Source organism: Oncorhynchus clarkii, chromosome 16 (assembly GCF_045791955.1).
Source record: "Oncorhynchus clarkii lewisi isolate Uvic-CL-2024 chromosome 16, UVic_Ocla_1.0, whole genome shotgun sequence".
In the NCBI taxonomy this organism is placed as follows: Eukaryota; Metazoa; Chordata; class Actinopteri; order Salmoniformes; family Salmonidae; genus Oncorhynchus; species Oncorhynchus clarkii.
In genome coordinates this window covers 17,191,205-17,479,562 of record NC_092162.1, presented here as the reverse complement: position 1 = coordinate 17,479,562, position 288,358 = coordinate 17,191,205, and the positions used below count along the sequence as shown (strand labels likewise).

Sequence of the window (288,358 nt, the reverse complement as noted above, 5' to 3'; positions counted from 1 at the left end):
GTGATCCACAGGACTTTTATGCAGGATCAGAAACTTTAAGTTGTAAGATGAGCAAGCCTTGTTTCTAAATGCTAAGGAATTGTATCTCACCTTGAGGGGCTAGAGTGTTTTACACCAGGAACTGAGCATGGGGAACTTATAGGGAACTGAGCATGATGCATCCCAGGCCCTCAACTCCATCCATGGGAGGTCCTGAACATGGACATGCCACACAGCCATCTTTATGCTCCTCAGACAGGACAGTGCCTGTGGTTTGATAGGATGGGGCAGCTGTGCACTCTGTCGCATTCCTCTGGCTTGCTTCACTGGCATAGAGTGACCCCCACTTCTCCAAACACTACCAACACTACCATGAGTCTCAGTCTTCCCTCATAGGGACTATGCATCTCACTCTGCCTGCACCCCCCCCCCCCCTCCCCCCCAATGCACAGACAGACGGACCCCCCACTACAGCCCCAGTCCACCCAGCAGGGCCAACTGACTGCATGAAGAAGTCATTGCCCCTGTCATGTCCACTTTGACCCCCAAGTACAGGCCTGGGGACTGCCATGCCAACACTCATCTGTAACTGATCTATGGAAAACTGTATAACACTAAATCTGGAATGATAGCAAACTAAATAGGGGTACTTAAGTTGCCCCCAAATATATAATGAAATCCTGACTGAAGTGTAGCTGTGGATGTGTAGCTTTTGGCCACTGGCCCAGAAAATGTACTTGGCATCATGTCAAGCCACAGCTTTGTTAGTGGTCTGACATGAATAAATCAAACTGAGAGCCCGTTTATCTACACTTTTATGCAGAAGTCAAACAAAGCTAGGTGAAGAGGATCCGGCGGTCTAAATCTGTAAGGGTGAGAAGCAGAGAGATGGTGGAAGAGAGACGCGTTGTTAAATGAAGACATGAGAGTGTCAAGGGAGTGTTATTGAAGTAATAAGGCCCAAGGGGGTGTGGTATATGGCCAATATACCACGGCTAATGGCTGTTCTTATGCATGGCGCAATGCAGAGTGCCTGAACACAGTCCTTAGCCGTGGTATTTTGGCCTTATATCACAAACCCCAGAGGTTACTTATTGCTATTATAAACAGGTTGCTAATGTAATTAGGGCAGTAAAAATAAATGTTTTGTCATACCTGTGGTATACGGTCCGATATACCACAGCTGTCAGCCAATCAGCATTCAGGGCTCGAACTACCCAGTTTATAATGAAGCGTAAGGGCCAGATTATAATTGATGGAGGCGACACACTGAAACAAAAAACACTGAAACAAAAATAATGATGCATGGACATGCCACACAGCCATCTTTATGCTCCTCAGACAGCACAGTGCAACTTTGGGACTCTGACCAGAGTTGATGTCATGTTGTTCATTGAATCATTCAGTGGTAGAGGTTTAAATGTTTCCAATACATGTCCAGATCACAGTATTGCCCCTGCCCTATTGCCTGCACAATGGCTCTTAGCACAGCCACTGTACAGTGCCTTGCGAAAGTATTCGGCCCCCTTGAACTTTGCAACCTTTTGCCATATTTCAGGCTTCAAACATAAAGATATAAAACTGTATTTTTTTGTGAAGAATCAACAACAAGTGGGACACAATCATGAAGTGGAACGACATTTATTGGATATTTCAAACTTTTTTAACAAATCAAAAACTGAAAAATTGGGCGTGCAAAATTATTCAGCCCCTTTACTTTCAGTGCAGCAAACTCTCTCCAGAAGTTCAGTGAGGATCTCTGAATGATCCAATGTTGACCTAAATGACTAATGATGATAAATACAATCCACCTGTGTGTAATCAAGTCTCCGTATAAATGCACCTGCACTGTGATAGTCTCAGAGGTCCGTTAAAAGCGCAGAGAGCATCATGAAGAACAAGGAACACACCAGGCAGGTCCGAGATACTGTTGTGAAGAAGTTTAAAGCCGGATTTGGATACAAAAATATTTCCCAAGCTTTAAACATCCCAAGGAGCACTGTGCAAGCGATAATATTGAAATGGAAGGAGTATCAGACCACTGCAAATCTACCAAGACCTGGCCGTCCCTCTAAACTTTCAGCTCATACAAGGAGAAGACTGATCAGAGATGCAGCCAAGAGGCCCATGATCACTCTGGATGAACTGCAGAGATCTACAGCTGAGGTGGGAGACTCTGTCCATAGGACAACAATCAGTCGTATATTGCACAAATCTGGCCTTTATGGAAGAGTGGCAAGAAGAAAGCCATTTCTTAAAGATATCCATAAAAAGTGTCGTTTAAAGTTTGCCACAAGCCACCTGGGAGACACACCAAACGTGGAAGAAGGTGCTCTGGTCAGATGAAACCAAAATGGAACTTTTTGGCAACAATGCAAAACGTTATGTTTGGCGTAAAAGCAACACAGCTGAACACACCATCCCCACTGTCAAACGTGGTGGTGGCAGCATCATGGTTTGGGCCTGCTTTTCTTCAGCAGGGACAGGGAAGATGGTTAAAATTGATGGGAAGATGGATGGAGCCAAATACAGGACCATTCTGGAAGAAAACCTGATGGAGTCTGCAAAAGACCTGAGACTGGGACGGAGATTTGTCTTCCAACAAGACAATGATCCAAAACATAAAGCAAAATCTACAATGGAATGGTTCAAAAATAAACATATCCAGGTGTTAGAATGGCCAAGTCAAAGTCCAGACCTGAATCCAATCGAGAATCTGTGGAAAGAACTGAAAACTGCGGTTCACAAATGCTCTCCATCCAACCTCACTGAGCTCGAGCTGTTTTGCAAGGAGGAATGGGAAAAATTGTCAGTCTCTCGATGTGCAAAACTGATAGAGACATACCCCAAGCGACTTACAGCTGTAATCGCAGCAAAAGGTGGCGCTACAAAGTATTAACTTAAGGGGGCTGAATAATTTTGCACGCCCAATTTTTCAGTTTTTGATTTGTTAAAAAAGTTTGAAATATCTAATAAATGTCGTTCCACTTCATGATTGTGTCCCACTTGTTGTTGATTCTTCACAAAAAAATACAGTTTTATATCTTTATGTTTGAAGCCTGAAATGTGGCAAAAGGTCGCAAAGTTCAAGGGGGCCGAATACTTTCGCAAGGCACTGTATTTGGAGGACGAAGAGCTGAGTGAACCACACATCTCCTGTGCCCCTTTACACTAAGTTCAGGCGGTGTATCTCTCCCAGAGTTCTCCAGCAGCCTCCAGTGTTGGGTTGGCTCTCCCCTCTCCGCTCCCCTCCGTTCACCCAGGGCAACAAGAGTTTGCTAAGAAAGGCCAGGCGCGTTAGCCACTTAGCTTGATTCTACGTATTTCAGTAAGTTCACAGCTAGTTCAAGACAGCTTGGATTAGAGAGAAAAGAGGACACAACAAGGTTAACTGATTTTGAAGACGCAAAAAGCGAGCAGAGTCAATGAGATGAGCCACTAATTTCACTGCATCCTCATCACATAGTCAGTCTCAGTGGTGGTGCCGACGAAACAGACTTAATGAAATTACATTCGTACTTACAAAGTAATACAGTATGTTTGCCCAATATTGACAAGCAGGCAGAGGCTAGCGCCAAGCTGGAAGTCTGACTCTATTTTAATTGCTATGGGATATACACTACACTGCAGCTGCCATTTTGAATAGATCTAATGCCTAATTATCGTGTCATAAATCCCAGTGGACAAGGTGTCAGATGCTGTCAGTTCAGATGGAGAATTTGGAGGGCTCTATGTCCCCCCCCTCCCCTTCTAGACAAAGGCGCTGTCTGTCTGTTCACTCAATAATTCATTGAGCCCTCATGTTCAACGCTTTCAGACACCTCACATCCTTTTTTGTCCTTCCAGCCTCAACATTTGATTTGCCCCCTCATCCATCCATCCATCCATCCCTTCACATGTCCCCACACTCACAAACTGATTGATGATTCATTGATTGTCGATTGATGTAGATTATGCTACATCGCATAATGCCACGACGATCAATGATATAGTGGATGTCATGGCGATAAGGCAGAAGACATATTTCGAGCGAGGGACTCATTTAAGCAAAGAACGTAGTTAAGGAAGGAAATGCATGCGGAACCAAAGTCATTTTAATGACATTTCACAGCATAACATTTGACATAATTAGGTTTAAATGGTTAAAAATACCTATTTTTTTTCTGATTGATCTCAACCCGGTTTGGATATCGTTAACCAGCAATCCTCCCTTCCCCTCTCCCTCTCTTAACCCTCTCCCTCTTTCCCTCTCTCCTTACCCATACATTCATGGTGACACATTTGGCACATGGTCTTGGCCCTGCCACCCTCTCTCTCCCATTCGGGCCAGTTCAAACGGCCCTGCCACAAGCCTGCCAGTGCCTGGTGTATTTAGTCCTGGGCCAGGAAGGATCACTGTGGGAAACAGCCTGGGAGAGCCAAGCTCTGAGTGGCGCATGAAGGATCACTATGGGAAACAGCCTGGGAGAGCCATGCTCTGAGCGGCGCAGGAAGGATCACTGTGGGAAAACAGCCTGGGAGAGCCATGCTCTGAGCGGCGCAGGAAGGATCACTGTGGGAAAACAGCCTGGGAGAGCCATGCTCTGAGTGGCGCAGGAAGGATCACTGTGGGAAAACAGCCTGGGAGAGCCATGCTCTGAGCGGCGCAGGAAGGATCACTGTGGGAAAACAGCCTGGGAAAGCCATGCTCTGAGGGGAGCAGGAAGGGGGACCAGAGACTATATCCTGCGATAATACTGCCTCTGGATGCGCTCCTGCTCTGCTCTTTTTCCTCTCCTCTTGTGGTGCTGGTGGGTCACACAGGGCCTCACTCTGGGTCTGCTGGCAGCCCTGGCTGGCAGACTGGGGAGTGACTGGGTGACTGAGGATACAAATGAGACGAGAGGAGAGGATCTCAGTGTGTTCTTAAAAGCCCTACAGATTTGAGGGTGTGCATTTTTCTACATTTTGTCTAATGTCATACATGAGATGTATTTTTCCAAAAAGTTTATGGTGTCCAATGATGGTTGAAACATATTTATCTGATAATTGCCCAAAGCAGTTATTCTAGGCCTTTATTCTGACTGTCATGTTTGTCTCATTGAAAACAATCTCAGAAATTGTATAACAATTAGCTACTTTTGAAGGAAATTAGTTCTGAACATAGTTGTAAAAATAAGCTTCCCACTTCTCCATAGCCTGCTACTAGCCTTCGCTGGGGGGCCTGATTTTACAATCACTGTAATAATGTTATGATTGATTGAATGATTGACAGTTGCAGACACGCGTAATGAATGACTTGAGCTGGAGAACTGGTGCACAAATACAATGATGGACATGTGGCTCTGGCTGTGAAGCCATGGAAAGTGCAGCAGGGTTAGGGCACAAGGGCCCAGGACACAGTGCTGTGTGTGTCTGTGTGTGTCTGTGTGTCTGTGTGTATGTGTGCGAGCCTCAGGTTTGGCGGCCCCTCATTCCACTTGCTTCTGGGCTGCGGCTTGGGCAGGCGTTGGGGTGTGTGTGCGGTCTGTGAGTGGCAGGAGACAGAGGGGGGCTTTGCTAGGGGGGGTCAAACACAACCAAAGCAAAGGGGGGAGGAGGGAGGGGATGTTGGGACGATGATCTGGACGTGGTGGTGGCTTCAAGCCCGCGTTCCAACTGACAACAGCTTGCCAACCAGGGGTCTTGCCCAGCCCACCTCCCAATCATTCTGAGTCATCTGGCTTTATCAGTCTGCCGCTATCTGTATCAATCATTTGCATCATTTATTTTTAGTGAGATGTGGCCCTTCGCCTTTGTCGCTCGCCTCGCCCCCCTGCCCACCCCGCCGCCCTCCTCATGCCCCCCACAGGCTCCTAACTTAGAGGCACTCACTAATGAGTGTCAATCTGGGGGCTGTGGCACTTTGACTGCAGAGCAGACACCTTCTCTGACAAACGCAGGGCTGCAGTCAACACGCATCATGTGAAACGCGAACACAACTGACATCGCGCCGCCTCGGACACTTCCCTCCCAGTCACCAGCGTCCCCAGGTTGCTGGTGGGCAAGCCTTGTTCTTTTGTTCTGATAACTCCTATATGAACGAAGAGTTGACAATCTGTGTCACCCACCTATAGATGCCATCTGGGACGTGTCAGTATAGACCGGATAAAAACGTCTAACACAGATACATCATGGACAGTATCTCTGGTGCCACAGTGTCTGTAGGAGCATGGTGTTCTGTTATTGTACATCACATACGGTATTGGTCCGTTCAATGGAGTTGAAGGTTATGCCCCAAGCACCAGGTAACCCCCACCCCCCAATCATAATACTCTCCTTAAATACAACTCAACACATCTATGAACTGAAGGATGAAGGACACACTGAATATTGTTTAGTCGGCACTACATTAACTTTGACAACTGTTTCTATTGATCAGGTCACAATAACAACATTAGGGAACAAAAGAGAGAGAATGTGTGTAACGGTTCTCCTCTTGTGAAGTAAAGGCGGACCAAAGCGCAGCGTGGTGGTTGTTCATTGTATTTATTGACGAACCTATACATGAACAAACTAACGAAAACAAAACAAGAAACGTGAGAACTCAAAACAGCCCTGTCTGGTGCAAAACACAAAAACAGGAACAATCACCCACAAACAAACAGTGAAACCCAGGCTACCTAAGTATGATTCTCAATCAGAGACAACTAATGACACCTGCCTCTGATTGAGAACCATACTAGGCCGAAAACATAGAACTGCCCCAAAACATAGAAAAACAAACATAGACTGCCCACCCAACTCACGCCCTGACCATACTAAATAAATGCAAAACAAAGGAAATAGAGGTCAGAACGTGACAGTACCCCCCCCCAAAGGTGCGGACTCCGGCCGCAAAACCTTGACCTATAGGGGAGGGTCTGGGTGGGCGTCTGTCCGCGGTGGCGGCTCTGGCGCGGGACGCGGACCCCACTTCGCCATTGTCTCAGTCCGCCTTATTGTCCGCCTCCGTGGCTTACTCACCATGCCCACCCCTCTCAATGACCCCACTGGACAGAGGGGCTGCTTGGGACAGAGGGGCAGCTCGGGACAGAGGTGAAGCAGCTGCTCGGGACAGAGGGACAGCTGCTCGGGACAGAGGGACAGCTGCTCGGGACAGAGGGACAGCTGCTCGGGACAGAGGGACAGCTGCTCGGGACAGAGGGGCAGCTGCTCGGGACAGAGGGGCAGCTGCTCCGGGCGGAGGGGCTCTAGCGGCCCCTGGCTGACTGGCGGCACTGGCGGCCCCTGGCGGCCCCTGGCTGACTGGCGGCACTGGCGGCCCCTGGCTGACGGGCGGCACTGGCGGCCCCTGGCTGACGGGCGGCACTGGCGGCCCCTGGCTGACTGGCGGCACTGGCGGCCCCTGGCTGACGGGCGGCACTGGCGGCCCCTGGCTGACGGGCGGCACTGGCGGCCCCTGGCTGACGGGCGGCACTGGCGGCCCCTGGCTGACGGGCGGCATTGGCGGCTCCTGGCAGACGGGCGGCACTGGCGGCGCTGGGCAGACGGGCGGCACTGGCGGCGCTGGGCAGACGGGCGGCACTGGCGGCGCTGGGCAGACGGGCGGCGCTGGCGGCGCTGGGCAGACGGGCGGCGCTGGCGGCGTTGGGCAGACGGGCGGCGCTGGCGGCGCTGGGCAGACGGGCGGCGCTGGCGGCGTTGGGCAGACGGGCGGCGCTGGCGCTGGGCAGACGGGAGGCTCCGGCAGAGGCACCGGACAGGCGGGAGGCTCCGGCAGAGGCGCCGGACAGGCGGGAGGCTCCGGCAGAGGCGCCGGACAGGCGGGAGGCTCCGGCAGAGGCGCCGGACAGGCGGGAGGCTCCGGCAGAGGCGCCGGACAGGCGGGAGGCTCCGGCAGAGGCGCCGGACAGGCGGGAGGCTCCGGCAGAGGCGCCGGACAGACGGGAGACTCCGGCAGCGCTGGAGAGGAGGAAGGCTCTGGTAGCGCCGGAGAGGCGGGAGACTCCGGCAGCGCTGGAGAGGAGGAAGGCTCTGGACGGATGGGCCGGAGAGACAGCCTGGTACGGGGAGCTGCCACCGGAGGGCTGGGGTGTGGAGGTGGTGACGGATAGACCGGGCCGTGCAGGCGCACTGGAGCTCTTGAGCACCGAGCCTGCCCAACCTTACCCGGTTGAATGGTCCCGGTCGCCCTGCCAGTGCGGCGAGGTGGAATAGCCCGCACTGGGCTATGCAGGCGAACCGGGGACACCGTGCGCAAGGCTGGTGCCATGTAAGCCGGCCCAAGGAGACGCACTGGAGACCAGATGCGTAGAGCCGGCTTCATGGCACTTGGCTCGATGCCCACTCTAGCCCGGCCGATACGCGGAGCTGGAATGTACCGCACCGGGCTGTGCACCCGCACTGGGGACACCGTGCGCTCCACAGCATAACACGGTGCCAACCCGGTCTCTCTAGCCCCCCGGTAACCACAGGAAGTTGGCTCAGGTCTCCTACCTGGCGTAGCCATACTCCCTGTTAGCCCCCCCCCAAGAAATTTTTGGGGCTGACTCCCGGGCTTCCATCCACGACGCCGCGCTGCCTCCTCATACCAGCGCCTCTCCGCTTTCGCCGCCTCCCGTTCTTCCTTGGGGCGGCGATACTCTCCTGGCTGAGCCCAAGGTCCTTTACCGTCTAGTTCGTCCTCCCATGTCCATACCTCCTCGCGCTGCTCCTGCTGCTGCTTTTTCCTTTGCCCATTACCACACCGCTTGGTCCTGTTGTGGTGGGTGATTCTGTAACGGTTCTCCTCTTGTGAAGTAAAGGCGGACCAAAGCGCAGCGTGGTGGTTGTTCATTGTATTTATTGACGAACCTATACATGAACAAACTAACGAAAACAAAACAAGAAACGTGAGAACTCAAAACAGCCCTGTCTGGTGCAAAACACAAAAACAGGAACAATCACCCACAAACAAACAGTGAAACCCAGGCTACCTAAGTATGATTCTCAATCAGAGACAACTAATGACACCTGCCTCTGATTGAGAACCATACTAGGCCGAAAACATAGAACTGCCCCAAAACATAGAAAAACAAACATAGACTGCCCACCCAACTCACGCCCTGACCATACTAAATAAATGCAAAACAAAGGAAATAGAGGTCAGAACGTGACAATGTGTGTATTTCTGTCAACTGTCCAGGTGTGTATGTTATGTATCAGTGCATCGGCCCTGCGCCTGTGAGTGCCACCGTACCCACTCAGCGTTAGATAGGGATACATCTGGGCCAGGGATGTTGTCTTGTGTATCCATGCTCTCGCAGTTCACAGGACAAGGTGGTTTTTCAAGTAACCGGGGCAGACGTCACAGGGCTATTCTGGCCACCCGGTGTGACAGCCGGCCAGCGACAGCATGCTGGGGGAAGGAATGCTGTCCCGTCCGGAGACCGAGCTGAGCGCTGATCCTTTTGGAGGAAGCAGAGAAGCGGTGCTCTCCTATTTCATGGGCTATGGAAAGTGAGGGAGGGGGGGGGCAGTTGAGGCCCACTCCATATCCCCAAGGATAGATGCAGGTTGACGTTTATTGGGATGAGTCTTGTCCTCGAGGCAGAACTGAGCGATTTATGGTAGATGGCCAGCTACAAAGTCAAAATGTACTTTATTGTAAAAATGAATGAAAACAAAAATGTGCTTTTTTGGTTAATTGAAGGTTAGTGTTAGACATTAGCGTTAGCAGCGTGGTTAAGGTTCGATTTAAAATCAGATTTGATAACTTTGTGGCTGTGCCAGCTAGTGACCACTCTGCAGAGCTGCCTCCAGAACAAGATTTATGACAAAAAAGGCTAACCTGCAGGATAGATGAGCAGAAAGAAGGGGGGTAGAGAGAGAGACAAGAAGAGGGTGGGCAAAGGTATTTGGGTTTGGTGCCTGTCGAGCCAGCACTCTGGCATGCCGCATTCCCGGAGATCAACACCCCGGTGTTTCCTTTCACCCCCAGCCAACCTATCCACTTCAGACCCCCGCCCCATCCAAACCCCACCACCCCATCTCCTCTGTGGCATCAGGGTCATTGCCAGCAGCTCTGACTACCTACTCCCCAGCCTTGATTTACCTCAGTCTTTACTCCAGCCTAACTCCCACTGAATTTGAATTGTATGAATTGTATTATGTATGTATTATGTCTATAGTCATAGCTGTTATTTACAGGAAGACACCTTTTAGATGTGAGTGGATACTTAAAAAGTGGATACTTAAAAAAAAAAAAATGTTGAAATTTTACCCCCTTTTCTCCCCAATTTCGTGGTATCCAATTGTTAGTAGTTACTATCTTGTCTCATCGCTACAACTCCCGTACGGCCTCGGGAGAGATGAAGGTCGAAAGCCATGCGTCCTCCGAAACACAACCCAACCAAGCTGCACTGCTTCTTAACACAGCGCGCATCCAACCCGGAAGCCAGCCACACCAATGTGTCGGAGGAAACACTGTGCACCTGGCGACCTGGTTAGCGTGCACTGCGCCCGGCCAGCCACAGGAGACGCTAGTGCGCGATGAGACAAGGATATCCCTACCGGCCAAACCCTTCCTAACCCGGACGACGCTAGGCCAATTGTGCGTCGCCCCACGGACCTCCCGGTCGCGGCCGGCTGCGACAGAGCCTGGGTGCGAACCCAGAGTCTCTGGTGGCACAGCTAGCACTGCGATGCAGTGCCCTAGACCACTGCGCTACCCGGGAGGCTAGTGGATACTCTTTACTGGGATATATTTTTGGGGGGGAGGGGGGCGAACTCAATATACTTAAAAATGACTACAACCAAATTGAAACCGTGTAGAAATGATAATGGACCTACATTCATACAGTTTATTGACTGTGTCCAGCTCGCTAATAATCACCGGAATGAAAGCTAGACAGTCAGGGAGCATAAAAACACACACATACACACTCCCCTGCTACCATGATGGGCATCTGGGGACCAAGGGGCACTGACCCCCAGATACCACCAGATACTCTGAAAAAATATTGAGAATTGGATTTACACATAATGGATCATGGACTCCCACTGATCTTCCACCAACATCTACTGTGACATTTGGCTTGACATTTTCAACTTCAGGGAGCAGTCACTGTCTTCAGAAAAAAATGAGTAGAGAATCAAGGCGAATGCTCATCAATCTATCAAATAGAGTTTGCCGAAAAGCCCTGTTCATAAATAGGAGTTGACAAGTAATCGTCATTGGCAACTCTGCTTATTGAGAACCTAACACATGCAATCTCTATGCGCCTCGTGCAGAATGTGCAAGTTATTGACCTTTAAGGATCCAGCTTTTTGCCTCTGCGTACGTTTTCCTCCATTTGACACAAACACGCACCAAGTAGCCAACATGACAGAGACACGGGACACAAAGCAGTGGATCGTTTCCACACTATTAGCCGTGTTGTTAACCATTTCTGTCATTTTCAGACCGTGAGCACAGGACAAATCAAAATCAAATCAAATCAAATCAAATTTTATTTGTCACATACACATGGTTAGCAGATGTTAATGCGAGTGTAGCGAAATGCTTGTGCTTCTAGTTCCGACAATGCAGTAATAACAAGTAATCTAACTAACAATTGCAAAACTACTGTCTTGTACACAGTGTAAGGGGATAAAGAATATGTACATAAGGATATATGAATGAGTGATGGTACAGAGCAGCATAGGCAAGATACAGTAGATGGTATCGAGTACAGTATGTACAAATGAGATGAGTATGTAAACAAAGTGGCATAGTTTAAAGTGGCTAGTGATACATGTATTACATAAGGATACAGTCGATGATATAGAGTACAGTATATACGTATGCATATGAGATGAATAATGTAGGGTAAGTAACATTATATAAGGTAGCATTGTTTAAAGTGGCTAGTGATATATTTACATCATTTCCCATCAATTCCCATTATTAAAGTGGCTGGAGTTGAGTCAGTGTCAGTGTGTTGGCAGCAGCCACTCAGTGTTAGTGGTGGCTGTTTAACAGTCTGATTGCCTTGAGATAGAAGCTGTTTTTCAGTCTCTCGGTCCCAGCTTTGATGCACCTGTACTGACCTCGCCTTCTGGATGATAGCGGGGTGAACAGGCAGTGGCTCGGGTGGTTGATGTCCTTGATGATCTTTATGGCCTTCCTGTGACATCGGGTGGTGTAGGTGTCCTGGAGGGCAGGTAGTTTGCCCCCGGTGATGCGTTGTGCAGACCTCACTACCCTCTGGAGAGCCTTACGGTTGAGGGCGGTGCAGTTGCCGTACCAGGCGGTGATACAGCCCGCCAGGATGCTCTCGATTGTGCATCTGTAGAAGTTTGTGAGTGCTTTTGGTGACAAGCCAAATTTCTTCAGCCTCCTGAGGTTGAAGAGGCGCTGCTGCGCCTTCTTCACGATGCTGTCTGTGTGAGTGGACCAATTCAGTTTGTCTGTGATGTGTATGCCGAGGAACTTAAAACTTGCTACCCTCTCCACTACTGTTCCATCGATGTGGATAGGGGGGTGTTCCCTCTGCTGTTTCCTGAAGTCCACAATCATCTCCTTAGTTTTGTTGACGTTGAGTGTGAGGTTATTTTCCTGACACCACACTCCGAGGGCCCTCACCTCCTCCCTGTAGGCCGTCTCGTCGTTGTTGGTAATCAAGCCTACCACTGTTGTGTCGTCCGCAAACTTGATGATTGAGTTGGAGGCGTGCGTGGCCACGCAGTCGTGGGTGAACAGGGAGTACAGGAGAGGGCTCAGAACGCACCCTTGTGGGGCCCCAGTGTTGAGGATCAGCGGGGAGGAGATGTTGTTGCCTACCCTCACCACCTGGGGGCGGCCCGTCAGGAAGTCCAGTACCCAGTTGCACAGGGCGGGGTCGAGACCCAGGGTCTCGAGCTTGATGACGAGCTTGGAGGGTACTATGGTGTTGAATGCCGAGCTGTAGTCGATGAACAGCATTCTCACATAGGTATTCCTCTTGTCCAGATGGGTTAGGGCAGTGTGCAGTGTGGTTGAGATTGCATCGTCTGTGGGTCTAGGGTGTCAGGTAGGGTGGAGGTGATATGGTCCTTGACTAGTCTCTCAAAGCACTTCATGATGACGGATGTGAGTGCTACGGGGCGGTAGTCGTTTAGCTCAGTTACCTTAGCTTTCTTGGGAACAGGAACAATGGTGGCCCTCTTGAAGCATGTGGGAACAGCAGACTGGTATAGGGATTGATTGAATATGTCCGTAAACACACCGGCCAGCTGGTCTGCGCATGCTCTGAGGGCGCGGCTGGGGATGCCGTCTGGGCCTGCAGCCTTGCGAGGGTTAACACGTTTAAATGTCTTACTCACCTCGGCTGCAGTGAAGGAGAGACCGCATGTTTTCGTTGCAGGCCGTGTCAGTGGCACTGTATTGTCCTCAAAGCGGGCAAAAAAGTTATTTAGTCTGCCTGGGAGCAAGACATCCTGGTCCGTGACAGCGCAATGCACAAGATGAACATGCTGGTTATTAGGGACTATCACGTTTGCGGTACTCTGACTGTATAGACTTTTATTATCTTTGGGCATGCTCACTCTGGGCTTTCCAAAAATGAATACCATTGTAGATTGACAGGAAACAGATGGAGTAGTAGTAGTAGTAGTTTCTGATGTGCTTGCCCCGTATAGATGTATGTGTGTGAGGTTTGTATGAACGTGTGTTTTGTGGTGTCCATGTCTGTGTGGTATGATTGTATGTTTGTGTATGTGTGTTTATGCCACTCTGTATGTATGCATATGAATTGGTGTATTTTTATGATTCTGTGTGTGTCTGTCTGTGTTTCCACCACTCCACAAATGTCTTGTTAACAAACTATAGTTTTGGCAAGTCAGTAAGGACATCTACTTTGTGCATGACACAAGTCATTTTTCCAACAATTGTTCACAGACAGATTATTTCACTTATAACCTACTGTATCACAATTACAATGGGTCAGACATTTACATACACTAAGTTGACTGTGCCTTTAAACAGCTTGGAAAATTCCAGAAAATGATGCCAAGGCTTTAGAAGCTTCTGATAGGCTAATTGACATCATTTGAGCCAATTGGAGGTGTACCTGTGGATGTATTTCAAGGCCTACCTTCAAACTCAGTGCCTCTTTGCTTGACATCTTGGTAAAATCAAAATAAATCAGCCAAGACCTCCGAAAAAAATGTGTAGACATCCACAAGTCTGGTTCATCCTTGGGAGCAATTTCCAAACGCCTGAAGGTACCACGTTCATCTGTACAAACAATCGTACGCAAGTATAAACACTATGGGACCACGCAGCCGTCATGCCACTCAGGAAGGAGACGTGTTCTATCTCCTAGAGATGAATGTACTTTGGTGCGAAAAGTGCAAATCAATCACAGAACAACAGCAAAGGACCTTGTGAAGATGCTGGAGGAAACAGTTGCAAAAGTATCTATATCCACAGTAAAACCCTTCCTATATCGACATAACCTGAAAGGCCGCTCAGCAAGGAAGAAGCCAATGCTCCAAAACCTCCATTAAAAATCCAGACTACGGTTTGCAACAGCACATGCGGACAAAGATTGTACTTTTTGGAGAAATGTCCTCTGGTCTGATGAAACAAAAATAGAACTGTTTGGCCACAATGTCTATCATTATGTTTGGAGGAAAAAGGGGGATGCTTGCATGCCATAAAACACCATCCCAACCGTGAAGCACGGGGGTGGCAGCATCATGTTGTGGGGGTGCTTTGCTGCAGGAGGGACTGGTGCACTTCACAAAATAGATGGCATCATGAGGTCAGAAAATTGAAGCAACATCTCAAGACATCAGTTAAAGCTTGGTCGCAAATGGGTCTTCCAAATGGACAATGACCCCAAGCATACTTCCAAAGTTGTGGCAAAATGGCTTAAGGACAACAAAGTCAAGGTATTGGAGTGGCCATCACAAAGCCCTGACCTCAATCCGATAAAAAATGTGTGGGCAGAACTGAAAAGCGTGTGCGAGCAAGGAGGCCTACAAATGTGACTCAGTTACACCAGCTTTGTCAGGAGCAATGGGCCAAAATTCACTCACCTTATTGTGGGAAGGTTGTGGAAGGCTATCCTAAACATTTGACCCAAGTTAAACAATTTAAAGGCAACGCTACCAAATACTAACTGAGTGTATGTAAACTTCTAACCCACTGGGAATGTGATGAAAGAAAAAAACTGAATAAATAATTCTCTCTACCTTTATTCTGACATTTCACATTCCTAAAATAAAGTGATGATCCTAACTGACCTAAGACAGGGAAGTTTTACTAGGATTAAATGTCAGGACTTTGAGTTTAAATGTATTTGGCTAAGGTGTCTGTAAACTTCCGACTTCAACTGTACATACAGTATCAGTCAAAAGTTTGGACACACCTACACCTACTCCTCCTATTTTTAATATTTTCTACATTGTAGAATAATAGTGAAGACATCAAAACTATGAAAGGTAACTTTGGGTATTCCTTTCCTGTGGCGGTCCTCATGAGAGCTAGTTTCATCATAATGCTTGAGGGTTTTTGCAACTGCACTTGAAGAAACTTTCAAAGTTCTTGAAATTTTCCGTATTGACTGGTCTTCATGTCTCAAAGCAATGATGGACTGTCGTTTTTCTTTGCTTATTTGAGCGGTTCTTGACATAATATGGACTTGGTCTTTTACCAAATAGGGCTATTTTCTGTATACCAACCCTACCGTGTCACAAATGCTAAAACGCATTTAGAAGGTAAGAAATTCCACAAATTAACCTTTAACATGCACACATGTTAATTGAAATGCATTCCAGGTGACTACCTCATGAAGCTGGTTGAGAGAATGCCAAGAGTGTGCAAAGCTGTCATCAAGGCAAAGGGTGGCTACTTTGAAGAATCTCAAATATAAAATATATTTTGATTTGTTTATCACTTTTTTGGTTACTAAATGTTTCCATATGTGTTATTTCATAGTTTTGATGTGTGTGTCAGAGGAGGCTGGTGGGAGGAGTTATAGGAGTACGGGCTCATTGTAATGCCTGGAATGGAATAAATGGAATGGTTTCAAACACAGCCATTACAATGAGCCTGTCCTCCTATAGCTCCTCCCACCAGCCTCCTATGGTATGTACGTGTGTTCGCACAGTATGTGTGTGTATATGCACGTGTGGCCGTGCCTGCCTGTCAGCTCAGGTTATTCTGACGCTGTGTGGCCACACCTTGCGGATGCACTGACCTTCGGGGCGGGCTCCCTCTCATCAGTAGCATTAGGCCCCAGCGCATGATGGGTGCTGACCGTGGCCGTATCGGGTCGCAACCAGGGCCCAGGCTCACTTCCTGCCAGGAGCACCAACACCCTGTAACGCCCTGGCACCAGTCACTCTGCTGTCGAGCCATGCGGGCCGGGGCAAAGACAACACATTGGCTAATTTGTGCCTGGTCTCATCAGACAGAGGCCCTCCCATTATTAAACCACCCTGTACACCGCCCTGTCTCTCCGAGTCACAGGCCACAGAGGAGATGGATGACAGAGGGATCGGAGAAACTAGTTGAGGGAGCAAAACTTTTCCCACTTTTTTGAATACTCTGAATACTGAGATACTACTCAAATCTATTTTTTTTACACTAGACAGTCTATGAAGGATTGGGAGATTCATTGTCCAGTCTACGAATTGTTTGTGCATAGAGGCATATAGATCCCCACTGAGTGCACTTGTGTCTATCAGCGCCAATAGCAGTAGCGGGCTCACCTGGTGACTGGCAACAGGGGACGAGGGGAGGCAATGGGCGATGGGAAGCGAGGGCGCCCAATAGGAGAACGTATGCATATATATAAACAACAATGAAGAGACCCTGCTTTTGGAGCCTTGAAAATATGAAGTGACAAAGGCTGCCCTTTGTGGGGGAATTGACGTGGCGCAAGGCTGACACCGTGTACCCTCTAGGGGTTAACCTTCCAGTCAGGATCAAATGATAAAACTAGGTCAGGGGGAAGAGAGAGAGAAAGGGAGGGAGGGATGGTGGGATGGAGTGAGGGAACAGGGTATAACGACAAGGGGGGAAGTGGAACTGTGACAAACCAACAGCGTCCATGCAGAGTGAGATGGAAGAAGGGAAAGAAGGAGGGAAAGACAGGTCGAGGAAAGTAGCTTGAGACAAGACATGAATACAGACTGGCAGATTGACTGAACCAAAAATGCTTTATGCCTCTTCTCATAGCATTTCCACCCAGATCCTCATCCTAAATCAAGAGGAAGCAGTACAGAACGATGTAACCCGGCTGTTGCCCTTACATGGAGTTCCCCGTCCTGTCTGTTGCCACAGCCGGTATCCCCCACAGAGGATGCCACAGCCGGTATCCCCCACAGAGCTTACCACAGTCAGTATCCCCCACAGAGGTTACCACAGTCAGTATCCCCCACAGAGGATGCCACAGCAAGTATCCCCCACAGAGGATGCCACAGCAAGTATCCCCCACAGAGCTTACCACAGTCAGTATCCCCCACAGAGCTTACCACAGTCAGTATCCCCCACAGAGGATGCCACAGCCAGTATCCCCCACAGAGCTTACCACAGTCAGTATCCCCCACAGAGGATGCCACAGCCGGTATCCCCCACAGAGCTTACCACAGCCAGTATCCCCCACAGAGCTTACCACAGTCAGTATCCCCCACAGAGGATGCCACAGCCGGTATCCCCCACAGAGGTTGCCACAGCCATTATCCCCCACAGAGGTTGCCACAGCCGGTATCCCCCATAGAGGTTACCCCAGCCGATATCCCCCACAGAGGTTGCCACAGCCGGTATCCCCCACAGAGGTTGTCACAGCCGGTATCCCCCACTGAGGTTGCCAAAGTCAGTATCCCCCACAGAGGATGCCACAGCCGGTATCCCCCACAGAGGTTGCCACAGCCGGTGTCCCCCACAGAGGTTGCCACAAACGGTATCCCCCACAGAGGGCAACTACACAATAAGGGCTCTGATACCTCACAGATCCACTGTGCACCTGCCATCAGATCCAGTGCGTTGGTGAACATTCAGAGGGGATGAGGGGACGTGAGGTCTCCAGCACCAGTCTGCCCCCTCTTTCCCCCTGGTCTCTGTTTGTCGCAGTAGCTGACCCTTCCTTTGAATGAATTCAAATTAGCATCTGTCCCCGTAGCTTTGACTTATTACGTCTGATAGAATCAACTTTTGTATCAGCAGGCCCTGGGGTTGCCGGCCCTAACAAGGCCCAACATCCTAATTAGATGGTGTGGAGGGAGAGGGGGGAGGGGGGCAGCGAGGGCCCTGCTGGACCAAGCGGGCCCCTGGGGGGGGGGGGGGCCGGGAATATTTATATTTATACATCCATCCTCCATCCTGCACCTACACATGGAGGGAGGTGAGAGGAGAGCGGGCCCTGGTCTCAGGCGGCGCCTCCTCCTCCTCCTCCTCCTCTCTCTCTCTCTCTCTCTCTCTCTTTCTGCCGTCACAACCACTCACAGGCCAGGGAGATGGTCAAGGAGCAGACAAGGATACATCGCATAGGACACGGTGTGGCATTTAGCGGCAGTCAAATCAGTGCAAAAAATCAATAAATACTAATACAGAAGGTGGTGTCAGAACAGTTGGTAATCACAGAGAATGTGTTGTTTAATGAAAAACCTTGATTTAAAGTTGTTTATTTTATGCATATGGTGTTTTAAATGTGTTTTATACATTTATTCCAGTTTCCTCACCCCTTCTCTATTCATTTCGCAAACTGCTTCCGATTTGAGTCTTGCAAACCTTTGTCACTACTGGTGCCCTCATCCATCCAACCACTCTGCACTAACGTGTTTCACACAGCCATGCCAGTGTCACAACCAGAGCCGTTTGTCCCCTTCAATATGCCTTGTGACAACCACTGAAGACTGTAATGTGTTTGTGACATCTCATCTTTGACTTACGATGGCGAGGGCGCTTGAAATCTTCCAGTGACAATAATTCCCCTTCGCTGGGGCGGGCACAGGGAGTCAGAGACAGTCTGGGCACAAGCGCTGGGGTGGCGAGTGGCTGGTGGTGACACGGGTGGTGCCAACGCAAGCAGACAGGACGTGGGCACAGGGGGCGAATGGGATGGCAGCAGCGCCTAGGATAGACGTGTGTCACTAACGCGTGGGTTGACGCGGGAGGACACCCGAGTGGAGGGAGACACTAAGGCTTTGTGAAGGTGACGGGGATGGAGGGATGGAGGGCTTTGACTTCAGTCTGATACCAGTAGACATGCCCAGCTTCTCTCTCCTGCTGATGGCCTGGTGAGTCAGTCAGCCAGGCATGAGCCAGGCAGCCATGATAGCAGCAGAGCTGTGAAGCTGTATCAGATTTAGAACAGTGTTCAACCAGGCGCACATATAGATGTACCCAGAGCAACCATCAACCAGCCACCAGCTTACCACACTGGCACCTGACATTCTCAGCAACCTACTTCTCTTGCCACCCCCCCCCCCCTCTCTCTTCACTCTCTCTCTCTCATTCAACCATCTCTCTCCCAGTCTGTGTCTTTTCTCACACAACCAAGTCGCCAATAACAAAATAAGATTCAAATGGTGTTATGTAGTGCTAATGTCTTAGAACAGTTATACATGAATCACTCAACATAATCTCCAAAGACAACACCCTACCTCATTATAGCCAGTGGTTGACTTGGACTGAAACAGGTGCCGGTACTCATTTTAGGTGCCGGTAATCTTTATATTTATGTGCAGGAGCTCCACAATACTTTGAGCTAATATTCTATAAGAGGAACAGGAGCACAAGCAGTAGAACATTTGAGGTGTCGGTACTCAGCTCCGATGAGCTTCTGCCCAAGTCAAGCACTGACTATACCTGCAGCAACAGAGATATTGCATGGCTGGTCGTTTTTATTGTGGCGAGTGGGGCGGCCTTTGCTGCAATATTATGGAGTGTGTTGCCGTTTTAATTACGGAATATTTTGCTCTATGTTATCTGTCAGTCAAAACCAGTTAAAACAGAAAGCTAAAATGACAAAACAAGTGCCTTCTAGGATTGAACCTATGAGCATCGGAGCCGTAGCTCACGGTTTACCCCATCCTCAACCCCATCCCCAACGCCCTAGGAGCCTACTACACTGGACAAAAATATAAATGCCACTTGTTTCATGAGCTGAACAAAAATAATAATTCATTCATACACACAAAAAGCTTATTTCTCTCAAATTGAGGAATATTTCTGTCTGTAATAAAGCACTTTTTGGGGGAAAAACTCGTTCTGATTGGCTGGACCTGGCTCCCCAGTGGGTGGGCCTTGCTGCCAAGTGGGTGGGCCTATGCCCTCCAAGGCCCACACATGGCTGCACCCCTGCCCAGTCATGTGAAATCCATAGATTAGGGCCTAATGAATTTATTTCAATTGACTGATTTCCTTCTATGAACTGTGACTGAGTAAAATATTAGAAATTGTTGCATGTTGGGTTTATATTTTTGTTCAGTATAGATGATAATAGGCATTTGAGTTGCCCTTAGTAGACTGTGGGAAACACTCCATGCCATAATTTCAACATTTCCACAAAAAAAACAGTAGAGTTTAATTTCAATCATGTCACATGATCCACTATGTCTGCTTAGGCTGCTGTGGATGCTGTTGACATAAGCTGGTATAGTGGTTTGCATGGTGAAGTGTGGTGAGGATAGTGTGTGTATGTGGGGTTAGGAGTGAGATGGCGCTAGGCAGGAAGCCAGACTCATGTCAAAAAGGGGGGCAGACATTCCCCAAGGTGTGAGAAAAAGGACTGGGACCATATGGCTGATATTAGCTGTGTCAAAACGAGGTGCCCTCCTCAAATCAGACCCTCAAATCAGACACCCAAATCAGACCCTCAAATTGGATCCTCAAATCAGACCTCCAAATTTGGCCCTCAAATCAGACCCCCAAGTCGGACCCTCAAATCAGACCCTTAAAATCAGACCCCCAAACAAGACCCTCAAATCAGACCCTCAAATTGGATGCTCAAATCAGACCTCCAAATTTGGCCCTCAAATCAGACCTTCAGATCAGACCCCCAAAACAGACCCTTAAAAACAGACCCACAAACCAGACCCTCAAATCAGACCCTCAAATTTGACCCTCAAATTGAACCCTCAAATCAGACCCCCAAATCAGACCCTCAAATCAGGCCCTCTGTCACACAGAAGTCGCTACATTCAGTAGCAATTGATGTCGGAAAAATCAAAATACATTTAAAAGAAAAACGACACAAATGTATAATCATGAGAGGAATATGTTGAAATCTTTTGCTGACTGTGACATTGTTATGAAGAGAGGCGATGAGTGACAGAAAGAAAGAAAATGACAGAGAGAGCATTAGAGAGCAGAAAACTGGAAAACTGGGACAGCTCATCTGCCTGCCCTTCGAGAAATCTAGAGCACCCAGTGACACAGGAAGGCCATAAATATCACCAAGAGCCACGAGCCACGGCCTACCATCCAGACGGCGAGGTCAGTACAGGTGCATCAAAGCTGGGACCAAAAAACAGCTTCTAAAAACAGTTTCTATCTCAAGGCCTTCAGACTGATAAATAGTCACCACTAGCCAGCCTCCGCCCATCACCCCACCTTGAACTTTAGTCACTGTCACTAGCCAGCTACCACCTGGTTACTCAACCCTGCACCTTAGAGCCTGCTGCCTATGTACTTAGACATGGAACACTGGTCACTGTAATAATGTTAACATACTGTTTTACCCACTTCATATGTATATACTGTATTCTAGTCAAGGCCTATTCTATTTATCTATTGCTGTACATACAGTATACTATTCTACCCTACGTATTCTTCAGACATACTACATATTCTATCCATATACTGTCCATAATGTCTATACATCTCATTATATATACAGTGCATTTGGAAAGTATTCAGACCCCTTCACTTTTTACACATTTATTTAATCCATTTTAGAATAAGGCTGCAATGTAAATCTTACAGCCTTATTCTTTGATTAAATAAATGTTTTTCCTCCTCAATCTACACACGACACCCCACAAGGACAAGGAGAAAATAGGTTTTAAGAATTTCCTCAGACCCTTTGCTATGACTCAAAATTTTGCTCAGGTGCATCCTGTTTCCATTGATCATCCTTGAGATGTTTCTGTAACTTGATTGCACTCCACTTGTGGTAAATTCGAATGATTGGACATGATTTGGAAAGGTACACACCTGTCTATATAAAGGTCCTGCAGTTGACAGTGCATGTCAGAGCAAAATTTAAGCCATGGGGTCGAAGGAATTGTCCGTAGAGCTCCGAGATAGGATTGTGTCGAGGCACAGATCTGAGGAGGGGTACCAAAACATTTCTGCAGCATTGAAGGTGTGTATGTGAAGGACGTATAGAGGTGTTGGCGTGTGTGCGTGAGCATGCATGTTTTGGCCTTTTTGAATTTGTGTGTCTCGCACTCCAGGACTGTCCTACTCTGCCTTGTTGGCCTCTGTAGTTAGCGTCTGCAAGAGCAGAAAGAGTCTCTTAACAACAAGGAACTTTGGTCCCAAATGAGGACCCAGCCGAGAAGAGATCAACATCCGACGAGCTTCTCCTTCACGTCTCTATGGATTAAAATGACAATTTTAAGTAGGCACTTGCCTCTATCGTTCTTAAATGGAAGAAGTTTGGGACCACCAAGACTCTTCCTAGAGCTGGTCGTCCAGCCAAACTGAGCAATCAGGGGAGAAGGGCCATGGCCAGGGAGGTGACCAAGTACCCGATGGTCACTCTGACAGGGCTACAGAGTTCCTCTGTGGAGATGGGAGAACCTTCCAGAAGGACAACCATCTCTGCAGCACTCCACCAATCAGGCCTTCATGGTAGAGTTGCTTGACGGAAGCCACTCCTCAGTAAAAGGCACATACAAGCCCACTTGGAGTTTGTCAAAAGGCACCTAATGGACCCTCAGACCATGAGAAACAAGATTCGCTGGTCTGATGAAAACAAGATTGAACTCTTTGGCCTGAATGCCAAGCGGTACGTCTGGAGGAAACCTGGCACCATCCGTATGGTGAAACATGGTGGTGGCAGCATTATGTGTGGGGATGTTTTTCAGCAGCAGGGAATGGGAAGCTAGTCAGGATTGAGGGAAAGATGAACGGAGCAAAGTACAGAGAGATCCTTGATGAAAACCTGCTCCAGAGCTCTCAGGTTCTCATCCTGGGGGCGAAGGTTCACCTTCTAACAAGACAATGTCACTAAGCACACATCCAAGAAAATGCAGGAGTGGCTTGGGGACAAGTCTCTATATATCCTTGAGTGGCCCAGCCAGAGCCCGGACATGAACCCGATCGAACTTCTCTGGAGAGACCTGAAAATAGCTGTGCAGCAACGCTCCCCATCCAACGTGACAGATCTTGAGAGGATCTACAGAGAAGAATGGGAGAAACTCCCCAAATAAAAGTGTTCCAAGCTTGTTGTGTCATACTGAAGAAGACTCAAGGCTGTAATCCAGGTTAGCTGACTCCTGACTCCAATTAGCTTTTGGAGAAGTCATTCGCCTAGGGGTTCACATACTTTTTCCAACCTACACTGTGAATGTATAAATTACGTATTCAATATAGACAAGAACAATACAATAATGTGTAAATTATTAGTTTAAGAAGATCAGGTCTAATTTTATGACCAATTTATGCAGAAATCCAGGTAATTCCAAAGGATTCACATACTTTTTCTTGCCACTGTATACGCTGAACAAAAATGTAAATGCAACATGCAACAATTTAAACATTTTGACTGAGTTACAGTTCACACCAGGAAATCCGTCAATTGAAATAAATGAATTAGACCCAAATCTATGGCTTTCACATGACTGGGAATACAGATATGCATCTGTTGGTGACATATACCTTAAAAACAAATGGGTGCGTGGATCAGAAAACCAGTCAGTATCTGGTGTGATCACCATTTGCCTCATGCAGCTCAACACATCTCCCTCATATGGAGTTGATCAGGCTGTTGATTGTGGCCTGTGGGATGTTGTCCCACTCCTCTTTAATGGCTGTGCAAAGTTGTTGGATTTTGGTGGGAACTGGAACACGCTGTTGTACACGTCGATCCAGAGCATCCCAAACATGCTCAATGGGTGACATGTCTGTTGCATATGCAGACCATGGAAGAACTGGGAGATTTTCAGTTTCCAGGGATTGTGTACAGATCCTTGCGACATGGGGCCTTGCATTACCATCTGAAACATGAGGTGATGGCGGTGGATGAATGGCATGACAATTGGCCTCATCATGGTATCTCTGTGCATTCAAATTGCCATCGATAAAACACAATTGTGCTCCTTGTCCGTAGCTTATGTCTGCCCATACTGTAACCCCACCACCACCATGGCTCTCTGTTCACAACGTTGACATCAGCAAACCGCTTGCCTATAAACTGTCTGCCATCTGCCCGGTACAGTTGAAACCAGGATTCATCCATGAAGAGCACACTTCTCCAGCGTGGCAGTGGCCATCGAAGGTGAGCATTTGCCTACTGAAGTCGGTTACGACGCCGAACTGCAGTCAGATCAAGCGAAGATGACGAGCATGCAGATGAGCTTCACTGAGAGGGTTTCTGACAGTGTGTGCAGAAATTATTCCGTTGTGCAAACCCACAGTTTCATCAGCTCTCATTGTGGCTCGTCTTAGACGATCCCTCAGGTGAAGAAGCCGGATGTGCAGGTCCTGGTTACACAGTGGGTTGGACGTACTGCAAAATTCTCTAAAAAGACGTTGGATGCGGCTTATGGTAGAGAAAGGAACATTCAATTCTCTGGCAACAGCTCTGGTGGACATTCCTGCAGTCAGCATGCCAATTGCATGCTTCCTCAAGACTTGAGATATCTGTGGCATTGTGTGACAAAACTGCACATTTTAGAGTGGCATTTTATTGTCCCCAACACAAGGTGCACCTGTGTAATGGTCATGCTGTTTAATCAGCTTCTTGATATGCCACACCTGTCAGGTGGAGGGATTATCTTGGCAAAGGAGAAATGCTAACTAACAGGGATGTAAACAAATTTGTGCACACAATTTGAGAAAATTAAGCTTTTTGTGCATAAGGAATATTTCTGGGATCTTTTATTTCAGCTCTTGAAACATGGGATCATGGGATCAACACTTTACATGTTGCATATTTTTTGTCAATATATATATTTATACTCCGGACTTCGACATTGCTTGCTTGTCCTAATATTTATATTTTTCTTAATTCCATTCTTTAACTCTTTTATTGTATTGGTGTGTATTGTCGAAAATATTACTGTTAGGAAAACCAGCAATCTGCTAAATATGTGTATGCGACCACATACACACCACACAGTTGATTTGATTAGATTTTGATATGCAGCAGAAAACTGGAATGAAAATAAGAAAAGTGAGAAGTCTGCAGCAGAAAACTGGAATAGATCACCTGCAGCAGAAAACTAGAATGAAAACCAGAAAAGTGAGAAGTCTGCAGCAGAAAACTGTAAAACATGAACAACTCATCTTCAGCAGAAAACTGGAATGAAAACCAGAAAAGTAAGAAACCTGCAGCAGAAAACTGGAATGAAAACCAGAAAAGTAAGAAACCTGCAGCAGAAAACTGGAATGAAAACCAGAAAAGTAAGAAACCTGCAGCAGAAAACTGGAATGAAAACCAGAAAAGGGAGAAACCTTCAGCAGAAAACTGGAATGAAAACCAGAAAAGTAAGAAACCTGCAGCAGAAAACTGGAATGAAAACCAGAAAAGTAAGAAACCTGCAGTAGAAAACTAGAACAGATCACCTGCAGCAGAAAACTAGAATGAAAACCAGAAAAGTGAGAAACCTGCAGCAGAAAACTGGAATGAAAACCAGAAAAGTGAGAAACCTGCAGCAGAAAACTGGAATGAAAACCAGAAAAGTAAGAAACCTGCAGCAGAAAACTGGAATGAAAACCAGAAAAGTAAGAAACCTGCAGCAGAAAACTGGAACAGATCATCTGCTGCAGAAGACTGTAATGAAAGCTAGTGAGAAAAGTTAGAAATCAGCCAAAGGAAGTGCTACTAGCTGGCAGGGTTTGTGAGGATGGCGTATGTGTCTGTTTGTCTCTCTACATGGCTGTGAGGATCGATGCAACAGCCAACCAGCCCCTCTGTTTGTGAGCCAGGTTCTCAATATAAAGCACTCTAATTGCTCTGAAAATTACAGCCAACGATGAGTACACTTGACATCGGCTGACATTACGATGACACGTTGACGCCTCATGTGCCCTCTCCCATCCCCCACTTCTCCCATATCTGCCTCCTCCCCTCCCCCTGTTGACCGAAGTTGACCGAAGCCATGCCCCTGGTGACCACCGGGTGCCCTCTGCTTGTTGAAGCTGTCGAGAACAGAGATGTCCCAAAGTTCAATCATGTCATGCTCTGGCATCGCTTTCTACCACCCTCCATCCATCAGCCGAGCTGTGTGTGAACCATGATGTGTTGGTGTGTTTGTGTCGATGTGTGACCCCCCCCCCCCCCCCCCCCCACACACAGAGTTCTCTCTCCCCTGCTGTGAGTCGAGCAATAGATTTTGGTGTTTTTTTTGCTTTTTATGTGTGTCAGTGTGCACATGTGTATATGTTCGTGGTTTTGTGTGCGACAGTTGTTTATATCACTATGTGTATATTGTGTTTTGAGTGTGTTTTCTGTCGGAGTGTATATACGCCTGAATGTGTGTGTGCACCCGGTGCATGTGTGTGTGTACGTGTGTGTATATCTGCCCCTTGCGGGCTGGAATGTGTCACCCCTTTGTCTCGGCAGTGTTAATAGGAGCGCGGCCAGCCAGGCGTGGAGCTGCGACAGTTCAGCAGATAACCCCCACTACCTCCACCCCCATTCCCTCCCCTCTGCATCCCCCTCTGCCACCCCCCGGCCGCCCCTGCTCCCAGCGCACAGCTCTAATATCCCTGCCTGGCCGGGCCGGCACCACCCCTGGCAGATGTAAATCTTAATTTAATTTCAGGTCAGAACCTGCCTGGCCGTACTAGGCTAGGAAGCAGCCCCATGCCACACGGTACGCTGACCGGCGGGTACTGCCACGGTGGCAGGGAGGAGCGGCGGTGATGGCTGGGATAACGAGGCACCTTTCGGGGGTATTACTCAACGCTAGGAGCCATAGTGTCACAACGAAACGCTTCCGTTTTTTCTGATGTTGGACATACTCTCATGCAGTAGCATGCACATCAATGTGATTGAGAGTGATCTTGTTGACCCAATGCTCCCCAAAAAATTCCGTCATGAAATAGTCATCGGTTATGATCGGTTTTTACATAATAACTTGAAAAATAGAAGAGTGAGGTGTAACTATGCATTGGGACTTTTGATGGGTATGCTAATGAAAATCTATATGTTACATGTGGATAGGTTTATGCTACCTTCACTTTAGGTATACGGCGTTAGGTATTTATTGACCTTTAAGAGCAGGTAAGGCAGCCTCAACTGATGCTGTCAGAATGTTTAACAGTCCTCTCCCACTGGGCAGAGACATCATTTCAACGTCTAGTTTTGATGTATGTTAAAAGTTGTATGAAAAATATATGAAATTCCCTTATGTTGATGACTTTCTAATCAGTTTTCCACATTGATTCAACGTCATCACATTGAATTTTCTGGTTGAAATGACGTCGAAACAACGTTGATTCTACCAGTCTTTGCCCAGTGGGTTAGCTCGACCTTTCCAATGCCTCTGCACAATCCTTGTGCTCACAGCCAAGAGAGTTATTTTTCAGCAGTTCTAAACGGCGTTATTCTCGTTGGGTATGCTAAGTTGTCCATGCAAGCCAAGTGTGGGTATAATTATATTCAGATGCAGTATTTCACACAAAACACAACTCATACAATATCATATAATTGCGGCCATTCTGGCAGAAAAATATCCCTTTTCACACTTTTCTCTTTATGCGATGAATTCCTAAATGCTGATGGTAAAGCGTGATAGCATACGGAAGTGTAACACCAGCTTGCTGTTAGAAATCACTTGCAGTCAAATGATAAGGGAACTCTGTCATTGAAAGTGACAAAGTGACCCCATTTTAGTCATCTACGAAATGGAAACGCTGTGGTTCTTCCCACATGTCCATTGAGTGTACAAAGCATTAAGAACACCTTCCTAATATGGAGTTGCATCCCCCTTTGCCCTCAGAACAGCCTCAATTTGTCGGGGCATGGACGTTACAAGGTGTCGAAAGCGTTCCACTGAGATGCTGGCCCCTGTTGACTCCAATGCTTCCCACTGTTGTGTCAAGCTGTCTGAATGTCTTTTGGGTGGTGGATCATTCTCAATACACACGGGAAACTGTTGAGCAAGAAAATTTGTATATATTTTGTCTTTCCCATTCACCATCTGAATGGTACACATACACAATCCATGTCTCAATTGTCTCAAGGCTTAAATTATTATTTTTTTAAACCTGTCTCCTCCTCTTCATTTACACTGATTGAAGTCGATTTTTACAAGGGATTCAATAAGGGATCAGAGCTTTCATCTGGATTCACCTGTTCAGTCTGTCATGGAAAAAGCAGGGGTTCTTAATGTTTTATACACTTTTTACCCACAATGAAAGTCAATGAAAGTCAATGAAAATGCCACACTGTCTTTCCTGGATGAGTAGAGACCTTACTGACTCCTCCTTTTTCTCCACAATTTTGTGATATACAATTGCGATCCAATTACAATCTTGTCTCATCGCTGCAACTCCCCGACGGACTCGGGAGAGGAGAAGGTTGAGTCATGCGTCCTCCGAAACATGAACCGCCAAACCGTGCTTCTTAACACCGGCACTCTTAACCCGGAAGCTAGCCGCACCAATGTGCCGGAGGAAACACCGCCCAACTGACCACGAGGTCAGCCTGCAGGCACCCAGCCCACCACAAGGAGTCGCCAGATGAGCCAAGCAAACCCTCCCCTAATCCAGACGACACTGGGCCAATTGTGCGCAGCCTGATGGGACTCCCGGTCACGGCCGGTTGTGACACACTCGGGAGGCCTCATTGTGTCTCTCTTAACACATTATAGACTTTCAGAGACACTTTCCGTCTTCCATTTCAGTGTTTTGTTTGGATAGAACTGTCTGTGTGCATTCTACATTGTAGAATTGATTTATTCATCTATGCCATCCTCCTGTTGAAGTTATTCATGTTCATAACAGATGTTTACCCAAGATTTGAACTTCCGCCCACCTTGCCAGGCTGGTCTGCTCTACCCAGTGTCCCCTGATGCTGGTGTCTGTATATATGGGGTGGGCCCTTCCATGGTGTTGCAGTACACTGGCTGTGATGTGGCCTGAGCTGTGGTAGCAGCGGCAGCGGCAGTGGCAGTGACAATGTTGGTGGGGGTATGCGTGATTTGTTGTGACAGCGGGAGCCTGGGCTGGCGGGCGGTGACCGCGTGGCACCATATTGCCAGACTCCCCGGGGACGGGGATCAGCGTGCCAGCCTTGCCAGGAAGTGCTAATAGGCGCAACACGTCTTGCTTTCGCACATTAGGGCGAGCGAAGGGTGACAGATCGGAGCTGTGAACCTGCCGCATTGAAAAAAAGGGCCTACGCCACCCGTTTGCCATGCGGCGCCGCCTAATGATGAGAAGGAATGGCCCTAGTCGAATAACATAACCACCCAGACATTTTCATATCTCTCTGCTGTCATCAAATGGCAGCAGACATGGACCTACTATTCCTCAAGTGACATTCACTTACATACTGTATCTGACAACAAAGTTACAAGTGTAAAGATAGGCCTACACTCTTCAAAACAAGCCTCTCGAAGATCATTGCTAGAGCACGAGAGGTCAAGTTCCAGGCTTGAGGGTACAACATCATTGTGATATGTGTTATTTGAACCCAAAGCAGGGTTGTTGCAGGGTCTTTACACAGCTGAACAGTGTTTTTCACAATGGATAAAGAATGGCACTCCTGGATATGGAGCTAGTTGTTTGTTTTGGTAGATCCATGCGAGTCTATGGCTCTGAGTGGTTCAGAAAGGTTCTGTATATCTTCATACTAAAGATCTCTCCTCCCTCCCTCTCTCTCTCTCTCTCTCTCTCTCTCTCTCTCTTCCTCTGTCTTTCAACTCAATTCAATGTGGCTTTATTGGCATGGGAAACGTGTTTACATTGCCAAAGCAAGTTAAATAAATAATTTTAAAAAGTGAGAAGACACAAAACAACATCAATAAAAAATATATGTTATATTATCAGCTAGTGTTTTAGCAATGTGCAAATAGTTGTAGTATGAATAGTAGGGGAAGATAAACAGATAAATATTGATGGTATTTACAATGCTGTTTGTGCTCCACTGGTTGCCCTTTCTCATGGCAACGGGCCACAAATCTTGCTGCTGTGATTGCACACAGCGATATTTCGCCTAACAGATAAAGGAGTTTATCAATGCTTGATTAGTTTTACAATTCTGTGTGATCTGTGGGAAAGATGTATCTCTAATGTGGTAATACATTTGGCAGGAGGTTAGGAAGTGTAGCTCAGTTTCCACCTCACTTTGTGGGCGGTGTGCACGTAACCTGTCTTCTCTTGAGAGCCAAGTCAGCCTATGGCAGCATCTCTCAATAGCAAGGCTATGCTCACTGAATCTGTACATAGTCAAGGATTTTCTTAATTATGGGTCAGTCACAGTCAGGTATTCTGGCACTGTGTACTCTCTGTTTAGGGCCAGATAACATTCCAATCTGCTCAGTTATTTTGGCTGATTCTTTCCAGTTTATCAAATTGTTATGTTTTTAATTTCTCATAATTTGATTAGGTCTAATTATGTTGCTGTCCTGGGTCTCTGTGGGGTCTGTTCGTGTCAGTTCCAGCTTGCTTAGGGGGCTCTTCTCTAGGTTCATCTCTCTGTAGGTGATGGCCTTGTTATGGAATGTATGGGCATTGCTTCCTTTTAGGTGGTTGTAGAATTTCACAGCTCTTTTCTGGATTTTGATAACTAGCAAGTATGGTCCTATTTCTACTCTGCCTGCATTGTTTGGGGTTTTACATTGTACACGAAGTACAGTGCCTTCAGAAAGTATACAGAACCTTTGACTTTTTCAAAATGTTGTTACGTTACAGCCTTATTTTAAAATGGATAAAATATGTATTTTTTCTCAGCAATCTATACACAATACCCCATAATGATGAAGCAAACACACGTTTTTAGACATTTTTGCAAATGTATTAAAAGTAAAAAACAGAAATACCTTATTTACATAAGTATTCAAACCCTTTGCTATGAGACTCAAAATTAAGCTCAGGTGCATCCTGTTTCTATTGATCACCCCGGAGATGTTTTAACAACTTGATTGGAGTCCACCTGTGGTAAATTCAATTGATTGGACATAATTTGGAAAGGCACACACCTGTCTATATAAAGGTCCCACAGTTGACAGTGCATGTCAGAGCTGGAGAACCAGCTTTTCGAGAAGGAGGAGAAATGTGAGTTAAATCGCTCCACCATCTCCTTCCTAGGGTACATCATCACTGCAGGGAATATTCAGATGGACCCTGACAAGATGAGAGCGGTGATGGATTGACCGCAACCCACATCCAGAGTGCAGCTGGTGTTTTCTCATTTTAGCCATCGTTTCATCCGAGGTTACAGCACCCTTGCTTCCCCCTCTCTGCACTCAACTCTCCCAAGGTTCCAAGTGCCTCAACTCCAGGCAGGCAAGATGGGCCCTGTTATTCACTCGTTTCCATTTCACTAGCTCCTACCACCCGGGGTCCAAGAATGTGAAGCCTGATGCACTCTCATGTCGGACCTTGGCTTTCGTCCTTCGACCATCCGCCCGAAGGTAGAGCGGCGGGGGAACGGCTCTTACACTTGAGGCAAGGGACGAGGAGCACCCAGGAGTTCGCCCTGGAATTCCGGACCTTGGCCGCCGGAGCAGGATGGAATGACAGGGCCCTTATCAACCACTACCGATGCAGCCTGCGCGAGGACGTCCGACGGGAGTTGGCCTGCAGGGATGCCACCATCACTTTTGACCAACTGGTGGATCTGTCCATCCAGTTGGATAACCTGTTGGTCACCTGCGAACGTCCAGAGAGGGATCTGTCGTTTCCATCTTCCAGCACCCCCGCTCTGGTGCCTATGGAGCTGGAAGGGGCTGCGCGTAGGGAGGCTGGAGGAGGGGCCTTCACGTGCACCATCTGTGGCCGCAGAGGGCACACTGCCAGTCGGTGCCGGGTTGGTCTCTCTGGGAGTCGAGGCAGCAGGCAGGGCACTCTGGCATTGGTGCTACCATGGTGGAAAGTCCAGACCAGGTCTCCACCGTGCGCATCCCCCAGAATATGCCGATTTGGCTCTCGCTTTCTGTAAAATGAAGCGACTCAATTACCACCCCATCAACGGGGGGATTGTGTGATAGATCTCCTGGTAGACGCTGCATATCCCAAGAGTCACGTGTATCCCCTGTCGCAAGCGGAGACGGCGGCTATGGAGACATATGTCTCCGAATCCCTGCGTTAGTGGTACATTCGGTCCTCCACTTCACCCGCCTCCTCGAGTTTATTTTTTGTGAAGAAGAAGGATGGAGGACTGCGGCCATGCATTGACTATAGAGGTCTCAATCAAATCATGGTGAGGTACAGTTACCCGCTATGGCGATTGAGTCAATGCACTTCACTAAACTGGATCTCAGGAGTGCGTACAACATGGTGCGTATCCGGGAGGGAGATGAGTTGAAGACGGCGTTTAGTACCACCTCAGGGCATTCTGAGTACCTCGTCATGCCGTACGGGTTGATGAATGCTCCATCAGTCTTCCAATTCTTTGTAGACAAGATTTTCAGGGACCTGCACGGGCAGGGTGTGGTGGTGTATATCGATGACATTCTGATATACTCCGCTACACGCGCCGAGCATGTGTCCTTGGTGTGCAGGGTACTTGGACAACTGTTGGAGCATGACCTGTACGTCAAGGCTGAGAAATGCCTGTTCTTTCAGCAGGCCGTCTCCTTCCTAGGTTATCGCATTTCCACCTCAGGGGTGGAGATGAAAACCGCATTTTGCATTTCAGTCGTGTGTAATTGTCCGATAAAGGAGGTGCAGCGGTTTTTAGGGTTTTCCAATTACTACTGGAGATTTATCCTGGGTTTTGGCCAGGTGGCTGCTCCCATTACCTCACTGCTGAAGGGGGGTCCTGTACGTCTGCAGTGGTCGGTTGAGGTGGACATGGCTTTTGGGCACCTAAGAGATCTGTTTACCTCGGGCCCCATGCTGGCCCATCCGGATCCCTCTTTGGCGTTCATAGTGGAGGTGGACGCGTCTGAGGCTGGGATAGGAGCCGTGCTCTCTCAGCGCTCGGGCACGCCACCTAAGCTCCGCCCCTGTGCTTTCTTCTCGAAGAAGCTCAGCTTGGCGGAGCGGAACTATGATGAGGGAACCGGGAGCTGTTGGCTGTGGTTAAAGCTTTGAAGGCGTGGAGACATTGGCTTGAGGGGGCTAAACACCCTTTCCTCATCTGGACTGACCACCGCAACCTGGAGTACATCCGGGCAGCGAAGGAGACTGAATCCTCTCGTCAGGCAAGGTGGGCCATGTTCTTTACCCGTTCCCATTCTCCCGGCCTCCTGCCTGGTAGCGCCGGTCGTGTGGGAGCTGGACGCGAACATTGAGCAGGCGTTGCGCACAGAGCCCGCTCCCCTCCAGTGTCCCGTCTGGCGTCAGTACATTCCGTCTGCTGTCCGTGACCAGATGCTCTATTGGGCCCACACGGCACCCTCCTCTGGTTACCCGGGGATCGGTCGGATGGTTCGCTGTCTGACTGAGAAGTACTGGTGGCCACCTTGGCAAAGGACGTGAGGGTTTATGTTCTGCTTGGTGTGCGGTCAGTGTAAGGCTCCTAGACACTTGCCCAGAGGTAAGCTACATCCCTTACCCATTCCACAACGGCCTTGGTCACACCTGTCGGTGATTTTGTCTGACGGATCTTCCTCCCTCACAGGGAAACACCATGTGGATTGTTTCTCTAAGTCCTGTCGTCTCCTCCCTCTGCCCGGACTCCCTATGGCCCTACAAACTGCGTAGGCCCTGTTTACATATGTCTTCCGGCATTACGGGTGCCTAAGGATATAGTGTCTGATCGAGGTCCCCAGTTCACTTCAAGAGTCTGGAGGGCGTTCATGGAACGTCTGGGGGTCTCATTCAGCCTCACTTCAGGTTTCCACCTGAGAGTAATGGGCAGGTGGAAAGAGTGAACCAGGATGTGGGCAGGATTCTGCGATCCTACTGCCAGGACTGGCCGGGGGATTGGGCGGCGTTCGTGCCCTGGGCAGAGATGGCGCAGAACTCGCTCCGCTACTCCTCCAATAACCTCTCCCCTTTTCAGTGTGTATTGAGGTACCAGCCGGTTCTGGCACCGTTGCATCAGAGTCAGACCGAGGCTCCTGCGGTGGACGATTGGTTCAGGCGTGCGGAGGAGACATGGGATACCGCCCATGGTCACCTCCAGCAGGTCGCAATGCGCCAAACGACCAGCACGGACCATCACCGTAGTGATGACCGGGTCTGGCTCTCGACCTGAAACCTGCCCCTCCGCATGCCCTGCCGGAAGCTGGGCCTGCGGTTTGTGGGGCCATTTAAAGTCCTGAGGAGAGTGAACAAGGTATGTTACAGGTTACAGCTACCCCCCGATTACCATATTAACCCCTCGTTCCATGTGTCTCTCTTCAGGCCGGTGGTGGTTGGTGGTTGGTCCTCTCCAGGAGTCTGAGGTGCGGGAGGTTCCTCCGCCCCTCTTGACATCGAGGGGGCCCCGGCGTACTCCGTCCGTTCCATCCTGGATTCGAGGCGTCGGGCGAGGGGCCTTCAGTACCTCATGGAGTGGGAGGGGTACGGTCTGGAGGAGAGGTGCTGGGTTCCGGTGGCGGATGTGTTGGACCCTGAACTGCTGCGGTTGTTCCACCGTCGCCTCCCGGATTGCCCTGCGCCTTGCCCTCTGGGTCGTCCCCGAGTCCAGTGTCGGTGCGCCGCTGAAGCCGCGCGTTAAGGGGGGGGGTGGGGTACTGTCACGACTTTCACCGAAGTCGGCTCCTCTCCTTGTTCGGGCAGCGTTTGGCTGTCGACGTCACCGGCTTTCTAGCCATCGCCGCTCCATTTTTCATTGATCCATTTGTTTTGTCTTGTTCCCTGCACACCTGGTTTTCATTCCCCAATCACACTGCATGTATTTATTCCTCTGTTCCCCCTCATGTCTTTGTGTGAAATTGTTTGTGTTACGTGTTAATTGTTGGCGCGCCAGACTGGTTTGCTTATACCGTGTTGTTCACGAAGATGTTTATTGTTAAACATAAATTATTGTGACTGTTTTGCACGTTTTGCACTTTTGCCTATGGGCTGGAGGTTTTGACACAGTTGCGTCCGTCTGTTGGTTTCTCCTGCCTCAATAAAGTGTACACAACTCTCTGCTCTCGCCTGTTCACAACTCTCTGATCTCCTGCACCTGACTTCGCTACCAGTACGCACACACCTGACAGTGTTTGTCAGAATGATATTCAAAAGAGTAGATGTTTTGTGTGTTTTAAGTTGGGGCGGGTTGGTTTAGTTATCAGTTGAGATCAATTTAGCTCAGTACAAATATATTTCAGTCTATCTGATACTGGCATCCACCAATCCAGGTTAAGGTCACCCAATATGAATCATTCAGATTTAGCATAGCTAGACAGCAAGTCAGACAATTTGCTATGAGCGATCGGGAGGGCTGAAGGAGGGTGATGAACTCCCACTAACGTCAGTTGGGCATTTTTACCAAGGCCCACATTTAGGACAAGACATTAAAATTGCTTGGGGACAGAGGTGGTAATACACACAGCAACATTCAAGTTGTTCTTTATGAGTATGGCAACTCCCCCACCTCTGCCAGCTCTGTCAGATCTATAAACTTTATATCCATTTAGAGACACATCAGTCTGGCACAGACTTCTTTAACCAAGTCTCAGTAATTATAAAAAACTGAGAAGGCAGAATTACAATAAAAAAAAAAATTTACATGACATTTACATGAATCTGTCCAAGGTCACAGCTGCGGGATTTCAGATCAGAGTCACTAACACAAACATACTATGTTTAGGCAACCCTATGAATGAAATAGCCATGGTTTTCATGGTTGGCTTGAAATCGAATAGATACAAGATTGCCTTTTGTTTTATGCCTTGAATGAGGACGTGGATTAATACAAGACTTAATGAGGGCTACCTGTTCGGGGCAAGGACGGATGCCTGATCACTTTTTTAGTACCTTTTCAATGTTACCACTCAGCATTGCTTCTTGTTCATGTGTTCACATTTTCCCAGAATTGTTTTGATTCTTCAATCACATGGAGCTGATTTCTGACATGATGTTTCATATTTTTTCTTAGTGTATTTCTGTATCGTTTTAGTGTTTCACCACAGTGAAGGCATAAACTAAGGTTTTCTGAGTCTCTATGTTTTGGTTGGAAAGGTTTCTCAATTTCTTTCTTAGGTTTTTGAATTCTTCATCAAACCATTTCTCATTGTTGTTAGTTTTCTTAGGTTTTCTGCCTGTATTTAACTTTGATATTCTGATAGGTCAAATATACTGTTCAGGCTGCTAAGTTTGCACACTCACTATTGCAGGGAAACATGTTGTTCAGGAAGTTGTCTCGGAGGGATTGTATTTGTTGTTGGCCAATTGTTTTTTGGTAGGTTTGTACACTACCCTCCTTCCATCTATAGTATTTCTTAATAGCATGCAGTTTGTTCGACTTCGATGCCTCATGGTTGAGTATTTCTCTGTTCAAGTAGATTGTGATTTTGCTGTGATCTGATAGAGGTGACAGTGGGCTGACTGTGAATGCTCTGAGAGACTCTGGGTTGAGGTCAGTGATAAATTAGTCCACAGTACCACTGCCAAGAGATAAACTATAGGTGTACCTACCGTAGGAGTCCACTCTAAGCCTACCATTAACTTTGTACAGACCCAGCATGCAACAGAGCTGCAGGAGTTGTGGCACATTTTTGTTGGTTGTTTTATCGTGCGTCTAGGGGGGCAAATTGGGGAGGGGATGCTGTCACCTCCAGGTAGGGCCTCCCGAGTGGCGCAGCGGTCTAAGGCCCTGCGTCGCAGTGCCAGCGGCGTCACTACAGACCCGGGTTTGATCCCAGGCTGTGTTGCAGCCGGCCGCGTCCGGAGGCGGTGCATGATTGGCCCAGCATCGTCTGGGTTAGGGGAGGGTATGGATGGCCGGGATGTTCTTGTCCTATCGCGCTCTAGCGACTACGGTCGCCAGTTGTACACTGTTTCCTCCGACACATTGGTGCGGATGGCTTCCGGGTTAAGCAAGCAATGTATCAAGAAGCAGTGTGGCTTGGCATGGTCGTGTTTTGAGGGACGCATGGCTCTCGACCTTCGCTTCTCCTGAGTCCATGCGGGAGTTGCAGCGATGGGACAAGACTGTAACTACCAATTGGATACCACGAAATGGAGGATAAAAAGTTTTTTTTTTTTAAATAGTATGAGGATTCTATTGGTATCAAGGCTCAGGAGAAGACCCAGATGCAGACAGTTTCGAAGTAACAGAAGTTTATTACAGAAACAGGGGGAAGGCAAAGGACAGGTGAAAGGCAGGCAGAGGTTAGTAGTCCAGGGGGGTGTGACAAGTTACAGAACGGCAGGCAGGCAGGCTCAGGGTCAGGGCAGGCAGAGGTCAGTAATCCAGTGGGTGTGACAAGGTACAGAACGGCAGGCAGGCTCAGGGTCAGGGCAGGCAGAGGTCAGTAATCCAGTGGGTGTGACAAGTTACAGAACGACAGTCAGGGTCAGGGCAGGCAGAGGTCAGTAATCCAGTGGGTGTGACAAGTTACAGAACGGCAGGCAGGCTCAGGGTCAGGGCAGGCAGAATGGTAAAAACCGGGAAAGCTAAAAAAACAGGAACTAGTGAAAGACAGGAGCACAGGAAAAACAGCTGGTAAGCTTGACAAACAAAACAAACTGGCAACAGACAAACAGAGAACACAGGTATAAGCACACTGGGGATAATGGAGAAGAAGGGTGACACCTGGAAGGGGGAGACAAGCACAAAGACAGGTGAAACAGATTAGGGTGTGACAATTGGGGGGATATAGTTTCAGTTTCAATGCCTTTCTTGAAAACTCAAAACCCAATAATCAATAAAAATGTAATACCAGAAAAAACACACAAAAAATAAGAGGAAATATGAAGAACACAATAAGTAAGTAAGTAAGCATAGCATATACAGGATTAGTTCCAATACCGTATTTACAATGTGCAGGGATATGTATAGGGGTAAGGTGACTAGGCAACAGGATATAAGATAAACAGAGTAACAACAGCTTGAATGTGAGTGGGTGTGCGTGTGTGTAGAGTCAGTATAAATGTATGTGCATATTATGTGCGAGTGAGCAGTTGATGGAGTAGGTGTGTGTGTTTAGGGCCCCGTGAGTGTGCATAGAGGTCAATAGCTCAATAGGTCAATAAAGATACAAGGTTCACTCAGATAGTCCATGTAGCTATTTTGTTAGCTATTTATCAGTCTTATTGATTGGGGATAGAAGCTGTTCAAGAGCCTGTTGGTGTCAGACTTGATGCACCGGTATCACTTGCCGTGCAAGTGGTTGGTCGTTGGAGAGTTTAATGATTTTCCGAGCCTTGTTACCACATCCCCTGATATAGATATCCTGGATGGCAGGGAGCTAGGCCCCAAGATGCTCTCAATGGTACAGCTGTAGAGTTTTTTGCGGATTTGAGGCCCCATGCCAAACTTTTTCAACCTCCTGAGGGGGAAGAGGTGCTTTTGCACCTTCTTCACGACTGTTCGCGTGTGCTTTGACCAATTTAAGCCTTTAGTGATCTGAACACCGAGGAACGTGAAGCTCTCGACCTGCTCCACTGCAGGCCCGTCGATGTGGATGGGGGCGTGATCGCTCCCCCGTTTCCTGTAGTCCACGATCATCTCCTTGGTTCTTACTGACGTTGAGGGAAAGGTTGTTACTCTGGCACCACACTGTCAAGTCACTGACCACCTCCCTGTAGGCTGACTCATCGTCGCCGGCAAACTTGATGATGGTGTTGGAGTTGAGCGTGGCCACGGAGTCATGGGTGAACAGGGTGTACAGGAGGGGACTAAGCAAACACCCCTGTGGGGCCCCTGTGTTGAGGGTCAGTGTGGTAGGAGGTGATGTTGCCTACTCTCACCACCTGGGGTCGCCCCGTCAGGAAGTCCAGGATCAGTTGCAGAGGGAGATGTTTATTGTCCTAAGCTTGGTGACAAGTTTGGAGGGAACAATGGTGTTGAATGCTGAGCTGTAGTCAATGAACAGCATTCATTCATTCAACATAGGTATTCCTCTTATGTAGGTGGGTAAGGAAAGTGTGGAGAGCAATTGAGATTGTGTCATCTATGGATCTGTTTGGGCGGTATGCAAATTGGAGTGGGTCTAGGATGTCTGGATGGTGGAGTTAATGTGTGCCATAAACAGCCTCTCAAAGCACTTATGATTACAGAAGTGAGTGCTACAGGGTGGTAGTCATTGTGGCATGAAGCCTTAGAGTTATTGGGGACAGGAATAATTGTGGTAATTTTGAAACATGTTGGGATTACAGACTGGGACAAGGAGAGGTTGAACATTTGAGTGAATATGCCTGCCAGCTGTTCTCTGCATGCTCTGAGAGCGCTCCCTGGATACTTCCTGTTTGAGTTTCAGCTTGTTAACAGGAAGCAGGAGTACCATGGAGTCATGATCTGATTTGCCAAATGGTGGATGAGGAAGGCCTTGTATGCTTGCTTGGTCGAGGACTTTATCACCCCTAGAGGCGTTGGAGATGTGTTGATGGAATTTGGGCATCACGTGTCTTAGTGATGCGGAGATAACATCGCCGAAAAGCAGCTTCTAGATGTAAGTTTTCTTGCTTATAGCCTTGTACAGTTCGTTAAGTGCCAACTTGGAGGGGCATAGGCCTGATCTGGGGAGGGCTATTTAGGGTGTGGCCAGGGTTAGTTTGCTGGGGGGGTCGACTGGTTGGGGTGGAGGTGTGGCTGGTGGTGCTGTGGTCTGCGTGTAGGTCCTCAGGGTGCAGGTCTTCTGGGTGCTGGTCCGGGGAGGGGGGGGGGGGGGGGGGGGGGGGGCGGTATCACACTGTTGCTCCTGTGTGAGGTGCTGGGGCTGTGGTTGAATGCAATGTCATTCAGGGTCCTGGCAGGGGGAGACCATGGCCAAGGGGGAGACCAAGACCAAGGGGGAGACCATGGCCTTGTAGAAGTGTGCCTAGTCATAGAGGTTGTCCCAATCCAGGGATGCGGTGATGGGCCAGATGGTTTCGAGGTACAGTCATGGGAAATGCTTGCATTCACCCGCTGTATGGTGGCAGGGTGAACATCTTTTCATGGAAGCAGGGTGGAGATGACCACTCATGTGTTAGGGAAGAGGAGCTTATCTTTTTACGTTTTACGTGCAGCATAATCTTTTTCTTCTTCTGGGGAAACTGTACTTTGATGGCCTCTTCATTTGGGTGGGGGAGATTGCAATACTTTGCTGCCATTGTATTCAAGGTCATTCACACCTCTCACGTCACACTTTAGGACAGGACTTCTGTCCTGTACTAACTTCATAAAGGAAAATATAATCTTATATGAAGATATCTAGAGATAATTGTAATATTTTTATTTTGCTTCTAGTCCTTGGAAGTAGCTACAGATTGAGCATCTATTCACTCACTTGCAGGTTGGGTGGCTTTTTTTTGCTGGTTATTGTTTTGCTGGGTAGTCCTTGGCAGTCCTTAGCAGTAAGAATCCAATTCAAGGTTGTACGGTTGAAGTTTTGACTCTCTCTCTCTCCATCCCTCCATCCCTCCCTTCCTCCCCTGCCCCGTCCCACTCCCCCTCTACTCTGACGACCAGTGCCCCTTGGGCCATGCTGTGCTTGCTGAAGCGCTATGCTGTGAGTGAGCGAGAGCGTGGCCCAACATCAATAGGGGTGAATTACACAGGTCAGAGGTTCAAACGCAGGTCACAGCGTCACTGCGGCACTCTACGCCTCTACCCGAGTGTTCTTGGGTGTGATTGTGTGTGTCTACTTGTTTTGCTACCCCAGTGTCCTAAAATTCACCCAGATGTCCTAAAATTCACCCCAATGTCCTGGCAATTCACCCCAATGTCCTGACAATTCATCCCAATGACCTGACAATTCACCCCAATGTCCTAAAATTCACCCAGATGTCCTGACAATTCATCCCATTGTCCTGACAATTCATCCCAATGCCCTGACAATTCATCCCAATGCCCTGACAATTCATCCCAATGTCCTGACAATTCATCCCAATGTCCTGACAATTCATCCCAATGCCCTGACAATTCATCCCAATGCCCTGACAATTCATCCCAATGTCCTGACAATTCATCCCAATGCCCTGACAATTCATCCCAATGCCCTGACAATTCATCCCAATGTCCTGACAATTAATCCCAATGCCCTGACAATTCATCCCAATGCCCTGACAATTCATCCCAATGCCCTGACAATTCATCCCAATGTCCTGACAATTCATCGCAATGCCCTGACAATTCATCCCAATGCCCTGACAATTCATCCCAATGCCCTGACAATTCATCCCAATGTCCTGACAATTCATCCCAATGCCCTGACAATTCATCCCAATGCCCTGACAATTCATCCCAATGCCCTGACAATTCATCCCAATGTCCTGACAATTCATCCCAATGTCCTGACAATTCATCCCAATGTCCTGACAATTCATCCCAATGCCCTGACAATTCATCCCAATGTCCTGACAATTCATTCCAATGTCCTGACAAGGTGGGAAAACAAGTCATGACTTGTTCATGTTTGTTCAAATACTATTTTAAGCTCAAGGGTTAGGTTTAAGGTTTTGGGGTTATGGTTAAGGTTAGGGTTTTGGGGGTTAAGGTTAAGGGGTAGGGAAAATATAATTTTTTAAATAGTCAAACACTTTTACTTCACAAAAAGTCCTGAAATGTTAAAAAAATAAAGCTGTGTGTGTGTGTGTGTGTGTGTGTGTGTGTGTGTGTGTGTGTGTGTGTGTGTGTGTGTGTGTGTGTGTGTGTGTGTGTGTGTGTGTGTGTGTGTGTGTGTGTGTGTGTGTGTGTGTGTGTGTGTGTAGCTTATCATTCATGCCAACATGTGTTTACTGACTGTGGCTCAGCACCCAGGGTTCAATCTCTTGACTGGACCAGTTTCCAATTAACATGCAATTAACATGTAATTAACATGCTGATGAGGGCACGTCAGAGGCAGTGACTCTCAGATACATTGGCCACCTGTGGACTTATACTGTATTTAGTAGCCTAACTTTTCTGTCATATAGAAGATATTACAAGATACTGGCATTAGATAAATTATAATAATATCAATGAATAGTAGGAATAATCATAATCACATCTTTATCGTCATTATTACCTTTATCAATATACAGGTAACTGCCTAAATAAAATAAACACTTGAGTAAATGAGGGAGACACAGTATATTGAAAGCAGGTGCTTCCACACGGGTGTGGTTCCTGAGTTAATTAAGAAATTAACATCCCATCATGCATAGGGTCATGTATAAAAATGCCCAGTTGCTCATTGTTTTGGCTACCATGGCTAGAAGAGATCTCAGTGACATTGAAAGAGGGGTCACAAAGGAGCATAGTGTTTTTTTAACCTTTATTTAACTAGGCAAGTCAGTTAAGAACAAATTCTTATTTACAATGACGGCCTACACCTGCCAAACCCTAACCAGGACGATGCTGGGCCAATTGTGCGATGCCCTAGGGGACTCCCGATCATGGCTGGTTGTGATACAGCCCGGGATCAAACCAGGTTCTGCAATGACGCCTCTAGCACTGCGATACAGTGCTTTAATCTACTGCGCCAGTCGGGTTTAAAGTGTGTGTGTGTGTGTGTGTGTGTGTGTGTGTGTGTGTGTGTGTGTGTGTGTGTGTGTGTGTGTGTGTGTGTGTGTGTGTGTGTGTGTGTGTGTCAGTCACCAGATCTCAATTGAACACTTATTGGAGAATCCGGATGGGTCCTGAGAGAGCGTTTCCCTCCACTAATCAACAAACCACCAAATGTTGTAATTTCTTGTGGAAGACACTTTGTTGGTTATGGTTGACATTCATAGAGTGCTGTTCAAAAGATTGTGATGACAGTGGAAATGGAGGATGCCCTCGTTATGTGCGAGGTGGTTGTTGTGTTCTGAATGGCCACCCAGTGGGCAATGTGGAATGTTCTGGCAATGGATACAGGACAAGACAGGGATCTATTGGGACAACACCTGCCATAATGCTGAATATAGCTTAGCATTGAATTCATTATTAAGAGTGTAGTGTACAATACATATTTTGTAACTAACTAATCGTCGTATGAAACATTTTCACCCAGCGAAAGGCTGGCAGTGGTTTCCGTTTGAGGTAGAGCACAATGTGACAGAACAGTCATGCCAGGAGTGAAAGGAGGAGCATTGGATAGCAGAGACAGGGCTGCAAACTCTCACATTCTGCAGTCACCATCTGAAAATTACTTAGAAATGAGTAACAGCGAAATGTCCTTATGATTTGTTGTTAATGATTATGTACTAAGATTGACTTATTATAATACTACTTTGGTGGTAGCTTATATATGTCCTATGTTACACATATGCAAGTGGGTATTATACAAGTGGGTATTATACAAGTGTGTATTATACAAGTGTGTATTATACAAGTGGGTATTATACACGTGTGAATTGGAAATGTGTTTTTTGCATATCTCAACTCTCCCTGAGAGACCCTCATAGAGTGGGTCCACGGCCAGGGAATGACTTACTACGCATTTCAAGTAATTATCAAGTATTTTATTTATTCAGAAACATAAGTAATTATATTATAAATACCAAATGAGTGTAAAATAAAGGACTGTAAAATAAAACAAAAGAGTTTATTTGCTGAACAGCTAAAAGCTAGGGCTGACTCAGAGCCTGTGATGAAGATGACTAACAGAGAAGTGGGAATTATTCCTATTTTTGATTCTGCGGCGTTGCTCTAAATTATGACAGCGTTAAGGCTAAATGTAATTAATATGTTATTGTCTGAGGTGAAATGTTGTTAAAAATGTGTCGAACAGCCCAGCTTCTCTTTACTCAGAAATAAGCTTCTTGTGTGAATGGAACATTTCTGGGATTTTTTACTTCAGCTCATGAAACATGGGACAACACTTTACATGTTGCGTTTATTTTTGTTCAGTGTAGTTGTATTACATGCTGCAAATAATGAATTTGAAACAACACATTTTGCAAAACATCTTATTGAATATATTTGTAATATTTGTGTTTTGCAACCAAATGTATATTTGATGAAGAATTATGGAGAAAAGCCAATTGTTGAAGTGCTTAGGCCCATTCTGCATACTTGAAAAATGTGAAGGATCACATTTTTTTAATTTTTTTATTCAAACTTTAGGGTGCAAAGCTGACAGACCACAACACAGTCAAAGACATTTACAGGTGTTAAACTCACTATGACCTCTTCTCTTCTTATTTTTGTTGCTGTTGTTTAAAGGAAATTGTGTAGTTTTTTTAAGCATCTTACCACAGCACACTTCAAATAGTGTATTTTAAAAACGTTTAAAAGATGAATTGATGTACTTTTCATATTAATGTATTGTATTTGAGAGGGTGTTGTGCACACTAGTATGACATTACAAAGGTAGATTCAAATATACACTATATATTCAAAAGTATGTGGACACCCCTTAAAATTAGTGGACTCAGCAATTTCAGCCACACCTGTTGCTGACAGGTGTATAAAATAGAGCAAACTGCCATGCAATCTCCATAGACAAACATTGGCAGTAGAAATGCCTTACTGAAGAGCTCAGTGACTTTCAACGTGGCACCATCATATGATGCCACCTTTCCAACAAGTCAGTTCGTCAAATTTCTGCCCTGCTAGAGCTGCCCCGGTCAACTGTAAGGGCTATTACTCTGAAGTGGAAACGTCTAAGAGAAACAACAGCTCAGCCGCGAAATGGTAGGCCACACAAGCTCACAGAGTGGGACCGTGCTGAAGCACGTAAAAATCATCTATCCTCGGTTGCAACACTCACCACATACAGTACATGGATTTTGTACTGTATATATGTGGTAGTGGTGGAGTAGGGGCCTGAGAGCACACAGTCTGAATGTATTTGAATGTTTTTAAAATTGTATAAACTGCCTTAATTTTGCTGGACCCCAGGAAGAGTATGGGATATTTCTTATGGTGATCCATAAGACATACAAAATAAATACAAATACTACGAGTTCCAAACTTCCTCTGGAAGTAACATCAGCACAAGACCTGTTTGTCAGGAGCTTCATGAAATGGGTTTCCATAGCCGAGCAGCCGAACACAAGCCTAAGATCACCATGTGCAATGCCAAGCGTCTTTTGGAGTTGTGTAAAGCTCGCCACCATTGGACTCTGGAGCAGTGGAAACCCATTCTCGGGAGTGAAGAATCACACTTTACCATCTGTCAGTCCGACGGATGAATCTGGGTTTGGCGGATGCCAGCAGAACACCATCTGCCTGAATGCATAGTGCCGACTGTAAAGTTTAGTCAAGGAGGAATAATGGTCCGGGGTTGATTTCATGGTTTGGGCTAGGCTCATTAGTTCCAGAGAAGGGAAATCTTAACACTACAGCATACAATGACATTTTAGACAATTCTGTGCTTCCACCTTTGTGGCAACAGTTTGGGGAAGGCCCTTTCCTGTTTCAGCATGACAATGCCCCCGTGTAGAAAGCTAAGTCCATACAGAAATGTTTTTTGGAGATCGGTGTGGAAGAACTTGACTGGCCTGCACAGAGCCCTAACCTCAACTCTATCGAACACCTTTGGGATGAATTGGACTGCTAGCCAGGCCTAATTGCCCAACATCAGTTCCCAACCTCACTAATGCTCTTGTGGCTGAATGGAAGCAAGTCCCTGCAGCAATGTTCCAACATCTAGTGGAAAGCCTTCCCAGAAGAGTGGAGGCTGTTATAGCAGCACAGGGGGGACTAACTCCATATTAATGCCCATGATTTTGGAATGAGATGTTCGACGTGTCCACATACTTTTGGGCATGTAGTGTATTTATTCAGAAAATTATACATGTATTGATATACAGTATATTTGATATGTTGAATGAAATTACTTAAATATGAAAATATGAAAAACATGTCTAACATGCAACTCCCCAACCCATATATAGCACATTATTGTTCTAACAGTTGAAGTATCACTTGTTGAAGCGCGACATAGTTTATTCTTAGTGATAGCACCGCTTTATAGTCGCTAAATAGAATTCTGCACATAAAGAACAGCAATTTTTTAAAATGTTTTTATTTAACCTTTATTTAACCAGGTAGGTTAGTTGAGAACAAGTTCTCATTTACAACTGCGACCTGGCCAAGATAAAGCAAAGCAGTTTGACGCATACAACAACACAGAGTTACACATGGAATAAACAAACATACAGTCAATAATACAGTAGAAAAAGTCTACATACAGTGTGTGCAAATGAGGTAGGATAAGGGAGGTAAGGCAATAAATTGGCCATGATGGCAAAGTAATTACAATATAGCAATTAAACACTGGAATGGTAGATGTGCAGGAGATGAATGTGCAAGTAGAGATACTGGGGTTCAAAGGAGCAAGATAAATAAATAAATACAGTATGGGGATGAGGTAGTTGGATGGGCTATTTCTGTAGATGGGCTATGTACAGGTGGAGTGATCTGTGAGCTGCTCTGACAGCTGGTGCTTAAAGCTAGTGAGAGAGATATGAGTCTCCAGCTTCAGTGATTTTTGCAATTCGTTCCAGTCACTGGCAGCAGAGAACTGGAAGGAAAGGCGGCCAAATAAAAAATTGGCCTTGGGGGTGACCAGTGAGATATACCTGCTGGAGCGTGTGCTACGGGTGGGTGCTGCTATGGTGACCAGTGAGCTGAGATAAGGTGGGGCTTTACCTAGCAGAGACTTGTAGATGACCTGGAGCCAGTGGGTTTGGCGACGAGTATGAAGCGAGGGCCAGCCAACGAGAGCGTACAGGTTGCAGTGGTGGGTAGTGTATGGGGCTTTGGTGACAAAACGGATGGCACTGTGATAGACTGCATCCAGTTTGTTGAGTAGAGTGTTGGAGGCTATTTTGTAAATGACATCGACGAAGTCGAGGATCGGTAGGATGGTCAGTTTTACGAGGGTATGTTTGGCAGCATGAGTGAAGGATGCTTTGTTGCGAAATAGGAAGCCAGTTCTAGATTTAACTTTGGATTGGAGATGCTTAATGTGAGTCTGGAAGGAGAGTTTACAGTCTAATCAGACACCTAGGTATTTGTGGTTGTCCACATATTCTAAGTCAGACCCGTCCAGAGTGGTGATGCTAGTCGGGCGGGCAGGTACAGGCAGTGATCGGTTGAAGAGCATGCATTTAGTTTTACTTGCATTTAAGAGCAGTTGGAGGCCACGGAAGGAGAGTTGTATGGCATTGAAGCTCGTCTGGAGGTTAGTTAACACAGTGTCCAAAGAAGGGCCAGAGGTATACAGAATGGTGGCGTCTGCGTAGAGGTGTATCAGAGAATCACCAGCAGCAAGAGCGACATCATTGATGTATACAGAGAAGAGAGTCGGCCCGAGAATTGAACCCTGTGGCACCCCCATAGAGACTGCCAGAGGTCCGGACAACAGGCTCTCCGATTTGACACACTGAACTCTATCAGAGAAGTAATTGGTGAACCCGGCGAGGCAATCATTTGAGCAACCAAGGCTGTTGAGTCTGCCAATAAGAATGTGGAGTCGAAAGCCTTGGCCAGCTTGATGAATACGGCTGCACAGTACTGTCTCTTATTGATGGCGGTTATGATATCATTTAGGACCTTGAGCGTGGCTGAGGTGCACCAATGACCAGCTCTGAAACCAGATTGCATAGCGGTTTCAGAGCTGGTCATTGGTTGGGATTTGAAATGGTCGGTAATCTGTTCGTTAACTTGGCTTTTGAAGACCTTAGAAAGGCAGGGTAGGATAGATATAGGTCTGTAGCAGTTTGGGTCTAGAGTGTCTCCCCCTTTGAAGAGGGGGATGACCGTGGCAGCTTTCCAATCTTTGGGAATCTCAGACAATATGATAGAGAGGTTGAACAGGCTAGTAATAGGGGTTGCAACAATTTTGGCAGATAATTTTAGAAAGAGAGGGTCCAGATTGTCTAGCCCGGCTGATTTGTAGGGGTCCAGATTTTGCAGCTCTTTCAGAACATCAGCTATCTGGATTTGGGTGAAGGAGAAATGGGGGAGGCTTGGGCGAGTTGCTGTGGGGGGTGCAGGGTTGTTGATCGGGGTAGGGGTAGCCAGGTGGAGAGCATGGCCAGCCGTAGAAAAATGCTTATTGAAATTCTCAATTATAGTGGATTTATCGGTGGCGACAGTGTTTCCTAGCCTCAGTGCAGTGGGCAGCTGGGAAGAGGTGCTCTTATTCTCCATGGACTTTACAGTGTACCAGAACTTTTTTGAGTTTGTGTTACAGGATGCAAATTTCTGCTTGAAAAAGCTATCCTTAGTTTTCCTAACTGCCTGTGTATATTGGTTCTGAAAAGTTGTATATCACGGGTGCTATTCAATGCTAATGCAGAACGCCACAGGATGTTTTTGTGCTGGTCAAGGGCAGTCAGGTCTAGAGACCTGTTCCTGGTTCCAATTTTTTTGAATGGGGCATGCTTATTTAAGATGGGGAGGAAGGCACTTTTAAAGAATAACCAGGCATCCTCTACTGACGAGATAAGGTCAATAACCTTCCAGGATACCGGGGCCAGGTTGATTAGAAAGGCCTGCTCGCTGAAGTGTTTTAGGGAGCGTTTGACAGTGATGAGGGGTGGTCGTTTGACCGCATACTCATTACGGATGCAGGCAATGAGGCAGTGATCGCTGAGATCCTGGTTGAAAACAGCAGAGGTGTATTTAGAGGGCAGGTTGGTCATCATGATATCTATGAGGGTGCATGTGTTTACGGATTTGGGGTTGTACCTGGTGGTTTCATTGATAATTTGCGTGAGATTGAGGGCATAAAGCTTAGATTGTAGGATGGCCGGAGTGTTAAGCATGTCCCAGTTTAGGTCACCTAGCAGCACGAGCTCTGAAGATAGATGGGGGGGGCAATCAATTCACATATGGTGTCCAGGGCACAGCTAGGACGGGCGCAATAACATTTTACACAAATTCACATGAATACAAATTGCTGCTGAGGCAGAAGCCCGCTCTCAATCTTCAAAATACACCAGAGAACATAGTTTAGCCACAGAGGATCAATAGTTTCTAAAAAAAGAACTGTGGCTAAAGTTTTTTCACAAGCACATACAGGTGTCGGCCATATTAAAGGAAATACCAACAAAAGTGTTTTAATAGGGTGTTGGTCCACCACGAGCTGCCAGAACAGCTTCAATGCGACTTGGCATAGATTCTACAAATGGACCTAAACCATGCCAGGAAAATTTACCCCACACCATAAGATATACTTTGTAACCCTCATTTATTCAAGTGTTTCCTTTATTTTGGGAGTTACCACTATGACTACAGTCGGGAAGGCTGCAATTTGGGCAACACGTGCACCAAATATTGAACAGCTTGTTGTTGTGGTCATAGACATATTATCCATAGAAAGATTTTGGAACCTCTTACCCTGGAAATTTGACTGTTAAACTCATGGGTACACTAGCAATGGCTGCCAGTCCTGACTTGAATGGTAACTGCCATCTATGGATTATATTACTGGGGTTGGTTGCAGCTGTCAGTTTGCCTAAATATAATATAACTCCCAGTTTTGAGTAAACAGCAGTACTGTTTTTCAAAGTATCTTACTTGAGATAGGCTATTGCCACCATTATCATCATTGGGTGAATCAGTCTGCCACTGGAAAGTGTGTTTAGGAGCCTATTGTAGTCCAATATATACAGTACCAGTCAAAAGTTTGGACACCCCTACTCATTCAAGGGTTTTTCTTTATTTTTACTATTTTCTACATTGTAGAATAATAGTGAAGACATCAAAACTATGAAATGACACATGGAATCATGTAGTAACCAAAAAAAGTGTTAAACAAATCAAAGTATATTTTATGCTTGAGATTGTTCAAAGTAGCCACCCTTTGCCTCGATGACAGCTTTGCACACTCTTGGCATTCTCTCAACCTGCTTCACCTGGATTACTTTTCCAACAGTATTGAAGGAGTTCCCACATATGCTGTGCACTTGTTGGCTGCTTTTCCTTCACTCTGCGGTCAAAGTCATCCCAAACCATCTCAATTGGGTTGAAGTTGGGTGATTGTGGAGGCCAGGTCATCTGATGCAGCACTTCATCACTCTTATTTTTGGTCAAATAGCCCTTACACAGCCTGGAGGTGTGTTGGGTCAGTGTCCTGTTGAAAAACAAATGATAGTCGGGGCGGCAGGGTAGCCTAGTTGGACTAGTAACCGGAAGGTTGCAAGTTCAAACCCCCGAGCTGACAAGGTACAAATCTGTCGTTCTCTCCCTGAACAGGCAGTTAACCTAGGCCGTCATTGAAAATAAGAATTTGTTCTTAACTGACTTGCCTAGTTAAATAAAATAAAAAATAATAAAACATAAATTAAAAAAAGCGCAAACCAGATGGAACGACGTATCGCTGCAGAACGCTGTGGTAGCCGTGCTGGTTAAGTGTTCCTTGAATTCTAAATAAATTACTGACAGTGTCACCAGCAAAGTACCCCCACACCATCACACCTCCTCCTCCATCCTTCACGGTGGGAACCACACATGCGAAGATCATCCGTTCACCTACTCTGCGTCTCAGAAAGATACAGTGGTTGGAACCAAACATCTCAGATTTGGACTCATCAGACCAAAGAACAGATTTCCACCGGTCTAATGTCCATTGCTCGTGTTTCTTGGTCCAAGCAAGTCTCTTCTTATTATTGGTGTCCTTTAGTGGTGGTTTCTTTGCAGAAATTTGACAATGAAGGCCCGATTCAGTCTCCTCTGAACAGTTGACGTTGAGATGTGTCTGTTACTTGAACTATGCGAAGCATTTATTTGGTCTGCAATTTCTGAGGCTGGTAACTCTAATGAACTTATCCTCTGCAGCAGAGGTAATTCTGGGTCTTCCTTTCCTGTGACAGTCCTCATGAGAGCCAGTTTCATCATAGCGCTTGATGGTTTTTGCGACCTACTTGAAGAAACTCTCAAAGTTATTTAATTGTCCGTATTGACTGACCTTCATGTCTTAAAGTAATGATGGACTGTCGTTCCTCTTTGCTTATTTGAGATGTTCTTGTCAATATATGGACTTGGAATTTTACCAAATAGGGCTATCTTCTGTACACTACCCCTACCTTGTCACAACACAACTGATTCCCTCAAACGCATTAAGAAATGTACTTTTCGCTACTTTGAAGAATGTCAACAGGACAATGACCCAACACACCTCCAGGCCTGGAGGCCTGGAGGCGACAGACCATCATTACTAATTATATATATTATATATACTAAACATATACATATTAGGCCCTGCTTACAAGGCAGCAAAGCTTCAAACACAAAACCAGAAGGGCTCATACGGTGAATACATGAAAGCCTTCTCAGAATTGTGTACAAATCTGGGAATACTTGTGAAATGTTCTTCTGATGGCTGAAAAAAGTACAGGATATGCAGAGTATATATATATATACACATGTGTGTGTGTGGGTGCTTACAGTGTTAAAGAGTTGTTTTTCCATTAGAGAGTGAGTGTATGGCATGTATCACTATTTGAATGGGTAAATAGACGTGTTTTCTTGTTACTGTAGCTCTTCAGTCCACCTCCTGTGCTCAGCTCTGCTAGAGGTTTGTGGTTAGGAAGGACCGGATGGGTGGGTGCTTTGTGTGTTCGAGTTCTTGAGGTATGACTCGAGGTTGAGAGCTGAAGTTAGGAAACGGAGGTATGGTGTGGGGGTAGAGAGGGGGTTTTCGTCAGAAATACATACTATACCAGAGGATAAACATAAGTGTATTTGCTCATGTTTGAGGTCTCAACAAAAATGTGAATTTGCTTTTGTCTGATTTGTAATAGGTAACAACTGGAGTTTAGCCTATTCTGTTTTACAGAGGAGGCAAGAAACAGAACAAAAGCTGCGACATTTTTCCTTTCTATATATACGGTAGTGTATGCTGTGGTGGAGTGTAGGCCTATGTGGTCCTGCAAAGGTTTTTCCGTCAAATATACTGGCCCCTAAACCCACTATAAATGTATTGCACTATCAATGCAAACTAGTTATTAAACAACCTCACTTTAATAAAGCCGCAATATGTAACTTTTTGGGTGACCCGACTAAATTCACATAGAAATGTGTGTTATAGCTCTGTCATTCTCAATGAAAGCAAGTCTAATAAGAGGTAGATATTTTGTATGTGCTCTATTGCTATGCTTCCCGTTCTTTACTTTTGGTTTTGTACACCAGCTGCAAACAACTGAAAATACAATATTTTTGATTATGGAAAATATATTTCACAGCGGTTTAGATTGTACAATGATAGTCTACACTATACTTGCTTGTTTTGTCACATAAACTGAAACTATTACAATTTTAGCAACCAGGAAATGGCGGAGCGATTTCTGCATAGTGCATCTTTAACCATAGTGGAATCATCTGAATTATTTAGCTTGATACGACAGAAGAGCTCTACTCAAAGTTGATTACTTCTCAAATAGTGTGGCATATTGGCAGCACATGTTTTCGATGTGGTGAGGAAAATGCTGTCACAAGTAGCGCAGCTCTCTCTCTCTCTCACAGTGTGTAGTCAGCACTGGGGCTGGAACAAATGAGTTACAGCTGCTGATGAGCCACTGCTTGTGCTGCACTGACAGCAGCATCCACAGTGCAACACAGAACACACATGTCATCACACACCTTGTGTGTGTGTGTTTTTTGTTTGTTTAACTATCCTTGTGGGTACCAGAAGTCCTCACAAGGATAGTAAAACAAGGGACATTCTGACAATTGGGGACATTTAGGTTAGGTTTAGTAGTTAGGGTTAGGTATAGTTTTAGGGTTAAGGTTAGGGTGCTGTTTAGATTAAGGGTTAGGGGTTAGGGAAAATAAGATTTTGGATGGTAATCAATTCTTTGGTCCCAGCAAGGATAGCAATACAAACTGCCTATCTGTAATTTATAAAATGGACAGTAAAGAGGATGGATTGTGATTCCCAATGTGATTCCAACTGTCTGCTTCCCCCTTGTGCTTAGATTCCGCTCTGCAGTCTGGAGTGGCTCTGGGAGAGATAGATAGGATAGTTTGGAAATTAGACACCACAGCAGTTTAGTAAAGATTGGCCCTGACAACTGTTTATCTCTGAATATTAGAGATACATAATTCTTGATGTATCTTGACTACTAAATAGTATTTATTGCGTATCTCTACATAAGTGAAACCAACCAATTCCGAGAGTCCTTTCAGTGCAAGTTCCAGTTTATTTTTCAGGAAATGTAGATACAGAAAGAAAAAGTCACAACTCCTTACGCAACTATTTTTTCATTTTTAAATACAAGTTGTTGAAAGTCCTTGAAATCCAGTGGTGCACAAAATACCTCCATAGTGATTCTTCTTCCTCAGTAGTGGCCCTTCAGCTTGTGAGAAACATCTGTCGAGCTCTGATCAGTCAGTCGTCGAGGGTGCCGCAGAGAGGGCTTTTCCACGCGAGGGTTTACTGTTATCATCAGATAAGTCACAGAGCTAGAAAGAGGGTTTATAGACTTTGTCAATGTCAGTGTTTGATCTGATTTGAAACTTGAAGGAGGATTTGCAGCAAAAAAAAAGCAGGAGAGGAAATCTTTACATAACTTACCTCTTTGTGGATAGCGGTTTGAGTGTCAGACTGTGTGTGTGTGTGTGTGTATTGTATACACATTTGACTGCTTAACATTGTGAACTGATAGGCGTGTTTGCTATGTACTACAGCTGCTGGTCAACATATTTTGGTCATGAACGCTTTCCTTAAAACGGTATCATCTCTCCATTCCTATTTACATTGACATTTTAGTCATCTCTCATTCATATCCGTGTATTATCTCTCCATTCATATCCGTGTATTATCTCTCCATTCATATCTGTGTGAACATGATATGCTTAATTGATACTTGGTCATCATCAAGAGAGATAAGTGTATATCTTGTACATAAATCTAATCTAGGTTTCTTTGGTTATGAAAGGGTACTTCATTCAAAGTAATCAAAAGGTACAATCCAACATGACATTCTGTACACAGCCAATGACAGACAATGTTGTCTTTGTGTGGGCTGGCTAGCAATTGATACCATTATTCTAACTCCACCATCATATACATCATTGTTAGCTTCAAAAGAGAATATAGATGTAGTACCGAGGGTCACAAAGTGAAATAATTTTGAGATGTAAAGGTGTGTCTGCGTATTTTCTTTTACATATGACCATAGGATTTTACATAGGTGAGTTTGTTAATTTTCCACCCGTTTGTAGGCCTACTATAGAATATTTAGTTAACTATATATATACACCATCGTTTGGTTACTATAAGAGCTATATATATAGCTCTTATAGTAACCAAACTATGGTGTGCTACATTTCTTCTTTGGTACATAACAAATTGGGCCAAGAATATATCAAATGCTTATCAACAGCATTCTGTATTAGTCATGTAGGTTGTTCAATTGATTGAAGATAAGCTAGCAAGAATGGTACTTCAAACCAGTAGGTCATAAAATAGATTAATAGCAGAATGTGATTTTTCTGTGTATATTTTAAATTGGTAGCCAGGATAATAGAGATTATTAATAGCAGATGTCCTGATTAAAGTTATGGACCACAGAAGAACTTGCATTAGGCTTACAATACCTGTCTGTACACAGCTTTAAAAGTTTTACACAGAGTGATATATGAATATACATAACAGTATAGAATATTTGTGGTTTCTAAAAGGACACTGATTTGCTCAAATCAATGTATGGCCCTTGTGTTATTTCATTATTCAACTTGACATGTTGGTGAATTCTGAATATAATTTTGTCCAAAATTGACAACCACCTAAATGCATTGATGGATACACATTGACACATTGACATTGGCTGTATTTACACAGGCAGCCCAATTCGGATCTGTTACACTATGATTGGTGTGTTTTGACATGTGTAAACGCAGCCACTGTGTCTCACCAAAACGTCAGATAACAATTATGTACAACATATTCGACTCAATAAAAAAAAAAGTGATTCCATAATATTACCCCAAACACTCACTCTGAATTTTGGAGGTTATATTTAAGATATCTATGTATAAGATACAAAATACTAAGTGTGCCAGTGTTGGACTGTAAGGATTGAGAAATGTTTTCTTTTGGACAAAAGTGATAAATAGTGTTCCACTATAAGTGTTTTCAGGTCGTTTCTTCAGGAAGACTAAAGAGACTCCCAGTTGAATCACTGTTATCATATACAAATATTTTCCATGCACTCTTTTCCCTATAAGGAGTCCTCCTTTCCTACTTTCTATATACAGCTGTGTGTAAGCCTGTGAGGGTGAAATGTCACCAACATGATACATGTGTGACATATTATCATTTGGAGAAGAAAATATAAAATATACCTTAAGATTATTTTGACTTGTTACTGAACAGATATATCAAACTATACATTAACTGGAAAATTTAGGTGGGGGGGGGGGGGAAATTATGCTTTAATATAGGCTCATTTAGGTTAATTTAAGGTGCTAAGATTCATATAGAGTTTTGATCAGGCCACAAGCCTAAAGATAAACTGCCTATGGGTTCCTTCCACTCCACTACAGCAAGGTCGTCACGCCAACTACATGCCCGCCCTGCAGGACAAATTCATTTCTACACACAATTAACACAGCCATACTCTCTCCATAACATAACTCTGACCTCTGACTTCACATCGTAAAGCCCCGAATAAAAAACAGACTGGATCTATCCATTAGAGTCACCCAAATAATTCCAGGAATTCATTGTGTTGGTCTGTATTGCTGTACATAGGTAGAGAGGAAAGTAAAGCAGGACACTTAACAGCAAGTAGTACTGGTAAAGTGTGAGGTATAAAAAGAAATGGACGGCAAGTTGCCTGGAATGTCCCTGATCTTGCATCTGTCAAGGAAATTGTCTGTCATGAACCTCAACGCCATCCATGTCATTTCTTAAACCACCTATTTTTCCAAACATGCTAATAAACCCACAAAAAGCCCTCATGTATTGTCAAACAAAAGCTAGCCAGCTTAAAAACGCAATAAAACCTAAAATAACTCCACAATAAGTAAAAAACAGAAGCAACTAAAAAGAGGGTGCAGTGCTGCAATGGCGATCAGATCTTGCTGTTCTCAAGGTGCGAGTCGATGTGCTTGATGAGGGCGTCATCAGGGTAACCAATGGGGAAGATGAGCTGGCACAGAGGGCAGCTCCTCATGTCACTCTCTTCTGTCTCCATCCACAGCTGTATCCAAAGCACACGCACACGCACGCACGCACGCACGCACGCACGCACGCACGCACGCACGCACGCACGCACGCACACACGCACGCACGCACACACACACACACACACACACACACACACACACACACACACACACACACACACACACACACACACACACACACACACACACACACACAGAATTCAGGTCAACAAGCAGTGTGGGTCTATGGCAGGGCTGGCTCAGCCATTATCCTCGAGATCTACCGTCCTGTGGATTTTCAGTCCAACCCTAATTTAACACACCTGATTCTACTTATTAGCTGCATCAGATATGCTAAATTAGGGTTGGACTGAAAACCTACAGGATGGTAGATCTCCAGGAAGAGGGTTGGGCAGCCCTGGTCTATGGCAACTATCAATTATAATATTTGGACCATTTAGGTAATTTCATGAAGAAAAGAAGCTCATATGTAAAGGTGCATTGGAACAAATGTCATTTCCCATTAAATAGCACAGTGCAGGAAGGCATTAACAAAGTCAAGGGCAGTTCTCTTTCAAATACATATTTTGATTGAGGGGGATAACAAGCTAACCTTGACCCATTTTACAATTTTTTAGATTTGTTGTGATAGAATAATGATATTCTATAGCATATTTGGGATAGAGTGTGCATGTGACTCACATTGATGGAGGGCCAGGACTGGGCGTGCTCTGTGTGCAGGTAACTTGACGGGTGGCAGGTCAGGGTGTTGGGTCTGGAGGGGATGGGGAAGGGCGAGCAGGACGCCGGCCCCCTCATGACCCCATGAGGCGACACATTGTTGGGCACGCCCAGCGTCCGTGGGGGGCTGATGGGGTGCGGGCAGGTCCACTCCTCCTCGTCTTCAGAGGACTGCGGCAGCTGGGGGGGGGGAGTGGGGGGTGGCGGGGGCTCAAAGTGCAGGTGAGACCTGGGAGAGACCTCGGACAGGGGGAAGGGCAGCTCTCGAGAGTGGCGGGAACTTTCGTGGAGGCCCACCTCGCTGCCGGCCCTCTGCAGCCCAGACTGGGAACCTCGGAGCTGGCCTCCTCTGTGGGGGGACCCCCCATGCTGGGAGCCTCCATGCTGGTGCTGCTGATGCTGCTTGGAGTAGCTGGAGTCCCTGTAGGGCCTGGGCTTGGGCAGGGTGGACACGGGGTCCAGGCTGAGGCGCAGCGGCCGCTGGTAGGCCGAAGGGTCAGCGACCTCAGAGTAGCTGCGACGGCCCTGGAAGCTAGCCCTCAGGTGGTGGCTGGCTGGCCGGCAGGAGTAGGAGGCGGGCCCATCATTGATTTCCAGCAGGGGCGAGCGTCGGTGCATGTCCGGGGAGAGGCGCTGTGGCTGGAGAACTGGAGAGCGACGCTGGGGGATGGGAGAGTGGTGCTGGGGCGGGATGGGGGAGTGGCGCTGGGGCACAGGGGAGTGGCGTTGGTGATGAATGGGAGATGGGGGGTGGGATTGGCGTTGGACTGAGGAAACAGAAGAGACAGGGGGAGTCAGAGAGCAGCACACAAGACTGTCTCTCGAAGACAAAAGTTATTACATCTTCCAAAATAGGACTAAAGCCTGTTGTTACTTGTTACTCATAAGTACAGTGCATTCAGAAAATATTCAGACCCCTTGACTTTTCCCACTTTATTACAATACAGCCTTAATCTAAAATTGATTTTTTTTTTTATGTATTCGACCTGGCTTGGTTTTTTGCTCTGACAACTGTGGGACAGGTGTGTGAATTTCCAAATAATGTCCAATCAACTGAATTTACCACAGGTAGAGTCCAATGAAGTTGTGGAAACATCTCAGAGATGTTCAATGGAAACAGGATGCACCTGAGCTCAATTTTGAGTCTCATAGCAAAGAGTTTGTATAGTTATGTAAATAAGGTATGTAAATAAGGTATTTCTGTTTTCTATTTTGTATTTTTTTAAATAAAATAAAAACTGTTTTTGCTTTGTCATTATGGGATGTTGTGTGTAGATTGAGAAAAAAATTATATTTAACACATTTTAAAATAAGGCTGTAATGTAACAAAATGTGGAAAAAGGGAAGGGGTCTGAATACTTTCCGAATTCACTGTACATACAGGTGGTTGGCAGGTAGCCTAGCGGTTATAGCGTTGGGCCAGTAAACGCAAGGTTGCTAGTTCAAATCTGTCAATCTGCCCTTGAGCAAAGCACTTAACCCTAATTGAGCAAGTCACTTAACCCTAACCCTAATCCAAAAAAACACATTTCCATTTCACACAGCAGGAAATGTGGATTATAAATAATGGACATTTTTAAGTGGAAATTACAAACTTTAGAAGCCTTTTTAAACCTAAAATACACTACAATGAGTATTTTCTGTTGTGCAGGAAAATTCCCTGTGTCAACAGAGTGATCTGTATGAGAAGTAGCTAGGACCAGGAGGAGTTTTTGTCTGGTAACATCTCTAGCATTAACACAGAATCAAATATATTTTTGATAATGAAGAAAAAGTGTATAATCTTTCATATCTACCATATCACATTATGCTATTTTCCTGAATAACATTTCTCTACTTCTTTCTACAGTGCGTCAGACACTCTGTGTTGCTCTGGATTTGCAATGCAAATATGTTTGTCTGATCACAAAGCATAAATCAATTCTCCACAAGCAGCGCACTCGACAAGATAGGCAACAAAAAAATACATTTATGAATACATTATTTTCCCCTCACCTAAGAGACACAGATCTAATTGAATGTTGACACATTTTAAAGTACAGTATGAGATGCTTCCTGTAATCTTGTGACAGCTATCAGCAATTTAGCAACAAAAAAAAGATGGGTGCATCGATGAATCAGAAGCATCTCAAAGGGGAAACATTTTTGGTTCTGCGGTTGAGTGAAAAAAGGGTAAATGGTGTTCTTGAACTCTCCACAGAGTCTTGAAATAGAGAGAAAACAGAGACTTGAGAAAACAGAGACTTGAGGAGAGAATGTAATTGTCCTGCACAGCAGGAAATGCAAACTTGTAGTGTATTCAAGGTTTAAAAAGGCTTCTAGAGTTTGTAATTTCTACTTCAAAATGCCAGACTTAATTTGCCCTAACAAAACATGTTTCAACCACTACAAAATGTTTTAATTAATTATAATTCATGTAATAATTCACATTTCCTGTTCCTGCAGGACTACTTTCCTGCTGGAGCAAACTAGCTCAAATTAAGATCCTACATCTGTACTGTATATGTAGCTCTGCAACCCCAGGAGAGTAAAAAAACTGCTGTAGGCCTACTTACTTTACACTATACAGTGCATTCAGAAAGTATTCAGACCCCTTGACTTTTTCCATCTTTCTGTACAAAAGTATGTGGACACCCCTTAAAATGAGTGGATTAGGCTATTTCAGCTACACCTGTTGCTGACAGGTGTGTAAAATTGAGCACACAGCCATGCAAACTCCATATACAAACATTGGCAGTAGAATGGCCTTATTGAAGAGCTCAGTGACTTTCAACATGACACCGTCATAGGATGCCACTTTTTCAACAAGCCAGTTCGTCAAATTTCTTCCCTGCTTGAGCTTCCCCAGCCAACACTGCTATTGTGAAGTGGAATGCCAGGGGAACGCAACCTGCTCCAATGCGTAGTACCAACTGTAAAGTTTGGGTGGAGGAGGAATAATGGTCTGGGGCTGTTTTTCATAGTTCGGGCTACGCCCCTTCCAGTATACAATGACATTCTAGATGATTCTGTGCTTCGAACTTTGTGTCAACAGTTTGGGGAAGGGCCTTTCCTGTTTCAGCATGACAATGTCCCCGTGCACAAAGCAAGGTCCATACAGAAATGGTTTGTCGAGATCGGTGTGGAAGAACTTGACTGGCATGTACAAAGCCCTGACCTCAGCCCTATCGAACACCTTTGGGATGAAATGAAACGTTGACTGCAAGCCTAATCACCAAACATCAGTGCCCAACCTCACTAATGCTCTTGTGACTGAATGGAAGCAAGTCCCCGCAGCAATGTTCCAACATCTAGTGGAAAGCCTTCCCAGAAGAGTAGAGGCTGTTATAGCAGCAAAGGGGGGACCAACTACATATGAATGCCCATGGTTTTAGAATGTGATGTTCGATGAGCAGGTGTCGACATACTTCTGGTCGTGTAGTGTACATTCCAGTTCCTTGATAGTCTAGTTCATTCCTCTCTTTTCCGGTTAAAATTCCCGAGCTGAGGGAGTGAGCTGTAAGCCGTAGTATACTGTATGTCCCATATCCTCCCTACCTCCGTTGTGCCCTTGAGCAAAGCTCTTTATCTGTAAATTGCTCAAGGGGTGTTGCTCTGCAGCAGTCCCTGTGCTTCTCCCATCCTGTGATGTGTGTGTTGTGTGTCAGGTTGGGTACTGTGACAGCAACAAATAAAGAATATCTACGCAAATGGGCCAATGAAGCAAGTATGACAATGCTGCTTTCAAGATGTAGCTTGTTCATTACCCTTCCCAGTGTCTGCAAAAAAAAAAGAAGAAAAAAGCATGCATTGAAACACCTTTTTGGGTTGGGGTTTGTGGCTGTTGATATGACAGAGGAAGACAAAAGGCGCTGCAGTTTGAAAGCTGTAAATGTTCCCAGCGGACAAAACTGGTTGCAACAACGTTATTGTAGAGTTTTTTTGTGACGTCATGGTCAGGTTTAAAGGATATTTTTAAATATGTTTTTTAAGACGTTTTTTAAACGATTTTTAAAAATACCTTGAATTAAGATGTAAACTTCTGAAGGTATGTTGCTTACCTGGGCTAGCCTGTTAAATGTGGGCCATATATCACTCTCTAGCGATGTTACTAACCTGGGCTATGATGCTCCTGGGAGGTCTTCTTCAGGATCTCTTTCTGTTTGGAGCTCAGTTTCTGCAGACGTCCCAACTCCTCAGTTAGCTCTGTGTAGGCTAGTGCCAAATTCACCCTGCAGGGGGAAGAACCGAGTTGATCAACCAATCAACCAACCAAACAATCAAAATCCCCCTTTGAAATCATTCTACTAATATATCTTTCAAATGTGTGTGCACACTGAGGTTACCTGACTAAATGCATTCTAGTTTTCAAAATGTCCATGGTTATTTACACTTGACATCTATCATACGCCGATCTAAGCAGTTCCTAGATGCATTCCTTTCTCATCTCCAGATTGACTGCATACCAATTACATTGTTGATATCATTGCATAATATAGAGTATTTCTTTGAATACCAATCATATTAATCACACATGAATCACACCATTGTGAAGTAGTCAGACGTAAAGCAGACAGCCAGCTGTCTCAACATGACACCCAGGCCTTTTCCATGGTAACGAGGCAGCTATTTCAAACAACTCTGTTACAAGGCAACACGGGTGGTATTTGAAAACATAAAAAGAGCGAAAAGGCGGTGGTTGTGGTAGATGGCAGCAGTGTGTATGCGCTATCCAGCCTATGATCTGATAAAACATAGCTTATCTGAGCTCAAAAAACTATTTCACATAAGACTCTTGTGAGTTACTTGAACATTGACGATGGTGGTAGACAATATGACAGAAAAGGGACACACATCCTATTGCGTGAGGTGCTAGTTATGGAAAATGTGAAGTTTTAAAAAAGAAAAAAAAAGTCTGACACAATGGCTGCGTTTACAAAAAAGATACATTCTGATCTTTTTTCCACTAATTGGTCTTTTGACCAATCATATCAGATCTTTTCACATCAGATATTTTTCTGGAGCTGATGTGATTGGTCAGAAGTCCAATTAGTGAAAAAAGATCAGAATTGATATTTTTTGTAAACGCAGCCTATTGGTATTTGCTGTGGGATTTATTTTACCTTTTATTTTACCTACCTCAGCAATGTTTTGATATGATTTGATTTTACAGACGATAAAATGAAGCGGTGTGTTAAATCAGACAGCATTGAAAAAATAGAGAGTGCATCTTTTATCTCTTCAGCAGAATCGCATGAGTGGAAACGCAGTCTTTTCTCAGGTCAGTCCTGGTTGTAGCTAGATACGTGGACACCTGCTTGTTGAACATCTCATTCCAAAATCATTGGCATTAATATGGAGGTGGTCCCCCTTTGCTGGTATAACAGCCTTCACTCTTCTGGGAAGGCTTTGGACTAGATGTTAGTGGATTCGGCTATTTCAGCTACACCTGTTGCACCTACACAGTCATGCAATCTCCATAGACAAACATGGGCAGTAGAATGGCCTTACTGAAGAGCTCAGTGACTTTCAACATGGTTGCCACTTTTTCAACAAGTCAGTTGGTCAAGTTTCTTCTCTGCTTGAGCTGCCCCTGTCAACACTGTTAAGTGGAAAATCTAGGAGCAACAACAGTTCAGCCATGAAGTGGTATGCCACACAAGCTCACAGAACTGGACTGCCTTGTGCTGAAGTGCGTAGCATGTACAAATCGTCTTTCCTCGGTTGCAACACTCACTACAGAGTTCCAAACTGCCTCTGGAAGCAACTTCAGCACAATAACAGCTTTAGGGAGCTTCATGAAATGGGTTTCCATGGCCGAACAGCCGCATATACAAGCCTAAAATCATCATGTGCAATGCCAAGCGTTGGCTGGAGTGGTGTAAAGCTCGCTGCCATTGGACTCTGGAGCAGTGGAAACGTGTTCACCGGAGTGTGGAATCATGGTTCACCATCTGGCAGTCCGACGGACAAATCTGGGTTTGGCGGATGCCAGGGGAACGCAACCTGCTCCAATGCATAGTGCCAACTGTAAAGTTTGGGTGGAGGAGGAATAATGGTCTGGGGCTGTTTTTCATGGTTCGGGCTAGGCCCCTTAGTTCCAGTACACAATGACATGCTAGACGATTCTGTGCTTCCAACTTTGTGTCAAAAGTTTGGGGAAGGGCCTTTCCTGTTTCAGCATGACAATGCCCCGGTGCACAAGGCGAGGTCCATACAAATGGTCCAAATGGTTTGGTCCAAATGGTTTGTTGAGATCGGTGTGGAAGAACTTGACTGGCATGTACAAAGCCCTGACCTCAGCCCCATCGAACACCTTGGGGATGAAATGGAATGCCAACATCTAGTTGGAACTTTGCTGCAGGGACTTGCTTCCATTCAGCCACAAGAGCATTAGTAAGGTCGGGTACTGATGTTGGGCGATAGGCATGGCTCGCAGTCAGCGTTCCAATTCATCCCAATTGTGTTCAGTGGGGTTGAGGTCAGGGCTCTGTGCAGGTAAGTCAAGTTCTTGCACACCAATCTTGACAAAATATTCCTGTATGGACCTTGTTTTGTGCACGGGGCATTGTCATGCTGAAACAGGAAAGGGCCACAAAGTTGGAAGCACAGAATCATCTAGAATGTTGTACCACTCTACCCGACGCTTGGCATTGTGCATGGTGATCGTAGGCTTGTGTGCGGCTGCTCGACCATGGAAACCCATTTCATGAAGCTCTTGATGAACAGTTGTTGTCCTGACATTGCTTCCAGAGGCAGTTTGGAACTCGGTAGTGAGTGTAGCAACAAAGGACAGACAATTATTCCGTGCTACGCACTTCAGCACTCGGAGGTCCCATTCTGTGAGCTTGTGTGGCCTACCACTTCGCAGCCGTTGTTTCTCATAGACGTTTTCACTTCACAATAACAACACATACAGTTGACTGGGGCAGCTCTAACAGGGCAGAAATTTGACGAACTGACTTGTTGGAAAGGTGGCATCCTATGACGGTGCCACGTTGAAAGTTGCTGAGCTCTTCAGTAAGGCCATTCTACTGCCAATGTTTGTCTATGGAGATTACATAGCTGTGTGCTCGAATTTATACACCTGTCAGCAACTGGTGTAGCTGAAATAGCCGAATCCACTCATTTGAAAGGGTGTCCACATACTTTTGTGTATATAGTGTATGTTCGAGTCGCGTCAGGGACAATTTTAGCATTTTAGCTAACCTTTTTCCTAACCATAACCTAATTATCTTAACCTGCTACGTTAATTTTCCTAACCTGCTGCACAAGTTCTCCTAACCTTTTACGAAAAGTAACTTTTGCTAGTCAAAACCGGCAGGCCTTCTCTGAGAACATTGTTAGTCTCCACTAATGCACTACACCTATATCTTTGATCTTTGTCCCGTAGAGAAACAATCATTGTATTTAGCCAAACGACAAAGATCACAAACTATACTGTATGATACACGTACTGTATTATAATTTCTACCAGGTTTATCGCCACAAACAACGTTTTAAAATGGAGAGGAGGGAGGAAGATAGGTGCCAATGTGTACCCAAACAGATCTGATAAAGCTTATCTCTCAAACTCATTTCAATAAAACCTTTGTGTTTTACTTGAATCTGACTCCACTTCCTCTACATAGTGATGGTGGAAGATAAGAGAAATATGGTGTCAGACAAACACAGACTTCCCATATACTTCACCTGCACGACCAGAAATTGAGCAATTGTAATAATTCTATTTGGTCATGAGAAGTCTCAAATTATGAGTACTCTCACAACCCACTGTGCGTAGAAGGGTGAGGGAAGCACATGCAGTACCAATAGAAAACATATCACACGGAGGTTTTTTAACCAGTTAACATCACCAAACACTAAACCATCAGATAATGGAAATTACAGTCCTCACTTGTCATTATTGTGAATCTTTTCCATTTCCCTCGATAGTTCTCCTACATAAATAAATCGGTCTTCACCGTTTATTTTTCAGGAGAATGATGCTGCCACCACAAATGAATCACAGCTATGGAACATCTCAATGTTAACCTAAGAATCAATTCATTTCATTTCTATTTAAAGATTTATGAAAAGGTAGCATTCCACAAAATTCTGTCATTTTGGCCACAGAGACATTGCATTCATAAGTTCCACCAGTTAGTCAATAGAATCAGTTGATCAGACAGGCCTACCCCTACATTTATGCATGACCCAGACAGAGTGGGCTATGAAAGCCCCTTCATTATAACTCTCCACCAACACCTTCACAACAATCTGAAAATACAATAGATCATCCATAACTTACAGGAACTGTGGAAACACTGATGACATTGGGGAAAAAAACAGTCCTCTTCTTCCCAACTGCCTCTATCCAACTCTTTCATGTATATGGAAGTAGCTGTATTCACTTTGAGTTGAAATCCCCTTACCTTCTTTTACAGTCCAAGGGGAATGTCTGAGTGACAGTTTCCCGTCTCTCGACATTTATTCACACAGAACTGTATTTATTGACTGTTTTGACATATGCAACTCTTCCTTTTCACACTTCGGCTCACACAAGTCTCTACGTCGCCTGTGCCTTTTGACAATCTTTGAAAAGATGGCTTGGAAAGCAACACATCTCACTCACAGCACCTTGTGCAATATCTTATGTGTGAACACCTCTGTTGGTTCATAAACACTGCCAAGACTTCAATGTGCTGCATCCCCCTTCGTTTTGGAAAAGCTTTTTGGAAGTGTTTGAGTCTGTGTTGTGTGCAGGGATTGGCAATAATTACAAAATACAATTACAAAATACCAATACCAAGCTCAATAAATCAAAATAAACTACAAAATGCTTGTATTTCGAAATGTATTTAATTAAAATACATGTATAATGTATTTTAAAATACAGAAATACATTTGCAAGAAGCCAGCCCAAACACACGTATAATGTATTTTAAAATACAGAAATACATTTGCAAGAAGCCAGCCCAAACACATGTAGAATGTATTTTAAAATACAGAAATACATTTGCAAGAAGCCAGCCCAAACAGCAACAACATTCTCAGTAACAGATATAGACACATTGTATTTGCTATGACTGTGATATGTTGTTGTTTATCTGACTTAGAATGCACCGACTGTACGTCACTCTGGATAAGAGTGTCTGCTAAATGACCAAAATGGAAATGTACTGTATATGTGTTAAATTAACATACCAAAATGAACTGCAAAGCACACTGGGTTTATTATTGGACTTGTTTCGGGGTAGAGCTCATTAGATTCATATTCAGCATGATATGCCATTGTTCATTTTTAAATGTACATTTATATTTAGTTCCGTTAGTAGACACTCTTATCACACCATAGTGCCATCAGACTTCTGATACCAATGCAGGGTGAACGAGGGCCACAAAATGGTGAATCGCTATTTTAAAAAAAAAATGGTATTGAAAAGTATTTAGTATTTTGAAAGTACAAAATGCAACCCTCGAAAGTCTCTTGTTACAAAATACATTGGAGTGTAGTTCAGCACAGTGTAATACAAAATACAAAATACTCAGCAGTAAATCAAAAGTATATTTCAAATAGATGGAACAGAAACACACACATCTGTGTGTGTGTGTGTGTGCGTGTGTGTGTTTGAGTGTGTGTGTGTGTGTGTGTGTGTGTGTGTGTGTGTGTGTTTGAGTGTGTGTGTGTGTGTGTGTGTGTGTGTGTGTGTTTGAGTGTGCCTGTGTAGGAGGAAAGATGACTGTTATTTAGCGAGGAAGAAATTCATGACAGCCAATCTATATGTTGGTTGTGTGTGGGAGATTAAGTGCGTGGTGTGGGCCATATGAGCTGGATCTGACCTCTGAAAACACATTAGAGAGCACGGACTGTAGGCTTGCTGTTTCTGTAACTACTGCACAGCTTCTTGGCCTGTGTGCTCTAACATCTATTTTGCTCTGCTATTGAGTACGGCCTGTCTGCTCTCACTCAACTGTAAGAAACGCAGATCCTAAATACAACTCATCACATACATACACCATATCATTTCTCAGTAAAAGTTTCATTTGGTCAATGATATTTAATAAGAAAAGGCAATGGATGACAAATGCTGGTACATAAAGTTGCAGAGGTAATGAGGCTCCATAGCCCTCTGATGAAGATAAGCACTAAATGAGTGCTGGCTTTCGACTCTCGTGTCCACAGCCTACACAGTGTCAAAAGCTACCCACTGGGCACAGGCTTCAGTTCAATGTCTACTTTCGGTTGAGTTGTCAACTAACGTGAATTCAACGTGAAATCAACAAAACAAATCACCATGTCATTGGATTTAGGTTAAAAGTGGGGGGAAAAAAGACGAAATGCCCTTATGTTGATGACTTTTTTGCAAAACCAATCAGTTTTTCGAGTTGATTTAAGATCATCGATAGAATTTTTGTGGATGAAATGATGTGGAAATAATGTTGATTCAACCAGTTTTTGTCCAGTGGCTTTAATAACACACGATCTACTGTATATTATTTGTTGTTCCTTACAGTTGGCTCGTTGTCTTTCTGAATTTGTTTTACATTGAAAATGTGATCTCCATACTATGGAACTGAACAAAGCAATTACAATTGTCAGCAATTATGTCAACCAAGTCAAGTTCATTCCATAACAGTCTACACAATCAAATGAACGCATTCAATAATCTCTCCATTTTTCCTGACCATTTGAAGCCAAATAACTGTCTGTGAGGGCCAAACTGTTGCTCTCCAGAACATGTAACACACATGACCAGTTCCACGTGAATCTGAGCCATTTACAATAAATGAGAGCACTTACAAGAAGTAAGCTGCCATTCAGAAAGAAAATAACAGCTAGCAGGTAGGTTGGTGAGTAAGGATAGGAAAGCAAGATGTGACTGGAAAAGTAGTAGGCTTCCCCTCCCAGGCCTCTAGCACACTCAACCTTAGCCATTCTACCATGCACTTTACTTCCACTTTCTTATCGAAACAGGGTTTGCATTTCACTCCCCTCAAACTTGTCGTGAGTGTGGTTTTGCACTAGCTTGTGGGCGAGCTGTGTGTGGCGTGACTGTGTCTAGGACAGGGGTATTCAACAGGGGTCCACAGCGTGAGTTTTGGTTCCTCTGAGAAACAACAAATGACAACTGCTGTATTTCAGGAAGCTCTTGTTCCCACACTGCCCTCTATTGTTGTATTATATATTACCACACAACACACAACTAGGCTCCTCATCACAAGTCTGTCCCCCACATTGAAAGAGACTGAGGTTCACATAATTATCCAGTATAAGGCTTATGGGCATAACTGCGGGAAGGAGGGGTGCCGAGGATGCTGCAGAAAAATCGGAATATATATATATAAGTTATTTTCCGAAAAATTACTGAGTTACAGTTCATATGAGGAAATCAGTCAATTGAAATAAATAAATTAGGCCTTAATCTATGGATTTCACATGACTGGGAATACAGATATGCATCTGTTGGTCACAGGTAGTGGCGTGGATCAGAAAACCAGTCAGTATCTGGTGTGACCACCATTTGCCTCATGCAGCGCGACACATCTCCTTCGCATAGAGTTGATCAGTCTGTTGATTGTGGCCTGTGGAATGTTGTCCCACTCCTCTTCAATGGCTGTGCGACGTTGCTGGATATTAGCGGGAACTGGAACTACCTGTCGTACAGGTCGATCCAGAGCATCCCAAACGTGCTCAATGGGTGATATGTTTGATGAGTATGCAGGCCATTGACGAACTGGGACATTTTCAGCTTCCAAGAATTGTGTACAGATCCATGCGACATTATCATGCACGGACTACAATGTATTCTACAATGTAGAGAAACAATAAAGGAAAACCCTGGAATGAGTAGGTGGGTCCAAACTTTTGACTGGTACTGTACATTGGAGGCGGCTTATAGTAGAGAAATGAACGTTCAATTCTCTGGCAACAACTCTGGTGGACATTCCTGCAGTCAGCATGCCAATTGCACTCTCCCTTGCGTTGTGTGACAAAACTGCACATTTTAGAGTGGCCTTTTATTGTCCCCAACACAAGGTGCACCTCCTTAATGATCATGCTGTTAATCAGGGGCGGCAGCGTAGCCTAGTGGTTAGAGCGTTGGACTAGTAACCGGAAGGTTGCGAGTTCAAACCCCCGAGCTGACAAGGTACAAATCTGTCGTTCTGCCCCTGAACAGGCAGTTAACCCACTGTTCCCAGGCCGTCATTGAAAATAAGAATTTGTTCTTAACTGACTTGCCTGGTTAAATAAAGGTAAAAATAAAAAATAAAAAAAATGCTGTTAATCAGCTTCTTGATATGTCACATCTGTCATGTGGATGGATTATCTTGGCAAAGGAGGAATGTTCACTAACAGGGATGTAAGCAAATTTGTGCACAATATTTGAGAGAAATAAGCTTTTTGTGCATATGGAACATTTCTGGGATCTTTTATATCAGCTCACGAAACATGGAACCAACACTTTACATGTTGCGTTTATATTTTTGTTCAGTGTACTTCCCGCGGCTATGCTGTACTATTAATACATCAAAGAATGTATATGTGATGGATAGGCCATTATTCTAGGCAGAGTTCAACTTTAAGACGGGCCTGGAAAAGGGCTCATTTAGGTTTTAATGAGTTCCTTAAAGGCTACCTTAGTCAGACCAAACCGTTACACCCTCTAAACTAGAGTCTAGACCTTCAGATATGGGTCAGGTACAGCTCCTAGTGAAACGTTACTGTTTACTACTATTCTCTCCCTCTCATCTCTCTCTGTGTCTCTCTCTCTCCCTCTCGCAGTCTAAAAGGTTGCAGGTCTTATGGAGGTGTCACACAGTAAATGGTTGTTGTCTTCACTTACTGCTCATCTCCCACCTTCTTGATCCACTCCACATCACACTGCTCACACGACGAAGTCATTTCCTGCCGAAGTAGAGCGGGAAAACAGATTAGCATGCAGGTGCTCGAAGTAAGAGCCAAGTGAGAACAAGAGTTAGACAGAACTGACTATGCTTTAGAAAATAGAGGGAGAATGTACCAGTTTGTAAGACTTACCAGTGTGTTAGGTGTGTGTGTGTTAGGTGTGTGTGTGTGTTGTTTGTTCACTGACCCTCTCTATGTGGTTGTTCTGGATCTGTTTCAGCTCTTCCTGCAGTCTCTCACACTCGGCCTTCACTTCCTGTTCCCTCTGACACGCCCCTTGGGCCTGGTGCCGCGCCCCCTCTAGCTCCGCCTCCAGACGCTGCAGCTTCAGGTCGGACAGAGTGTCTAGACTACGAGAGTTCTGTAGGGTCAGCGCAGGACAGTCCAGCACTGCGGAGGGGGAAGGCAACGCCGACACACACACATGATCAATCTAGAGGGACTTAATTATCCCAGGGTTTATACCATTCATCCTTATACTTTCCAGGGAAGGGATAAGGGATAGTGATGTGGACTTCCAGCCAAATAAGCCAGCTCCACGTAACTTCATTGTTCCACCTGGCCCACATTGTTCCACCTGGCCCACATTGTTCCACCTGGCCTACATTGTTTCACCTGGCCCACATTGTTACACCTGGCCCACATTGTTACACCTGGCCCACATTGTTACACCTGTTCCACCAGCCAGATAAGCCAGCTCCACGTATTTTCATTTTCCACCTGGGTGGAGGAGCGTGATTGGGCACAGCCTCGGAGCCCAGCTCATACAGACGCCGTCACTCAGCCAATAGCTATTGTGATAGAGTCGTCGTCTATCTCATCTCACCAGCCACCTCACACAACACACAGGCATTGACACACTGACACTGGAAAAAAACACATACACACAACTCACACTGATAGAAAACACACAAATCCTCTCTAACACAGTATATTGCCCACAATCTCTTGCACGCAACTTCCGCAATTACATCAAACGCACACATTTGTGTTTGTGTACAAGTCACAGCTGAACTACTAGGGCTGGGATCATCAACTAGATTCAGGGTCAAATTCAGCCCGCGGTTCGCCAGTTAGGGAACCCTGTACTAGACTAAGTGGCTTTCCCTTTCATTTTAATGGGGTACAGGTCAGCCTGTGGTTCAGTAGTGAACAGTAGTGTACAGAATAATACATTTCAACATGTAATGGTACTAAAGCATATCATGAACGCTTTCCATCTGAAGGACAACCCTTCACATAAATACACCTCGGCATGACTCAGCAATAAGAGAGGTATTAATGACACATTTCATCCGCATTTTACATCCTTTTTACTAGGGGGACACAGTTCAGGCCTTGTGACTCCATAGCAGCTGTTCTCTTCAGTAGTGACCTGCTACCCAGCATGCTTCCATCAGCTGGAGTGGGTGGTACTGTGTAATTAGCATATAGGAAGCAGCAGTGCAAGATGGGAGAGAGTTGGCCAATAGTAGTTCTGTTTCCCCAAATCAATTTCGGTTGTCATGAGTCTCGTGAGAGTGGGAGGTAGCTAGCCAGCAGACAGTGGAGAGAGGTTGAGATGGCGGTAGCAGAAGTGTTGTTTGAGGCTGAGAGCGCATTGAGTACAGTTAGTGAGAAGGATGAGTGGACAACAGTGAAGTCCAAGAATGGAACAAAAAGGGAAAAATGGTTGTGGATAACGAGTCTGATGAATCGTTGCTTGTTGGAGTGCGTTTCTTTGGATAAGGATGTTCATTTGGGAAGCCTTTTTGAAGTCATTCTCCCGACAGTAGGGTCTGCTCCACTCATTCTCCCGACAGTAGGGCCTGCTCCGCTCATTCTCCCGACAGTAGGGCCTGCTCTGCTCATTCTCCAGACAGTAGGGCCTGCTCCGTTCATTCTCCCGACAGTAGGGCCTGCTCCACTCATTCTCCCGACAGTAGGGCCCGCTCCGCTCATTCTCCCGACAGTAGGGCCCGCTCTGCTCATTCTCCCGGCAGTAGGGCCCGCTCTGCTCATTCTACAGATAGTAGGGCCCGCTCTGCTCATTCTACAGACAGTAGGGCCTGCTCCGCTCATTCTCCCGACAGTAGGGCCCGCTCTGCTCATTCTACAGACAGTCGGGCCCGCTCTGCTCATTCTACAGACAGTAGGGCCCGCTCTGCTCATTCTACAGACAGTAGGGCCCGCTCTGCTCATTCTCCCGACAGTAGGGCCCGCTCTGCTCATTCTACAGACAGTAGGGCCCGCTCTGCTCATTCTACAGACAGTAGGGCCCGCTCTGCTCATTCTACAGACCGTAGGGCCCGCTCTGCTCATTCTACAAACAGTAGGGCCCGCTCTGCTCATTCTACAGACATTGGAAGGTGCAGTGGCACATCAAGTAAACTATGATGGGTGGAAAGGGGGTGAATGGGTGAGTTAATGAGCAAGGGGAAGTGAACAATGCCTAATTATGTAATTACCTATTGCGAATGAGGAACAGGGCGGGCCATTCTATTTTATTGGTATATTCTAATTATAATCTCAAAATGTTATGTACCCTATATTAGTCCACCCAATCAGTCTACTCTGGTCTACTTGGAGTACACAGTGAGAGTGTGTGTAATTTACAGTGGCAAGAAGACCAAGACGAATGGATGCACATGCTCCGTTAGCGCTGCTATGAGATCTGAATGAAAACGACTCAGATGGCGAGGAAGAAATGAATCACGACATCTCCGATGATTATTCTTCTGGTTCTGAGCCTTAGCCCGAACCTTAACCTCCAAGCCCTGAGTGGTAAAAAGCCTGAACGGTGCGCACTGAGCAGGAGCCGGCGCCACCACCAAATGAAACGGTGAGATAGGAGAGAGGAACGGACGCGGTTTTGGAAAAGATCCACATCAGACAGCAGGTGTCGGAGAATGTGGTGATGAGGCTTGAGGGACCTTACGTTGGCAAAGGGAAAAATGTCACCATGGACAATTTCTTCACTTCACTGTCAATGGCGAACAAGTTGCTTGGAAGTAAAACAAGCTTAGTCGGCACAATGAACAAAGTGAGACGGGAGCTCTCTCCCTCTGCACAAAATAAGGCACCTGCACAGACGTTTAACTCCACAACAGTGCTGAAGAATAACAAGACAACACTCACACTATACCAATGCAAGGCAAGAAAGAACACTTCTGTCAAGAGCACCATGCATCCGACAGTTGCCATAGATGCACGCCACTTGACCTGTATGAAGAATGGGGAAAAGAGGGCAAAGTTGATCTGTATTATTGATGTTTGATGAAGAGTATCTACCAACCTATGTAAAGATGGGATATATAAGATACCACGTGAGAGCGTTCGTGAAGTGTAAAAAGCTTGCCCACGTGTCAAGTGTTTGCAGACGGAAAGAAAATGTTATTGAGGAGTCTGTGAATGTAAAATGTTGCAAATGTGGTGGGGATCATATTTCTGAATTCCCAGAGTGCCCTGAGGGGGTGAAAGAGGTTGAGGTGTCAAGGATCAGGGCTGTACAGCAAATCCCCTACAGGTGGTGAAGAGAGTTGAAGGGGAAAGAGACCACAGCGCTGAAGAAGATATGGCAGTGGACGGACCGCAACCAGTTGCAAATGTTGTACGCCAAACAAGTGATCTGGATACACTTATTGTAATGAAGGTGGATTTTGTAGCATTTATAACCACTGTTATTAACTGTACTGTACAAGAAGTACAAGAAGCTGGACATCATTAAACAGTATCTGCAAGCCAACATGTGTTTGGGCCGCCGACGCTTCACAGCAGAAGCACTGCTTGGACTACTGTCGCCAGAAAATGTCCCGCCCTCACAGGATCCTTCTGAGCCTGAGTAGAGACCTGATTAAAATGTTGTTAGAAAAGCAGGCTGACTTAGTTTAAAAAAATTGTTGCTATTGATAAATTATATAGACACAGTACCAGTCAAAAGTTCGGACAAAACTACTCATTTAAGGGGTTTTCTTTATTTTTTACTATTTTCCACATTGTAGAATAAAAAAGTATAGACATCAAAACGATGAAATAACACATATGAAATCATGTAGTAACCAAAAAAGTGTTTATACATGTATTTTTTAATATTCTTCAAAGTAGCCACCATTTGCCTTGATGACAGCTTTGTACACTCTAGGAATTCTCTCAACCAGCTTCATGAGGTAGTCACCTGGAATGCATTTCAATGAACATGTGTGCCTTGTTAAAAGTTCATTTGTGGAATTTCTTTCCTTCTTAATGCATTTGAGCCAATCAGTTGTGTTGTGACAAGGTAGGGGTGGTAAACAGAAGATAGCCCTATTTGGTAAAAGACCAAGTCCATATTATGGCATGAACAGCTCAAATAAGCAAAGACAAACGACAGTCCAATCATTACTTTAAGACATGGTTAGTCAATTTGGGAAATTTCTAGAACTTTTAAAGTTTATCCAAGTGCAGTCTCAAAAACCATCAAGAGCTATGCTGAAACTGGCTCTAATGAGGACCGCCACAGGAATGGAAGACCCAGAGGTACCTCTGCTGCACAGGTTAAGTTCATTAGAGTTAACTGCACCTCAGATTGCAGCCCAAATAAATGCTTCACAGAGTTCAAGTAACAGACACGTCTCAACATCAACTGTTCAGAGGAGACTGTGTGAATCTGGCCTTCATGGTCAAATTGCTGCAAAGAAACCACCACTAAAGGACACCAATAAGAAGAGACTTGCTTGGGTCAAGAAACACGAGCAATGGACATTAGACCGGTGGAAATATGTCCTTTGGTCTGATGAGTTCAAATTTGAGATTTTTAGGTTCCAACCGCCATGTCTTTGTGAGACGCAGAGTAGGTGAACGGATTATCTCCGCATTTGTGGTTCCTACTGTGAAGCATGGATAAGGTGGTGTGATGGTGTGGAGGTGCTTTGCTGGTGGCACTGTCAGTGATTAATTTAGAATTCAAGACACACTTAACCAGCACGGCTACCACAGCATTCTGCAGCGATATGACATCTCATCTGGTTTGTGCTTAGTGGGACTATAATTTGTTTTTCAACAAGACAATGACCCAAAACACACCTCCAGGCTGTGTAAGGGCTATTTGACCAAGAAGGAGAGTGATATGGGTTGTGCCGTGGCGGAGATCTTTGTGGGCTATACTCGGCCTTGTCTCAGGATGGTAAGTTGGTGGTTGAAGATATCCTCTAGTGGTGTGGGGGCTGTGCTTTGGCAAAGTGGGTGGGGTTATATCCTTCCTGTTTAGCCCTGTCCGGGGGTATCATCGGATGGGGCCACAGTGTCTCCTGACCCCTCCTGTCTCAGCCTCCAGTATTTATGCTGCAGTAGTTTATGTGTCGGGGGGCTAGGGTCAGTTTGTTATATCTGGAGTACTTCTCCCATCTTATCCGGTGTCCTGTGTGAAGTTAAGTATGCTCTCTCTAATTCTCTCTTTCTCTCTTTCTCTCGGAGGACCTGAGCCTTAGGACCATGCCTCAGGACTACCTGGCATGATGACTCCTTGCTGTCCCCAGTCCACCTGGCCGTGCTGCTGCTCCAGTTTCAACTGTTCTGCCTGTGATTATTATTATTTGACCATGCTGGTAATTTATGAACATTTGAACATCTTGGCCATGTTCTGTTATAATCTCCACCCGGCACAATCAGAAGAGGACTGGACACCTCTCATAGCCTGGTTCCTCTCTAGGTTTCTTCCTAGGTTTTGGCCTTTCTAGGGAGTTTTTCCTAGCCACCGTGCTTTCCTAGTCCACAATCATCTCCTTTGTTTTGTTGACGTTGAGTGAGAGGTTGTTTTCCTGACACCAAACTCTGAGTGCCCTCACCTCCTCCTGTAGGCTGTCTCGTAGTTGTTGGTAATCAAGCCCACTACTGTTGTGGTGTCTGAAAACTTGATGATTGAGTTGATGGCCACGCAGTCATGGCTGAACAGGGAGTACAGGAGGGGGCTGAGCAGCACCCTTGTGGGGCCTCAGTGTTGAGGATCAGCGAAGTGGAGATGTTGTTTCCTACCTTCACCACCTGGGGGCGGCCAGTCAGAAAGTCAGGACCCAATTGCACAGGGCGGGTTTGAGACCCAGGATCTCAAGCTTAATAATGAGCTTGGAGGGTACTATGGTGTTGAATGCTGAGCTGTAGTCAATGAACAGCATTATTAAATAGATATTCCTTACATAGATATTCCTCCAGATGGGATAGGGCAATGTGGGAACTCATTCAAGACAGTTGGAAAAGCATTCCTCGTGAAGCCGGTTGAGGGAATGCCAAGAGTGTGCAAAGGGTAGAGTGTGCAAAGGGTGGCTACTTTGAAGAATATAAAATATCAAATATATTTAGATTTGTTTAACACTTTTTTGGTTACTACATGATTCCATATGTGTTATTTAATAGTTGTGATGTCTTCACTATTATTCTACAATGTAGAAAATACTACAAATAAGGAAAAACCCTGAATGAGTAGTTGTGTCCAAACTTGTGACTGGCACTGTATATAAACTCAGCAATAAAAGAAATGTCCTCTCACTGTCAACTGCGTTTATTTTCAGCGAACATGTGTAAATATTTGTATGAACATAAGATTCAACAACTGAGACATAAACTGAACAAGTTCCACAGACATGTGACTAACAGAAATTGAATAATGTGTGCCTGAACAAAGGGGGGGTCAAAATCAAAAGTAACAGTCAGTATCTGGTGTGGCCACCAGCTGCATTAAGTACTGCAGTGCATCTCCTCCTCATGGACTGCCTCAGATTTGCCAGTTCTTGCTGTGAGATGTTACCCCCCTCTTCCACCAATGCACCTGCAAGTTCCTGGACATTTCTGAGGGGAATGTCCCTAGACCTCACCCTCCGATGTGCTCAATGGGATTGAGATCAGGGCTCTTTGCTGGCCATGGCAGAACACTGACATTCCTGTCTTCCAGGAAATCACGCACAGAACGAGCAGTATGGCTTGTGGCATTGTCATTCTGGAGGGTCATGTCAGCCTGCAGGAAGGGTACCACATAAGGGAGGAGGATATCTTCCCTGTAACGCACAGCGTTGAGATTGCCTGCAATGACAACAAGCTCAGTCCGTGACACACCGCCCCAGACCATGACGGACCCACCACCTCCAAATCAATCCCGCTCCAGAGTACAGGCCTTTGGTGTAACGCTCATTCCTTCGACGATAAACGTGAATCCGACCATCACCCCTGTTGAGACAAAACCGCGACTCGTCAGTGAAGATAACTTTTTGTCAGTCCTGTCTGGTCCAGCGAACAGCGTTGCCTATGGGTTTGTGCCTATAGGCAACATTGTTGCCGGTGATCTCTGGTGAGGACCTGCCTTACAACAGGCCTACAAGTCCTCAGTCCAGCCTCTCTCAGCCTATTGCGGACAGTCTGATCACTGATGGAGGGATTGTGCGTTCCTGGTGTAACTTGGGCAGTTGTTATTGCCATCCTGTACCTGTTCCGCAGGTGTGAAGTTTGGATGTACCGATACTGTGCAGGTGTTGTTACATGTGGTCTGCCACTGCAAGGACGATCAGCTATCCGTCCTGTCTCCCTGTAGCGCTGTCTTAGGTGTCTCATAGTACATTTCAATTTATTGCCCTGGCCACATCTGCAGTCCTTATGCCTCCTTGCAGCATGCCTAAGGCACATTCACGCAGATGTTTTTTAGAGTCAGTAGAAAGGCCTGTCTTGGTTTTCATAACTGTCACCTTAATTGCCTACCGTCTGTAAGCTGTTAGTGTCTTAACGACCGTTCCACAGGTGCATGCTCATTAATTGTTCATGGTTCATTGAACACGCATGGGAAACAGTGTTTAATCTTCTTAGGGCTGAGATCCCGTTAACGGTATCGATATGACAACAGCCAGTGAGAGTGCAGGGCGCCAAATTAAAAACAACAGAAATCCCATAATTAAAATTCCTCAAACATAGAAGTATTTCACATCATTTTAATGATACACTTCTTGTTAATCCCACCACAGTGTCCGATTTCAAATAGGCTTTACAGCGAAAGCACCACAAACGATTATGTTAGGTCAGAGCCAAGTCACAGAAAAACACAGCCATTTTTCAAGCCAAAGAGAGGAGTCACAAAAATCAGAAATAGAGATAGAATTAATCACTAGCCTTTGATGATCTTCATCAGATGACACTCATAGGACTTCATGTTACACAATACATGTATTTTTTGTTCGATAAAGTTAATATTTATATCAAAAAATCTCAGTATACAGTGGCGCGTTATGTTCAGTAGTTCCAAAAACATCCGGTGATTTTGCAGAGAGCCACATCAATTCAAAGAAATACTACTAATAAATGTTGATGAAAATACAAGTGTTATACATGGAACTTTAGATACACTTCTCCTTAATGCAACCGCTGTGTCAGATTTCAAAAAAGCTTTACGGAATAAGCAAACCATGCAATAATCTGAGTACGGCGCTCAGAGACCAAAAAGATATCCGCCATATTGTGCAGTCAACAGAAGTCAGAAATAACATTATAAATATTCACTTACCTTTGATGATCTTCATCAGAATGCACTCCCAGGAATCCCAGTTCCACAATAAATGTTTGTTTTGTTCGATAATGTCCATAATTTATGTCCAAATAGCTACTTTTGTTAGCGCGTTTTGTAAACAGATCCAAACTCACAAAGCGCGTTCACTAGGAGCAGACGAAATGTCAAAAAGTTCTGTTACAGTCCGTAGAAACATGTCAAACGATGTATAGAATCAATCTTTAGGATGTTTTTAACATAAATCTTCAATAATGTTCCAACCGGAGAATTCCTTTGCCTGTAGAATTGCGATGGAACAGAGCTCGCTGTCACGTGAACGAGCGTCACGAGTTCAAGGCATTCTGGCAGACCTCTGACTCATTCCCTCTCATTCGGCCCCACTTCACAGTAGAAGCATCAAACAAGGTTCTAAAGACTGTTGACATCTAGTGGAAGCCTTAGGAAGTGCAACATGACCAATATCCCACTGTATCTTCAATAAAGAATGAGTTGAAAAATAAATAACCTCAGATTTCCCACTTCCTGGTGGATTTTTTTCTCAGGTTTTTGCATGCCATATGAGTTCTGTTATACTCACAGACATCATTCAAACAGTTTTAGAAACTTCAGAGTGTTTTCTATCCAAATATACTAATACGCATATATTAGCAACTGGGACTGAGTAGCAGGCAGTTTACTCTGGGTACCTCTGGGCACCTTATTCATCCAAGCTACTCAATACTGCCCCCAGCCATAAGAAGTTTTAAACACTTTACAATGAAGATCTGTGAAGTTATTTGGATTTTTACAAATCATCTTTGAAAGACAGGGTCCTGAAAAAGGGACATTTATTTTTTTGCTGAGCCTATATATATATTTGATTGTATTTGATTCTTTCCCCCAGATTGTTTCATTTTGGGGGATCTTTATTATACACCCGCACATTAGGTGGCGGAATGCACATATAATTGTTGCGAATGCCATTATCCCAAAGAAGAAGATGGGTGCGAGTGGTCCTTAGAGGAAGGTATTTAACCTTTACTTAACCAGTTAGTTGAGGACCACAGCTCATTAAAAAAAACACCCCGGTCAACACAGCAAGATATGCTAGGAATAGGAAAAGGAAGACAGAGAAACCCAACTACTGGAACAAACAGGATTGGGGTCCATCCCATTTGAATTTGGCCAGCTCTGGAGGCAGTAAAGCTGCCAATTTTTCTTTTTTCTTTTTATGAGGACATTGACTAATCATATTTTAAATCAGATCCTGGACTAAAGTGTATTGAAATGAAAATACTAATCCAATCCTGCAAGCGTCGGCAGACAATTGTGTGTGAGAAGGGTTTCAAGGCTTGTGCCACCTTAATAGAGACTCACTGTGATTGTCTGGGCTGTGCAGCTGCAGGTATTGGATGTCCTTGCTGTGTAGCTGGGTGTTGAACTTCTGTAGCGAGTTGTCCCTCTGTCTCAGAGCAGACTCCAGACCTAGGATTCGCTCTACGTGTTTCTCCACTAGGCTGGTCTAGGATCAGATACAGAAACACAAACATATGGCTTTGACAATGATATTCAGAGAAGTTGGGTAAGGCACATACAGATCTGGAATCAGACTAGTGGAAAGTTGGGTGCAAGACCAAATGCTTGTTAGTGTCCTGGTTAGAGTTTGATATATGGTATACATAATGGCAGGTATAACATACACTACCATTCAAAAGTTTGGGGTCACTTAGAAATGTCCTTATTTTTGAAAGAAAAGCAAATTTCTTGTCCATTAAAATAACATCAAATTGATAAGAAATACAGTGTAGACATTGTTATTGTTGTAAATGGCTATTGTAGGAAACGGCTGAATATCTACATAGGCATACACAGGCCCATTATCAGCAACCATCACTCCTGTGTTCCAATGGCACGTTGTGTTAGCTAATCCAAGTTTATCATTTTAAAATACTAATTGATCATTAGAAAACCCTTTTGCAATTATGTTAGCACAGCTGAAAACTGTTGTTCTGATTAAAGAAGCAATAAAACTGGCCTTTAGACAAGTTGAGTATTTGGAGCATCAACATTTGTGGGTTCGGTTACTGGCTCAAAATGTCCAGAAGCAAATAACTTTCTTCTAAAACTCATCAGTCTATTCTTGTTATGAGAAATCAAGGCTATTCCATGCGAGAAATTAGCAAGAAACTGAGAATTTCGTACAACACTGTGTACTACTCCCTTCACAGAACAGAGCAAACTGTCTCTAACCAGAATAAAAAGAGTGGGAGGTCCCAGTGCACAACTGAGCAAGAAGACAAGTACATTAGAGTGTCTAGTTTGAGAAACAGACGCCTCACAAGTCCTCACTGGCAGCTTCATTAAATCGTACCTGCAAAACACCAGTCTCAACGTCAACGGTGAAGAGGCGACTCCGGGATGCTGGCCTTCTAGGCAGAGTTCCTCTGTCCAGTGTCTGTGTTCTTTTGCCCATATTCATCTTTTCTTTTTATTGACCAGTCTGAGATAGGACTTTTTCTTTGCAACTCTGCCTAGAAGGCCAGCATCCCGGAGTCGCCTCTTCACTGTTGATGTTGAGACTGGTGTTTTGCGGGTACGATTTAATGGAGCTGCCAGTCTCCCATCGTACTCATTACACCTCTGTACACCTATGTAGATATTCCATTTAAAATCAGCCGTTTCCAGCTACAATAGTCATGTACAACATTAATAATGTCTACACTGTATTTCTGATTAATTTGATGTTATTTTAATGGACAAAAAAAGTTATTTTCTTTCAAAAACAAGGACATTTCTAAGTGACCCCAAACTTTTGAACAGTAGTGTAGTTAAAATCTTAGCCAGTATAAAGTAATTCTATAGGACCTCACATTTACTGTAAATGGTTTCAGGGTAGGTAGTTTCTACAATCAACCTCTTTCACACACATGATCTAATATCCTTTGGTACACATGCAAAATGCTGAGAGTGCATAGTGATGCTTTTCAATTTCAGACACGATTTTCTTAAATCATTTTTTGGGAAGTAATTTCTAAAGTATTGTTGGGGATCTCTGCTTTATTGGGCTTCAATCTGGCTTGTAACCAGGTAGAACACACAGGCTGGGGTAGAAGCATGGCCTCATAATTAATCATGAGAAACCCTCTACTGATATAGGGCCTCTGAACAGCTGCTTGGGGTTAGGAAAGGCTCTAGACCCCCTGTCGTCATTGCAACTTAGGGAAAGTGTTCAATAAATAATTAACGTTCCTAAAAAGTTTGAATATGAATATTTAATATCATTATATGGATGTTCAAAAAGCATTTTTGGGACATTTGTGGACATATCGTGGATTGGCTGGATGGAGGGATGCAGTGATGAAGAAGTGGATGGATGGAAGGTAGGAAGGAAGGAAGGAGGGATGCAGGGATGGGAAATGGCTGGATGAAGGGTGGAGGGACGCAGAGATGAAGGTATGGGATGGAGGTATCTGACCATCTTGTCCAGGTCTCTCTGGAGGTTGCTCTTCTCCATGTGGATTTTCTCATAGGCCTGAATAACATCCTCCAGCTGCTCCTCACGCTCCTTCCTCTTCTGGGCCTGGGGGAGAGAGGGAGAGGGAGAGAGAGAGAGGAGAGAGTGAGAGGGGGAGAGAGGGGAGGGAGAAGAGAGAGAGAGTAAGAGAGAAAGAGAAAGGGAGAGAGAGATGAGGAAATATATGACTGAAGGGCCAGCCACAAGTTCCTGTTTTGATTCATGTCACTGTTGAAACTTCTTAGAAACAAAACAGATTCACTTGTTTATTAGAGGTTTTTTTTGTTGAATGTTTCTCTCAGTCTGAAGCCTGAACAAATATTGCATAATGATCCTTATACAGGACAACTTCAGACCGTGTTAGTGTCAACAACAAAACAATTATGTATTTGTCACATTTGGTGAATTTCAGCAGGTATAGACTTTCACTACTGTGAAATTCTTACTCTATAGCCCTTTCCCAAAAATGCAGAGTTAAAAAGTAAGAAAATTAGCAAATATAAAATAGTAACACAACAACTAACAATAACGAGGCTATATGCAAGGAGTACCGGTACGAGGTATAAGGTAGCTGAGTACTTCTTTAGGGGTAAAAGTGACTAGGCAATCAGGATAGATAATAAACAGAGTAGCAGAAGCACGAAAGTGTGTGTATGGGTGTGTGTGTAGCATCAATATCCATGTGTGTGTGTTGGAGTGTCAGTGTCGTGTGTATGAGTGAGTGTGTGGGTAGAGTCCAGTGATTGTGCATAGAGTCAGTCTAAGAGAGTCAGTGACTCTATGCACAGGTCAATGAAATAGTCCGGGGAACCATTTGATTAACTGTTCAGCAGTCTTATAGTTTGGGGGTAGAAGCTGTTCAGGTGCCTTTTGGTCCCAGACTTGGTGCTCCGGTACCGCTTGCCGTGATCGAACCTTGCGGGGGTTCGCCACTGTATATGGCATGGGTGGCTGGGGTTTTTGACAATTTTCCTTTCTCTGACACCGTCTGGTATAGAGGTTCTGGGTGGCAGGGAAGTAGGCCCCAATGATGTACTGGGCCATTCCCACCACCCTCTGTAGCACCTTGCGATCAAAGGCGGTTGCCATACCAAGCGGTGATGAAGCCAGTCAATATGCTCTCAATGGTGCACCTGTACAACTTTTTGAGGATCTGAGGGGCCATGCCAAATCTTTCCAACCTGCTCCACGACAGCTCCGTCGATGTGGAAGCTCCCCTCTCTATTTCCTGTAGTGCACGCTCAGCTCCTTTGTCTTGCTGACGTTGAGGGAGAGGTTGTTGTCCTCGCACCACACTGCCAGGTCTCATTGTAGGTCACTGTAGGCTGTCTCATTGTCATTGATGATCAGGTCTACCACTGTGCTGTCAGCAAACTTAATGATGGTAGAGTTGTGCATGGCCACACAGTTATGGATGAACAGGGAGTACAGGAGGGGATTAAGCATACACCCCTGAGGGGCCCCCATGTTGAGGGTCAGCATGGCAGATATCTTGTTACCTACCCTCACCACCTGGGGGCACCTGTCAGAAAGTCCAGGATCCAGTTGATGAGGAAGGTGTTCAGTCTCCAGGGTTCCGAGCTTGGCGATGAGCTTGGAGGGGACTATGGTGTTGAACGCTGAGCTGTAGTCAGTGATGTGTGCCATCACCAGCCATTCATGGTTACAGTGTCTCCGACAGTCTCGACAGACTTTACATGTATTCTCATTCCATCAATTAGTTTCAACATTGAGACAAAAGACTTTGCAACAATAGTATCTTGGTTACTTTTACACCCACAGATCAAGGCCCGTATTCATAAAGCCTCTCGGAGTAGGATAGGCCATAGAATCTTGTTCATTATTATCTAAAAGGCTAAACTGATCCTATATCAGCACTCCTACTCTGAGACTCTTTGTGAACATGGGCCCTGTCTGATAACTAGATTGTCAAAGTCATAGAAACTCATTACTGATAATGTATGTGGGAGACATGGTGGGCAAATGGATAGATGACTTTGGAAAAAGACAAATGAAAGAGATCAAGATGGAAACAAAGGAGGGGACGGGAAAGCATCTGATGAGAAAGAGAAAGAGAGCTAGAAAGAAAGAGAGAAAGAGAGCGAGGGAGACAGAGAAAAAGAGAGAGAGAGAGAGAGAGAGAGAGAGAGAGAGAGGGGAAGAGAGAGAGGAAGAGGTCCAGAGAGAAAGAAGGAGTGAGAGAAAGAGTGAGAGAAAGTCAGAAAAAAGAGAGAGAGGGAAAGAGAGAAAGGGAGCTAGGACAAAGAGAGATATGACATTACTGGATGCTTGAGCAGAGAATTATTCAGCAGCAGCGTGTCTATGGTAACACACTGAAATCACGGCCAAGGTGAGCCAGGCTGTCAACATCGTGACTAAGATGAGTGGATAGCTTTGTGGATAGCAACCATCGTCTTCCTACAGGGGTGGACTGGGACCAGAAATCAGCCCTGGCATTTCTAACACACTGGCCCATTTCTTTCTTTGAGGCCCCCATTATTAACCAGATAATGAGAATTCTGTGCAACAAAAAAAATTAGTTAGACAGGCCCACTAAGCTGAAAATGGACCAGACAAGTCCGCCCCTGTTTTACTAGGTGGAAGCCACCGTTTCAGGTTAGCAGGGGAAGCAAAAAGTGCCTTGACTGTGTATGGAGCATACTCGCTGAGGCGTGACACATTCAATCTTTTATAAAGGCCTGTGTTGAAGTGCTGTGACCTTGTGTCTTCCATGGGCACACTTTGACTCGCTCCCCATAAACCACTTCCTCCCTCTCGCTCTTTTACTCTCTCACAGCTTTGCATACTCCCTCCACACCGATCCCCCTCACCTCTCCTCTCTTGCCTCTCCTTCCACCCTCTCAGCAAGAGACAAAGTGATATACAATTTTTTTACAGGGAAGAATAGAGTAGTTATTTTGTTTTATGGCCAGAGGAAACACTGCTCTAGCAATGTTTACACTGTGTACAAACTACTGCCTGCTCCCACACACTTATTCTGAAAACCAAAAGCATCTCAGTTTTCACAGTTTGCAAAATCATCCTGTGATTTGATTTGACCACGGAAAGGACAGCAACTGCCTTTCATAAATACTGCATTGTGGGTGGAATTAAATTAACCCCAGGTGTCTCACCTCGTGAGTGAGGGCGTTGACTCTCTGTTGCAGGTTGCCGTTCTCTGACTGCAGCAGGGCATTCTCCTTGGACTCAAAGCTGCAGTAGGAGTTCCTGTCCTCCCCAAACTCACTGATCATTGGGAACTGGGAAGGGAGAGAGAATCATGGCATTATGTACACATACATACATGGGAAATAAGGGGGATAATTATGCTGTGGTAGCCATGCTGGTTAAGTGTGCCTTGAATTATCAATAAATCACTGACAGTGTCACCAGCAAAGCACCCCCACACAGTCACACCTCCTCCTCCATGCTTCACAGTGGGAACCACATATGCGGAGATCATCCGTTCACCTACTCTGCATCTCACAAAGACACGTAGGTTGGAACCAAAAAATCTCAAATTTGGAGTCATCAGACCAAAGGACAGATTTCTACAGGGAAAATGTCTATTGCTCATGTTTCTTGGCCCAAGCAAGTCTCTTCTTATTATTGGTGTCCTTTAGTAGTGGTTTCTTTGCAGCAATTTGACCATGAAGGCCTGATTCACAGTCTCCTCTGAACAGTTGCTGTTGAGATGTGTCTGTTACTTGAACTCTGTGAAGCATTTATTAAATAAATGCAGGCTGCAATCTGAGGTGCAGTTATCTCTAATGAACTGATCATGTGCAGCAGAGGTAACTCTGGGTCTTCCTCTCCTATGACGGTCCTCATAAAAGCCAGTTTCATCATAGCGTTTGATGTTTTTTGCGACTGCACTTTAAAACTTTCAAAATCCTTGACATTTTAAAAATGGACTGACCTTCATATCTTAAAGTAACCATGGACTGTTGTTTCTCTTTGCTTATTTGAGCTGTTCTTGACATAATATTGACTTGATATTTTACCAAATAGGGCTACCACCCCTACCTTGTCACAACACAACTGATTGGCTCAAACGCATTAAGGAAAGAAATTCCACAAATTAACTTTTAACAAGGCACACCTGTTAATTGAAATACATTCCAGGTGACTACCTCATGAAGCTGGTTGAGAGAATGCCAAGAGTGTGCAAAGCTGTCATCAAGGCAAATGGTGGCTACTTTGAAGAATCTCAAATATAAAATATATATTTTGTTTAACACTTCACTTTTTTGGTTACTACATGAATCCATATATGTTATTTCATAGTTTTGATGTCTTCACTATTATTCTACAATGTAGAAAATAGTAAAAAAATAATGAAAAACCCTGGAATGAGTAGGTGTGCACATTACCTGTGTAAAATAATAATTCAATCTTGTTAGACTTTACTGATGTAGGATCTTCATTTGAACCAGTTTGCTACAGCTGGAAAGTAATGCTGCAGCAACAGGAAATGTGCATTATTATGTGGATTATACAGTGCCTTGCGAAAGTATTCAGCCCCCTTGAACTTTGCGACCTTTTGCCACATTTCAGGCTTCAAATATAAAGATATAAAACTGTATTTTTTTGTGAAGAATCACCAACAAGTGGGACACAATCATGAAGTGGAACGACATTTATTGGATATTTCAAACTTTTTTAACAAATCAAAAACTGAAAAATTGGGCGTGCAAAATTATTCAGCCCCCTTAAGTTAATACTTTGTAGCGTCACCTTTTGCTGCGATTACAGCTGTAAGTCGCTTGGGGTATGTCTCTATCAGTTTTGCACATCGAGAGACTGAAATGTTTTCCCATTCCTCCTTGCAAAACAGCTCGAGCTCAGTGAGGTTGGATGGAGAGCATTTGTGAACAGCAGTTTTCAGTTCTTTCCACAGATTCTCGATTGGATTCAGGTCTGGACTTTGACTTGGCCATTCTAACACCTGGATATGTTTATTTTTGAACCATTCCATTGTAGATTTTGCTTTATGTTTTGGATCATTGTCTTGTTGGAAGACAAATCTCCGTCCCAGTCTCAGGTCTTTTGCAGACTCCATCAGGTTTTCTTCCAGAATGGTCCTGTATTTGGCTCCATCCATCTTCCCATCAATTGTAACCATCTTCCCTGTCCCTGCTGAAGAAAAGCAGGCCCAAACCATGATGCTGCCACCACCATGTTTGACAGTGGGGATGGTGTGTTCAGCTGTGTTGCTTTTACGCCAAACATAACGTTTTATATTGTTGCCAAAAAAGTTCAATTTTGGTTTCATGTGACCAGAGCACCTTCTTCCACATGTTTGGTGTGTCTCCCAGGTGGCTTGTGGCAAACTTTAAACGACACTTTATGGATATCTTTAAGAAATGGCTTTCTTCTTGCCACTCTTCCATAAAGGCCAGATTTGTGCAATATACGACTGATTGTTGTCCTATGGACAGAGTCTCCCACCTCAGCTGTAGATCTCTGCAGTTAATCCAGAGTGATCATGGGCCTCTTGGCTGCATCTCTGATCAGTCTTCTCCTTGTATGAGCTGAAAGTTTAGAGGGACGTCCAGGTCTTGGTAGATTTGCAGTGGTCTGATACTCCTTCCATTTCAATATTATCGCTTGCACAGTGCTCCTTGGGATGTTTAAAGCTTGGGAAATCTTTTTGTATCCAAATCCGGCTTTAAACTTCTTCACAACAGTATCTCGGACCTGCCTGGTGTGTTCCTTGTTCTTCATAATGCTCTCTGCGCTTTTAACGGACCTCTGAGACTATCACAGTGCAGGTGCATTTATACGGAGACTTGATTACACACAGGTGGATTCATCATTAGTCATTTAGGTCAACATTGGACTTCTGGAGAGAGTTTGCTGCACTGAAAGTAAAGGGGCTGAATAATTTTGCACGCCCAATTTTTCAGTTTTTGATTTGTTAAAAAAGTTTGAAATATCCAATAAATGTCATTCCACTTCATGATTGTGTCCCACTTGTTGTTGATTCTTCACAAAAAAATACAGTTTTATATCTTTATGTTTGAAGCCTGAAATGTGGCAAAAGGTCGCAAAGTTCAAGGGGGACGAATACTTTCGCAAGGCACTGTAAGTAATGGACATTTTTGTAGGGGTTGATCTATTTTTTGTAAGGGAAAATCAAAGGGAAAATTACAAACTTCAGAAGCATTTTTAAACCTCAAATACACTACGTCTTTTACATTTCCTGCAGGAAAGTTCTCCTGCAACGCGGTGATCCTACATTGTTAGAGAAAAACAGAGAAATACAGAGCATAGAGGGACAGCATGAGTGAGTTGAGCATCTGGGGAAACCAAACCAAACAGGGACAACACAAGTTATATAATATAACCAGAAAGCAAATGATGGTTCCATCTTACAGCTCATCTCTCTTTTGGAGTACCTAAATGAATTAAATCATCCAGTGATGTTGACGTGAGGAACAAACAGACATTTTCCATTTAGAGGAACACTTCTTTCTACTCAGGCTGAATTAGCAGAGCGTGTTGGAGCTCTGGAAGGAAGTCTCCAGGGCCACACACTGTGAAGCACAAGCCACTCTAAACCATGGGCGTCATTTGGGTATGGCAGGGTAAGGCATACCCTAGCTCAAGACAATAAATGTAAAGTAGGCTAAAAATCAGTCCAATCCCGATTAAAATGCAATGTCTGTTTTCCGTATTGGCTGGCTGTTTTACATATTGGCTGGCTGTTTTCCGTATTGGCTGGCTGTTTCGCGTATTTACTGACTGTTTAGCGTATTTACTGACTGTTTAGCGTATTTACTGACTGTTTAGCATATTTACTGACTGGCTTTAGGACCATGCGCAGCATTGCTTGAGGAGCAGCTGCCAGCCTGCATCCTTTTCTCTCCCTTTTAGAAAGCAAAGAGCAGAGACGGTGACAGTTTATCTTGTGAGTCAGCCATTTAGGCAGTGCGCCGATTGCTTTGAATTTGATGTTGGCATTTGAACTTGGCCTTGTAAGCCTTGTTGTAATCTGATAGCCAGGGGCTGAATTGGGAGGTGGGGGGTGGGGAAACCCTCTTTTTCAGTGACCATTCAAAACACAAAGCTATTTTATTACCATTAAAATATAGGCTGTGATAGCTGTGGGCATAATGGATATTCAAATCAAATCAAATTTTATTTGTCACATACACGGGGTTAGCAGATGTTAATACGAGTGTAGCGAAATGCTTGTGCTTCTAGTTCCGACAATGCAGTAATAACCAACGAGTAATCTAACCTAACAACAAGGATATTCATTCATCCAGTAGGCTAGTGCAATTTTGGTTTCATGTATTGGTATTCATGTACTTGCTTTTTAGCGCATTTTGGCTTCAAAGACAATAACAATTGTAGGCTATAACAAATGTACATTGTCATGCAGTGACAGAATGATAATTGAGATCATGCAAATCATTAATTATTACTTAGTTGGGCTAACTTAAAAAAAACATTTTTGCTGTAGATCTACTCCATCATCATCCTCTGCCTGCATCTCTAAGACAACAGGTTTTCACAGTCTCACTGCAGAATTAGACGTTCATCCATGTTCCCCAAACGTCAAATTTGCTCCTGCTGCTCTGTATCGTTTCATTTCTCCAAACGTCTCCAAACGTCACATTTCGAAGTTAAGTTTAGGCACTCATTCTGAATTCTGAATGGTTAAAGTAAGGGTTAAGGTTTGGGATAGGGTTAAAAATGTAAAAAATAAAAACACTGTCCACGACTGGGATTGAACACGCAACCTTCTGATATATTCGCCCATCCACCACCCCCGTCCACAACACCTTTGCAAAAGTCTACATCAAGCCTACTTGATGGTAATAGTGCTCACTGTTGCCCCCAGTGGCAAGTTATGAAGGCATTTCCGACATCAGAACATGCATAGATGTCCAATTTCGGTCAATCTTGAATGACTGGGCTGCCCTAATCCCTACCTATAGACTACCTGCCTCTGTTATAATGAATTTCCACCTCTCACTCTATCAGTCTTGCTTGTCCATCTTCCTCAATTTAAATGAGATTTTCTTATAAATCTTGCAGGCAAAACGTAATTAAACATTGCTACGTTATTTAGCTGTAGTGTGGATGTAGAGCTTTTTTTTTAAATATAAAAAGCACCCAGATAGTGCAACTACTGCATAGGCAACACAATAATATCAGACAGAGACAAGCTGGCCCGGGGAAGAAAATGTGTGAGCCGCCCCCTCATTGGCTACTATGTTGCAATATCAATATTTGTTGATGCAAAATGTTTCAATATTCTCTGAGACGGCTAGTTCGTTGATACAATGTTTCAATATTCTCAGAGCTACCTTGTTGATACAATGCTTCGATATTCGCAGAAGGTTTCCCTTCCCTGGCGAATAATGCAGACAGGCAAATGCAAAACTGAGCGGGAAGCGCACAAGACAACGTTGGTGGGAAGCCCAGGAGACAATGACACTCTCGTAATAGCCTTCACTGTATGTGTCGTTCCACAAGGGTGGCTTTATAAAGCCTAAAGCAGGGGGTCGGCAACCTTTACATGTGGAGTGCCAATTTACAATTGATCCTACCATTTCTTAAGATCTGTGTGCTAGTTATGATACCTAACTGTGCTAAAATACATTTGAATTGCCCATGAAGAAAATAATTCTATACTGGCCACTAAACTGTCCATTCAGCTCCATGCCACGGAGCTCCACTATGTCTACCTGTAGGCTACCAAGGAGCTGCACACTTTAAAAAGGCATGTGTAGATGTTCCTTTTGTATTTCGTGATTTGTCACTCTTTGGTTGAGTTTGTCATCATGAGTCCCTGTCGATTGTAGACTTAAGTAAGTCTTTGATGTATGCAGGGGTGCATTTTTGTCCCCCCTCCCCAGTTCTATAATAAGAATGTGATACAAAACGAGGCAACGGTGTGCTTTAGGACCCCCCCCCCCCCCCCCACACACACACTTCTAAAACCAAAGTTGCGCCCCTGGATGTATGCCTTTTATTTCAAATCATGTGTAGGATTTATCTGGCATAGTTCGCGGTCAGCTGTTTCTTTTAACTCCGGTTACTTTCACATTGATGTCGGCCTTGTTTTTATTTTTTATTTCACCTTTATTTAACCAGGTAGGCCAGTTGAGAACAAGTTCTCATTCACAACTGCGACCTGGCCAAGATAAAGCAAGGCAGTGCGACACAAACAACAACCCAGAGTTACACATGGGAAAAACAAATGTATAGTCAATAACACAATATAAAAATCTGTATACAGTGTGTACAAATGAAGTAAGAAGGCAATAAATACTCCAATAGGGGCGAAGTAATTACAATTTAGCAATTTACACTGGAGTGATAGATGTGCAGATGATGATGTGCAAGTAGAAATACTGGTGTGCAAAAGAGCAAAAAAAAGTAAATAAAAACAATATGGCGATGAGGATGGATGGGCTATTTACAGATGGGCTGTGTACAGCTGCAGCAATCGGTAAGCTGCTCTGACAGCTGATGCTTAAAGTTAGTGAGGGAGATATACGTCTCCAACTTCAGTGATTTTTGCACTTTGTTCCAGGCTTTGGGGGTGACCAGTGAAATATACCTGCTGGAGCGCGTGCTACAGTATGGGTGGGTGTTGCTATGGTGACCAGTGGGCTGAGATAAGGCGGAGCTTTACCTGGCAAAGACTTGTGCAAGTAGAAATGGTGTGCAAAAGAGCAAAAAAAAGTCAATAAAAACAATATGGGGATGACCTGGAGCCAGTGGGTTTGGGGATGACCTGGAGCCAGTGGGTTTGGGGATGACCTGGAGCCAGTGGGTTTGGGGATGACCTGGAGCCAGTGGGTTTGGGGATGACCTGGGGCCAGTGGGTTTGGGGATGACCTGGAGCCAGTGGGTTTGGGGATGACCTGGGGCCAGTGGGTTTGGGGATGACCTGGGGCCAGTGGGTTTGGGGATGACCTGGAGCCAGTGGGTTTGGGGATGACCTGGAGCCAGTGGGTTTGGGGATGACCTGGGGCCAGTGGGTTTGGCGACGAATATGTAGCGAGGACCAGCCAACGAGAGCATACAGGTCGCAGTGGTGGGTAGTATATGGGGCTTTGGTAAAAAATCGAATGGCACAGTGATAGACTGCATGCAATTTGCTGAGTAGAGTGTTGTAGGCTATTTTGTAAATTACATTGCCGAAGTCGAGGATCGGTAGGATAGTCAGTTTTACGAGGGTATGTTTGGCAGCATGAGTGAAGTAGGCTTTGTTGCGAAATAGGAAGCCGATTCTAGATTTCATTTTGGATTGGAGATGCTTAATGTGAGTCTGGAAGGAGAGTTTATAGTCTAGCCAGACACCTAGGTATTTATAGTTGTCCACATATTCTAAGTCAGAACCGTCCAGAGTAGTGATGCTAGTCGGGCTGGCAGGTGCGGGCAGCGATCGGTTGAAGAGCATGCATTTGGTTTTACTAGCATTTAAGAGCAGTCGCAGGCCACGGAAGGAGTGTTGTATGACGTTGAAGCTCGTTTGGAAAGAAGGGCCAGAGGTATTCAGAATGGTGTCGTCTGCGTAGAGGTGGATCAAAGAATCAGCGACATCATTGATATATACAGAGAAAAGAGAAGGCCCGAGAAGTTGTGACTCGATTGCGTGTATTATGCTTATATTTAATGTTGCACTGTATGCGCCATTACACAAGTAAATTTGTCAATTTATGACGAGGATGACAGTTGTGGTTCACATTGTACACTCAGTTTCACAGACCTTTAAGCCAAATATTGCAGTTATAATTCATGTCTGGGGTCATTTCGGTTTGTTTTTGCTGTTCTCCATATAATTTGTGAGTTTTTCAATTGTGTCGAAATGCAGTAAATGAGCCTGAAACGTCAAAATGCCTTGGGGGAATCGACCCCCCCCCCCCCCCCCGCCCCCCCCCCCACCCCCCTTTGCCACAGCCTAGGTTTAGCTGAACTGACGCAACTGCTCTAAACTCTCTACTTGTCATCCACCTTACTTTAAGCCAGCCTTAACATTGGAGATTTTTTTTTAAAACATTTTCATATCTGCAACTCAGATTCAGACCAACTAATTCCTCACATTTGTGCAATTTTGGAAAGGCCAATCGCATTATCAAAAAAAAAAGCACAGACTAGCTACGTAATGTATTTAAACAGGCACAGCACATCGTGTTTAGTAGGAATCTCGGCACCCAGAACCAAATCTTGCTATTCTATTTCATCTGTCACAAGAGAATAATTCAGTACTAACCAAATCAACGCATTCTTTTTTGGGGTGATTAAAACTGAACAAACTGTTATTTTAATAAAGACTTTATCGGCATTCAACCGCACTGCAACCTTATGGAGGCCAAAAGCCTTGAGTGCCAGCTGCTTTCCTAATGGACAGTCTGTTACTGAGGGTACATACATCTGGGGGGGCAGGACAGAGACAAAAATAGCAATCTCAAGCCCCGAGGGCACTCTCTTCACCACCCTCCCGCTCACTCTCTTCTCTTCTTTATTTCTCTCTCTCTTGCCCTTCTCTCTGTACCTTGCTCTTCACCCATCTCTCTCTCTTCCCTCCACCCCTCTCTCTCCATCCTGTCCGCTTTCTCTCCTCTCTTTCATCCCACCTGCAGCGTTGTCCCACAGGGTCACATTAGAGTCCCCCCTGCCAGGTGGGGCAGCTCAGACTGTTCATCTGCTGCACCAGCTGTGTTCCTCTACACTACTTCTCCTGCTACTCCATGCATGTAGAGAGCGGGGGTGACACATCACTTACTCAGCACAATACCACCACAGATGGGATACTGAGACCTCGTCCCTCACATGCAACATGCAACAGTGGTAGTCATCAACCCAGGGCATATGGAAGCTAGATTCGTCAGTAAGTAGCCTTGCACGAGACTTGGCGTCTGCGAGCTGGAACAGCTCATAGGAGCAGCAGCCTCCTTTTTCTGTAGCGTGAGGCAGCTTGATGTGCAAGTACACCCCCTGGACAGGTATGACTCGGCCGGGGATCAAACTCTCAACCTTCCAATATCAGGGTGGACACTCTAACCACAAGGCCGTCAGTAAGTAAGTGAGACTCCTGGGCAATTCCAAGTTTAAAAACAAAAACCATCGATTTAAAAGTTTAACAAACCATTCAAACTATGCTCAATGACTACTTTGAACAATTTACACAGTAACAATATATACAGTACCAGTCAAAAGCTTAGACACATACTTTGTATTTGAGATTCTTAAAAGTAGCCACCATTTGCCTTGATGACAGCTTTGCACACTCCTCGCATTCTCTCAACCAGCTTCATGAGGTAGTCACCTGGAAGGCATTTCAATTAACAGGTGTGCCTTGTTAAAAGTTTGTTAAAAATGTGTGGAATTTCTTTCATTCTTAATGTGTTTCAGCCAATCAGTTGTGTTGTGACAAGGTAGGGGTGGTAAACAGAAGATAGCACTATTTGGTAAAAGACAAAGCCCATATTATGGCAAGAACAGCTCAAATAAGTAAAGAAAAACGACTGTCCATCATTACTTTAAGACATGAAGGTCAGTCAATATGGAAAATGTCAAGAACTTTGAAAGTTTCTTCAAGTGCATTCGCTAAAACCATCAAGCTCTATGATGAAACTGGCTCTCATGAGGACTGTCACAGGAAAGGAAGACCCAGAGTTAATTCTGCTGCACAGGATAAGTTCATTAGAGTTAACTGCACCTCAGATTGCAGCCCAAATAAATGCTTCAGTTCAGGTAACAGACACATCTCAACATGTTCAGTGGTGACTGCATGAATCAGGCCTTCATGGTCGAATTGGTGCAAAGAAACCACTACTAAAGGACACCAATAATAAGAAGAGACTTGCTTGGGCCAAAGAGTTTGTCTTTCCCAGAAACATCTCAGACCCCTAACTGGAGCTTAGACTATTTCCTGGTCATGTCACATGGTCAGGATCAGGAAAAGCTCATCTGTCAACCTATCAGCTCTGAGGCCTACCTTGATCTCATATATCTTGAGCTTCCTCTTAATGCCGCTGTTCTCTCTCTCCAGGCCCGCCAGCCGTGTCTTGATGTCCTGGTAGGCGGTGATGAGTGTGAAGTGGGAGGCAGAGTACATGTCTTCAGGGAGGGGTGAGGAGGACCAGCCCACGTCACCACAGCCGTCCTCTTTTAAGCCCTCGCCACCTCCCAGCAGCCTAAGCTCACCGCCGAATAGAGACTCCATTGCTCAGAGCCTCAACCTGCCAGAGGGGGAGAGAGATGATTAGTAGGAAGATACACAACATGACCAAAAGTATGTGGACACCTGCTAGTCAAACATGTCGTTCCAAAATCATGGGCATTGAAATGGTGTTGGTCCCACCTTTGCTGCTATAACAAATCAAATCAAAGTTTATTTGTCACGTGCGCCGAATACAACAGATGCAAACCTTACAGTGGAATGCTTACTTACAGGCTCTAACCAATGGCGCGGGAAAAAAAGGTGTGTGTGTGTGTGTGTGTGTAGGTGAGTAAAGAAATAAAACAACAGTAAAAATACATTTGAAAGAAGAGTAGCAAGGCTATATACAGACACCTGTTAGTCAGGCTTATTGAGGTAGTATGTACATGTAGGTATCGTTAAAGTGACTATGCATATATGATGAACAGAGTAGCAGGAGCGTAAAAGAGGGGTTGGCGGATGGTGGGACACAATGAAGATAGCCCGGTTAGCCAATGTGTGGGAGCACTGGTTGGTGGGGCCAATTTAGGTAGTATGTACATGAATGTATAGTTAAAGTGACTATGCATATAAGATAAACAGAGTAGCAGCAGCGTAAAAGAGGGGTTGGGGGGGGCACACAATGCAAATAGTCCGGGTAGCCATTTGATTACCTGTTCAGGAGTCTTATGGCTTGGGGGTAAAAACTGTTGAGAAGCCTTTTTGTCCTAGACTTGGCACTCCGGTATTAGAGAGAACAGGGGTGGCTGGGGTCTTTGGCAATTTTTAGGGCCTTCCTCTGACACCGCCTGGTGTAGAGGTCCTGGATGGCAGGCAGCTTTGCCCCCGTACGCACTACCCTCTGAAGTGCCTTGTGGTCGGAGGCCGAGCAATTGCCGTACCAGGCAGTGATGCAACCGGTCAGGATGCTCTCGATGTTGCAGCTGTGGAACCCTTTGAGGATCTCAGGACCCATGCCAAATCTTTTTAGTTTCCTGAGGGGGAATAGGCTTTGTCGTGCACTCTTCACGACTGTCTTGGTGTGTTTGGACCAATCTAGTTTGTTGTTGATGTGGACACCAAGGAATTTGAAGCTCTCAACCTGCTCCACTACAGCCCCGTTGATGAGAATGGGGAAGTGCTCTGTGCTCCTTTTCCTGTAGTCCACAATCATCTTCTTAGTCTTGGTTACGTTGAGGGATAGGTTGTTATTCTGGCACCACCCGGCCAGGTCTCTGACCTCCTTCCTATAGGCTGTCTCGTCGTTGTCGGTGATCAGGCCTACCACTGTTGTGTCGTCAGCAAACTTAATGATGGTGTTGGAGTCGTGCCTGGCCATGCAGTCGTTGGTGAACAGGGAGTACAGGAGGGGAATGAGCACGCACCCCTGGGGAGCTCCAGTGTTGAGGATCAGCATGGCAGATGTGTTGCTACCTACCCTCACCACATGGGGGCGGCCCGTCAGGAAGTCCAGGATCCAGTTGCAGAGAGACGTGTTTAGTCCCAGGATCCTTAGCTTGGTGATGAGCTTTGAGGGTACTATGGTGTTGAAGGCTGAGCTGTAGTCAATGAACAGCATCCTCACATAGGTGTTCCTTTTGTCCAGGTGGGAAAGGGCAGTGTGGAGTGCAATAGAGATTGCATCATCTGTGGATCTGTTTGGGCGGTATGCAAATTGGAGTGGGTCTAGGGTTTCTGGGATAATGGTGATGATATGAGCCATTACCAGCCTTTCAAAGCACTTCATGGTGCTTTCATTAGGCAGGTTACCTTTGTGTTCTTGGGCACAGGGACTATGGTGGTCTGCTTGAAGCATGTTGTTATTACAGACTTAATCAGGGACATGTTGAAAATGTCAGTGAAGACACCTGCCATTTGGTCAGCACATGCCCAGAGCACACGTCCTGGTAATCCGTCTGGCCCCGCAGCCTTTTGTATGTTGACCTGTTTAAAGGTCTTACTCACGTCGGCTACGGAGAGCGTGATCACACAGTCGTCCGGAACAGCTGATGCTCTCATGCATGCCTCAGTGTTGCTTGCCTCAAAGCAAGCATAGAAGTGATTTAGCTCGTCTGGTAGGCTTGTGTCACTGGGCAGCTCGCGGCTGTGCTTCCCTTGTAGTCTGTAATAGTTTACAAGCCCTGCCACATCCGACGAGCGTCGGAGCTGGTGTAGTATGATTCAATCTTAACCCTGTATTGACGCTTTGCCTGTTTGATGGTTCGTCGCAGGGCATAGTGGGATTTCTTGTAAGCTTCCGGGTTAGAGTCCCGCACCTTGAAAGCGGCAGCTCTACCCTTTAGCTCAGTGCAAATGTTGCCTGTAATCCATGGCTTCTGGTTGGGGTATGTACGTACAGTCACTGTGGGGACGACGTCCTCAATGCACTTATTGATAAAGCCAGTGACTGATGTGGTGTATTCCTCAATGTCATCGGAAGAATCAGAGAACATGTTCTAGTCTGTGATAGCAAAGCAGTCCTGTAGTTTAGCATCTGCTTCATCTGACCATTTTTTAAAAGACCGAGTCACTGGTGCTTCCTGCTTTAATTTTTGCTTGTAAGCAGGAATCAGGAGGATAGAGTTGTGGTCGGATTTACCAAATGGAGGAAAGGGGAGCTTTGTACGCGTCTCTGTGTGTGGAGTACAGGTGACCTAGAATTTTTTTCCCTCTGGTTGCACATTTAACATGGTGATAGAGATTTGGTAGAACTGATTTAAGTTTCCCTGCATTAAAGTCTCCGGCCACTAGGAGCGCCGCCTCTGGGTGAGTGATTTCCTGTTTACTTATTTCCTTATACAGCTGACTGAGTGCGGTCTTAGTGCCAGCATCTGTCTGTGGTGGTAAATAAGCCATGAAAAGTATAGCTGAGAACTCTCTAGGCAAGTAGTGTGGCCTGCAGTTTATCACAATATACTCTACTTCAGGCGAGCAAAATCTAGAGACTTCCTTAGATTCGTGCACCAGCTATTGTTTACAAATATGCACAGACTGACCCCCCTCATCTTACCAGAGTGTTCTGTTCTATCCTGCCGGTGCAGCTTGTATCCCGCTAGCTGAATATCCATGTCGTCTTTCAGCCACGATTCCGTGAAGCATAGGATATTACAGTCTTTGATATCCCGTTGGTAGGATATTCGTGATCTTATCTCGTCTAGTTAATTGTCCAATGATTGCACGTTGGCGAGCAACGGCAGCTTTCCTAGTTGTCTTCTGTGGGTCCGGACAAAACATCCGGCTCTTCGTCCTCTGTGTCGCTTCCTTTTGCGAATAATTGAGATATCTGCCCTGTAGGGTGTTTGGAGAATATCGTGCAAGTCCTGCTTGCTGCTGTTGTTGTTGTTGTTGTTGAAGAAGAAATCTTTGTCTAATCCGAGGTGAGTGATCACTGTCCTGATATCCAGAAGCTCTTTTCTTCTGTTTTGTACATAATGCAGAAACATTATGTACAAAATCATTTAAAAATATTGCGAAAAAAAACGTATAATAGCACAATTGGTTAGGAGACAGTAAAACGGCAGCCATCTCCTCAGGCGCCATTTTAGCCTCCACTATTCTGGGAAGGCTTTCCACTAGATGCTGGAACATTGCTGAGGCGACTTGCTTCCATTCAGCCACAAGAGCATTAGTGAGGTAGGGCACTGATTTTTGGCGATTAGGCCTGGCTCGCAGTCACCGTTCCAAATCATCCCAAAGGTGTTCAATGGGGTTGAAGTCAGGGCTCTGTGCAGGCCAGTCAAGTTACTCCACACCGTTTACTTGGCTTATCACGCTCTAGCGACTCCCTTCGGTCGTCAGTTGAACGATGTTTCCTCCAACACATTGGTGTGGCTGGCTTCCCGGTAAAGCGGGCGGGTGTTAAGAAGCGCGGTTTGGCGGGTCATGTTTCGGAGGACCCATGACTCAACCTTCGCCTCCCGAGCCCATTTGGGAGTTGCAGCTATGAGACAATATCGAAATTGGGGATAAAAAAGGGGGGTAAAAAAAAATGGATATAAAGTTACTCCACACTGATCTCGACAAACCATTTCTTGCTTTGTACACGGAGCATTGTCATGCTGAAACGGTTCCCCAAACAAAGTTAAATGCACAGAATCGTCTAGAATGTCATTGTATGCTGTAGCGTTAAGATTTCTCTTCACTGGAACTAAGGGGCCTAGCCCGAACCATGAACAGTCCCAAACCGTTATTCCTCCTCCACCAAACTTCACAGTTGGCACTATGCATTCGGGCAGGTAGCGTTCTCCTGGCACCCGCCAAACCCAGATTCGTCCGTCGGACTGCCAGATGATGAAGCGTGATTCATCACTCCAGAGAACGCGTTTCCACTGCTCCAGAGTCCAATGGTGGCGAGCTTTACACCACTCCAGCCGACGCTTGGCATCGCGCATGGTGATCATAGGCTTATGTGCGGCTGCTCGACCATGGAAACCCATTTCATGAAGCTCTTGACGAACAGTTATTGTGCTGAAGTTGCTTCTAGAGGCAGTTTGGAACTCGGTAGTGAGTGTTGCAACCGTGGACAGACAATTTTTACGTGCTACGTGCTTCAGCACTCAGCGGTCCCGTTCTGTGAGCTTGTGTGGCCTACCACTTTGCGGCTGAGCCGTTGTTGTTCCTAGACATTTCCACTTCACAATAACAGCACTTACAGTTGACAGGGGCAACTCTAGCAGGGAAGAAATGTTACGAACTGACTTGTTGGAAAGGTGGCATCCTATGACGGTGCCACGTTGAAAGTCACTGAGCGCTTCAGTAAAACCATACTACTGCCATTGTTTGTCTATGGAGATTGCATGGCGGTGTGCTCGATTTTATACACCTGTCATCAGGTATGTGGCTGAATTCCACAAATTTGAAGCGGTGTCCACATACTTTTGCATATGTAGTGCATGTAGATATGTGTGGTGTGCGTCCAGTTGCATCCTTTTTTCGATGCCAAATCCACCACTGGTGTGCATGGCCAAAGAGCTCTCTGCATAATTTCTGTGTAACACCTGGTCCAGTCATCACTAATTGTATAAAGGTACTCATACTACAGTAATATTCATAACTGGAGCTTCTGGCTGCTCTCAAATCATCACTCCATGCTTTCAGCATCCTGACGAAGACGTTGCTAAAATGCCAGGAAGGCTAATGCCGCTCCTTGCATGTCTGTAAACAGACTCTAATGGGGACTTCCAGACTCTTCTGGCACTGACACTGTAAAATATTCAGTGAGTGAAAGGGCAGTGAGAAGCATAGACGTCAGTGGCAACTGACAAGTTCACAAGCCGCCTCACCACAGTATTTTCCCTAGATATCCTATGCTAACACTCTAGGCTAGCCTTGTGCTCTGAGCATGCTAGCTAGCCATGCTAACTGACCAACCATGCTAATTCACAGTAACCTGACCTCAGTCTCCTCACGTTCCACCATGACTTTGGGGGGTTAGTTGTCATGGAAGATGAAGTGCACCACCGATGATATCAGTAACCTCTATTTATGAGGCGGTTCACTGCACAAGAGAGTCACATAGGCCTACAGGGAGGGTGATCCAACTACTTTAACAAACAGCAGAAAAGTGTGGACCTGCCCAATGCAAGATCCAATTGAAATGTCTTTTGAAATGGTGGTAGGACACCTTTTCTGAAATCAAGTCTTTGTGGTATATACTTGACAACAATACTATAACTGGCCGTGGATATTGTAGTTAATTTGGCTTATAACAAAGGTGTGTAAAAAGTTCCAGGGCTGCTTGCTTCATGACTTAGGCATTGCCTACTCAGCTATTTTAATCATATCTGCTTACTGCTCTATTCCTTGTGTTTCTACTAAAACGCCTCAAGTCTCTAAGAGCTTTGCACACCTGGATTGTAAAATATTTGCCATTATTCTTTTAAAAAAATCTTCAAGTTGATTGTTGATCATTCATGGACAGCCATTTTCAAATCTTGCCATAGATTTTCAAACCGATTTAAGTCAAAACTGTAACTAGGCTTTCAGGAACATTCAATGCCGTCTTGGTAAGCAATTCCAGTGTATATTTGGCCTTGTGTTTTAGGTTATTTTCCCGCTGAAAGGTGAACTTGTCTCCCAGTGTCTGTTGGAAAGCAGACTGAACCAGGTATTCCTCTAGTATGTTGCCTGGGCTTATAGCTGTGTTATAAGCATGTGCTTATAGTATTCCATTAGTTTTTATGTAAAAAAAAATCTGTAATCCTGGCCGATTGCAAGCATTCACATAACATGATGCAGCCAGCACCATGCTTGAAAATATGATGAGTGGTACTCAGTGATGTGTTGTGTTGGATTTGCCCCAAACATAACGCTTTATATTCAGGACATAAAGTGAATTTCTTTGCCACATTTTCTCCAGTTTTACTTTAGTGCCTTATTGCAAACAGGATACATGTTTTGGAATATTTTTTATTCGGTACAGGCTTCCTTCTTTTCACTCTGTAATTTAGGTTAGTATTGTGGAGTAACTACAATGTTGTTGATCCATCCTCAGTTTGCTCATATCACAAACATTCAACTCTGTAACTGTTTTAAAATCCCCATTGGCCTCATGGTGAAATCCCTGAGCTATTTACAACTGAGTTTGGAAGGACGCCTGTATCTTCGTAGTGACTGGGTGTAATGATGCACCCTCCAAAGCCTAATTAATAACTTCACCATGCTCAAAGGGATATTCAATGTATTATTATTATTATTTTTTACAGATCTACTAATCGGTGCCATTCTTTGCGAGGCATTGAAAAACCTCCCTGGCCTTTGTGGATGAATCTGTGCTTGAAATTCAATGCTCGATTGAGGGACCTAGTAGATAATTGTATGGGGTACAGAGATGGGGTAGTCATTATTGAACACAGAATTAGAATGTTAGTCACAGAATATTATGTGTTTTGTTAAGCACATTTTTACTCCTGAACTTATTTAAGGGGCTGAATACTTATTTTCTACAAACAAATTCCACTTTGACATTATGGGGTATGTGTGTAGATCAGTGACACAATATCTCAATGTAATCTATTTTAAATGCAGGCTGTAACACAACAACATTTGGAAAAAGTACTGGGGTGTGAATACTTTCTGAAGACACTGTATATACACTGCTCAAAAAAATAAAGGGAAAACTTAAACAACACAATGTAACTCCAAGTCAATCACACTTCTGTGAAATCAAACTGTCCACTTAGGAAGCAACACTGATTGACAATACATTGCACATGCTGTTGTGCAAATGGAATAGACAACAGGTGGAAATATAGGCCATTAGCAAGACACCCCCAATAAAGGAGTGGTTCTGCAGGTGGTGACCACAGACCACTTCTCAGTTCCTATGCTTCCTGGCTGATGTTTTGGTCACTTTTGAATGCTGGCGGTGTTTTCACTCTAGTGGTAGCATGAGGCGGAGTCTACAACCCACACAAGTGGCTCAGGTAGTGCAGCTCATCCAGGATGGCACATCAATGCGAGCTGTGGCAAGAAGGTTTGCTGTGTCTTTCAGCGTAGTGTCCAGAGCATGGAGGCGCTACCAGGAGACAGGCCAGTACATCAGGAGATGTGGAGGAGGCCGTAGGAGGGCAACAACCCAGCAGCAGGACCGCTACCTCCGCCTTTGTGCAAGGAGGAGCAGGAGGAGCACTGCCAGAGCCCTGCAAAATGACCTCCAGCAGGCCACAAATGTGCATGTGTCTGCTCAAACGGTCAGAAACAGACTCCATGAGGGTGGTATGAGGGCCCGACGTCCACAGGTGGGGGTTGTGCTTACAGCCCAACACCGTGCAGGACGTTTGGCATTTGCCAGAGAACACCAAGATTGGCAAATTCGCCACTGGCGCCCTGTGCTCTTCACAGATGAAAGCAGGTTCACACTGACAGAGTCTGGAGATGCCGTGGAGAACGTTCTGCTGCCTGCAACATCCTCCAGCATGACCGGTTTGGCGGTGGGTCAGTCATGGTGTGGGGTGGCATTTCTTTGGGGGGCCGCACAGCCCTCCATGTGCTCGCCAGAGGTAGCCTGACTGCCATTAGGTACCGAGATGAGATCCTCAGACCCCTTGTGAGACCATATGCTGGTGCGGTTGGCCCTGGGTTCCTCCTAATGCAAGACAATGCTAGACCTCATGTGGCTGGAGTGTGTTAGCAATTCCTGCAAGAGGAAGGCATTGATGCTATGGACTGGCCCGCCCGTTCCCCAGACCTGAATCCAATTGAGCACATCTGGGACATCATGTCTCGCTCCAACCACCAACACCACGTTGCACCACAGACTGTCCAGGAGTTGGCGGATGCTTTAGTCCAGGTCTGGGAGGAGATCCCTCAGGAGACCATCCGCCACCTCATCAGGAGCATGCCCAGGCGTTGTAGGGAGGCCATACAGGCACGTGGAGGCCACACACACTACTGAGCCTCATTTGGACTTGTTTTAAGGACATTACATCAAAGTTGGATCAGCCTTAGTGTGGTTTTCCACTTTCATTTTGAGTGTGACTCCAAATCCAGACCTCCATGGGTTGATAAATTTGATTTCCATTGATCATTTTTGTGTGATTTTGTTGTCAGCACATTCAACTATGTAAAGAAAAAAGTATTTCATAAGAATATTTCATTCATTCAGATCTAGGATGTGTTATTTTAGTGTTCCCTTTATTTTTTGGAGCAGTGTACACTGAACAAAAATATAAATGCAACATGCAACAATTTCAAAGATTTTACTGAGTTACAGTTCATATAAGAAAATCAATCAATTTAAATAATTTAATTAGGCCCGAAATCTATGGCTTTCACATGACTTGGAATATAGATATGCATCTGTTGGTCACAGATACCTTTTTAAAAAAGGCAGGGGCGTCGATCAGAAAACCAGTCAGTATCTGGTGTGACCAGCATTTGCCTCGTGCTGCGCGACACATCTCCTTCGCATAGAGTTGATCAGACTGTAGAGTGTGGCCTGTGGAATGTTGTCCCACTCCTCTTCAATTGCTGTGTGAAGTTGCTGGATATTGGCGGGAACCGGAATACGTTGTCATACACGTCGATTCAGAGCATCCCAAACATGCTCAATGGGTGATTATGCAGGCCATGGAAGAACTGGGAATTTTTTTGCCCTAAGTACAACCTCAATGCGTGGTGTGCATGGACTATACAAGGTGTCAAAAGCATTCTACAGGGATGCTGGCCCATGTTGACTCTAATGCTTCCCACAGTTTTGTAAAGTGGGCTGGATGCCCTTTGGGTGGTGGACCATTCTTGATACACACGCAAAACTGTTGAGCGTGAAATACCCAGCAGAGTTGCACTTCTTGACACAAACCGGTGCGCCTGGCACCTACTACCTTACCCTGTTCAAAGGCACTTCAATATTTTGTCTTGCCCATTCACCCTCTGAATGGCACACGTACACAATCCATGTCTCAAATGTCTCAAGGCTTAAATGGGGTTACTGCACTGTCAGAGATAGAAACACAAGCATTTCACTGCACCTGCGATAACATCTACAAATCTGTGTACCCGACCAATAAACTTTGATTTGGAGAGACAGGGCATTTATCACTGACTGGCCTTTCTCTGGCTGCTGCATACTCAGCTAGCTAGCTTCCCTCCACAAAATATTGTCTCTCTTTTTGTCTTTCTCTCTCGCTCTGTCACCCCTCACCTCTCTCTCTCAGTACTCTCTCTCAAACCTACTGGGCTCTAGCTGCCTCCCCCTCCCTGCCCGCTTCATTAGAGCGATTGCTACAGGAAGTCATACATTACCTGGGGCTGAGATGGCACACATTGCACCGGCACACACAGAGACAGAGCGCCGCAGTACTCTCCCGAGAGCAAATGGGCACCTTCTACCACCTTTTATGGCTGTACTACAGCCACATATAGCACCGGATACTGTGCATACTGGTGAGGTCGCTAAAGTAACAGAGATTCAGCGTTGTGGTTCAGATTCATCAAAGGACCTCATTAGGGAAGAAATTAATGCTTTATTGATAGTTACTGAAAAATGATGATATCAGCATGCATAATATTGCATAATCAGTGTCTGTTGTTGCCACCAGCCTTTTGTCTTGTGTGGTGTGCCTGCTATGTGGGGTTAGATATCGATTCTTCTTGAGATCAGATCTGATTTGTGTATGTAAAATAGTAAGGTATTCAGTAAATCCCAAATATGGGAGAGTGGAGTAAGTTGAGCCATTTTTTTTTTTACATTCAGCGTCACTCTGTCAAGGGAAATATAATATTCTTTCTAACAAAGATGTCTACATATATTTCAGGATGTTGTGTATCCCTTGTGTTGTGTCTTTACTTTCTCTGTAATTAGTTACTGGATTAAACTGAATAATCATGTAACTGTAATTAACTAGGAAGTTGGGGCACCAAGGAAATTATTCAGATTACAAAGTTATAATTTCCCAATATAACCTTTCAGATATTTCCGTATCTGATCAATAGTCTTCTGATTAATGATTTATTTATTTTACCTCACGTTAGTCTCATTCCAAACGTCGTAAATTGTTGGTTATTTGCACGAACACAGTCTTCACTATGAGTCATCCATACATCAATTGTCTTAAATCATTTATTTATTACTAACTAAGTAATTCACATAAATGCATAAACAAACAGTAAATATGGTTACATGAAATGATAGAATGTGCCCGAGTGGGCTGACCCGGCATGGCGGCTTGTTTGACAAAAGGGGAGTGGGGGTTTTACCAAGAAGTCACTACAGAGTGATAATTATAACAATTAAAATGCTAATCCTTTACACATGAACGCTCACTCATTCGGGAACAATTGCAATCAATATATATATTTACGCTCAGTGTGTCGTCTTGATCGCTGGTGAAAAGTCTTTATTTTGTAGAATTGTCCGTCTCTCTCCATCTCTCTGTCTTGGTTAGAGGGGATAGTTCAAAGTGACATTCGTTATAGAATGGATGTTTCGGCGGTTGTCGTTCTTCGCGTTCAATGATACTGAATTCCTAGCTGCAGACTAGTAATTAGTATCAAAGACTTGTTCTTATTCTGTCGGTATCGATAGTCTAAGAGTTTAACCACATGGTATGGTTAAAAGATTCTACAACCTTTAGCCATCTCGTAATTGAGGTAAGCTTGGTCTGACTATTATTTCTCAAAGTTGGGTTTTATTCGGAATGGGAGAAGAGGGCTGTCCCAGGATGTCTGACCCTAACTGGGCTCAGGGGCGGTCCTCTGATTTAGTTTGAATCAAAAGGGAATTGTATTTTTCTTCATTAAACAGTCCACAATCATATACACAATTATACAAACAGTATCATACTCACTCATTCATCTTATACAACAATTAGATGTAAACCTCCTATCTGAGGCTGTTATATAAACAGCGTTATGGTAATGTGGCCACATCGTCTCTCTTGAGCTTCCCAAGTTGTGCCAAACGGACCAGTTCGTAGATGGATTCTTCACCGATCTTTTACACTTTCTCTGGAACATGAAATTTGTTCGTACCTCAAATTCTGTGAGGTGGAAGAATTTCCTTTGTCTCCATGAAAAACTACTCTCTATAACTGTGTGTCCATGAGGTCTTCTCAGGAATTTATGACCTCTGACCACAGCAGTCTGGTTGTAGAAGCAGAGAGCGGGGGATGGTGCTCGCTGTACTCAAAGAGGGCAACGTCATGACACTTGAAATAGTCAAAGTTCATTACAGTTTGGAAACATAGCTTGTCGCAAAAAAAGTGGTCTCTCGGCACAACTTTCCCTGGGTATGGGGTAAGCCACCTACAAATGTATATACTGAATGAAATATTACCACTACCTTTTTAAAACCATGTTTATCTTTATTTCCCAAACACAATTCAACACAATCACAATAACTTTTTTGTCTTTTAATACTTTTAAGCATATTTTAACACAGGCTTAACACCTAACAAAAACATTGTGCTGAAAAGATTTGGCATGGGTCCCCAGATCCTCAAAAAGTTTTACAGCTGCACCATCGAGAGCATTCTGACCGGTTGCATCCCCATCTAGTATGGCAACTGCTCGGCATCTGACCGTAAGGCGCTACAGAGGGTAGTGCGTACGGCCCAGTACATCACTGGGGCCGAGCTTCCTGCCATCCAGGACCTATATACTGTAATAGGCGTTGTCAGAGGAAAGCCCATAAAATTGTCAGAGACTCCAGTCACCCAAGTCATAGACTGTTTTCTCTGCTACCGGAGCACCAAGTCTTGGACCAAAAGGCACCTTAACAGCTTCTACCCCCAAGCCATTAGACTGCTGAACAATTAATCATATGGCCACCGGACTGTATAGTCACTTTAGTCACTTCACCCTTACCTACATGTACAAATTATCTCAACTAACCTGTACCCCTGCACACTGACTCTGTACCGGTACCCCTGTATAGCCTCGTTATTGTTATGCTATTGTGTTACAAATGTTTTACTTTTGTTTATTTGATAAATATTTTCTTAACTTAACTTGAACTGCACTGTTGGTTAAGGGCTTGTAAGTAAGCATTCCACGGTAAGGTCTACACTTTGGCGCATGTGACAAATAAAGTTTGATTTGATTTGTACTTTTTAAAAACACTTTTAACATAGGCCCTGTTGTTACCTCATATCCCAGCTTGCGTTAGGCCTGAGAAGAAAACATACATTTGAAACTAACACAATACATTAATTTGACTTGGTGAAAAATCTGTTTTTTTGACCTAACTTGCTTCTTCACAGACTCAATGAAATTACCTGTTCCTAAATATTTGGTCAAATTATACATTTTGTGTATGGTTTCCTAGAAACAAGGGTGGCTCAACTTAGCCCAATCTCCCGTACTGTAACATATGTATCCCATAACATGAGGATCTATATTTATCATGGACAGTCATTTTGGGGAAAGACATGAAGGATGTGAGCAAAGCTCTGCTCACATTCCCACTAGAATGTATTTAGGTATATATCAGAGTTGTAAACATCCTTCATTTCCTCACATTTGCTTTTCTGTCCAGCACCTGAACCAGTGGGATGTGTGTACTTTTCCCTTTTTCCTTGGTCATTGTAACAGTCACATTGAAAGTTACAAAAAAAGTTAGTGTTAGTTTTTTCTCTTTCACTAACTAAAAGTTGTCTATTAAAAGCTCAGACATCTCACAAAGGTCACAAAGGCATCTCCATTCTCCAGTGGTTTTGCATACTTTCCAAAGTAATTTTTCCACAAAGATGCAAGCTGTGTAGTGTGTTGTCTCCGGGCATGAATTGTTTGTGAAGGAAGCGATAAACCCTAGCCAAATGGGTCAAGCTGAATGTATTCCAATGGCAATAGATTCAGAATCAAAGAACTCGGGGAGTGAGTCACTGTGAGTGTGAATTACTGGGAGAGTTTGTAGTTGGAGAAGGTAGATACATCTTCGCTTTTCTGAATCTCTAGTGTGAAACAGTGGCACAAAGAGGGAAAACCCAGCGGAAGCTTGGCACATCTAATTCAGACATCACAACCCTGAATGGGCCAGTCCAGGGCTCAGAGGGGGGTGCCACCCTGCCCGCCACCATGTGCCCGCCTAATGCCCACGTAGTACCCAGTCTCCCTCAGCTGCACCTGTTCCCCCGGCAGGAGTCTCCTTTTAGAGAGACATGGCCAGCTCTGTACTAGCACACACACTGAGAACCTATTAAGATACCAGTGAGTAGTGTGTGTGTACATGTGCGCGTATACACACGTGTATGTGCAGGCATATGTTTGCTCGCACGTGTGAGTGTGTGACTGTGTGTATGCAAGGCAGAGATGGAAAAAGCAGGCATACAACGACGCCCATATGTCCTGACAGACATGCATGTATACACATCTTTACATTCTGGGTTAGGTGGTGTCATGTTTGACATTTTCAGACCTCAAAAGTGGTCACGTGCCACCATATCTGCTGTTGAGGTCACGCTAAACCCTTCAAATGGATTTTCCCAGGTTAATTCTGAAATCCATCTATATAACACAAGACGTTTCGATAACCTTCACCCTCCCCACTGCCGCACCTCACAGTCAATTCTCTATCAGATACAGAGGTAGCAGACTATGGAATTCTTATCTTCACATTGTCAGCCTGATGGACCAAACTCTCCAATAATCCCCTCCATGTAGTCTCTCACACATACACACATAATCAAACATAGTTTCTCATTTTTGAGTATATCATGTACAATTATAATTAATATGCTTTGTTTAACTGATTGAAAAAACTTTTTTTGTGTACTTATGTTTGTTTTGTGGTTTTCATATACAGTGTATTCGGAAAGCATCCAGACCCCTTGACTCTTGCCACATTTTGTTACACTACAGCCTTATTCTAAAATGTATTCTAAAATGTTTTTTTCCCCTCATCAATCTACACACAAAACCCCATAACGACAAAGCAAATACTGTTTTTTAGAAATGTTTGCAAATTAATAAAAAAAAAAAAAATGAAATATCACATTTACATATGTTACGGTTTCCTTTCTCCTGTTCCTCTGAAGAGGAGGTGTAGCAGGGATCGGACCAAAATGCAGCGTGGTTATTTTGATTCATGGCTCTTTAATAAAGAAACTACACATGAACAAACTAACAAAACAAGAAACGTGACGTGAAAACCTAAACAGCCTTATCTGGTGCAAACAAACACAGAGACAGGAACAATCACCCACGACAAAACACACCACATAATAAACCCATGTCACACCCTGGCCTAACCAAAATAATAAAGAAAACACTATATACTAAGACCAGGGCGTGACAACATAAGTATTCAGACCCTTTACTCAGTACTGTTTTGAAGCACCGTTGGCAGCAATTACAGGTTTCTTGGGTATGATGCTACACCTGTATTTAGCACACCTGTATTCACCCCAGTCTGAGGTTCAGACCGCCCTGGAGCAGGTTTTCATCAAGGATCTCTCTGTACTTAGCTAAGTTCACCTTTCCCTCGATCCTGACTAGTCTCCCAGTCCCTGCAATGAAAAATAAGCACACAGCATGATGCTGCCACCACCATGCTTCACCGTAGGGATGGTGCCCGGTTTCCTCCAGTCGTGATTCTTGGCATTCAGGCTAAAGAGTTAAATCTTGGTTTCATCAGACCAGCGAATCTTGTTTCTCATGGTCCGAGAGTCCTTTAGGTGCTTTTGACAAACTCCAAGCGGGCTGTCATGTGCCTTTTACTGAAGAGTGGCTTCTGTCTGGACACTCTACCATAAAGACCTGATTGGTGGAGTGCTGCAGAGATTGTTGTCCATCTGGAAGGTTCTCCCATCTCCACAGAGGAACTCTGGAGCTCTGTCAGAGTGACCATCGGGTTCTCGGTCACCTCCTTGACCAAGGCCCTTCTCCCCCGATTGCTCAGTTTGGCCGGGTGCCCAACTCTGGGAAGAATCTTGGTGGTTGCAAATTTCTTCCATTTAAGAATGAGGTACTCTTCCTCAGATCTGTGCCTCAACACAATCCTGTCTCGGAGCTCTATAGACAATTCCTTCGTGGCTTTGTTTTTGCTCACATGCACTGTCAACTGTGGGACATCATTTATATAGACAGGCGTGTGCCTTTTCAAATCATGTCCAATCAAATGAATTTACCACAGGTGGACTACAATCAAGTTGTAGAAACATCTCAAGGATGTTCAATGGGAACAGGATGCATCTGAGCTCAATTTTGAGTCTCATCGCAAAGGATCTAAATACTTACAGTATGTAAATAAGGTTTCTAAAAACATGTTTTGGTTTTGTTTACACTCCATATGCAGCGCTCCACCAACCTCACCTGCACACCGTTTTTACCAGGTTTTTGTCTCTGTACTGTTTTGTCCGATTGGAATTCAGGTGCATAGCTACTTGACCTACACCATGTCCCCCGTGTATCTACAGTCTGATATCAGCTGTGTTGTCCCATACAGGATGTCAGTACTCTAACTGTACCAAACTGTACTGTGTTAACAATGCACAGCCACCACGTCATGCTGTGCCATTCCATTCCATGCCATGATTCATCCCTCCGCATCGGCGTAGGCAGCCTGGCAAAATGCAGCCTCGAGCTGTGTGTGTGTAGGGGGTTTGTGTGAGGATGTAGAGGCGGTTGTCACCCATTAGATTGATAGAGGGAGCAGGGGGTGGACAATGAGCTCTCTCTCTCTTTCTCTCTTTCTCTTTCTCTCGCCTCTTCTTTCTGTCTCTCTTTCCTCTCTCTTCTTCCCCCTCTCTCTCTAATTATCTTTCTCTCCCTCTCCTTCTCTTTCTCCCGAACCTGTGGGAGCCTGGCTCTGCATCGCCTTCCCTCCCTTCCTCCCTCCATCTCAGTCATCCCCCCTGTCGTACTGAGCGGGGACCCGCAGCTCCAGCGGAAAAGTTCATCATACCCCCCCAAGGAGGGGGAATTACTCTCAGCACCAAGTTTCAATGACAACTTTCCCACAAAATACATTAATCTCCTCATTATTAGCAGTGCAGTCCCTCCTTCTCAAGGCTAGCTCAAAGTCTACAGCAGTCTCCAAGTGCAAAGAGAAAACAATGAGATTTTGGTCTGTTTTTTTTTATGTCTTTCTTCATCCAATCACCACCCCGCCCCCCTCCTTCCTACGCCTGCCACATTTAGCTGTCCATCAAACTTGGGCAAACACACACACACACACACACGAGTGCACCCCCCCTCCCCCGCACACACACAGTAGTGAGTCAGAGGCTTTACCCAGGAAGGATCACAGTGAAACACGCCCTCCCCATGATTTCCACTGCTCAGTCGTTACGGAGCAACATCAAGGCCACCGAGCACAGCCCACATGCACAGAAGGCATAAATACTGGAGTGAACGATTGCTACTTGGAAAAGATCAGTGACGTGCAGTCAGGGTAGGCAGGGAAGGCAGTGGTTACCCAGTGATAATCTAATAAAGAAAAGCTGTAAATACACCCGCGTTGCAAAGAGCAGCTACTAGCTAGCTAGTGTAGCTAGCTTGTTAGCTAGCTGACTGCGCCATTCATTGGTTTATCGCCTAGCTATTTAGTTGTAACGAGCTATGACTATATGTATCCTTTAAGTTGTGTTACATTTCTGATGTCTGTGATCTGAAAGCCACACATCTGATTAGCTATACAGCTAGGTAACTAGCTACTTCACTTTACACTAGTGGCACAGAATAGCCATGATCATTGGAAGAATTGTAAATCCATTGTGAAAGGCTATGGAGTTTGTGTTGCAATTTTTCCCAATTAACTGTGTCCATATATTGGTCTTTTAGTGCCTTTCAGTTGTAACTCTGGATGCTACATCAGACTATGGGTGACCTGAGTTAATCAGTGTGACATTTTGGTTGGATGAAATTGAAATATGATGCCATCGTAGGCGACCGCTTGTGTATCTTGGCTACGTTGGTATTCACATTTGGTTAAAATTGTTTGTACATTTTTGTTAATAGCCTATGTCACTCTGGTTGTTGGAGCTATCTGTTGTATGGTGAACTTGGGATTCATCAAGCTTTATTTTTGAGTAAATTTGGCGTTGATAATAGCCCGTGCTTACCCTGCCACCGACCTCACCGCACGTCACTGAAAGAAGAGACAAGACGGAAGGATGAGATAGTGAGGACCAGAATCACGCAGAGAAGAAGAGTGTGTGATGTAGAAGTGAAGTAGAGCTGTGCAGTCTTCAGGGTCGCTACATAGACACACATACACCACTAAAAGCCTTTTCTACATGCCCATGTTGTGTTCATCCCAGATCAACTACAGATGTAGGATCTTAATTTGATCACCCTTTTGTTGCTGAGAAATGCAAACATGTAGTGTATTTGAGTTTTAAAAAGGCTTCTAAAGTTTAGAATTTCAACTTTGACATTTCAGACCTTGATTTGCCCTAATGAAAAATGTATCAACCCCTACAAAAAGGTCCATTAATTATAATCCACAAAATAATTCCTGTTGCTGCAGGATTATATTACTGCTGTAGAAAAGTGGCTCAAATTAAGATCCTACATCTGTAGTACAGTGCTAACCAGGTCAACTATACTGAACAAAAATATAAACGCAACATGTAAAGTGTTGGTCCCATGTTTTATGAGCTGAAATAAAAGATCCCAGAAATGTTCCATACACACAAAAGCTTATTTCTCTCAAATCCCTGTTAATGAGCATTTCTCCTTTTCCAAGATAATCCGTCCACCTGACAGGTATGGCATGTCAAGAAGCTGTTTAAACAGCATGATCATTACACAAATGCACCTTGTGCTGGGGCCAATAAAAATACACTCTAAAATGTGCAGTTTGTCACACAACACAATGCCACAGATGTCCCAAGTTGAGGGAGCGCACAATTGCCATGCTGAGTGCAGGAATGTCCACCAGAGATGTTGCCAGAGAATTGAATGTTCATTTCTCTACCATAAGCCGCCTCCAACGTTTTAGAGAATTTGGCAGCAAGTCCTACCGGCCTCACAACTGCAGACCACGTGTCACCATGCCAGCCCAGTACCTCCACATCCGGCTTCTTCACTTACAGGATTGTCTGTAATAAAGCCCTTATGTGGGGAAAAACTAATTCTGATTGGCTGGGCCTTGCTCCCCAGTGGGTGGGCCAGTCTCGCAAGTTGGTGGGCCTAAGCCCTCCCAGTCCCACTGATGGCTGCGCCCCTGCCCAGTCATGTGAAATCCATTGCAAACTCTGAGGGATATTGTTGCAGAACGATGATAAATGAGACCGTGTTGATTAGTCAATCAATAACGATATGTGTGATTGAACTGACTTTCAGTGCTATGGCATTCACTGCTATGACATTCAGAATAATGAATACAGCACATGTCTTACTCTCCTCTCAGCCTGGACCAGCAGCTGAGAAAAAGATGAGTGTGAAAGCAGTGGGTTGGATCACGAGGAATATTTGATGAACGTAAGCAATATTGCTCTCTCTCACTCTCTGTGTGTGTGTGTGTCTATGTCAGCGTCTGTATAGGTTTGATAGAGAAACACAGCTGCGTTTACACAGGCAGCCCGATTCAGATTTTTTTGCACTTTTATTGATCTTTTGCCCAATTAGGTCTGATCTTTTGCCAATAAATTGGGCAAAAGATCATAATTGGGCTGCCTGTGTAAACACAGCCAAGTTGTGTGTGTCTCAGAGTGTGTGCACACATGTTCCTCTCTCTCAAGGCATTAGTCCATTACTCTAATGAAAAGCATGGGGTGTCCTTGGCAGAGGACAGAGGCCCCCCCTCTTCTCACCCCACCACCATCCCTGTGACGCTCTGCTCATCTCCTCACAGACTGGAGGAAGGGGGAGGAGAGTGGGTGAAGAGATGATGGAAACACAGCCAAACTAGAAGAAGGGCTGTAAGAAGGTGACTGGGAAAAGAGGAGGACTGTCTCTCCATTCTAGTTGGAGATAAAAGAATGGAGCTCAGGGAGAGAGTTAAGCTGAATGTCACTTGTACACAGCGGACTGTTGACACTATGAAGACGTGCATGCGCGTGCACACACAAGCACAGAGACGCACACAGTAGTGATGCGGGGGTCAGCTGTTTGTTCATCCGCAACCGCCCGACTATATGTGATGAAGTGAAAATCTGAGGCCTGCAATTGACCCTAACCCACAAATGTGCTGTAGGCTATTTGTTAGTCAACTTGCCTGTAATTAGATACATGCAGCTGTCATTACTTGTTGCCCTAGAATACTAAATAAACCCTTGCTTAGCAGAAAATATGTCATTCATCATTATGAATGCTTTAATCTAGTTGACATTGGTAAAGTTCTTGCTTTCATCTCTGCTTCTCTCGCACGGCAAAGACGTCAAGGGACCGGGGAGAAAATGCAATAATTAATAAAAAACAGGAAATATTTTCAGTGCACAATTTCCAAATTACATCAATTTGTCCAGTTAAGGGAATTTAAAGCTATGAAAATGACCCAATATGTTTCAGATAAGATTTCAGTTTGGCTTGGATGCATGTTTTATGTGGTTGAAATACTAATACCTTTGCAGACGGTCCCAATCCACGCATTCATTCTCTCAAGTTGCTGAAATAAATCAATCATATCTCCCCTCCTGTTCTAGAGTCAACATGTACATTTGGTGTATCATTTTACTTCACAAACTGCTTAATTCTGCATGAGTTAATATTATATTAGGGTATGTGAGAGGTTAGACCAACAGTCAGTGTCCAGATTTCAATTACTTTTCCATTTAACCCATTTGTCCAGTACAGTTCCCTTTACCTGCCATATTTGAAGTTTGTTGAATTTGTATCGTACCTCACAATCATCAAAAACATATTTCCAAACACGAGGCTACTGTTCTGAAGCCCTCCCTTTGTATTTTCTACTCTCCGTTTTGCAGCTTTTCTCTTCCTGAATTAACCTCAGTGGATCAACGTGAACTTTTTCTTCCCAAGTTCCTAAAAGCAGTCGGCAATTGGAGTGTATTTGGCCTGCGTACAGTTAAGCCCTAAAGCTTAGGTTTACGCACGAACGTCAGAGCAAAACATATGAAAGAAAAACCTCAATGTATCCTATAGATCTAACACACAAAATGTATACATGCATTGTTTTCTCTTTATTCAATCCGCTACACATCCACCCGCCCTTCAAATAATATATAACATTTTATGACCGCCCACCCCACAGATATAACCGCGGGCACTGCGGGCTATGAGTCAACCCGCGCATCACTAACAAACAGTCACACACACACACACACACACACACAAGTCCTCAGCAGACAATGAGTGGAAGGCACGTAATAACAGACGTCACTTGCCTCTGCTAACGACAAAGATGTACAGCTGCCACCTGAGAGAGAGAGAGACTGTGATGTAAGGACCTAAGGGAGCACAGAACAAGCAACACTCAAGAGAGGGAAAAGAAACTGAAGAACTGGAGGTACAGAAAAACACATAACAGAGAAAGTCAGAGGTAAAAAAGAGATCGAAAGATAGAGAGACAGACACGCAGAGAGAGAGAGACACACAGAAAAAGGAGAAAGAGAGGAAGAAAGAGAGAGAGAGAGAGGGATGAAATCTGAAACGCGATAGAGAAAGGAAAGAGAGAGATAGCAGGGGAGATGAATGGATGCAGGCTAAACAAATAGGCGGCACCTTCTATTTAGAGTGACAGAACGGTGAGCTGTGCATGACAGCCAATTATTACCCACAGACTCAGGCTTGTTAAACACAGGCTCGTTAAGGAGCAATGATTGCGCATGTTCCAGTTCAGCACTCTCCACACATTTTGTACAGGCCTACATACCCCTCGCTCAAAATAACACACTTGTTGTTAATTTAAGTTCATTACTCACCAAATCAAATCAAGCATTATTTATATTGAACTAAAAACAACATGCAACACTTTTCAAAGATTTTGTGAGTTACAGTTCACATAAGGAAATCAGTCAATTGAAATGAATTCATTAGGCCCTAATCTATGGATTTCACATGACTGGGCAGGGGCGTGGCCATGGGTGGGCCTGGGAGGGCATAGGCCCTCCCACTTGGGAGCCAGGCACCACCCATCAGAATTAGTTTTTTTCCCCACAAAAGAGCTTTGTTACAGATAGAAATACTCCTCAACAATCCTGCAGGTGAAGAAGCCGGAAGTGGAGGTCCTGGGCTGGTGTGGTTACATGTGGCCTGCAGGTGTGAGGTCGGTTGGACGTACTGCCAAATTCTCTAAAACAACCTTGGAGGCGGCTTATGGTGGATAAATGCACATTCAGTTCTCTGGGAACAGCTCTGGTGGATATTCCTGCAGTCAGCATGCCGATTGCATACCCCCTCAACTTGAAACATCTGTAGCATTATGTTGTGTGACAAAACTGCACATTTTAGAGTGGCCTTTAATTGTCCCCAGCACAAGGTGCACCTGTGTAATGATCATGCTGTTAAATTAGCTTATTGATATGCCACACCTGTCAGGAGGATGGATTATCTAGACAAAGATTAAAATGCTCACTAACAAGGATGTAAACTAATTTGTGCACAAAATTTGAGAGAAATTGTCACGCCCGGATCTGTTTCACCTGTTCCTGTGATTGTCTCTACCCCCTCCAGGTGTTGCTTATTTTCCCCACTGTATTTATCCCTGTGTTTCCTGTCTCTCTGTGCCACTTCGTCTTGTATGTTTAGTCAAGTCAACCAGCGTGGTTTTCCCCGTTGCTAGTTCTCCTGGTTCTGACCCCTGCCTGACTCTGGACTACTTTCCTGCCTGCCTGATCATCCTGCCTGCCCTGACCTTGAATCTGCACGCCCTTCGGTAGCTATTAGACTCTGATCTGGTTTGGACCTTTTTGCCTGTCCACGACCATTCTCTTGCCTTACCCCTTTGGATTAATAAACATTAATACTCCAACCATCTGCCTCTTGTGTCTGCATCTGGGTCTCGCCTTGTGCCTTGATAAAAGGAAGCTTTTTGTGCAAATGGAACATTTGAGATCATTTATTTCAGCTCATGAAACATGGGACCAACACTTTACATGTTGCGTTTATATTTTTGTTCAGTATATATAGCACATTTCAGACATGAATGCAACAAAGCACTTCAAAGTAGAAAACTAACAAAGTCAAATAACTAAAAGATTTACTACACAACAAACATAAGAGGATAAAAATGTTTTAAATAATTCAAAATAAAAAGCAAAAAGAAAGAAAGGAAAAGCCTGTCCATGCCACTTAGTCCTAGGCTTTGGGATAGTTAGAAGGCCCGTTCCAGAGGACCTACTGGGTACATAACTTAAAAGCATGTCTGATATGTGTTGGGGTGCATAATCGTGGATTGATTTGAAAATCAATAGAAGAATCTTCAAATAAATTCTAAAACTCACAGGAAGTCCTGGTCAGTATCCAGTAAGGACAATCTACTGCCAATGTTTGTCTATGGAGATTGCATGGCCGTGTGCTCAATTTTATACACCTGTCAGCAACGGGTGTGGCTGAAAAAGCCAAATCCATACATTTGAGGGCTGTCCACATACTTTTGTATTTATAGTATAAGCTATATTCTTCAAGAACCATGGCTATATCATTAACTGAAAAGTCCAGAAATGTAAGTAAGAATCGCAGATTGTCCCTTTAATAGTAAAAGTATAAAGTAGGTCCTGAACAAGTCATTTAGGGGTAACTGAAACCCAATAATCACATGTGAACACAGTCACATAGATTCAAGACCATGGGCAGTGACCATACTGCACTGCAGGAAAGAACCCTTCCAAGCCGATCCAGATATTGTTTTTTTTCCACTTACCCTCAACCAATGTCAGCAAAACAACAAAACTGCCAGTGTCAGTAGTTAGGAGCATCAAAGACTGACTCAGCTAGGAGGCACAAAGAGAGAGAGGCCCAGTTTAGACTCCCCTCCGCTCGAACAAAAGACTGCAACAAATGGAGTTCAAAGACATGTCTCAGCTTCCTCTCAATCTCTGTTCTCTCCAGATACCAACAATGCATCTTAGCAGCTAGCACATCACTGTTTCCTCAGCTGGCCTTTTTTGGAAGATATTTATAGGAAATATATTGGCCGTGTGAGCTCTGTTACGGCCAAAAACGATTTTCGGTGCCTCCGAGTCAATTTACCGCCCAGTATATTAGTTGGGCCTCATTTGAAGAGCGAGATAGTTTCTTGTTCAATGAAACGTGCCGCTGTGTTGTCTAACTATCTATTTGTTTGTACTTCCTCGTGGTATATTTCACATGCAGGGCTGTGATGCTTTGGTTGCAGCAGGATTAGGACTGTTAACAATAGCTGTCATGGCGCTGCTAACGTTGAAGACGTCAGTAGAAGGAAAGAGGGTTTTCCAGCCAAACGAGGCAGCCGGGGCATTCTCAGAGCATTAGTGGTTATTTTTAGTGCCACCTGGGGGAATTAAGGCAGTCCAGCACAGCACCAAGTGACAGGCAAGTGGGTAACCTGGTTTTTCGAGACACAAAAAGAACCCTGTAAATCCCCAGGGTGAATAGGGGCCTAAAGCAAACTCCCTCACACAACACACTCTCTCTCTCACTATCTTTTTCTCTCCCACACACTCTTTCCTTCTCTCTCTTACAGCACACACACACAGCCTGCTCTCTATCAAATCCTCTCTCTCTCATAGTTTCTCTCTATCAAATTCTCTCCCTCTCTCTCTCTCTCTCTCTCTCATATTACATTACGCCTCCATGGTCGGGCTTAGTGCCTTGAGTGGGTAGAGAGAGAGAGGTCCCATTTCAATTCAGTTGCATCACTCTTTCCCAGTCCGTCACCAATTGAACCAGGTGTTCTCTACACTAAAGGAACAGAACAGAGACCATGTACCTTCCCGTCCCAACGCTCACACAACGCCTCAGCAACATCAAGGAAACGATATGTCACATTGACACAAACCCACACTAACACTGTCTGACTAACTAGCAACCGCCAAATAGAGTGGATCCGATAGGGAAGTAGTCTGTCTGTGTGCAGAGTTATCAAAACAGCTTGGACAAGCAGTGGAGTTGCTTCTTATTGAGAGGAGCAAACAAATAGGGATGGAAAGGTGAGGCCCCTTCCTTCCAGAACGAATAAGTCAGAGCAGAGATTCACCTGAAGCAAGCGCTCTGATGGAGGAGCTCAGACACAGGGCAGATGCCAGTGCCAAGCCCTACCTTTTGTCTGGCTGTCAAAATATTGTCAAGCGGGGTCACCGCCTCTGTCTCCACACAGACTATGTTATGTTACATAACAGAGACAAGACGAAAGAGAGAGGAAAGGAGGGAGGGGGAGAAAAGAGAGGTGAAAAACAGAAGCCGGGATATAGAGAGAGGGAAGGAATAAAAGGGGGAGAAGGAACGGGGGTATAGAGAGAGAGAGGGACAGACAGAAAAGAAAGAGAGAAGGGGAATGGACATAGAAGAGGGAGAGAGAGAGAAAGAAAGAGAGAATGGAGGAACATTAGAGAGGCAGGTATGTGTTGCAATATACCGTTTCCGGCTCTTGTAACCTGCCAGAGGTCAGAGAACAAAACTGTACTTAAACATTCTTAATGTGGTCACTGCTTTAAATTTGACCTCTCATTTGGAAACATTGTAGCACCAAGTCTCGAGGCATAGAAGGTGATAATGATGATGATCCTAAATGGGTAAAATGCTCTTGGGGAAGCAAATTGGCTGGACATGACAGATATTTGTTGTGCTCATATCAAGCGAAGCACTGGGAAAGCTTTGCATTAGAAACGGGAGCTCTCTGGCTAACAGCTCTCTGGCTAACGTCTACACTGACTATACCAAACATTAGGAACACCTTCCCAATATTGAGTTGCAACCTTCCCGTTTTGCCCTCAGAACAACCTCAATTTGTCGGGGCATGGACTCTACAAGGTGTTGAAAGCGTTCCACAGGGATGCTGGGCCATGTTGACTCTAATGCTTCCAACAGTTGTGTCAAGTTGGCTGGATGTCCTTTGGGTGGGTGACCATTATTGATACACACAAAAAACTGTTGAGCGTGAAAAACCCAGCAGCACTGCAGTTCTTGACACAAACTGGTGCACCTGGCACCTACTACCAGACCCCATTCAAAGGCACTTACATGTTTTGTCTTGCCCATTCACCCTCTGCATGGCATACACACACAATCCACGTCTCAAGGCTTAAAAATCCTTCGTTAAACTGTCTCCTCCCCTCCATCGACAGTGATTGATGTGGATTTAACAAGTGACCTCGATAAGGGATCATAGCTTTCACCTGGATTCACCTGCTCAGTCCATGTCATGTAAAGAGTAGGTGTTCCTAATGTTTTTTCCACTCTGTGTATGTGTTGCAGTGAAAAGCACAGTAGTGCAAACTGTATGTGCTAGCTGGTTGCACACTATTGTGTTTTTGGGAAACAACAGTCGGCTCTACGTGTGGCTGCTATTTGCTGTGCTCATATTAAGTCAAGCACCCGGCTACACTTGTGTCGGCTAGTCATCAAACAAACAGTAGAATCCGTCATACTTCAAAAAGCACCATGCATTTCAATTTCCCCTCAGTAGCCACGCCTAAGGATCTATTATGGTTAATTGGATTCTGGTGCTTGTCTGTTTGAGTGGATGATTTTGATGTTTGGAATTAATGATTGACAGTCAGTAAGAGAAGCAGTTGGTAGTTGATAAAGCTTTGGGGAGGAGCTAGCAATGACACTAGCAATGACCCTGGGCTAACATGGTGATTGTTTCCCCAATATTCATCAGACTGAACTTGAGAGAGAATGCTCCTCCTTCTCTCACAACTTAACCGAAGTGATGTGCCATTTTATGGTCAAAACCTGTTTGAACATTAACGCAACCTACAAATTAACGCTGCACTTTTCTGACTTAGACAATAGCCGGAAAACTCCCCCGACCTGGACTAGATCAAAGGAAGAGACGTTTATGCTGGGTCACCTCGGGTTCAAGTCTGAAACACAAAGGGAGAGAGAAGAAATGGGCCGTAGAAAGAATCCAACCTACTTAATAGATTTGCCAGGTGTGTTGTTATACAGTAGGCTACTTTTGAAGGAAGGAGAAGAGATCAGTGCACAACTTCAGGCTCTCTCTCTCTCTGTCTCTCCATCTCTCTCCCTCTCTCTGTCTCTCTCCGTCTCTCCTTCAATCACCCCTCGCAACCCTTAAAAGCAGGCCATGAATATTCCATCATGTAGCAGGGTTCCTGCTCTCTCTCCTCCCTCATCATCAGCTAAATGTGTCAGAGTGTGAGTGGCTTACATAAATGTCCAGCAGCATCAGTGTCGAATGGGCTAGGCAGAAATGAGTGACACATCGTTGGAAAGACACTGGGTGAGACATAGAATTTGTTTTATATACATGGGCAGGCTATGCCGTGAGTCACGTTAGGGCTGTTTCTTGGTTGGTAGTGAGGGGTACTTCAGTCATGCTTATGAAGTTACTACACATGCATAGCTAAGCAGAGAGCCCAAAGGTGGAAGGAATGCAGGTCTCAGGTGTGGAGAACATAGACGGAGATGGATGACCTCAATATGCCAGTGTGCTAGGCTAGGCAGTCTTGCAGGTACTGGCTGTATTAAAGACACATCACTCAGGTATACTCTCTGGTGGTTGGCTTTGCAGAGGTAGATCTCGCTGCAGTATGGGTGTAGGTGAGAGGGGCAAGAGGTGACGCCTCTGATTCAACTAATCAAAGTTTGGATTGAAAAGCTGGAACAAAAGAGCCTGCATCTACACCAAGCCTATGTGGGTAAGACTGCCCACTCCTAGTACTGGGTGTTCCAATTCTAAAGAAGTCTTGATTGAAAAGTAGTTGTTAGATTGGTAGAATGAGGTGTGATACTGCCTGACTGGAACAAAAACCTGCACCACACCGGCCCTCACAGATTGCCAAAAAAGTTTGAATTCTAAAGGAAAGAGTTGACTCCGACGATAGGGAAGAGAAACTGCAATTTCCAGACCAATTCGATTCCACTTGGTTAAACCAGCTAATTCAACGCATTACTCTCCCTCGGCGGGTTACCTCTCAGAGAGAAACACTCTTCTATTCAGCATTCCAACAGTATGGTGCCAAACCGCTCAATCCCCATTCGTCACCAGTAGAGAGAAAGGAGATGGTGAGTTCCCTAGGCTAAACCCACTTGGTGAAGGTCGGACAGCACAATGCAGCGCCAACAGTCTTAATTAATCGACTGAAGCAAAATCGTCTGCTTGATAGGTTGGACCTCTGATTATGGGTGACCCATAAAACGCCAGACAAGACAGAAACTGGAGAGATTTGTGTCCTATGGGACCTCGGATAGGGCAAAATTGGTCTGGACCAGCAAATGGCCTTATCCCTTTCACACATGATGATGTAACTGGTAAATACGTGTCCCAGCGGTTGTCAGTGGTGTGGAGATACTGTACATCCTTCTCCCCATGGTTCCCTATGTACTCCTGGTTGGTCTTCTGCTGTGCAGCATGTCTGTGCTTTGCTTTCCTTAAAGGAAGCAGTAAAGCCTCAAAATGGACATACTAACAACCTACTAACAAGTACCTCAGCTCCACTGTTCTGCACTAATTACAGCGCAAACACAACACTTAACATAAGACGTCAGAAACAAGCTGAGATGCTCCCACAATCCAATTTAGGGTTGAGAAAAGAAAAACAACATGGTTAACTGAGAGACACATTAACAGCCCCGTTAGAGGCTACAGTAGTTATGTGGCTGGTGATTAGCAGGTAGGCTAACACACAAAGTGATTCAGTCCCTTAAATAAGCAACTGCACACAGATGGACAGGCCCCAGCGGGCCCAGCAGTACAGTAGTACTGCAAATGGAGAGCGAAGTAATCAAGTCAGGCTTAGGCCCTGGCGTGAACACTGAACAGAGCATAAGCGACAACACAAGGGTCTGCAGGGGGAACAGGTTAGAGTGGTGGTAGTTGTATACATGACGACCAATACACAAGGACCTGGGTTGTCAGAGAACCCAAACCCCAATATAAGCACAACCTACAGTCGAGATGAACTCAACAATCCCTCCTTCTCTCTCTTCTGAAAAGTCCTATTTAAACCCTTTACATTTCCGCAAAGCGATGCGGATGAATTTCAGCACCATGGCGCTGTTCACTCTTCATTGCCACACTGCAGCCAACTGTCCAGTCCACTCCACTGGACAATAATAATTTATCCTCTCAAGGCAACCTCGTATCCCCCTAAAGCGCCTCAGTACTGTGATTGAATTTGTCATCATGCTAGCCATTTTATACAGGCTTCCTCAATGACTAAATTTACATTGAGGTCATTTAGCAGACACTCTTATCCAGAGCGACTTACATGAGCAATTAGGGTTAAGTGCATTGCTCAAGGGCACATCGGCAGATTTTTCCACCTAGTCGGCTCAGGTATTCGAACAAGTGCCCTTTCGGTTACTGGCCCAACACTCTTAACTGATACGCTACCTGCTTCCCCCGACACCAGAAAGACTCAAACATAATATCCCACAAGTAGACAAATTATATTTCCTCTTTAGGTAAAGGGTAAAGTATATGCCGGTATTACATGCACAGTTGTGAGTTTAGGCCTATCCAAGATAAATAAAAAAAATGCATTGCCTTTCACTCACCTCAGAATAAACGTCATTGCCTATCCAATGAAACCTTGTGTCATGTCACATTCCCCTTTAGGTTTCAGTCCAGATGTTGCTACTGTGGTTTTCCATTAGACTGATTCCATCCCAAGATCACCCGGTTGCACGTCATCATGCTATGGTTGTCCTATAGCCAACCAAACATTTCTGAGATAACTGGAGAGCAAAAGTCGATCTACACCAAAAGTCAACAGGCAGGCGGGCCCCCATGCCTAAACTCCTTCCCACATAGTGCAAATGTTCCTTGCTTTTCCAGAATAACACAACACTATCTTAATTGATGTATTGGTATAGAATTGTAATTGGTCTAGGCTACTAAATCAGTGGTCTAATTAAATAAACCTGCACAGTTTTGACAATTGAATTGCAAGCTATACAATTTTGCTTATGTAATCGACATTTACCTTGAGAAAATGGTTTGATCGTCTATTGAAAATATCGTATGAGCATGCATCCCTCACCTACGTGGCGCTTGAAGTTGGGCGATTTCTGTCGCCAAGATCAGATGACAACTCCATCCATTTGAGGTGGTGCTGATGTTGTCAAAACACGCGCGCGTCTCCTTTAAGATACTGCTAATTTATTGTATGTTCACTTGCAGCTGATAATGAATCAATACTTATTGTGCCGTTCTTTTCCGTGGTCATTTGTTGTGCAATCTGTACAACATGGCTGTATCCACGGAGCGTGTTGCTTATTTTACATTCTCAACCTTGTCTGCATCTGTCTCCTTGCACACACAATCAAGAGGCTGTATTGGAAACTCTACTATCACCATCACCGTACGATATATATAATCTACGGATGTTAAATCGTAATAAAAAAGGCGAGACAATACTCACACGTTCCCTTTGATCGATCTATTGATGCCATTGCTCAAGAGGGTTACAGTGCACCCCAAAAAAAGCGCTTGTTCACGGCGAGTCCCAATGTCCGTTGATAGTGGCCAGTGTTCTCCACCTCTCCTTTCTTCCACAGTAACCGCTGATATGACTGGAGATCACACACTTCTGTGCTCGACTGATGTGGATTCTTGTCGCGGGAATAGGAACGTCATACGGGTCAAAACCGCAGCAGCAGCACATCACACTGTCTCAACGTTTTAATAAATCTTTTGCCTCTGTCGGTTTGTAAGAAAACGAACTATAAAAGGCAATCTTAATCTGTCAAAATAATCTGTCATGTGTTTCAGATTATGCAAAAATGAATTTAACTTTAGGCTACTCTTATAACATCAATCATTCTACATAGCAAATTTGAGATAATAATTGTGATACCCACAGTGTTAAATGTAACTGTTTCTAGGTGTGTATATGTGACCCACCAAAATAGTGATAAATGAACACTTTTCAAAGTGTTAACAAATTTACACCCTAAGAGTATTTCCCACCATGCCTTGCAAATGACTGTTAGTGACACCCACGTATCCCTGTGTTTGTTAGTGACAGACGTGGTTTTTGCAGTCAATCATTTCCAGTCCTGAAACCTTCACCAACCTTCATTCACTAAGTGCATGTTTTGGAATTAAAAGCAAACCATTTATGACCATGTATTATACATTTCATAAGGCCTTTAGTTATGACCTAGCTTCCCCCCAACATTGTGGTCTCATGGCCAACATCAGATATGCAAGTAACAATATGCTTGCCTGACGGCTCAAAAATAATTATTCCGCTTTGTTCGCTAAATAGTTCAGTCTGAGACTGCCATCATTGAAGTCGTTCGTGGTGATGTCAAAATGAGGGGTGTTGTACAAAACAAAGTCATCAGCGATTGGTTCATTTCTAACCATCAAAGCCAATGATGCATTTTCCAAATGGTGATTTACCCAGTTGTGTTCTGGCTCTGGCCCAACACATCGTGTTTTGGGACCAATCAGAACAATTAGAATGTTTTTGCGTTCTAGAAATCGTTGGGGAGTTACTCAGATCCAGACTCATTGCAGAGAACAAACTAACATCCGTGGGCGTGACATAGCATTTGCCCAGAGCTAAGAGTTTGGGTAGCCAGGTAAACAATATGCTGGCTTGTGAAGGGATTTGTAATTCCTATAGGAGTCCAGCTAGAGGGAGAAAATTCAACAGTTGGAACATTTTAACACCTGTAACCTGCATTCAGAATTAATGCTATAGAAAACTACTAGCTAGTAAAAGACTACCTAAACCATATAAATTGGAACAACCATCTCAGTAACAGCTGCAATAAGTCCAACAGATTGGATTAGTTTCGAAAAATGTAAATTATGACCTCCCGGGTGACACAGTGGTCTAAGGCACTGTGCCACCAAAGACTCTGGGTTCGAGCCCAGGCTCTGTTGCGACCGAGAGGCACTTGGGGCGGCGCACAATTGGCCTAGCGTCGTCCAGGTTAGGGAGGGTTTGGCTGGCAGGAATATCCTTGTCTCATCGTGCACTAGTGACTCCTGTGGCAGGCCGGGCGCAGTGCATGCTGACCAGGTTGCTAGATGTACAGTGTTTCCTCCGACATTGGTGAGGCTGGCTTCCGGGTTGGATGCGCGCTGTGTTAAGAAGCAGTGCGTCTTGGTTGGGTTGTGTTTCGGAGGACGCATGGCTCTCAACCTTCGCCTCTCCCGAGTCCATACAGGAGTTGCAGCGATGAGACCAGAGAGTACCTACTAACAATTGGATACCACGAAATTGGGGAGGAAAAGGGGATAAAAAAGTGTATTATTATTATTTGTAGAGTATAAGAACAATTCAATCAATGTGCATGCAGAAACATAGACATTAAAACAAACTATTTAAAAAAAATCTTTATGCAACAAAGCATGCTGGGAAGTATGATAATGAGGCCCAGCCTACATATTTTTCACTCAGAAAGTTAGCAGAAATTAACTCAACACAGTCGAGTAACAACACCACGTGGCGTCATTTTCAATCCCGCTAGTGTTAACCTCACTAGAATCAACACTCACAACACTTTTTACCTGAACACCAAGATTTTAACACCTGTAAATTTGCTGTGTACAGTATTATCCACCTTGGTCTATTCCAAGAATCCAATAGCTTGCAATTCACTTATTTCAAAATACCATTATCTTATTTCTCCTCTGGTAGCTCATTGCTGCTGTCATCTGCAAAAGTTTATTTGGATAAATTGATCATGAAAACCAACAGCCATTAGTCATCTGAGTCACAAGAGACCAGTGCTGTCTGGGCAATAGAAAACTATCCAGTCAGGCTTATTGTAAATTTATGATGTTTTGGTTGTGGTCTCAGGTGTGCTCAAAGTAACTACAGAAACAGTAGTCTCTCTCTCTCTCTCTCTCTCTCTCTCTCTCTCTCTCTCTCTCTCTCTCTCTCTCTCACACACACATACACTTTCTGGATGTCTCATGTACTTTTTATTTTCTTTGTGTAGTTCAAACGGTGGGCCATGCTCCTACAAGAAAACGTGTATTTCAAAGGAATCACCCTCTTTATTTGCATCCCCATCCCCAAAACACAACAAGCAAAAGACTGATGACAATGACCACTGACAGACAGCAGATTCTGCACTGTTGTTCACCTACCCAATTACACTTCTGAATTGTTCAAACGTAGCACTTCAACTGTGCACTCTGTTAAGGGCATAGCACAACATGATGTTGGCATTTCAGTCATTCACATTTAAATGCCCTCTAAAGGTGACTGTTGGAGTGGTTCTCCAAACAGCCTCATCCATCAACAATGCAATGGGAGCTGATTGATCTCATTAAGTGGCAAAGCGGTGCATTGGTCCATTTGGAGTAGGGTTGGTTTGGTTGTGCTAAGTAGGCCATCAGCTCCCCCTGCCCTGCCGCAGAGGAAAATTCCACTGGGGCTGTTGTCCACACTCTATCTGGCAATCACTAAGGCACAGACAGAATGCTCCGGCAATCAGGCTTGACATAACAGCCTGTTTATTTACAATGGGGGACTGCAGCCTGGACTACAGCTAGGACTAGCAAGGGAGAGGAAAATTACCAGAGTAGCCACTGGTAAAGTTATTTGACCCCCAGGGCTGAGCAGTGGATGGGAGAGGCTGTAAGTGTGAATCACTGAGAGTTCAGTTAGGATAGTCTCTCTGAGAGTAAGATACTGTAGAGTTGGATACTTTTTGGACATTATGGTAGCAATACATCTTGGCAGCAGCACAACATGGTAGCAGCGCAAAACACGGTACAAACATTATTGGGAACAGACAACAGCACAAAGGGCAAGAAGGTAGAGACAACAATACATCACACAAAGCAGCCACAACTGTCAGTAAGAGTGTCCATGATTGAGTCTTTGAATGAAGAGATTGAGATAAAACTGTTCAGTTTGAGTGTGTTTTGCAGCTCGTTCCAGTAGCTAGATGCAGCGAACTGAAAAGAGGAGCAACCAAGGGATATGTGTGCTTTGGCGACCTTTAACAGAATGGGACTGTCAGAACGGGTGTCGTATGTGGAGGATGAGGGCTGCAGTAGATATCTCAGATAGGGGGGAGTGAGGCCTAAGAGGGTTTTATAAATAAGCATCAACCAGTGGTTCTTGCGACGGGTATACAGAGATGACCAGTTTACAGAGGAGTATAGAGTGCAGTGATATGTCCCATAAGAAGCATTGGTGGCAAATCTGATGGCCGAATGGTAAAGAACATCTCGCCGCTCAAGAGCACCATTACCTGCCGATTTTTAAATGATGTCTCCGTAATCTAGCATGGGTAGGATGGTCATCTGAATCAGGATTAGTTTGGCAGCTGGGGTGAAAGAGGAACGATTATGATAGAGGAAACCTAGTCTAGATTTAACTTTATTCTGCAGCTTTGTATGTGCTGAAAGAAGGACAATGTACTGTCAAGCCAAACTCCCAAGTACTTGTATGAGGTGACTACCTCAACCTCTAAACCCTCAGAGTTAGTAATCACACCTGTGGGGAGAGGGGCATTCTTCCTACCAAACCACATTACCTTTGTTTTGGAGGTGTTCAGAACAAGGTTAAGAGTACAGAAAGCTTGTTGGACACTAAGAAAGATTTGTTGTAGAGCATTTAACACAAAATCCGGGGAGGGCCAGCTGAGTATAAGACTATCATCTGCATATAAATGGATGAGAGAGCTTCCTACTGCCTGAGCTACGTTGTTGATGTAAAGAAGAGCGTGGGGCCTACCTTGGGGTACTCCCTTGGTGACAGGCAGTGGCTGAGACAGCAGATGTTCTGACTTTATACACTGCGATCTTTGATAGAGGTAGTTAGCAAACCAGGCCAAAGACCCCTCAGAGACACCAATATTCCTTAGCCGGCCCACAAGAATGGAATGGTGTACCCTATCAAAAGCTTTGGCCAAGTCAATAAAAATAGCAGCACCACATTGCTTAGAATCAAGGGCAATGGTGACATCATTGAGGATCTTTAAGGTTGCAGTGACACACCCATAACCTGAACGGAAACCAGATTGCATACCAGAGAACACTATAGACATCAAGAAAGCCAGTCAGTTGATTATTGACAATTTTTTCCAACACTTTTGATAAACAGAGCAAAATAGAAATTGGCCTATAACAGGATCAGCTTGATCTCCCCCTTTGTTACCTATCAGGATTATTTGTGAGGATAACATCAAGGAGGGTATCATTTTCTGGGTGTTTGGAGTCATACCTTGTGGGATTGGTAATAATCTGATAAATATTTAGGGAGTCCCATTGCTTTAGGACTTGGTCAGGTTGTTTATGCATGTCCCAGTTTAGGTCACCTAGGAGGACAAATTCAAACTTAGTATAAGGGACCAGGAAAGAGCTTAGGGCAGGTAGAGTACAGGCCGGTGCTGATGGTGAACGATAACACCCAGCAACAGTCAACAAATGAGCTATTTGAAAGAATGTTTAAAACCAGCGAATCAAATTGTTTGGGTACAGACTTGGTGGAGACACTGAGCACTGAAGGTGTTCGTTGGTAAAGATTGCCACTCCACCACCTTTGGAAGATCTGTCTTGCCAAAAAACGTTATAACCAGAAAGGTTAACATCAGTGTTCAATACATTCTTTCTTAACGTCTCAGTATTGACCAACACATCTGGATTTTAGGGGAGGGCATTCACTCAGTACCATTAATATGCTAATTCAAAGCAATTAGTGAATTATTATCCAAGAATATATTGATTTGTTGTTAGGTACTAGTAATTACACACAGGTATAAGAGCCAGGGTTGTAGATTAGAAAATAATGCTGAATGGTGTTCTTATGATCACCACATGGGGGTGTATAATCATAGGGGAAGTGCTTTACATGGTATTTCTACATTATTGACTGTCACGTTCTGACCTCTATTTCCTTTGTTTTTGTATTTATTTAGTATGGTCAGGGCGTGAGTTGGGTGGGCAGTCTATGTTTGTTTTTCTATGTTTTGGGGCAGTTCTATGTTTTCGGCCTAGTATGGTTCTCAATCAGAGGCAGGTGTCATTAGTTGTCTCTGATTGAGAATCATACTTAGGTAGCCTGGGTTTCACTGTTTGTTTGTGGGTGATTGTTCCTGTCACTGTGTGTGTTGTCACAGGATAGGCTGTATAGGTTTTCACGTTCCGTTTGTTGTTTTGTAGAGTTAAGTTATTTCATGTATCGTTCAGTTTCCATTAATTAAAGAACATGAGTAACCACCACGCTGCGCTTTGGTCCGCTTCTTCTCCTCCTATAGACGAACACCGTTACAGAATCACCCACCACAACAGGACCAAGCGGTGTGGTAATGGGCAACGGAGAAAGCAGCAGCAGGAGCAGCGCGAGGAGGTATGGACATGGGAGGACGTTATGGACAGCAATGGCATGGAGTATACTACTTGGGAGGAGATCGACAGGTGGGCGGCCGACCCAGGGAGAGTGCCGGAGCCCGCCTGGGATTCGATGGAGCAGTGCGCAGAAGGCTATCAGAGAATGGAGTTGGCGAAGCAGGCACGGCGGCGCGGAAGGAAGCCCGGGAGTCAGCCCCAAAAATTTATTGGGGGGGGGCTAACAGGGAGTATGGCTACGCCAGGTAGGAGACCTGAGCCAACTTCCTGTGGTTACCGGGGGGCTAGAGAGACCGGGCAGGCACCGTGTTATGCTGTGGAGCGCACGGTGTCCCCAGTGCGGGTGCACAGCCCGGTGCGGTACATTCCAGCTCCGCGTATCGGCCGGGCTAGAGTGGGCATCGAGCCAAGTGCCATGAAGCCGGCTCTACGCATCTGGTCTCCAGTGCGTCTCCTTGGGCCGGCTTACATGGCACCAGCCTTGCGCACGGTGTCCCCGGTTCGCCTGCATAGCCCAGTGCGGGCTATTCCACCTCGCCGCACTGGCAGGGCGACCTGTCCGGCGCCTCTGCCGGAGCCTCCCGCCTGTCCGGCGCCTCTGCCGGAGCCTCCCGCCTGTCCGGCGCCTCTGCCGGAGTCTCCCGCCTGTCCGGCGCCTCTGCCGGAGCCTCCCGTCTGCCCAGCGCCGCCCGTCTGCCCAACGCCGCCAGCGCCGCCCGTCTGCCCAGCGCCGCCAGCGCCGCCCGTCTGCCCAACGCCGCCAGCGCCGCCCGTCTGCCCAACGCCGCCAGCGCCGCCCGTCTGCCCAGCGCCGCCAGCGCCGCCCGTCTGCCCAGCGCCGCCAGCGCCGCCCGTCTGCCCAACGCCGCCAGCGCCGCCCGTCTGCCCAACGCCGCCAGCGCCGCCCGTCTGCCCAGCGCCGCCAGCGCCGCCCGTCTGCCCAGCGCCGCCAGCGCCGCCCGTCTGCCCAGCGCCGCCCGTCTGCCCAGCGCCGCCAGTGCCGCCCGTCTGCCCAGCGCCGCCAGTGCCGCCCGTCTGCCCAGCGCCGCCAGTGCCGCCCGTCTGCCCAGTGCCGCCAGTGCCGCCCGTCTGCCCAGCGCCGCCAATGCCGCCCGTCTGCCAGGAGCCGCCAGTGCCGCCCGTCAGCCAGGGGCCGCCAGTGCCGCCCGTCAGCCAGGGGCCGCCAGTGCCGCCCGTCAGCCAGGGGCCGCCAGTGCCGCCAGTCAGCCAGGGGCCGCCAGTGCCGCCCGTCAGCCAGGGGCCGCCAGTGCCGCCCGTCAGCCAGGGGCCGCCAGTGCCGCCAGTCAGCCAGGGGCCGCCAGTGCCGCCAGTCAGCCAGGGGCCGCCAGTGCCGCCAGTCAGCCAGGGGCCGCCAGTGCCGCCAGTCAGCCAGGGGCCGCTAGAGCCCCTCCGTCCCGAGCAGCTGTCCCTCCGTCCCGAGCAGCTGTCCCTCTGTCCCGAGCAGCTGCCCCTCTGTCCCGAGCAGCTGTCCCTCTGTCCCGAGCAGCTGTCCCTCTGTCCCGAGCAGCTGTCCCTCTGTCCCGAGCAGCTGTCCCTCTGTCCCGAGCAGCTGCCCCTCTGTCCCGAGCAGCTGCCCCTCTGTCCCAAGCAGCCCCTCTGTCCAGTGGGGTCATTGAGAGGGGTGGGCATGGTGTGTAAGCCACGGAGGCGGACAATAAGGCGGACTGAGACAATGGCGAAGTGGGGTCCGCGTCCCGCGCCAGAGCCGCCACCGCGGACAGACGCCCACCCAGACCCTCCCCTATAGGTCAAGGTTTTGCGGCCGGAGTCCGCACCTTTGGGGGGGGGGTACTGTCACGTTCTGACCTCTATTTCCTTTGTTTTTGTATTTATTTAGTATGGTCAGGGCGTGAGTTGGGTGGGCAGTCTATGTTTGTTTTTCTATGTTTTGGGGCAGTTCTATGTTTTCGGCCTAGTATGGTTCTCAATCAGAGGCAGGTGTCATTAGTTGTCTCTGATTGAGAATCATACTTAGGTAGCCTGGGTTTCACTGTTTGTTTGTGGGTGATTGTTCCTGTCACTGTGTGTGTTGTCACAGGATAGGCTGTATAGGTTTTCACGTTCCGTTTGTTGTTTTGTAGAGTTAAGTTATTTCATGTATCGTTCAGTTTCCATTAATTAAAGAACATGAGTAACCACCACGCTGCGCTTTGGTCCGCTTCTTCTCCTCCTATAGACGAACACCGTTACAATTGACACCTGAAAACAAAGTGACTAATACTGTCAGATTGAGCTGTATTTAGGCATCGACCATTAGTTGGCGAACTGCTGCCAAAATTAATACAGAATAGTTAGATAGGCGTAGGTGTAGCAGAATAATTTGATGAGATGAGACTTTATTCTGCATGACTCTCTTGCACCTTTCATAGTTATTGAATTACACTCCAGCTTGTTTTTTTTCCCAATCTTTCAATCATACAGTACAGTGTAATCTATGGAGAGTTGTTTTGAATAGCCAAGTTTATCTAAAAATTGATCAAGGGAGAAAGTACTTCATATGAGGTTGCACCTTACTGGCATAGCTTATGTAATGATGGATTTGATGGTGAAAATGCATGTCCCCCCTGACAATGGTCAGTGCCATACGGGATCCTTGGGACATCCCTAACCATAACCTTTACCTAACCCTAACCTTCACCATTTTACATTAACTTCAATGGGGTAGGGACATCCCAAGGATCTTGGATTGCATGGACCCCCCAACAATGGCATTCTTATTCAAAACAGCGGATTGTCAGTTGCCAGGGGCTTACGCTTGGAGGGACAATTTCCATGCCCAAGAGAGAGAAAGGACCATGGATGCAGACCATGCAGACAGTACAGACAGGGTGGATGATGGATAGCACTATACAGTAGGCTACTGAGCGACTGACAAACCTTTACGTAAATAAACACAATGCCATTAAATAAGATTACAATTGATAACACAACCCTCGTGGTATTGTACCATGTCAAATAAAATGCTATTGTCAACTGCTGTGAAGCTTTCTTTTTTGCTTCATGAAATTTGAAATTATAGATATTAATCAGTGTACTACGTGTGATCCATACACACACACCTAACAATTATTGTTCAAGGTTATTTGATGGGTCATTCCACGAATAGAGTGCCTTTCGGGGAGTGTACTTTATTTCACCTTTAACAGTCTGGCATAAAGAGAACATGTTCAACTTCATTACAAACATGTTTTCACATGTCAAGAGGTAAAATTCAGAAAAGTACTAAATCATCCTATATTAGCCATAGCTTCTCTTGTGACAGGGGGGATGGAAATGTGTTGTGTGCAACAGGGAGGGGCAATTGAATGCAAGCTAACGAAAAATGTGTACTTGTATTAAAATAATCTAGCCTATTTGGGGCAGTGGAGGCTGCAGAGTGGAGAATGGCTCATAATAATGTCCGGGGAACGTAGCAAATGGAATGGTAAACACCTGGAAACCATGTGTTTGATGTATTTGATACCATTCTACTTACTCTCCTCCAGTCATTACCACAAGCACAATCTCCCCAATTAAGGTGCCACCAACCTACTGTGATCAAGGGTTGAAGTGTTATGCCTAAATCGGATCCCAAGTTTACTACTTGGGAGATATCAGAATCAACCAATAGGAAGCTCTACGCAAATAACTTAAGTTCATTTTAACTTGGAGGTTCCTAGTTCTGACTAGAACTTGAATGCAGCAATACTCTTGAATATTTAAGGTTCAAAGCAGTCATTTTTATCTCAACATCAAATAATTTCTGGGTAACAATTAAGTACCTTACTGTGATTGTTTTCAATTAAAATGGTCAAAAAGAAACAAAAACAGCTTGTTAGCTGAGAGTAATTTCTCAAGCAAGAATTGTGCCAGGACTGTCTGTTATGAATCCACTGCCGGAGACTCTTAGCATACCATCTCACAGTCCTCTCAGAGATGCAAACACTAACTTTCTAACCTTTGCAGTAGGCAACCTTCCCGCACTGGAGCCTAGCAGGCTAAGTTAGGGGTCATAATGTCATAAACTGTCCTTTTACACCTAGGGCCCTGGTCAATGATTGGTTGACAGGTTAGTTGTTAGGGCGGTTGCTAGCGGGCAAGACATCTGCCCATCTGTCACATTTCAGTCTCCTTCAAGCAGTCACAGAGAGAGCAGCAAGCGCGTAACAAATGTCATTTTTATTTGTCACATGCTTCTTAAATAACAGGTGTAGACTAACAGTGAAATGCTTATTTACGGGCACTTCCCAACAATGCAGAGAAAAAAGAGATATAGAAAAAGAATAGAGAGGAATAAATACACAATGAGTAACGATAACTTGGCTTTATACTCAGGGTACCAGTACTGAGTTGATGTGCAGGGGTATGATGTAATCTCTGTCCTGCACAACTGGACTAATTCATATCTCTGGACATGTGGGATGGTGTGCGTGTATAAAGTTGTGTATTTGTGTATATTATGGCCAGTTGTTCAGCAGCATGTCAGCTTAAATTTCAATACAGTCCTTTATCACAGCTTTATTCTGATATCTGTGCATTCTTGCCCTGGTGTATTCATTAGGTATGTGTACATTCATTGCTTCTGTTTTCTCCTGTTACAGAGCCACTAGCTTTCCATGTCCCTTTCATTTCTGTGTGTGCCAATAAAGTATCCTTGTGTGTAACTCTGAGGTTGCCTCATTCCCATCTTACCCAGGGAGGTGCTAGAGGATCACAGACCAGCAAACACAGAGAGCCATGTCGCTCTCTTTCACTGTCTGGGAGTGGTCTGAGTAGGGGGGAACGGACTGAAAACTAGCTGTTATGATGTCACCAGGCAGGACAAAATTCCATCCCACCAAAACAGGCAAAAATTTGAGGTGGTCTTTTCAAATGGCTCCATCACTAACTAAAAGGGCATTATCATAATTTTCACAATATTATTCCCACCTCAGTGGGACTGTTTATGTGTTTTATTGTGGTAGTGCATTGGGGTGCAATTATCATATGATGGCTGCAGCTTCTGTGGTCAACACATCATAGAGATACCCATGAAACCTAGGTGTCAAACAAGGAAATGGTTCCAATCGTTTTTTCACCATTCATTTTTCCCATAGGCGATTTTAGAAACACTTAAAATAAGGGCTGTGTTTCGTGTAGGCGCAAATATTGATAAAAGTCACATTGTCTTAGAGAGATTTACACGGTTATCAAAACGTCAGATCAGGGTAAGCCTACACGAAACACAGCCCTTATTTTATGTGTTTCTAAAATCCCCTGAAAAACGAATGGTGGACAAACGATTGGAACCATTTCCCTGTTTGACCGCTAGGTTTTATGGGTATTATGACTCATACTGTGGTACTCTATTGGAAGCCTACTTATTCAGAGCATCTTGCAACTTTGGATGAGAGGACATTCTACCCTCAAACTGTCCAGCAGTTCTATTTCCAGAGCCTGATATTTCTAGAGCCTTCTATTTCAAAATAAACCCATTTGTAAAAATAAAACAGAAAATAAGCCTATTTGTAAGAAGCTTGAAGCTGAGAAAGGTTGTGGGTGCGTCAATTGTCTCGTCAGAAGCCCCTCCCCTCCGACGGACCCACAACCTTTTTATTGGATGGAAAAACAACCACTTTGGTGTCCTATTGGCTGCAGGTTTTCACCGAGCCTGTTCTTTTGGGCAATCAACATTGGAACAGAAAGAGCACTTGTAGTAGCCCTATTTTTTTCCCCCAAAGCGATTTACTGAAGACCTCAACGATGAAATTCGTGAGATTTATAATGAAAAATGCTACATTGGCCAATGTGCCTAAACATATAGAACATTTTGCAAAATTTTCGCCGTCACCACTCTCTATGAAACAATTTCTCGATTTTGGTGAGTAAGCCCTTCAATGTTGCTACCATGTTGGACAACTGACAATTATTTAATGCAATATGTAACATTGAGCTGAGGCAATGCAATTCAATTTGAGTTTTATCGCGCTCTTGTTTTGGAGCGACATAGGCGGCTAGTGTGATTTATGACTTTGCACCACTTTGAGTGGTCAGATTCAGAGAGATTATTGTTTTGAATGACTGATACAAGACTATGCTTGTCTTGGCATGTACGCATTTGTTTCAGTTTGCTCTACTGGGCGAAATTCCTGGATATTTTGGTCCGCCTTTCCTAGACTAGGCTAGTTCATAGCGCTGAGTATTGCGTCAGCATTTGTAGCAAACTCCCATTTAACTGTTAGTCAGAAGCAATGTTCCCTCTAAATGTTTAAGCCACTGAGCAAATGTCATTTATGCTGAGCGCAAACTTGAACGTTGTGAAAACTCTGCAACTTCCAGCGCGCGTTTACTGTGAACACCGAGTCTGTAACTGCTTTAAGTTAGTTTTAAGTTGCCAAGTAGGCTACTTCATCATAATGTGGGTCTACCATCAAAAACAATGGAGAAAATAACATTAACATGGAAATGGCTGTTCTATCATTCAGCCTACCGTAACAGCAAATGTGTGGTGTTCAATGTAGGCCTACATTCCATGAGAAAAAACATGCAGGGCTTGACATGAACCTGTTTATCCACTTGTCTTTCAGACAGAGGTGACTGCAAATGTTGTTGTTTGATGCAAGTAACCACTTCACTAAATAAAATGCATTATTCCCATACCATTTATTAGAGAATGAGACATTATGCCATCCTGCCTATTGGCTACATAGCTTATTCAAGCCCGTCTCAAAATACAAGACTGCCCCTTTAAGACAAACTGCACAGTTTGCAGTTCTCCCTTTGATCTCAGAACAAGCCCGTTTGCTCATGTTGTTAACACAGTCCAGTTCAAAGTGAATGGCACAGATCCATATTTGGCAATGGTCTATTTGCATATAGTCCTACTGCAGCTCTGCTTGGTTATCATGTATCATGTGTCATGAGTCATGTGTCAATGCAATACAATCCTACACTGACGTGTTCTGCCTACAACAAAATCTCTTGCATAGTTTTGTTTTGGGATGTTTCATTGAAAGTGGCTAATATTGAGTTGATTTGATCACAATTGCCACAGCAAAGAAAAATGTTTAGTGTTAACAGGGAAAACTGTAGTACAGCGGTCACCAACCTTTGAATCGATCACTTTTAGTCAAAATGCAAGCAGAGCTCTACCGTTCAGATTTTGTTTGTGACTTAAATGTAAGGCTATATACAACATTAACCAATTAAAAACAGTACTGTAGCAATGAGGTTTGTGCAGTAAGCTATAGGCCCAATACATTTTCACCACATTGACTTTGCTTGAATTTCCCTGCCAATGCATTGATTGGGCCATCAATAAAACGTTTCAACATCGAGGTAGTCTCTATGGTCACACTGGTAATAGATCAGTTGTTGTACTACTTGAGGCACAGCCGAGTGAGCTTGCTTTTTATTTTACTGGGCTGATGTGCCTGCATCAGCTGGTCAGTCTCAGCTGAGGGAGAGCTCTGCTCTCCATTTCCTCGACTGACACTGACCAAAAGGGGACACCGTCTTCCAGCTCATGGCGAAACTCGAGCCGCACCACATTACTTCTGCCTCATGCACAAATTCATGTTGTTACTCCTATGAACAGAGACATATTCCTTTATTAAAAAGACCCAAGCCACTAATAACAACAATGCAAGCCTATGGATACACTTTCCTACTCATTCATTACTGCTGCGGTGCTTGTTTGTTCCCTGAGTGGAAATAAGAGCCTGGATTTTATGGTTTAATACAAATGGTTGACAGTGCTGAGTAAGAACTGAAACATTAACTCACTCCAAACAGCGGTTTGTTGACAGTCTCTCTCTAGTCATGGTTTAATGTTTTGAAATCTCACAGTAATAACATTGCTTTAGCTTTCTTTTATGTCTGCTATGTTACTGCAGACACTAATCTGAGCCATCCGATTGGCCAGCGGTAGGCCTATAGTGTAGAGGTCGACCGATTATGATTTTTCAACACCGATTATTGGAGGACAAAAAAAATGTAATGACAATTACAACAATACTGAATGAACACTTATTTTAACTTAATATAATACATCAATAAAACCAATTTAGCCTCAAATAAAAACATGTTCAATTTGGTTTAAATAATGCAAAAAGCAGTGTTGGAGAAGAAAGTAAAAGTGCAATATGTGCCATGAAAGAACGCTAATGTTTAAGTGCCTTGCTCAGAACATGAGAACATATGAAAGCTGGTGGTTCCTTTTAACATGAGTCTTCAATATTCCCAGGTAAGAAGTTTTAGGTTGTAGTTATTAAAGGACTTTCTCTCGATACCATTTGTATTTAATATACCTTTGACTATTAGATGTTCTTATAGGCACTTTAGTATTGCCATTCGGGAAATGTAAAAGCAGATTTTTTTTATACCATAGTTAACACATTTTAGCGACTGGTAAGGCATTCTGGATTGTAGGCAAGCCTTCGGTGACAGGAAAAGTTTATCGAACCAGAGGGCTGGTAAATGTGTTTGTTTTAGGAATACAGAATGTATCCTTCAGCGACAGGAGCCCATTATGTACAGGTCTCCCAGAGCAAAGAAGCTAGGCCTGCCTGCCTCTACTTTATTTAATTTTTTTCCCCCCCAGGTTCCACCAATGCATGCGAGGCGACATCATTTGTCTTTTTGAGACAAGAGCTACCTGTGCGACTATCTAACATCATGAAGGAGATCAATTTGCTACCTGACCGATTGCTTACAACCCCATCCGTGCAGATGGTGCAGAGCTGGTAAGAGTGATTATTCTGTAAGTGCAGTTAAGTTTGAGGGTGATACTGAATAGTTTTTTTTTTTTAGATCAAGTTTTATTGTTTCATTCACTTTTGAAAATGTAGTTCATATAAGCTATTTACAGAAAAACACAGCCAATTTTCCAGCCAAAGAGAGGAGTCCCAAAAAAGCAGAAATTGATAAAATGAATCACTAACCTTTGATCTTCATCAGATGACACTCATAGGACTTCATGTCACATAATGTGTTTTGTTCGATAAAGTGCATATTTATATCCAAAAATCTCATTTTACATTGGCGTGTTATGTTCAGTAGTTCCAAAACATGCAGTGATTTTGCAGAGGGCCACATCAATTTACAGAAATACTCATAATAAACACTGATAAAAGATACACTTCTCCTTAATGCAACCCGCTGTGTCAGATAAAAAAATTAAAAATAAAAATTATGGAAAATGCATACCATGCAATAATCTGAGTATGGCGCTCAGAGACAAACAGCCAGAGATATCCGCCATGTTGTGGAGTCAACATTAGTCAGAAATAGCATTATAAATAGTCACTTACCTTTGATCTTCATCAGAATGCACTCCCAGGAATCCCAGTTCCAAAATAAATGTTTGATTTGTTCGATAAAGTTCATAATTTATGTCCAAATACCTCCTTTTGTTAGGGCGTTTGGTAAATCCAAACGTGCGTGCAATTCCAGCCGAAAGGTCGGATGAAAAGTCCAAAAAGTTATATTACAGGTCATAGAAACATGTCAAAAGAAGTGTATAATCAATCTTTAGGATGTTGTCATAAATCTTCAATAATGTTCCAATCGCAAGTTAACTTTCACATGACCGCGCGTCACAAGCTTGTGGCAATCTGCCAGACACCTGGCTCAATCCCCTCTCATTCGGCCCCCCTTCACAGTAGAAGCATCATACACGGTTCTAAAGACTGTTGACATCTAGTGGAAGCTTTAGGAAGATATATTAGAATGGCAATGAGTTGAAAAACTACAAACCTCAGATTTCCCACTTCCTGGTTGGATTTTTTTCTCTCAGGTTTTCGCCTGCCATACGAGTTCTGTTATACTCAGACGACATTCAAACAGTTTTAGAAACTTCAGTGTTTTCTATCCAAATATACCAATTATATGCATATTCTGGCTTTTATGGCTGAGTAGCGGGCAGTTTACTCTGGGCACTTTATTCATCCAAGCTACTCAATACTGCCCCCCAGTCACCAAGAAGTTAAGAGGAATAATTGGACCTGTGCCACCACTGCGGCGACCAGATGCTCTCAGAGAGAACAATCAGATGAATAAAGAGCAGCTGGAGTAGCAGTGCTCTCGGGTGTTCCACGTCTCCGTCAGGGCCAAATATTCAAGGGACTGAAGGTCAGCATAGGCTGAGTTGAACTCAGCGTTCTTGACCGCAGATCGGCAGTTCCAAACACTGCCAGATACCCTGAATTGCACTAAATTACAAGGGTTGCAGCCAAGGAGTGGGGAGTGTCTATAAAGGCTACAGGGAGAGGTGCAAATGGGTATAGAAAACACACATAGTTGCCAAAGCTACAAAAGAGCAACATTTTGAATCTGTAAATAACTAGGTAAGATACTCAAGTGAGAGTGGTGTGGAGCCTTCCTCTCTGTCTTTCCTCGAACAACTCCGCAAAACCGTTTTTGTTTCGGCAACGGTCTTAGTTTTGCGACAAACCTGAGAAACCAGGGGATTGGTTAGCAGAGGTGGAGAGCATGCCTCCCTGTACTAATTGCTGATTGCCTTGTAGAGGTGAAACCACTCCCCCTCAAATACAGCCACTGATTACCTTGATCCTGGTTGATGTGTCAACAACTCTGCAAGTGATGCAGTTCACACACCAAGTAGGCCACTGGGAAGATATGCAGCACTTAAAGTAGAGGGCCCCAGCTAGCAAAAAGACAGTACTATATCACAACAGATAAAGACAAAAAAGTATACTTATCACTTCTGAAGATATCAGGAGTCCTCTAGCTATAGAATTAACATTTTTCAATGATTCTTTTCAAGGATTTTATGTAATCTATCACAAGACATCAAGTGGCTCTTTTGGGTACTTCAGATTATCCTTGGCCCTCTGTCTGGCCTTATCACATGTTAAATAATTACATAAGGCTTTTAAATAAGAAATAGAATGACAAAGCATATATTTAGGATAATGTTTTACAGCTATCAATGTATTGAATACCATTTGGTGTTTTAATGTGAGGGTTTCAGCATGAAATATCCTTTAATTTATGTTACTATGTCAATATGCATTTGTTAATGTTTTGACGTCAAACTGGTGGCAGTTGTGCAAAAAAGTCAATAGTTGGAAGAGTTGCCGAGTTAATTGAAAAATGCCATTGTTGATTAGATGCTTTCTTATCTAGGCTGTTTTCTCTTGAACCATATGGTCTGTATATTAGAAACTCATGGACAATATGGACACTGATGAATGAATACTATATATGAATAGATTTTTAAAAAGTTCAAGTATAAATGACCAAAATGAAAATAGATCGTCATTGGTTTTCTCCTAATTACTGAAGATTCTGGGAACTTTGGTAAATTACCGGTAGCTTTGCAACCCTAGTTATAAGTTGTATTGCTGCAGCTAAATATATATACCACACTACTCCGGAATGATGCAAACTGAAAAATGTGTTTTCAGGTATGTGCAGAGCTTGATGGAAATCCTTCCGTTCTTGGACAAGACTCCTGACAGCCACAGTGTCCTGGATGAGTAAGTCCTCAATCATCTTTGATAGCCAGGTAGGCCCTCTCAATCTATCTCATGCTGTTTATCCTCTAGGTTTGTGGACACCCTGGTGAATATCAGGAACAGGCACAATGAAGTAGTGCCCACCATGGCACAGGGCGTCATTGAGTACAAGTCGGTGTTCGGCCAGGACCCAGTCACCAACCAGAACATTCAGTACTTCCTGGACCGTTTCTACATGAGCCGTATATCTATCCGCATGCTTATCAACCAGCACAGTGAGTACAGATGTCAGTCCACTAAGTTATCCATTATTTTAGACAATTGTCTGCCATTTTGAAACTGACTTTTCCACTCATTGGACTCTCTGTAGCTCTTGTCTTTGATGGAGCAACGAATCCACTTCACCCCAACACAATAGGGAGCATCGACCCTCACTGTGATGTCACAGAGGTGGTCAGAGGTAGAAAATAATAATTCATGGATCTTTAATGTAGTGTTGAGCTGTCATAGATTATAAAGACTTGTAATATCCTATGGGTGCATGGAGAGAATAGAGGTGACCAATTTTATTTTTTTGATGTAGTGAAATATATATATTTTTTTTAATTTCTCTTGTACCCAAACACCCTTATTGTGTAATTTCATGGTGTTGTATTTTTCCAGATGCTTACCAGAGCGCCAAGTTGGTGTGTGATCAGTACTATCTGAGCTCGCCAGACCTGATGCTGCAAGAAATGAATGGTAAGAACCAAACCAAGAGTAACTAATAATCTATTCCACTGATATCACCTATGACGCATGCATGTAGATGACCATTTTATGCTAATTTGGGAGTCTTGGATGAAATTGTCTGAGTGCCACCGCTGTGTGTACCAACAGTCTCTTCTGTCTGGACCTGAGGGCCAAGTAATTATTCCAGCGAGGCAGAAGTAATGGATAAGTGGCGTTGGCTGGCTGCCTCGAACAATATTGACACTGTGACTAAATCCCCTCTCTTCCCAGAATAATCAAAATGGATGTCAACAGAATCTGTCAATGACTCTTTACATCCTAATGGCTTTTGTATTTTAATTATACTGCAGATGTTGTTTATTCATTTTATTATTTTTTGCTTTACCCAGTCAACAACCGGAAACAACCTATAAGCATTGTCTATGTGCCCTCCCATCTCTACCACATGTTGTTTGAGCTTTTCAAGGTATGGTAGAACCTGCATTAAAAATGTATTCTTAGATTGAAGATGTTAGTCACTTGTGAATGTTATGTTGTCTATTGGTCCATTTTCCAGAATGCTATGAGGGCCACAATTGAGAACCATGAATCCAGCAACAGGCTACCACCCATTCAAGTCATGGTGGCCATTGGAGGAGAGGACCTGTCAATCAAGGTACAGTATGTTAGTGAATTGTATTGCTATGTTTAAAAACATTACAATTGCCATTATTCCCAACTAATACCATTGTCACACTCACAAGTGCTAATGATAATCTGTGGCATAATGAATTTACATTTTATTTGTCTCCACCCCCCCACCCCCCAAATCCTTATTAAAGCTGTTATGTAAGATTTTGACCCTTATTAATTCTGTTTAATGTTAAACCAAGCTGCTAATCCCAGATTAGATTAACAGGATTAGGTCTACATTGACTTCAATACTAAGAGCCCATTAACCTTGTCCTGCAGTAAATTGATCTCAGTACTGCTTGTTCTTTTGGTGAGCTGACCGGTGCACCTGGGGAGTATTCATTACTCTGATTCTGTGGCAAAGCGTTTCTTAAATGGGGAAGGCCCTACCTGAATTTGTTCAATAGAAACTCAATTCTCTGTTTACTTCCGTTTGGTCCTTAAACGGTTTCCGTAAGGAATACGCCCCTTGCAGTGACATGGAGAGGGAACTGAGTGGCCTTATTGTCCAGTTACCTTGACGATATGCAGAATAGATGCCTTGGTTTGGCCTATCGTAAGGCAGGCTGTTGAATTCAAGCCAATGGCACGAGGGGCACCCACCTTTCTGGCAGCATCTCCACCTTTTTTATGACTGGCCATTCCTCTAATGCCTGACTTTTTTTTTTCTCTTTCTCTCCCTCACTCTCTGGCAACGCGTAGGTGAGTGACAGGGGTGGCGGAGTCCCTTTCAGGAAGATTGAGAATCTTTTCAGCTACATGTACTCTACGGCCCCCACGCCAGAGAGGGGTGAGCACTCTCAGACCCCATTGGTGAGTGCCTCTGCTCTTTGTCAAGTCTATTCTTTCACGGACCAGGTTCGTATTCAGGAGGGTGCAACATACTGAACATTTCCGGTAGAAATGCTGTGAAGTAGAGCTGACATGTTTCCTTACTCTACATGTCAGAGAGGCATGTCTGTCTGTTCTACACAATACATATTTCTATCCAAACTTTCCAAAACACTCATGTTTATCAGACTGTTGAAGCAGCCGTGGTTTAGAGCCGTGTCGTATCCTCTCTAGGCTGGCTTTGGCTACGGCCTGCCCATCTCCCGGCTCTACGCTCAGTACTTCCAGGGAGACCTGCAGCTCTACTCTATGGAGGGTTACGGCACTGACGCTGTCATCCACATGAAGGTAAGCTACATACTGAGACAATGGGACTCGTGTAATTGTCATATAACTCGTCTGACTATGGATTCATTCGAATTTTGTATTTTTTTCATTTAGCAGACGCTCTTATCCAGAGCTACTTACAATTAGTGCATTCATGTTAAGATAGCTAGGTGAGACAACACATCACAATCGTATCAATTACATTTTTCTATTGACAAAGTATTTATCAGCAAAGGCCGTGCTAGTGGGGAAAAGAGAAGTGACCTTTCTTTCTTTTGGGGGGATGCTTTGAACACACAATACAACTCGATCTCCTTCCCTCCACAGGCCTTGTCCACAGATTCTGTGGAGAGGCTCCCGGTGTACAACAAGACAGCTCTGCGGAATTACAAGGTTAGCCAGGAGGCAGACGACTGGTGTGTGCCCAGCAGAGAACCCCTGGACCTGACCATTTACAGGGTAGCCAAATGAGGATAATGTCGACGCCACCCTGGTTAGATTGAGGCTCTGTATGCCAACAGCCAAGGCAGACAGCCACCTAACCCCGCCCACATATGACTGGATGTTTTCCATCCTGGTTTTGGCATTGGCATGTTTTCACAATGATGCCCTTCATGGTTTTCTTTTAGCTTAGATTATAAAAACATATAATCTTTGTTCACCTCCATGAGGTTTTTTATGGGAGTGCCAGATGTTGATAATAAAAAAAAGTTGTCACACTAATTATTCTCCCAAACATTTAATGGGCATACAAACATGGTTGCTTTACCCATGAAATGTTTAGGAGCATAAGAATGTGTGGCTTTCTTTTTCTAGTTTACTCTCCGTTAGTCAGCACTTCTATTAAAAACATTTCTGGGTGTGTCAGTTTATGCCTTTTACTATCGCTCGATGTTGATGAAATAAACATGAGAGGGTGTGCAGGGTAGTGCGGTCCCAATGTCATACTTAATTTTGGGGGGGAGAGATGTGGCAGGGTGGGTCTGAAGACCCAGATACTGTGCCCAGTATGTTGTTGAGATGGTGTAGCGTGAACGTGGGCGAGTGAGAATATGTAACACCAGTTCAGTATGTTATGGAACGTTCAGGTAGAAACGTTGTGTAGAGCAGCCAAGCCTTTCTATCATGTCGACTAGGGAATCACGGCATCTCTATACGTAACATTTTCTATCTGCAACATTCAGAATGTTGCGTCCTTCTGAACCGGACCCAGGTTGAAAAGACAATCCGATGTGTTGGTTGAACTCTCTGAGAGGATCTTTATGTACTGTAAACGGAAGTGAGCTGGAGAGGTGTGGTAGAAGTCCTTAGATGAACCAGTACTGTAGAATAACTGAATGTCCTGGCGGGCATTAGACCTCCCTTGCTCCAAATCGCTGACTGTCAGAAAATGCCACCTCAGCCTTAACTGCGTCAGTCAAGTTTTCTTTACTTGAACCATGTACATTATTAACAATGTAGTATTCAATCTATGAGAAGGCTGCTAATGACTTACTTATTTGATTCTAAAATAATATTACGTACTGTTCTACCATGTCTTGATGCCTTCATGAGTATTGGTCTTGATGTCTATATATTGATTTCATAATTTCAAGTACATTTTCTCTTGCCAGTTCAATGGACAGGATTCAACTAACAAAAATGAGTTGGTCTGTTCAGTGTTGTGACGTTCTGTATTCCTGTGAACTCAAGCTCTAGAGAAATACATTGTGGAAACAATTTTACCCAAGTTCATTTGCAGTAAGACAGTGATATACTTTGTGATAGGAAGCCAGTGTTCATCTTTTACGCACCGGCGTTCTATTGCCAGTGGCAAAGTTCATCAGAAGCTAGTTAAAACACATCCCAAAGGGCAAAGCACATCGTTCTTATTGTCTGTGACCCTTAAGGCTAGGCCAGTCACAGGAATATTTGATGCTGTGTATGTGATGGGAAGATGCTCCCAGCCTATCCGCTTTTATCAATTCCCTTTTATTTTGTAATAAACTCTATACATTTCTTCAGTTATATTTTAAGTTTTGTTTTCATTGACATTGTAAATATGTGGTATTATTAAACCTATTTCAATGACGAATGGTTGTTTTAATAATTCTGTAATGTAGGGCTTGAAGATAACGACAATATGACCCTGTACAGAAACAACCCCTAGCCACCAATCTCCATGCAGTTCATACAGACCTGAAATAATTGTTTCCACTTAGCCCTCTGAAGTGGTATGAATAATTTGTGCTATATTGCTTATTTAATCTATGTGTAAGGAGTCTAGGCTTAGTGGCTGTTTCTTGTCCAGGCCCAGATAATCAGTGCGATGTGTTTCTAGGCAGAAACCATTGTCTTGCCATTGGCTGGAACCAGCTCCATGACCTTTCAAGTTCAGTAACTCTACCTTACCCTCATCACAGTATACATGTCCCTAGACATCTAGAATGTCACCCTGCATGTGCTTCTGTCAGTACACTGACTCTCTTCTTTGACCTATTCCATCAGATAGCCTATTTAGAACAGCCATGTTATTTTCCACGATGACTTGGAGTTTAGTTTAAATAGAAGTGATTGACCCAGGTTGTAGTTAACCCTATGCCAAGTGTGGGAGAGCTGGCCTCTACAGGCAGCCCATAGTAAACAAAAAGCTCTCTCTGGAACAGCCATGGCTACTGTTAGTCCTTACACAGGACACTATCTTTAATAATGCGTTGTCCTATGTGTAGCATGATCCTCAAAGTTTTTCGTTTTGCCTTACTGTAGCAGAGTGATTTACCTGACGACAGCTAGGCAGCCTTGACGTCAGAGCTGCAGGGATTTTTTGCAGGGACACCCTCGTCTTTGACTGAATGGAATTGAGGGTGGCCTAGTCAAGTAAGGAACGTTTTACAGTTAGTCTCGTGCTCATTTCTTGAAATTCTACACATTTTGCTGTGACTTATGCCTTGTTAAACTTATACAATGAGAGGGCCTGAAGGTCAGGGCCCCTGGGCACATGCCCTTTATGCCCGGTATGTAATTCGGCCATGATTACTATAAGTTTAGATAGCTGGCTAGACTAAAATACCTATATATATATATATATATATATTTTGTTGTGAGTGACTGTCATCAAATGTTATTGGTCACATACACATGGTTAGCAGATGTTATTGTAAGTAGCGAAATGCTTGTGCTTCTAGTTCTGTGTGTTCCCTCTGCTGTTTCCTGAAGTCCACAATCATCTCCTTTGTTTTGTTGACGGTGAGTGAGAGGTTATTTTCCTGACACCACACTCCGAGAGCGTAATGATGAGTTTGGAGGGTACTATGGTGTTGAATGCTGAGCTGTAATCAATAAACAGCATTATTACATAGGTATTCCTCTTGTCCAGATGGGTTAGGGCAGTGTGATGGTGATTGCATCGTCTGTGGGTCTATTGGGGCGGTAAGAAAATTGAAGTGGGTCTAGGGTGACAGGTAAGGTGGAGGTGATATGATCCTTGACTAGTCTCTCAAAGCACTTCATGATGACAGAAGTGAGTGCTACGTGGCGATAGTCATTTAGTTCAGTTACCTTTGCCTTCTTGGGTACAGGAGCAATGTTGGTCATCTTTGATCAGACTGGGATAGGGAGAGATTGAATATGTCTGTAAACACACCAGCCAGCTGGTCTGGGTAGGCAGCCTTGCGAGGGTTAACACGTTTAAATGTCATACTCGTGTCGGCCACAGAGAAGGAGAACCCACAGTCTTTGGTAGCGGGCCGCGTCGGTGGCACTGTGTTTTTCATATTCATAAAAATAGGTGATTAGAATTAGAACCATGAGATTAAAGTGGGATAGAGTCTTTTGTTCAATGCCCTAGGCCTAGTCTAAGAATCTGGCAAGCCAGACCACCTGTGCCCTGGCTAAAGACGTCTGACGTGCATCCTAACAAAGAATAGCCAGTCCTGACAACAACGTTGTGTGGAACAACTGAAAATTGAAAGAACTCTTCAATAGCACTAGTCTAAAAAGGGGATGTTCAACTGCAGACTCAATGTGCTATTTCTACCAATTTATTACGTTTGTTTTTAGCTATGCCAGTTAATTCATCTTCTCAGTGGCATGAAACAGTAAGATACCAAAGTAGCATTGCTACTACCCCTATTGGGGTATCTTTGATACTGCAGTGTTTGCACAGCCCTTAAGCATCATTATGCAGCTGCACCCAAAGGTTTCCACTAGATAGCACAGCCACAGCTATATTGCAAAAATGAGATTTTTGATCTTAATTAAAAGTTAGGGTTAACAGTGTGGTTAGGGTTAAATTTACAATCACATTTTAAGAAGTTAAATTGTCTAAATAGGCAGGGTTTATGACTGTGGCTGTGGTAAGAAGTGACGACCGGCGCCAAGGGGCCAGGGTTCTGGTCTAGACAGTTTGGACTGCTCCTACAGTCTTCCTTTAGTACTGCAGTTTAATTGAAGCCGGGCCCATAAAGCCAATTTCCATAGACAGCCGCATAGAGAAGTCAGATTTGAAAATTCCTAATAAGACACTTTAGTCATCATCTTTGTGTACAAAACATCCTTTGAATTATTAAAATAACTGTTGATGAGGCCTATTTTTCCCCATCACTAACAGCCGAAGATATTAACATTTTATATTCATCCAATGTCTACCATGTTTTTGGACAACGTGAGGAAGTTATCGCTGCTTGCGCTGCTCCCTGTGTGCACTGAGTGTGAAATTGGGCCGTCTAAACCGAATGCAAGCTGGATATAGACGGTCCATCGATCGCATGAGTAGATCATGTTGAAATCAACGTTCGGACATCTTGGACATAGTCTCAAGTTCTTTATTCCTCAGTGGCTGGGTCCCGTGTGACTCGGTTGGTAGAGCATGGCACTTGCAATGCCAGGGTGGTGGGTTCTATTCCCTAGGGAGACCAGAACAAACAAATAGGAAAATGTATGCACTCACTACTGTAAATCGCTCTGGATAAGAGCATCTGCAAAATAAATTACATTTAAAATGTAAAAATGCCTGCACCCCTCAGTCTAGAATAGGACCTATTTTCTCGGGGTATTACAGTGCTGAGTGCATTGCTGACATTTACACATGTAAAAACTGGACATTTTCAATACAGAGGAAACGTGAAGTAGTACTACGTATTCAACATATTCACACGTTAATCCAATCAACGTTTCAAGTATCATTGTTTTTCAATTCTAGGTTTAGCCCACAAACGATTGAATGGAAAATGCAGGTAAAGTGTTTTTAGAGTCATACTGCAGCCTATGTCACCGCTCTTAGTTTTGCTGATGCTGAAAAAACATTTGCACACCCATGGCTCCAACCAATCATATCTTGCATGTGGTTTTCCCATGCATTGCCCCATTAGCTGCTTACACAAGCAACATGTCTCAAAACCTAAATCAAACAGATGAAAATTACTTGACAGGGAACCTTTTCATTTGAAGAGCCATTTCTGATTTTACATTTCAGATCGGTGTATCGGGTTCATTTTATTTCATGGACAGCATCAAATTCTTGGCTATATTGATCTATTATATTGATCTACCACTTAGTATCTGTTTTGTTCTGATTTGAATCAGCCCCATTAGAATAAGTTTAACTGTCCTGGTTGTCTGATATAATCAACACTGAAAGTTTCTTTCCCAATTCACCCGTGATTTTGTACCCCGATGAGGACCCATTTTGACCCATGAAAAGTCAAAATGCAGTTCATGAATATGTATAGCCAACAACTTTTTCCATGGGCCATTGTTGACCACACTGCATCCAAAACTGCTGATAGTAAGATAATTTCATGTACACGTCTGCATCTTGTCTGTGAAAAGTAACACCTAAACTTACTGAGTGGGTAAAATGCTGTTTAACTGAAGTCCTTAATAACTTCTCTTTTTTTTGTGTGTGACATTAGTCCCCGTACATGGGTATATAAGCCCATCCGCGGACTGATTTTCAAGATGCTGACCTAAACAGGTGGGGCCCACTGTGGGCGTTTTTAAATTTCAAGTGCTTTGTAGGGTTATATTATTTAAAGACAAATATCAGTTCCTGTACCGTTGGTACCATTTCAAATCCTTTAGGTGCATTACATGAATCATTTGCTCCATGATGCTGATATGTTCTGATATGTGCTGATTCAACACATTTGACAGAGGGATTTGACAGCCCTTATAGTTTCCCTAACTTTGGTATCCTAATCTACAGGGTCCCTCATCATTGACTCTGAGATGCAGTGTTTCCAGGTAAGAATATTTAGCCAGCATAATTTAAAACGAAATACCTTATATCTGATCACGCTCCTCTTCTAATTAATATGTAATTACATATGTAATTACAAGAGCATTCATTTGGGAATAGCACAATATCTAAAAAATAATCTTAGAAATGTATAATAATTGAAATAGTACTATCTTATATAATTTATTTGTCACTGTTTTCCCTAGATGATTGCGTTAACTGTGGCTGTGTTCTTTGCTGTGCTATCATCCTACACAGTGGGCTCGGTAGGGAATGCCAGTTCTGTGAGTATCAACTACTCAGAGTGATGTTCAAAAGCAGAGCAGATGGAGATTTGGAATATAGAAATCATATTATATTATATGTATTAAATACGTTCTTCCCAATGTTGTTTACATCAGATGGAAGTTCCAAACCCAACCTAATAATGAGATTGGCACAGTGCTATAAAACTTCCAAAGGTTTGCCAAATTAATAATGCTTTTTAAAAATCTTAATCTTCCAGGTTGAGTTTAAGATTTGGAAGTTTGAGGATCAACCTTTGGTGATGCAACTTGCTGCTGTCTACAAGGTAATGCAATTTTTGAAACTTGAATTACATGTTTTAGAAATTCTTTCTATGATGTAGTCTAAGAATCGATCTTTGTTCGCCCCTAAACAATAATACTGCGTAACAAGATTCATTAGTTATTCATTGGTTATTGTCATATATTTTTTTTAATAAAAAATCTATTCAGGAAATGGAACACTTCAAATGTGAACAAACAAATATCAGGCAACAGCTGGAGGCCCTGAATCAGGTAAGGGATTTTCCACTTAATTAAAATCTATCTTTTGTGATAGGATACTTCTTTAAACGGGCAGATTAGACTTTTTGATTCTTCTTCCACAGATGCTGACAAGCCCTAAGAATGAGACTACAACAGAAATGGGTCAGTGAATGAAATTATATGATATGTCCTTTACGTCACAATTACATTTCTACAACTTTTTTTACAATGATAGTTTGTGCAGCTTGTTATGTAGTATACCTGTCTGACATTTACTGCAGTCGATTTCATTATTGTTGATAAGTAAAATTTGATCATCATTATAATCCTTGACAAGATCTCCATATGACTAGCGTTAGTGTGAGCATAACTGGTCTGTTGTTCCTTTCCTGTCTGGTCTCTGTCTATGTGATATCTCTGGTAGGCAGCACTTCTTTTGTTTACCCCCCAAACCATGGAGAGGGGGACATCGTGCGGTCATCAGAGGAAGAAGACTCCATGCGACCCTTCGATCCCTGCTTCCGCTACACCGTCCTGGACCAGCCCTGGAGGGCCACTAACACCAGCATCAAGAACAAGATGTGTGACCGCAACGTCAAGTGGCAAGGCTGGTACCGCCTGTTCTACAAGGGCAACAGTCTGCAGATGCCCGAGAGGTGTGTGCCCATGAACAAGTGTGGCACCCACGCCCCCCTGTGGTTGGCCGGGCCTCACCCGAAGAGGAGGGAAGGGATCGTCACCCGCAAGGTCTGCGGCCACTGGAACAAGAACTGCTGCGCTTTCAAGTCCACACCCATCAAAGTGAAGAAGTGCCAGGGCAATTATTACGTCTACAAGTTAACCAAACCGACGACATGTCACCTGGCCTACTGTGCAGGTAAGATTGGTCTTTGTGAGCCAGTTTCCCAGACACAGACTAAGTGTAGTCCTAGACTAAAAGCATTTTCAATCGAGATTCTCCATTAAAAACGCCTTTTAGGGCAGGACTTGGCTATAATTTGTGTCTGGGAAACGGACACAATATGTGTAGCTAGAACTCTCATTGTGGTAGTTTATGAGTGTTTTACAATTTGAACATGTGACACCCCCCCGTCAGATATCAACACCATTGTGTGTGGAAAGTGCAGGAAAAGCGAGACCTGTGTAAGTCGAGACAATATAAACTGGAGGTGTAAGAAGAAGCCAAGACGTGAGTGGTCATAAAACATTTTGAATTAAAACAATCAAAATACATTTCCAAATGTCCATGCTGATCTCTGGTCATTTTCTCTCCTCCAGCCCTGAAGAGAAAAGTCCACTTCTTTGCCTCCTATCCCGGGCCCATCTCAGGCAAGGTGAACCGCATCAAGTACAGGACTGTCCTTGTGAACGTTGGGCGAGCCTTCAACCGGAGGACCGGGGTGTTCCGGGCTCCTGTCAAAGGAGTCTACCAGTTCTTCTTCTCCACACAGAGTGGGAAACATGGTGTCAAGACGGACCTATGGTTGGTGATCAATGGTTACTGGGTGGCTGTCTCTCACACCAAAATCAGTAGTCCCTCCACTGTGGGTAATCTGTCCACTTATATGACCTTTCTGCGCAGAGGGTCCCTGGTGTATGTAAGCCAAGACTGTGGTAGCTCTTGGGCCACTGCTTCATCCAATACCATCACATTTGGTGGGTCACTGCTTGTTCAGTCGAAGAGGTAGACTAAAGCCAATATGTGTCTGTTTTCATTTAGTATATGATTCTTATTTATAGATTTAATGGTGTTTCTGTCAAAACAGCGTTGCAGTTGAAAACACTTCTTCTAACATTTTATTTTTTATTTTGGTCATTTAGCATAGTCTACACTTTTGTCCAGAGCAACTTACAGTCAGATGCATGGACATCAATCATTTGGCTTAAAATAAATACTGTATGCAAGTGAAAGTTTGCTTTAATTCAAAATGAAAACAATTTAGATTCTCAAGAGTTGAAATTAGGCAGTCTTAATGTAATTCTCAGATTGTTTGACATTTAATTTCCATATTTTGCTGACATTTGCAAAAGGCACCAGTAAGAAAAATATTTCCCGCCCATGATGTTTTCAGAGTAAAATGCTGTGTTAGTTGATACTCTATATCACTAAGATAGGCCTTTTGTATTTTAATACAATTACAGTATAGTAATAAGAGATTGTAAAATAATAGCCTACCTCTCTCAAACACAAGATGGCATACTAGGGCATACAATTGTAATTAGTAGACAAATTACAGCAGCATCAGGTGAAGTGATATAGACTGTCAGTCATAAACCTATATGTTGAGTTTATTTTGCCAGTGTTCAGTAGGCCTAATTCCAATAAATTAAAAGTGCTGAGTGTGTTTTTGTCATATGTTCATCATCATCTATATGGTCAGTCAATGGTACAAATTCTGTAACAGGGAGTTGAGTTGAGCCTAAAAATTGCAGGCTGTCTTGAAAAAAAAAAGTTTTTTATTTTTTACATCCTATTATTTTTGACATACAAAAACTACCCAAAGTCACAAATGGCAGGCCTGCATGTAGCTAGGCTGAGTTGTTGACAACCGGAAGCTCCGATTTTCAGGGGAAATGGTAGAGAGCACCTGTGATGCAACTTCCACCTTTGGAAGTTAACAAGGCCACACTATTTTTTAATTTACAAATATCAACAAACAAAAGAGGAATAGTCACATGCAAACAAGCATACGCCACGCTCTATCTTAACTCCTTCACATTTACTGGATTGTTTGAACAGTGCAGAGAACCTTCCCCAACAGTTTTTTTTATTCCAGTCAAGACCAGAATGTTGGGGGATCAAGTTTCAGGTGTTTCTTTTAGGCCTGCTATGTAGATTAGTCTGCACATAAGAGATGTTGTAGGCTATGAATGTTTCCTTATATGGCATAATTATTGGGAATCATTTGAGGCACTGACTAGGCATACTGAATTGGATTTGAAGAACTTGTCAAAATGACTAGTCACCCGAGAAATGTATAAAACTCTTCAGTTGTCATGGGAATTGTACTTTTTTCAAAATGTACACATGACAAGTTTAGACCAACACTTCTGACCAGGGGGTGGAGCGTTGCGAGGCGGGTAGGATTGTATTCGTCTGTATAGAGTCGAGACGAGAAATTCAAGGAAAGGGCTCTATTGATAGGCGTTTAGTGTAACGGGACTCCGGACAATACCTTTTCGGCGAAAGCAACAAGTGTCTGGATATGAAAGCATATTCTGAACTAACCATTCCTATTTGAAACCGTCCGTTGTATTGAGAACAAATAATTAGATACGTTTTGCTATAAGTTTGGCTGTTTTGTATCGTTTCCTTATTTTTTTGCAGCTCATTCAAAATGAGTAAAAAATATCGTATCACTTGTACTGTTGACTAACGTTAGTTGAATGAAGACAATGCTCCTCGACCATTTAGAGCTTGAATAGGTGCACTGACCAGCTCGCCATTGTTTACCTGGTGTCGCGGAGGGATCACCTCAAAACAGTGAAGTTGTCTTTTTCAAAAAAGTATTTTCTTCTGAACCGATTTAAAAATAAAAAAAAATACAACATGGCAGAACACGAGAGTCTGGAGTTTGGAAAGGCTGACTTTGTTCTTCTGGACAATGTTTCTTTGGAGGAATTCATGGCTAACCTAAAGCTCAGGTAGGCAGTGGCGTCCACCACGGTCATTCACCTCAATGAGGCGAGACGTAGCGGTAGTGGTTCATCTTTCCCTGTCTGATGGACGCTTTTTATAGTACTAAGCCTAAATAGTTATACTTTTTTGTTCGTTCAATTAGGCCACTATGTGTATAGGACTGACTAATGTAGGAGTTGTTTTCAAGCACCACAGGTGCAAGAGTGCTTGCTGTTCATTTTGACTGGTCAGAGTTGCAGTGCTACATTCCTACACCACACCTTACAATATAATTGTCAGATTTGTTTATTTTTAGTTGGCTGTGCCAGACTGCTGATGCCATAGCCGAGGCTACTATTTAATGACTTTTCAGAGTAATATAAATGGAATTCCCATTCAATTATGGAGTGCACATCTTGCAGAGCAACATTTGTTTATCACTAGTCACGTTTCCATCCAACCATTTCATGCGGATGAATTATAACCTGAAAAAAAGCCACGAGCAGGCTGATGAAAACATTAAATTGTTTTTGCCGTTTGATAAAGTGAAATAATATTTATCTTATCCATAATAATGGCACCCTACCCGCACTGTATCTGCGAGCTGTTGGCTGGAGCGCATGTACCAAGACCAGAGTGGGCACATTTGCTATATAATGCAACAGTTTTTGCGACAAAACCACCAATACAGTTGAAAATGCGATGGAAACCAATTGAACTTGTATTTTTAATTCGGTACATGGGAATTTAACGGCAAAAGTTATGTTTATGCCCACCACGTCATCACCCACAGACTTTTATCCGAAAAAAGTCAGTGATGTAAACATCGCTGGTGTGGAAAATGCTAAAATCAAAGTTAATTTGTCACGTGCATGCCTCAATCCATGGCTTCTGGTTGGGGTATGTAGTACAATCGCTGTGGGGACGACGTCCTCAATGCACTTATTGATAAAGCCAGTGACTGATGTGGTGTATTCCTCAATGTCATCGGAAGAATCCCATTACATGTTCCAGTCTGTGATGGCAAAGCAGTCCTGTAGTTTAGCATCTGCTTCATCTGACCATTTTTTTTATAGACCGAGTCACTGGTGCTTCCTGATTAAATTTTTGCTTGTAAGCAGGAATCAGGAGGATAGAGCTGTGGTCGGATTTACCAAATGGAGGGCGAGGGAGAGCTTTGTAGTTCTCTGTGTGTGATCAGGTGATCTATAATTGTTTTCCCTCTGGTTGCACATTTAACATGTTGGTAGAGATTTGGTAGAACTGATTTAAGTTTCCCTGCATTAAAGTCTCCGGCCACTAGGAGCGCTGCCTCTGGGTGAGTCGTTTCCTGTTTGCTAATTCCTTATACAGCTGACTGAGTGCGGTCTTAGTGCCAGCATCTGTCTGTGGTGGTAAATAAACAGTAACGAAAAGTATAGCTGTATTATAGTATTATAGTATATAGTATTATCACAATATACTCAACTTCAGGCGAGCAAAATCTAGAGACTTCCTTAGATTTCGTGCACCAGTCGTTGTTTACAAATATGCACAGACCGCCCCCCCCCCCCCCCCCCCCCCCCCCCCCCCCTCGTCTTACCGGAGTGTACTGTTCTATCCTGCCGGTGCAGCGTGTGTCCCGCTAGCTGAATATCCATGTCGTCATTCAGCCACGATTCCGTGAAGCATATTGTTTTATGCAGATTTTTTAATATTCGTATGAAAATCTGTCGCAAATTGGATGCAAACCTAACTATAGATGTGCCAGTTATTCATTGTCATTTGATGGATGAAACAAGGAAGAGCAGTTCTATTACTTGGCCTTTACTACAGGAATTTACCTATCATGTGAAAACTATTCCTCGTGTTTTGTCTGCATACATGATCTTTTTGAATCATGTATGCAGGTCAGACATAGAACAATGGACATAGCTTCCTCTTGGACCGTAATTCTGTCCAGACACACAGCATTCCTCAGAGATGTTGTCTTTGTCCGACTGGTAATTAATTATATGAGCCATGCTGTGTGTGAATGGGGCTCCACCCAAGGATTCACGGTGCTCCCGATGGAAAAGCGTCATCCTAACATACAGATTGTCCAAGGCTATTTTTGCATCATGAGTGGTTTGTGGGATGATGCCAACCAAGCATGGTATGTTTGGGAAAGTGAATGTGGGAAAGATTCAGTCACTCACTGCCCTGGCCCTGTGTACCTGTCCTCTGCTGCAGCTGCATGCAACTTTGCATGTGGTTTCTGACACTATCGAATGTCAGGGTGGGGACTTGTGAATGGGAGTCCCTTTTTTATGTAATGCTCATTGTAATAGCTTACTCCTGTTTGACTTGAATATGGCCAGAGATGATTCTAGTAGATCTTCTCAAATCATTTTCTGTTCTGATAATGAAATTAGTTGGAACAATATTGAAGTCTGTTTTCCTAAGCACCTCGAGCCTACATCAAAGTGCAAGTCACACTTCCTTATTGCTGACGTCAATGAACGATGTCAACACCTTGACCTGTTCGAATTACTGCAGGTAATGGCGATGAGCTGAACTTTAGCTTACTCGCTTAACGTAACCACGTTTGAGACTTTTATGGAAATTACCTCTAAATATTTGGAACATTATAGCCCACAGGAGGTTGGTGGCACCTTAATCCGGGAGGATGGGCTCCTGGTAATGGCTGGAGCAGAATGAGTTGAATGATATCAAATACATCAAACACATGGTTTCCAGGTGTTTACCATTCCATTTGCTCCGTTCCCGGACATTATTATGAGCCGTTCTCCCCTCAGCAGCCTCCTGTGTTAGACATGACAATGGCAGAGAACCAGACTTGAGGATCTAGTTTCCTGAAGATCAATTAAATAGCTTACCAAAATACCTTACTTTCTAGGCAGCCTCTCCAATGTTTGTTTCTGCACAAATAAACATCCATATAACTTGTCATCCTTTAATGGGCCTCAACCCAGTCAATATTCTCTTGCTATCTGAACTATAGTATTATACAAACCACAGTTTGTAATCCATGCATGGAAATGGGAAACATGCAGCTCTGTTATTGAATGCATGTGTAAACAGACATAGGCCTACATCTTATATGTCTGAAATGATCTTTATCATACGTAACATTGGTGCCAAGTCATATTTGTTTTACCTAGGGGTCTCCAAACCTGTTCTTGGAGTCCTACCCACCTGTAGGTTTTCACTCCAACCCCAGTTGTAACTAACCTGATTAATCTTATCAATTATTAGAATCAGGGGTGCTAGATTAGGGTCTGAGCGAAAATCTACAGGATGGTAGCTCTCCAAGAGCAGGGTTGGCGAGCCCTGGTTGTAACTGAGTGGAGAAAGTGCCCTCCAACTCAACTTGGGACCTAGAAGCCAGTTCCACTGTGTTTTTTTCATTGTTCCCCTCTAATCAGAGACTGATTTAGACCTGGGACACCAGGTGTGTGCAATTATCAGGTAGAAAACCAGCAGGCTCTGGACCTTGTAGGGTCAGGGTTGAATAGTGGATTTGGGAACTATTTGACAGACCACAGACAGACCATGTAGTTCAGTACAAGAGTCTTTTCACAGACACACGTCTAAAGCTGTCCTCACAATTATTAGATTTTATTGGTGTTTCTATCCTGATAAGCATCCAGTTTATAACGTAGCTGTTTGCATTTGATAGCCAGGCAGCAGTATCTGCATGCATCATTTTCCTAGCTCTCCCTGGACCTACTGTTTGTTTTCCCTCCAGCTGGACAAGCCAGAGTGGAAAGGATGTATGCAAGTTGTTATTTGCAGAGGGTGTGACCGACCATGAGCACTTCCTCCCCCTGTCCCTTCTCATCCTGTGTGTGTGTGCAGCAGGGTGAAGGAGGCGTAGAGAAACACTTGGAGAAGGGATACACCGACGAGAGTACATGAGGCATCTATTTGCCTCCTTCAATAGCTATTTTAAGGTGCGAAATTTCCCAAATATCCACTTTCAATGCCATCGTGGCTCTCGGGGGTGTATTTTGCGGTCAGCCCATGATAGCCATGTTGAGTCGCTGAATCTATCCCCTAGTGACTATATGATAAATGATGTGGAGTAGCCTGCTTAGTTTCCGTCTTCTTTTGGCCAGAGTGCTTGTCCAGTTGACATTTACTTTGTTTGACTTAAAGTTGAACAGTCTGGCCTCAGGGAGCACAGTGCCAAGGAACTTCCTAAATATAACCCCAACAGATGCCCAATCTCTTTGGAAACGTTCCATATGAAAACAGTGAAACACCAGTAAAGGTCTTGGGAATTTGCTTCAATGGACCAGTCAGCAGATAAGAGGCCATGAAGCCTCTACAGCACATTGGAACTGAGCAAATAAACCATTGTGATCCAACCTAACAATGGTGGAAACTGTAAAGGAAAGGTGGTAGTCTCAAAGTTTCTTTCCTCATGTCTGATTCTGGAACCTCCTGATATATACACCTCTGGGGGTGTACACCAAATACTCTTATTTGGAGCACAATGTTATCACTGTTCACTGTTTGTCTTTATATGGCACTTTGGCAGTGTTGTTTTGTCTGTTGCTGGGCCTGCAGGGAACCTTTTTGGCAAACCGCTACCATTAACAAAACAATAGTATATATTTTTTTATTCTTCCAAAACGGGCATCCCACATACTGCAGATGAAATAGTTGACAACCACTCTACTTGTCAGTAGCTAAAAATGCTCTCTTCTCTCACTGATGCCCAAACCTCCATCCTCTTTCTAGATCTTGCCTTTCTACGTTTCTATGTCAGTCTCTCCTGGCTCAAAGTTGAGGAGAGATTGACTGCATCGCTTATTGGTCTTTGTGCAGTTGGCACACAGTTCGGACATGCATTGGTATAACACAAGACATGCAACCAGAGGCCTCTTCACAGTCCCCAGGTCCAGAACAGAGGTTGTGAAATGCACAGTATTAAATAGAGCCATCCACTCGGAATTGAGCTCAGGTGCATCCTGTTTCCATTGATCATCCTTGAGTCCACCTGTGGTTAATTCAATTGATTGGACATGATTTGGAAAGGCACACACCTGTCTATAAGGTCCCACCATTGTCAGTGTATATCAGAGCAAAAACCAAGCCATGAGGTATAAAGAATTGTCCTTAGAGCACTGAGACAGGATTGTGTGCAGGCACAGATCTGGGGAGGGGTACAGCAACATTCCTGCAGCATTGAAGGACCCCAAGAAGACAGTGGCTTCCATCATTCTTAAAAGGAAGAAGTTTGTAACCACCAACACTCTTCCTAGAGCTGGCCACCCAGCCAAACTGAGTAATCGGTCGGGAAGGGCCTTGGTCAGGGAGGTGACCACGAACCTAATGGTCACTCTGACATAGCTCCAGAGTTCCTCTGTGGCAATGAGAGAACCTTCCAGAAGGACAACCAACTCTACAGCACTCCACCAATCAGGCCTTTATGGTAGATTGGACTTACTGAACCACTCAGTAAAAGGCACATGACAGTCCACTTGGTGTTTGCCAAAAGGCACCTAAAGACTCTCAGACCATGAGGAACAAGCTTCTCTAGTCTGATGAAACCAAGATCAAACTCTTTGGCCTGAATGCCAAGTGTCACGTCTGGAAGAAACCTGGCCCCATCCTTACAGTCAAGCGTAGTGGAAGCATCATCCTGTTGGGGATGATTTTCAGGGACTGGGAGACTAGTCAGGATTGAGGGGAAAGATGAACAGAGCAAAGTACATCAATGACCTCTCTGAAAATCTGCTACAGAGCGCTCAGGGCCTCAGACTGGGTGCGATGGTTCACCTTCCAACAGGACAACAACCCTAAGCACACAGCCAAGACAACGCAGGAGGGGCTTCGGGACAAGTCTCTGAATGTTTTTGAGTAGCCCAGCCAGAGCCCTGAATCAAACCCGATCGAACATCTCTGGAGAGACCTGAAATTAGCTGTGCAGCGACGCTCCCCATCCAACCTGACAGAGCTTGAGAGGATCTGCAGAGAATGGGAGAAACTCCCCAAATACAGCTGTGCCAAGCTTGTAGCCTCATACTCAAGACTCGATGTTGTAATCGCTGCCAAAGGTGCTTCAACAAAGTACTGAGTAAAGTGATATTTCAGTTACATTTTTAATACATTTGCAAAAATGTTTAAACCCGTTTTTGCTTTGTCAATATGGGGTATTGTGTGTAGATTGAGGGGGTGAGGGAAACAATTGAATACATTTTAGAATGAGGCTGTAACAAAATGTGGGGAAAGTGAAGGGGTCTGAATACTTTCCGAATGCACTGTATGTATTTCAGGCCTTGACTAAAAATGTTCTGTACTGTTTTATGTGGACCCTAAGTAGCTGATGCTTTTGCAGTGGCTAATGGGGATCCTAATAAATACCAGATTGAGACATTTCTTTGAAAATGTGTACTTAAAAAAAAAAAAAAAGTGTTTTATTTTTTAATTAATGAGAAAAATAGTTACAACTAGCCTTATAGTGACCCTGCCCATCAACACTACTCTAGTTGTGTTGGGTTGGTTAGATTAGGATGCAGGTTTCTTTTGCCAGCCAAGAGATAATGCTTTACACCTAATCAAAACATGAAGATGGTGGTATCCCTTAGGGACTACAGTATTACTCTTTTTGTGTAGTATACAAAGGTACTATTTTTCTGTGTCTATCGTCGTTTCAATTGGTTTGATCTTTGAACTCCTAAGAGGGTTTCGGGGGATTGGGAAAGGAAGGAGACAAAAATATGGCATCTGGAGGAAGGCAAAGGAAAGCTGCCTTTTCCCATTGGCATTTCCCTTTCTTTGGCCTCACATTTCATTGTTTCTGCATGTCCTCTCTAAGCCTGAATATTGGCTGAAACTATCTGACAAGGCACAATGTCGAGATTGCAAATCCTACTGAAGTTATGATGACAAGATTAAAATAACACTCGGATGACAACATGAGGAATAGGCTCATGATTTTCATGTACCGCACACAGAACTGGCGCTCCACTTCCTGCTCAGAGTGGGACTGTGTCTGCATGAAAGCACCTCCCAATTCCTCAGGGAGAGTTGTTAGAGTCCACTCTGGCTAGGAAAGGCATACTCTGCGAAATTGAGTTTGTGTGTCTGGTCTACCATTGAGCCCCACTGTAACCCAGTATCTGCAGTGTATCCTATGGCTTTAAAGGAGAATTGTGCTTTTCTTTTTTTTTACAACCAAATCTCTATTTTATAGATGGTTCCAGATACTTTTTTTTAGGAATTTCACTTGTTTTTCAGAAACTTATCCAAACCTGCGATTCACTTCCTCATCCTCGTTGTGCAGTACGGGGGCTCTGAAAAACATGAACACATGCTCCAAAAATACTAAAATAAGCCCAAACGGAAAAGCTCTGTATAGTGATGCAGGTCTTTAGATGTTGTACACATGTAATTGTCATTCTGAATTTTATCTGCAACGTTATACCATTTGGTTGCGACTAGAGTGACTGTTCATTCTAGCAGCAGGCTACATGGAGAATGGAACAGCTGGATAGGGGAAACTGCTCGAGTCACACAAAATAGACTACACTGGCTGGAAAGACCTGAATCACTATACTGAGAGTGTTTCCATTTCTAAAAAGACGAATTTTTTGGAGCATTTGTTCAAGATCTTTCAGAGCCCCTGTACTGCACAACAAGGATGAGGAAGTGAATTGCTGGTTGGAGTAAGTTTCTCAAAACAAGTAAACTCGCAAGTGTCTGGACCCTTCTATAACATGCTATTTACATAAACATTTAGATTTGGTTGTAAAAAAAAAAACGAACTAATTCTTTAACCACTATGAAAGTGCTGAACAAATAGGGCCTGGCAACTTCTCCCATTTCAGGCTTGTTAACGTTAATTTGTTGCCGTAACAGCAGATTTAATCGTGGAATAGGTGCGACACACCAAACATAGCAACCCGACTCCCTCCCTGCAGAGCAAACACAGGGATCAAAGTCTCTCCACAGTTCAGGTGCAGTGGGCAGAAGCAGACGAGAGAGGTCGAAAGTTCTACTTCCTCTTCCTGTTGTACACTATCGGTCTAATATACACTGAACAAAAATATAAACTCAACCTGCAACAATTTCAAAAGATTTTACTGAGTTAAAGTTCATAGAAGGAAATCAGTCAATTGAAATAAGTCCCTAATCTATGGATTTCACATGATTTGGAATTCAGATATGCAGTTGTTGGTCACAGATACCTTAAAAAAAAAAGTAGGGGTGTGGATCAGAAAACCAGTCCGTATCTGGTGTGATCACCATTTGCCTCATGCAGCGCGACATCTCCTTCCAATAGAGTTGATCAGGCTGTTGATTGTGGCCTGTGGAGTGTTGTCCCACTCCTCTTCAATGACTGCGAAGTTTCTGGACATTGGCGGGAACTGGCTGTTGTTCACATCGAACCAGAGCATCCTGAACATGCTCAACGGGTGACATGTCTGGTGAGTATGCAGACCATGGAAGAACTGGGCCATTTTCAGCTTCCAGGAATTGTGTGCAGATCCTTGCGACATGGGGCCGTGCATTATCATGCTGAAACGTGCTGGTGGCAGATAAATGGCACGATAATGGGCCTCAGGATCTCATCACAGTATCTCTGCATTCCAATTGCCAACGATAAAATGCAATTGTGTTCATTGTCCGTAGTTTATGCCTGACAAATTCTCTAAAACGACGGAGGCAGTTTAATTCATTCAATTCTCTGGCAACAGCTCTGATGGACATTCCTGTGGTCAGCATGCCAATTGCATGCTACCTCAACTTGAGACATCTGTGACATTGCATTGTGGGACAAAACTGCACATTCTAGAGTGGCCTTTTATTGTCCCCAGCACAAGGTGCACCTGTAATGGTCATGCTGTTTAATCAGCTTCTTGATATGCCACACCCATCAGGTGGATGGATTATCTTGGCAAAGGACAAATGGTGTGGATGATTTCTGGGATCTTTTATTTCAGCTCATGAAACATGGGACCAACACTTTACATGTTGCATTTATATACAATACCAGTCAACCTTCAAGGGTTTTTCTTTTCACTATTTTCTACATTGTAGAATAATAGTGAAGACATCAAAACTATGAAATAACACATATGTAATCATGTGTTATTGGTAATCATGGGGCGGCAGGTAGTTTAGTGGTTAGAGCATTGGACTAGTAACTGAAAGTTTGCAAGATCGAATCCCCGAGCTGACAAAGTAAACAAATCTGTCATTCTGCCTCTGATCAAGGCAGTTAACCCACTATTCCTAGGCCGTCATTAAAAATAAGAATTTGTTCTTAACTGACTTGACTAGTTAAATAATTAAAGGTTAAATTAAAAAAAAATGAATAACAAAAAAACTGTTTAACAAATCAAAATATGTACGGTAGGGTCATACAGTAAGTTACCCATCTTATGTATGGAATGTGTGCTACTCATTCAGTAGACAGTTCTGTCTGGCATATGCTCACTGCACAGGGCAATCTATCCTAGCTCTGGGAAGACCTTGATTCAATCTTGATAGATTCAATGAGATTAGGTTTCCCAATTAAGGCTGTCTGGCTTTAACGAGGTGAAGCACATCCTCCACTACATGAACTTTCTGCTGTAATTTCCCAGAAACCAATTTACTTACAGACATGACGCATGTTGCATTCATGTGATTAACGATCCGTTTCTGTAATGAATGAGTAAGGTGTTTGTCATGAATCCCTTGTCATGTCATCCAAGAATCCCTTAAAGGTCCAGTGCAGTCAAAAACTTGATTTTTCCGTGTGTTTTTTATATATATATACATATACATATACATACATACATACATATACACACACACACTGACCAAAAAGTATGTGGACACGTGCTCGTTGAACATTTCATAACAAAATCATGGGCATTAATATGGAGTTGGTCCCCCCTTTGCTGCTATAACAGCCTCTACACTTCTTGGAAGGCTTTCCACTAGACAATTTATATTTAACTAGGCAAGTTCCTAGGCCATCATCGTAAATAAGAGTTTGTTCTTAATTGACTTGCCTAGGCCATCATCGTAAATAAGAGTTTGTTCTTAATTGACTTGCCTAGTTAAATATAAATTGTGCTGATGTTGCTTCCAGACGCAGTTTGGAACTCGGTAGTTTTATTTAATTTCACCTTTATTTAACCAGGTAGGCTAGTTGAGAACAAAACAGTCAATAATACAGTAGAACAAAAGAAAACAAAAAGTTTATATACAGTGAGTGCAAATGAGGTAAGTTAAGGAAATAAATAGGCCATGGTGGCAAAGTAATTACAATATAGCAATGAAACACTGGAATGGTAGATCGGCAGAAGATTAATGTGCAGGTAGAGATACTGGGGTGCAAAGGAGCCAAATAAATAAATAAATACCAGTATGGGGATGAGGTAGGTGGATAGATGGGCTGTTTACAGATAGGCTAAGTACAGGTGCAGTGATCTGGAAACTGCTCTGACAGCTGGTGCTTAAAGCTAGTGAGGTAAATGTGAGTCTCCAGCTTCAGATATTTTTGCAATTCGTTCCAGTCATGGGCAGCAGAGAACTGGAAGGAAAGATGACCAAAGGAGGAATTGGCTTTGGGGGTGAACAGTGAGATATACCTGCTGGAGCGCGTGCTACGCACGTAGTGAGTGTTGCAAACAAGGACAGATGATTTGTATGTGCTTCAGCCCTCGCCCCGTTCTGTGAGCTTGTGTTACCTACCACACCGAGGCTGAGCTGTTGTTGTTCCTAGATGTTTCCACTTCACAATAACAGCGCAGACAATTGACCGGGGCAGCTCTAGCAGGGCAGAAATGTTACGAACTGACTTGTTGGAAAGGTGGAATCCTGTGAAGGTGTCATGTTGCCAATGTTTGTGTGCTCAATTGTATACACCTGTCAGCAACTGGTGTGGCTGAAATAGCCAAATCCACTCATTTGAAGGGGTGTCCACATACAGTGGGGCAAAAAAGTATTTAGTCAGCCACCAATTGTGCAAGTTCTCCCACTTAAAAAGATGAGAGCGGCAATTTTCATCATAGGTAGACTTCAACTATGACAGACAAAATGAGAAAAAAAATCCAGAAAATCACATTGTAGGATTTTTAATCAATTTATTTGCAAATTATGGTGGAAAATAAGTATTTGGTCACCTACAAACAAGCAAGATTTCTGGCTCTCACAGACCTGTAACTTCTTCTTTAAGAGGCTCCTCTGTCCTCTACTCGTTACCTGTATTAATGGCACCCGTTTGAACTTGTTATCAGTATAAAAGACACCAGTCCACAACCTCAAACAGTCACAGAAACAAAATTGTAGACCTGCACCAGGCTGGAAAGACTGAATCTGCAATAGGTACGCAGTTTGGTTTGAATAAATCAACTGTGGGAGCAATTATTAGGAAATGGAAGACATAAAATACCACTGATAATCTCCCTCGATCTGGGGGTCCACGCAAGATCTCACCCCGTGCGGTCAAAATGATCACAAGAACGGTGAGCAAAAATCCCAGAACCACACGGGGGGACCTAGTGAATGACCTGCAGAGAGCTGGGACCAAAGTAACAAAGCCTACCATTAGTAACACACTACGCCGCCAGGGACTCAAATCCTGCAGTGCCAGACGTGTCCCCCTGCTTAAGCCAGTACATGTCCAGGCCCGTCTGAAGTTTGCTAGAGAGCATTTGGATGATCCAGAAGAAGATTGGGAGAATGTCATATGGTCAGATGAAACCAAAATAGAATTGTTTGGTAAAAACTCAACTCGTCGTGTTTGGAGGACAAAGAATGCTGAGTTGCATCCAAAGAACACCATACCTACTGTGAAGCATGGGGGTGGAAACATCATGCTTTGGGGCTGTTTTTCTGCAAAGGGACCAGGATGACTGATCTGTGTAAAGGAAAGAATGAATGGGGCCCTGTATCATGAGATTTTGAGTGAAAACCTCCTTCCATCAGCAAGGGCATTGAAGATGAAACGTGGCTGGGTCTTTCAGCATGACAATGATCCCAAACACACCGCCCGGGCAACGAAGGAGTGGCTTTGTAAGAAGCATTTCAAGGTCCTGGAGTGGTCTAGCCAGTCTCCAGATCTCAACCCCATAGAAAATCTTTGGAGGGAGTTGAAAGTCCGCGTTGCCCAGCAACAGCCCCAAAATATCACTGCTCTAGAGGAGATCTGCATGGAGGAATGGGCCAAAATACCAGCAACAGTGTGTGAAAACCTTGTGAAGACTTACAGAAAACGTTTGACCTCTGTCATTGCCAGCAAAGGGTATATAACAAAGTATTGAGATAAACTTTTGTTATTGACCAAATACTTATTTTCCACCATAATTTGCAAATAAATTCATTAAAAATCCTACAATGTGATTTTCTGGATTTTTCTTCTCATTTTGTCTGTCATAGTTGAAGTGTACCGATGATGAAAATTACAGGCCTCTCTCATCTTTTTAAGTGGGAGAACATGCACAATTGGTGGCTGACTAAATACTTTTTTGCCCCACTGTACACTATATATACAAAAGTATCTCCACACTATGAGGTTGGAATAATACTGGGAAATGTTGAAAATGGTGATAAGCTGTTTGAAAAGACTGCCTGAAATTTCAGCCTGTTTTAGTGGGATGGCGTTTTAGCCTACCTGGTGCCATCACAAGGTGGTAAATTAGTTAATAGACCAATAAGAAAAAGAGTTCCTAAACTCTCTGCCAATAACAGCTAGTTTTTAGCTTCCCCCTCCCCACTCAGACCACTCCCAGATCGCCAGGTGCACAGTGTTTCTTCTGACACATTGGTGTGGCTGGCTTCCGGGTTAAGCGGGCATTGTGTCAAGAAGCAGTGCGGCTTGGCTGGGTTGTGTTTCGGAGGACACACGGCTCTTGACCTTCGCCTCTCCCGAGTCCGTACAGGAGTTGCAGCAATGGACAAGATTATAATTACCAATTATAATTACCAATTACCACGAAATTGGGGAGAAAAATAATTTAAAATAAATATATATAATTTCTGAGAAAAAGGCGTATACATAAAAAAAAATCAAATAAAAGTACATGGATGAACGCTTCACGGCAGCGTGTTTTTTCAGTTTAGTCTGTAGCTAGTTACAGCTTGTTTGACCCGTTGTTGTATCAAGTCACTCCGGTTCACACTGACCGTGTGCAGAAAGTAGTCCGTCACAACTGTTTCCCATTGATCTTTGTCGATAGCGCCTGCTAAATTCTGGGCAGCAATGTTGTTGAGTGCAGTAGCAACACTTTTGCAGTTCTACATGGCTAACATTATACATTTTATAAAAGCCGCTGTAGCAAGGATTATCTACACATACCGAGCAGCTCATGTTGTAGACATGTTACAGATGTCTAGCCCATCCATTATCTCAGCCAATCACAGCTAGCGAGAAGGTTCTAAACCAACTAGGCTCGTAATTTAACAATTCCATTCGTATTTGCAGATGGCATACAAGTCTGTTATTAAGGGGTCATGGAAGTTCATATGTTCCAGGAGGCATTTCTGCCCAAAAAATGCATTTTGATAAATAAATGTAAAAAATGAAACAAATCAAATGCCTCTCCTGTGAAATAGTGACTTGCGACATAAGCCTAGCTTCTTGAAATGGGTTACATTTGATATTTAGATGAAAATGGCTGCTTTGGACCTTTTTGTGCGTGTGTGTCAAACTGTGTGGGTGTAGTGGCTGGGCGATGTCATTCTCTAGATTTTTGTTCCCTTGTCTACCTGTTGGCTCAATGCCCTAAGGCACTGTGGGGGATCTGGCGTTCACAGCCAGGTCTGAGATCAGATCACAGCCCCAGCATGACTCACTTCACATACGTTTTGAATGCCCACCTAGACACTCTCTCTTTTCCTTTCTTTCTCTTTATATCTCTCCTATGCTCCCTCTATCCCTATACGGTAGCTAAGTATGCTCTCATATTTCTACCCTAACTTCTCCCTTCCCTCTCTCTTTGTCTCCCTCACTCCCTCTGTCTGTTTTGGTGCTTTTTCCTGCCCTCTTTTTACCCCTGACAGAAATCTCAGCGCGTTCCTGAAATAGCCTGCTGAGTAACGTCTGAGTCAATTTGGATGGACTTGTCTTTCTCTCTCTCCAGCGGCCTGTCGTCATCCTCCCATCGGCTGGTTGGCTGTGAATTTACATAGGTAAATGGACTGGCCAACATGTTAAAGTGCAAGCAGGTTCCGCATCGGACCGGCAGCCAGGCCCAACAGCCAGCCAGCCTTCCCTCCCTTCTCTGAAGTCTCTTTATTGAATTCTTGAAACTTAATCTGACTAAAATGAATCTTTTGTTCTCTCGCTGAGCTCCCCTAGCTCAGGATCGGCCTGGGAAGTAGCTGTGATCTCTTCCGTCAGAGTAGTAAACAGTAAAGGGCCGAGGCCCAAAGAAACGCTACTGTCTGTCAGCCACCAGATCTCCAGCCAAGCTGTTTACACCTGGCTCCCATTTCCTAAGTATTCAGACGCGAGCCAATGAAAATGGAGTTCATGGGAACACATGCTAGTCTATATCTCACGCGTCAACACGAAATATGCCCCGCTGCTTTATTCTACATTTCATTCAGTGTTCTTATGACTGAATGTGTAAGATGACAAGATGGGCACCTCTAGTAATTGTCATCATATATAGGGCCTACAATGTACGACCTATGACCCAGAGGTTTTTCTAGTCACGTGGTCAGGAGAAACTCCAGTCACTAATCATATGATTGGTTCATAATAATGGTTCATTTCGTAAATAATGGTTCATTTCAAAATGGTGGGAAGGTTACCTTGTTTGTTTCTCTGTCTCACCCTTTCAATACTGGGTGTGTCATGTCCTGTAGTTTCCCTGTCACATCCTAACATCTGTCCCAAACCATTGAAAAGTAAAGGACTCTCAGCTGCATCCTCTCCCCTATAGAGCCAGAAGAGCTGCTAACACTAGTTGCTAACCCATCTGATTGCTATCATAAATCTGCAGACGTGCTGTCATTAGAGTAGAGGGAAGGGGAGGTACTGTAGTGATCTCACCCAGTCAGCTCTGCGCCAGCTGTGCTGCAGAAGCTGCACTATGGTACTGAGGGGGAGTCCAGATCCACTCCTACAGTATGTGCTTGTGAAAATTGATTTGTCTGTGGGCCAAGGGCTGGGAGTGTTGTGTTTAAGGCCCCAGGCAGACAGGCTGGAGTGGGAGCCAGGAGCTTCTCTTTAGCACTAAGGAACAGTTTACAAAGCAATGGAAAATCTCCCAATGCAGTTCTCAGATGTTTGACAAGAGCTGAAGGAGGCCCATAGATGGCTGTGAAGAGAGTGGGCGTGATCGATGTTAGGATTGCTTCATTCAGGTGTAATGGCCAGTTGGCCATAAGATAACATTTTGTATCGGATCAGATATAGTATGTACTTTGACTCATAGTTGTCGTTCAGCTGATCAAAGTCTTCAGAGATATCTACATTTCGGAGATTTGTCTGTTGATGCCTGTGACTAAATATGTTTTATATCTATGAAATCAAATCAAATGTTATTTGTCACATACTCATGGTTAGCAGGTGTTAATGCGAGTGTAGCGAAATGCTTGTGCTTAAAGTTCCGACCATGCAGGAATATCTAACAAGTAATCTAACCTAACCATTTCACAACAACTACCTTATACACACAAGTGCAAAGTAATGAATAAGAATATGTACATATATTGACCAGTAATGGGAGTTTTTTAAGTGAATATCTCTTCAATGGATTCAAACACTTTTCCAGAACTATGCTTTCCTTTGAAATAGCACTGGCTGAAATGACCCAAAATGTCCTCAAATGACCCTTAACTTCCAGTAGACAAACTTAATTTATGCCAGAATCACCAGTTTCCATTTCTCTCTATGAAACAGCTCCATAAAAGTGTGAAAAAAAATCGTAATCCCTGAGAGGTCGTACCCATCATGCACTGGGCCAGATAAGCTGTAAATCATTCAATCAGTCTAAACAGGGACAGCAGAACACTGCTTGGTGGTAAATTCATGGGGAGAGAGAAAATTGGAACAGCCAGAGATTATCCCTGTCTTGATTACTGGAAATCCCCAACAAGGTCACAGTCACTGATAACAGCCAGCCAGCACTTGTTGTGTTGTCTATTATACTGGATCCTTGGCGATAACACTGGCTGTGTCCTATTCCTTTTACCCCTAGGCATCTTTTGAAGGTTTGGAATGATGAAGTAATATGGTAACAATTCCACCTTGCGCTGTTTTTTATTTATATGCCATTCCAATCCTTTCAGCTGTACACAAGTGTCTAGGGCAGTGGTGTGCAAACCTGTTGGGAATTCAACAGAGGGATGCATTTTTTGGGGGACCAATTGTTTGTTAAAATCAATATGCGTGGGCCTCCCGAGTGGCGCAGCGGCCTAAGGCACTGTGCTTGAGGCGTCACTACAGACCCGGGTTCGATCCCAGGCTGTGTCACAGCTGGCCGGGACTGGGAGACCCATGAGGCGGCGCACAATTGGCCCAGCGTTGTCCGAGTTAAGAGAGGGTTTGGCCGGCCAGAATGTCCTTGTCCCATCACGCTCTAGTGACTCCTATGGCGTGGCGGGCCGCGCGCATGCATGCTGACACGTTCGCCAGGTGTACCGTGTTTCCTCTGACACATTGGTGCGGACGGGTTAAGCGGCATTGTGTCAAGAAGCAGTGCGGCTTGGCTGGGTCATGTTTCGGAGGACACACGGCTCTCGACCTTCACCTCTCCCGAATCCGTAGGGGAGCTGCAGCGATGGGACAAGACTGTAACTACCAATTGGATCCCACAAAATTAGGGAGAAAAAGGGGTAAAAAAATGTCTTGTGGGCCGGATTGACGTGCCTGGTACATTGCCCCCCCTTGGTCTAGGGGATAGGCTCTAGAGGCTATTTGGTTTAAAGAGGTCTCTTAGGACCACCATGCTATGTTATATATATGTACGTTCGTGAGGTTGCATTCTTCTCTTTATCTGTATTTTTAAGAATTGTCATTCAGTTCCTATCTACAAGCCATCAGACTGCTGAACAATTGAACTGGACTGACCACCTGCTCTGATTCTCCACACCTTAGCACACATGCACTGACTCATGCACACGCCCACACAGACACACACACACACATATACATATACATTCATGCATTCACACATCACAACTGCTGCTACCAGATAGGGTTGGGCGGTATCCAGATTTTCATGTCGTCACACCGTTTCTCTCATTCTGGGATTTATGGTATTACCGGCTAAATACACAAGTGGGCGCCAGAAAAACGCTAAAACAGCCATTGTGCATCTATTACCAGAATGCTAACATAATTAGCACAAAAAAATGTGAATTTCCATGGAGCCTGCTGCTACATATGCTAAAGAGTGCAAAAGAACATAAACTAATTGCAAAGACAGGCTATGCAGCTCATAAAGTTATACATACAGTATATCAGTAGGAGCTACCGAATGCCATTTTTGGTGAGTTTGGACATTTTACAAGCGAATATGAAAATGTGCAAATGAACAAAGTTTTGAGGCATGTTTGTGTTGTGGAAATTACCACCAGGGACTCAAAGTCAAACTTAAGAGGTTCTGGAGAGGTTCCAACAAACCTAATGCACCATAGTACACGTCGGTCGGGAGCTCTTCCGGGGCAGTCCCGTTAGTTCTGTTATATACTGCTTACATATACAAGTTATATTTGCATGATTTACATTATTCATGGATCATAATGAATTCATAATTAACGTTTGGCTCCTGCATGTGACTGGCACCGTCTCCTATCTTAACTTATAGAACATATTCTGGGCGTTCTGCCAAAAAGTCTGAGGAGGGGGCTATGACCGTCTGTCTCTCTGTCATATCTCTACCCAGCACCTACAGGAACCAATGATTGTATGAGACAAGATGTACAATTCAAGGCTTTCTCTTCCGACAACAAAACTTCTGTCAGTTTTTTTAATATTTTAACCCCTTTTTCTCCCAAATGTTTGATCTTGTTTCATTGCTGTAACTCCCCAACGGGCTCGGGAGGTGAAGGTCAAGTCATGTGTTCTCCGAAACATGACGTGCTTCTTAACACTCGCTAGCTTAACCCGGAAGCGAGCCGCACCAATGTGTCGGAGGAAATACCGTTCACCTGACAACCGAGATCAGCCTGCAGGCACCCGGCCTGCCACAAGGAGTCACTAGAGCGCGATGAGCCAAGTAAAGCACCCCCGGCCAAACGCTCCCTTAACCCGGACGACGCTGGGCCAATTGTGCGCATGGGAATCCCGATCATGGCCGGTTGTGATACATCCCGGGATCGAACGTAGGTCTGTAGTGACCCCTCTAGCACTGCGATGCAGTGCCTTAGACCTCTGCGCCACTCGGGAGGCCCCACACTTGCTTGTATGAAGGAAGAACAGTACTGGCTTTGGAGCTGCATGTATCCACTGTGTCTATGTGGAGACTGGAGTCGCTAGGGCAACGGGCCTGCCTGCTCTGCTCGGGGGAGACACGGCAGAAAGCTAACACAATAAGATGTCCCGCCACCTTATTAATTCAGCCACTTACTTTTTTGTAAATGCAGATTTAAAATGCTTCTTATTGTCATCTCTGCTAGAGGGACGCATTTTTTTGTGGTTCAGTTGCACTTCTCCACTCAGAATGGCTGATTGTGAATTCTTATCTATCTGCAGACAGTGTTATGACTGATGTGTATCTAATTTTCTCTGGTAAAATGCAAGATTAACTTTAAGCAAAACATTTGAAATATGATAGGCATGCGTTGTTCTTTCAAAAAGACCTTGCTTTTCCATCGTAAGCTAATTTACTTGTGTGGCTGCAGGCAGAAAATAGCTTTGCACTTCTGTTGTCATCTGATGAAATTGAAGCTATTTTCTGCCAAATGTGTGGCACTAATGCATTATCTGTGAAGGAAAACTATCGTTGCGCGTCCCTGATCACTCTATTGAAGCAGAAAAACACAGACTTTTCTCGGGGCCACCCATAAGTAAAAATGTATGCATGCATGGCTAAGTCGTTTTGGATAAAAGTGTCTTCTAAATGACATATATTAATAGAAAACGCGACCCCTGTCAATAGGACCCACCTGCTCCCATTTCCTCCCGTTGTGCTATTTACAAACAAGCACGTGACTGGCTCACCTGTTCAGGGGAACTACGGTAATCTTCATAATGTGACAGGCTCACCTGTTCAGGGGAACTACGGTAATCTTCATAATGTGACAGGCTCACCTGTTCAGGGGAACTACGGTAATCTTCATAATGTGACAGGCGAAATGAAGAACTTGATCTGATTGATCTCGTAACGTATTGCACAAGGTGACTGCAGGTACTTAAAAAGTAGCTGCAAATATTAAAATGTATAGAAAGACTTCAAAGAATTTGTTTCAACGGTATTGATGGTATTGAAAAAACATCCCGTGGCTATTTTCAAATACCCTAGTATACGGTATATACGGTATACCACCCAAGCCTACTACCAGACTCTTGCTCTGCTCAATTTAGTCACTTGCCCCCATCCCCATTTCCCAAAACACGTGTAAATATTGGACTATAAATTGTTCCTGTATTATGCTTATGCTGAAATGTATTGATCTATTCTACTGCCATTTATTTTATGTTCGTATTCACATTTTCTTATTTCTTATTGTTGCATTGTCGAGAAGGAACCTGCAAGTAAGCATTTCATTGGTCGATGTATACCATGGGTATCCTCTACATACGACTAATACAACTTTAAACTAAACTTGAGTGAGAAAATTACTCCCCACCCTAGTTAACCACTGACAAAGAACCATAAAAGACCCACCCAAACAAGATTGGGGCCATCGGTTATATACTTTGCTTTGGCTTGTAATTCACTTCTGAGGGGTGTGTGCGCATGGGCTGGCATTGGAATCTTTATACGAACGGTAGGGACAGACAGTCATAGAGAAGTAGACATTACAGTCTACTCAACAAGCTCCAAGCCCAAGGTAGCTCTTGAGATTGATTGTTTGTGGTCTAGCTTGTGGTGTAGCTCAAAGGGTATCGCTTCTCCGCTTTTTGTACTGTGTAAGGAGGCCCAGTCCCAATCAACTACCTCAGGCACAAGTCACTGGAAACTGGGAAATGTGGTGTAAAAAGAAGAGAGCAGAAGAGGTCAAGGAAAATGGAGTGAAAACGACAGTCCCAAAATGTTGGCCACACCTTAATCTTGAGTCCAAAATACACACACTTTCCCTATCCAACCTTTCCCTCTCTCTGGTCTCTCTCTCTGGTCTCTCCCGCTCTCTCTCTGGTCTCTCTCGTTCTCTCTCTGGTCTCTCTCGCTCTCTCTCTGGTCTCTCCCGCTCTCTCTCTGGTCTCTCCCGCTCTCTCTCTGGTCTCTCCCGCTCTCTCTCTGGTCTCTCCCGCTCTCTCTCTGGTCTCTCCCGCTCTCTCTCTGGTCTCTCTGGCTGGTCTCTCTCTCTCTGGTCTCTCTCTCTCTGGTCTCTGCCTGTCTCTCTCTCTGGTCGTCTCTCTCCCTGGTCTCTGCCTGTCTCTCTCCCTGGTCTCTCTCCCTAGTCTCTCTCTCTCTCTCTCATTTGACATTTTATTAATTTAGCAGATGCTCTTATCCAGAGTGCAGTCAACTCAAAAAGTGAACCAAACTCCAATTACAATGAAATGTTTTCCTCATTGAAAAGCTTTGAAGAGAATTGCAATTTTAGTGCACTTGTATTTGTCACATGCGCTGAGTACGACAGGTGTAGGTAGACCTTACAGTGAAATGCTTACTTACAAGCCCTTAACCAGCAATGCTGTTTTAAGAAAATACTCCCCAATATAGTAAGAGGTAAGAATAACAAATAATTAAAGAACAGCAGTAAATAACAATAGTGGGGCTATATACAGGGGCTACTGGTACAGAGTCAATGTGCGGGGGCACCGGTGCTGAGGTAATATGTACATGTAATTGCCCTCAATCCTGGTAAGCTCATACATTTTTGTCCTTTTTTTGTACTCTCTCGCCGTCTACCTCTCATCCTCCCTCTCCCTCTTTCTGCTCTGGGCCCAGCTGTGAGTTGAAGAGTGTCTGACTGGCATGACCCACAGCATTCATGTCCTTCCAGCAGTACCCCTCCCTTGAGCTGCCGGGAAACCGGAGGAGAAGGGAGAGAAGGAGGGAGGGAGAGAGGGGAGGAGCGCTGAGACATGCTGACATCAACACCCTCACGCTCTGACGCTAGAGTTGCCATAGTACCCTCCCACCCACCTCCAGTTTTTCTAAAGACCCTAGAACGTTTCTCAACCTTCCCAGAAACAGCCACCCAACGTTTAGTCTAGACTCACACTCCAGTCTGTTTGTTTATCTTTGTAATAATCTCTCTGCGTTATTGAAATCCCCTGGAATGAGACTCACTGAACCATCCAGTGGTGTCACACATACTCTCCCACAGATGTGTCTCTCATCATAATACGCGCACAATTGATTCTGTTTTTGGACAGATGCCCTCTGATCCTGAAGAGATGAGGATGGAATAGGACATGAATCATAATGTATATTTATTAAAACCCCAGAGGTTCTGATCCTGAAGAGATGAGGATGGAATAGGACATGAATCATAATGTCTATTTATTAAAACCCCAGAGGTTCGGAAAACACCAGGACACTGTCTGTATTGTTGAAACGGCCTGACGGACTGTTTGGGTGGAACGGTAATATAGCGCAAACAGATTGTTTCCTTGTCTGCCATTGTGTTTCTTCTCTACCATATATGACGTTTCTGAGTGTGGATGGAAACCAAACCACAATGGCAAAATTACACTCCCTAGTGATGTTCTCGATTTTGGACTTATATTTTCCCACGTCCCGTCTGAAACCTGTTAGGTCTACAGTAGCCTATATAGTGTTACGTAGATTCGCATTCAGCAATTTTTATTTTTGTTGCTGTCAACTCCTAACCAGCAGAGATCACAGCCATAGATGGAATACTCCCAACTGGTAGTTCATTGTTTACATTCCCCCAGATCACATTGTACACGTGCACTTTAAGTGGGCAGCTCACTGTGTTGGCCCAGGGTATGTAGTGGAAAGGAGGCCTATCTGTACTTCTCATACAAAGACCCCCAATTGACGTGTGAACAATGGAGCGGGCAGTGCACACAGCAGCATTCTGCCCTGTAGGATGGCACAATGGCTCCTTCTCTAGTGCCAGGGTAGGTGCCACCGGCCAACCTGCCAGGCTTAGCAGCCTGCCCACCACTTCCATAGGCCCTCGGCATGGGCAACCATGCCAGCCTGGGCACACGATGCCAACCTGGGCACACGAACATGGCGTCTCTGTGTCAGCCATGCCCAGTGGCGCGTGGCATGACGACATGAGAGGGCTCACACATGACTGGCTGCAGGAGAATGAGCCAGTCACCACCTGTGTTGACCTGTCAGAGAATTAGCCGTGGTTGTTTGGGTAGTGTACTGTAGTGTACTTTAATTAAGCTCTCGGTCTCTTTTCATTTGTTCTCTCAGTTCTCATTTAATATCTAAAGCCATCTTTCTCTTCTGTTTGTCTGTCTGGGCGTTTCAGCTGAAACGCTGGTTCGATTACAGTCAGCTCTGTGTGTTTTGGCCAGTTCTTCAACAACCATTGTGTGTATGTTGTGGCTTACCTCAATTGCTCTGTCAATGTTTGTATGTTGCTCCGTTCAGTGTTCATCATTTAAGCATGTCCAATGCACAACACATCATGACTATCAATAGGCCTATATCTAACAACACAAGATTGCTTGCTTTATCTGAATAAAACCCCATTCGGGTTTTTCGATCAGCAGACCGAACTTACCTCAATTACGAGATGGCTAAAGGTTGCAGACCATGTTTTCTCCATTAGGAGGGACAAAGGTTGTGGACCATTGCTGAATCTTTTAACCATACCACAAGGTTATACTCTTAGACTATCGATACCGACAGAATGAGAACAAGTCTTTGATATGAATTACTAGTCTGCAGCTAGAAATTCGGTATCATTGAACGCGAAGAACGACAACCGCCGAAACATCCATTCTATAACGAACAATCCTGAACAATCCCCTCTAACCACAACCGGGAGAGAGACGGACAAATCTACAAAAGACACAAACTTTTCACCAGCGATCAAGACGACACACTGAGCGTAAATATATATATTGATTGCAATTGTTCCCGAATGAGTGAGCATTCATGTGTAAAGGATTAGCATTTCAATTGTTAGAATTATCACTCTGTAGTGACTTCTTAGTCGACCCCCACTTCCCCTTTTGTCTAACAAGCCGCCATGCTGGTTTAGCCCACTAGGGCACATCCTCCTATCATTACATTTACCTTTGTTTGTTTGTTTATGCATTTCTGTGAATTACTTAGTTAGTAATAAATAAATGATTTAAGACAATTGATGTATGGATGACTCATAGTGAAGACTGGGTTCGTGCAGATAACCAACCATTTACGATGTTTGGAATGAGACTAACGTGAGGTACAGTAAATAATTCATTAATTCGAAGACTAATTGATCAGATAAAATATCTGAAAAGTTATTTTAGGAAATGATAACTTTGTAATCTGAATATTTTTCCTTGGTGCCCCGACTTCTTAGTTAATTAGTTACGTGATTAATCAGTTGATCGCGTAATAACTAATTACAGAGAATCTTTGATAAAAACTATCTAAGTCTTCAGATAATGATGGTAAAGACACAACAATCAGAAGCCAAGGTTTCTTTCCAGGGACTCTGTGCAAGGGCAGTGCTGTAGCAAAGGTCTTAAGATCGTAATTACGATAACCGGGTCTTTGAAATACTGTAAAATAGGATATTTTCTTAGTAACTTACCTGGCTATATCACATAAGTACATCAATACAGAGGTACACAGTCAGGAAAAGCAGTGATCCTGAAGCTGTATTCCACTGTAGGCCTCTGGAACCCAGGGCTGCCAAGGAGGAACCCAGAGGCCAGAGCAGAGGTAGGCTTGGCCCGGGGTGCAGCTGAGAAGAAAGGCTCTATTCTTCTGAGTAGGGGGAAAAGACCCTGGTCCAGCAGAGGAAGGAAGTGAGACAGGCAGGCAGGCTGCCGGAGGGCAGAGAAAAAGAGAGCGAGAGAGAGAGAGTGAGAAGGCCAAGATCAGCCCCAGTCAGCTCCTCTCTCTACATTCTACACAGCTGTAGGATCAGTGTCTTCAACTGCATAATTTTTGTAGCCATTGGAGTTGGACCTACCAAGACCATGTTCCTGGTAGCATCCATGCCTGCATACATGCATCGCTCTAGGCTGCAGATCAGTATAGACAGCTATCATTGTCTGACGCATTGTTGTGTTGAAGGGAGGGTTGAGATATAGAGAGGGATGCTTCATTCTATAGTGATGGAGGACCTCTTTGTTTAGATAGGACGGCAGGTAGCCAAGCGGTTAGAGCAGGGGTGGGTAAACTTTTTTGGCTCGAGGGCCACATCGGGATTTTGAAATCCAACGGAGGGCCGCATTTTTTGGGTGACCAATTGTTTAATAAAATCAATTGGCGGGGGCCTCCGGAGTGGCACAGCTGTCTTGTCCCATCGCGCTCTAGCGACTCCTGTGGCAGGCCGGGCGCATGCATGCTGACACTGTCGCCAGGTGTACGGTATTTCCTCCGACACGTTGGTGCGGCTGGCTTCCGGGTTAGGCGGGCATTGTGTCAAGAAGCAGTGCGGCTTGGCTGGGTCGTGTTTCGTGGGACGCACGGGTCTCGACCTACGCCTCTCCCCGAGTCCGTACGGGAGTTGCAGCGATGAGACAAGACTGTACATACTCATTGAAATGTCCGGCGGACTGTACTTTGCACCCCCCCCCCCTCCCCCCAACCAAAAGGGCAGACAAGGTGAAACATCTGACGTGCCCTTGAACATGGCTGGCCCTGTAAAACAACACATTTCACTGCACCTATCTGGTGTATGTGACAATAAAACATTTTTTTTTTATAGTCTTCCATAGAGAGCAGGACACTAATGTAATGTTTCTCAGTGCTAGATGCTGTTACCTCTGCACAGAGTCAGTGGATTACTGTCGATGTTGGGATGATAAGGTTGGTGATAGAACATCATAAAGGCTAATCAAGCGTTATGATGAGAGCGAGAGCAGATTGCTTGGTTGTCCAAACATGACCTCGTATAGTCTTGAGCTTTTTTGTTGTTGTGGGTATGCTAAAATGTTAGATTTGACTGGAATACCTGTACTTCTGACCAGCATTTGTGGATATGTTTTATCCACAAATGTTTTAAATATATGCCTTTTTGAAAATGTATACATTCTACTCCAAAAACGGTCCTTTTCCTCTAATAATCTTATCAGCAATGTAGCATCACACGTTCAAATCAAATGTTTATTTGTCACATGCACCGAATACCACAGGTGTAGACCTTACAGTGAAATGCTTACTTACAAGCCCTTAACCAACAATGCATTTTTATTTTAAATACCTACAAAAAAATATATTAAAAAATTAACAACTAATTAAAGAGCAGCAGTAAAATAACAATAGCGAGGCTATATACTGAGGGGGTACCGGTACGTTGTCAGGTGACATGAGGAGGAGTTGACCATGCTCGTTGTCTCATGTGGCTGCAGGTTTGAGAAGGGTCGTATCTACACCTACATCGGCGAGGTGGTGGTGTCGGTTAACCCTTACCGTGCCATGAACATCTACGGTCGAGACACCATCGAGCAGTACAAGGGCCGGGAGCTGTACGAGCGACCGCCACATCTCTTCGCCATCGCAGACGCAGCCTACAAAGCCATGAAGAGGAGGAACAAGGACACCTGTATTGTCATCTCAGGTAACGGGGGAAGCCCTCTGAAACGGCCAACCAAATCAGTTTTGATTGATGAATTCGTATCTGTCTAGTGAATTAATTGCAGCATAGAAATACCCAACATTATAGGATATTATAAGGGCTCATAAATGCTTATAAGAAGTAATACACGTACATAACACTGGTTCAGGTCAAATTGCATCTTCCTTGATGCCAACTTTAGTTTTCGTTTGAAAACGTACCTTTTTAAAGTGTAAAATATTTTCTCAAAATATTGAAGTCATGTCTGACTTTTGCTCTAAAGTTGTCTGTCTGGAGTAATGTGAGTTTGTCATTTCAGTGGAAAGCCTTTTGGGGAACTCAATATGACACAATATAGTTGAAAATAGCAGGACCAATTCTTCACCTTATTTCTAAGAAAACATTGAAAGTGGCCACAAGCTGTGACAGCGTGGTGAATCTATTTGGTTGACAGAGTGCCACTTAGTGGTGAAGAGAGGAATATTCTGTATCAAAAGGCATCAATCCCAAAACTCACCCTGAAGAAGCCTGTGTTAATATAGATTACATTTTAGACCTTCTCATTGGATTCCCTGGCACTTTCTAACACATTTTCGTTTCTTTTTTTCATTGCAGGGGAGAGTGGCGCCGGGAAGACTGAAGCCAGCAAATATATAATGCAATACATTGCTGCTATCACAAACCCCGGGCAAAGAGCGGAGGTGGAAAGGTGAGACGTTCTGCCGTTCTTCTGTGAGAGGTTTCCATTTGAACATTCTCAGAATGTCCATACTAAATGACCTGGGAATGCAGAAGTAATCAGAAATTGTTTGCATTCCCAGGAGTACAGTATGATAAACGAAAGTTTGAGATAGTTGTCACCATTTCACCTGTGGTATGCACTGGGAGGGTTTCTGTTAGATGGAGCAGAAATGCCTCTCTATCGCCGTAGAGAATGTGATGATTTGGGACACAGTCTTGAGTAAAAGTGCGTTGCTTGCCATGCAAGATTAATATTGGTTGAAGGTAGGCTTGGGTGATATACCGTCACACCATATACGGTGTTATTTCTAAATGTTCAATATTGTATACAAAATACCGCCTCACGGAGGTGCATACTACAGCACTGCTTATAACCAGGGTTGGGCAGGTTACTTTCTAAATGTAATCTGTTACAGTTACTAGTTACCTGTCCAAAATTGTAATCAATAATCTGTCACACTCCAGTTCAACTGAAGGTCATGAGGCATTTCTAAGTTATATTCCTCAAGAATCAATGGCTATACAGTGAAGACATCAAAACGATGAAATTACACACATGGAATCATGTAGTAACCAAAAAAGTGTGAAACAAGTAAAGATATATTTTAGATTTTTTATTCTTCAAAGCAGCCACCCTTTGCCTTGATGACAGCTTTGCACACTCTTGACATTCTCTCAGCCAGCTTAATGAGGAATGCTTTTCCAACAGTTTTGAAGGAGTTCCCACATATGCTGAGCACTTGTTGACTGCTTTTCCTTCACTCTGCGGTCCAACTCATCCCAAACTATCTCATTTGGGTTGAGGTCGGGTGATTGTGGAGGCCAGGTCATCTGATGCAGCACTCCATCACTCCTTGGTCAATTAGCTCTTACACAGCCTGGAGGTGTGTTTTGGGTCATTGTCCTGTTGAAAACAAATGATAGTCCCACTAAGCACAAACCAGATGGGATAGCGTATTGCTGCAGAATGCTGTGGTAGCCTTGCTGGTTTAGTGTGCCGTGCATTCTAAATAAATCACAGACAGTGTCACCAGCAAAGCACCATCACACCTCCTCCTCCATGCTTCAGGGTGGGAACCACACATGCGGAGATCATCCATTCACCTACTCTGCGTCTCACAAAGACACGGCGGTTGGAACCTAAAATCCAAAATTTGGACTCATCACACCAAAGGACAGATTTCCACCGATCTAATGTTCATTGCTCGTGTTTCTTGGCCCAAGCAAGTCTCTTGTTCTTATTTGTGTCCTTTAATAGTGGTTTCTTTACAGAAATTCAACCATGAAGGCCTGATTCACGCAGTCTCCTCTGAACAGTTGATGTTGACGTGTCTGTTACTTGAACTCAGTGAAGCATTTATTTGGGCTGCAATCTGAGGTGCTAATGAACTTATCCTCTGCAGCAGAGATAACTTTGGGTGTTCGTTTCCTGTGGCGGTCCTCATGAGAGCCAGTTTCATCTCAAATTTAAAATATATTTTGATTTGTTTAACACTTTTTTGGTTACTACATGATTCCATATGTGTTATTTCATAGTTTTGATGTCTTCACTATTATTCTACAATGAATAAAATAGTAGAAATAAAGAAAAACCCAGGAATGAGTAGGTGTGTCCAAACCTTTGACTGGTACTGTATACCAAGTATTTTTTGATATTCTCAGAGGACCGTTATTAGCATGTTTTAACCACTCCTATATAAATGGTAGATTAACAGACACATTTGTTGTTATTCATCCTAACATCATTACCCTCTAGCAACAGATGTGGGATACATACACACATACACACACCCTCAACCCCTTTCTACCACAAACAACCATAAGCTCAGATGCTCAAGTCTTTCCATCCCTGAGCCCAATTCAAGAAAGGACTTTATTTACAAATTCATATACAGTTGCAGCTGTTTGAGAACGCATGCAAAATTGAGCTAATGCTGGCAAAAATGGGGAGATTTGATTAACCATTTTCAAGTCCTGGGTGATGGAGATCAGATACACCCCCTTCCCCTGAAACACACACACGCTGGTCCCCCGTTGTGACCATTTTCCCAAGCATCTCTGTTCCGTCAGACTTTGGGGCCACAATAATATACCCCCCCTGATTGTCCGAGGGTGACCCCCTCCCAATGGGTTACTGCATCTAGTGTTTCCAGCACTGCCATGACCTGGGTGGGGGCACCCCACCGGAATCCCCATTGGCTAGGTACAAGGTCGTCAAGGTTCTCATTAGCAGCTTTGGATATTCAGCTTTTTCAGCTTTTTCTTGTATGTTATGCTATCCCTTCAGGGGGCTTTGGCTTTGTAGGACCAACCCTGCCAGGCAGGCTCAGAATCTTGAGGGGAAAGTGCTGCTTTTTTAGTTTAGTTTATGGGTCGCTCTGGTGGGTGTCTAGGGTATGAGATTGGGGAACGTTCAATTATGATAGGACAATAAATAAATAAACTAGATTTATCATTTATTTTAAAATGTACAGTGGGGCAAAAAAGTATTTAGTCAGCCACCAATTGTGCAAGTTCTGCCACTTCAAAAGATGAGAGAGGCCTGTAATTTTCATCATAGGTACACTTCAACTATGACAGACAAAATGAGGAAAAAATCCAGAAAATCACATTGTAGCATTTTTAATGCATTTATTTGCAAATTATGGTGGAAAATAAGTATTTGGTCAATAACAAACGTTTATCTCAATACTTTGTTATGTACCCTTAGGTCATTACAACTTGTTTTTCAACCACTCCACAAATTCCTATAGTTTTGGCAAGTCGGTTAGGACATCTACTTTGTGCATGACACAATTACTTTTTCCAACAATTATTTACAGACAGATAATTTCACTTAGAATTCACTGTATCACAATTCCAGTGGGTCAGAAGTTTACATACACTAAGTTTACTGTGCCTTTAAACAGCTTGGAAAATTCCATCAAATGATGCCATGGCTTCAGAAGCTTCTGATAGGCTAATTGACGCTAATTGACGCCTATTGGAGGTGTACTTGTGGATGTATTTCAAGGCCTACCTTCAAAATTTCAAAAGAAATCAGCCAAGACCTCAGAAAAAATATTGTAGACCTCCACAAGTCTGGTTCATATTTGGGAGCAATTTGCAAACGCCTGAAAGTACCACGTTCATCTGTATAAACAATAGTACGCAAGTGTAAACACCATGGGACCACGCAGCCATCACACCGCTCAGGAAGGAGATGCATTCTGTCTCCTAGAGATTAATGTACTTTGGTGCGAAAAGTGCAAATCAATCCCAGAACAACAGCAAAGGACCTTGTGAATATTCTGGAGGAAACAGGTACAAAAGTATCTACAGTGCCTTGCGAAAGTATTCGGCCCCCTTGAACTTTGCGACCTTTTGCCACATTTCAGGCTTCAAACATAAAGATGTAAAACTGTATTTTTGAAAACTGCTGTTCACAAATGCTCTCCATCCAACCTCACTGAGCTCGAGCTGTTTTGCAAGGAGGAAGGGGAAAAAAATGTCTCTCGATGTGCAAAACTGATAGAGACATACCCCAAGCGACTTACAGCTGTAATCGCAGCAAAAGGTGGCGCTACAAAGTATTAACTTAAGGGGGCTGAATAATTTTGCACACTCAATTTTTCAGTTTTTGAATTGTTAAAAAAGTTTGAAATATCCAATAAATGTCGTTCCACTTCATGATTGTGTCCCACTTGTTGTTGATTCTTCACAAAAAAATACAGTTTTATATCTTTACGTTTGAAGCCTGAAATGTGGCAAAAGGTTGCAAAGTTCAAGGGGGCCGAATACTTTCGCAAGGCACTGTATATCCACAGTAAAACGAGTCCTATATCGACATAACCTGAAAGGCTGTTCAGCAAGGAAAAAGCCACTGCTCCAAAACTGCCATAAAAAATCCAGACTATGGTTTGCAACTGCACATGGAGACAAAGATGGAACTTTTTGGAGAAATGTTCTCTGGTCTGATGAAACAAAATAGAACTGTTTGGCCATAATGACCATCGTTTGGAGGAAAAATGGGGATGCTTGCAAGCTGAAGAACACCATCCCAACCATGAAGCGCAGGGGTGGCAGCATCATGTTATGGGGGTGCTTTGCTGCAGGAGGGACTGGTGGACTTTACAAAATCGATGGCATCATGAGGATGGAAAATTATGTAGATATATTGAAGCAACATCTCAAGACATCAGTCAGGAAGTTAAAGCTTGGTCGCAAATGGGTCTTCCAAATGGACAATGACCCCAAGCATACTTCCAAAGTTGTGGCAAAATAGCTTAAGGACAACAAAGTCAAAATATTGGAGTAGCCATCACAAAGCCCTGACCTCAATCCTATAGAATATGTGTGGGCAGAACTGAAAAAGCGTGTGCGAGCAAGGAGGCCTACAAACCTGACTCAGTTACACCAGCTCTGTCAGGAGGAATGGGCCAAGATTCACCCAAAGGTTTGTGGGAAGCTTGTGGAAGGCTACCTGAAACATTTGACCCAAGTTAAACAATTGAAAGGCAATGCTACCCAATACTAATTGAGTGTATTTAAACTTCTGACCCACTGGGAATGTGATGAAAGAAAAAAAAAGCTGAAATAAATAATTCTCTCTACTATTATTCTGACATTTCACATTCTTAAAATTAAGTGGTGATCCTAACTGACCTAAGACAGGGAATTGTTACTAGGATTAAATGTCAGGAATTGTGAAAAACTGAGTTTAAAAGTATTTGGCTAAGGTGTATGTAAACTTCCGACTTCAACTGTATATATTTTGTTACAATCCCTACCATGGCTAGTATTGGGTCTTTCTTACCATTATTCGACTCCTCTATGGGATCGTTGTAATATTTAGAATAGCCATGGATAAGTCTTTGTGTCTCGGAACATTTGGTTATCAATATGCAGTTTATCGACTACAGGAGCTACACCTTTCCCTTATAATCTATTCACCTTGAAGATTGGGTACAGAACTTTGCACCATTCTCCAATTTCTTTCGGGAATTGATCATTCATGCCTATTTTCGTGCCAGCAAGTCTTTCACCCAGGCTTTTAACCAAAGTCGAGGGCCTGCAATCCATGCCAATATACCCTCCAAACACCAGCTTTCAGGGCTTTATCATTTTATATGGGTTAGAAAAATATTCAAATAATGTTTGACACAAACCATTGTATTAATTTATTCATACTATTTCATCCTTCAACGAAATATAGTCCCGACACAAATCTAAGGTTTGCCAGCCAGCTGGTCTTTTGTTGTATTTTTGTTCTATATCTATGGATGCGACCCATTCGTTCATTCTAAATGTTCCATTGCCATACTGGCTGGCGTTCTTAACCCTTGCTTGCTAGCTGGCCAACTACAGCTAACTTAGTCAAGTCAAATAGTGCAGCCAGAATAACAGCAAATTAGCTACATTTGCGTTTGTTTAACCTGTTTTCTAGTGACATTTATTTGGATACATCCATAACAGTGAGCTAATGATGCATGATTTCGCCTGGCATATAAAATGTGCTCTCTTGTCAGGACACTATTGTTCAGATGAGCTAGCCAACAACACAGCTAACACAATCACTTCAAACTGAAGCTGGAAAGACAGCTGCATAGCTGCATTTCGTTTAGTTTTACCTGTTTTCTGTTGACATTATTTGTATATATCCTTAAAAATTATGCCAGCTGATTCTTGATTTCGACTGGCTGATAAAAGCTCCCTGCCTGTCTGTCGTGTCCCGACACATTCATTACTATGGGACAGCTGGAGATTGAATTTCAATATGGAAACAATGCTGCAAATGTCAGAGAGGTTTATGCAAATCTCCACTGCTAGTCTAAAAGAAATTGGAGATAATGTCTAGATGCTTTTATAATGGATAACAAGTTTATACATTGCCTGGCTGGGCTGATGAGACAGTGGATTGCGCAGTGAGATGGAACAGAGTAAATAGGCATTTCAACCTCATAGCTTTTAGCTGGTGGTAACTTGTGGAGTAGACACCGGCTGGAATGCGAATTTAGCCAATCAGCATCCAGGATTAGACCCACCCGTTGTATATATCCTTATAGGCCTTATCTTCTAAAGTATAAAATATCATTGTAGAACAGGCCTATGCATAAAATACATTCTCCAATACATCCTCCAATTTGGGGTGGCAGGTAGCCATTGGGCCAGTAACCGAAAGGCTGCTAGATCAAATCCCCGAGCTGACAAGGTAAACATCTGTCGTTCTGTCCCTGATCAAGGCAGTTAACACACTGTTCCTAGGCCATCATTGTAAAATAAGAATTTGTTATTAACTGACTTGCCTAGTTAATAAAGGTTACATTTCTTTTAAATATAAAAAATTGCAATGTCTGCCTATGCCCACACATATTGTCTCAAGGAAATGCAACATTTTTCATACCCTCAAACATTCCTCAATTCAAAATCACTGTCCATCGTGAATTCTTTACGTTTTTTCCGGTGAAAAAATCCAAAACTGCATCTGCATGCCAATAATTTGATTGATCTTAATTAGTTTCATGGGAATATGCATTTTGAGCTAATTAGACCAGATGGTGTCAACAAACTATTAGCCTTTTCTTGTATTTTGTTTCAATAAAAGCATATCGCGCTTTGTTGAGATTTGGAGCATGATCATTTTTTGGGGACTCGTCAGCCTAAGCTAACCTTCCTAAAATCTCGTTAGAAGTTAGGTGTTTTTGGTGTAACATTATAGGCCTACTATTCTATGCTATTATATTTAGTTATGTTTTGTAAAACTCAAATGAATCATTATGTGATCTTGCGAGACATTGATTTAGCTTTGATCTAACTTTACTAAACAAGCACCATTGTGAGAATTGATAATCTTCTATTTGTAATAATAACACTAGGCCTAAGTGATGAGAAGGACTATTAGCCGTAGGTAACATATCTTGATGAGTGTTACTTTAAACGATTGGAGCGCCCTTCCTGGTGATGAAAGGACAGCGTCAGGATCGCTCAGTGATAAAGAAGTTGAACCAACTTAGCCATTCGGTCAGTTCAGGAATAATTTTCAGTATTGCCTAATAGACCTACACCCACGTGGTATAGCTATTTGTACACTACAGCCTAATGTAAATACAAATACATTTAGCTTGATATCATTGCACTGTTTGCGAGGAGAGCTTTAGTTGCGAGTAGGCATTTGATTGTATTTTGTAGCCTACACTACACTGTATCATAAATCAACTTTGATTTGATTAGCTTGAACACATGGTTACAATATTTTTTGTTTTTGTTTTTTATATATTTTTTCTTCTAAATGTAACCTTTTATTTAATTGGGCAAGTCAGTTAAGAACAAATTCTTATTTACAATGACGGCCTACCCTAATATACCCTATTACAGAATTAAAGAAAACAGAGATCAACTATCAATTCACATAATTGATTTGCATAGATTAAACAGGCTATCAAATCAATTGACCAAGTAGTGTACATAAATCATTACTACCTAGAATTGCAGGAATTTTATTTTCAAATAGCCATAAAATCAATCTTTTAGTGTAGTTTATTAACTCATCCTAAACTATAAACTAAATGTGCTTCCCGAGTGGCGCAGTGGTCACTACAGATCCTGGTTCGATCCCGGGCTGTGTTGCGACCGGGAGACCCATGAGGCGGCGCACAATTGGCCCAGCGATGTCCGGGTTAAGGGAGGGTTTGACCAGCCGGGATGTCCTTGTCCCATCGCTCTCTAGCGACTCCTTGTGGTGGCCAGGCATATGCACTCTGACTTCGGTCGCCAGCTGTACAGTGTTTCCTCCGACACAATGGTGCGGCTGGCTTCCGGGTTTAAGCGAGCAGTGTGTCAAGAAACAGTGAGGCTTGGCAGGGGACGCATGGCTCTCGACTGTCGCCTGTCCCGAGTCCGTACAGGAGTTGCAGTGATGGGACAAGACTGTAACTACCAATTGGATATCATGAAATTGGGGAGAATTTATTTTTATTTTTAAGAAACATATAATATCTGAAAATGTAGCTTCACGGCAGCGTGTTTTTTCAGTTTAGTTTGTAGCTAGCTACAGCTTGTTTGACCCGTTGTTAAAAACTATAACCTAAATGCATTATTGCGAAGCCTACAGTTCTTCATCGTCCTTGACAACACCAGAGAAGACAGGGAAGAAACCACCATTTACCTCTAGGCTGCTATACATATTGATTTGGTTTGTCTTTCTATCGTTTTTCATTGAATTTCAGTGGTAATTAAATATAATTTATTTAAAATGTATCTGAATTAATTTTACAGAATTTGTTTTACCAAAAGTGAGAGAGTATCACTCCATGCAGCACTACACCCCTGCCTATCAGGTCATTACTAGTTATTACCCCTGTTATCATTTCTACATTGGCCCAAGGATAAAAGCTCAGCTGTATAAATGCTTTATAACCTTTCTTATGACACACACATGATTGGCACACACCACTCGTAATAAAAACCCAGAAATAGGGCTGTTTATGGCCTTTTAGTGCTGAATATATTGCCCTTGACCCACTACATCTTCCCTGTAGCCATTTTAAAGGAGTAAAACTGTCGTTTTGTGTTATTTTAAGACAGAGTACAAGTCACGTTTATAAGCCCACAACTCTCCCAGTTCTGCCCTGCCTGTAAGGAAATGCTACAGGCTGTATGGAGCTCCGACTAATGGGATAGCCAGAGCGGGTGGTATATGTGCGCTGCGGTGCTCGTGTTTGTATGGGCCATGGGAGGAGGCGTGCACCCCAGCACAGAGTATGTTGTGAGGAGCCTGTGGTCTGACCCAGCACTACACAGCATAAATACACAGCATAAATATCCAGGGCCAACGTAGTCTCTGTGCTAAATGGAGTTGTCGTATACTGCACATGAACAACATGTTGATAAGACACTCCAACCATCTATAACCTTGTCCTAACACAGATGGGCCCCGTAAGGGACAGGCAACTGTAGGATCTGACCGAGTAATGACAGTTCTACCTAAATCGGTGTAAAATGGAGAACTTACAGGGATAGTGTAAGATTCTGGCCAGTGTACCTGTAGACTTCCAGTCGTTGTGCTAACGCATGTTAGCAATGGCTCGCGAAGCTGCCTTTAATTTCATTCATACTGCACGCGGAGAAATGGTATCCACGAGTTCATCTGACTCGGAGTAAGTAGAACAATGCCAGAATGTCGTACTATCCCTTTAAGTCTTAACACTCGTGTATCTACCTCACACTACTATATTCATCCCCGTCGTCCTCCATAGGCCACCTTATTGTTTATCTCCGTGGGTTAGTATCAGTTGATAGGAGCCCGGCGAGCCGTTAGTATCACTGAGAACATGTGTCGCCTCTCTCTCCAGGGTGAAAAACATGCTGCTGAAATCCAACTGTGTACTAGAGGCCTTCGGCAACGCCAAGACCAACCGCAACGACAACTCCAGCCGCTTCGGCAAGTACATGGACATCAACTTCGACTTCAAGGGAGATCCCATCGGGGGCCACATCAACAACTACCTGCTGGAGAAGGTAGGGGGCGCTAGAAAATACATGTTTTATTCCCGATGAGATCACCTGTATAAATAAAGATCAAATATATTTCTCTCTGAATCAACAAACTAAATCTGTTTCTCTTACAGTCCAGAGTCATCTTCCAGCAGGAGGGGGAGAGAAGCTTCCACTCTTTCTACCAGGTGTGTGTGAGCGTTTACGTGTGTGTTACACGCCAGACTGATGCCACCATAAGCTGGTATCCAGACCAGATGGGCCGTGGGTCTGTGGCTGTGTTAATCATAAAGGCATGGTGATGTCATAGCTGTTACAGCCCGTGCTGTCAGTTGAAAATATATATCCATCTTCTCACCCCATTATCTCCACTAATAAACCTCCATCTTTCTCACTCCATAAACTCCCGATTCTCAAGGGACTTCACCCTCCATTGGTCCAGTCTCGCTATCTAGATTATTATTTTCCTTTGCTCCATTTTACTGGGGAGTTACATATGACTAACGGCAACATTCAAATTAAATAGGGGGCGGCAGGTAGCTTAGCTCTTAAAAGCATTGAGCCAGTAACCAAAAGGTCGCTGGTTCGAATCCCTGAGCCGACTAGGTGAAAAATATGTCTGTGCCCTTGAGCAAGGCAATTAACCCTAATTACTCCTGTAAGTCGCTAAATGTAAGTGGTTTAGAATGTAAATACTGAACAGTCATTGGCATGTGTCAGTACTGACTCAGTCTCTATCTCTCTCATTCTCCATCCGTTCTCTTCAGATGGTTAAAGGAGGTCCTGAGTCTCTCTTGCGGTCCCTCCACGTCTCGAAGGACCCCACAGCCTTCAACTACATCAAAGTGGGAGGCCACATCAAGGTACTGTAGGTTACTACAGAACTATATCTACTTTGAACCCTAATTTTGTATAAACGGTCACAAAAACAAGTTCTAGACAGAGAATGTCACTATCATGCTGTGTTTATTTGGTCACACTGTTTATTTTCCCAGGAATAAAGATACACAAGCCCAGCTATTAAAACATTGTTTAATTAAAGCAGGCATATCCGTTCTGCTGTCTCTGCACTTTAAGCTAAACGAGTAGGAACAAAACAATATTTTATAGCAACAAACAACGTGACGTCATGGAACAGAACAGAGCTAGGGTCCACACTGCTGAGGGGGTTTGTACATGGTCCCATTTTTATAGGAATAGTCCCCGACTGACACTCAGTGTTCTGTCTTGAAGACATTTGTGGTCATCTAGTGATTCCTACTGTATGACTTTGGCTGCTGGGAGAGGAAACATGTTAGGAATGAACTCGTCCTTGCCAAAGTGAGGAAGTGGTGTACTTGGCCAGTGTTACAGACGGACCCAAAGTAGATGCCAAGTAAATATCTTGACTAAATTCACGACACTAGCTGGAAGTTTTCCTTCAAAACTGACCAAATGTAACGTGATTTGTGTGAAACGAGGTGACAAATACTTTCCAATTGTTTTACTCCTCCATCTCCCTCCTTTCTCTCTCCCTGTCACAGTCGTCCATCGACGATGGTGGCGATTTCAAAGCAGTGGCAGACGCCATGAAGGTGATCGGCTTCACAGCAGATGAGCTCCAGACGGTTTACAAGGTCCTGGCCACTATCCTGCACCTGGTAATACCCCATACTAACTCCTAACCCTATTGGCCTGCCAGCAGGGTTAGCATAGGTTCCATTGGAACAGGGTTAAATGTGCAGTGCCTTGTGAAAACCTACACACCCCTTGTACAGTCTTCACATTTTGCTAAAAGGGACTGACTACATTAGGTTGTTTTCCTATCGATCTATACAACCTACTCCACATTCTAAAAATATATTACACATTTTAAATACACCTCTGCTGTCTTCAACCAAGATCTCAGCGATCACTGCCTCATTGCCTGCATCCGTAATGGGTCAGCGGTCAAACGACCTCCTCTCATCACTGTAAAACGCTCCCTGAAACACTTCAGCGAGCAGGCCTTTCTAATCGACCTGGCCGGGGTATCCTGGAAGGATATTGACCTCATCCCGTCAGTAGAGGATGCCTGGATATTTTTTAAAAATGCCTTCCTAACCATCTTAAATAAACATGCCCCATTCAAGAAATTTAGAACCAGGAACAGATATAGCCCTTGGTTCTCCCCAGACCTGACTGCCCTTAACCAACACAAAAACATCCTATGGCGTTCTGCATTAGCATCGAACAGTCCCTGTGATATGCAGCTGTTCAGGGAAGCTAGAAACCATTATACACAGGCAGTTAGAAAAGCCAAGGCTAGCTTTTTCAAGCAGAAATTTGCTTCTTGCAACACTAACTCAAAAAAGTTCTGGGACACTGTAAAGTCCATGGAGAATAAGAACACCTCCTCCCAGCTGCCCACTGCACTGAAGATAGGAAACACTGTCACCACTGATAAATCCACCATAATTGAAAATTTCAATAAGCATTTTTCTACTGCTGGCCATGCTTTCCACCTGGCTACTCCTACCCCTGTCAACAGCACTGCACCCCCAACAGCAACTCGCCCAAGCCTTCCCCATTTCTCCTTCTCCCAAATCCATTCAGCTGATGTTCTGAAAGAGCTGCAAAATCTGGACCCCTACAAATCAGCCGGGCTAGACAATCTGGACCCTTTCTTTCTAAAATTATCTGCCGAAATTGTTGCCACCCCTATTACTAGCCTGTTCAACCTCTCTTTCGTGTCGTCTGAGATTCCCAAAGATTGGAAAGCAGCTGCGGTCATCCCCCTCTTCAAAGGGGGGGACACTCTTGACCCAAACTGCTACAGACCTATATCTATCCTACCATGCCTTTCTAAAGTCTTCGAAAGCCAAGTCAATAAACAGATTACCGACCATTTTGAATCTCACCATACCTTCTCTAATATGCAATCTGGTTTCAGAGCTGGTCATGGGTGCACCTCAGCCACGCTCAAGGTCCTAAACGATATCTTAACCGCCATCGATAAGAAACATTACTGTGCAGCCGTATTCATTGATCTGGCCAAGGCTTTCGACTCTGTCAATCACCACATCCTCATCGGCAGACTCAACAGCCTTGGTTTCTCAAATGATTGCCTCGCCTGGTTCACCAACTACTTCTCTGATAGAGTTCAGTGTGTCAAATCGGAGGGTCTGTTGTCCGGACCTCTGGCAGTCTCTATGGGGGTGCCACAGGGTTCAATTCTTGGACCGACTCTCTTCTCTGTATACATCAATGAGGTCGCTCTTGCTGCTGGTGAGTCTCTGATCCACCTCTACGCAGACGACACCATTCTGTATACTTCCGGCCCTTCTTTGGACACTGTGTTAACAACCCTCCAGGCAAGCTTCAATGCCATACAACTCTCCTTCCGTGGCCTCCAATTGCTCTTAAATACAAGTAAAACTAAATGCATGCTCTTCAACCGATCGCTACCTGCACCTACCTGCCTGTCCAACATCACTACTCTGGACGGCTCTGACTTAGAATACGTGGACAACTACAAATACTTAGGTGTCTGGTTAGACTGTAAACTCTCCTTCCAGACCCATATCAAACATCTCCAATCCAAAGTTAAATCTAGAATTGGCTTCCTATTTCGCAACAAAGCATCCTTCACTCATGCTGCCAAACATACCCTTGTAAAACTGACCATCCTACCAATCCTCGACTTTGGCGATGTAATTTACAAAATAGCCTCCAATACCCTACTCAACAAATTGGATGCAGTCTATCACAGTGCAATCCGTTTTGTCACCAAAGCCCCATATACTACCCACCATTGCGACCTGTACGCTCTCGTTGGCTGGCCCTCGCTTCATACTCGTCGCCAAACCCACTGGCTCCATGTCAACTACAAGACCCTGCTAGGTAAAGTCCCCCCTTATCTCAGCTCGCTGGTCACCATAGAATCTCCCACCTGTAGCACACGCTCCAGCAGGTATATCTCTCTAGTCACCCCCAAAACCAATTATTTCTTTGGCCGCCTCTCTTTCCAGTTCTCTGCTGCCAATGACTGGAACGAACTACAAAAATCTCTGAAACTGGAAACACTTATCTCCCTCACTAGCTTTAAGCACCAACTGTCAGAGCAGCTCACAGATTACTGCACCTGAACATTGCCCACCTATAATTTAGCCCTATCAACTACCTCTTTCCCAACTGTATTTAATTTATTTATTTATTTTGCTCCTTTGCACCCCATTATTTTTATTTCTACTTTACACATTCTTCCATTGCAAAACTACCATTCCAGTGTTTTACTTGCTATATTGTATTTACTTTGCCACCATGGCCTTTTTTGCCTTTACCTCCCTTCTCACCACATTTGCTCACATTGTATATAGACTTGTTTATACTTTATTATTGACTGTATGTTTGTTTTACTCCATGTGTAACTCTGTGTTGTTGTATCTGTCGAACTGCTTTGCTTTATCTTGGCCAGGTCGCAATTGTAAATGAGAACTTGTTCTCAACTTGCCTACCTGGTTAAATAAAGGTAAAATAAATAAAACATTTTTTTTTTGAAGAAATACAAAATGAGGATTGCGTATGTCCCCACAACCAAGAGTTACTACCTGGTGGAAGCAGGTAATACATTACACACATTACAGCAGTGAATCATTTTGAATAAGATTCTACCAACCTTGCACAACATGCTGTATATGCATTGTTTTTGTCAAAGTTGCTCAAGCTCAGAACATTTGGTTGGGAATCGTTGATTGACAGCAATATTCAAACCTTGTCTCAGATGTATTAAGTCATGAAAGATGCCATTCCGACTGGACTATTTGCAAACAGGTTGTTAAATAATACTGCAAGACAACTCCGCAACGACACAATTTTTGGCCTAAATTAAAAACTACAGATTTGGGTAAAATCCAATACAACACAACGCAGAAGTGAAACCCTCTGTATTGTGGTGGCAGCATCATGTTATGGGTATGCTTGTCATCGGCAGGGACTGGGGAGTTTGTTAGTTAAAGGAAAACCTAACCCTGGGATGTAGTTTTACACACCAATTACACACCTTTTTATCTAAAGACACACCAGAATGGCTTTCCAAGAGGTGTTAAGTGTTCCTGTGTGGTCTAGCCTCATTCCTGACCTAAATTTGCATGAAAATCAGAGACGACGTTTGAATATTGCTGTCCATTAATGACTCTCAACCAAATTTCATGAGCATGACTGAGAAATTTGAAGAAAAACATATGTTGCCCTAAAGAGTTGAGCAAAGTTGGTAGAATATTATTTGAAAATCATTCACAGCTGTAATGGCTGCCGAAGGAGCGTCCACCAAGTGTTTTTTATGTATTCATTTGGAAAATGTTCTAAATGTCTTTCACTTTGTGAATGTCGAGTAGGTTGTGTAGATCTGTAGGAAAATAAATGAATGTTATCCTTTTTAGATGTATTTTTAAGGCAGCAAAATGTGACGACTGTGTAAAGGGTTTGTAGACTTTCACTAGGCACTGTATACTCAGCAATATGTCGTCATCATTTGAATGGAAACTGTCCAGCCCTTTGTTTGTGCTATTCTCCTCCCCTTCTCTCCAATGCTATTACTCCACATAGTCTCTTTAGTTTACAGTTTTATTCCTTTATTTACCTCCATGTGACCTCTCTCAGGGCAACCTGACGTTTGGTGTGGATGGTGACACAACACTGATTGAGAACTCCAAGGTGGTGGCGGTGATCGGGGACCTGCTGGCCACTAAGGAGGAGAATGTTGAGAAGGCCCTGCTCTACCGCACTGTGGCCACCGGCCGTGATGTCATTGACAAGCAGCACACAGCCCAGGAGGCCAGCTACGGCCGGGACGCCTTGGCTAAGGTACGCTATATTAACCGATGCACAGTTAACTGTCAACATGCTGACTCTTCGCTAAGGTAGCTATCTAGCACGCTACACTACATTAGCCACTTCGTTAACAGCAGCTATTGCCAACTCTCAACGATAATGCCAACTCTCAATGATAATGCCAACTCTCAAAAAGGGTTTGTGAAATGGGCCCAATGTTGATTTAGACGTGGTAGGGCTACCCATTTTTTTAAGTAACCAGTGTAACATCTTATGAATGCTTCTGCGTAAAAGAGGAACCAATGTAGGTAGGCTGACAATGGATGCATTTCACTCTGCTTTCTGTCAATTGATTTTGGTCTACTGTTGTCTGCCTTGGTGTTGGGGCTTGTGACCAACAGGCTATGTACGAAAGAATGTTCTGTTGGATCGTGGGAAGGATCAATGATGTCATCGAAGTAAAAAACTATGATGCCAAAGTCCACGGGAAGAACACGGTCATCGGCGTGCTGGACATCTACGGCTTTGAGATCTTTCAGAACAACAGGTTATGAGCCGTGTCCGCTAGAAATACGTCAACATAGAATGTACTTCAGCATAGAACGTCTACTTGAGTTGGTCTCTTTTCTTATACATCAATATGAAATGTACTGGATTTATACAGATTTAGTGTCAATCTCTCTGTCATGACACTTAGTTGATTTGTATGTAACACAGCATAAAACATGTATGGTCTAGTTCAATTTAAACCAGGGTCACAGTCATTCACTCACCCTCTCCTTGTCTGTCTGTCTGTCAGCTTTGAACAGTTCTGTATTAACTACTGTAATGAGAAGCTGCAGCAGCTCTTCATTCAGCTGGTGCTGAGGCAGGAACAGGAAGAGTACCAGCGCGAGGGAATCCCCTGGAAACATGTAAGGCCGCATCTTGGTTCCACACCACTCATGTCTTGTATTGCCTACGGCAGCATTGTCACTTTGCCTCAAGTCATTCTCCTTCCCATTGAATATGACTACTAGGAGCGTCTTCCTCCCTGTACTGGTTTTAGTTGTAATGATATACTGATCCTCCGTTTTCTCTCTGTACCTGGGCGTAGATTGACTTCTTCAACAACCAGATCATTGTGGACCTGGTGGAGCTGCAACACAAGGGCATCTTCTCTGTGCTGGACGAGGCCTGTATGAACGTGGGCAAAGTCACCGACAAGGTCTTCTTACAGGGACTCAACAGCAAGCTGGCCAATCACGCCCACTACACCAGCCGCAAGGTACGTTGGAAACAATAGGAAATCTTTGGCAATTCATTAATTTAATTTGTTATTAATTTCCAGTATTGACTGAATTGAAAGTGGAATTCACACCAACAATGTGGACACATGGAATTTATCACCCTAGGCATGATGCACCAATGGGTTTCTTCTTACCACATAGCGTGGTGTTAACTTTAGGACAACATTAGCGATTATAAAACATTTGTGATTTTAAAGGCTTGCTCCCGGCAATTATAAAGTAATGCTAAAGTAATGCATCAACCAAGCCCAGTGATTTATTTATTTTCCACCTTTATTTAACTAGATAGGCCAGTTGAGAACAAGTTCTCATTTACAACTGCGACCTGGCCAAGATAAAGCAAGGCAGTGCGACAAAAACAACAACGGCGAGTTACACATGGGATAAACAAACGTACAGTCAATAACACAATAGAAAAATGTATATACAGTGTGTGCAAATGTAGTAAGATTAGGGTGGTAAGGAAATAAATAGGCCATAGTGGCAAAATAATTGCAATTTAGCATTAACACTGGAGTGATAGATGTGCAGATGATGATGTCCAAGTAGAGATACAGGGTGCAAAAGAGCAAAAATAAATAACAATATGAGGTAGTTGGGTGGGCTATTTACAGATGGGCTGTGTACAGGTGCAGTGATCAGTAAGCGGCTCTGACAGCTGATGCTTAAAGTTGGCTTCAGTGATTTATTTTTTTGCAATTCGTTCCAGTCATTGGCAGCAGAGAACTGGAAGGAAAGGCAGCCAAAGGAGGAGTTGGCTTTGGGGATGACCAGTGAAATATATCTGCTGGCGCGCGTGCTACGGGTGGGTGTTGCTATGGTGACCAGTGAGCTGAGATAAGGCGGGGCTTTTCCTAGCAAAGACTTATAGATGACCTAGAGCCAGTGGGTTTGGCAACGAATATGAAGCGAGGGCCAGCCAACGAGAGCATATACTACCCAGTGGTGGGTAGTATATGGGGCTTTGGTGACAAAACTGTTGGCACTGTGATAGACTACATCCAATTTGCTGAGTAGAGTGTTAGAAGCTATTTGTAAATGACATCGCGGAATGTCAAGGATCGGTAGGATGGTCAGTTTTACGAGGGTATGTTTAGCAGCATGAGTGAAGGAGGCTTTGTTGCGAAATAGGAAGCCGATTCTATATTTAATTTTGGATTGGAGATGTTTAATGTGAGTCTGGAAGGAGAGGACAGTCTAACCAAAGACCTAGGTATTTGTAGTTGTCCACATAAGCCAGAACCGTCCAGAGTAGTGATGCTAGGCGAGCGGGTGCGGGCAGCGATTGGTTGAAGAGCATGCATTTAGTTTTACTAGCATTTAAGAGCAGCTGGAGGCCACAGAAGGAGTGTTGTATGGTATTGAAGCTCGTCTGGAGGTTTGTTAACACAGTGTCCAAAGAAGGGTCAGATGTATATAGAATGGTGCCGTCTGTGTAGAGGCGAATCAGAGAATCACCCGCAGCAAGAGCGACATCATTGATATATACAGAGAAAAGAGTCGGCTTGAGAATTGAACCCTGTGGCACCCCATAGAGACTGCCAGAGGTCCAGACAACAGGCCCTCCGATTTGACACACTGAACTCTGTCTGAGAAGTAGTTGGTGAACCAGGCGAGGCAGTCATTTGAGAAGCCAAGGCTATTGAGTCTGCCGACAAGAATGAGGTGATTGACAGAGTTGAAAGCCTTGGCCAGGTCGATGAATACGTATTTTTTCGATAGTGGTTATGATATCGTTTAGGGACATTGAGCGTGGATGAGGTGCACCCATGACCAGCTCTGAAACCAGATTGCATAGCGGAGAAGGTACGGTGGGATTCGAAATGATCGGGGATCTGTTTGTTAACTTGGCTTTTGAAGACTTTAGAAAGGCAGGGCAGGATAGATATAGATCTGTAGCAGTTTGGGTCTAGAATGTCTCCCCCTTTGAAGAGGGGGATGACCGTGGCAGATTTCCAATCTTTAAGGATCTCAGGCGATACGAAAGAGAAGTTGAACAGGCTAGTAATAGGGGTTGCAACAATTACAGCGGATCATTTTAGAAAGAGCGGGTCCAGATTGTCTAGCCCAGCTGATTTGTAGGGGTCAATATTTTGCAGCTCTTTCTGAACATCAGCTATCTGGATTTGGGTGAAGGAGAAGTGGGGGGGTGGCTTGGGCAAGTTGCAATGGGGGGTGCAGTGCTGTTGACCGGGGTAGGGGTAGCCATGTGGAAAGCATGGCCAGCCGTAGAAAAATGCTTATTGAAATTCTCAATTATTGTACATCTATCGGTGGTGACTGTGTTTCCTGCCCTCAGTGCAGTGGGCAGCTGGGAGGAGGTGCTCTTATTCTCTATGGACTTTACAGTGTCCAAAAACTTTTGGGAATTTGTGCTTCAGGATGCAAATTTCTGCTTGAAAAAGCTAGCCTTTGCTTTCCTAATTGACTGTGTATATTGGTTCCTAACTTCCCTGAAAAGTTGCATATCACGGGGGCTATTCGATGCTAATGCAGTATGCCACAGGATGTATTTGTGCTGGTCAAGGGCAGTCAAGTCTGGAGTGAACCAAAGGCTATATCTGTTCTTAGTTCTACATTTTTTGAATTGGGCATGGTTATTTAAGATGGTGAGGAAAGCACTTTTAAAGAATAACCAGCCATCCTCTGCTGACGGGATGAGGTCAATATCCTTCCAGGATACCCAGGCCAGGTCTATTAGAAAGGCCTGCTCACTGAAGTGTTTTTGGGAGTGTTTGACAGTGATGAGGGGTGATCGTTTGACCGCGGACCCATTACGGACGCAGGCAATGAGGCAGTGATCGCTGAGATCCTGGTTGAAGAGAGCAGAGTTGTATTTAGAGGGCAGGTTGGTCAGGATGATATGTATGAGGGTGACCGTGTTTACGGATTTAGGGTTGTACCTGGTAGGTTCCTTGATAATATGTGTGAGATGGAGGGCATCTAGCTTAGATTGTAGGATGGCTGGGGTGTTAAGAATACCCCAGTTTAGGTCACCTAACAGTACAAACTCTGAAGATAAATGGGGGCAATCAATTAACATTTGGTGTCCAGGGCACAGCTGGGGGCCGAGGGGGTACTATAACAAGCGGCAACAGTGAGAGACTTAATTCTGGAAAGGTGGATTTTTAAAAGTAGAAGCTGGATAGCATGACAGAACTCTGCAGACTATCTCTGGAGTAGATTGCAACTCCACCCCCTTTGGCGGTTCTATCTTGATGGAAAATGTTGTAGTTGGAGATGAACATTTCGGCATTTTTGGTGGCTTTCCTAAGCCAGGATTCAGACACGACTAGGACATCGGGGTTGGTGGAGTGTGCTAAAGCAGTGAATAAAACATACTTAGGGAGTTAGGCTTCTGATGTTAACATGCATGAAACCAAGGCTGTTACGGTTACAAAAGTCAACAAATTAGAACTCCTGTGGAATAGGTGTGGTACTGGGGGCCTGGGTTAACCTCTACATCACCAGAGGAACAGAGGAGGAGTAGTATTTTAAAACATAAGACGAGACATATACTGTATAATTTGGTACGTTTCAATTATCAGCTCCATCAAATCCTGTTTAAAGTCTAATTGGCATTAAAGTCACCAGACTAAGATGAACTAATTGACCTGCACATCTGTTCCCCAGTGGCTCAGAAGGCTGCATTTTACAGGGTTGTATTTCACTCAGTGGACCACAAGAGGGAGACAAGCGTCAGCCCAGCACTCGTTTCTCTATCTGACTCAACACTCTGCCCCCAGTGATGTCACTGGCAGCCAATGGGAGTCAATGGAGTTGGTGTCTCGCTGCGCTGGCATGGGTGTTAGAGGGAGGGAGGGAGGGAGAAGAGACAGAATCATAACAAGAGGAACAGATGGAGAGGAGGGGAGGCACAAGGTAAAGATAGAGGACCTATCACTAACGGCCAGGTTGTTTTACTCTCAACTTCCTAGACTGTGTTATGTGTCATCACCTTAGCTGTTTCTCTATGGCAGGGTTCCCCAATTGGCAGCCAGTTGATTTTATTTAGTTTTCTTGTTTGTCATAAAAGACTGTAAATACACCAGCAAATCAGCTGGAAATCTGTTCCAAAGTATTCCTACGCATAATAGAGACACATACACACAACAGCCAGTTTATTAGGTACACCCACCCTGTTCATGAAGATTGATTGCTCCTTCAGACAGTGAGTAACGTGGCTGTGGCTTGCTATATAAAGCAGACAGACAGGCATCGAGGCATTCAGTTACTGTTCGATTTAACATTAGAATGGGCAAAACAAGTGACTTAAGCTACTTTGAGTGTGGTATGATCGTCAGTGCAAAGCACACCGGATCCAGTTTCTCAGAAATAGCTGCCCTCCTGGGCTTTTCATGCATCACAGTGTCTAGGCTAGGGTTTACAGAGAATGGTGCGACAAACAAAAAAAACATCCAGCCGGCGGCAGTCCTGTGGGTGAAAACAGCTCATTGCTGAAAGAGGTCGAAGTAGAATGGCAAGAATCGTGCAAGCTAACAGGCGGGCCACGAAAATACAAATAATGGCGCAAAACGGAATCTCGGAACGCACAACTCGTCAATCCTTGTAACAGATGGGCTATTGCAGTAGAACGACCACAACGGGTTCCACTCCTATCAGCTAAAAACAAGAAGAAGTGGCTCCAGTGGGCACGCAATCACCAACACTGGGGAGTGGGAAACACAATTGAGGAGTGGGAAAACATTGCCTGGACCGAAGAATCCCGGTTACTGTTGCGTTATGCTGATGACAGTCAGGATTTGGCGTAAGCAACATGAGTCCATGGACCCATCCTGCCTGGTACAGGTTGGTGGCGGTGGTGTACGGGTGTCGGGAATGTTTTCCTGGCACTCGTTAAGGTCCTTTGATACCAATTGAGCAACGAACGTTTCCGACACATTGTAAAATCCATGCCCCGAAGAATTCGTTAGATAATACAAAGAAAAAAACATGTTTATTTTAATTTTAAAATTTGTTCATCTTTGAAATGCAAGAGAATGGCTGTTATATGACTTACGAGTCTAGGCTCATTTTCGATTTTGACCAAAAGATGGCGGCAGTGTATCTGCAACATTTTAGACTGATCCAAAAATTGCATTACTTGTAACTGCAGATTTCCTCCTCTTCGTCTGAAGAAGAGTAAGGATCGGACCAAGATGCGGTGTGGTAAGTGTTCATGACGATTTTAATAACAAACCACTGAACACTATGAAATACAAAAACAATAAACGAATACGTAAAATAACAAAACCGAAACAGTACCATGTGGTGAAAAACACAGACACGGAAACAAACACCCACAAACCAACAGTGAAACTCAGGCTACCTAAGTATGATTCTCAATCAGAGACAACTAACGACACCTGCCTCTGATTGAGAAACATACTAGGCCGAACACAGAAATAGAAAAACATAGAAACACAAAACATAGACTGCCTACCCCAACTCACGCCCTGACCATACTAAATAAAGACAAAATAAAGGTCAGAACGTGACATTACTGTTCAAAATGTTGTATCAAGTCTGCCCAAATGTGCCTAATTGGTTTATTGATACATTTTCAAGTACATAACTGTGCACTCTTCTCAAACAATAGCTTGTTATTATTTCACTGTAATAGCTACTGTAAATTGAACAGTGCAGTTAGATTAACAAGAATGTAAACTTTCTGCACATATAAGACATGTCTATGTCCTGGGAAAATATTTGGTTACTTACAACGTCATGCTAATCACATTAGCGCATGTTAGCTCAACCGTCCCGCGGGGGACACACCGATCCTGTTGAGGAATGTGTGTTGGTGTACATGTGTTCCTGTGTGTGTGTGTGTGTGTGTGTGTGTGTGTGCGTGTGTGTGCGCACGCACACAGCCCTCTGCAGAGATAACACACCTAGTGCTAGGCTAAAATCATGGCGCCGGAGAAGATGGCTGACATTTTACGTGCTCCTAACCGAATGTGTTTTTTTTTGCGTTGTTTGTAACTTATTTTTTTGCTTATTCTGCACATAATGTTGCTCCTACCGCTTCTAATGGCCGAAAAGAACTTCAGAACAGCGATTACTCACCACGAACTTGCAGAAGCAAGTTCTTCTGTTTTTTTTTCTCCTTTAACGAGTCCGAAGAGCCTGACATGAAGGACATACTGCTTTCCCGGGAACAGGCCCAAATCCCCGTCATTTGCGTGAAGAGAAAACAAAGAAAAAGAAGACGGAGGTCGGGCTGCCTTCTGAGAATTCTGAGGCGCTCGAGAGCAGTGTGGGTGCAATAATTTAATAATATAGATTTCTAAATGTATTCTGCAATGCTCGCGTACGTGATGCGAGCGGTGTAGTCAGCCAGCCTGTGAGGTAGAGTATCTCATGATAAGCTGTGGACCACACAATCTACAGTTTTCATCTGTATGTTTCGGAGCTTTCTACATACCACCTCAGACCGATGCTGGCACTAAGACCGCACTCAATGAGATGTATTCCACCATAAGCTAACAGGAAAACACTCGTCCAGAGGTGGCGCTCCTAGTGGCCAGGGACTTTAATGCAGGGAAACTTAAATCAATTTTACCAAATTTCTATCAGCATGTTAAATGTGCAACCAGAGGGGGAAAAAACTCTAGACCACCTTTACTCCACACACAGAGACTCATACAAAGCTCTCCCTTGCCCTCCATTTGGCAAATCTGACCATAATTCTATCCTCCTGATTCCTGATTACAAGCAAAAATTAAAGCAGGAAGCACCAGTGACTTGGTCAATAAAAAAGTGGTGAGATGTAGCAGATGCTAAGCTATAGGACTGTTTTGCTAGCACAGACTGGAATATGTTCCGTGATTCTTCCTATGGCATTGAGGAGTACACCACATCAGTCATTGGCTTCATCAATAAGTGCATAGATGACGCCATCCCCACAGTGACCGTACGTACATACCCCAACCAGAAGCCATGGATACAGACAACATTCGCACTGAGCTAAAGGCTAGAGCTGCCGCTTTCAAGGAGTGGGACTCTAAACCGGAAGCTTATAAGAAATCCCGCTATGCCCCCCGACGAATGATCAAACAGGCAAAGCGTCAATAAAGGACTAAGATCAAATCGAACTACACCGGCTCCGACGCTCGTCGGATGTGGCAGGGCTTGCAAACCATTACAGACTACAAAGGGAAGCACAGCCGAGAGCTGCCCAGTGACAAGCTTACCAGACGAGCTTGAATCGAGGCAAATAACACTGAAACATGCATGAGAGCACCAGCTGTTCCGGACGACTGTGTGATCACGCTCATCGCAGTTGATGTGAGTAAGACCTTTTAACAGGTGAACATTCACAAGGCCACAGGGACAGACGGATTACCAGGACGTGTATTGCGAGCATTCACTGACCAACTGGCAAGTGTCTTTACTGACATGTTCAACCTCTCCCTGTCCAAGTCTGTAATACCAACATGTTTTCACTTATAATTCACTGTATCACAATTCCAGTGCGTCAGAAGTTAACATACACTAAGTTGACTGTGCCTTTAAACATCTTGGAAAATTCCAGAAAATGATGTTATTGCTTTAGAAGCTTCTGATAGGCTAATTGACATCATTTGAGTAAATTGGAGGTGAATCTGTGGATGTATTTCAAGGCCTGCCTTCAAACCCAGTGCCTCTTTGCTTGACATCATGGGAATATCAAAAGAAATCAGCCAAAATATTGTAGACCTCCACAAGTCTGGTTCATCCTTGGGATTTCCAAACGCCTGAAAGTACCACGTTCATCTGTACAAACAATAGTACGCAACACCATGGGACCACATAGGCGTCATACTGCTCAGGAAGGAGATGCGTTCTGTCTCCTAGAGATTAACGTACTTTGGTGCGAAAAGTGCAAATCAATCCCAGAACAACAGCAAAGGACCCTGTGAAGATGCTGGAGGAAACAGGTACAAAAGCATCTATATCCACAGTAAAACGAGTCCTATATTGACATAACCTGAAAGGCCGTTCAGCAAGGAAGAAGCCACGGCTGCAAAACCGCAATAAAAAGCCAGACTACGGTTTGCAACTGCACATGGGGACAAAGATCATACTTTTTGGAGAAATGTCCTCTGGTCTGATGAAACAAAAATAGAACTGTTTGGCCATAATGTCCATCATTATGTTTGGAGGAAAAAGGCGTGGCTTGCAAGCTGAAGAACACCATCCCAACCGTGAATTACGGGGGTGGCAGCATCATGTTATGGGGGTGCTTTGCTTCAGGAGGGACTGGTGCACTTCACAAAATAGATGGCATTGTGACGAAGGAAAATTATGTGGATATTTTTAAGCAACATCTCAAGACATCAGTCAGGAAGTTAAGGCTTGGTTGCAAATGGGTCTTCCAAATGGACAATAACCCCAAGCATACTTTCAAAGTTGTGGCAAAATGGCTTAAGGACAACAAAGTCAAGGTATTGGAGTAGCCATCACAAAGCCCTGGCCTCAATCCGATAGAAAATTTGTGGGCAGAACTGAAAAAGCGTGTGCGAGCAAGGAGCCTACAAACCTGACTCAGTTACACCAGCTTTGTCAGGAGGAATGGGCCAAAATTCACCCAACTTATTGTGGGAAGCTTGTGGAAGGCTACCTGAAACGTTTGACCCAAGTTAAACAATTTAAAGGCAATGCTACCATATACTTATTAAGTGTATGGAAACTTCTGACCCACTGAGAATGTGATGAAAGAAATAAAGTTTGAAATAAATCATTCTCTCTACTATTATTCTGACATTTCACATTCTTAAAATAAAGTGCTGATCCTGACCTAAGACAGGGAATTTGTATTAACATTAAATGGCAGGAATTGTGAAAAACTGAGTTTAAATGTATTTGGCGTATGTAAACTTCAACTGTCCATATTACCTCAATTACCTTGGCTATCTGGTGCTCCTACACATTGACTCTGTACCTGTACTCCCTGTATATAGTCTCGCTATTGTTATTTTACTGCTGCTCTTTAATTATTTGTTCCTTCTTTTTCTTATTCTTATTTATATTTATTTATTATTATTTTTTGTTGTTTAATTTTTACCCCTTTTCTCCCCAATTTCGTGGTATCCAATTGTTGTAGTAGCTACTATCTTGTCTCATTGCTACAACTCCCGTACGGGCTCGGGAGAGACGAAGGCTGAATGTCATGCGTCCTCCGATACACAACCCAACCAGCCGTACTGCTTCTTAACACAGCGCGCATCCAACCCGGAAGCCAGCCGCACCAGACGGACGGAGTGGGGGGATGTGTTACAGAGGGAGTGGGGGATGTGTGGCAGAGGGAGTGGGGTGATGTGTGGCAGAGGGAGTGGGGTGATGTGTGACAGACGGAATGGGGTGATGTGTGAGAGAGGGAGTGGGGTGATGTGTGACAGAGGGAGTGGGGTGATGTGTGACAGAGGGAGTGGGGTGATGTGTGACAGAGGGAGTGGGGTGATGTGTGACAGAGGGAGTGGGGTGATGTGTGACAGAGGGAGTGGGGTGATGTGTGACAGAGGGAGTGGGGGATGTGTGACAGAGGGAGTGGGGGATGTGTGACAGAGGGTGTGGGGGGGATGTGTGACAGAGGGAGTGGGGGGATGTGTGACAGAGGGAGTGGGGGATGTGTGACAGAGGGAGTGGGGGGGATGTGTGACAGAGGGAGTGGGGGATGTGTGACAGAGGGAGTGGGGGGGATGTGTGACAGAGGGAGTGGTGGATGTGTGACAGAGGGTGTGGGGGGATGTGTGACAGAGGGTGTGGGGGGATGTGTGACAGAGGGTGTGGGGGGATGTGTGGCAGAGGGAGTGGGGGGATGTGTGGCAGAGGGAGTGGGGGGATATGTTACAGAGGGAGTGGGGGGATATGTTACAGAGGGACTGGGGGATGTGTGACAGAGGGAGTGGGGGATGTGTGACAGAGGGTGTGGGGGGATGTGTGGCAGAGGGAGTGGGGGGATGTGTGGCAGTGGGGGTTACTTCCTCTTTTGTGGTGTTCCAGGAGTGGTTACTTCCTCTTTGTGGTGTGCCAGGAGTGGTTACTTCCTCTTTGTGGTGTTCCAGGAGTGGTTACTTCCTCTTTGTGGTGTGCCAGGAGTGGTTACTTCCTCTTTGTGGTGTGCCAGGAGTGGTTACTTCCTCTTTGTGGTGTGCCAGGGGTGGTTACTTCCTCTTTGTGGTGTTCCAGGAGTGGTTACTTCCTCTTTGTGGTGTTCCAGGAGTGGTTACTTCCTCTTTGTGGTGTGCCAGGAGTGGTTACTTCCTCTTTGTGGTGTTCCAGGAGTGGTTACTTCCTCTTTGTGGTGTGCCAGGAGTGGTTACTTCCTCTTTGTGGTGTTCCAGGAGTGGTTACTTCCTCTTTGTGGTGCTCCAGGAGTGGTTACTTCCTCTTTGTGGTGTTCCAGGAGTGGTTACTTCCTCTTTGTGGTGTGCCAGGAGTGGTTACTTCCTCTTTGTGGTGTTCCAGGAGTGGTTACTTCCTCTTTGTGGTGCTCCAGGAGTGGTTACTTCCTCTTTGTGGTGTTCCAGGAGTGGTTACTTCCTCTTTGTGGTGTGCCAGGAGTGGTTACTTCCTCTTTGTGGTGTTCCAGGAGTGGTTACTTCCTCTTTGTGGTGTTCCAGGAGTGGTTACTTCCTCTTTGTGGTTTTCCAGGAGTGGTTACTTCCTCTTTGTGGTGTTCCAGGAATGGTTACTTCCTCTTTGTGGTGTTCCAGGAGTGGTTACTTCCTCTTTGTGGTGTTCCAGGAGTGGTTGCTTCCTCTTTGTGGTGTTCCAGGAGTGGTTACTTCCTCTTTGTGGTGTTCCAGGAGTGGTTACTTCCTCTTTGTGGTGTGCCAGGAGTGGTTACTTCCTCTTTGTGGTGTTCCAGGATTGGTTACTTCCTCTTTGTGGTGTTCCAGGAGTGATTACTTCCTCTTTGTGGTGTTCCAGGAGTTATTACTTCTTCTTTGTGGTGTTCCAGGAGTGGTTACTTCCTCTTTGTGGTGTTCCAGGAGTGGTTACTTCCTCTTTGTGGTGTTCCAGGAGTGGTTACTTCCTCTTTGTGGTGTTCCAGGAGTGGTTACTTCCTCTTTGTGGTGTGCCAGGAGTGGTTACTTCCTCTTTGTTGTGTTCCAGGAGTGGTTACTTCCTCTTTGTGGTGTTCCAGGAGTGGTTACTTCCTCTTTGTGGTGTGCCAGGAGTGGTTACTTCCTCTTTGTGTTGTTCCAGGAGTGGTTACTTCCTCTTTGTGGTGTTCCAGGAGTGGTTACTTCCTCTTTGTGGTGTTCCAGGAGTGGTTACTTCCTCTTTGTGGTGTTCCAGGAGTGGTTACTTCCTCTTTGTGGTGTTCCAGGAGTGGTTACTTCCTCTTTGTGGTGTTCCAGGAGTGGTTACTTACTGCCAACTGTATAATAGAACTTTAGTTTAGAACTTTAGAACTAGTTGTTCTAGCTATATAAAGTTTTGGGAAACGTTTCCCTGCTTCTCCTCGTACTTGCTGATGTCGATACTTAGCTTAGCTGATGTGGTACACAGCGAGGGATAGCTGTGACACGCTGGTCTGGACAGGAGTCTGTTGTTAGTGCAGTATTCGCGAAGAAGGGGGTTGAAATAATTCCAACAGTTGTATTGGAAGGGGGCGGCGCTCTGGGGGCTGTGTTTAGCTGTCCATGTGGCTGTTTGAGTGAGAAAGACACAGTGGAGACCCAATCAGTAAAAAGCACTACCCCTTGATTATGAACACACCGTGCCGACAACGTCAAAATAGCCTTTCCAGACTCTGAAGTAACGAGGGCTTCAAGTTAGGTGTCAGCCAGACTAATTGATACCATCCTCAAATTTCGAATCTCCCAATTTTGTCACGTTCTGACCTTAGTTCCTTTGTTATGTCTTTGTTTTAGTTTGGTCAGGGCATGAGTTGGGGTGTGTAGTCTATGTTGTGGTTTTGTGTTTGGCCTGGTATGATTCTCAATCAGAGGCAGGTGTCGTTCGTTGTCTCTGATTGAGAATCATACTTAGGTAGCCTTTTCCCACCTGTGTTTGGTGGGTGATTATTTTTCCGTGTCAGTGTTTGTTCCACACGGGACTGTGTCGGTTCTCATTTATTTCTCTTGTTCCTTTTGTTTTCTGTGTCCAGTGATATTTCATTCAAATATATATCATGAACACAAACCACGCTGCGCTTTGGTCCTCCTCTCCTTCCACCGAAGACTACCGTTACAAGTTTGCTCTCCGCCTTCTCTTGTACACTTTGTGAGGTCGTACCCCTGTAATACCCTGTCTTTGTATATGCTAGGAATTCATTATTTTTAGGGGCTACTTTTCTACATCACTAAGGGAATTAACATGGTCCACACAGTCCAACACAGTCGCACGACAACACCTCTTCCTCTCTCGTGAGGATGAAAAGATTTGAAATGATCCTCAAAAAGTTACACAGCGGCACCATTGAGAGCATCTTCACTGGCTGCATCGCCGCTTGGTATGGCAACTGGCGGTGTTTGAGGCCCTAGAAAATTGTCAGTCTCAAACCACCCACGTCATAGACTGTTCTCTCAGCTTGCCGCAGTCTGGAACCAACAGGACCCTGAGCAACTTCTGCCATAAGACGGCTAAATAGTTAAACAAGTAGCTACTCCGACTACCTGCATTTGACCCCATTTTGCGCTAACTATTCTGATTCTACATATCTACCTCAATTACCTTGTACCCCTGCACATCGACTCGGTACTGGTACCCTGTGTATATAGCCACGTTATCGTTACAAATTCTCTATTTATTATTTTTCTATGTTTCTCTCTGCATTGTTGGGAAGGGGTGTAAATAAGCATTTCACTGTTTGTCTACACATGTTTTTTACGAAGCATGTGACAAATACTATTTTATTTGACACACACACTACCTCCCCCTCACCCCCCCCCCCCCTCTCTCTTCTATCCACCCTCTGATTCTGCTCTTTGCTGTCTCTTTTCAGATGCAGCATAGGATGCTGTGTGTGTGTGTGTGTGTGTGTGTGTGTGTGTGTGTGTGTGTGTGTGTGTGTGTGTGTGTGTCAGAGGCAGCGGCAGGCCGTCGTTAAGTGATTACCCTAGCATACACCATGTGATGCTAATAGCATGGGCCTGCTGTTCAAGGCTGTAGGGTGTTTACAACACAAGCACTGGAGAGGCAGGAAGGAAGGATGTCTAGAGTGCTCTCCTTCACGTCTGGGAGAAAGCGAGAAAGCTTTGCAAGTTCTCCGGTTCCAACGCAATGTCTTTTTTACCTCTCAATGCATCATACTCTTGATATCACGTTTGAACTAGTCCTAGAAGTGGGTGCCTAGTTTATCCACGGAGAGGCCAAAACATTAAGAACACCTGCTCTTTCCATGACATAGACTGACCAGGTGAATCCAGGTGAAAGCTATGATCCCTTATAGATGTCACCTGTTAAATCCACTTCAATCAGGGGAGGAGATGGATTTTTAAGCCTTGAGACAATTGAGTATGGATTGTGTATGTGTGTCATTCAGAGGGTGAACGGTCAAGATAGAAGATTTAAATGTCTTTGAACGGGGTATGGTAGTAGGTGCCAGTTGCACCGGCTTGTGTCAAGAACTTCAACGCTGCTGGGTTTTTCACGCTCAACAGTTTCCCGTGTGTATCAAGAATGGTCCACCACCCAAAGGACATCCAGCCAACTTGACACAACTGTGGGAAGCATTGAAGTGAACATGGGCCAGTATCCCTGTGGAACACTTTCAACACCTTGCAGAGTCCATGTCCTGACAAATGGAGGCTGTTCTGAGGGCAAAATGGTATTGCTACTCAATATTAGGAAGGTGTTCCCTGACTCTGTTTTTATGAAGTAATCATCTGCCGGTTTGGAGTCTAGAGAGGTTATGTAGTGAGAGAGTAAATACCATGACAGCTGCACCGTCCATCTCCCTGTGTCCTGATTGGCTCCTGTGGTGAGTGATTGACCGGTTTGGAGCCAGTCAGTCGGCCCGCCTGGCGTGCTTACCCGACAGGTGCCAGCTTAGTCAGCGGGGGGGGGGGGTGAACAGGATGGCGGTGGAGGTGGCAGAGGAGAGGAGAGATGCTGGAGGGAGGGCGAGATTCGGGCAGGAGGACGAGGGACAGCAGGTGTTGGGGTGATCAGAAGGAGTCTCTGCCATAAAGCTGTTCACCCATTTACACACCAGGCTATCGCCTTACTGTGATTATAAATGCATGAGGCCAGTTTCTCTGAGTTGTACAGATATAAATGGCCTACATGCTCACGTACTATTTCAATACGAGAAAGTTTGTTGCTTTTGTGTACAGGTGCAGCGTCGTTCTCCAAGGAATGAATGTGGAACTAAAAGATGCAAAAGGCAAGGGAACTTATGCCAATGATTACAGTCTGTGGACACATGACTGTGTGAATAGGCACAATATACTTGTTCAAAACCTGTTTTGGATCCACCTGATGTGTTATATGTTCTATGTGTCCTATATCTACCTGTGAAGAACCCAATATCCCCCCCCTGCCCATAACACTACCTCCGTCTTCTCTCTCCTTTCTGTTCCAGTCGAAGGTGTTCTGCTGTATCCCCTCTCGCTTCAGGCTTATTTCTTTCTCGCTCTGTCTCCCCTCATACCCTCTTTGTTCCACCTCGCGTATCTCTGTCCTTTTCTCACCCCCTTTACTTTCCATTGTTTTGTCCCCCTCTCTCTTTATTTTCTACCTCTCTCGAAACCTTCTGTTGTATCTCCCTTGCACGGCATCCCCCCCTCTTTCTCATCTGATATACAGTAGGCGTTAGGCTGGATAAAGAGTGACAGACACAGAGAAAGAGAAAGAGAGAGAGAGAGAGAGAGCGAGAGAGAGAGAGGTGGTAATAGTATAGCTGGCAGTGTGCGTGGAGGGGGACTTATTGTGATAGATGAGGACAAGGTGGCTTCCAGCAGCCTCCGTCTGTCTGTCTGGCTAGATGGCTGTATGTCCAGCTGCCAGGTTGGCTGGCTGGCGGTACTGGCCTGTAAAGAGCACGGGGCCCTTCATGGATCAATTCCCTATCACAGCTCCACTGAAGTATTTCTGCTATGGAAAACATGTTACATTTTCAATGCTTTGAATAGGAACTTGAATGCGGTCACACAGAGATGTGTATACTTTCCTCCACAGTTTGCTGCCTGTGAGTTGTTCTCTCGTTAACAACATCCTCACTCCCATCTACAGGGACTTTCTCTTCTTCCTTTGGTGTGTGTGAGCTCTCCGCTCGATGACTCAGGCTCTCTATACTCTCTCTGCTTGATAACTCAGGCTCTTTATTCTCTCTCTACTCGATGACTCAGGATCTCTATTCTTTCGCCGCTCGATGACTAAGGCACTCAGGCTCTCTATTCTCTATCTGCTCGATGACTCAGGATCTCTATTCTCTCTCCGCTCGATGACTCAGGCACTCAGGCTCTCTATTCTCTCTCCCCTCGATGACTCAGGCACTCAGGCTCTCTATTCTCTCTCCCCTCGATGACTCAGGCACTCAGGCTCTCTATTCTCTCTCCGCTCGATCACTCAGACTCTCTGTTCTCTCTCCGCTCGATGACTAAGGTTCTCTATTCTCTCTCTGCTCGATGCCTCAGGCACTCAGGCTCTCTATTCTCTCTCCGTTCGATGACTCAGGCTCTCTATTCTCTCTCTGCTCGATGACTCAGGCACTCAGGCTCCCTATTCTCTCTCTGCTCAATGACTCAGGCACTCAGGCTCTATTGTCTCTCCGATAGATGACTCAGTCTCTCTATTCTCTCTTCGCTCGATGTCTCAGGCTCTCTATTCTCTCTGTTCTCGATGACTCAGGCACTCAGGCTCTCTATTCTCTCTCCGCTCGATGACTCAGGCTCTCTATTCTCTCTCCGCTCGATGACTCAGGCTCTCTGTTCTCTCTCTGCTTGATGACTCCGGCTCTCTATTCTCTCTCCGCTCGATGACTCAGGCTCTCTATTCTCTTTCTGCTCGATGACTCAGGCACTCAGGCTCTCTATTCTCTCTCCGCTCGATGACTCAGGCTTTCTATTCTCTCTCCACTCAATCACTCAGGCTCTATATTCTCTCTCTGTTCGATGACAGGCACTCAGGCTCTCTATTCTCTCTCTGCTCGATGACTCAGGCACTCAGGCTCTATTGTCTCTCCGCTCGATGACTCAGGCTCTCTATTTTCTCTCCGCTCGATTACTCAGGCTCTCTAGTCATCGAGCGGCGAGAGAATAAGGCTCTTTATTCTCTCTCTGTTCGATGACTAAGGCTCTCTATTCTCTCTCTGCTCATTGACACAGGCACTCAGGCTCTCTATTCTCTCTCTGCTCGATGACTCAGGCACTCAGGCTCTTTGTTCTCTCTCCGCTCGATGACTAAGGCTCTCTATTCTCTCTCTGCTCATTGACACAGGCACTCAGGCTCTCTATTCTCTCTCTGTTCGATGACTCAGGCACTCAGGCTCTTTATTTTCTCTCTGCTCGATGACTCAGGCACTTTATTTTCTCTCTGCTCGATGACTCAGGTTCTCTATTCTCTCTCTGCTCGATGATTCAGGTACTCGGGCTCTCTATTCTCTCTCCTCTTGTTGACTCAGGCTCTCTATTCTCTCTATGCTCGATGACTCAGGCTCTCTATTCTCTCTACGCTTGATGACTCAGGCTCTTTATTCTCTCTACGCTCGATGACTCAGGCTCTTTATTCTCTCTACGCTCGATGACTCAGGCTCTCTATTCTCTCTACGCTTGATGACTCAGGCTCTTTATTCTCTCTACGCTTGATGACTCAGGCTCTTTATTCTCTCTACGCTCGATGACTCAGGTTCTCTATTCTCTCTCCACTCGATGACTCAGGCACTTTATTTTCTCTGCGCTCGATGACTCAGGCACTCTGGCTCTCTATTCTCTCTCCTCTTGTTGACTCAGGCTCTCTATTCTCTCTATGCTCGATGACTCAGGCTCTCTATTCTCTCTACGCTTGATGACTCAGGCTCTTTATTCTCTCTACGCTCGATGACTCAGGCTCTTTATTCTCTCTCCGCTCGATGACTCAGGCTCTCTATTCTCTCTCCGCTCGATGACTCAGGCTCTCTATTCTCTCTCCGCTCGATGACTCAGGCTCTCTATTCTCTCTCCGCTCGATGACTCAGGCTCTCTGTTCTCTCTCTGCTTGATGACTCCGGCTCTCTGTTCTCTCTCCGCTCGATGACTCAGGCTCTCTATTCTCTTTCTGCTCGATGACTCAGGCACTCAGGCTCTCTATTCTCTCTATGCTCGATGACTCAGGCTCTCTATTCTCTCTACGCTTGATGACTCAGGCTCTTTATTCTCTCTACGCTCGATGACTCAGGCTCTTTATTCTCTCTACGCTCGATGACTCAGGCTCTCTATTCTCTCTACGCTTGATGACTCAGGCTCTTTATTCTCTCTACGCTTGATGACTCAGGCTCTTTATTCTCTCTACGCTCGATGACTCAGGTTCTCTATTCTCTCTCCACTCGATGACTCAGGCACTTTATTTTCTCTGCGCTCGATGACTCAGGCACTCTGGCTCTCTATTCTCTCTCCGCTCGATGACTCAGGCTCTCTATTCTCTCTCCGCTCGATGACTCAGGCTCTCTATTCTCTCTCCGCTCGATGACTCAGGCTCTCTATTCTCTCTCCGCTCGATGACTCAGGCTCTCTGTTCTCTCTCTGCTTGATGACTCCGGCTCTCTGTTCTCTCTCCGCTCGATGACTCAGGCTCTCTATTCTCTTTCTGCTCGATGACTCAGGCACTCAGGCTCTCTATTCTCTCTCCGCTCGATGACTCAGGCTTTCTATTCTCTCTCCACTCAATCACTCAGGCTCTATATTCTCTCTCTGTTCGATGACAGGCACTCAGGCTCTCTAGTCATCGAGCGGCGAGAGAATAAGGCTCTTTATTCTCTCTCTGTTCGATGACTCAGGCACTCAGGCTCTTTGTTCTCTCTCCGCTCGATGACTAAGGCTCTCTATTCTCTCTCTGCTCATTGACACAGGCACTCAGGCTCTCTATTCTCTCTCTGCTCGATGACTCAGGCTCTCTATTCTCTCTCCGCTCGATGACTCAGGCTCTTTATTCTCTCTCCCCTCGATGACTCAGGCTCTCTCTTCTCTCTCTGCTCGGTGACTCAGGCTCTGTTCTCTCTCCGCTTGATGATTCAGGCACTCAGGCTCTTTATTCTCTCTCTGCTCAATGACTCAGGCACTCAGGCTCTCTATTCTCTCTACGCTTGATGACTCAGGCTCTTTATTCTCTCTCCGCTCGATGACTCAGGCTCTATATTCTCTCTCTGCTCGGTGACTCAGGCTCTGTTCTCTCTCCGCTTGATGATTCAGGCACTCAGGCTCTTTATTCTCTCTCTGCTCAATGACTCAGGCACTCAGGCTCTCTATTCTCTCTACGCTTGATGACTCAGGCTCTTTATTCTCTCTCCGCTCGATGACTCAGGCTCTATATTCTCTCTCCGCTCGATGACTCAGGCTCTCTATTCTCTCTCTGTTCGATGACTCAGGCACTCAGGCTCTCTATTCTCTCTCTGTTCAATGACTCAGGCACTCAGGCTCTCTATTCTCTCTCCTCTCGATAACTCAGGCTCTCTATTCTCTCTCCGCTCGATGACTCAGGCTTTCTATTCTCTCTCCACTCAATCACTCAGGCTCTATATTCTCTCTCTGTTCGATGACAGGCACTCAGGCTCTCTAGTCATCGAGCGGCGAGAGAATAAGGCTCTTTATTCTCTCTCTGTTCGATGACTCAGGCACTCAGGCTCTTTGTTCTCTCTCCGCTCGATGACTAAGGCTCTCTATTCTCTCTCTGCTCATTGACACAGGCACTCAGGCTCTCTATTCTCTCTCTGCTCGATGACTCAGGCTCTCTATTCTCTCTCCGCTCGATGACTCAGGCTCTTTATTCTCTCTCCCCTCGATGACTCAGGCTCTCTCTTCTCTCTCTGCTCGGTGACTCAGGCTCTGTTCTCTCTCCGCTTGATGATTCAGGCACTCAGGCTCTTTATTCTCTCTCTGCTCAATGACTCAGGCACTCAGGCTCTCTATTCTCTCTACGCTTGATGACTCAGGCTCTTTATTCTCTCTCCGCTCGATGACTCAGGCTCTATATTCTCTCTCTGCTCGGTGACTCAGGCTCTGTTCTCTCTCCGCTTGATGATTCAGGCACTCAGGCTCTTTATTCTCTCTCTGCTCAATGACTCAGGCACTCAGGCTCTCTATTCTCTCTACGCTTGATGACTCAGGCTCTTTATTCTCTCTCCGCTCGATGACTCAGGCTCTATATTCTCTCTCCGCTCGATGACTCAGGCTCTCTATTCTCTCTCTGTTCGATGACTCAGGCACTCAGGCTCTCTATTCTCTCTCTGTTCAATGACTCAGGCACTCAGGCTCTCTATTCTCTCTCCTCTCGATAACTCAGGCTCTCTATTCTCTCTCTGCTCGATGACTCAGGCTCTCTATTCTCTCTCCTCTCGATAACTCAGGCTCTCTATTCTCTCTCTGTTTGATGACTCAGGCACTCAGGCTCTCTTCTCTCTCTGCTCCTCCAAACGTCCTGGCTGTCCCTGTTTTATATAGCAGTGTCTGTCCCAATGGCTTATTGGAGGTTCTCTAATCTATTGCTGTGTGCAAATCATTTCTGCCTTCTGTTTTAATGGGACTAGATGCCTTTCTCTCCCTGTCTCAGGCTCTCTATTCTCTCTGCGCTTGATGACTCAGGCACACTCTCTCTCTCTCTGTGTGAGATAATATGTTACATAGGGGTTGATATTATTTTTGAATGACCACCACTTCCTCTGTCCTCCATACATACAACATATATAAGGTCCCTCAGTCAAGTATTGAATTCAATCACAGATTAAACTACAAACACCAGGGAGCTTTTCAAAAGCCTCATGAAGAAGGGCAGTGATTTGTAGATGGGTAGCAATAACAAATCAGACATTGAATATCTCTTTTAAGCATGGTCACGTTAATAGTTATGCTGTGGATGATGTATTAAACCACCCAGACACAACATAGAAACAGGAGAGGGAGAGGAAATCACCTTTCAGCAGGACAATAACCTCCAACAAAAAGCCAAATCTACACTAGTTGCTTACTAAGAAGACAGTGAATGTTCCTGAGTGGCCAAGTTACCGTTTTGAATTAAATCTGCTTGAAAATCTATGGCAAGACATGAAAATGGCTGTTTGGCTATGATCCCCAACACTTTGACAGAGCTTGAAGACTTTTGAAAATAATAATAATGGAAATATATTTCACAATCCAGGTGTGCAAATCTTAGAGACTCACCCAAGAAGACTCCCAGCTCTTAATTGCTGCCAAAGCTGTTCCTAATATGTATTGACTCAGGGTGTTAAACACTTATCTATTCAAGATATATTAGTGTTTTATTTTTCAATACAAAACATATCAGAGTATTTTGTGTAGATCGTTGATAAAAAATGACAATGAAATCCATTTTAATCCCACCATGTAACACAATACAAATGTGAAGAAATCCAAGGGGGGTGAATACTTATGAAACCCACTGTATAATGCTACTCCCACCATGCCACAGGGCTGCCTAGGGCGTCCTCTCCCTGTCACCAGACACACTAGCTACTCTACAGTAGCACACCAATATACCACTGATGCAGTCACACACATCAACACACAGATGTACAAACATGGATGGATGGATGTATATATAGACACAAACAGGTACGCACACACATACAGTCAGGTATACACACACACATACAGTCAGGTATACACACACACATACAGTCAGGTATACACACACATACAGTCAGGTATACACACACAGGCTCATTACAGAGTTTGCAGAGGACTGCGGCAGACCTCTCTGCCTTTCCTGTCACACTACGTTTCTCTCCTCACTGCACTCCACCACTGGCCTACAAACAGCCATCCACATGAGTTCCTGTAGCACCACTGGCCTACAAACAGCCACCCACATGAGTTCCTGTAGCACCACTGGCCTACAAACAGCCATCCACATGAGTTCCTGTAGCACCACTGGCCTACAAACAGCCACCCACATGAGTTCCTGCAGCACCACTGGCCTACATACAGCCATCCACATGAGTTCTTGCAGCACCACTGGCCTACATATAGCCATCCACATGAGTTCCTGTAGCACCACTGGCCTACATACAGCCATCCACATGTTCCTGTAGCACCACTGGCCTACATACAGCCATCCACATGAGTTCCTGCAGCACCACTGGCCTACATACAACCATCCACATGAGTTCCTGTAGCACCACTGGCCTACATACAGCCATTCCACATGAGTTCCTGCGGCACCACTGGCCTACATACAGCCATCCACATGAGTTCCTGCGGCACCACTGGCCTACATATAGCCATCCACATGAGTTCCTGTAGCACCACTGGCCTACATACAGCCATCCACATGTTCCTGTAGCACCACTGGCCTACATACAGCCATCCACATGAGTTCCTGCAGCACCACTGGCCTACATACAGCCATCCACATGAGTTCTTGCAGCACCACTGGCCTACATATAGCCATCCACATGAGTTCCTGTAGCACCACTGGCCTACATACAGCCATCCACATGTTCCTGTAGCACCACTGGCCTACATACAACCATCCACATGAGTTCCTGCAGCACCACTGGCCTACATACAACCATCCACATGAGTTCCTGTAGCACCACTGGCCTACATACAGCCATTCCACATGAGTTCCTGCGGCACCACTGGCCTACATACAGCCATCCACATGAGTTCCTGCGGCACCACTGGCCTACATACAGCCATCCACATGAGTTCCTGCGGCACCACTGGCCTACATACAGTCATCCACATGAGTTCCTGCGGCACCACACACAGCTCATTCATATTTCATGTGCACAGATTTCCTCTCTCTCTCATCTGGGGATGCTGCTTCTGTCGCTCTCTAATGGTGTACACTATGTTATATCTGGGGAAGCAACTTTCCCGTAAGGAAATACTGAGCATAGCACATATGAAAACAGGTATCCTTGATATTACAGAGTATATTGCCCCATCTTTTTAGCTCCTCTGCATGGGAGCTATTAGGTTACATGTCCCCACTTCCCCCGGGTTGTGTTACTCAATTTCTCTTTCTTTCTCCCTCTCTCTCTTTCTCTGTCTCTCTCTCTTTATTTATCTCTCTCCATCCTCAGCTCTCCCCGACAGACAAGAGTTTGGAGTTTGACAGAGATTTCCGTGTCCGGCACTATGCAGGGAATGTCGTGTAAGTAACCGCTGCGGTGGTGTACTGTATGGAACCACTCTCGGCTAAAAGTCACTGTGGCGGCAGTAGGGAGTTCATTGCACTTCACTATGTTCTCTTAATACCCTAATCAGAACAACAGCGTGAGATCATCCAACACTATCAACCAAATCACAAGCTTTGTATGCTACAGTGTGCCAACCATCCTCAGTGCCTGCTTGCCTGTCCAGCCCAGCAGCTCTAGCTAACTCCCCATAGTTAACATATTATATGGCTTTAAAGATGAGACCATTATAATAACCATGGACTCTGCCTCCTGCAGCGTAGCCTAATTGGTTCAGGGAGCACTCAAACTTCAGACTCTTTGCATCCCAAATGGCACCCTATTCCCTAGATAGTGCACTACCTTTGACCAGGGCCCATACTGTAGGTCTCTGGTCAATGGGTTCTGGCCAAAAGGAGTGCACTATATAGGGAATAGGGTGCTATTTGAGATGCAGGCTGATACTGTAGAGTAAGGGGTGTAATGGGCCAGTTTCCCCTGGGTCTTACTGAGTAACACAGATGGCTCCTACTCTTCCACTGTCTCAGACTGGAAACAGAGGATTTGTTCTCTAATTCTTCTGTGATTCATCCATTTTAATCGTTTCTGAGTAGGGTTTAGGAGACGCTGTTGTCATTTGTAAGCACCGTCTTCGGTGATGCAAGTTTTAAGACGGTCTTAGTGTCAGAAAAAGATGATCAAGAGGTTTGTGTGTGTGTGTGTGTGTGTGTGTGTGTGTGTGTGTGTGTGTGTGTGTGTGTGTGTGTGTGTGTGTGTGTGTGTGTGTGTGTGTGTGTGTGTGTGTGTGTGTGTGTGTGTGTGTGTGTGTGTGTGTGTGTGTACTTTTGTATTTACACAGGTACTCTGTGGTTGGCTTCATCGACAAGAACAAGGACACTCTCTTCCAGGACTTCAAAAGGCTACTGTACAACAGGTGAGACTCAACACACACCTGCTTTTCCCTCTCCTCTCCTCCTATTCCCCTCACATGACACCTCAGTAGCCTTCAATTAACAGAACAACAGCACCTACAATGGTGAACTGATAAACAATCTTCTCCTGTCTCTTTTCCTCTCGTTCTCTATCTTTTGATTTATTTATTTTATTTCACCTTTATTTAACCAGGTAGGCAAGTTGAGAACAAGTTCTCATTTACAATTGCAACCTGGCCAAGATAAAGCAAAGCAGTTCGGCACATACAACAACACAGAGTTACACATGGAGTAAAAACAAACATACAGTCAATAATACAGTAGAAAAATAAGTCTATATACAATGTGAGCAAATGAGTTGAGATAAGGGAGGTAAAGGCAAAACAAAGACCATGGTGGCAAAGTAAATACAATATAGCAAGTAAAACATTGGAATGGTAGATTTGCAGTGGAATAATGTGCAAAGTAGAGATAGAAATAATGGGGTGCAAAGGAGCAAAATAAATAAATAAATTCAGTAGGGGGAGAGGTATTTGTTTGGGCTAAATTATAGATGGGCTATGTACAGGTGCAGTAATCTGTGAGCTGCTCTGACAGCTGGTGCTTAAAGCTAGTGAGGGAGATAAGTGTTTCCAGTTTCAGAGATTTTTGTAGTTCTTTCCAGTCATTGGCAGCAGAGAACTGGAAGGAGAGGCGGCCAAAGGAAGAATTGGTTTTGGGGGTGACCAGAGAGATATATCTGCTGGAGCGCGTGCTACAGGTGGGTGCTGCTATGGTGACCAGCGAGCTGAGATAAGGGGGGACATTACCATGCAGGGTCTTGTAGATGACCTGGAGCCAGTGAGTTTGGCGACGAGTATGAAGCGAGGGCCAGCCAACGAGAGCATACAGGTAGCAGTGGTGGGTAGTATATGGGGCTTTGGTGACAAAACGGATGGCACTGTGATAGACTGCATCCAATTTGTTGAGTAGGGAATTGGAGGCTATTTTGTAAATGACATCGCCGAAGTCAAGGATTGGTAGGATGGTCAGTTTTACAAGGGTATGTTTGGCAGCATGAGTGAAGGATGCTTTGTTGCAAAATAGGAAGCCAATTCTAGATTTAACTTTGGATTGGAAATGTTTGATGTGAGTCTGGAAGGAGAGTTTACAGTCTAACCAGACACCTAGGTATTTGTAGTTGTCCACATATTCTAAGTCAGAACCGTCCAGAGTAGTGATGTTGGACGGGCGGGCAGGTGCAGGCAGCGATCGGTTGAAGAGCATGCATTTAGTTTTACTTGTATTTAAGAGCAATTGGAGGCCACGGAAGGAGAGTTGTATGGCATTGAAGCTCGTCTGGAGGGTTGTTAACACAGTGTCCAAAGAAGGGCCAGAAGTATACAGAATGGTGTCATCTGTGTAGAGGTGGATCAGAGACTCACCAAGCAGCAAGAGCGACATCATTGCTGTATACAGAGAAGAGAGTCGGTCCAAGAATTGAACCCTGTGGCACCCCCATAGAGATTACCAGAGGCCCGGACAACAGGCCCTCCGATTTGACACACTGAACTCTATCAAAGAAGTAGTTGATGAACCAGGCGAGGCAATCATTTGAGAAACCAAGGCTATCGAGTCTGCCGATGAGGATGTGGTGATTGACAGAGTTGAAAGCCTTGGCCATGTCAATGAATACGGCTGCACAGTATTGTTTCTTATCGATGTCGGTTAAGATATCGTTTAGGACCTTGAGCGTGGCTGAGGTGCACCCATGACCAGCTCTGAAACCAGATTGCATAGCGGAGAAGGTATGGTGGGATTCGAAATGGTCAGTAATCTGTTTGTTGACTTGGCTTTCGAAGACCTTAGAAAGGCAGGGTAGGATAGAAATAGGTCTGTAGCAGTTTGGGTCAAGAGTGTCCCCCCCTTTGAAGAGGGGGATGACCGCAGCTGCTTTCCAATCTTTGAGAATCTCAGACGACATAAAAGAGAGGTTGAACAGGCTAGTAATAGGGGTAGCAACAATTTCGGCAGATAATTTTAGAAAGAAAGGGTCTAGATTGTCTAGCCCGGCTGATTTGTAGGGGTCCAGATTTTTCAGCTCTTTCAGAACATCAGCTAACTGGATTTGGGAGAAGGAGAAATGGGGAAAGCTTGGGCGAGTTGCTGTGGGGGGAGCAGTGCTGTTGACCGGGGTAGGGGTAGCCAGGTGGAAAGTATGGCCAGCCGTAGAAAAATGCTTATTGAAATTCTCAATTATAGTGGATTTATCGGTGGTGACAGTGTTTCCTATCCTCAGTGCAGTGGGCAGCTGGGAGGAGGTGTTCTTATTCTCCATGGATTTTACAGTGTCCCAGAACTTTTTGGAGTTTGTGTTGCAGGAAGCAAATTTCTGCTTGAAAAAGCTAGCCTTGGCTTTTCTAACTGCCTGTGTATGTATATTGGTTTCTAGCTTCCCTGAAAAGTTGCATATCACGGGGGCGGTTCGATGCTAATGCAGAACGCCATAGGATGTTTTTGTGTTGGTTAAGGGGAGTCAGGTCTGGAGAGAACCAAGGGCTATATCTGTTTCTGGTTCTAAATTTCTTGATTGGGGTCTGCTTATTTAAGATGGTGAGGAAGGCATTTAAAAAATTAAAAAACAGACATCCTCTACTGACGGGATGAGATCAATGTCCTTCCAGAATACCCCGGCCAGGTCGATTAGAAAGGCCTGCTCGCTGAAGTGTTTCGGGGAGCGTTTGATAGTGATGAGTGGAGGTCGTTTGACCGCTGACCCATTACGGATGCAGGCAATGAGGCAGTGATCGCTGAGATCTTGGTTGAAAACAGCAGATGTGTATTTAGAGGGCAGGTTGGTTAGGATGATATCTATGAGGGTGACCATGTTTACGGCTTTGGGGTGGTACCTGGTAGGTTCATTGATAATTTTGTGAGATTGAGGGCATCAAGCTTAGATTGTAGGATGGCTGGGGTGTTAAGCATGTCCCAGTTTAGGTCACCTAGCAGCACGAGCTCTGAAGATAGATGGGGGGCAATCAGTTCACATATGGTGTCCAGACCACAGCTGGGGGCAGAGGGTGGTCTATAGCAGGCGGCAACGGTGAGAGACTTGTTTTTAGAGAGGTGGATTTTTAAGAGTAGAAGTTCAAATTGTTTGGGTACAGACCTGGAAAGTAGGACATAACTCTGCAGGCTATCTTTGCAGTAGATTGCAACACTGCCCCCTTTGGCCGTTCTATCTTGTCTGAAAATGTTGTAGTAAGGGGTTGGCAAAGTGTGCTAAAGCAGTGAATAAAAAAAACTTAGGGAAGAGGCTTCTAATGTTAACATGCATGAAACCAAGGCTATTACTGTTACAGAAGTCATCAAAAGAGAGCCCCTGGGGAATAGGAGTGGAGCTAGGCACTGCAGGGCCTGGATTAACCTCTACATCACCAGAGGAACAGAGGAGGAGTAGGATAAGGGTACGGCTAAAAGCTATGAGAATTGGTCGTCTAGAATGTCCGGAACAGAGTAAAAGGAGACTTCTGGGGGCGATAAAATAGCTTCAAGGTATAATGTACAGATAAAGGTTTGGTAGAATGTGAATACAGTGGAGGTAAACCTAGGTATTGAGTGATGATGAGAGAGATATTGTCTCTAGAAACATCATTGAAACCAGGTGATGTCATCGCATGTGTGGGTGGTGGAACTGAAAGGTTGGATAAGGTATAATGAGCAGGGCTAGAGGCTCTACAGTGAAATAAGCCAATAAACACTAACCAGAACAGCAATGGACAAGGCATATTGACATTAAGGAGAGGCATGCTTAGTCTAGTGATCATAAGGGTCCAGTGAGAAGTGAGGTTAGCCGGGCCATCGGTAGCAAGCTGGCATAGGAGGGAGGTCTGTTTTTAGCCACCTCGTGCGTTTCCGTCAGTAGATTAGCGGGGTACCGTGTGGTAGAGGGGATCAATCCAATTGGCAAAATAGATGTAGTTATAGTGACTCAAGAAAAAATTGTCCGATAGACCTATTCAGATAGCAGCCGATAAGACAGCTAACGATTAGCGGGCCGCAGATGGGCGTTCAGGTAACGTCACGACGGAGGGGCCAGTTGGATAACTCCCTCGGGCAGATAACGTCGGTAGTCCAGTTGTGAAGGCCCTGTGGGGCTCTGCATCGGCAGTAAAACGGGTCCGGATAGGTGATTGTAGCCCAGGAGTGGCTGATGGAACTCTTCAGCTGGCTAGCTCTGGAGTAATTGATGTTTGCTCCAGTATCGACGTAAGCCAATAGTCACACGGATAGCAGCTAGCTAGCTGCGATATCCAGATGTAAATGTCCAGCGCTTGTGGTAGAAATTCGGGGATATGGAGAGAAAAAAAGGTCCGGTATGTTCAGGTCTGAGTCGCGTTGTACAAAACTGCCGATAGCTTTTCGAGCTAAAGGAAAGCTGATGACCACAAACCGTGGTTAGCTGAATCTCTGTTCTGAATCTCTGAAGCTGAATCTCTGTTCCTCTCATTCCGTAGTTCCAACCCAGTGCTGAAAGTGATGTGGCCGGAGGGCAAGCTGAAGATCACTGAGGTCACCAAACGACCCCTAACGGCCGCTACCCTCTTTAAGAACTCCATGATCGCACTGGTGGAGAACCTTGCTTGCAAGGTGAGGGGCGCGGCCACCGCCGGGCAACTATTTCATTGGCCAACAACTTCCAATTTTTGTTTGTACTACTGACTTGGCTGGTGTGTGTGTGTGTATTTCAACGTCTAAAGGGGTTTTCTTTCCTCAGCTCCTCTCCTCCAAAATTACACAAATGTGAACTCACAGGATAGGTGAAAAAACATGTTGGCTTTCCTACACGAATTAGCTTTCCCGTTTCCCGTTCTTCCACAACAGTGTAGATAATAGATAGGAGACCAGTGGGTAAAGCCATGTCAGACTATTGACTTGTTGTCAGTGTTCAGTGCCACTTTCTGACGAACCCCATAGTAGCCAATGATGTGTTACCTTACTGTGGCGTGTGTGTGTAGGAGCCGTACTACGTGCGCTGCATCAAGCCCAACGACGTCAAGTCGCCCCTGCTGTTCGAGCACGAGCGTTGTCGCCACCAGGTCGAGTACCTAGGCCTACTGGAGAACGTCCGTGTGCGCCGCGCCGGATTCGCCAACCGCCAGGAGTACCCCCGCTTCCTCCAGAGGTATGAGCCCCATCTCCCAGGTAGAAGTAGAATCAGGGCTGTATTCAAAAAGCTTCTCAGAGTTGTACTGATTTTACGATCAAGTCTCTCCTGTCCATGTAATCTTATTCATTATGATCTAAAAGTTGTGATCCTGATCCTAGATCAGCAGTCTTACTGTGAGAGCAACATTTTCATAGTGCTAAAAAAGACATGATAATATGTGTGATTTCATTGCAAGATGTTCTTACATCCATGTTATAACTGGGCTGGAACAAGATGCCCACCCCTGCATAAGATCATTGGCTAGGGGCAACGTCATCCTCCCTACCTACCTCATCCTTATCTTGTTACTTCCTGCTGTCCGATATTAAGGTGTTGTTTAGCCAATGTCCCAGACAATTGATTTGATACTTCCCCACCAACACAATGTTCCTGTGTCCTTGACTAGGAACAGCCTTGTAACAGAGTGGATTTATTTAATGAATTTCCTTTTCATCGAATTCAGTCGACGCACTGCAATTCAGTGGGGAAAACAAGCTCTGTGACCCTCCCTTCTTCCTGCCTCTGTTTTCAATCCATTCACCAGTATAGACTGAACATTCCCAACCATGTTTCTCTACCATGATGCTATGATATTATTTTGTGTACAACAGTTCTCCTACTAACACCAACTCGTGAATTAACCAGGCCTGGGCTTGAGTTTGATCAAGCAGAATCCAGTCAGTACTGGACTAGGTCATAGAGATCTGTGCAGAGGAGAGAGGAGGGTGGGCTTTGCATCATCACATCACCTTGCGTCTCTGTTCCAGAGCTAGAGCGGGCGCTAAGCGACAGCAGTGATGTCACTGAGGTGGCAGCAAGTCTCTTACATCAGATGAGATGTTGCATAATAAATTCAGACACTTTTCTCTAAAAGTGTGTTATCTGGGAAACAGAAACAGGTTTATATTGTGTGCAAAATGAGGATTTTTCTAGGATTTATTTTGGACTCTTGGCAGTCAAGACTGACCAAATGTTTAATTAGGAATTGGTCCAAACTGCACTGTCACACACAAGCTCCAAATGATGAAAACACAAACACACACACAAACACACACACACTCTCTTAACTGTTAATCCCTTTCCCTAATTAATTCACAGCTGTCTCGATCTCCCACTCCCCTGCCCTTCCTCGGTCAAATTATACTAAACAAAAATATAAATGCAACATGAAACAATTTCAACGATTTTACTGAGTTACAGTTCATATTAGGAAATAAGTCAATTCAAATAAATGAATTAGGCCCTAATCTATATATTTCAAATGACTGGGCAGGGGTGCAGCCATGAGGCCTGGGAGGGCCTCACCCACTTAGGAGCAAGGCCCAGCCAATCAGAATTAGTTTTTCCCCACAAAAGGGCTTTATTCCAGACAGAAATACACAGTTTCATCAGCTGTCCGGGTGGCTGGTCTCAGATGATCCCGCAGGTGAAGAAGCCTGATGTGGAGGTCCTGGGCTGGCGTGGTTACAAGTGGTCTGCGGTTGTGAGGCCGGTTGGGCGTACTACCAAATTCTCTAAAACAATTTTGGAGGCGGCTTATGGTAGAGAAATGTACATTCATTTCTCTGGCTTCAGCTATGGTGGACATTCCCGCAGTCAGCATGCCAATTGCACGCTCCCTCAACTTGAGACATCTGTGGCATTGTGTTCTGTGACAAAACTGCACATTTTTTGTGGCCTCAAGGTGCACCTGTGTAATGATCATGCTGTTTAATCAGCTTCTTCACCTGTCAGGTGGATGGGTTATCTTGGCAAATGAGAAATACTCACTAACAGGGATGTCAACAAATTTGTACACACAATTTGAGAGAAATAAGCTTTTTTTGTGCGTTTGGAACATTTCTGGGATCTTTTATTTCAGCTTATGAAACATGGGACCAACACTTTACATGTTGAGTTTATACTTTTTTTCAGTATAGATTAGGTAATAGTTGTGATAGTTAACAGTGATTATTTTGCACACTTCTCCTCTAACTATCCCACTCACTCATGATTTTTTTTGTCAGGCCTGCTGACCTCTCTTGGCAGTCAAATAATATCTTATCACAGTGTCCTGTAGTTACAAATCGCTCTGTATTTTGCTGGGCAGTTTTTCTGTTGTTCAGGTTTCATAAAAGAAGCAAACGCCATTAGGAATTTAAGTCCTAGTCATTCAGCTGATGCTTTTGACATACATTTAACACACTGTATACCGTGTTTATGACCCATGCAGGAATTAAACCAATAAATGGCATTGTGCTCTGACCACTGAGCAATCAGAACCACTCTGGTTTGCGATCGTGCTTAAGTATTTTGATGTCCACTGATATTGGACTCCTTTCCCCTCGGCCTCCATTCCACCCCTTCAGGTACAAGATGATCTCGGAGTTCACGTGGCCCAATCACGACCTCCCATCGGAAAAAGAGGCGGTAAAGAAGCTGTTGCAGGGCTGCGGCTTCGAGCAGGACGTGGCGTACGGCAAGACGAAGGTGTTCATCCGCACGCCACGCACCCTCTTCTGCCTGGAGGAGCAGAGGACCGAAATGGTTGGGAGAATCGTTCTCTTCCTTCAGAAGGTCAGTGTCAATCTCGTCACATTTGACCTTTGGCCTGGTCTCCATCGCAATGGCCCTAGGTCGAGTGTAAACATTGTATAGGTGTTACCTCTACAGGTACATTTATTATTATAAATGAATAGAAATACGTTTTAAGACAAAAATACGCTACAAATTCAATAGCGGACACTTTAATATTCAATATCACATTGTCAGGGAGCCTGATTGTTGGTCAAAGCTACCTAAAATCCAGTGACCTCGTTCTCTTGTGTCCTCATTTAAATTCACTCTCCTTCCTTCTCATGTGAGTAACAAACTCCCGAGACTGGAACGACTCAGCACTTGATATGCCACTGCCGCTAGGCGCCGAGATATTTTCAGAGCCTAAAATAATGTTGTATTATTATAGCGTTGGCTTTCTCTCTCTTCCTCTCTGGGTTTCATCTGCCCACGCCGACCCAGCTCAGGAAATGATCTAGAGGAGAGAAGAGGGGTCCACACATCCGCACTGCAGACTTCTGCGACGCCGCTAGCAACTCATGCACACTAAAAGAACAAGCCAACTGTGAAAACAGAATCTAAATGTTCCCTATACGCCTATTCAACCTTTATCAGCGACTCCCTCTCTTAGTTGGAATATATCACCACAGCTCCTGAGATGCTGAAACCCACATGTATCAATATAAACCATTAGCTAATGTACTGTAGCTGTAGTGGAAATCCATTTAGTACGAGACCCTTTTATCATATTGACAGTTGTTATGACGTTGATACAAACCGGAGCGTAATCCGTTATTGCTTTATTACAGCCAATTCTCCATAAATGTTCTCTGTTATGTGATTGGATTGGGGGACATGGATGTTGGATTTTCCAAATGCTTTCCTCCGTTGATTGGTTGGTAAAGAAAGTCATGTGGTTGTGTGGTGCATGAGAGTACTCCTCAGGTAAGAACGGTAGCAACTCTGATGTGATGATAGCGTGTGTCATACCACGTGCCCTACACACCCACTAAGACAGCCTAGGACTGTGGCTTCTGTATAGATTTAATTTGCTGTTAAATCTAGCTGAGCATCTCTAAAGGTAATGCCTTCTCTGTACAGAGCTCCAAAACGTCCATTTCTCAGCGCCTGTCTATCTGTTCTATTTCGTGTTTCCTTTTCCCAGTTTGGGATTTGAACGCCTATTTTGGGAGCCATCTATATGTTTGGTGTTCTGGCAGAATAAAGATTGACGGCTATACATTTACCTAGCCTGTTAATGCTACTCAAATCCCTAGGAGTACATTCCTTCACGTTCTAAACTTTGATTCAGTCAGCTCTCTCAGAGGACTGTGCTGCGATCTAACTGCCCACAGACATCAAAGGCTTAAACCAACCAAATGGCTTCAATCTGGGATCGATTGTTTGACCTCTGTATTGATCTACAAGGACCTGGTTGGGCTGCCCAACAGACGAGCTCGCCTCGTGCTCCTGTTTTCCTACCTCAAAGTATGTTGTCACTTTGATAACCAAGTACAAACACCAGAGAGAATTCCCGGTGTTCTACCAAAACAAACATCACACAAAAGAGAGGTTTAGGGTGGAAGGAATCGTGTCGGGGCTCTGCCAGACAATAAGAACAGAAGTTCTTTGTCAATGGACATTGCTCACACCTACGCAGGTACACACACACACACACACACACACACACACACACACACACACACACACACACACACACACACACTCACTCATGCACCACCCTCCAGAAATAAGCAAAATAGACTGCTATTTTACTCTATTTGTTCCCTGCCCCCTACACACTCAGCTCATCCTCTGTGCGACGCAATCCCCTTATCAGCAGCTGGCACACCAATGTGCCTTATGCCAATGGGCCCCACCATGCCAGGGGTGGCAGAACCCATGCCAGTATCTCAAGCGCTCTCCCCCCCCCCATACGAGCCTCCTTCCCCAGACAAACACAAGTGCTTGTCAGTGACTGCACTCCACATAAGAAGTGAGAGGTCCTATATATAGAACCTGAGAATTAGGTTTGAGGTGCCCTTCTCCATGCCTGGTTCTGGAGTACACAATGCACCTTTCTCCTTACCACCCCGTCATCCCCTCGTTACAGCCTCGTTACGTGAGCCTCATCCCCTGAAGAGGGCGGGGGAAGAGAGAGAGAGCTCTCTCCCAGTCTCATTTCACGCTACCTTTTGCTCCGTCGTTTCTCGGGTTCCGCCCAGTTCTCCCAAGCCCCCGTCTAAGCCGTTCCATTCCAGCTCTCCTGGCTTGCTTCCCAAGCCAGCGGATAGAACCCTGGCCCCGCTGAATCCACCGTCACGGCTATCAACTCTGCCCTCCCCGCTGACTGACTGAGTGCACTACATCCCACTATCAATGGCCTGTATCTGCTCCACTGCCCACTCCCTAGTGTGGACTGTGCGGGCAGTTGAGCACACAAGTCCCCATCCAACCCGCAGTCAGAACCTTATCCTCAGAAAGGGCCGATTAGTCCCAATCTGAACCAACCTAAAGGGGATTAAATACTACAATCCAACACAAATGCAGAGACTTTATAAATGATTCATGAGCTTCTACCCTTTTTTTTTTTTTTATGAATATTTCATACATTTAAGCCCAGCCATCCACATCAGTTTCTGTCAGGGCTTTTCTTTTAGCTGAGATGACAGAGAGTCAGTCCCCTGTGTATAAGGAACTGGGCATTAATCGCTATTGAAAGCGTTACATGTATCTGAGCGGCTGAGGTTTTTATCAGTGAGGCTGTAGGCTAGGCTAGCGTTAGCCTAGCGTTAGCCTAGCGTAAGCCCTAGCACGCTGTCTGTCTGCCTACTGGGCCTGAACTGATCCCCTTCCATCCACACGCCTCAGCACTATGTAACCTGATCCTAATTGGTCTGATGTAGGCATTATTGCAGCGGCGTGTATGGTGTTCTACTACTTATGGTAGATTTACACCTGCTGACTGCAAAACACCTAGCTACCTCCAAAATGGGCAATCTGACAGAAATATATGCAAGTCTGTCAATGTATTTTTATGTGATAGAAGTTCGTAGAACTGTTACAGCAGAACAGATAATACCTCGTACCCCCTGCACATCGACCCAGTACTGGTACCCTGTGTACAGTGTATATCGCCAGGTTATCGTTACTCACTGTGTATTTATTATTATTGTTGTTTTTATTATTACGTGTTATTACTTTTCTATTATCTATAAATGTTCTCTCTCTCTCTCTGCATTGTTGGGAAGGCCCGTAAGTAAGCATTTCACTGTTGTTTACAAAGCATGTGACGAATAACATTTGATTTGATAATACCCTTTCCGCATGATCACGTTTAAATGAAAATAGGATGTAAGCATACATTCTGCAATATGAACAACTCTTCAATGATCATTTCAGTTAGTGACATAGGCCCATTTGATTTATGAATAATGCAGTTTTGAAATGCCTCATGAGCTGAGAACAACTGTCTAACCTCATTATAACACAATATGAGGTTGTTTTACTCCCAAGGTTTGTCGACAATGTCTTTGTTAATGAACAACACCAAGTAGTATTGATTTTTATCATGCATTTGGGGCTCTAGAAATAGGTTCACCTCAGACCATTACAGCATTGAGTATTCACAATGTTCTCGCACCGTGAAGAGCAGGAAGCTACTAATGATCATGTGATTGTCAGTATCATCATATAGCCTACACCTTTCAGTGGCATACACTACCGTTCAAAAGGTTTGAGGTCACTTAGAAATGTCCTTGTTTTTGCATTTAAAATAACATCAAATTGATCAGAAATACAGTGTAGACATTATTAATGTTGTAAATGACTATTGTAGCTGGAAACAACAGATTTTTAATGGAATATCTACATAAGCGTACAGAGGCTCATTATCAGCAACCAACACTCCTGTGTTCCAATGGCACATTGTGTTAGCTAATCCAAGTTTATAATTTTAAAAGGCTAATTGATCAGTAGAAGACCCATTGCAATTATGCTAGCACAGCTGAAAACAGTTGTCCTGATTAAAAAAGAAATAAAACTGGCCTTCTTTAGACTAGTTGAGTATCTGGAGCATCAGCATTTGTGGGTTCGATTACAGGCTCAAAATGTCCAGAAACAAAGAACTTTCTTCTGAAACTCATCAGTCTATTCTTGTCCTGAGAAAGGCCAGCATCCCGGAGTCGCCTCTTCGCTGTTGCCGTTGAGACTGGTGTTTTGCGGGTACTATTTAATGAAGCTGCCAGTTTAGGACTTGTGAGGCGTCTGTTTCTCAAACTAGACACTTTAATGTACTTGTCCTCTTGCTCAGTTGTGCGTCGGGGCCACTCCTCTTTCTATTCTGGTTAGAGCTGATTTGCGCTGTTCTGTTCTCTCGCTGGCTGCACTCTGTCTCACTGGCAGTCTCTTTGGCTTCCACTCCTGACAGTTCAGCTTCTTGGCTTGAAATTATGTAAACATAAGCCATTAATGCTCATATAAAGCAGACGAGGAACAAAATGTTGTTCGTCGTAATTCGTACACAGGTGTATTAGGCCTACCTGCATTCTTGTTCTTCAGTTCCTCCACCTGGCTCTCACTGGCTGTCAGTCTGGCCTCCAAGGCCGTATTGTCTGTCTTCAGTTCCTCCACCTGGCTCTCACTGGCTGTCAGTCTGGCCTCCAAGGCCGTATTGTCTGTCTTCAGTTCCTCCACCTGGCTCTCACTGGCTGTCAGTCTGGCCTCCAAGGCCATATTGTCTGTCTTCAGTTCTTCTACTTCTTTCGTAGTGATTCTCTGCTCCACTGTAAGGCCCTCACTGGCTGTCAGTCTGGCCTCCAAGGCTGTATTGTCTGTCTTCAGTTCTTCTACTTCTTTCGTAGTGATTCTCTGCTCCACTGTAAGGCCCTCACTGGCTGTCAGTCTGGCCTCCAAGGCCGTATTGTCTGTCTTCAGTTCATCTACTTCTTTCGTAGTGATTCTCTGCTCCACTGTAAGGCCCTCACTTGCTGCCACTCTGGCCTCCGTGTACCTCAGCTTCTCTCTCTGCTCCACCACCATGTCTCTCAGCTCATTCACCTCATTCCAGATGTCAGGTGTGGTTGTGTGTTCGTCGGAACTTCGCTCAGTCTGCTCTCTCTCCCTGCGCCGTGACCCTGTTGAGCTTTGTCTCTGACCCCTCCACTCTCTCCCTGAGGCCATGCCACAGACAGACTTAAGAACAGCAAACCCTAACAGAGTTACAGCACCCATCAGTCTGAAACGATGCCTTTTAAGATACAATTTGGCTTATGCGGGTCAGCTCCCCTTATACATACACATTTTAGTTAGAACAACCTCACATCGATGCAAATGTTGGCGACTAAAGTCTAGGACATTTGATAACGTACGTGTTTGCCTTGTAAGAAGTCAGCAACTGTTGTTTAGTAAATTATCCCCCAATGCCTCGTCAGGTTGAAACCATGTTGTTTCTCTTGTTGTCATTCCTTTTGTCAGTGACTTTTGCTTCGCTTAGGGAGATACTGCACATGCATCCTCTGTTATTAAGGAAGACTTTGATGATGAAGAAGTGTGTCTAGATTGTACCGGAGTATTTTTCCCTCCTGTCTCTCGGAGCTCAGCTGCGTTCTCCTTTTGTGTTCTTTCATGCTGTTTGTTCGCGGCTGTGCTGTCAACTAGCGCCGCGACAGTTTGATTATTCTCTTTTGTTGCAACTTCTCATTGCACCGACAACTTCCCACTTCCCACTGTTGAACAATCAAGGCACCGCTGTTTCCTTTGAATTCATAATTACATATTTATTTGATATTTTACAATGCAAACCGAATTAATACCGGCTCATGTTTTATTGCAAAAAAATCCTTGAGTTGGTCATGTAATTGATTCGTTGTAGGCTATTTTGAGTGTAGTTATTCACGCTCGGATTCACCGCACTAGCAACAAGATACAGTATTGCCAGGCGTTCCACATTCAAAACAATCCACTGACCTGACGCATCCCCCTGACAGTGAAAGGATATGGATAGACGGGGCTCTCACCATGGCAACCAAGGTTTGGCTCCCAGCCTTTCCTCTGAGATGACCTTCATTTAAAATGTTCCCCGACTCCTCATAGAATCCCCCCTTGCTTTCTATCCTCTGGCATGTCTGTTCATGTACAATACAGTATGATCTACTTGTCTGGATTTCTAATAGACGGACCGGATACAAGCGATCATTTCTGATGGTTTCTTTGATTCAGTTAGTGATTTTAGCGTCTGACAGTCGGTCATTGGAGGCAAAAAATGATTTATATCAAAATTCGTATCAGTATCCGTAGCTAGCCTGTTTCCTCATCACTTCAGTTCCAGTATTCCCATTGTTAAAAATCCTTTGTCACACAGTACATGAGCCCAATGATGGAACATGGTGATCATGTATAGAGGATGTCAGTCTAATGAGGGTTTCAGAGCAAGCCTGCTGCCTTGAGCATGTGGCGATGCTGTTGCTGTTCACCCGAGCGCTGGATTGATTTATGCTAATACCCGTTGGCCCAGTGTCTCACCCAGTGTCCCTGGTGATTGCCTGCGGTCAGAGCGTGTGTGTGTGTGGTGCCCTTGTTAAATTGTGTCACACACTCCGCTTGATGCCGTCTCCACCCACCTTGGTGTCGAGCATGTCACTGGAAAACTAGCCTGGTGTCCCCAGAGGACAGGGAAATAGTGGCGCTCAGCATTGGATTGTAGTCGAGTGTGTCGCCCCGCCTGCCCAAATTGACTAGGTTATCCGTCTTTCCATGTTTGATTAGTTTTGTGGATGACATAAAAGGATATTTTGTTTAGCATGTTTGGTCAGAGACTATGAATGGTATATGGATATTCAGTAAGCCTAAAGCTGTTGCATCGCTTGGTGTAGCATATATATCTCTACGTTTACATGAAGATATATATCTCTCAAACCCCCTACACATCCAGCCATTGTCATGGTACGTGATTTGTGCCGGCCGGCCTCTCTCTACCCAGCATGCATTTCAAAGCGCCCCAATAAAGCCTTACCAATCTGTCCCACTTTGTCTGGCCAAGACACCCCCAATTTGGCTTTGACGAGCTCGTAAATCTGGTGCCCCAAAGCCAGGGCAGCGTGTGACTAGTACCACCCAATGTTAGAGGGAGGATGGAGGGAGTCTGTAAAAAGCTGATCAGATGGCTTTATTGGAGAAGACGGAGGTCCGGCCGTGTTATTGGCCTGATTTACACACGTTCCCCTGGGTGTCGTCCTCTCCTCTCCCCACCTTCCTACTCATGATCATCCCACACTGTCTGCCCCTCCTTTGTTTAAGCACAGCCAAGCAGTGTGTGTGTTGGGCAGGCGGGCGGTCCACCTAAATCCATGGTGAATACACACATCCCTCCGTTTACCTGTTGTATATTTTAGTCGGCTTAAGATAATTCAGATAGATTTAGATGACGTTAGGCCTTATCCAATGCAGCTGTTGCTCTTCCTGTAACCGGGCTTCTTACTTTTAGCTCAGGACATTCGCATTGAAATGTATGTTTATACAAAGGGCTTGATTGATGCTAAGTAGCTACCATCAATTAGCAATATTATGACACGACTGCCACAGTTGTATCATCATATGTGACTACAGTATTTTGTGGTTACAGTATTTTGTCACTTAGATAACATTTCTCATGTCTGCCCATATGGAATGTTTAGGAAGGGATGTACTGTATGAAATCAGCTTGCGAGGTTCTTCGAACTCGAGAGCTTCTTTTGACACGCAGTCATCCCACCATCTCTCTGCTCACAATCCCAGTTTTGTTTAAAATCACAGTAAAGAAAGTAATTGAGGGTCCAATAGCCCTACAGTATATTGCTCACAATCAGTTTAAAGTGGCAATATTTAGCCAAATTCACGTAGAAATGTTTTGTTAAAGATCTGTCATTCTCATTGAAAGCAAGTCTAAGAAGCGGTAGATCTGATATATGTGCACTATTTCTATGCTTTCCGTTCTTAAGTTTAGTTTTTGCGTCTTTTACTTTCGGTTTTGTACATCAGCTGAAAATACAATATTTTTGCTAAATGAAAATATATTTCACAGCGGTTTAGATGGCACAATGATTCTCTACACTATACTATAAGCTATACAATATTGCTTATTGTTTCACATAAACTGAAATTAGGCAAACTATTAGAATTTTTGCAACCAGGAAATGGTGGAGAAATGTCTGCATATTGCACCTTTAAGCATATTCTGTGAATCTCAACCCGAGACCATAATACACTCGGGTCCCTTAAGAAATATCTTTAATTCTCCATCTCCATTTTAATATCTTGTATTATAATATCTTATCTCAATGCTGTTCGCCTTAAACAGACATAATTTCTCCAAACATTTGATCAGATCTGAATTACAATGTGTTTTTTTCTAACACTGTTAGCTAGTGGGGACCATCTATGAGTTGGATTCCATTCATTTATTCACCTCATCATCATCTTTGTCACGTGGAGGATAGTAAGTAACAGGCCCGTCTGTATTCATTATTGCACACTGTAGTAAAACATTTTGCAATGGAAAACGAAAATGGGGGTTTCTTATTGGACAAGTTCAGTTAGTCCCTCCCGGTTTTCAGTATTTTTTTTTTCTTCTGTTTGCTGCCTAATAAATACAGCCCATGGGTAGATGGGACCGATGAATATGGATCACTCTGGTCTCTCTCGTCCCTCCTTATTTCTGAGTCACCTAGGGCAGCAAGGTGGGGGGCGGGGGGAGTGTGAGGCATATGGGCAGAAAATAGTTGTATTTTGTAGTTTATTTGTAAATAGTAACATTCAAATATCAAGGTAGTCGAATATATTTTTTTGTTCAAATAAAAACAACTATTTTCTTTGATTTTCAAATACAGGTCTCAGAAAACCAAGTCATATTTGAAAGTATTTTGAATACCTCTCAGAAAACCATGTAATATTTGAAGGTATTTTGAATACCTCTCAGAAAACCATATAATATTTGAAGGTATTTTGAATACCTCTCAGAAAACCATATAATATTTGAAGGTATTTTGAATACCTCTCAGAAAACCATTGGAGGGCTCTTGGATATTCATCTTAATATTGCCTATAGCCTATAATTAAATAGATGAAGGACATGGATTTACTTCAACATTAGAGTACAGTGCATTTGGAAAGTATTCAGACCCCTTCCCTTTTCCACATTTTGTTATGTTCCAGCCTTATTCTATAATGGATTAAATAAATCAAAAATCCTCATCAATCTACACACAATACCCCATAATGACAAATTAGTTGCTTTCTCTGATATGTGTCCGGTTTTAAAAGGTAGTTACTTTCTGAATTCTGTATTCACAAAGTTTTGAAAAGTAGTCACTTTCCAAGATCTGTATTCAAATAGTTTAGAAAAGTAATGATTTTTTGTGGATCTGTATTCAATTAATCTGAACAAAAATATAAACGCAACATGCAACAATTTCAAAGATTTTACTGAGTTAAAAGTTCATACAAGGAAAGTCAATTGAAATAAATAAATGAGGCCATAATCTAGGGATTTCACATGACTGGGAATACAGATATGCATCCCAAACATGCTCAATGGGTGACATGTCAGAGTATGCAGACCATGCATGAACTTGAACATTTTCAGCTTCCTGGAATTTTGCACAGATCGTTGCGACATGGGGCCATGCATTATCATGCTGAAACATGAGGTGATGGCGGCGGATGAATGGCCAAATAATATCAAATAATGGGCCTCAGGATCTCGTGATAGTATATCTGTGCATTCAAATTGCCATCAATAAAATGCAATTGTGTTCGTTGTCCGTAGCTTATGCCTGCCCATACCATAATCCCACCACCACTATGGGGCACTCTGTTCACAGTGTTAACATCAGCAAATCGCTCACCCATATGACAGTTGTGAGGCTGGTTGGACGTACTGACAATTTTATTTAAATGAGCGTTGGAGGCGGCTTATGGTAGAGAAATGAACATTAAATTCTCTGGCAACAGCTCTGGGGGACATTCCTGCAGTCAGCATGCCAATTGCACACTTCCTCAAAACTTGAGACATCTGTGGCATTGTGTTGTGTGACACAACTGCTAATTGTAAAGTAAAAAAAAAAAATGTCCCCAGCACAAGGTGCACATTTTAATGATCATGCTGTTTAATCAGCTTCTTGATATGCCACACCTGTCAGATGGATGGATTATCTTGGCAAAGGATAAATGCTCACTAATAGGGATGTGAACAAATGTGCTAACAATTGTTTTGTTTTTTTGTGCGTATGGAACATTTCTGGGATCTTTTCTTTCAGCTCATGAAACATGGGACCAACACTTTACATGTTGCGTTTATGTTTTTGTTCAGTGTAGTTTCTGACATTCTAGTGTGCATTATTTCTCTGTAATGCACGGAAATAACTAATGGCTATGAAGTTCATTCTTTCATGTTTGAGCAGCCTGGGTACCAGCCTTTTTATCTGACATTCCACTCTTTGCCACTGCTGTCATTTGTCAAAGGATAGCTATGAGGGATTTGATGAGGTGGTGGGGTGGGTGGGGGGGTTAACTGGTGTTTGGTTATGCCGGCTCTTTTCGGTAATAGTCCAACATGCAAGCTGTTCAGATTTACAGCTACTAACTTGAACGTGAAATTGAATTATGTTAATCTTTGTTTTTGCTTTCTTGCTTGAGCTCATGAAAAACGTACATTCAAGTTAGTGTCTGCATTTTTTTCAATAAAGGTTCCAACATACATGCTGTTCAGATTTACAACAGCTAACTTCAATTTGACATTTTAATCATGTGAATCTTTGTTCTGGCTTTCTTGCTTGAGTTCATTAAAACATACACAAAATCTAGTTTATGTATCTAAAATATATAGAGAGAAAAAAGTCTGCCTTTATATACATTTTACAGGTATTATATTTAGTTTGTTTCATATTCTAGACCTACATCCTGTTCACGTAAAAGTTATTGGGTGGTATCAATAAAGTTTATTCATTTCCACTGTATGAACCTCTCCACCCCCTTCTCTCTCTTCGGTCCTGTTCACCAGGTATGGCGTGGTACCATAGCCAGGATGCGTTACCGGCGCATGCGTGCCGCCGTCATCATTCTACGGGCCTACCGGCGCTTCAAAGTCAAGTCTTACATCAAAGACGTCAACCGCAAATTCAAAAACGTGCGCTCCATGAAGGACCACGGCAAGCACGTCAAGTGGCCCACGTCGCCCAAAGTCTTGAGGAGGTTTGAAGAGGCGCTGCGGAGCTTCTACAACAGGTTAACAAACAGCACACACACACACCCAAGGTTGTAATGTGACTTGTCTCACCTCTGTTCAGACAGAACATCAACCCTTGAACGCAATGCACTGTAAGCCCTTCCATCAGTATATCATCAGTGTGGTAAGAATTCTGTGGAGTGCCATAACCAGGGGTGCTGATTTAAACTCCAACTGGTTTCCTTTGAAGGTGCATACCCATGTTTCCTCCAGCCTCAGCTCTGTGGTGGACATTGATTTTCCCCCATCAAAGCCTCATTCAATACTTTCATCCGGAGAAAGTGAAATTCCACACGTAAATCCCCGAAAGTACAGTTTCAAGGCAGGATGTTTCTTGTCAGAGAGAGTGCAGCCCCCCAAGAATATCATCACGTCAGAAATAGCCCATCCTGTTGTCAAGGCTATAGATTCTACTGTATCAGAGTCGATATCTTGGCTCCATGGCTATTCCTGTGGGTGTTTCCATGCTGCTTTAGGTGGTGGGCGTGGATGCTGATCAAAGACATGACTCCAGAGGAGAAGCTGCGGATCAGAGCCAAGGGGGCCACCCTGGAGGCCCTCAAGGACCAGAGACCCGACCTGGGGCTGCAGAGGACCTGGGAGGGCAACTACCTGGTGAGTTGAACTGGCTGGGGGGGGGGGGGGGGGTTCTGACACTAGTTCTGATGTGTGTGATTTTAATTTTTTATTTGAATGTAGTTTTAAATGTGTGTGTGCGCCGTGTGTATACGTGCATTGTTGGAACTAAAATACAATGGAAAGAGGTTTGTCTTTGTAGAGTTGATCTTCATGACAGTCTTTGTCTGTGTGTCTCTGTCTGCCTGCCTGCCTGTCTTTCTGTCTGCCTGCCTGCCTGCCTGCCTGTCTGCCTGTCTGTCTGTGTGTTCAGAAACGAGACAGTCCTGACACAGCGTCCTCCTTCACCTTGGTGTCCAGTGAGCTGCAGCGTAAGGACAAGTTCATGAGAGTTCTCTTCTCCTGCAACGTGCGCAAGGTACATAGATGCAGATGCGAACCCGCACCCACACACACACAATAGAGATTCCGATCACATCTCACACACACACACACACACACACACACACACACACACACACACACACACACACACACACACACACACACACACTCTCCTAACTGTCTCTGAGTTTAGCCAACTCCCAGTGCTGTGTGTCTCCTGTGGGGGCAACTGATGAGGACCTTTGTGTTTCTCAGATCAACCGTTTCCACAAGGCAGAGGACCGAGCCGTCCTCATCACAGACCGCCACCTGTACAAGATGGACCCCCTGAAGCAGTACAAACCCATGAAGAGCATCCCCCTCTACAACGTAGGATCATCTCCCCTGTGTTCTTAATGTGGTGGAGTTGATGGGGATCTTACTAGCTGCTGTTCCAAACAGCATAATGGATCTCTCTAAATTATTCTCAATTGATAATTAATAACAGCACGGTTTGAGGAGGAGGAGAAAATTGAACGCTATGTTGAGATAATGGAATAATTGTCTTTCCCATGTCCTGGTAGACTTCCATTGAAAAAAGGTTAGATGGGATTTAGTTTCGTTTTAAATCGTCTCTTATTATGCTATATACGGAGAATGTTATTTGCAGCTAAGGCAACAGCGTTTAAATGTGCAACTCTCCCAATCCTTTCTCCCTGCTGCATTCATGTTATGTTAAAAACATTCTCACTGATTGGTGGACTATGAGGCACACAAAGACTATGAGCCTTGTTTCCATGGTGAGAATCCTCATGGTTGTTTTTTTAGATTCACAGCAGTGCGTCCCTGCTTTTACCCAAAACACCCTGGCTTTTTATCAGAACTCCGTTTATGTAACCTACACCCGCATTTAAACCTCTGTCCTCGTTCCATGGACGAGTCAAAGTGCGCGGCAAAGTATAATCTCTGGTATTACAGTACAGGCAGATACTAACAGTGTGTGTGTGTGGGGGGGGGGGGATAGAAAGGTATAAAAAGGTAATCCGTCTGACCAGATATTCCCTCCATGTGCTGTTGTCATGAGTGAGGAAATGAGCTGAGGTGACCGATAGCAACTATGACAAGGAACCACGGTGTTCAATCTGGAGAAACTGTCAGGAAAGAATTATAGGATGGACACCCCGGTCCTATCGCTGCATCTGTAATGGAAAAGCAGGGCTAGGAGGAGAATGGGGTTTTGCTGAAGGGCTATCGGCTGTTGTTTACACACACACACACACGCATGCACGAGATCCTGGAGAGAGAAAGTGTGTGTGCTGGACACACAGGCTGAAGCTTCAGTATTGTTAAATGGAACAGACTGGGAGACATAAGAAGACTACTCGGAGAGGTAGAAAATGACGGTACCCACAATACTTACAGTATAGAACATTGTGTACAGCTACAGTACAGTACCAGTCTGCGTTTGAGCCAATCAGTTGTGTTGTGACAAGGTATGGGTGGTATACAGAATATTTGGTAAAAGAACAAGTCCATATTATGGCAAGAACAGCTCAAATAAGCAAAGCGAAATGACAGTCAATCGTTACTTTAAGACATGAAGGTCAGTCAATCCGGAAAGTTTCTTCAAGTGCGGTCATACTGTGTGTATGACGAAATACTCCATTATTCTGAATGTCATCTATAGGAGCTAGAGAGCTGGTCAAGGTGAGAGAGTAGGTTGGAATGGAGACGTATGGTTGCTAGGGGAGCCAGCGAGGCATGACGAGGAACCGTCGATTACTTGAAGGTCAGATGGAGGGGGAAGGCCTGTAGATTAGCGAGCTAGCTGGGTTGCTGCCACGCTAAATCTTGGCTGCCCTTGTGTTTATTTCCTGCCCCTGCAGGAACCAGAGGCAATTTGTGCATCCCAAATGGCACCCTATTCCCTGTAGTCCATCGGGCTCTGGACGAAAGTAGTCCGCCAAGTGGGGAATAGGGTGCGACTTGAGACGCATCCACTAGGAGATGGATAGCTCCCCATACGTCCATGCTACTGAGGAGTCATGGCTGTCTACCTCCGATTTATAGGTCAATTAACCACCACCTTGCGGTGCATACAGCGATCGTTAGTGTGTTAACTGTTGTGCCGTTGTAAAAAAAAAAAAACTAAGTCGTAAAAATAAAACAAATATCCGTTGTACATCCCTCTCTACCTCCCTCCATCCCTCTTCTTCCCAACACATTCCCTTTGCTTCCTGCCATCTTCCTCCCTCTCCCTCTCCGGCCGTTGCTCTCTCCCTCCGCCGTTGTCATGCCAACTTCCCAGGAGACGGGGTTGTCATGACGACCGTGCGGGAGGGCAGATCAGCTGATGTCTGGTGTCGTTCAGGCATGTGCACAAATCGCCTGGCTGCTACATGTGCTCCGCTTTCCAATAGAGGTTATTTGTCTTTCCTTTCACTCTCTTTCACTCTATCTTTCCATCTCTCCAAACATGCATTGTTTCCCCTAGGATTCTTTTCATCAGCGGTGGCAAAGTTCGCATGGGTGGGGGGAGAGTGGTCTCCGACCTCTTGGTCACATAGACAAAATGTTGCTGTTTTAAACTAATTTCCTGCAATTTTACACATTTTGCCATGGCTTATACATGTTTTTAGGTTATCTCCAACATTGAGTGACTCCAACATTATAACTAAATCAATGGTTTCCTCATGCCATAACATTTTTTTATTTTTTTATTCTCCCTGACTGTCTAGTTTTTATTTTGGTGGTTGTTAGTTTTCAAAGATGATCTGTACTGAGTGTACAAAACATTAAGAACACCTTGATAATATTGAGTTGCACCCCCCCCCCCTTTTGCCCTCAGAACAGCATCAATTCATTGAAGCATAGACTCTATAAGGTGTAAAAAAAGGAATGCTGGCCCATGTTGACAATGCTTCCCACAGTTGTCATTTTGGCTGCATGAACTTTGGGTGGTGGACCAAACTGTTGAGCGTGAAAAACCCAGCAGCATTGCAGTTCTGTCACCTGGCACCTACTACCATACCCCAGTCAAAGGCACTTAAATCTTTTGTCTTGCCCATTCACCCTGATTGAAGTGGATTTACCAGTGACATCAATAAGGGATCATGCCTCAGGACTACCTGGGCTGATGACTCCTTGCTGTCCCCAGTCCACCTGGTCGTGCTGCTGCTCCAGATTCAACTGTTCTCCCTGCGGCTATGGAACCCTGACCTGTTCACTGGACGTGCTACCTTGTCCCGGACCTGCTTTTTTCTAGTCAGTTGTACATCTGAATGCATTCAACTGAAATGTGTCTTGAAATGTGTCTCCAATCCCTCTGAATCAGAGAGGGGGGCTTCCCTAATCAACATCCACTTCTTCAGAGCCTGCGGAACAGTGGGTTAACTGCCTTGCTCGGGCAGAACGGCAGATTTTTACCTTGCCAGCTCGAGGATTCGATCCAGCAATCTTTCGGTTACTGGCCCAACACTCTAACCTGCTACCCACCGACATGACATTTACAAAATCAAACAACATCTTGAATAAAAAAAACAACAACAGCATTCTCAATAAAAAAGTGGTCAGGACTGTTTTGCTAGCAGAGACTGGAATATGTTCCGGGATTCTTCCGATGGCATTCAGGAGTACACCACATCAGTCAATGGCTTCATCAATAAGTGCATCCAGAATAAGTGCATCTACTCCAACCAGAAGCCATGGATTACAGGCAACATCCGCACTGAGCTAAAAGCTAGAGCTGACGCTTTCAAGGAGCGGGAATCTAACCCGGAAGCTTATAAGAAATCCCGCTATGCCCTCCGACGAACCATCAAACTGGCAAAGTGTCAATACAGGACTAAGATTGAATCGTACTACACCGGCTCCGACGCTCGTCGGATGTGGCAGGGCTTGCAAACCATTACAGATGACAAAGGGAAGCACAGCCAAGAGCTGCCCAGTGACATGAGCCTACCAGATGAGCTAAACTACTTCTATGCTCGCTTCGAGGCAAATAACCCTGAAACATGCATGAGAGCACCAGCTGTTCCGGACGACTGTGTGATCACGCTCTCCGCAGCCGATGTGAGTAAGACCTTTAAGCAGGTCAACCTTCACAAGACCACAGGGCCAGGCGGATTACCAGGACTGTACTGCAAGCATGCGCGGACCAACTGGCAAGTGTCTTCACTGACATTTTCAACCTCTCCTTGTCCGAGTCTGTAATACCAGCATGTTTTAAACATGTTGTGCCCAAGAACACTAAGGTAATCTGCCTAAATGACTACCGACCATAGCACTCATGTCTGTAGCCATGAAGTGATTTGAAAAGATGGTCATGTCTCACATCAACACAATTATCCCAGAAACCTGAGACCCACTCCAATTTGCATACCGCCCTAACAGATCCACAGATGATGCGATCTCTATTGCACTCCACACTGCCCTTTCCCACCTGGACAAAAGGAACACCTATGTGAGAATGCTATTCATTGACTACAGCTCAGCGTTCAACACCATAGTGCCCTCCAAGCTCATCAATAAGCTAAGGACCCTGGGACTAAACACCTCCCTCTACAACTGGATCCTGGACTTCCTGACGTGCCGCCCCCAGGCAGTAAGGGTAGGTAACAACACATCCGCCACGCTGATCCTCAACACAGGGGCCACTTAGGGGTGTGTGCTCAGTCCCCTCCTGTACTCCCAGTTCACTCATGACTGCATGGCCAGGCACAACTCTAATACCATCATTAAGTTTTCCTGATGACACAACAGCCTAATCACCAACAACAACAAGACAGCCTATAGGGAGGAGGTCAGAGACATGGCCGTGTGGTGCCAGGACAACAACCTCTCCCTTAACGTGATCAAGACAAAGGAGATGATTGTGGACTACAGAAAAAGGAGGACTGAGGACATTCTCATCGACGGGGCTGTAGTGGAGCAGATTGAGAGCTTCAAGTTCCTTGGTGTCCACATTACCAACAAACTAACATGGTCCAAGCACACCAATACAGTCGTGAAGAGGGCAAAACAAAACCTCCTCAGGAGACTGAAAAAGTATGTCACGGGTCCTCAGGTCCTCAAAATGTTTTACAGCTGCACCATCGAGAGCATGTTGTGTACGGCCCAGTACATCACTGGGGCCAAGCTTCCTGCTATCCAGGACCTCTATACCAGGCGGTGTCAGAGGAAGATCCTAAAAATTATCAGACTCTAGCCACCCTAGTCATAGACTGTTCTCTCTGCTACCATGTACCGAAGCGCCAAGTCTAGGTCCAAGAGGCTTCTAAACAACTTCTACCCCCCAAGCCATAAGACTCCTGAACATCTTTTATTTATTTTTCATATTTTTTAAACCGCATTGTTGGTTAGGGGCTTGTAAGTAAGCATTTCACTGTTGTATACGGCGCATGTGACTAATAATATTTTATTTGATTTCGATGAAAGAAGCCGAATCGAAAAACGCCAGTCTGACTGTTTCATTATCCCAACTAATTAAAAAGAAATGAGGCTCGTTCCAATCAATTGACCTGTTCATTTAAATATAAATGTAACCTGTTCCTCTTAATATGCTGTCACGAACACGAGCATATGGTGTTGGGAGTATACAGTGCCTTGCGAAAGTATTCGGCCCCCTTGAACTTTTGCCACATTTCAGGCTTCAAACATAAAGATATAAAACTGTATTTTTTTGTGAAGAATCAACAACAAGTGGGACACAATCATGAAGTGGAACGACATTTATTGGATATTTCAAACTTTTTTAACAAATCAAAAACTGAAAAATTGGGCGTGCAAAATTATTCAGCCCCTTTAAGTTAATACTTTGTAGCGCCACCTTTTGCTGCGATTACAGCTGTAAGTCGCTTGGGGTATGTCTCTATCAGTTTTGCACATCGAGAGACTGACATTTTTTCCCATTCCTCCTTGCAAAACAGCTCGAGCTCAGTGAGGTTGGATGGAGAGCATTTGTGAACAGCAGTTTTCAGTTCTTTCCACAGATTCTTGATTGGATTCAGGTCTGGACTTTGACTTGGCCATTCTAACACCTGGATATGTTTATTTTTGAACCATTCCATTGTAGATTTTGCTTTATGTTTTGGATCATTGTCTTGTTGGAAGACAAATCTCCGTCCCAGTCTCAGGTCTTTTGCAGACTCCATCAGGTTTTCTTCCAGAATGGTCCTGTATTTGGCTCCATCCATCTTCCCATCAATTTTAACCATCTTCCCTGTCCCTGCTGAAGAAAAGCAGGCCCAAACCATGATGCTGCCACCACCATGTTTGACAGTGGGGATGGTGTGTTCAGGGTGATGAGCTGTGTTGCTTTTACGCCAAACATAACGTCTTGCATTGTTGCCAAAAAGTGCAATTTTGGTTTCATCTGACCAGAGCACCTTCTTCCACATGTTTGGTGTGTCTCCCAGGTGGCTTGTGGCAAACTTTAAACAACACTTTTTATGGATATCTTTAAGAAATGTCTTTCTTCTTGCCACTCTTCCATAAAGGCCAGATTTGTGCAATATACGACTGATTGTTGTCCTATGGACAGAGTCTCCCACCTCAGCTGTAGATCTCTGCAGTTCATCCAGAGTGATCATGGGCCTCTTGGCTGCATCTCTGATCAGCCTTCTCCTTGTATGAGCTGAAAGTTTAGAGGGACGGCCAGGTCTTGGTAGATTTGCAGTGGTCTGATACTCCTTCCATTTCAATATTATCGCTTGCACAGTGCTCCTTGGGATGTTTAAAGCTTGGGAAATCTTTTTGTATCCAAATACGGCTTTAAACTTCTTCACAACAGTATCTCGGACCTGCCTGGTGTGTTCCTTGTTCTTCATGATGCTCTCTGCGCTTTTAACGGACCTCTGAGACTATCACAGTGCAGGTGCATTTATACAGAGACTTGATTACACACAGGTGGATTGTATTTATCATCATTAGTCATTTAGGTCAACATTGGATCATTCAGAGATCCTCACTGAACTTCTGGAGAGAGTTTGCTGCACTGAAAGTAAAGTGGCTGAATAATTTTGCACGCCCAATTTTTCAGTTTTTGATTTGTTAAAAAAGTTTGAAATATCCAATAAATGTCGTTCCACTTCATGATTGTGTCCCACTTGTTGTTGATTCTTCACAAAAAAATACAGTTTTATATCTTTATGTTTGAAGCCTGAAATGTGGCAAAAGGTCACAAAGTTCAAGGGGGCCGAATACTTTCGCAAGGCACTGTACCTGTTGAAATCGTTTCTAACCCCTGGGCTCCATTCACGTTCATTCGGCTAGCTATTGGTGAAGCAGCTAGCTATTGGTTGTTTACCCCTTGATGCATGTTGCCATGGTGGAGCTGTCACATTTCCTTCATCTGATGGAGATGGTATAATTATTATTGTGTCCCAGTATGATGCTGGGCTAAAGCGGTAATGTGCAAGACTCTTGCCATAGTCTACTCTACACTGTGCTTAATGGGGCCTGGACTCACAGAGACAGGGTGAAGGAGTGAAAGGGGAAGGGATAGAAAAAAGAGAGGTAGGGAGGGATAGAAAGAGAGAGGGAAAGAAAGCAAGAAACTATAAGCTATGAGCATTAGACCCTAACCTCTGCTCTGTATTGACCTGTGGGAGAGAGAGAACAATAGGGGGGGACAGAGACAGAGAAGGAGGGTGTCTAAGAGAGAGGTAATTCGACACACCATGACCTTTAGGCATAGCTCTAATCTTTAAAAGGTGTTTACCTGTGATGCTATTAAATAGAGGTTAGGTCTAGGTCTAACACATTTGGTGGGGTTTTGCAGAGCTCAGTAAAGCCCAACTACACACCTGCAGAATGTTGGCATCTGACCACACTGGCTGGTTCAATGAGCCTCGATCAGTCATTGATTAGTCCTGTGGGATCAAGACCAATAACTGAAAACATTTCTATCTTGAAGAAGATATTTGGCCACATTCTTCTCAGCCTCTCTGAGCAACCACTTTTTCATTTAAAAATTATTTTTTTTACAAACACAGTTCTGCTCGGTTCAGTTCATATTTATTTAACACTATAATCCACTCAGCAAAAATCCATCAACAAAACAAAATATGATTCATTCCAGAGCAAACAAATGCACAATATACAGTCTACTTTTCATTATCTTCATTATGTTCCTTAGATATGTTATGTTCCGTTAAATTAAAAAATCACACCAGTAACAATAACCCTTGAAACAGCCAGACGTTACACACAGAACCTTGGGGTTTTACCTGTCTATTGCAGTCTGTGTAGGACCATGTCAGAATAACCCCTGGTCCCTTTCCTTACTAAGCAAATGAGGGGTGATGGATAGCAATTTTGATTCAGTCTGAGAACCGCTAGTGTATTGCTGTGTCCATTTGAGCTGTGCTAACTCAAACTTCCCTGGTGTGTGTGTGTGTGTGTGTGTGTGTGTGTGTGTGTGTGTGTGTGTGTGTGTGTGTGTGTGTGTGTGTGTGTGTGTGTGTGTGTGTGTGTGTGTGTGTGTGTGTGTGTGTGTGTGTGTGTGTGTGCGTACTTACGTGTGTGTCCTCTCTCTCTCTGTCCTACCAGGTGACTGGGATCAGTGTGTCCCCTGGTAAGGATCAATTGGTGGTGTTCCACACTAAGGACAGCCGGGACCTGGTGGTTTGTCTAAAGGGCATGATGCCTGCCGGGGACAGCCGCATTGGAGAGCTGGTGGGCACCCTGCTCAGCCACTTCAAAAGGTAACCAGTGGGTGTTTATGTGTGCCGTGCATGTGTCTGCCTTTCTGTCTGTTGGTCGGTTGGTCAGTGGGTGAGTCTGTCTGTCTTTCTACTCGTCTTTCTGTCTGTCTTTCTGTCTGTCTGCGTATGTTGGTGACGTGTGTCTGCAGGGAGCCATAGAACTAGTACAGCTATACAGATCCTGTCCTCCGCAGGAGGTTGGTGGCACCTTAATTGGGGAGGACGGGCTCGTGGTAATGGCTGGAGGGGAATCAGTGGAACTAAATCAAATACATGGTTTCCATGTGTTTGATGCCTTTCCATGCGCTCCGTTCCAGCCGTTAATATGTGCCGTCCTCCCTTCAGCAGCCTCCTTTGCTCTCCTGTAAGCAAAGTCCAGCACCTTCTGTATGGTGCATTCTCTCAGATGTGCAGACAGGAAAGGAGATTGTGGTCCAGGCCAGCTGTCACCCCCCACCTACTGTGTTACTTACTTACTGTCCCTTCGGTCACCCCTGGAAAAACTGCACACGCAGCAGATTTTAACTGCTCTACTGTCCCACCTGATATGGTACTGTACATCTATTATATACCAGGGCTTGACTTTGAACTTGTTTCGACACTTGTCCTTAAGACAAGGAGGACAGATTTGTTTTACTTGTCCAAAAGCTCAAGTCACTTGTCTCCCCCCCATTTTTTTTTTTTTTGTTGCATTACTATCTTTTTTTTACCACAGAGAATCAGACAAAAATGTCCGTTACACTCTGCCTGTTGGCTTCTTTGCATATTCAAGGCTGTCTCAAAATACAACACTGCCCCTTTAAGGCTCTCCTGGAGGATGGTTGGCCACCCTAGGTAGCCTATCAAATATTACAACATTACAATTACAAGCAAATACTTTCTCTGTCTTTTATAAAATAATTCCCCCCCAGGGCTGGTAATTAAAGGTGTCCCGTTGTCCGTTGGATGATTAAAAATATGTATACGGTTCAAAGGTTCTGGGACGACAGATCCAAAATTCATACCGCTGAACATAAAGAAAATTAAAAAGCTATGAGGCAGATGCAAATTCCCTCAACATTTGGTCGTATTTTGACTAGGCTACTTTGAAACCAGGTTAGACTTGCTTCATAAAAGGACATCAAATATCCAGGTTTTAAACAAGTATATCTTTAAGTAGTTTCAAAATACTGACCATCTTTGCTCCGATTCAAGGTGGGTGTTGTGTGGTGCCCGTCAGGCACTGTCCTTCACTCTCCGGTCGTCTGACCATTTGATCTGAACCGACCGTGCCTTCAGAACGTCAACCAAATCGAGCCTTTCAGATGTTAATGTTAATTATCCTTCATTATACCTGTCAAACCTGACTGGCGTTTAGCCTATATTTATGTCATTAAAAGTCTCATTTGGCTCCATTTTCTGGCGCCTTCCTCATGTCAGCATCGGTTTGTATGCGAGGCTATAGCCAACATGCGTAGCACCTACACATTTACTTGTATATTATTCCAATGCTTGTGATGTCGTGATTTGTGTGATTTTCATTACCTATTTTTTTACTTTCAGACAACTTAAAACTATATTCTTCTTGTGCGACTATTATTATTATTATTATTATTATTATTTTACTTGTCCCGGACAAGAGAACAAGCATTAATGTCGTGTTGTTTTGAAGTTGGGCCTTGTATGATAGTTCAGTAATGTATGATAGATGATTGCAGCATCTTTTCCCTGCTGTAGAATACCTACATTATAATTAAGCCAAGGCACTTTATCATATCCTTGCTCTGGTCTGAAACGGGTCTATTTTGTGGGGGGATGTGCCTGAACACGCCTCTGCTCCGATGCTATCATGTCTCATTGTATACGCGCTCTCAGCGAGAGACCGAGAGAGAGAAAGCCCTCTGCCATTGGGTCCCTCTTAATTAGTCTCCATGTGCTTCCTATAGAGGCCCATCTATCACAATGAAACGTGGCCAGAACAAAAGGCCACGGCGAGACATCTCAGTGTGGGTTTCCATGTACACTGAGTACGCCAAACATTAGGAACACCTTCCTAATATTGAGTTGCAGAACAGGACTCTCAGCATGGACTCTACAAGGTGTCTAAAGCGTTCCACAGGGATGCTGGCCATTGTTGACTCCAATGCACAGTTGTGTGAAGTTAGTTGAATGTCCTTTGGGTGGTGAACCATTCTTTTTTTAACCCCCTTTTTTTACCCCTTTTTCTCCCCAATTTCGTGGTATCCAATTGTTAGTAGCACATTATAGCTAAGATCCCTTAGCTATAATGTGTGTATAATGTGTGTATAATGTGTGTATAATGTGTGTATAATGTGTTATGTGCCCTACATATCCCTGTAGATGTAACCTTTATCTGTCCTTCAGCGTGGTGCACAGCCCACACAATACTGAGCAGAGCGCCATAGCAGCTTACATCATACACAGGGACCCAGTGTCAATGGCTGGCTTATTTAATTCCCCAAATGTACAGCATGTGCAGTGAAGAGTGATAGTGACACTGTGTAAGCCCCACTCCAAATAACACTGGTTCTTTCTCTGTGTAGTTAGTGTATGAGAGTTCCAACTTTCAATATGGGGGCTTATTCCACTGGAGGGGAGGGGTGTGGGGGTGGGGTGGGGGGGCAAAAGGCTACTTTTCAGATTGAGTTCGCGACTTGACGGGTTTGTTCAAGAAATGTCAAAGCTGTCATATTTTACGAGTAGATAGGCGCCCTCTCAGAATGTATCGGGGCCAAATCTGTTGAGAGTAAAACAGACGCGGCGAATTCTGCTCCACATGTGAATAAGAACATAACCCTCTTATCGGCTGTGACGCACAACAGTTGTCTAGAAACTCACAAATAGTCCAGCCGCTTCTGCATGAAAACGGATTATATTCCCATGTCCTCACTTCCTCCCTCGCTCTTTTCTCTTCTCATCTCTTTTTCCTTTTTTGTCGTTCCCCTATTTTCATTCCTCTTCCTTGTACCTTCGTCTCTCTCTCTCCCTGTTTCTCTTCCTCTCTCTCTCTCTCTCTGTTTCCCTTCCTCTCTCTCTGTTTCTCTTCCCTCGCTCCCTCTCTCCCTCTCTCTCTCTCTCTGTTTCTCTTTCCTCTCTGTTTCTCTTCCCTCTCCCTCTGTATTCTCTCTCTCGCTCTCTTCCCTCTCTCTCTTTGTTTCTCCTCTCTCTCTCTCTCTCTCTCTCTCTCTCTCTCTGTTTCTCTTCCTCTCTTTGTTTCTCTTCCCTCTCTCGCTCTCTCTTCCCCTCTCTCTTGCTCTCTCTCCCTCTGTTTCTCTTCCCTCTCTCGCTCTCTCTTCCTCTCTCTCTTGCTCTCTCTCCCTCTGTTTCTCTTTCCTCTCTCTCTCTCTCTCTCTTCCTGTCTCTCTTGCTCTCTCTCCCTCTGTTTCTCTTCCCTCTCTCTGTCTCTCTCTCTGTTTCTCTTCCTCCATCTGTTTCTCTTCCCTCTCTCGCTCTCGCTCTCTCTTCCTCTCTCTCCCTCTGTTTCTCTTCCCTCTCTCGCTCTCGCTCTCTCTTCCTCTCTCTTGTCTCTCTCCCTCTGTTTCTCTTCCCTCTCTCTCTCTCTGTTTCTCTTCCTCCATCTGTTTCTCTTCCTCTCTCTCACTCTGTCATTCTCTTACCCCCCTCCATCTCTCCTGCACCTCCCTTTCCCCCATCCCTCCCTCTCCTCCTTCCCTCCCTACCCCTCTCCCTCCAACTCAGAAGAGGAGAGATTAAATATTTAAGGTGATGAGCTGCTCTGCTCTGCTCTCTCTCTCCTATATTTAGCCCAGACCTATGTTCTATTGACATGCACCCCACTGTAGCACAACACACCACAACACTTAACAAACAACTCATTAGTAGAATCAGGTGTGTTACTGCAGGGCTGGATCAAAAGCCTGCATGCATACCCAGTACGTTTTTATATTTGCGTTTGAGTCATTCAGCAGACGCTCCTATCCAGAGCGACTTACAGGAGCAATTACGGGTTAAGTGCCTTGCTCAAGGGCACATCGGCAGCTTTCCAGGAGGAGGATTGACCACTACTTATACATCATCCACCCTACATGCAGTACATTACAGTCGACTGTCCCTGATACACACTGGGTGTGATGACCCTGATACACACTGGGTGTCCAAAATATTATGAACACCTGCTCCTTCCATGACATAGACTGACCAGGTGAATCCAGGTGAAAGCTATGATCCCTTATAGATGTCACCTGTTAAATCCACTTCAATCAGGGGAGGAGGCAGGTTAAAGAAGGATTTGTAAGCCTTGAGACAATTTGAGACATGGATTGTGTATGTGTGTCATTCAGAGGGTGAATGGGCAAGACAAAATATTTAAGTGCCTTTGAACGGGGTATGGTAGTAGATGCCAGGCGCACCGATTTGTGTCAAGAACTGCAACGCTGCTGGGTTTTTCTCACTCAACAGTTTCCCGTGTGTATCAAGAATGGTCCACCACCCAAAGTTCATCCAGCCAACTTGACACAACTGTGGGAAGCATTGAAGTCAACATGGTCTGAAACGTTGCATCCCTGTGGAACGCTTTCAACACCTTGTAGAGTCCATGTCCCCACGAATTGAGGCTGTTTTGAGGGTAAAAGGGGGGATGCAACTCAATATTAAGGCGTTCCTAATGTTTGGTATAGTCAGTGTACATTACATGTGCATTACATTCAGCTTACCCGATCACCAGTTCACACCTGTCCTAAAAATAGCCTCCTTGTTAATTATTCATTTTTCTCAGGAATTATAAAGAAGCTAACTCGGCGAAATACCAGCAATGCACAAGCTCTGTCTTCACATCCAAATTCAAACATCTAGCTATGTTTTTCTACTCTATGTCCGTCTGATTCGGACTCAGACCTACTTCCCTACTTTTCCATATAGTGACTCTTCCCTTTGTTATTGTTTCTAAACTATACATTGTGCTCCAGTGGAACCCGATCCAATGAGAAAGTTCCACTGTGAGATGTGTAAGTCCCTGACAGAGATGACTCTGTTGCGATGGTCTCGGTCCTAGATGTAGCTTTGTTTCACCGTTGTGTAGCGCTGTATTTGAACTACTGGGTTCTGAGAAAAGAGCGTTCTGTGGTAGGTTGTCTTGCTGTTGTCTTGCTGTTTCAGTGACTACTGAAAGTCCAGAAAGTGTTGACACGGGGGGATGGAGGGAGAGATCCTTGTGAAGGCAAACGATGGATGAGTGTGTGTCTCTTGTCGCTGTCTCTTCCTCCACTCTCGCTCGCACTCTCTCTCGCGCTCTTCTCGCCCTCTCTTTCTTCTCTCTCTCTCTCTCTCTCCAGGAATTCTTTCCTGTGTTCTCCCACTGTGGAGATGAATGGTGTTATTCTGGGCCCAGCCTAACCCGGTAATAAGAAGGAAAGCATCACTCGCTTAATAGCACTAGGGAAAGACAGGGAGAGAGGGCGCCCGACAGACTAAAGATATGAGACACTTCTGCGCTGTAATACTGTTCATGTCTGTGTGACACCAGTTATTGGACGTAACTGTTTGCTTAGTCTTTCTACCATTTTGTTGTTTCGTTTCATTCAAGCTCTCTTCTTTTGTTTTCTCCCCCCCCCCCCCCCCGCCCTCTCTCTCTCTCCCTCGTCATTCCCTTGTTATGTGTGTCACAGATTGAGGTTGGCCCAGATTTGACAGGGCAGCGTAGTTACATGATCAATTCAAGCCCTCAGTTCAGCCCCAGGTCAGAGCATAACCAAAAGGCTACATCAGATCAATACAGAGGCTATGGGCTTCATACTGCTGACTCATGAGAGAGAAGATGAGCCATAGGAGAGCGAGAGAAGGAGATATAAGAGGCTGTGGCAGATCTGTTGCTTGTTGTCAGCCAGGTAGCAGAAGTCTGAGGCCGCTGATTGCTCTGGCGAATCCTCTCTGCTCTCCTCCCCGGGCAGAGAAAGTAGGCATCTGTTTTCCTTTCCGGAGAAAGACGATCCGTTAAGTTTGTGTTATTGCAGTGTCAGTACAACGGAAGCGTGATGAATATTCAAACCTTGAAGAAGTGCTGCTTGGCGTGAACAAATGTGCCGTGCTGCACTTTCCTGTGTAATTTGAAATGACATCATCATCATCATCATCACGCTTAAAGACACTAAGACAGACAGAGGCGGCGTGCTGCTAACTGGTGATTTTGTCTCCCTACGCCATCAAGGTCACCCTTTATGCTGAGTGGAGCATTTCAGACTTCAGGAAGTCATGCTCCCCTCCACTCCCTCTCCTTTATCCCTCCTTCACTCCCTCCCACTTCCCCCCTCCCTCTCTGCCCCCCCCCCCCCTCTGTTTGTCAGCATTCCTCCCCTTTTTTCCTCCATCCCTCCTACTCTTCCTACCTCCCTCCCTCCCTCCCTGTGCGGTGTTGCAGAGGCAGTTGCCATAGCGACCAGCCGATCCATGTTTGTCTGGTATTTAGTCCAATAATAACCCTGCTGGCTGAGAACTAACTCATCTCCTCTGGAGAGGGAGAGAGAGAGGGGGGGGGGGGGAGTGACAGAGAAGGAGAGAGGAAAAGGATGGAGAGGCAGAAAAACCATGTCAGACAGGTAAACAGAAGCTGTAGGAAGGACAAAGAGAGGGGGAGAGGGAGAAACAGGGGGCTAGAGGGAGGGAGAGTATTTTTTTTTTGCCATGAATGGATCTGTCTCCATCCTTATACATTATCCAGGTGATGGATTGGATAGTATTCCTGTCATGTAAAACTGTGCAGAGCACCAATGACATCTGTATAAACACTCATTTGCCTTACAAAAGCATACGGTAAAATTGTGTTTTTGCTACCTCCTGCATAAATGGATGGGTGGGTGTGTGTGTGTGTGTGTGTGTGTGTGTGTGTGTGTGTCTGCACGCGTGCGTGTGTGATCATAACACACTTACATGTGGCTACAGCCACCATACACACACACACACTGTTTTTGCTGGACAGTAGAGAGTCCTGCTCTGTTTTATATTTAATATCAGCCTGGGGGGTCACTTGGTTGGTGGAGTGATTGAAGGGGAGGGGTGTAGACTGAGTGTGTGTGTGTCTGAGAGAGATGGGATCTGACCTAGTTTCCCTCTGCGTGGGTCCCTGCACCACTGCAGTGCTGTCTGCCTGCCTGCCCGCCAACCAACCAACCAGTAAAAGACGCAGTGAGGTGCAGGTCAACAGGCCTCTACCATGCTCATAGAGTGGTGTTGCAGCCCCAGACATCCCCTCCCCTGACTGGGGTGAAAGGTCCCTGGCCTCCCTTCCATACCTCTAGCCTTTCTACCTACGCTCACACAGAGACACCCACGTGCTCTACCATCTTGCTGCAAGCCTCTCGAACCTTGTACAGTATACCGAGATGTAGCCCCCGCTTGACCTTTACCCTCCACTCTTTTTCCTGATCATTCTCATCCTTCTCATCCCTCGCTTCTCCCCATTCGTCTTTTCCCCCCGTCACCTCCAGCTTGGGCCTGTCAACTCTATTATCCCGGTTCCAAACGCAACCTCGTCCCCTTCCCCCATGTCACTCGGACCCGTGAAGCATCGATAAGCTGGAAGGAATGGCGTCTTCGTTGATCTATTGATTTTGGCTGGGGTGACAAAGTGAGAGCCGAGTCTCTTTTAAAAGGGAGCCGTCGCTCCATCTGTAATGAAGAAACTCATTGAAGACACTCTTCTTGCTTTTATTTCCCTGCGCTTGACCCATCCTCATCGATATATTGATTTCCCTGATGGTCCTTCAGTGGTTGAGCCAACCATGTGATTATACTGGGTGCTTCAGAAGACGAGAGAGAGACACGAGGGATTCTGGTTCATTGACCAGTGTCATGCTAGGCCTATTGAACTGAACGGAGAGAAGAGGAACTGGAGAATTTGAAGAGCCAGGCGTGATTGTTTAAGATGGACGGAGACTCCTGTTGTGAAGCCATTGTGGCTCCATCAGTGTGAAGACTCAGCCGTCCGTGTAGAGTGTGTACTACTATCAACGGTCCCTCAGGGGGAAGTGGCCCCTTGCTTTGTCCACTTCCGGGACGTATCACCGTCATTGACCCTGCTGATCATTTAAAGGGGGTTCCCGTGTGGCGCAGTGGTCTAAGGCACTGCATCTCAGTGCTAGAGGCGTCACTACAGACCCTGGTTCGATTCCAGGCTGTATCACAACCGGACGTTATTGGGAGTCCCATTGGGCGGCGCACAATTGGCCCAGCGTCGTCCGGGTTTGGCCGGGGTAGGCCGTCAATTGTAAATAAGAATTTGCTGTGAACTGACTTACCTAGTAACATAAACAATAAAGAGAGGACGTCAACACCGATGACAGCAGAAGAGGGGGATGTGTGTGTCTTTGTCTCGGTTATCTGTCTAGGAGGACTGATGAATACTCTGTACCACCCCTGATAATAGTAGTGTCTCTACCCATATGGGAGTAGAGCTGGTCTCACTTTGCAGTGCGTTAAACCTGTCTCCGCTGTCTCCACTGTCGCAGCTAAACGTGTTCTGTTCACACTGACGTTATCAGTCCCATCACTAGGCATGATGAGATCATCCATGTAGTGGTGGATCCAATCCCGTTCAATTATTGTGCTCTTATAATGCTTTCATATTTCATATCATGTACTCTGAAGCACATTTTTTTTTTAAACTTATTGTCAGCGAAGGTTGTAACGAACGGCGGTACAACACACGTGTCCTTCAGGACCAGCTGAACCTCCACTATTTATTTTTATTTAACTTGGCAAGTCAGTTAAGAACAAATTCTTATTTACAATGACAGCCTAGGAACAGTGGGCTAACTGCCTTGTTCAGGGGCAGAACGACAGATTTTTACCTTGTCAGCTCAGGGATTCTATCTAGCAAACTTTCGGTTACTGGCCCAATGCTCTAACCACTCGGCTACCTGCCGCCTCACATGATTAAGAGTGTGGAGTTACATTATAGGATCTCTATAGTTAAGGCCTTTTGACCCCTCCCTCCACTGCTACTGTACATTAGGCACTTAGCTGACCTAGGCTACAGTGGCTTTGATCAACACTCCTTGGCAGTCTCACTGCACGGCTCCACTGCTAGGCTGCTTTCTCTCTCTCTGTGTGTGTGTGTGTGCGTGTGCGTGCTATTGTGTGTTATTGTGTGCTTGTCTCTCTCGTGTCTCCATTTCCTCCCTCTTTCTTTCTCTTTCCTTCAGATTGGTTGTACTCTTCCTCTTCTCCTCTTTTCTTCGTTCAGGGCTCATTGATCAATAGACTTTTTGCTGCTAAGACATTTTTAAATGACCTACTTAGTCATCTCCCCCATTTTAGAGTATATAACTCTTCTTTTCATGAAAGAAATGGTGGAGAAAGAGACACAGAGGAGGAGAGGAAGATATCTGCACTCTCACAGCTTACTAAATATTGTAATGGTTGTTGGGCTGTTTTGAAGGGTTGGAGTTCCTGCATTTGAGCAGTTTTTTTTGTTGTTGCTTCCTGTTGTTGATTTCTCTGTGGTTTAATATCACATTGGATGTTTTGGGGCAGAAAAGGCTGGAAGAGACATGTCTGAGAAGAAACTGAGAGAGGAGGTGTGATTTGGCGAGACAGCGGAAGCATTGGCTAATGTTGTTGTAAATTCAGTTGAGTCACCGAGACTCTATATTCATACCTTCAACTGTAAAGTGAACAATGGAGTTGAAAGCACTCCAACATCATCTCACTAACCACCTCTCTCTGACCTGTAGTGCCGCCGATGCCAGCGGAACTGCCTTGAACTATGAATCACTCTCTCTGTTGTGACGTGACTGAAGGACAATTCTAAACCCGCTGTGCGCCTGGCTAGAACCATTAGCGACCTGAAAGAGGTGTGTTTACTTTTCCCTTCGTCTCCAGTGGGATGTCTAGGTTGGAGCTGGCGGGGAACATGGGAGACGTGTGAGAGAGTGGATGCAGATCCATTGGGAGGGATAGGGTGGATGGTTGAGGTGGAAATGGCGGCTGTAGAGACCCCGCAGCCCTGTTGATGTTAATAAGGGCCTGTTCGGCCCGCCTTTTCCTGTAGTCCACGATCACTTCCTTTGTCTCGCTCACATTGAGGGAGAGGTTGTTGTCCTGGCACCACACTGCCAGTTCTCTGACCTCCTCCCTATAGGCCGTCTCATTGTTGTCGGTGATCAGGCCTACCACTGTTTTGTCGTCAGCAAACTTAATGATGGTGTTGGAGTCGTGTTTTGCCACACAGTCGTGGGTGAACAGGGAATACAGAAGGGGACTAAGTACACACCCCTGAGGGGCCCCAGTGTTGAGGATCAGCGTGGCAGATGTATTGTTGCCTACTCTTACCACCTGGGGGCGGCCTGTCAGGAAGTCCAGGATCCAGTGTCTGAGGGAGGTATTTAGTCCCAGAGTCCTTAGCTTAGTGATGAACTTGGTGGGCACTATGGTGTTGAACACTGAGCTGTAGTCGATGAACAGCATTCTCACATAGGTGTTTCTGTTGTCCAGGTGAGAAAGGGCGGTGTGGAGTGCGATTGAGTTTGCGTCATCTGTGGATCTGTTGGGGCGGTATGCGAATTGGAGTGGGTCTAGGGTATCCGGGAGGATGCTGTTGATGTGAGCCATGACCAGCCTTTCAAAGCACTTCATGGCTACCGACGTGAGTGCCACAGGGCGGTAATCATTTAGGCAGGTTACCTTCGCTTCCTTGTGCACAGCGACTATGGTGGTCTGCTTGAAACATGTAGGTATTACAGACTCGGTCAGGGAGAGGTTGAAAATGTCAGTGAAGGCGCACCGCACACACACACACACACACACACACACACAATCTCAGTATTGATCAGAGGAGGCGGGCGGGTTTTATTTTAGAACTGCTGTTAAGGAAAGCAGGGAAATTCAATCTGACAGGCGAACAGTGGGGGTTTCTCTCCATCTCCGATCCACATCAACAGCACCCTATGGAGCCCCTCCCTCGGGGCAGGCGTGCTGCTCTTGGCATAGAACCTGCACTCTTGTTGAGCATCTGGTCTGTCTTTGTCTCTGCCACAGACAGTCTATTCACATGCACTGTCCAGATTTACAGTAATCTGCCCATATTTGCGTCACAAGTCCTCTGTTGTTAGTTAGCTTGATAGGTATTTTCCAGCATAGCACATTGAAAGGGACTTTAAAGTCTCTCAGAGAAGATTTTAAATGGTCTAAATATAACCTACGCATATCAATTATTTTACGCTGAACAAAAATATAAACGCAAAATGTGAAGTGTTTGTTTCATGAGCTGAAATGAAAGATCCTAGAAATGTTCCAAGAAGCTTATTTCTCTAAAACATTCAAATTGTGTGTACAAATCTGTTTACATCCCTGTTAGTGAGCATTTCTCCTTTGCCAAGATAATCCATCCACCTGACAGGTGTGGCATATCAAGAAGCTGATTAAACAGCATGACCATTACACAGTTGCACCTTGTGCTGGGGACAATAAAAGGCCACTATAAAATGTGCAGTTTTGTCACACAACACAATGCCACAGATGTCTCAAGTTGAGGGAGCGTGCAATTGGCATGCTGACCGCAGGAATGTCCAGCAGAGCTGATCGCAGAGAATTGAATGTTCTTTTCTCTACCATAAAGCCGCCTCCAACGTTGTTTTAGAGAATTTGACAGTACGTCAAACCAGCCTCACAAGCGCAAACCACGTGTAACCACGCCAGCCTAGGACCTCCACATCCGGCTTCTTCACCTGCGGGATCGTCTGAGACCAGCCACCTGGACAGCTGATAAAACTGATTACTATTTATTTCTGTAATAAAGCCCTTTTGTGGGGAAAAACTCATTCTGATTGGCTGGGCCAGGCTCCCCAGTGGGTGGACCAGTCTCCCAAGTGGGTGGGCCTATGCCCTCGCAGGCCCAACCATGGCTGCGCCACTGCCCAGTCATGTGAACGCCATAGATTAGGGCCTAATTAATATATTTCAATTGACTGATTTCCTTATATGAACTATAACTCAGTAAAATCATAAATATTGTTGCATGTTGCGTTTAGATTTTTGCTCAGTATTTAACCTAATCCTGAGCCCAGAGTCTTCTGCAAGCCACAGTGGCTTTGCTGAGTGACTTTACCTGTATCTCTTTAGTATGGGAAGTTCTCATATATTTTGCAGGAGACAGGAGAGCTTGGCTCCGAGACAAAAACACTCCTAAAAGGATGAGTCAGCGGTGTTGCGTGGATGCAGATAGGTTGCCCTGTCGGTCCCCAACCTCTAAGAAGATTCCCTACTTCTCTTCCTGTTCTTCCACTTTATCCTCAGAGAGGCTGGGGTAGAGGATTCATAATTCAGAGAAGAGACAGTTACTGGGGAAGAGAGTAGGAAATAATGCTTTTTTTCTAGTAGGAGAGGAGAGGCAGTGGTGTCTGAGTGTCCCCCTGGGGAGATAACTCGACTAAGACTGGTCACTTAGTATTGGATTGATGTGACGTCAACAGTCGACTGATTTGCTTTCGTAGCATTTTCGTCTACCAGAATCACAGGGATTTTACAATGGATATTACATTTCTTAAGCGTTTCTTAGTATTAACCACATATAAAGATGTCCCGATACACATATTCTATACAACGTCTGTGTGTGTCAGTGGCGGTCGGGGCTGTTTAAGATTATTAATGAGCATGGCTTTATTTGTATTACAGCATATTGGATGACTCTCATTCATATCCCATTCACCCAGCTCAATGTAAAATCGATAGGTTTAGGCTATTACATGATACTCAAATTTTCCCTATACCCATCATGAGGTTTCTACAACCAAGCCTATGAATGAAGGTTTATAACGGTGCACATGTCAAGAAACAAATTGGAGAATCAAAACAGTGGCACATTCAATACTGCCTTGCACACTCTAGCCTGCATCTAGCTGATTTAGGGTGTAATCAGTAGTCCAACAGTTGAAAACGAATGTTTCTATTAGGCAAATCACGCAGTACAGTGTACAGCAAGCAGTTTAGCAGTTACACCAGCGGGCCCCGATTGCAATAGATTAATACAACCGACAGCTTACCTTGACTTGGAAGAGTTCCAGTGTTAGCTAGCTGGCTAAGGCTATCCAACATAAATAGCATTCCTCTCGGTTTGAGCCGGGTATTTGAGTAGGCTAAATTAGCTAGCTGCATTAACTAGCGAAGTAAATTAAAGTGAAAAAAAAAAAACGAAATATAGCTATCTCTCTCTTTACACTGATTCTCTTTTGTTTTTGAAGAAATTAATTTGAAACTGTTCAACTATTGTCTTTCTGTCTCTTTGAGTCAACTATCACATTTTATGCGCTGCAGTGCTAGCTAGCTGTAGCTTATGATTTAAGTACTAGATTAATTCTCTGATCCTTTGTTTGGGTGGACAACATGTCAGTTCATGCTGCAAGAGCTCTGATAGTTTGGAGCACGTCCTCTGGAAGTTGTCTTAATTACTGTGCCTTCTAAGTTTTGTATTGAAGTCAATGTAGCCAGAGGAGGACGGAAGGTAGCTGTCCTCCGGCTACAGCATGGTGCTACCCCAGAGAGTGTTGAGGCTACTGTAAATCCACGATAATCGAGAATTTCAATAAGCGTTTCTCTACAGCTGGCCATGCTTTCCACCGGGCTACTCGAGCCCCGGCCAAAAACTCTGCACCCCCGCAGCAACTGGCCCAAGCCCCCCCCTTCTCCTTCACCCAAATCCAGACAGCTGATGTTCTGAAAGAGCTGCAAAATCTGGATCCCTACAAATCAGGTGGGATAAACTATCTGGATCCTCTCTTCCTAAAATTACCTGCCGCCGTTGTTGCAACCCCTATTACTAGTCTGTTCAGCCTCTCTTTCGTATCGTCTGAGATTCCTAAAGATTGGAAAGCGGCCGCGGTCATCCCCCTCTTCAAAGGGGAGACACTCTAGACCCAAACTATTACAGACCCATATCCATCCTGCTCTGCCTTTCTAAAGTCTTCGAAAGCCAGGTGAACAAACAGATCACCGACCATTTTGAATCCCACCTTCTCCGCTTCACAATCTGGTTTCCGAGCTGGTCGCGGGTGCAATTCAGCCACGCTCAAGGTCCTAAACGATATCATAACTGCCATCGATAAAAGACAATACTGTCTAGCCGTCTTCATCGACCTGGCCAAGGCTTTCGTCTCAGTCAATCACCGTATTCTTATCAGAAGACTCAACAGCCTTGGTTTCTCTAATGACGGCCTCGCCTGGTTCACTAACTACTTCTCAGATAGAGTTCAATGTGTCAAATCGGAGGGCCTGTTGTCCGGACCTCTGGCAGTCTCTATGGGGGTGCCACAGGGTTCAATTCTCGGGCCGACTCTTTTCTCGGTATGTATCAATGATGTCGCTCTTGCTGCGGGTGATTCTTTGATCCACCTCTACGCAGACGACACCATTCTGTATACATCTGGCCCTTCTTTGGACACTGTGTTAGCAAACCTCCAAACGAGCTTCAACGCCGTACAACACTCCTTCCGTGGCCTCCAACTGCTCTTAAATGCTAGTTAAACTAAATGCATGCTCTTCAACCAATCGCTGCCCGCACCCATCCCCCCGACTAGCATCACTACTCTGGACGGTTCTGACATGTGGACAACTATAAATACCTAGGTGTCTGGCTAGACTGTAAACACTCCTTCCAGACTCACATTAAGCATCTTCAATCCAAAATTAAATCTAGAATTGGCTTCCTATTTCTCAACAAAGCCTGCTTCACTCATGCTGCCAAACATACCCTCGTAAAACTGACTATCCTACCGATCCTTGACTTTGTCGATGTCATTTACAAAATAGTCTCCAACACTCTACTCAGCAAATTGGATGCATTCTATCACAGTGCCATTTGTTTTGTCACCAAAGCCCCATATACTACCCACCACTGCGATCTGTATGCTCTCGTTGGCTGGTCCTCGTTACATATTCGTCACCAAACCAACTGTCTCCAGGTCCTCTATAAGTCTTTGCTAGGTATAACGCTGCCTTATCTCAGTTCACTGGTCAGCATAGCAACACCCACCCGTAGCATGCGCTCCAGCAGGTATATTTCACTGGTCATCCCCAAAACCAATGTCACGGCTGTTGAAGGAAGAGGACCAAGGTGCAGCGTGGTGAGCGTACATTTTCTTTTATTAATCAAAATGACGCCGAACAAAACAATAAACACTACAAAAAACAAACCGTGAAGCTCAAAGCCTATGTGCCCTAAACAAAGTCAACTTCCCACAAAGAAAGGAGGGAAAAAAGGGCTACCTAAGTATGGTTCCCAATCAGAGACAATGATAGACAGCTGTCCCTGATTGAGAACCATACCCGGCCAAAACATAGAAATACAAAATCGTTGATAACAAAACATTGAATGCCCACCCCAAATCACACCCTGACCAAACCAAATAGAGACATTAAAATGCTCTCTAAGGTCAGGGCGTGACAGCCAACACCTCTTTGGCCACCTTTCCTTCCAGTTCTCTGCTTCCAATGACTAGAACAAATTGCAAAAATCACTGAAGTTGGAGACTTATATAACCCTCACTAACTTTAAGCGTCAGCTGTTAGAGCAGCTTACCAATCGCTGCAGCTGTACACAGCCCATCTGTAAATAGCCCATCCAACCAACTACCTACCTCATCCCCATATTTGTTTTTGTTTTTCTGCTCTTTTGCACACCAGTATTTCTACTTGCACATCATCAGCTGCACATATACAGATGAAGTCGTAAGTTTACGTACACTTATGTTGGAGTCATTACAACTCGTTTTTCAACCACTCCACAGGACATCTACTTTGTTCATGACACAAGTAATTTTACAACAATTGTTTACAGACAGATTATTTCACTTATAATTAACTGTATCACAATTCCAGTGGGTGAGAAGTTTACATACAGTTGAAGTCGGAAGTTTACATACACCTTAGCCAAATACATTTAAACTCCGTTTTCCACAATTCCTGACATTTAATCCTAGTACAAATGATGTCAATTAGCCTATCAGAAGCTTCTAAAGCCATGACATAATTTTCTGGAATTTTCCAAGCTGTTTAAAGGCACAGTCAAGTTAGTGTATGTAAACTTCTGACCCACTGGAATTGTGATACAGTGAATTCTAAGTGAAATTATCTGCCTGTAAACAATTGTTGGAAAAATTACTTGTCATGCACAAAATAGATGTCCTAACCAACTTGCCAAAACTATAGTTTGTTGACAAGGAATTTGTGGAGTGGTTGAAAAACGAGTTTTAATGACTCCAACCTAAGTGTATGTAAACTTCAGATTTCAACCAAGTTGCTAAGTTGACTGTGCCTTTAAACATCTTGGAAAATTCCAGAAAATTATGTTATGGCTTTAGAAGCTTCTGATAGGCTAATTGACATAATTTGAGTCAATTGGAGGTGTACCTGTGGATGTATTTCAAGGCCTACTGTCAAACTGAGTGCCTATTTGCTTGACATCATGGTAAAATCAAAAGAAATAAGCCAAGACCTCAGAAAAAAAATTGTAGACCTCCACAAGTCTGGTTCATCCTTGGGAGCAATTTCCAAACACCTGAAGGTACCACGTTCATCTGTACAAACAATAGTGCACAAGTATAAACACCATGGGACCACGCAAATCAATCCCAGAACATATATATCATTCTCTCTACTAATATTGTGACATTTCACATTCTTAAAATAAAGTGATGATCCTAACTGACCTAAGACAGGGAGTTTTTACTAGGATTAAATGTCAGTAATTGTGAAAAACTGAGTTTAAATATATTTGGCTAAGGTGAATGGTAACTTCTGACTTCAACTGTATCACTCTAGTGTAAATTGCTAAATTGTAATTACTTCGCCACTATTGGCCTATTTATTGCCTTACCTCCTTACTTAATTTTCAAACACTGTATACAGATTTTCTATTGTGTTATTGACTGTACGTTTGTTTATTCCATGTGTAACTCTGTTGTTGTTTTTGTCACACTGCTTTGCTTTATCTTGGCCAGGTCGCAGTTGTAAATGAGAACTTGTTCTCAACTGGCCTATCTAGTTAAATAAAGGTGAAATTAAAAGAAAAAATAAATAAAAGATCTTCATTGCAGTGTGTTTAAACAGTGTGTTTTAATCAGTTATTTGTTATTTGGTGATGTGAATATATTTAGTATAGTTTTTTCTAAAAATCTAAACTTTTTTATTTAAATTATTTTTTAAACGTATTTTTACTGAGTAGGATGGTCCTCCCCTTCCTCCTCTGAGGAGCCTCTTCTGGTGTGTGTGTGTTTATAAACGTAACCCTGCTTGCCTTTCAAGTGAGCAGATAGCAGCTGATAGCAGACCTGTGGCTATGCTTAGCATGCTATCCCCTGAGACACAAATGGACAGAGACGGACGGACGGACACGGACGGACGGAGACGGACGGACAGAGACGGAAGTACGGACGGACAGAGACGGAAGTACGGACGGACAGAGACGGAAGTACGGACGGACAGAGACGGACGTACGGACGGACAGAGACGGACGTACGGACGGACAGAGACGGACGTACGGACGGACAGAGACGGACGTACGGACGGACAGAGACGGACGTACGGACGGACAGAGACGGACGTACGGACGGACAGAGACGGACGTACGGACGGACAGAGACGGAAGTACGGACGGACAGAGACGGAAGTACGGACGGACAGAGACGGAAGTACGGACGGACAGAGACGGAAGTACGGATGGACAGAGACGGAAGTACGGATGGACAGAGACGGAAGTACGGATGGACAGAGACGGAAGTACGGATGGACAGAGACGGAAGTACGGATGGACAGAGACGGACGGACGGATGGAAAGAGACGGACGGACGGATGGAAAGAGACGGAAGTACGGATGGACAGAGACGGACGTACGGATGGACAGAGACGGACGTACGGATGGACAGAGACGGACGTACGGATGGACAGAGACGGACGTACGGATGGACAGAGACGGACGTACGGATGGACAGAGACGGACGTACGGATGGACAGAGACGGACGTACGGATGGACAGAGACGGACGTACGGATGGACAGAGACGGAAGTACGGACGGACAGAGACGGACGTACGGACGGACAGAGACGGACGTACGGACGGACAGAGACGGACGTACGGACGGACAGAGACGGACGTACGGACGGACAGAGACGGACGGACGGACGGACAGAGACGGACGGACGGACGGACAGAGACGGACGGACGGACGGACAGAGACGGACGGACGGACGGACAGAGACGGACGGACGGACGGACAGAGACGGACGGACGGACGGACAGAGACGGACGGACGGACGGACAGAGACGGACGGACGGACGGACAGAGACGGACGGACGGATGGACAGAGACGGACGTACGGATGGACAGAGACGGAAGTACGGACTGAGACAGACGGACGGACAGAGACAGACGGACGGAGACGGACGGACGGACGGAGACGGACGGACGGACAAAGACGGACGGAGACGGACGGACAGAGACGGACGGAGACGGACGGACAGAGACGGAGACGGACGGACAGAGACGGACGGACGGACAGAGACGGACGGACGGATGGACAGAGACGGACGGACAGAGACGGACGGACGGACAGAGATGGACGGAGACAGACGGACAGAGACGGACGGACGGACGGACAGAGACGGAGACGGACGGACAGAGACGGACGGACGGACAGAGACGGACGGACGGATGGACAGAGACGGACGGACAGAGACGGACGGACGGACAGAGATGGACGGAGACAGACGGACAGAGACGGACAGAGACGGACAGAGACGGACGGAGACGGACGGAGACGGAAGTACGGACGGACAGAGACGGAAGTACGAACGGACAGAGACGGACGTACGGACGGACAGAGACGGACGTACGGACGGACAGAGACGGACGTACGGACGGACAGAGACGGAAGTACGGACGGACAGAGACGGACGTACGGACGGACAGAGACGGACGTACGGATGGACAGAGACGGAAGTACGGACGGACAGAGACGGAAGTACGGACGGACAGAGACGGAAGTACGGATGGACAGAGACGGAAGTACGGATGGACAGAGACGGAAGTACGGATGGACAGAGACGGAAGTACGGATGGACAGAGACGGAAGTACGGATGGACAGAGACGGACGGACGGATGGACAGAGACGGACGGACGGATGGAAAGAGACGGACGGACGGATGGAAAGAGACGGACGGACGGATGGACAGAGACGGACGGACGGATGGACAGAGACGGACGGACGGATGGACAGAGACGGACGGACGGATGGACAGAGACGGACGGACGGATGGACAGAGACGGACGTACGGATGGACAGAGACGGAAGTACGGATGGACAGAGACGGAAGTACGGATGGACAGAGACGGACGTACGGACGGACAGAGACGGACGTACGGACGGACAGAGACGGAAGTACGGACGGACAGAGACGGAAGTACGGACGGACAGAGACGGACGGACGGATGGACAGAGACGGACGTACGGATGGACAGAGACGGACGTACGGATGGACAGAGACGGACGTACGGATGGACAGAGACGGAAGTACGGATGGACAGAGACGGAAGTACGGACTGAGACAGACGGACGGACAGAGACAGACGGACGGAGACGGACGGACGGAGACGGACGGACGGACAAAGACGGACGGAGACGGACGGACAGAGACGGACGGAGACGGACAGACAGAGACGGACGGAGACGGACGGACAGAGACGGAGACGGACGGACGGACAGAGACGGACGGACGGACAGAGACGGACGGACGGATGGACAGAGACGGACGGACAGAGACGGACGGACGGACAGAGATGGACGGAGACAGACGGACAGAGACGGACGGAGACGGACGGACGGATGGACAGAGACTGACGGAGACAGACGGACAGAGACGGATGGACAGAGACGGATGGACGGAGACAGACGGACGGACGGAGACGGACGGACAGAGACGGAAGTACGGACGGACAGAGACGGACGTACGGACGGACAGAGACGGACGTACGGACGGACAGAGACGGACGTACGGACGGACAGAGACGGACGTACGGACGGACAGAGACGGACGTACGGACGGACAGAGACGGACGTACGGACGGACAGAGACGGAAGTACGGACGGACAGAGACGGATGTACGGACGGACAGAGACGGAAGTACGGACGGACAGAGGCGGAAGTACGGACGGACAGAGACGGAAGTACGGACGGACAGAGACGGAAGTACGGACGGACAGAGACGGAAGTACGGACGGACAGAGACGGAAGTACGGACGGACAGAGACGGAAGTACGGACGTACGGACGGACAGAGACGGACGTACGGACGGACAGAGACGGACGTACGGACGGACAGAGACGGACGTACGGACGGACAGAGACGGACGTACGGACGGACAGAGACGGACGTACGGACGGACAGAGACGGACGTACGGATGGACAGAGACGGACGTACGGATGGACAGAGACGGAAGTACGGATGGACAGAGACGGACGTACGGATGGACAGAGACGGAAGTACGGATGGACAGAGACGGAAGTACGGATGGACAGAGACGGAAGTACGGATGGACAGAGACGGAAGTACGGATGGACAGAGACGGAAGTACGGATGGACAGAGACGGACGTACGGATGGACAGAGACGGACGTACGGATGGACAGAGACGGAAGTACGGACGGAGACAGACGGACGGACAGAGACAGACGGACGGAGACGGACGGACGGACAGAGACGGACGGAGACGGACGGACGGAGATGGACGGAGACGGACGGACGGACAAAGACGGACGGAGACGGACGGACAGAGACGGACGGACAGAGACGGACGGACGGACGGACAGAGACGGACGGACGGACGGACAGAGACAGACGGACGGACGGACAGAGATGGACGGAGACAGACGGACAGAGACGGACGGAGACGGACGGACGGATGGACAGAGACGGACGGAGACAGACGGACAGAGACGGACGGAGACGGATGGACAGAGACGGATGGACGGAGACAGACGGACGGACGGAGACAGACGGAAGGACAGAGACGGGCGGACGGTCGGATGGACAGAGACGGACGGACGGATGGACAGAGACGGACGGACGGATGGACAGAGACGGACGGACGGATGGACAGAGACTGACAGAGACGGACGGAGACGGACGGACGGAGACGGACGGAGACGGACGGAGACGGACGGAGACGGACGAACGGAGACGGACGAAGACAGACGGACAGAGACGGACGGAGACGGACGGACGGACGGATGGACAGAGACGGAAGTATGGATGGACAGAGACGGACGGACGGACGGACAGAGACGGAAGTACGGACGGACAGAGACGGACGGAGACAGACGGACGGATGGACAGAGACAGACGGACGGATGAACAGAGACAGAAGTACGGACGGACAGAGACGGACGGAGACAGACGGACGGATGGACAGAGACAGACGGACGGATGGACAGAGACGGAAGTACGGATGGATAGAGACGGACAGAGACGGATGGAGACAGACGGACGGACAGAGACGGACGGACAGGGACGGACGGACGGACGGACAGAGACGGACGGACGGACAGAGATGGACGGACGGACAGAGACAGACGGACAGAGACAGACGGACGGACAGAGACGGACAGAGACAGACGGACGGACGGACAGAGACGGACGGACGGACAGAGAGAAAGAGAGGTGGTGAAAGCACCAGAGACAGGCCCGGGCATTCATCAAAGCTGTTGTCCTATTGGCTGGCCCTGGCATGGGCGGCCATGACAGATGCAGCCCTCATTGCTAGGCTACAGTGCTATAGGTATAATGCAGAAGTCTGACGTGGGTAGTTTGAGGTGATTTGTTTTTGTTTGTTAGGCATTGTTGCGTAACTAATGGGTGTTGAGGTCGCGCTGATTAATTTCTGTAGACTTAGCGCCACTGGTTGAGTGGACGTTTTGGCTCCGGCCATTTCCACGAGTCACCAAGTGTATTATCATGAATTATGTTTTGTTGACAAACGATGCGAGCGACCGTCGTTATGGTGGAATGGTGTCAGGATGAGAGTTGGATTACGTAGACAAGCATTTCTCTCCCTCTCTTCCCAGGTGCTGTCGTTCACTGTAGCACTAGTTACAGCTCTTAAACACACACTTTAAAACACTCCCATCTGTTTGCCCACACACCCTGACTCCTTCACAAATGCTTTTTTCCCCCTCAACAAATCTTTGATTTGCCTCATTGATCCTCTCAAAGAGGGAATAGTGCAAGATGGCCATTCAGCCAGAAACCCCTTCACTAGATGTGGCAAGCGCTAAAATCCAATCGGCTGGTGAGCCGTACCTACAGTACAGGCACAGGGATCGTTCCTGGGGTATAGGCTAGCCTAGCGTGGGCTCGCTATTGTCAATCTACATAGCAGGCCTCTCCATCCCTGTTCCTGGAGAGCTAACCTCCTGCAGGTTTTTGCTCCAACCCCAGTTGTAACTAACCTGATTCAGCTGGTCAACCCGCTAATTATTACAATCAGGTGCACTAGATTAGGGTTGGTGCGAAAACCGACAGGATGGTAGCTCTCCGGGAACAGGCATGGAGAGCCTTGCTCTATAGTCTATATCTATGCCCGTTGGCATCCAGTTCGCTGTCATGTCCATATTATGACGAGGAATATTGACAATGGTGAAGGATGCACATTCAATTGTAGTGAACCATATCAGTGTTTTTGGAGTAAAAAGGCCTTTAGCCTTTTGAACGAGCACACACACCAAACATCATACACCATACTCTCTCTCTCTGTTGATATTGATGTAACAGCTGTAAGCTATGCATGTTCAACACATGCTTAACAAGTCTCTCTTTCTCCCTCTCTCTCTCTCTCCCTCTCTCTGCAGTGAGAAGAGGAAGCTGCAAGTGAATATCGCCAGTCCCATCCAGTGCAGTATGAACGGCAGGAAGTGCACCATCATTGTGGAGCCCAAAATCAACCAATCACAGCCAGACTTCACTAAGAGCCGCTCCGGTTACATTCTGGCAGTTCCTGGAAACTAAAAGGGCCCCTCGGGGGCCACTCGGTCTGTGACGATGACAAGTGTCAAATGAAGACTACAGGAACCATATATATGTTAGGTATAGAGCTGATTTGTGAACTAGATAGCGCCACTGGTTGAGAGGATGTTTTGGCGTGATGCATGGGAGGATTTGAGCTCTCAGAATCACAAACATGCCAAACCTCATGGGAGGATTTGAGTTCTCAGAATGACAGACATGCCAAATGTGTACCTTTTTTGAATGGGTATTTATTTTACGCAACAACAAAAAAATTCAATAGGACATGTAAGATGTTTAACACATGCAAAAAAACAACATTTGTTTGACAGACTCACACACATGCACAACAATAATTCATCAAAGAGTAGATTTTTTTCCCCCTCACTTTTCAATATCAAGTTCATATGTTTAGTTGGGGCATTAATCATTATATATTACGCTAGCTTTGGTTTATTTTGATTAGAATCAGATTTCGTTATTTATTTTGATCTAAAGTGGAGATTTGATGGAAGTTTTTTTTAACACTACCCTTTTGTTTTGGACTAGAGACTCACAGACAGTCCTACATGCACACATTGGAAACAAGAACGGGAGAGAATGTTGTCCCGTGTATTTCAGGGACAGAACCCGTGTCAGAGGCACAGATGAGAAGTGTTTAGTCGGTTAGTCACAGGGTGTGAAGTGGGATGTGTTGAGCATATCTTGAACCCGAAAGTCACGACGTGCTCTGAGGGGAGCATTAAAATCTCAATTTAAAACCTGTTATCTGTTCTCTCTGTGTACTGTATGTACATTAATAGTACTCTACATGCTTATAGTATTACGCAAAATGTGCTTATGAGTGGACTTGCCCCCCCGCCAGATTGTGAACATTTCATGGCAATAGTTCTAGATAATGATTTATTGATGCATCGTAAATGACTTAATCCATTATGTCAACATTTCAGCACGTCTATGCTATATGACCACAGCCAGATGCTGTACGTTTTCCATAGACGACACAGCCAGATGTTGTACGTTTTCCATAGACGACACAGCCAGATGTTGTACGTTTTCCATAGACGACACAGCCAGATGCTGTACGTTTTCCATAGACGACACAGCCAGATGTTGTACGTTTTCCATAGACGACACAGCCAGATGCTGTACGTTTTCCATAGACGACACAGCCAGATGTTGTACGTTTTCCATAGACGACACAGCCAGATGCTGTACGTTTTCCATAGACGACACAGCCAGATGCTGTACGTTTTCCATAGACGACACAGCCAGATGCTGTACGTTTTCCATAGACGACACAGCCAGATGTTGTACGTTTTCCATAGACGAGAGAAAGGATGTCGACACTGTACCCGCGCAGTAAATCAGTAGTATTGTGTTCTTGTGTGACTGACTAGGCCTGCCCACTGGGCACGCACTGGCTAAATCAACGTTGTTTCCATGTAATTTCAAGGAAATGACTTTGAACCCACTCGGAATAGACGTTGAATTGGAATGGACCAATTGGAATAGACGTTGAATTGCTGTCTGTGCCCAGTGGGTATTGACTTAGACTGAGGTGACAGTGGAGGGATATTATGAACACTGCCATTTCCCAAGATCCTTGGCCTACTTCCAGTAGTTCTAGTTTCAGTGTCAAAGTACTGCTGCAGATATCGCTCTGTCACTTGGCATTCTTTTCAGAGTGAAAAAAAGTTTTCTCCAATCACTTTCAGAATTGCTGCCGAGCGCTAATTGCTTTGAATATCGTCCGGAAAAATCGGTATTGTAATTAGTTAGTTAGCGTCCCTCTCAACTGATCAAATATTCCTTTACCTTGCAGCTATGGTCTATGATGACCTTGTTCTGTTGGTTAATAAGCCACTTCAGACCAGAAAATGTCCCTGTATTGGGGGGGAAGTTGTAGGCTATGTATTGTGTTGTGGGTATTATCAGGGACGTCACAGTAGTATCTCTAACGGCAGGTTTTTAATATGTGGCTAATCCTCAGGGCTGCCTGTAAGACTTGGTTATTATGAGAAGGCCAACTATAGCTATCCCCCCATATCCTCCAGTTATACAATATTTTTTCCGACAGGGCTTTTCTATTCCACTACTCATTACAATGCTCTGTCTGTGACTGTGTGTCACATCCCACCGAAATAGGTTTCTCTACCGACATGCCTGTCTTGTAGGGAAGGATACTTTTGTCTGAGAACAAAAGCCCAGCCTGGCTCCCTCCTCTCCTCCCCTCTTATTCTCTATCGCTCTCTCTCTTTCGCCTCACTCCATCACGTCTTGGCACTATGCCCGGGTGAGTAGACTGTGCGACTGCAGAGCCGAGGAGGAGTTTACTCTGACCCCCCCCCCGCCCCCACCCCCCACCCCCCCGTGCCCTGAGGAGAGAGGGAAAGGAAGGAGAAGACAAAAGAGAAAGAGAGAGGGAAAGTGCATCAATGAAGAGACTGAGATAGATGAGATGCCCAATTTCCCCACTACTACATAAATAAGACGGGAACAACACGTGGTTCTTCAGTTGAGTAAGGATTCTAATGGTTCACTGACACTCTTTGGGGTGCAGCATGGAGACTATTCATATCCTGAGTCCTCTACCGTACATCCAGTGCAAATGGGAAAAAGTCATCAAAGTGAAAATAGGTTACTTTTTCCATTACGTTTTCCAGATTGTTTTGGTTGAGTCCATAGCCATTTATTTTTCCTAGCCGGATATCACTAACGTTCCTTCAGAAAGGGATCCCAGTCTATACTATTTCATTGGGTTTGTTCTGTTGGTAACCCTTTTGATTACAATGTGCCCCATATTCCCAACTTTTCATGGTTAAAATGGTTTAAATTATACTGCCCAATTTCCCCACTACTACATAAATAAGACGGGAACAACACGTGGTTCTTCAGTTGAGTAAGGATTCTAATGGTTCACTGACACTCTTTGGGGTGCAGCATGGAGACTATTCATATCCTGAGTCCTCTACCGTACATCCAGTGCAAATGGGAAAAAGTCATCAAAGTGAAAATAGGTTACTTTTTCCATTACGTTTTCCAGATTGTTTTGGTTGAGTCCATAGCCATTTATTTTTCCTAGCCGGATATCACTAACGTTCCTTCAGAAAGGGATCCCAGTCTATACTATTTCATTGGGTTTGTTCTGTTGGTAACCCTTTTGATTACAATGTGCCCCATATTCCCAACTTTTCATGGTTAAAATGGTTTAAATTATACTGCAAAGATATCAGAAAATGTTAAATTGGGGAAGATTGATAACATTGTTGTATCTTCTCATTTCCTTCAATCTATTCAATACACCAAATATCTAGATGAATATATAGATAGTTTGATCAGAAAATGTACGTGCCTAATTTAGCATATTTATGTAATATATCAATATTGATAATGAAAGAAAAAGTGTTTGGACCAAATCTGAAGGGAACGTCACTGTTTTATGTTATATGCAAGAGCCACAATGATAGTTATTTGATGAATCATTTGATTAATAAATGTATTTGCTCAAGTTTGCTTAATGACTTCATCTTTTGTTGGCATACAGCATTTGATATTACTCACCTAGTCTTGTGCGTATGCGTGTGTGTGCGTGTGTGCAAATTTGTGAATGGGGAGATGTGATGATGACACCCCTTTTATCTCTCTTCAACCAGGAAAAGACATGGTTCATCAAGGTCTGCTGGTATATAGGCTAGTCTGTGATGTTTTTTTTTCCTTCTCCCAGCTGTTGTGATGTCTGTGTGATTTTTGGGGGGAGCTAAACCACGCTAAAGCGCCTGCTAACCTAGCAGCTGTTTCCCTAGATGACGTCGCGACAGCCAAAGCCGATGGACGATCGTCCGATGGACGATCACTAAATCAAATCAAATTTGTCACATGCGTCAAATACAACAGACCTTACAGTGAAATGCTAACTTACAAGCCCTTAACCAACAATGCAGAGTAAGAAAATATTTACTAAATAAACTGAAGTTCAAAAAAGTAACACGGTAAAATAACAATAATGAGGCTATATTCAGGGGGTACGGGTACCGAGTCAATGTGTGGGGGTACGGGTTAGTCGAGGTCATCTGTACATTAGGGGTAACGTGACTATGCATAGATAATAAGCAGCAGCGTAAAAAAAAAAGGGTAAATTCAAATAGTAATTTGATTAACTGTTCGGCAGTCTTATGGCTTGGAAGATAGACGCTGTTAAGGAGCTAGACTTCAAATCAAATCAAATTTTATTTGTCAAATTTTATTTGTCACATACACATGGTTAGCAGATGTTAATGCGAGTGTAGCGAAATGCTTGTGCTTCTAGTTCCGACAATGCAGTAATAACAAGTAATCTAACTAACAATTCCAAAACTACTGTCTTGTACACAGTGTTAGGGGATAAAGAATATGTACATAAGGATATATGAATGAGTGATGGTACAGAGCAGCATAGGCAAGATACAGTAGATGGTATCGAGTACAGTATATACATATGAGATGAGTATGTAAACAAAGTGGCATAGTTAAAGTGGCTAGGGATACATGTATTACATAAGAATACAGTCAATGATATAGAGTACAGTATATACGTATGCATATGAGATGAATAATGTAGGGTAAGTAACATTATATAAGGTAGCATTGTTTAAAGTGGCTAGTGATATATTTACATAATTTCCCATCAATTCCCATTATTAAAGTGGCTGGAGTTGAGTCAGTGTCAGTGTGTTGGCAGCAGCCACTCAATGTTAGTGGTGGCTGTTTAACAGTCTGATGGCCTTGAGATAGAAGCTTTTTTTCAGTCTCTCGGTCCCAGCTTTGATGCACCTGTACTGTCTGCTTGGGGGGGATATATACGGCTGTGATTATAATCGAAGAGAATTCTCTTGGTAGATAATGCGGTCTACATTTGATTGTGAGGAATTCTAAATCAGGTGAACAGAAGGATTTGAGTTCCTGTATGTTTCTTTCATCACACCATGTCACGTTAGCCATAAGGCATACGCCCCCGCCCCTCTTCTTACCAGAAAGATGTTTGTTTCTGTCTGCGCAATGCGTGGAGAAACCCGTTGGCTGAACCGCCTCGGATAGCGTCTCTCCAGTGAGCCACGTTTCCGTGAAGCAAAGAACGTTACAGTCTCTGATGTCCCTCTGGAATGCTACCCTTGCTCGGATTTCATCAACCTTGTTGTCAAGAGACTGGACATTGGCAAGAAGAATGCTAGGGAGTGGTGCACGGTGTGCCCGTCTCCGGAGTCTGACCAGAAGACCGCCTCGTTTCCCTCTTTTTCGGAGTCGTTTTTTTGGGTCGCTGCATGGGATCCGCTCCGTTGTCCTGTTTGTAAGGCAGAACACAGGATCCGCGTCGCGAAAAACATATTCTTGGTCGTACTGATGGTGAGTTGACGCTGATCTTATATTCAGTAGTTCTTCTCGACTGTATGTAATGAAACCTAAGATGACCTGGGGTACTAATGTAAGAAATAACACGGAAAAAAACAAAACTGCATAGTTTCCTAGGAACGCGAAGCGAGGCGGCCATCTCTGTCGGCGCACTTGGTGCTCTGGTACCGCTTGCTGTGCGATAGCAGAGAGAACAGTCTAGAAATTGGGTGGCTGGAGTCTTTGAAAATGTTTAGGGCCTTCCTCTGACACCGCCTGGTATAGATGTCCTGGATGGCAGGAAGCTTGGCCTCGGTGATGTACTGGGCCATACGTACTACCCTCTGTAGCGCCTTGTGATCAGATGCCGAGCAGTTGCCATACCAGGCGGTGATGCAACCAGTCAGGATGCTCTCGATGGTGAAACTGTAGAACTTTTTGAGGATCTGGGGACCGATTGCCAAATATTTTCAGTCTCCTGTGAGGGAATAGGTGTTGCCGTGCCCTCTTCACGACTGTGTTGGTGTGTTTGGACTATGATAGTTTGTTGGTGATGTGGACACCAAGGAACTTGAAACTCTTGACCCACACCACTACAGCCCTGTCGATATGAATGGAGCCTTTCAGCTCCTTTGTCTTCCTCATGTTGAGATAGAGGTTGTTGTCCTGGCACCACACTGCCAGGTCTCTGATCTCCTCCTTATAGGCTGTTTCATTGTTGTCGGTGATCAGGTCTACCAACGTTGTGTTGTCGGCAAACTTAATAATGGTGTTGGAGTCTTGCTTGGCCACGCAGTCGTGGGTGAACAGGGAGTACAGGAGGGGACTAAGCACGCACCCCTAAGGATCCCCTGTGTTAAGGAAGAGCGTGGCAGATGTGTTGCTGCCTACCCTTACCACCTGGGGCTGGCCCGTCAGGGAGTCCAGAATCCAGTTGCAGAGGGAGGTGTTTAGTCCCAGGGTCCTTAGTTTAGCGATGAGCTTTGAGGGCACTATAGTGTTGAATGCTGAACTTTAGTCAATGAACAGCATTCTCACGTAGATGTTCCTTTTGTCCAGGTGGGAAAGGGCAGTGTGGAGGGCAATAGAGATTGCGTCATCTGTTGATTTGTTGGGGCGGTTTGCGAATTGGAATGAGTCTAGGGTTTTTGGGGTGATTGTGTTAATGACCAGCCTTTCAAAGCACTTCATGGCTACAGACGTTAGTGCTACGGGTCATTAGCCATTTAGGCAATTTACCTTGGCGTTCTTGGGTAAAGGGACTATGAGACTATGGTGGTCTGCTTGAAACATGTAGGTATTACAGACTCAGTCAGGGAGAGGTTGAATGCTCTGAATACACGTCCTGGTAATCCATCTGGCACTGTGGCTTTGTAAATGTCGACCTGTTTAAAGGTCTTACTCACATCGGCTACGGAGAGCGTGATCACACAGTTGTCTGGAACAGCTGGTGCTCTCATGCAAGCTTCAGTGTTGCTTGCCTCGATGCGCGGATAGAAATATTTTAGCTCGTCTGGTAGGCTTGTGTCATTGGGCAGCTCGCGGCTGGGCTTCTCTTTGAAATCCGTAAGAGTTTGCAAGCCTTGCCATATCCGACGAGCGTCAGCGGCGGTGAGGTAGGACTCAATCTTAGTCCTGTATTGAAACTTTGCCTGTTTGATGGCTTGTCGGAGGGTATAGCGGGATTTCTTATACGTGTCCGGATTAGTGTCCCTCTCCTTGAAAGCGGCAGCACTAGCTTTTAGCTCAGTGCGAATGTTGCCTGTAATCCATGGCTTCTGGTTGGGATATGTACAGTACGTATGGTCACTGTTGTGAAGATGTCATTGATGAAGTCGGTGACTGATGTGGTATACTCTTCAATGCCATCAGATGAATTTCGGAAATATTCCCTATCTGTGCTAGCAAAACAGTCCTGTAGCTTAGCATCTGTGCATCAGACCACTTCCGTATTGAGCGAGTCACTGGCACTTCCTGCTTTAGTTTTTGCTTGTAAATAAGAATCAGGAGGACATAATTATGGTCAGATTTGCCAAGTGGAGGACGAGGGAGAGCTTTGTACACTTCTCTGTGTGTGGACTAAAGGTGGTCTCGAGTTATTTTTCCCTCTAGTTGCACATGACATGTTGGTATAAATTAGGTCAAACTAAGAGTCGGCAGTTGTGCTATATTTCATACTCTTTGATTATATTGCCTTTGATTTACCCCATGGCCAAATTGAGACAGATTGAATGGTCATAGATAATGCAATGATTCAACCAGATTCTATTCTTTATGTCTCAATCTTTTGTAACTAGCTGGAATCTCTTCTGGATATGAGATCTATGCCATGTTTAATCTTCAAATTATTATTTCATGGATTTCATTCCACAGATTAGTCAGTTCATAACCCCTGCTACTCTAACTATACAGTATATGGACTATAGACTTGTATATTGTGGGGTCTAGTAAACACAGTGTCAATTATGTGATTATATCACTGAAGGGTTCAGCTGCAGATGAAGACACCACTCATTTGTGCGTCATGAACAATCAGTGCATTTTATTTTCCATCACAGTACAAAAATAAATTAAAGTAAGCAGAAACAAACTGAGAAAGGTTCAATTGGAGCAATGTCTTTTTTTGTCTTTTTCAAAATAACATATTTGAACAGCTCCCCCCCTACAATCACATCCCAGCCCCAGTAGTCTATCAGTGATCACATCGCAGTCCCAGTAGTCTATCAGTGATCACATCCCAGTCCCAGTAGTCTATCAGTGATCACATCCCAGTCCCAGTAGTCTATCAGTGATCACATCCAGTCCCAGTAGTATATCAGTGATCACATCCCAGTCCCAGTAGTCTATCAGTGATCACATCCCAGTCCCAGTAGTCTATCAGTGATCACGTCCCAGTAGTCTTTCAGTGATCACATCCCAGTCCCAGTAGTCTATCAGTGATCACATCCCAGTCCCAGTAGTCTATCAGTGATCACATCCCAGTCCCAGTAGTCTATCAGTGATCACATCCCAGTCCCAGTAGTCTATCAGTGTAGAGTATCCTCTTTTCCACTTCCTCTTTGTCATAAGAAAACAAAATTCACACATTCTTCTGTACAGATAAACTCTCACACACTTGCGCTCACATGCATCATTGAAATGCCCCCTTTTCATGTTCTTTAACACCCTTTTTTTGTTCTACAAAGTACGCAACAAGATACTGAAATCGAAGTCGACTGAAATGTTCAAACATATCACTTTTTTTCTCTTTTTTTGTAAGGTTTTTCCAAGTCTTTCAAACAACTAGTCAGTGATGCAAGTGGCAAAAAAATGGCACATTTTAGTGAGTTGGGGCAAGTGAACAGCGAGAGGGTCAAGATTCCCCTGCTTTTGACCCCTTACCCCAATGCCCTGCTTTTTCCCCAGAGCAGTAGCCCATCCAAAGTTTGTGTCCCTCCTACTGCGCTACACACAACAACCCATTTCCCATTGCAAGGCACAATGCCACGGTACCGCTCCACAACCATGTCCATTTGCACCATACATTTTTCTCTTTGACTCCCACTGATACAGCAGAGGAGAGAGATCTATCATATGTCAACCAACAGTCCCCAAGAACAACCTTCATCACATGACAGAAGAGAATAGCCTTTTGTGGGCATGGAAAAGACATACAAATGAAAATGGTATTTATTCGCTGCATATGACTATAAACATTTTGCATTTATAGAAAGAAATTTGAGAATCAACTAATGAAAGAAAGCATGCGGAATTTCTCACTGTTGAGGTGATAAAAAGCTGGCAAATACTACTTTTTATTCGCTTGTTTTTATGTGCATTATTTTCATTTGTTGTTTTTTCCCCCCAAGGTCCAGTTAAGTCTCTGTACTGTATACTATAGAAAACATATTCCTGTTAATCTGTGGATTCAATTCGACATATCTCTTACAACATATAACAGTGGTTGACAGAAAAACCTACCACCTCCCTTTATCTCAGTTATTGGAGATGGCGATGCTATCAGTTCTATAATCTTTTTTAGCCTCTACAATTCTTCAATGCAAATGATTGCCATGTATCTTGACTGCTCCGTAAGCTCTCATGTAGATGTAGTCCAGGTTGCCATGGTGTTCCTATTTCCCTCTATGCTCTTCCATTTATCCTAGTGGCTTCAGCTGATTTGAAAACCTGATTATCTCATGGAGGTCAACTAGAATCTAACCTGACCATGGCCTCATCTCCTCCCCAGCTGAATACATTGTTGTCTTAGATTTGATTAATATTGGCATGGAGAGATTACGCCAGGGGAGGCTGTCTGTAAATGTTTATGCTGTGCCACTGAGTGGTTTTGAGTGAAATGCTCTGCCATTGGCTGATGGTTATGTTGTCTTGTTGATATGTGGAGCTGGGTGGTGTGTTGGGTTTGGGATTGCTCTGTGCCTAGGGTTCTAAGGGTTCTAGGGGTGCTAAAGGTTCTAAGGGGTTTTGTCTTTACTCAAGGTCTCTCTGATGTGTTGGTTACTTTGTCGATGGTCAGATTTTTATTGGTTGTTAATCTAGGGCTAATCTATAGCTTATTCCATGGAACATTCATTTGCAACAACCATCAATCTTCATTCCCACCATATCCTGTAATTTGAAATAGACCAATTGGTCATTCATTCATGATCTTTTGATTACAAGGGATGTGCCAAGAGAACATAAAATTACAATAAATTAAGTTCACTCAACATTTGGACATCTTTCGCTGTGTTTTCAGACCTACAGGATTTTCATCAAAGATATGGCACTAGTTAAACATTTGTTAATGCTGAATTTCTTATAGCACAATATGGACCTTCATTCCCAAGTGTTTTTAGACACAACCATCAGACAAAAGTACAAAAGAATTCCTTGGTAAACAAATAGCCTATTTAAGCAAGCATAGCTAAATAAACTAGTTATCACTTTGTTCACAGCATTCTCTAATGCAGATGCAGTTAAGTCATTCCTGCCCTCCAAAATTGCATGGCACACGTGCATTAGGCTATTATTTCAAAGTTAAAAATAGAAAAAGGGCAATAGATAAGCCTCCCTGGGCTTGAGCCTTTGAACATCCATAAAAAAAATTCTGAGATGAAAATAAAGTAGGCCTTTCTTAACATGTAGTGTGACCGACCATCAAGTGTTGTGTCTTTAGGTTGTACTGTAATTCCTCATGTCCTGTTGTGTTGTGGTCAACAAAAAAAATCCCACAATGCAATGCAGGCTTTTTTTCAAATCCTTCTGAACCAATCTTTCTCCACCAAACCCCTCTCGCCAAGTCACAAACAATAAACGCAATACATGAATCTGCATCGGTGGCCCCACTTTTCCTTTCAGGTCAAATCATGTTTACGCTGCAGCAGAGCTGGGTGTTCACTTCAGAGTCTAAAGAACCAGGGTTGCAGGTTCTCTGTTCATCCATGATGTGAGTAGTAGCCCAGTCACACAATAGGCAGTGCATCTCAGACAGTCAGCAGGTGGCTGGTCTCAATCCTCTACACATTCATAGCTGCACATTTGTGTTCTTTTTCTACTGTTTTTTTTTTATTGTGTATTATTGTTGGTTTTGTATTTTTCAATGTTTTTATATACATGTTCGTAAACAGAGGATGTACCCAAGTCTGGCATTTTTTTAGGTGTCAAAAGCTTTCATTCTTAGGTGCAGTGAAAATACGATCCTCTTTCCTTTCGAAAAACATTAGTTGGTTTTAAGATAAATTGAGATAAATAATATTTTTACCATAAAATGTCATTTGTTTTTAATCAAACTGTGTTCTCATGTCCCTCTTCCAGTGAACTGTTGTAATGTTAGCTGTTAAACATGCTTATAATCAAAAACTTTTGGGGTATATCTATGCCAAATTAACCCTTATATCAACCCTCAAAATGAATCTCTTCCCATCAAAACTTCCCCACTCTTCTCTTCCTACTCCCTCAACCAATCCCCCTCCCCCATTTTGAAATGCCAGACTGGAGTAGGCCCCTGCCCCTCCCCGGCCCCTCTCCCCAGGGCCCTCACCGGTCCAGACCAATGAGCAAGCGGCTCCTCTCCTCCTCCTTCTGGCTTTCGTTCTTCAGGTCGGCAAACACCTGGGTGAAATAGTGCGGGTCCGAGTTGATCTGAAGCATCTTAGTGCTCATCAGGTTGATGATGGACAGGCAGCGGTCCCAGAAGATGTCCCTGGAGCTCTCCACCAGGAAGGGTTTCAGTGGGTAGGAGATCTCGTTGCCCATGTAGGAGTAGGACAGGTAGAGGCAGGTGAGCAGCACGGCCTGCAGCTCATGTTCGTTTGCCACCTCAGAGGATACCACATCGCGGCACAGCATGTAGACAAACACCACGTTGGCCGGGGTGATGAACCCCTGGTCTTGCCAGCCCTGGAGGAGCAGCGAGCGGTCCACGCTCCGCAGCCACAGGACCGGGTCGGTGGGACACATGTGCTTAAGTCTGTAGCAGCGCCGGCACAGGAACTCACCCAGGCAGCGCAGCAGCTCGCTGGTGGAGGCCTGGACGATCACTCTTTTGGGCGTGCCGGGGGCCGCATTGGAGTTGGTCAGGGGGGCCTTCTTGACCGACGAGACAGCGTTGTTGGAGCTTTTGACGAGGGCTGGGGTGCTCTGGTCCTGGGTGAAGGTGGACAGGTTGGCACAGGACTGAGACTTCTTCAGGTTCTCATTGTTGAGATGTGTCACATTATTCTGATAGGTGGTGTTGGGCTGCACCTTCTTGGAGCCCTTTTTCTTGGCTGACACTGCCACAATGCGCTTCCATGGCAGAACGTTGATGAGCGAGTGACGCTTCAGGTTTTTGTCTTTGGCATTCTTGCTATTCTGAACAGCTGTGTAGTGGCCCACCGTGGCTGGCCCATCTTCGAAGAGGGACGCCTTCCTGTAGCTGGGAGAGAGAGACAGAACGGTTCCCATGGTGACCGAGTAGCAATTTCGTTAGTGGATGACAGACCAGAGAGAATGGCAGGGGAGATCCTGAGGGCCTCAATGCTTCTGAGCTGGGAGACCCTGGCTACAAGCGTGGGTTCCTCTCAGGCATCTAATGCCACGTTAGGTCCTGATAGGAAGGTACGTGCTGGAAGGATTAGGAGTTGATCTGAGCAGATTCTCTCTGGGCACTTAGCTCTTCTTCTCAGCTGGGTCAATAGTGCCTGTGGAAAACAAAATGCATGGCTTCAGTAGCTAGTAGCTACATGTTCCCACTTTCATTGTATCATTGACATTAAGGTTGTGTGTACATCATTTTGTTGTTGAAAATCAGATATCTCGGCTGTGATTGCGATATTGATTTTACATTTTTTTAAATCCAAAGATATTTCAATATTTCTCACTAATTGAAGATAAAGATGAATTGTTTAGCGACAAGCATTGATTTCAAATCTGATATGGTTGTGTAAATCGGCTGCTGTCCTAGGTCCTGAAATCAAGCGTCTGCGTTGTCCTAATAAAGGAGCATGTCTTAAAAGGATGCTGTGAAGGCTATGTTGAGATATCTTGCTTGTCTCTAATAATTCACAGGAATTACCAAAACATTCAGACATGCTTTCATAAATGTGTACACAGTAAATTCTATATCGACAAGTGCTCGGTCATCCACATTGAATAGTCTAATTAGCTGAATTGATTTTAATTAAAAAATACATAGGTGAATGTAGGACCTATGCCAGGGAATATTATGATGTCTCTTAGCGCTCAGGAAATCAGACAGCAATGACAACAAGCTAGTTGAGGCAACAACACTGCTTGCGTCCTGACTATCCGCATAGTAAACCGATGTAAAAACATCTCTATACCTTTCAAACCAATCGAACAGCCGCGCAATTTACAGCAACGTTTACCGTGGTCTCTACACATTCAATTCCTGTTGAATTGAAATCGAGAGCAGGTTACCTACTTTCAATCAGATTTCCCCTAAACTATTCATACCGATTATAAAAAGATCACATCTGGCTCATCAATTGTTGATTAAGGCATGCCCATCTTTCAGCCCATATCAAATTTATCTTCTAAGAATAATGCTTTGCTCGAAGCTCACATCCTGATTTACATGAACATAATTTAATTCGATTGAAGCCTAACGAAGGATGCATTCCTGCTCATATAGTTGGCTAGCACCTTCCATTTCAAATGGAAACCTGAAATGTAAACACCTTTATGTGAAGGTCGCCTTTTAAAACGAGGTTTGTAATAATTTGTATAATGTTGTATAACAACATTTGCATCTTTAGGCTAGACTAATAATGTGTCTACAGATCATGATGTGCGTTGAGATTTTTTTTAGATTCAGCCGTAACCGAAACAGCCACAAAAAAAACTTTCAAGCAGGCTAGTCGAGTTGTTAGAAAATCTAAAATATGTTTTGCTATTTTACGTGTTAATTGAAAGATCAAGACAGTTTGTTTAGCGGCAAGCTTTGAGTCCAAGGCTGTTATGTGGTTGTGTACATAGGCTGCTGTCCATGGTTCTGAAATGAGCGTCCGCTTGCTAATAAAGGTGCAGAATTCCAAAGAACCGCTTTGACATAACTCATGTTTATTATGGTGCATACGGGTAGCCTCGTGTTATGCAAAGTGTTATTCAGAGAAATATAGAATACCTTCAAATTTGGCAGCATAGCCAATGTTTCTCAGTGACGTGTCGCCTATATTCTTACATGTTGATGTTTACAATAATTCAGCAGGTTATCCTTCGAAATAGGTTACGATATTAGACACATTATAAAATAATATAAAAATACTATACTTACTTGATATTTTTCCTCCAGTCAATGAAAAAAATAATAGCACAGCAGTGATGGCTTCTTTAACAGTAATAGCGAATTCCTTTGATATGGTGCACATCAAGGTGAAACCTTATTAACCATCTTGGAAAAATGCGGTTAAAAAAACACAACACCGTACAATCCAAGAAAAGAAAAGGCGTTAATCAAGCCAGAATATACACCTTGACATAGTCAAGGAATCGCCAGTCTCTCTGCTGCGCAGGCGGTAGGTAGGCAACTGTGGAACGGATGCTGATATGAAGATGTGCATTTGGTCCTCACCGCAAGAGATACGGGTTCGGGGGTTTCTTTGCGCTCACACTAGCTTGTGGCTAGTGAAAGGATGGCTGGTGTAAAAAAAAGGAGAAAGGCAGTGGTCGGGCGCCGCTCTGTGCTCTGTCCGTGGTGCTGTAATTTGCAGCTGTGTGTGGCTGCAGTCACAAAGGCTGTTTGTAATAGGTGAATTACCCAATATATCTTGTAGCCTATATTCACTAGTGTTTTAGTGTGTAGTGCGCTGCCCATTTATTTTGCTGATACAGCGCAGCGGAGATGGCTACATACAGATGTGCAACTCCGCCCCATCACAACAAACATTCAATGAACTCAAAGCACAATGCACTCAATGAACTGAAATCCATTTCTTGAAAAACAATTAATGGTTATTCAGCAAGTAGACTAGGGTTGTTTCAATCACACAATACAAGTAGGCCTAGCCAATAAGTAAATGTCCACATAAAAACTATTTGTATTTACTAATAACATACATGTTAGATCGCATCTAAGCTATTAAAACGAGGGGCATACATA

General features: G+C 44.6%; 5 protein-coding genes across 6 annotated transcripts; 3 read left to right on the top strand and 2 right to left on the bottom strand.

Annotated features, from left to right (window-relative positions):
- Positions 1-55,614: 55,614 nt before the first annotated feature.
- LOC139367480 (TANK-binding kinase 1-binding protein 1-like) lies at positions 55,615-125,061 on the bottom strand. The gene is made up of 10 exons (XM_071105705.1): positions 124,998-125,061; positions 94,918-95,161; positions 85,085-85,210; positions 81,912-82,016; positions 79,814-79,958; positions 70,148-70,350; positions 69,899-69,960; positions 61,188-61,303; positions 57,054-57,859; positions 55,615-56,386 (listed from the first exon to the last, which is right to left on the bottom strand). Exons 2-10 carry the CDS (start codon positions 95,143-95,145, stop codon positions 56,258-56,260), a joined length of 1,920 nt encoding a protein of 639 aa, XP_070961806.1. The 5' UTR covers positions 95,146-95,161; positions 124,998-125,061; the 3' UTR covers positions 55,615-56,257.
- An 11,471-nt stretch (positions 125,062-136,532) lies between these two features.
- On the top strand, positions 136,533-146,997 carry LOC139368061 (pyruvate dehydrogenase kinase 2a). Its single transcript, XM_071106598.1, has 11 exons — positions 136,533-136,760; positions 139,482-139,623; positions 142,309-142,380; positions 142,450-142,634; positions 142,730-142,819; positions 143,023-143,100; positions 143,481-143,557; positions 143,648-143,746; positions 144,466-144,576; positions 144,829-144,942; positions 145,249-146,997. The coding sequence occupies exons 1-11, from the start codon at positions 136,643-136,645 to the stop codon at positions 145,390-145,392; spliced, it is 1,230 nt and encodes a 409-aa protein (XP_070962699.1). The 5' UTR covers positions 136,533-136,642; the 3' UTR covers positions 145,393-146,997.
- A 3,776-nt stretch (positions 146,998-150,773) lies between these two features.
- Positions 150,774-154,250, top strand: LOC139368060 (uncharacterized). The gene is made up of 9 exons (XM_071106597.1): positions 150,774-150,874; positions 151,106-151,143; positions 151,345-151,422; positions 151,644-151,709; positions 151,876-151,938; positions 152,031-152,070; positions 152,333-152,785; positions 153,005-153,097; positions 153,187-154,250. Exons 2-9 carry the CDS (start codon positions 151,129-151,131, stop codon positions 153,594-153,596), a joined length of 1,218 nt encoding a protein of 405 aa, XP_070962698.1. The 5' UTR covers positions 150,774-150,874; positions 151,106-151,128; the 3' UTR covers positions 153,597-154,250.
- Positions 154,251-155,037: 787 nt separating this feature from the next.
- LOC139368059 (unconventional myosin-Id-like) lies at positions 155,038-274,163 on the top strand. Of its 2 annotated transcripts, none has more exons than XM_071106595.1 (22): positions 155,038-155,553; positions 181,083-181,291; positions 181,904-181,997; positions 191,359-191,524; positions 191,635-191,688; positions 192,268-192,363; positions 193,024-193,140; positions 197,120-197,323; positions 197,692-197,837; positions 198,090-198,204; positions 198,387-198,557; positions 220,757-220,827; positions 221,709-221,783; positions 226,278-226,410; positions 226,779-226,945; positions 229,318-229,525; positions 240,540-240,763; positions 241,241-241,379; positions 241,654-241,758; positions 241,980-242,093; positions 250,254-250,408; positions 273,255-274,163. In XM_071106595.1, the coding sequence occupies exons 1-22, from the start codon at positions 155,459-155,461 to the stop codon at positions 273,409-273,411; spliced, it is 3,015 nt and encodes a 1,004-aa protein (XP_070962696.1). In that variant the 5' UTR covers positions 155,038-155,458; the 3' UTR covers positions 273,412-274,163. The 2 variants fall into 2 exon arrangements, with proteins under 2 accessions (XP_070962696.1, XP_070962697.1); XM_071106596.1 differs by lacking the exon at positions 155,038-155,553 and adding an exon at positions 178,506-178,621 and having other exon boundaries at positions 273,255-273,565.
- Positions 274,164-284,789: 10,626 nt separating this feature from the next.
- On the bottom strand, positions 284,790-285,702 carry LOC139367479 (cyclin-dependent kinase 5 activator 1-like). The gene has a single exon (XM_071105704.1). The coding sequence runs from the start codon at positions 285,700-285,702 to the stop codon at positions 284,794-284,796; it is 909 nt and encodes a 302-aa protein (XP_070961805.1). The 3' UTR covers positions 284,790-284,793.
- Between the last annotated feature and the right edge of the window lie 2,656 nt (positions 285,703-288,358).

Coding starts and splice junctions, on each gene's coding strand:
- LOC139367480 (XM_071105705.1), bottom strand. CDS start 95,145: ATGGAGTCTCTATTCGGCGGTGAGCTTAGGCTGCTGGGAGGTGGCGAG. Junction 85,211..94,917: donor TCAAGATATATGAGATCAAG/GTAGGCCTCAGA, acceptor CTCCCTTCCCAG/TTCCCAATGATCAGTGAGTT. Junction 57,860..61,187: donor CCAGGAGCATCATAGCCCAG/GTTAGTAACATC, acceptor CTGTTTCCTCAG/TCCAACGCCAATCCCACCCC.
- LOC139368061 (XM_071106598.1), top strand. CDS start 136,643: ATGAAATTCGTGAGATTTATAATGAAAAATGCTACATTGGCCAATGTG. Junction 143,558..143,647: donor TGTTGTTTGAGCTTTTCAAG/GTATGGTAGAAC, acceptor TCCATTTTCCAG/AATGCTATGAGGGCCACAAT. Junction 144,943..145,248: donor ACGCTGTCATCCACATGAAG/GTAAGCTACATA, acceptor TTCCCTCCACAG/GCCTTGTCCACAGATTCTGT.
- LOC139368060 (XM_071106597.1), top strand. Junction 151,423..151,643: donor CGGTAGGGAATGCCAGTTCT/GTGAGTATCAAC, acceptor TTAATCTTCCAG/GTTGAGTTTAAGATTTGGAA. Junction 152,786..153,004: donor TCACCTGGCCTACTGTGCAG/GTAAGATTGGTC, acceptor CCCCCCCGTCAG/ATATCAACACCATTGTGTGT.
- LOC139368059 (XM_071106595.1), top strand. CDS start 155,459: ATGGCAGAACACGAGAGTCTGGAGTTTGGAAAGGCTGACTTTGTTCTT. Junction 197,838..198,089: donor GAGATCTTTCAGAACAACAG/GTTATGAGCCGT, acceptor TCTGTCTGTCAG/CTTTGAACAGTTCTGTATTA. Junction 242,094..250,253: donor AGAGCATCCCCCTCTACAAC/GTAGGATCATCT, acceptor CTGTCCTACCAG/GTGACTGGGATCAGTGTGTC.
- LOC139367479 (XM_071105704.1), bottom strand. CDS start 285,702: ATGGGAACCGTTCTGTCTCTCTCTCCCAGCTACAGGAAGGCGTCCCTC.